Raw genomic sequence first — 288,358 nt, 5'->3', positions numbered from 1 at the left:
AGGCATGCGTTTGACTTGAACCAAAGCTCCCCTTCAGATGATCTTACATTTCACATCTAGATAAGGAAACAAACAAATGAAATATGGAGATGTGTCACAAGCAGCAGGAGAAGGAAAGTTAAAAACCAGCTAAGGGCTGCTCTGCCTATGGAGTAGCCATTCTTTATCCCTTTACTTTTCTAACAAATTTTCTTTCATTAAAAACAAACAAACAGCTAGCCAGTCAGCTGTGGAGAGGCTTGTTTTGAATAATCCCATGCAGAAATTCCAGAAATGTTTCCCAACGTGTAATAAGCTTTTTTGCAGTGAGTGTCCATTTTTGTGCCCTAGAAAGTGTGCCTACTTCAAGAGAGCCACTCCAAGGATGTTAAACAGGCCCTGCTTGGCAGAGTACAGGCTCCTCTAGTGGGCAACACAGAGCCAGAGGCCTTACCACCTCAGTTCACCCTTTTGGCTCATTATAGTTGCTTTTTTTCCTAAACAGGAAAGAAGCTGCCTTCCAACAAGCAAAATATACCTCAAAATTCATTCACAGCACCAACTTGATCAAGGCACTGACACAGAACACTTTTATTAAAATCATCTACATCATCATTCACTCAAAGGACATTTATCAAACACTTGCCATATGCTAGGGACTTTTCTAGATGCTGGCGATTCAAAGAGGAAGATTCTTTCCTGTCTTCATATTGCTTATACTTTAGTCAAAGCACCAATTTATACGTTAAAAGTGTTTATAGACTATAAGTGCCTTTCTAGATATAGGAGTCAAAGGCTCTGAGGAGAGAGTAATTTACATTGTCTGAAGAATGGGGAAAACGTCATGAACCTGATTTCACTAGAGCTGCATTTTGAAGTTGTGGAAATTCATGGTATACTCAGGAAATGTTGTCTTCCCTAGGATGGAATATGAAGTTAATGGGAAACAGTGGCAGAAAGGCAGATCAACGTCATATTACAAAGGGCCTTAAATTCCTTGCTAAGAAAATCAGAGTGAACACTTTCAGGCAAAAGCAGAAGAATCCCGTAATTATTTATCTCTCTTAGGTAACTTTCAGCAGTGTCAAAGGTAGACTTGAGAATTACAGTGAAGTTTCTTTTTTCTCTGTTTTAACCCTGTAATCATGGGTGTAGAGATCAGGAGTTTCTCCTCTGGAGACTCAATGGGGGGGCCACTCTAATAGGTGGAAAGACAAGGGATTAAAACAGAAACCTTTCAATGGCAATAGAGAAGCTGGGACAGATGAAAAGACTTCAGGGATACAGCATGGTAAATATGTCACTTGCACTCTGTATGATTGTCACCCCAAATAATAGGTGAGGCTCTGACTCCCCCTGGCAAATGGCATGTGTTGGGGCTGTTTCCTAACCTAACACTGTAGACAAACGTTCATTCGGGTGCCCATTAGATTACTAGATTCTTTAAGACAGGGCTTATATCTTTTCATCTCAGTATTCCTAAAGCCTTCCAATCACAGGGCACAGGTGGGCTGGATGTTCATTGAATGAATGGAAAATAGGCATTCCTAGACGAAGATGACAAACCATTTCTAAGTGTAAGTATCCATTGTTGTTTTTTTCTTTTTCTTTTCTTTTTTTTTTTTTTTGAGACTGAGTCTTGCTCTGTTGCCCAGGCTGGACTGCAGTGGCTTGATCTCAACTCACTGCAACCTCTGCCTCCTGTGTTCCAGCGATTCTCCTGCCTCAGCCTCCCAAAGTGCTGGGATTACAGGTGTGCACCACCACACCCGGCTAAGTTTTGTATTTTTAGTAGAGGTGGAGTTTCGCCATGTTGGCCGGGCTGGTCTCGAACTCCTGACCTCAGGTAATCCACCCACCACGCCTGCTGGGATTTCAGGCGTGAACCACCGTGCCTGGCTTTTAGTGTAAGCATTTGCATTAATGGTTCAATGATAGCAAGACATTATGTTTGTTGATCAGGGTTCAAGCTAACCTTTCCTTGCATTTTTATAAATAGCTTTTATTAATTTGCTAAACTTCCCATCTACAAATAGCCATAGAGGCTAGAGTACTAGCTTCAAAGTACCTTTTTTCCTTAGCTGATTTTATCGAGTGGCTATGTGCCTTGGAGTGTCCTGAGAAGACGTTAGAAAAGGGGAAGTACCGGTTTCCATATCAATTGGATGGTGACAGCGAACCTGATTCAAGTCCCTAAATCTCAACTACACACAGGCGTTCCGGAATGAAAACGCTGACGTTCCAATTTCCGGCTGGACCCGCAATATGTTACGGTGGATCGATTGCTTTTGCCTGACAGATGCCTCTTAGGAGAGGGTTGGGTTCCCAGAGGGAGCTTCTCTGGGAGGTAAAATCTGGAGACTTAGTTCCACGTGAACAGGTGAAAGCTTTTAAAAAATTTTTTATTGTATTTTATTATTTTATTTTACATTTTTACCTAGCCTCAGAAGTAATCAGGTTCATTTCTGTTGCACTCTGGTAGTTACAAACAACCACTAAGGCCAGCTAAGCCCAGATTCAAGGGTAGGGTAGTTGAGATTCCACCTCTTGGTGGCAGAATAGCGAGGTTACATAGCATAAAAAAATGTGGGATGGAAGCTATCTCTGGAAAATACTATCTGCCATATACACACACACATACATGTATATATATTTGTGTGTATATGTGTGTGTATTTACATACAGATAGTTTTTCTCTCTAAAGAACAGCAATGTTCGTAAGTTAGTCTGACCTTTATATCTCTGCTCTTTTGTAGGAATCAAAGTTTTTCCCCTATCAGTGCTACTTCCTTTTCTCCCCATTATTTTTGTGGTAGCCCACATAGCTACTATACACAAAAACATGAAGTAGCCAGCTGTGTGGGCAAAATGGCAATTGCCATTTTAATTATTTTTTTGAGATGGAGTCTTGCTCTGTCACCCAGGCTGGAGTGCAGTGGTGCAATCTTGATCACTGCAACCTCCGCCTCCCAGGCGCAAGCAATTCTCATGCCTCAGCCTCCTAAGTAGGTGGAATGATAGACGTGTGCCACCACACCTGCCTATTTTTGTATTTTTAGTGGAGATGGGGTTTCATCATATTGGCCAGGCTGATCTCAAACTCCTAATCTCAACTGAACCTCCTGCCTTGGCTTCCCAAAGTGCTGGGATTATAGGCGTAAGCCACCGTGCCTGGCCCATTTGCCACTTTAAATACTTGGATGAGAAGCTAGGCTCATGTCTTTAACCTAGTAAGTGAACCTGTGTAGAGAGGAAAGTGGTCTGGCTTCCCAGCCTCAATCATTAATTAAAAGATGAAGAACAGAGTGCCTTCTTTCTCTATAATTTGAGTGATACATGTAATCTCAATTTACTGGGATTTCCTTGGAGTCCATTAACAGATTGCCAGTCCTTTTTATCATGCTGTTTTCTGAATTCCAACTAGGAAATTTTCCACCATGCATATGTTGCTTTTCACCATTGGATAAATGTTGCTTGAAATTATATTGATAGGCAGGTGCAATGTTGAATGTAACAGGGATTTTGATATTGCTATTGTAGTCTCCTAATGTGGGCCTTATGGCCAGCAAGAGAAGGTGCTTCATATTCTAGTTAACTTCGGCTTGCTATAATGTAGTTAGGTTAAGAGAAAGTTTCAGCAGAAAAGTGAAATTCCTAACTCTGTCCACCTCCAAGCTAATCCTACTTTCCATGGACAGTTATGCCCCTAGACATGCATATGTACCTCAGTATCTTCTCAGCCCACAGTACTTCCCAAATTCCACACACCGCTTTCTATTTTTTGCAATGTGTGTGTACCACCCTATTATCTGTATTAGATTTCTATTGTGTTAACAAGCTCTCACAAACTTAGTGGCTAAAACAACACAAATGTATAATTTTACAATTATTGAAATCAGACATCTGACATAGGTGTCACTGTGCCAAAATAAAGGTGTTGGCAGGGCCGCATCCCTTTCTGGAGAATCAAAGAGAAAATATATTTCTTTGCCATTTCCAGCTTCTGGAGGCTGCCCTCATTCTTTGTTTGCATTTGTCTTCTATTTTCAAGGGCAGCAATGGCAAATTGAATCCATCTCACATCACATCACTCTGACCTCCACTTCTGCCTCCCTTTTTCATCTTTAAGGACGCTTATGATTACACTGGGCCCCCCTAGGATAATCCAGGATAATCTTCCTATCTTGAAGTCAGCCATCAGCAACCTTAATTCCATCTTCAACCTTAATCCTTTCCTGCCATGTAAAATAACATATTTAGTGTCCAGGGATTATAAGGTAGACATCTGCCTACAACAAGAAGATTTTTATTATTTTGAAGATATATATATCTCAACACACTAAAATACTTGAATAGCAATTATAAAGCCATCTACAAGTTATCACTTAACCCTTAGGTTCTTTTCAACCTTCATAATATCCAAAGCACTACTGTATTAGTCTGTTTTCATGCTGCTGATAGACATATCTGAAACTGGGAACAAAAAGAGGTTCAATTGGACTTACAGTTCCACATGGCTGGGGAGGCCTCAGAATCGTGGTGGGAGGTGAAAGGCACTTCTTACACGGCAGCGGCAAGAGAAAATGAGGAGGAAGCAAAAGCGGAAACCCCCGATAGACCCAACAGATCTCTTGAGACTTATTCAATATCACCAGAATAGCATGGGAAAGACTGGACCCCATGATTTAATTACCTCCCCCTGGGTCCCTCCCACAACTCATGGGAATTCTGGAAGATACAATCCAAACTGAGATTTAAATGTGGACACAGCTAAACCATATCAACTATGAACCAATGAGATCTTAAGTAGAATTCTCTACCTGTCAGATAGGCAAAGATGAAAACATTTGACAATGTACATGATTAATGAAAATGTGTAGAAATATGCACATCCACTGTTATTAATTAATTTGATGTAAATTTGATAAGTGTACCAAAAATTTTAAATAGCTATCCTTTTTGGCCTACCATTTCCACCTCTGCAAAGTAAATATTGAGATGTTCTTTACAATATTGTTTGTAATTTTGAAGAAAAAAGAGTATCTCTCTCTATATAAATATATAGATATATCATAATTTATATATACCATATATGTCTGGCACACATATATCCCTGATATATGTATATAGAGGTATATATAATTATGATATATCTATATGTTAAAATAATACCTATCCCTTTAAAAATGTATGGGTAGAGGACTTCTAGTTTTGTCCAAGGTGGAGTATCCCCATTTATCCCTAGTATCCCCCTTTACAACTAAAAAACCCTGGACTTAACAAACAAATATAGGAAGACTCTGAAAGGTGGAAAGATGACAGACTGCCTAGGGACTTCATAAAACTTTGTTAAGAACTGAGATGAAGTAATCACCTAGCTTCTGAATAATGGATATTTCTCTCAATTCTTGTTGCATGAAGACATTCTGGTAAATAGCAAAGAGTCTTTTCCAAACAAAAAAAATTCTTAGGGATAAATGGCAAATTCAAATCATCCCAGATCTCTACACATTTACTTCTTAGTTTTGGTGTGGATGCACTTGCGGGATGTGCATCGTAGGATGGCAGAAAACCAGAGGTTGTCCCTGGGAAGCCCCAGGCTTCTAAAGAAACATCCTTATTATAAAACTGTATCCATGTAAGTGAGTGAGAAATATAGCCATCATTTAAATTAACACATCTCTAGTTCTACTTGAACGGCATTTAAAGAGGTTGGTAGGACACTTGGCTCCCTTAGCAGTTGCTGAGCAAATCCTTTGAAAAGCAGTGGAATTTGAATAGCTCAGAGGATGACAGAGAAGGAACATAAGGATTTTGGAAAAGAAAGATATGAGGAATCCATCATGATTCTTTTTAGCAGGGGATGCCAGGGCAAGGAAAGGAGGTATCAGTGAATTCTCAGTCTTCCTGGATCATTTTGTTCACTTGTATCATCTATTTAGTTTTTGAAACTGCAATGATTCACTCTGGAATGACTCTGGGAGTCAAGAAGAGTGTGTCCACCTGTGTCAAATGCTTCTGAGACGTTACATGAGAATAGGATACAGAACTGATCATTGAGTTTGGCAACATGGAGGTCATCAGGACCTTTACTGAGGAAGAATAGGCATGAAACCTTGTTGGAGTGGATTGAAGAAAGAATGGGAAGTAAGGAAGTGAAAACAGTGGATGTGGGAAACTTCTGGGAAATATTTTGCAGTTAAGGGGGACAGAGAAGTAGAGTGGTATCCAGAGAGAGAAGACTAAGTTGGCTAGGATCACTGACATGGTTTGGATTTGTGTCCCTACCCAAATCTTATGTTCAACAATTAATCCCCAACATTAATTATAATATTGAGGTGGTACCCAGTGGGAGGTGACTGGATCATGGGAGTGGATTTCTCATGAATAGTTTAGCACTATCCCCCTTGGAACTGTCCTCGAGATAGTGAGTGAGTTCTCATGAGATCTGAGTATTTAAAAGTATGTAGCACCTCCCGCCTTGCTCTCTTGCTTTTGCTCCTGCCATGTGAGCCATCTGGTCCGCCTTTGCCTTCTGCCATGATTGGAAGCTCCCTGAGGCCTCCCCAAAAGCAGAAGCCGCTACACTTCCTGTGCAGCCTGCAAAACTGTAAGCCAATTAAACGTCTTTTGTTTGTAAATTACCCAGTCTCAGGTATTTCTTTATAGTAATGTGAGAATGGACGAATACAGTCATATTATGGAGAACCTTTTTTACATTGGCAAAGGGTAACCCTGAAGATGTCAAAATCAGAAAATTTGTTATAAGTGTAGGTTTGGGCTGGCAGCGATGGCCCATGCCTGTAATCCCAACACTTTGGGAGGCCAAGGCAGGGAGACTGCTTGAGCTCAGGAGTTTGAGGCCAGCCTGGGCAATGTGGTGAGACCCCATCTCTATTTATAAAAAATTTTTTAAATAGGAAGGGTAGGCTTGGAAATGGGAATGTGGCAGGAATAACTTGAAGGAAAGGGTGATGTTGAGAGACTGGTAGAGCAGATGCAGCAGTAGTCCAGGAATAAAGGGGTAAGACTATGAGCCTGGGTGGCGGCCACCAGGATGGAAATTAACAAACAGAAATAAGGGCCATTGTAAAAAATGGTGACATTTACTGAAAGACTTTGAGCAGCATGCTGTAATCACTTGCTCAGAGATGAAAATGTGGGGCTGAAACGGATCTTAGTATAAATTTATTTTACAGAAGAGGAAGAAACAGTTCCAGAGAAAGGAAGAGGTTAAAGCATATATTTTACATAAAAAAAATTAAGTGTACACATAAATGTAGCCAGGCACAGTGGCTCACACCTGTAATCCCAGCACAGGGCTAAGGTGGACAGATCACTTGAGCCCAGGAGTTCGTGACAAGCCTGGGCAACATAATGAAACCTCGTCTCTACAAAAAATACAACTAGCCAGGCATGGTGGTGTGCTACTTGGGAGGCTGAAGTGGGAGGATCGCTAGAGCCTGGGGAAGTTGAGGCTGCAGTGAGCTATGATCACACCACTGCACTCCAGCCTGGGCTACACAGCAAGAGTCTGTCTCAAAAGAGTTAATGAAAGTATACACATAAATTTACATATATATATGTGTGTGTGTGTGTGTGTCTTCAGAGCATACTTGTCGCTGAGAACATCCCTGTTAGGGGTCCTGGATGAGATCATCTGAGCACTTTGCTTCTCGGTCTTCAACATTCCCCATTGCAAAGGGCAGGACTTAAGGATTTCCCCATTTGTGTCTCTTACATGGATCCCAAAGGGCAGGACCATTGTACACATTATCAAAAGTTGCCCTTTGCTCTGGTGAATGTCAGCTTAAACTGCTGGGCTCTTGGGCCTTTGCTCTGCAGTTCTACCCTATGGTCATCTTGAATTCGTCAGCTTTCACACTCTCCTCTACACTTCTCGTCCTCAGCCCACCAACTCTCCTGACATTCCTTCGTGTTGGTGCTGGCTTGCTCTCTGCCTCCAAAGCTATTTAGAGTTCGGGCACCTGCCCTCCTTGTTGCTACCACCCAGAGATGCTCACTTCTGAATTAGCTCTGTTTGTAAGGAAGCACTATTTAGCCCTTTTGGAAGGGGAGCTGCTCAGGCTCTGGCGGCACAGCACTTTAATGTTTCATGTTTCCCACATTCTGGTCTTCCTGGGTGCACAGATGCTTCCTTAAAGGGATGGGGGAAGCTGAGTGAAGGCATGCTCAAGGGCAGACTCACATGGCATTGGGCACGCTGCCATTGCCACTCAGGCATCACGGTTAACTCCAACACAGGATGTCTAGTTCCTTCATTGCTTATGGAGACCTGGTTTCCCTCCCTCTAGCTTGGCTACTCTCACCATCAGGTAGGTATGAATATATTTTAACTCTAAGTGTAAACCCCAATAGTTATTTCCCAGAGGCCTCTGAGCTGCACATAAAACCCAGAATATGGCTAGTCTTATGTTGTGTAGAATCATCCATTCAAGGACAATTAAAAGAAACGTTGTCAGGAAGCCTTCTCTCACCTGGCACTCATCTACTACCTTGGGCAAGTTATTTAACCATTCCAGGCCTCATGTTCCTCACCTGGTGAGGATGAAGTGAATAAACATAAAGCATTCAGAACAATGCCTGGCATTTTGGTTCTGTTCCAAATAAGGAGGGGGTTATAATCACATGTGTATACAGCACATCAAATATTTACATACACGTACAGCCACTTCGATTGACAGAGATCCACTTGGCCAGAGCCTTACAGAAGTGAAACTAGAGTTTAGGTGAAAATGTTTCCAGATGCTGCCACTTCTTTCTCATTTGTTTTTTTTTTGTTGTTGTTGTTGTTTGTTTGTTTCCTGGATGCCCTGCGTATGAGTGCTGCCTATGGGAAGATTCTGCACTCCTCTTAGCCAAGAGAAAGAAGGCAAGTGACACTAGGGCAGGAAAGCTTGCTGAGGAGGAGAGGTAGGGAACATCTGAATGCTAACAACCTAGGAATGCTGTTTGAGATCTCCGTCTCACATTGGTCGCTTTCTGTGCATGCACACCATGTAGTGGGAGTAATGGGGACTTTAAAAGGCAGGCTGATGGCCCGGCTCACGCCTGTAATCCCAGCACTTTGGGAGGCCGAGGCAGGTGGATCACGAGGTCAGGAGATTGAGACCATCCTGGCTAATATGGTGAAACCCCGTCTCTACTAAAAATATAAAAATTAGCTGGGTGTGGTGGCACGCGTCTGTAGTTCCAGCTACTCCGGAGGCTGAGGCAGGGGAACTGCTTGAACCTGGGAGGTGGAGGTTGCAGTAAGCCGAGATGGTGCCACTGCACTCCAGACTGGCGACAGAGCAAGACCCCGTCTCAAAGAAAAAAAAAAAAGGCAGGCAGACATCTACGGCAGACAGTGAAAGAGCCCTGTGAGAAAGGGACTGAACAAGGAGCATCATATGTAACCAAGGAAGCAGTGCCAAGTAGCCCCAGCTGGGGCTTAACAAGAGGAAGCTGGCTGGAACCAGAGCTCTGGGTAGAATGGGGAGGTGTTTATAAAGTATAGGTACTCAGCTTTCTCTTTGTTTATGAACTCTCAGATGGAAATGAAAGAATAAAAAGAAACGAGCAAAGCCTCCAAGAAATGTGGGACTATGTGAAAAGACCAAATCTACGTCTGATTGGTGTACCTGAAAGTGACGGGGAGAATGGAAACAAGTTGGAAAACACTCTGCAGGATATTATCCAGGAGAACTTCCCCAATCTAGCAAGGCAGGCCAACATTCAGATTCAGGAAATACAGAGAACGCCACAAAGATACTCCTCGAGAAGAACAACTCCAAGACACATAATTGTCAGATTCACCAAAGTTGAAATGAAGGAAAAAATGTTAAGGGCAGCCAGAGAGAAAGGTCGGGTTACCATCAAAGGGAAGCCCATCAGACTAACAGCGGATCTCTCGGCAGAAACCCTACAAGCCAGAAGAGAGTGGGGGCCAATATTCAACATTCTTAAAGAAAAGAATTTTCAACCCAGAATTTCATATCCTGCCAAACTAAGCTTCATAAGTGAATAGACCAATAACAGGAGCTGAAATTGTGGCAATAATCAATAGCTTACCAACCAAAAAAAGTCCAGGTCCAGATGGATTCACAGCCGAATTCTACCAGAGGTACAAGGAGGAGCTGGTACCATTCCTTCTGAAACTATTCCAATCAATAGAAAAAGAGGGAATCCTCCCTAACTCATTTTATGAGGCCAGCATCATCCTGATACCAAAGCCTGGCAGAGACACAACAAAAAAAGAGAATTTTAGACCAATATCCTTGATGAACATTGATGCAAAAATCCTCAATAAAATACTGGCAAACAGAATCCAGCAGCACATCAAAAAGCTTATCCACCATGATCAAGTGGGCTTCATCCCTGGGATGCAAGGCTGGTTCAATATACGCAAATCAATAAATGTAATCCAGCATATAAACAGAACGAAAGACAAAAACCACATGATTATCTCAATAGATGCAGAAAAGGCCTTTGACAAAATTCAACAACCCTTCATGCTAAAAACTCTCAATAAATTAGGAATTGATGGGATGTATCTCAAAATAATAAGAGCTATTTATGACAAACCCACAGCCAATATCATACTGAATGGGCAAAAACTGGAAGCATTCCCTTTGAAAACTGGCACAAGACAGGGATGCCCTCTCTCACCACTTCTATTCAACATAGTGTTGGAAGTTCTGGCCAGGGCAATTAGGCAGGAGAAGGAAATCAAGGGTATTCAATTAGGAAAAGAGGAAGTCAAATTGTCCCTGTTTGCAGATGACATGATTGTATATCTAGAAAACCCCATTGTCTCAGCCCAAAATCTCCTTAAGCTGATAAGCAACTTCAGCAAAGTCTCAGGATACAAAATCAATGTGCAAAAATCACAAGCATTCTTATACATCAATAACAGACAAACAGAGAGCCAAATCATGAGTGAACTCCCATTCACAATTGCTTCAAAGAGAATAAAATACCTAGGAATCCAACTTACAAGGGATGTGAAAGACCTCTTCAAGGAGAACTACAAACCACTGCTCAAGGAAATAAAAGAGGATACAAACAAATGGAAGAACATTCCATGCTCATGGGTAGGAAGAATCAATATCATGAAAATGGCCATCCTTCCCAAGGTAATTTACAGATTCAATGCCATCCCCATCAAGCTACCAATGACTTTCTTCACAGAACTGGAAAAAACTACTTTAAAGTTCATATGGAACCAAAAAAGAGCCCGCATCGCCAAGTCAATCCTAAGCCAAAAGAACAAAGCTGGAGGCATCACACTACCTGACTTCAAACTATACTACAAGGCTACAGTAACCAAAACAGCATGGTACTGGTACCAAAACAGAGATATAGATCAATGGAACAGAACAGAGCCATCAGAAATAATGCCACATATCTACAAGTATCTGATCTTTGACAAACCTGACAAAAACAAGAAATGGGGAAAGGATTCCCTATTTAATAAATGGTGCTGGGAAAACTGGCTAGCCATATGTAGAAAGCTGAAACTGGATCCCTTACTTACACCTTATACAAAAATCAATTCAAGATGGATTAAAGACTTAAATGTTAGACCTAAAACCATAAAAACCCTAGAAGAAAACCTAGGCATTACCATTCAGGACATAGGCATGGGCAAGGACTTCATGTCTAAAACACCAAAAGCAATGGCAACAAAAGCCAAAATTGACAAATGGGATCTAATTAAACTAAAGAGCTTCTGCACAGCAAAAGAAACTACCATCAGAGTGAACAGGCAACCTACAAAATGGGAGAAAATTTTCGCAACCTACTCATCTGACAAAGGGCTAATATCCAGAATCTACAATGAACTCCAACAAATTTACAAGAAAAAAACAAACAACCCTATCAAAAAGTGGGCGAAGGACATGAACAGACACTTCTCAAAAGAAGACATTTATGCAGCCAAAAAACACATGAAAAAATGCTCACCATCGCTGGCCATCAGAGAAATGCAAATCAAAACCACAATGAGATACCATCTCACACCAGTTAGAATGGCAATCATTAAAAAGTCAGGAAACAACAGGTGCTGGAGAGGATGTGGAGAAATAGGAACACTTTTACACTGTTGGTGGGACTGTAAACTAGTTCAACCCTTGTGGAAGTCAGTGTGGCGATTCCTCAGGGATCTAGAACTAGAAATTCCATTCGACCCAGCCATCCCATTACTGGGTATATACCCAAAGGACTATAAATCATGCTGCTATAAAGACACATGCACACGTATGTTTATTGCGGCATTATTCACAATAGCAAAGACTTGGAACCAACCCAAATGTCCAACAATGATAGACTGGATTAAGAAAATGTGGCACATATACACCATGGAATACTATGCAGCCATAAAAAATGATGAGTTCACGTCCTTTGTAGGGACATGGATGAAATTGGAAATCATCATTCTCAGTAAACTATCGCAAGAACAAAAAACCAAACACTGCATATTCTCACTCATAGGTGGGAATTGAACAATGAGAACACACGGACACAGGAAGGGGAACATCACACTCTGGGGACTGTTGTGGGGTGGGGGGAGGGGGGAGGGATAGCATTGGGAGATATACCTAATGCTAGATGACGAGTTGGTGGGTGCAGCGCACCAGCATGGCACATGTATACATATGTAACTTACCTGCACATTGCGCACATGTACCATAAAACCTAAAGTATAATAATAATAATAATAATAAAAGAAAAAAAAAAAGAAAAAAAAATAAATAAATAAATAAAGCAACATGATTATAAAAAAAAAAAAAAAAAAAAGAAACTTGGAACCGTGTGTGTGTGTGTGTGTGTGTGTCAGAGGAAATATGAATGAACAAGTTGGGGTGATCTTTAAAACATGGCTAAGACTGATTTAAACCACCATTCCTGAATTGCAGAAATTCTAAATCCCTCCCTAAGATTTCTGTGAATTTCTAGATGGGCCCATGTCCAGTAGGATCCCCCATTGACTCCACATTCCAATTCCACTGAGTGCATTCCATTTATAGATAATTTCCACACCCTGTTTACCAGCCTGCCGAAGTTAGAATCTAGTTTTGCCTCTTACCTGCTGCGTGACCTTGGACAAATCACTTAACCTCTCTGCTTCTGGTGCCTCACTCACAAAATGGTGAAAATACAATTGCTTACCTTATAGGTTTGCATTGAGTATTATTAAATAAGATAGTTACTATAAAGCATTTAAATATGTTAGTGTATGTATGGAGGTTAGAATTCCACTTGGCACATAATCAACATTTTAACATTATTATGCCGAGGTGATTATTATGCATTAAAACAGATGTTGAACTCAGCCTCTTTTCTTTCCACTCAAAACAGCCCTCTCAAAAGGGTCTGTGTGTATGTGTTTGTTTGTGTGTGTATTTGTGTGTATGTGTTTGTGTGTGTGTTTATGCGTTTGTGTTTGTGTGTGTTTATGTGTTTGTGTTTCTGTGTTTGTGTTTTTTTGTGTGTGTATGTGCGTGTGTGTGTGTACAGAAGACTTTACTAAATATTAGAGTGATTAACAAGTTTTCATTTAATTTGTGCCAACAATGTGTAATTTCAGGGTATATATTTAATAATTGTGTTCCTAAAAGTTCCTCAGACATTTCCAGTTTAAACTCACCCTTTCTCATTCCTCCTGCATTCCACATTTCTAATCTTTGTGAATGCAAAGTAATTGAGCTACCTGTTACTCCACCTTTAGCTCTACTGACTGATGTTCTCAGGGTCTCATCTTCCACCCCCAACCTGTTTATCAAGAACTGCCTTAAGCATAAGTATTTCCTTTGTACATATCATGCAGTAGATATAGTTCCCAGTGGTTCTCATGAATTCTTTAATATTGAAGTATGTTAAAAGCAATCTGATTAATTATTTTATCATTTGAACTTTTACTCCAGCTGCAGTTTTTCTATAAATCCACATTTTCACACTTTAGGCTGCAAAAGTAATACAAGAGACCGTGAGCCCCTAGAGAGCAGAGATCAAATCACTTTCATTGTTATACTCACAGCATTACCCAGTCGGTGGATCAAAAATTGATATACATTTGTATTTCATTGTCTCTCTCTCTCTCTCTCTCTCTATATATATATATATATATTTTTTTTTTTTTTTTGACATGGAGTCTTGCTGTCACCAGGCTGGAGTGCAGTGGCGCAATCTTGGCTCACTGCAACCTCCGCCTCCCGGGTTCAAGCAATTCCCCTGCCTCTGCCTCCCGAGTAGCTGGGACTACAGGCGCATGCCACCATGCCAGGCTAATTTTTTGTATTTCAGTAAAGATGGGATTTCATCATGTTTGCCAGGATTGTCTTGATCTTCTGACCTCGTGATCCGCTGGCCTCGGCCTCCCAAAGTGCTGGGATTACAGGCGTGAGTCACCGCGCCCAGCCATCTATATCTTTCCAGTAGGAATGAAATACCTTTTTCTGGGCGAAGGCTTCAAGCCTGGTATTCATTTGCAATTAGTAGATATACAGGTGCAGAATTTCTTCACTATCATGTCAGTAAAGCAAATGATTCCTTTTGGCCTCAACTAGACAAAGGCCCAAATGATATATGTTCCACCGTATAATCCCGGGAACTTTTGAACATCACAAGTAATTCTCATTCTTTTCACTCCACAGGATTTGGTTTATAACTTTGTGTTGTTGTAATTAACCTCCTTGATATTTGATTTTTCTGTGGCATAGTAAGTTCAATTTCTTTTTCTTTCTTTTTAGGAAAATATATTTTTTATTGTTACACCAGAAGTGATACAAAAAGTCTAAACAGAAAAGTGTTCTTTTTTGTTTTAAACTTTCATTTTAGGTTCAGGGGTACATGGGCAGGCTTATTACATAGGTAGCTCATGTCACAGGGGTTTGTTGTAACAGATTATTTCATCACCCAGGTATTAAGCCCAGTACACAATAGTTATTTTTTTCTGCTCCTCTCCCTCCTCCCACCCCCCACTCTCAAGTAGACCCCAGTGTCTCTTGTTCCCTTCTGTGTGTCCATGTGTTCTTATCATTTAGCTCCCACTTATAAGTGAGAGCATGCGGTTTTTGGTTTTCTGTTACTGCATTAGTTTTCCAGGGAAAAATAACTTCTATTTCTACCATGTTTAACATTGTGACTACAGTTATTCCTCCCAGTGGGGAATTCCTCAGAGAAGAAAAGATAAAAGAAATGGTTTCTAAAAAGGAAAGGTGACATTCTTTTCTCCATAGACACATTATTTTTAGAACGGCAGATGTCTCTTTTGTTTCATATACAATTTTGTTCAAAAAATATTTGTGGCCGGGCACGGTGACTCATGCCTGTAATCTCAGCACTTTGGGAGGCTGAGGTGAGCAGATCCCTTGAGGTCAGGAGTTCGAGACTAGCCTGGCCAGCATGGTGAAACCCTGTCTCTACTAAAAATACAAAATTAGCCAGGCGTGGTGGTGGGCACCTGTAATCCCAGCTACTCAGGAGGTAGAGGTAAGAGAATTGCTTGAACCCGGGTGGTGGAGATTGCAGTGAGCCAAGATTGTGCCACTGCACTTGTCTGGGAGATAGAGCAAGACTCAGTCTTAAAAAAAAAATTATAATAAAGAGTCTGACGTCTGACTCTACTTTATGTTTCATCCTGACATCTTTTAAACCTTGCCTCTTCTTTTTTCCCTCTGTCCCACATACGGAAAACTGATTTAAAAAAATAAAGCCCAGGTGATGTCTCCTTTGGTACCAGTAGGAAGTTCAAACAATGCATAGGAACCCTTGACTTAGTCTCACTCCCCAGTCACCATAAAAACCCCAACCCAAGCCACTTTCTCTGCTTTCTCAACACATTTTTGGGCCTGCTTGGGAGCCACTTCTTTCCCCAGAAAGCCTTATTATGTGAGTATTAAATCTTTTCATACTCTCTTGGTAGGGGGTAGTTTACAACAAATTTCTGGTGGAGATCTATCTTGATTCTACAGAGTGTCCACAACAATTTTATTCAATATTTAATGCATACAAAGAAATATTTATATGTTTATGTATATGTTTACAATAGAAAAGTAGCTGTCTTAGTCTGTTTCTGCTACGATAACAAGATGCTTTAGGCTGGGTAATTTGTAAACAACAGAAATTTATTTCTTACAGTTACAGAAACTGGGAGGTCCAAGATCAAGGTGCCAGTAGATTCAGTGTCTCGTGAAAGCTGCTCTGTGCTTCCAAGACGGTGCCTTGGTGCTGTGTCCTCAGATGGTGGAAAGGACAGAAGCTGTGCCCTCATGTAGCAGAAGAGATGGAAGTACCAGGCAGCTCTCCGAAGCTTCTTTTAGGAAGCCTTTAATCCCAGTCACAAGGATGGAGACCGGATAACTTAATCACTTCCCAAAAGACTCCGCCTCTTAATATCACCACAATAGGGATTAAGTTTCAACGTAAGGATTTGGGAGTGACACAAACATTCTCAAGCCGTAGTAGTAGCAATTATATACAAAAAAGCTCTAGAAGTATCATAAGAAATAGAACATTATATTTGCATTGCTTCTCCCTGATTTCATGCTTCACTCTCCCTAAACCTATCCCCACTGCAGCTCATCAGGGTATTAATTAGCCTGAGTTTGTTATTTATCACTCCCTTTGTTTCACTTTATGTTTACATTTTAACACAGATGTAAGTATTTATTTATTTATTTGACATGGAGTTTTGCACTTGTTGCCCAAGCTGGAGTGCAATGGCACGATCTCGGCTCACTGCAACCTCTGCCTCCCAGGTTCAAGCGATTTTCCTGTCTCAGCCTCCAGAGTAGCTGGGATTACAGGCATGCGCCACTTTGCCTGGCTAATTTTGTATTTTTAGTAGAGATAGGGTTGCTTCATGTTGGTCAGGCTGGTCTCGAACTCCTGACCTCAGGTGATCCGCCCGCCTTGGCCTCCCAAAGTGCTGGGATTATAGGTGTGAACCACTGTGCCTGGACAGATGTATTTATAAATTGTGTGTGTGAGTTTTTTTTGAGTTGAGGTCTTGCTATGTTGCCCAGACTGGTCTTGAACTCCTGGGCTCACAGGATCCTCCTGCCCCAGTCTCCTGAGTAGCTGAGGTTACAAGCATGTGCCACCATGCCTGGTTTATGTTTACTGATTCATTATAACTGAAATCTTATGGTATATACTATTGGGGACTTTTTCTTCTCAATGTCGTCTTTGAAAGTTTTCTTCACATTGATTTATGTAGCTGCATGCATTCATTGTCTCTACCATATTGTATGTCCACCGTCCATAAGTAATTAACGAATTATCCTTTCAGTGGACATGTTGGATTTTTCCCCTTACCTTTTAATCTTACATACAGTATTACTATGAGGATTCTCGTACACGAGCTCTGGTGAAAATGTGCAAGTTTCTTCAGCATATACGCCCAGGAGTGGAATTTCTGGATCATACAGTATGTGCAGATTTAACACATTTGATGACAAATCGATGTTCAAAGAGGCTATAAAAATTTACATTCTGTTTTCATACCTAACCATTTGGATAAACAATTCTCCCAGCACCATTTGTTGAAGGATTCTTAACCTACTGAGCCACAATATCACCTCTGCCATAAACCAAGCTTGCATACACATGTGGTTTCTGAGTTCTCTATTCTGATCTATTTATTAGTCTGCTTTCATCTGTTTCTGTACAAGTGCAATGCAGGCTTATGAATATAGCTTAGTTACAAGCTTTGATATCTAATAGGGTAAGAACCCCACTTTATTCTTTTTCCTTAGTAGTATCCAAACTATTCTTGACCCTTTGTTCTGTAAAAATTTTAGACACAACTTATTGAGCCACTGGCCCCCAAAACCCAAAATGTGTTAAGCTTTTGATTGGCATTGAATTGAATCTATAAATCAATTTGAGGAAAATTGATATCTTTACATTATTGAGTCTACCTATGTATAAACATGGCATAACTCCCCATTTATGGAAGTCTTCTCCAATGTCCTTCAGTAAAGTGTTACAGTTTCCCCCCAGGAAAGGCTTCTACATTTTGGTTTTGTTTATTCCTAGCTGTCTTATTTTTATATGCTATTGTACATGTAATCTTTTTAAAAATTAAGCATTGTATTTAAATTATCTGTGGATTTGATGGTGCTTGATGCTTTATATATAAAAGAACTGACATGCATGTCTTGGTTTTGATTCAAAATACAGTAACCTTGCAAGAATCCCTCATTAATTCCAATATTTTATCTAGAAATTATTTTGGTTTTTATCTGCACCTCTGAAAAATAACGGTTTTTCCTTTATTTCCTTTCTGGTCCTTGTAACTTTTAACTCTTTTTTTTTTTTTTTTTTTTCTTTTTACTGGCTAGAATTTTCAAAACAATGTTCTATAGCAATGTCTTGTTCCTGATAGTAAAAGAGAAGGTTTTTACCATTATGTATGTATGTAGACTTCTGTAGATACTTTACACTGGCTAGTGGCTATCCTGAGAGTGCTCCTTGGTTGCCTGACAACGCACTGTCTAGGACTGGACAATGCACTATCTAGGACTGGGAGCACTGCCTCTCCCCAACTCAGCAGGAGGGAGTAAGGCTGAGCCCAGCCTCACTGAGGACTGAAGGTGCTACTTCCCTGAGATGCCTGAATCCAATTTCCCCAAGATCACCAGTAAAAATGAAAACATATGACCACACAAACACATAAACATAAATGTTCACAGCAGCATTATTCACAATAATCAAAAAGTAGAAACAACCTAAATGACCATCAACTGATAAATGGATAAATGAAATATGGCCTATTCATACAATGGAATATTATCGATAAAAAGTAATGAAATACTGATGACACATGCTACAACATGGATGAACTGCAAAGCCATTATGCTTAGTGAAAAAAGCCAGTCACAAAACACACATTGGATGATTCCAATTATATTCAATGTCAAAAAATGAATCTATAGAGATAGTAGATTAGGAGTGGAAATAGAGAGTGGCTGTAAAGGGACATAAGGTCTCTTTTTAAGGGGATGGAAATGTTCTAAAGTTCAGGTGTGATAAAGGTAAAATTAAGTTATTGTACAACACTGATAATATACTAAAATTCACTGAATTATACACTTAAAACAGGAAAATTTATGGAATGTAGATTATATCTCAATGAGGCTGTCTTAAAGATGGATCAATAAAAGCAGCTGATGTTCCATGACAACTGATTGGCTGGCATCTAACCCTAGACCTCTTGGTGTCTAGGTCCTGACTGATTATTTGCTGCATACATGGCTGCTCTGATGCTTGCATAGAGAGTTAGAATAGCAATGGGGCTGGGCATTATCACAAATCACTGAACAGCTAGTATCTACCCATTGCTTGCTACATAAGTCCTAATTGTATTTCCTGCACTAAAAGCCACTCTCTCTCTTACCTGATAAGCCTGTAGCAAGGCTACAGAATACCCATCTCCCTTACACTCAGAGCAGAGCCACACCTCTATCCAAGAATGCTCTGGCCCCTACTTACCTCTGCACTGGATTACGAGACAATGGAAGAATTGGACCTTATCTTGAAATATTCCAGATTCCTCCCTGCACAAAAAATAAAATAAAATCTGTTTTATATACCCATATCAGATGCCATCATGGTGTTTGTCTTCACCTACTTCTTCTAATCCTGGTCTGCCCAGTTTCTACGAGATGGGTGTTGAATAACTGAATGTTTCTTCCCCCATATATTGAGGTGCATATCCTATATTTCTCCTTTAAAAATGCTAATGTGGTGAATTACATAAATTAATTTTCTAATGTTAATCCAACCTTCCATTCCTGAGACAAGCCCAGCTTGGTCAATGTAACAGATACTGTTGGTGCCCTGCCTAGATCCCCTGGGATCCTTTTTACCAGCTTGTGCCCATTCCCTAAATGCTACAGTGATGCTGCTAACAGCTCACACCTGCCTCATTCTCAGGAGACACACCCCTGTTTGATTGGAATTGCCTCACCAGAAGGTACTTACAAGTTATACCCTGCAGTGATCCTGGGAGATATCTCTAGTAGACAGACCATGTGGGGGTCTCTGGCAAATACCAGTAAGAAGATTACAGTGCAGGCATCAACCAGTTACAGTCTTTGGCTACTACAGTGCTGATGTAATGGGCTCATGAATGGAGTAGCCATAATGGCAGAGATGAAGGCTATGCATGGGCACAAAAGCAGGCCATCCCTCTCACCATAGCTGACCTAGCTACTGCTGCCACCCTACATGTCAATGACGGAGACTAATGCTGAGCCCTTACTAGTGCATGAATTTTGAGGAGACCAACCAGCTATTAGTGACACTTGATTACTTAAGACCCCTTGCACCCTAGAAAGTGCAGCAATTCATTTTGACTAAAATTGACATGTTTTCTATATACGAGTTTACCTTTTCCTGCCTGTACTGACTTGGCTAGCACCTCTCTTCAGGGGCTCATAGAGTATCTGATTAACTAACATAGGATCTCTCATATACTATTACTTCAGATTCAAGGAACAAAAGTTATGACAAAAGAGGTTCCACGGTGGGCAAATAGCTGTGTAATTTGCTGATATTACTGCATCTACATTGTCTGTAACACAGACAATAGAGTCTACCTAATAGAGTAGTGGAGTCTTCTATTCCACTATCTTGCTTCACCTCTCAGGACACCAGCCTAATAAAGTAATGGAATGGCCTCTAAAAAATGCAGTTGAGGCCACAGCTTGGGGATGTTGTCCTACAAAGATGAAGCACCATCCTTCAGGATGCAGTATACAAATTAAATCAGAGGTTTGCAAACAATGGTTCTTAGGCCAAATATGGCTTGATGCAGTTTTTATCAACAGAGTTTTATCGAGCACAGTTACCAGTCATCATTTATATATTATCTATGGTTCCTTTTATGCTACATCAGCATAGGTGAGTAGCTGTGACACAGACCATATGCTTTACAAAGATTAAAATATTTACTGTCTCACCCTTTACAGAAAAAGTTTGCCATTCTTGCATTAAACCAGTGGTCCTTATGTAGTTCTTTTTCTCAATAAAATATGGAGTCTCAGAGCCAAGGGTTGGGAGGTAAGATGGCCCTGTGCCAGCAACCCACTTGGGAAAGTTGTGCTTTCAATTTTGAAACTCTAGCTCTTTAGTTTAAGAACGAGAAGTGCTGGTTTGTAGAAGGGGGACTGTTTCTACTAGAGGACATATTAATGGTTCCACTAATCTTAAAGCCATGGCTGCCACTAACCATTTTAGGTCCATTGTGCCAGTACACCAGCAAGACACGAGTTACCGTACTTGAAGGGGTATTTGTCTTCGATAACCATGAGGATTCATGATAATTATCATGCTACATAATGGTGGCAGGGAAGAGTATATTAAGCACTCACATGAACCACTTGGGGTATCTCTTGGTAATGCCAACCCCTATTTTAACTGTAAATTGGCAAGTAGAGCAACTATGGTCAGATAAGTTCATGGTAACCAAAATCTCATCCCCCTCAAGAGACACCACCAGGCAAGCCACCTAGACCAGCAGAAGTGCCAGCTGAGGGTGAGAGAGAAAGAGAATGGGCAGTAAAGAAAGGAATCAGTATCAGTTCTGATCTCAGGACCAACTGCAGCAGTGGAAGCTATAAGCTTCATCGCACTAACTAGGAACCCATCATAGTCCTAAAGATACAATCCTGAATGTTGAAATCCCAAAACAGAAAAACTCCTATAAGTCCCAAATCCCCAAAGTCACAATCTTGAAAGATCAAAATCCTAAAAATACAATTCTGGAAAAAATAATAAAAAATTCCTTAAAGTATATTTATTTATATTTTTAAAAAAGGATTTGAGAAACATGAAAACATGAGAGAATACTTCATTAGCCACTTTATACAATAAAATAAGCAATAAATAACATTTTTGCAAGTAAAAACACTCAGGTTACCTAATGATGGGTACACTAATGACAGTCACAACATATAACCTAGGTAAAGAAATAGCTTATATAATTGCAGTAATACGAAATATGGTGATGGAAAACCTAAGTATTTTGACGAGACCTCAAAGAGCCAAGATCTCAAGAAATTTTATCTTTCACAAATGTAGATGTGCAAAAAGGACATCTCATTTATTGCGGAGCTTTCAATGTTTTTATGTACACACACAATGTTTGCACACAAAGTCAACACTGTGATAATGCATCTTTGTGGAGCCAAATTTGCAAAAACTTCATAAAACAAATTAGAACTCTAAAAGTCTTTACACAGTTTATACCTCCAGTATTGGAAATGATGCGAAGATATAACAGCATGGCAAACTTTATTTATTTTTTGAGACAGAGTCTTGCTCTGTGGCCCAGGCTGGAGTGCAGTGGCGTGATCTCGGCTCACTGCAACCTCCACCTCCTGGGTTCAAGCCATTCTCATGTCTCAGCCTCCCTAGTACCTGGGATTACAGATGCCTGCCACCATGCCTGGCTAATTTTTGTATTTTTAGTAGAGATGGGGTTTTGCCACGTTGGTCAGGTTGGTCTCGAACTGCTGACCTCAGGTGATCTACCCGCCTCGGCCTCCCAAAGTGCTGGGATTACAGGCATGAGCCACTGTGCCTGGCCATCATAGTAAATTTTTAAAAATAATGATGACAATTTAAAATAGCAGGGAAAAAACTAAAAAAAAAAAAAAACTAAAAGGAAAATTTGACAAATGAAACAGTGTATTACAGGAATAGATTATGGGTAATTGCACAGAGGTAGTTCATAAGAGCTGGCCAACTTCCATGATCATTATGTTTTGAAGTCTTGCATCACAATAAATAGCTGTTTTTTTTCTTTTAGGGCATGGCTCTCCTCAGAAAATACACTCACATTTTCTACGTGGTGCTGCTCTTTTTGAAATTCTCTGTGTTTCAATATACATGAAAATGAGCATTCCCTGTGAAACTTCCCATCTTCCATGCCATGCTTCCATGTTGTTTTGGGCACTCAGAAATCCATTTCCCATGCACTCATATACAGACTACAAATTTGGCAGAAACAACACTTGTGATCGAATAGCAACACCCTTGCATAAAGTGTCTTCTTATCCTACCATGCCCATAATAATTATTTTTGAACCAGTCAATAACTTCACTATATTCTTCAGGTCAATTCCAATTTAACTTATTAAAGCTTCTGGTATGTCATTGGCTGGAAGGACGGCCAATGCAGGCAAATGACACATTTTTTTTTTCTTTTGACACAGGTTCTTGCTCTGTCACCCAGGCTGGAGTGCTGTGGCTCCATCACGGTTCACTGAAGCCTTGACCTCCTGGGCTCTATTGATCCTCCTACCTCAGCCTCTTGAGTAGCTGGGATTACGGGCACACATCACCATGCCTGGCTAACTTGTATTTTTTGTAGAGATGTGTTGCCCAGGCTGATCTCAAACTCCTCGGCTCAAGCATTCCTTCCGCCTTGACCTCTCAAATTGTTGGGATTACAGACGTGAGTCACTGCACCTGGCCCAAATGACACATTTTTAACTGAAGTTTTCATCTTGCAGTATCACATGGCCAATCCACTCATCTGAATTTTCTGCCAAATGCTTTGGGCTGAATGAAAAAAACAAACTTTATTGGTAACACCTTGAAATTCACTTTTAGAAGATTTGATTGCACTTAATTCCAAATCTGCCATTATGGTTTGGAGATTAAATTGAAATTCATTTTCTGCTCAGGGGCAGTGGTTCATGCCTATAATCCCAGCACTTTGGGAGGCCAAGACAGGTAGATCACTTGAGTCCAGGAGTTCAAGACCAGCCTGGGCAACACGGCTAATGTATTTTGTAGAGGATACAAAAAATTGTATCCTCTACAAAAAATACAAGAATTTAGCTGGGCATGATGGCCTGCCCCTGTAGTCCCAGCTACCCAGGAGGCTGAGGTGGGAGGATTGCTTGAGTCTGGGAGGTCTAGGCTGCAGTGAGCCAAGATAGCACCACTGTACTCCACTCCAGCCTGGGTGACAGACGGGGACCCTGTCTCAAAAAAAAAAAAAAAAAAAAAAAAAAAAAAGGAAAAGGAAAAAGAAATCCGTTTTCTTCTGTGAAGTCCACCAAATCTTTAAATAAGTGTTTACTTCACTTTTCCAGTCATTAATATGTAAGTAGGTGGATAAGTTTTAGTATTTTCTGATCCAACAGGGTCATGAATTGTATCTAGTTGATAAAAAACAATGGTGACAATTTTGAAGTACCATCCATTAGCCAAAGTAAAACATGTGCTAGTTTTTCTGTTAGATTTAGTGATAAATATAAAAAGTCTACCTTCTTCGACAGTCAAATCCTAATCAAGAATAGTTCACCACTTCATGTATTTTGTAAGATGCGGAGGAACCTCAGTATCAGTTAGTGTCTTTGGTTTAGAAGGTTATTATTAAGGTTGTTAAATTCTTTTAATTCTCTGACAAAGGATGTTTTTTGAAGGGAAGCATGGCACTATGTGTGAAGGAGCAGAAGTCATACACGATTGAATCATTTGACAAGGAAGATTTCTTGTATTTTCCACTTAGAGTTTCACTACTTCTATGATCGTTGAAATACTTGCTGTACTTGTATTTTGAGAGAGGTTGTGGTCTACACATTTTCTAACTATACGCCGTCCATTTGAAAGTCTGGTTATTGCTCAGTTGTTGCAATTAAGTGATTTTATGCTTTCATAGCACCAATTAGAATTAGCTTTTAAATTTTTATCTTTCAACATTAAGTAGCCTCATACACTTAACTTATTACAGCCTTTTTTAAAGGGAATAGTTTCACAGATCTCTTCCATTGTGTTGTAAGGAATATAGTAAGAAGGAATGATACTCAGCTTCCCCATTACCAAATCTATATTAGTCAGGGTTCTCTAGACAGAACCAATAGGATTTGGATGTAGATATATGAGAGGTGATTTATTAGGGGAATTGGCTCATGCAATTATGGTGACTGAGGAATCCCACAACAGGCCATCTGCAAGCTGGAGACCTTGGGATCCTGATGGTGGGGCTAAGACCAAGTCCAAAGGCCACAGAACCAGACAAGCCAATGGTGTAACTCTCCATCAGAGGCTGAAGACCTCAGGGCACAGGGGGCTGCTGGTATAAGTCCTGGAGCTCAACAGCTGGCAAGCCTGGAGTTCTGATGTTCAAGGCAGCAGATGAAAAGTCTGTCCCAGGTCTCAGAGAGAGTCCAATTTGCCTTCAGTATTTGTTCTCTTTGGGCCCCTCACTTATTGGATGATGTCCACCAACACTTCCCCACCTAATCCATTCAGGCTCACACTCTATCTCCTTTGGAAACACCCTCACAGATACACCCAAAATAATGCTTTACCAGGTTTCTAGGTATTCCTTGATCCAGTCAAGCTGACACCTAAAATTAAGTCCACCAGTCCAATCTTTGTCAATTTGGCACCCATAGACATATCTTTAAACAAGACTTAATTTCCAAATAAAGACAATAGCATGTCTCTATTTGGTTTTAACATGTATGCAACTGTCCTGTGTTTGTGATTTTCAGGATTTTAGACATTAGGGATTTAGACTTTAGGGATTTTGATCTTTCAGGATTTCAATATTCAGGATTATAGCATTCAGGATTGTATCTTCTGGGATCATAATCCAACCCCCTACTAACTTTCTATTTTAAGATTTCCTAGAAATTGTAATCAACCAGAATCCTGGAGAAGTAAAAGCATGAAAGGAACCTAATGTGTGAGGGAAGTGGACCTGAGTGATACAAGGAATGAAGCATAGCAGACAACGCTGGTGTTCTGTCCAGATCTCCTGGGTTTCTTTCCATTGGTTCAGCGTGCCCATTCTCCAGCTGCTGCAGGTTCTGTTGCTAACAGCTCACACCCGCAATAGTCTCAGGAGAATTGCCCTTGGCAGATTGAAGCAACATCACCAGGAGGTGTCTGGAAGTTATGCACTCATCTCTGTAACAGCCTGTAAACAATGACTGACTGATGCTTGATATGGAGGTACAAAAAAAGCCTCACTCCCTTACCACCAGGTAGGAATGATCCCTCAGTATTTCGGGGCTCCTGGACATTTCAGGCTAATGCTATAGCTGAAACTATAGACTTGCTTCCCCTGACCTCTTCTGTTTTCCTCATTCCCCCACAGATTTCTCAGGTAATCATGCAATTTCTCTCTTAATAAAATGCTTGATTATCTCTGTCCTGCTTTTGTAAAGTTCATTCAGTAATTTCTCCCTAATATCTAAAACTGGAATTCTTAGTTCATAATTCTGAGCCTTTTTGCTTATTTGAGAATATGTAATGATCCATTTTGCTCAAAGGGAGACTTTAGCAACATTCTTTATCCTTCAGTTCTAAGAATTAATTTCCATTATGAATTTTTTGGCCCACAAATACATTTAAAAATTTCTAAACACCCATGGGGGGATTTCTACTTGCCTTTTTGTTACTGATTTTTAAACTTACTTTTATGGCTGTCAGATAAGTATTTTGTATGATACTAATTAAAAAAATTTATTAAGTTGTATGCATTGCCACAAATATTTTGTTTTGGAAAAGAATGTGTATTCTGCAGCTGTTGAATACAGTTTTCATTAAACTTGTTAATTGTGTTGCTCAGATTCTCTACATTCTTGTGTTTTTTTTTTTGTCTCTTTGATTTCTTATGTGGAATTAGTTAAAATCTTCCTCTGTGATGGTAAATTTGTCTCTATATTTTGAACTGTTATTAAATGCATAGAAGTTTAGAATTGTTATATTTTCCTAATGGATTAAAGCTGTTATCCATTATGCAGTGACCATCTATATTTCTAGAAGTGCTTTTTGCTTTAAAGTCTATTTTTTGTCTGATATTAGCATAGCTACACCATATTCCTTTGTTGAGTATTTTCCTAAACTATTTTTCCCATGATATTAGCATAGCTACACCATATTCCTTTGTTGAGTATTTTCCTAATCTATTTTTCCCATGCTTTGACTTTCATGCTTCCCATGTTCCTATGTTATAGTTTTATAGGTGAGGCACTTACAAAGAGCATAGAATTGTGTTATTTTTAATCCAGTCTGACATCTTTGACTTCTAATTGGATAGTTTAGACAATTTCTATTAAGATACGTTTTATTTTTGGTATGGTAGAAATTTTTATTATCAAAATATTCACTGACCCTTCCTAGCAAGGACTGCCTCTTCCATGCTGAAAGTATATTCCCTGCTATATCCCTGCTGAAGTATAAACCTCCAGCTCCATTAACATGTAAACCCATTAATAGGCTTGACCATGTGATTTTTTTTTAACCAATTAAAACTGAGTAGAGGTAAATGTGCCACTTCTGAGTAGGGCTTTTTTGTTTTGTTTTGTTTTGAGATGGAGTCTCACTCTGTTCTTTAGGCTGGAGTGCAGTGGTGTGATCTTGGCTCACTGCACTGCAGAAGAAGGGATTCTTCTGCCTCAGCCTCCCGAGTAGCTGGGATTACAGGTGCCTACCACCACGCCCGGCTAATTTTTGTAGTTTTAGTAAAGATGAGGTTTCACCATGTTGGCCAGGCTGGTCTCGAACTCCTGACCTCAGGTGATCTGTGCACCCCAGCCTCCCGAAGTGCTGAGATTACAGGCATGAGCCACCATGCCTGGCCTGAGTAGAGGCTTTTGAATCAACATTCAAAAGCTGAGTTGTTCTCTGCCACAATACCTGCAGTATTCCACACTGAGGCTGCTCTTTCGTTGTGTCCCAGATTGAATAGCTAAAGCTAACTGAAGACTACCGTGTGATGTGAGAAATAAACCCTGGATTCCATAAGTCACTGATATTTGCAGGTGACTTATGATTCTGACCTTATAAAGTCAGAATAATATATTTAAATCTATTTCTACCATATTATTTGCTGTTCTTTGTATATTGCTTCCTGCATTCATTTTCTTCTATTGTGCCTTCTTCTTGATTGCTCTTTAAATTTTTAAATTCCTTTTCTTCTCTAAGCATTTGGAATTATGTTCTATATCCTTTTAAGTTACTTTCCTATGTATTTTAACTTGTATACCAGTATTTATTAGGATAAGCTATATTATGCGCTGGGCATAAACAATTTCAAATTCTCAGTAGCTTAGACCAACAAAGCTTCCCATTTTTCCTCTATAATATATAGGCGGATAGAGGATCCAGCATGTGGGAGCATCATCAGTTGTAGTAGCAGAAAGATAGAACAGAGTTTGCAGTGGCACTTAAGTGTGTCTGCCTAGAAGAGACTTGGGTCACTTCTGCTCAAATTTCATTGAACAAAAGTTCCATGATCACACCCAAATTCATGGGAGCCAGGGAAGTTCAATCTTCTTGTGTGAGTGGAAGGAGAAGAAAACTTGAAATATTGGTGAAAAGATGTAATGTCTACCACAGAAGATGCCATTCTGCTCACCAAAGTTTTGAGTCACCTTCTCCCACGCAGAACACTCACCTCGAAAAAGGCAACCTAAAAGTCCCATCTAGATAGAAAGTTTAGCTTCGAGTCAGGTTTCCTCTATATTTTGGAGAAATATAGAGGATGCACAACAGTCTCTACATCAGATCTTGACATGGTGTGTGTTTGTTTTTTGAGACAAGGTCTCACTTTGTCACTCAGGCTGGAGTGCAGTGACATGATCATGGCTCACTGCAGCCTAGATCCTCCCACCTCAGCCTCCTGAGTAGCTGGGACCACATGCATGAGCCACTATGTCTGGCTAATTCACTTTTTTTTTTAAGAGATGGGGTCTTGCTATGTTGCCCAGGCTGGTCTCAAACTCATGGGCTCAAGCAATCTTCCCACCTTGGTCTCCCAAAGTGTTGAGATTATAGGTGTGACCCACCACGCTTGGCCTGGTTACTCTTGATATAAGCCTGTTGAGCCAAAAAGACAAATTGGATTCATTACAAGCACCCAATATACAATGACAAAACAAGTACAACATAACCAGAAAAACACTTCCACTTGGAAAAGAAAAACTCTATGATATAACAATCACTGGTCCATAACAATTGAAATTCCAGTTGGTGAGTATTGTTAAGGCCTCTATCCTTGCAGGGATGGGAAGTTTGTGTGAATATTCCCTGATTAAATCTACTCTCTAGTGGGTGGAGAGACTTATTTTTCCATTATTCTCTGTGGCCCTGACTCTACATTCTGAAAAGTTATTCCTTTTTCATTATCCTTGTTGGCCACATCTGAAATAGAGGACAACAGAGCTACTTGTGGGCTAAGCAGCCTTCTCAGCTATTAGATGTCACTGGGAAAGATACACACTTTAGCTCTTTACCCTGAGCTGTTTTATTGAATGAAGCAGTTTGTTAGGCACCACACCCTTAACTTTGGCTTTTTGCCCTGTATATTAGTCCGTTTTCGTGCTGCTGATAAAGACATATCTGAAACTGGGAAGAAAAATAGGTTTAATTGGACTTACAGTTCCACATGGCTGGGGAGGCCTCAGAATCATGGTGGGAGGTGAAAGGTACTTCTTATGCGCCAGCAGCAAGACAAAAATGGGGAAGAAGCAAAGGTGGAAACCCCTGATAAACCCGTCAGATCTTGTAAGACTTAATCACTATCACAAGAATAGCAAGGGAAAGACTGACCCCCATGATTAATGGATCCCTCTCACAACACGTGGGAATTCTGGAAGATACAACTCAAGTTGAGATTTCGATGGGGACACAACCAAACCATATTACTCTGCCCCCGCCCCCTCCAAATCTCATGTCCTCACATTTTAAAACCAATCATGCCTTCCCAACAGTCTCCCAAATTCCTAACTCATTTCAGCATTAACTCAAAAGTCCACAGTCCAATGTCTCATCCAAGACAAGGCATGTCCCTTCTGCCTATGAGCCTGTAAAATCGAAAGCAGGCCAGTTACTTCCTAGATACAACGGGGGTACAGGTATTGGGTAAATACGTCCATTTCAAATGGGAGAAATTGGCCAAAACAAAGGGGTTATAGGGCCCATGCAAGTCTAAAATTCAGTGGGGCAGTCAAATTTTATTTTGTTGTGTTCTTTTTTTGTTTTGAGACGGAGTCTTGCACTTTCGCCCAGGTTGGAGTGCAGTGGTGTGATCTCGGCTCACTGCAACCTCGGCCTCCCGAGTAGCTGGGACTACAGACGCTGGCTAATTTTTTGTATTTTTAGTAGAGATGGGGTTTCACTGTGTTAGCCAGGATGGTCTCGATCTCCTGACCTCATGATCTGCCTGCCTCGGCCTCCCAAAGTGCTGGGATTACAGGCGTGAGCCACCTCGCCTGGCCTGGGGCAGTCAAATTTTAAAGCTCCAAAATGACCTCCTTTGACTCCATGTCTCACATCCAGGTCACACTGATGCAAGAGGTGGGTTCCCATGGTCTTGGGCAGCTCTGCTTCTGTGGTTTTGCAAGGTATGGCCTCTCTCCCAGCTGCTTTCATGGGCTGGCATTGAGTGTCTGCAGCTTTCTAGGTGCACAGTGCAAGCTGTCCGTGGATCTACCATTCTGGGGTCTGGAGGACGGTGGCCCTCTTCTCACAGCTCCACTAGAGAGTGCCCCAGTAGGCACTCTGTGTGGAGGCTCCAACCCTACATTTCCCTTCCAGACTGCCCTAGCAGAGGTTCTCCAATAAGAGCCCCGCCCCTGCAGCAAACTTTTGCCTAGGTATCCAGGCATTTCCACACATCTTTTGAAATCTAGGCAGAAGTTCCCAAACCTCAATTCTTGACTTCTGTGCACCTGCAGGCTCAACACCACGTGGAAGCTGTCAAGACTTGGAGCTTCTGTCCTCTGCAGCCACAGCCCGAGCTGTACGTTGGTCCCTTTCAGCCACAGCTGGAGTGGCTGGGACACAGGGCACCAAGTCCCTAGGCTGCACACAGCACAGGGACCCTGGGCTCGGCCCACAAAACCACTTTTTCCTCCTGGGCCTCTGGGTCTATGATAGGAGGGGCTGCCGTGAAGGTCTCTGACATGGCCTGGAGACATTTTCCCCATGGTTGTGGGAATTAACATTAGGCTCCTTGCTACTTGTGCAAATTTCTGCAGCCGGCTTGAATTTCTCCCCAGAAAATGGGTTTTTCTTTTCTTTTGCATAGTCAGGCTGCAAGTTTTCCAAACTTTTATGCTCTGCTTCCCTTATAAAACTGAATTCCTTTAACAGCACCCAAGTCACTTTTGAATGCTTTGCTGCTGAGAAATTTCTTCTGCCAGATACCCTAAATCACCTTTCTCAAGTTCAAAGTTCCACAGATCTCTAGGGCAGGGGCAAAATGCTGCCAGTCTCTTTGCTAAAACATAACAAGAGTCACCTTTGCTCCAGTTCCCAACAAGTTCCTCATCTCCATCTGAGACCACCTCAGTCTGGACCTTACTGTCCATATTGCTATCAGCATTTTGGGCAAAGCCATTCAACAAGTTTCTAGAGAGTTCCACACTTTCCCACATTTTCCTAACTTCTTCTGAGCCCTCCAAACTGTTCCAACCTCTGCCTGCTACCCAGGTCCAAAGTTGCTTCCACATTTTCAGGTATCTTTTCAGCAATGCCCTACTCTACTGGTATCAATTTACTGTATTAGTCCATTTTCATGCTGCTGATAAAGACATAACTGAAACTGGGAACAAAAAGAGATTTAATTGGAATTAGAGTTCCACATGTTCCACCTCAGAATCATGGCAGGAGGGGAAAGGCACTTCTTACATGGTGGCAGCAAGAGAAAAATGAGGAAGAAGCAAAAGCAGAAACCCCTGATAAACCCACCAGATCTTGTGAGACTTAACTACTATCATGAGAATAGCACGGGAAAGACTGGATCCCATGATTCAATTACCTATCTCTGGGTCCCTCCTACAATACGTGGGAATTCTGGGAGATACAATTCAAGTTGAGATTTGGATGAGGACACAGCCAAACCATCCTCACCCTGAGATCCCTCCTTAATCCATCTGGTGGTTCTCACAACGGTATAATGTCTATACTGCTTGACCTCTGCCTTAAGGCTGAGTTGTAATTAGCTTTTGCTTCGCAAAGATTTTCTTACATTTACCTTTTACTTTTTGGGGTGGTGAACTAGTTTTCTATCCTAGAAAGCTCATGGAGTTTGTATTCTCTCTATTTGCTTTTATTCCTGTTTGCAAACAAATTCCTTACTGAACTTGGAAATGGGCAAATGCAGCCAACAACAATGCTTCTTTCTCATTTTTCTCTTGCTGCCACCATGTAAGAAGTGCCTTTCCCCTCCCGCCATGATTCTGAGGTGGAACATGTGGAACTCTAACTCCAATTACATCTCTTTTTGTTCCTAACACTCACTAGTAAAGTTTTTTTTTCCATCCTGTTCCTCTAGAGCTACGTATATCTTTATTGGATACAGAGTGTGACTCCCAAGTTATTTTGGCATTACATCTTTCTCACCTTCAATATGCATTTCTTCACTGCTTCCCTTACCAATGCTTGTTTCTGTTGGGATAAGGCAAGTCATACTGTCACACAAATAACTCTGAGTTTTCAGAAGGAATTAGATTTCACCCAAGATTTCACTCCGGATTACAGGCTACGAAGGTTCAACAGGAATAGTGCCAGCCTCTGGTAAATGTGGCAGTGAAAGAGAATGGTTACTCAAACTAGGTCTTAAAATACTCTCTGGCAAGTGACACTTTCATACTTCATTGATTAAAGCTAGTTTTTAGGCAACGCTAACTTCCAAGTAGGCAAGGAGGTCCAGAACCCTGCATGCCCCAAAGGAGAAGAGAACCATAAATACTGAAGGGTAATGTTAACATCTGCAACAACATTAATATCTTTAGCCACTTTTAAAATAATATAAGGACATTAGAAGATTTTAATTCTGATTTCTCCTAACTTACATAAAGGTTTCTCGGGATATTAGTTTTATCTTTCCAACTTTTTACCCCCCTATTAGATATTATTAATATTATTGTCTTCTACAGACAATCTTTATTTAGATTGATTCATGTGTTTACCATTTTCTTTCTTTTTTTTTTTTGAGACAGAGTCTCACTCTGTTACCCAGGCTGGAGTGCAGTGGTGCGACCTTGGCTCACTGCAACCTCCACCTACTGGGTTCGAGCAATTCTCCTGCCTCAGCCTCCCAAGTAGCTGGGATTACAGGTGCCTGCCACCACGCCTAGCTAATTTTTGTATTTTTAGTAAAGACAGGGTTTCACCATGTTGGCCAGGCTGGTCTTGAACTCCTGACCTCAAGTGATCCACCCACCTCAGCCTCCCAAAGTGCTGAGATTACAGGCGTGAGCCACTGCACCAGGCCATGTTTACTACTTTCTTCCTTCTCCAATATTACATCATAATAGGTTCAATTTTTTTTGTGTGTGAAATATACCCTTTAGAATCCTTTCACTGATAGTCTGTTGGTAGTAAATTGTTTATTTTTGTTTGTCTGAAAAGGTTTTATTTCACCACTTTTTCCTTTTTTAAAGTGAGAGTTTATTTTCCTAGGCACTCAATTCTAGGCTTGCATTTCAGATTTTGAAAGTATGATTTTACTGTCTTGACAGTACCATTGTTGTTGAGAATTCAGCTGTAAAATTAACATTTATCTAATCTTCCTTTCCCGCGAGCTTCTTTTCTTTGCTTTTCTGTAGTGCACTATAATTTGTTTGGGTATAGAAGATCTTTAATTTATCCACTCTGGGGTTTGGAAACCTTAAATCTGTAGAATCTTGTCTCTCATCAATCTGGAAAACTTTCAGACTTCATATCTAGGATTATTGCCTTTGTCAATTCTGTGCTGAAACTTTGATTAGATGTAAGATAGATCTTACTCTAATGTCTAGGGATTTTTCACCTATATTGCGTTATTTATCTCTTTGCCTGTTTTTTCTCTATACTGTATAATTTCCTTAGAACTATGTGTCAGGGCCGGGCATGGTGGCTCATACCTGTAATCTCAGCACTTTGGGAGACCGAGGTGAGTGGATCACTTGAGGTCAGGAGTTCGAGACCAGCCTGGCCAACATGATGAAACCCCATCTTTACTAAAAATACAAAAACTAGCTGGGCATGGTGGCGCACAACTGTAATCCCAGCTACTTGGGAGGCTGAGGCATGAGAATCGTTTGAACCCGAGAGGCAGAGGTTGCAGTGAGCTGAGATCATGCCAATGCACTTCAGCCTGGGTGACAGAGTGAGACTGTCTCAAGAAAAAAAAAAGAACTATGTGTCAGTTTACTAATTTTGTTTTTAGTTGTATGTAATCTGCCATTACACATTTTCATTTTTTGTTTCTATGTATATTGAATGTATATATATATTTATATATTATTTAAATGTACATATTGATTATATATGTACAATTCAAGTTCTATTTGGTTTTCAAAAAAACTGTCTAGCCATTGTTATTGTTTGTTACTAATACCTCCAATACTCTCTTGTTGAAATTATAAAACATTTTTATAATATTCTATCTGATAATAGGCGCAGCAGAATTATTTGTAAGTTTCATTCTGCTATTGTTTTTATTGTTGACTTATCAACGGGACTTTGTTTCCTTCTGTATTTTGTAACATTCAAAAACTCAAGTGGGAATTTTATGAGGCCTAAGTTGAAAATGTATTTTTCCAGAGAGAGTTTGCATGTTTTTACGTCCATGCTTTGAAAATATCACAACTCAATATCCCTTCAAAACAGATATTGCTCAAAATTTTTAGTCCATATAAGTGGTATCAATTTATTCCCCTAAATGGCACAAAGTCTAGCTTATGTGTAGGGAAACACAGGGAGTTTGTCTCCTCTTCTCCCACCATCAAAGGTAAAAGGTGGTTTTCCTTGTTATCTTCATCTGTAGGTTATATTTTCTTTTCATTTACCCTGTTTTTGTCCTATGGCTCTCCTAACAACATCTCCTCCTTGGCAAAGCCAAGACATTGTCTACTGTTCCCATCATTTCATGCAGCCATCAAAATATAAGCTCAATTTCACCAGGGAGGGACAGAAGCCTCAGAGAAGGTACCAACTTCAGGGTTGCTTTCCTTTCTGGGTTCCTGCTTTTATTCCATTTTTGGTCTTCGAGAATTTCCCGTACCTTATCATAGTACATAATTTTTTTCACCCTCCCAATATTTTATATTAAAATTGAATTAAAATATTGGGAGAGTGAAAAAAAATTCATGTAGAATTTTGAATTATTTTGCTGCGTGAGCTAGGAACTGGACATGTTGTCTGCCATAGTGCCAAATATGGAAGTCCAGTTTTCCAAATTTTGTTTTTTCTTATCATTTATTCTGTTATTTTTAAACAAGTACATTAGAAAAACCATTAGAGAGCTGGTGTTTGTTTCATAGAGCTTTAAACTACACTGATCTATCCAGGAATCACTGGCTTTGATCCTTTAAGAAGAATCTCTAGCATTTCCTGTTCTAAGCAATTACCTTGACCCTCTATTACTTTGTCCATTTCCTTGTTTTTGCCCCCACTTGAATCTAGATTGTACTCAAGAGTCTGACCTTTGTCTTTGTTTTTCATTATAAACCAAAAATTGACCACTTGGAGTTGAACACAAATGTAGCTTTCTGAGTTTTCATATTTTGATACTTCCTAGAATTTGCCTTTGCTGACATCATTGATGTTTCTGCTTTTTATATTCAAAACTAAGCATTCCACTTGAGCAGATCCTGCGCCAATCATCCTACTCTGTTATTAGCCACCTGACCTGTGCCCTAGAAAAGCCTTCTCCACTCAAGAAAAGAGGAAAAGTCAGAAAAACACCACTAGTTTGACCTGTAACCAGTCTTCTGACAGCGATCAAATTTTAGTATCCAAAGCCCAATATACTTTAAGAATGTTTATTTTACTATTAGCAATATTAGTATTAATATTATGACATCTCTTATTATGTACTATATATTGATCTATTCATATTCCTACTTCCTATTCCACCAGTGTCCTCAACCTCTTATCCTAAGTGGCTTCTTTTTCGTTTTTCTTTTGCGACACAGTCTTGCTCTGTCACCCAGGCTGGAGTGCAGTGGCATGATCCCGACTCACTGCAACCTCTGCCTCCCAGGTTCAAGTGATTCTCCTGCCTCAGCCTCTGAAGCAGCTGGGATTACAGGCACGTGCCACCACGCCCGGCTAGTTTTTGTATTTTTAGTAGAGACGGGATTTCTCCATGTTTTCCGGGCTGGTCATAAACTCCTGACCTCAGGTGATCCACCCACCTCGGCCTCCCAAAGTACTGGGATTACAGTCTTGAGACACTGCGCCCGGCCCTCAGTGGTGTCTTTATAGGTGATTTTTACTTGCACAGATTTTACAGACTTTAGCATTGCAGTTTGTGTCGGTGTTTCTCACATGGTACACAGTTCCAAGGAAACATCTTCTCTTTGCGTGCATATGTTTTTCTCTTAATAAAATACTATGGACAGAGGAATGCAGTGCTCCTATCGGATGGGCTTATGCCATATGACAACTGCTAAGCCAGGAAAGGGTTTAGCTTTACACAAGGCAAAAACCTGAGTGGAGAAAGCCATGGTGCTCGGATCAAAATAAGAAAAAATAGGTCCAGGATAAATAAAAAGTTTTTTTTTCTATCATTTTTCATTGCCATTTGAACAAAGTCTAGCTACAAAAGGATTCAGTAGAAAATGTCTCCTCACCCTAAAACCCTCCACTGCTTGAACTTTTATTTCCTTCTACCTTGAAGCAGTTGATTAGATTTTATTTATATATGCATTTATTATTATTATTATTATTTTTGACAGTCTCTGTGGCCCAGGCTGGAGTGCAGTGGCACGATCTCGGCTCACTGCAAGCTTGGCCTCCCGGGTTCACGCCATCCTCCTGACTCAGCCTCCCGAGTAGCTGGGACTACAGGCGCGCACGGCCACACCCAGCTAATTTTTGTATTTTTAGTAGAGACGGGGTTTCACCATGTTGGCCAGGATGGTCTCTGTCTCCTGACCTCGTGATCCGTCCGCCTCGGCCTCCCAAAGTGCTGGAATTACAGGCTTGAGTCACCGTGCCCGGCCAATTGGTCGGATTTATAGATGTCCTCCCCTCCCTTTGTGATTTAGACAGCTTGGACCTTAAATACCTGAGGGGTAGCCAAGGCACCTGTTGCCTAGAAACTTAGCAGAGTCTCCACCTCTCCCCAGGCCTAATTCCATTTCTTGGGATCGTCCATTCTCTGACTCAAGACAGGGTACAGGAGGCCTAACCAATTATGAGTACAAAGGAGAGATTAAGTGAACCAGTAAGTGTTTAGTCCAAGTGGGCCTGGATTCAGTTTGCCAATCCTACCATATGGGGGCGATAGGAAGCAAGAGGGGTAGTCATATATGCCTTTCTAATACGCAATGACTGCCAACGGTAGCCCAGACAGTATTCCAGAAGTTGACAAAACATAGACGCTCCTCCTTGGGGTTGAAATGTATGGGGGCGGGGAGTGGGGCGGGGGAAGAGCGACAAGGGAGAGTGAAAGAAGAGGATAGAGATTTTCTTTCTACTTCAAAATACATCTTTCCAGTCACTTTGGTAAGCATAAGGGATAATGTAATGTTTAGTAATTTTTTTTTTACTTGAATCTATTTTCTATGTCCTGAAATGTTTGATAACATAGAATTTTTAAATTACTGGATAAAATTCCGGTCAAAGGGTATACTATTATATATCTAATTAAAACACTATCTTAGAGAGTTGCTTATCTATGACGCGAACACTTGGTAGTTTATTTTCAATCTTTGTCAATTTGACTTTTATATTTCTAAAATTGTAGTGATTTTGAATACTTTATTGACATATTGCCTGTTTTTCTTTTTTTGAATTTCCATGAGTATCCTTGATCCAGAAACACTTACTTTTTCTGAGTCATTTTGCTCCAATTTGGACATACAGCACCCCATCACCCCGTCTTAAACCCCAGGATGAGAAAGCATTCGCAAAAGAGGAATTTGTCTCATTGCATTTTTGAAAAGGCACCTCCTTTTCTTATGGCGCATTTTGTTCAAACTTTCTTTTCTTCTCCCACCTCATAATCCCCCTGGCTCTCTCTTCTCTTTCTGCCTCACAGGGCTGCCCCTGTGAAAAGTTTGTGGAAACATCTAGGTCAGACCCATTCAGAGTCCTCCCAACAGGAAATTGAGCCCAGCACTCTACTATGAAAGGTGACCACCTGACAAAGCATCCTCTTCTGTTCTTTCCAGGTCCCCTGGTTTGTGATGTAGAGTCCTTCATTCAGTTTCCGGTGCAACCCTTTCTGATGAATTCACCCCAGAGTCACTTTTACTATCATGGGATCCATCATATTAAAATGGCACTTAGGAGCTGGGTGAGGCAGTGAGGAGGATGGCAATGGAAAGACGGAGCAGCAAGAAGAGAGGAGGGTGAGGTGGGAACTCAGATGGCTGAGGGGAAAAAGTTAACTGAACTGCCTTGGAAATAGTCTCCACATATTTTTGGATCAAGCCTCAGTGTTCTATCTCCTGTGTTTGACAGATAGAATGGATTATGTTTTAACTTTTCTTCCTCTACATGACAAAGTTATCTTGAGGAATAATCATGAAATGAAACAATTAATGGCCAGGAAACTTTAAATAGTGAACATTTTCTTTTCCTGACCCTTATATGGTCATGTCAGTAAAAATAAATAGATGAAAATAAAGATGCCATTTCAAAAAACGAAAAGAGAGTGAATTTTTTCATTGACCTTTCCATATACAATCATACCACTGCGTAAGTTTTTAAAAATAAAAAGTAAAATGAATAGAGTAGTACCAAAAGAATAGGGTAGTGAAAAGGTAATAAATTCTTATTAAATATATTAATACATATTTTTAAAAGACATAGGAAAACTTACTTCATATTGTGTCTGGAATTGGTGGCTTCTTGGTCTCACTGACTTCAAGAATGAAGCCACGAACCCTGGTGCTGAGTGTTACAGTTCTTAAAGGCGGTGTGTCCGGAGTTTGTTCCTTCTGATGTTCGGATGTGTTCGGAGTTTCTTCCTTCTGGTGGGTTCGTGGTCTCGCTGGCTCAGGAGTGAAGCTGCAGACCTTCGCAGTGAGTGTTACAGCTTTTAAAGGCGGCGTGTCCGGAGTTTGTTCCTTCGATATTCGGATGTGTTTGGAGTTTCTTCCTTCTAGTGGGGTCGTGGTCTTGCTGGCTCAGGAGTGAAGCTGCAGACCTTCGCGGTGAGTGTTACAGTTCTTAAGGGGGCGCATCTGGAGTTGTTCGTTCCTCCTGCTGGGTTCCTGGTCTTGCTAGCTTCAGGAGTTAAGCTGCAGACCTTCCCTGTGAGTGTTACAGCTCATAGAGGCAGCATGGACCCAAAGAGTGAGCAGCAGCAAGATTTATTGCAGAGTAAAACAACAGAGCCTCTACAGTATGGAAAGAGACAGGGACGGATTGCCACTGTTAGCTCAGGCAGCCTGCTTTTATTCTCTTATCTGGCCCCACCCACATCCTGCTGATTGGTCCATTTTACAGAGAGCCGATTGGTCTGTTTTAACAGGGTGCTGATTGGTGCTTTACAATCCCCCAGCTAGACACAAAAGTTCTCCATCCCTACTAGATTAGCTAGATACAGAGTGTCAATTGGTGTATTTACAAACCCTGAGCTAGACACAGAGTGCCGATTGGTGCATTCACAATCCCTTAGCTAGACATAAAAGTTCTCCAAGTCCCCACCAGATTAACTAGATACAGCCTGCTGATTGGTGCATTCACAAACCCTGAGCTAGACACAGGGTGCTGATTGGTGTGTTTACAAAACTTGAGCTAGATACAGAGTGCTGATTGGTATATTTACAGTCCCTCAGCTAGACATAAAGATTCTTCAAGTCCCCACCAGACTCAGGAGCCCATCTGGCTTCACCCAGTGGATCCCGCACTGTGACCATAGGTGGAGCTGCCTGCCAGTCCCATGCCCTGGGCCCGCAGTCCTCAGCCTTTGGGCGGTGGATGGGACTGGGCGCCTGGAGCAGGGGGTGGCGCTGATAGGGGAGGCTCGGGCCTCGCAGGAGTCCACGGCGGCGGGCGGTGGGGCAGGGAGGGGGTGGGGAAGGGGCGGGGAGGGGGTGGGGATGGGGCGGGGGTGGGGGGGCCGGGAGGGGGCGGGGGGGGGCCGGGAGGGGGCGGGGGGGGGCCGGGAGGGGGCGGGGGGGGGCCGGGAGGGGGCGGGGGGGGGGCCGGGAGGGGGCGGGAGCTCAGGCATGGCCGGCGGACAGGGGACGGGAGCTCAGGCATGGCGAGCTGCAGGTCCCAAGCCCTGCCCCGTGGAGAGGCAGCTAAGGCCCGGCGAGAAATCGAGCACAGCAGCTGCTGGCCCAGGTGCTAAGCCCCTCACTGCCGCGGGCTTGTGGGCTGGCCGGTGGCCAGCAGGGCCTGCCGAGCCCACGCCCACCTGGAACTCGCGCTGGCCGGCAAGAGCGGCGCACAGCCCCGGTTCCTGCCCGCGCCTCTCCCTCCACACCTCCCCGCAAGCTGAGCGAGCCGGCTCCGGCCTTGGCCAGCCCAGAAAGGGGCTTCCACAGTGCAGCGGTGGGCTGAAGGGCTCCTCAAGCGCCGGCAGAGTGGGCGCCAGCGCTGAGGAGGCGCTGAGAGCGAGGGCTGTGAGGGCTGCCAGCATGCTGTCACCTCAATATTGGCCTATCATATAAATAAATCACAACATTACAGTTTCTGTTTTCTTGAGTTTTAACTTCCACAGATTTGTCCATGACTTCAACAAAATTGATCTTCACATACCTGCGCTCGAAGGACAGTACACCCGGATTTATCCATTAATTTTTTATTTATTTTAACTTCAAAAGTTTTGCTAACATGAAAATTGAAGATAATAAAATAGTTAAGAAAAGCTTTAAACAAAGGATAAGCAGAGATTCATAAGAATCTAATTTCACAATAAAAATAAAAAATTTCAAACTGTCCATGTCTTTATTTTTTTGGTATCAACTCTACCAGTTTTGAAATATGTCTACAATCTAAAATTCTAAACACGAATAAAAATTTTTATCGCAAAGAATGACAGAATTGAAGTAACTCAAGTTTTCTTTGTCTTTATAATCATTGTGCTACAATTGTTTTTTATTTTTTATTTTTATTTATTTTTAAAATTTTATTTTATTATTATACTTTAAGTTCTGAGATGCATGTGCAGAATGTGCAGGTTTGTTACATAGGTATACATGTGCCATGGTGGTTTGCCGCACCCATCAACCCATCATCTACATTAGGTATTTCTCCTAATGCTATCCCTCCCCTAGCCCCCAACCCCATGACAGGTCCTGGTGTATGACTTTCCCTTTCCTGTGTCCATGTGTTCTTATTGTTCAACTCCCACTTATGAGTGAGAACATGCGGTGTTTGTTTTTCTGTTCTTGTGTTAGTTTTCTGAGAATGATGGTTTCCAGCTTCATCCCAGTCCCTGCAAAGGACATGAACTCATCCTTTTTTATGGCTGCATAGTATTCCATAGTGTATATGTGCCACATTTTCTTTATTCAGTCTATCATTGATGGGCATTTGGGTTGGTTACAAGTCTTTGCTATTGTGAACAGTGCTGCAATAAACATACATGTGTATGTGTCTTTATAGTAGAATTATTTATAATCCTTTGGGTATATACCCAGTAGTTGGATTGCTGAGTCAAATGGTATTTCTGCTTCTAGGTCCTTGAGGAGTCGCCACACTGTCTTCCACAACGGTTGAACTAATTTACACTCCCACCAACAGTGTAAGAGTGTTCCTATTGCTCTACATCCTCTCCAGCATCTAAAGCTCAAATATAAAACAGAAAATAGCCAGGATATAAATTTTGTCACACAAAAATGTGTTGCGTGTTATAAGAGAGCTATAGGATGTTAATGTTTTCTGGATTATTTAGGAAAGATTTGATAATGGAAGTGGAATTTGATCTTGCCCTAGAAAGTTACCATAATTCAGTTCAATGGGAAAAGTGATTAGACAGTCTAGACCAATGCAATGGCACCAGCAAAATTACAAACCTGTGCTGTCAGGGGACATAGACTGGAGGTGAGGAGACAACCCAATTCCAATCACATGGAATTTGGAAATAAGTATAGAAATGGTCGGATCAGAGCAAGATATTCTTGAGAGCCTATTATTATTTTTCTAAGAAGATAAAGATCCTTGTTGCTAAGCAGCTAAATCTACAATTTAGTCACCTGAGAGACAAAAGGGGGAAGGGCTTATGTTTCTCTTTGTTCTGTGGTCACAGCTACAAACCTTTGTTCATTGATAAAGGGTGGTACAAAACATCTAGACGGAAAGGGCCATGGAAACTACTGTTTCTTCTGACGGTAAGTCATTCATCAAGTTTGGTTTCAGTTTGGTTGGGACTGAGGGGATTGCTGGGTGCAGGACTTTTAGATTTAAAACCAGGACAGTCCTGGGAAAATCAGAATGAGGTGGTTACCCCAATTGCCAGTAAGGAATAGGTAAAGTAGTAGAAGATGAAGATACAGTTGAGTGTGGAGAAAATTGATAGAAACAGTCCTCAAGTATGTGGGAGAGATGACCTGGAACCACGAGGGGCTACTACCTGAATCTGGGGGAGGATCACATTTCCACTGAGACTGGAGAGGGAGTGAGGTAGAGAAGAGGAAAATATAGGTGGTTTCAGATGGTGAAAGGCCCAGAAACCATTTTGTCTTTGAATTTGGCATATGTATATGTATAATTCCAGAGAAAGAAATCCATTTTATATTGTACATTGTGGCCTTACACGTACTTAAACCCCAATTTTTGGCACTGTGTGTGCAAGAGTTGCTAAGAATCTTCTAGGGATGCCTTCTGATATTTCTCTTCTATTTCCTTAAGGAAAAAAACCGCAGGTGGCTGGGCGCGGTGGCTCAAGCCTGTAATCCCAGAACTTTGGGAGGCCGAGGCGGACGGATCACAAGGTCAGGAGATCGAGATCATCCTGGCTAACACAGTGAAACCCCGTCTCTGCTTAAAAAAAAAAAAAAAAAAATTAGCCGGGTGTGGTGGCGGGCACCTGTAGTCCCAGCTACTCGGGAGGCTGAGGCAGGAGAATGGCATGAACCCGGGAGGCCCAGCTTGCAGTGAGCCAAGATCGCGCCACTGCGCTCTAGCCTGGGCGACAGAGCGAGACTCCGTCTCAAAAAAAAACAAAAAACAAAAAACAAAAACTGCAGGCTATAACCAGCTGAATTACTTCCATGACTCTCTAATGGGTCAGGTATTAGTGACAGACAGATAGGAAAACAGTGCATTAGGGCATTGGAATAAGAGGGAAGATGGGTAGAGAGGGGTCTTGATGAATTTGAAATAGCTGTGGGGAAAGGAAGAGTTTATCAAACATGCAGAAGAGGGCTGTTGGCTCACTTGACAGTCCACTGACGTTAGAGGACGTGGATTTACGGTGGTACCACTTCACAGTATCCATGGTAGAATGATGGTACTTCAGGAGCTTTGGTCTCTGTAAGTCCTAGGAATGAAGACAATGAGTCTGGCTTTAAAGATTTTTTAAAAGTTATTCTCCTATTATTGCCTGCTCTCATGCTGAGCTCCAAGAAAAAGAATAATATGACGCAGGTTTGTGTAGCTTATCAGTCCTTTCCACAACATTATATCTTTGATTAGTTCTTCCCATTTTCAATCCTCCCATCCACAACAACTGTCACTCCATAGTAAGTAGAAAACATATCAAGAGAGATACAGGGAGCAAATCTGACAGTTAGAATTTCATCCCAATTCAGAGATCTTTGTTCTTGGAAGCTCTGTCTATGAACTTTGCTTTTCTCTTCCATGCTACTTGCACCTTGTGGAATAAGGTGCCTAACTTGCAGTAATGAAAACTACTCAGATGAATCCAGCCTCTTTAGGCAAGTTAATGGCAAGGATAATGTTCAGCTTGAAACAAGTTTTCCCCATCTTCCAGCATCCACATAGCCAATCTAGGACAAAAAAAGAAAAAAAACCTTAAATACTTTTTATTAGAAAGGAAAGGTACTTGATTAAACAACTCTACTGTGATTGAAAGACAATGAGAATGGATTTTCAGCTACTGGCACAATACATAAATCAGGAAACTCAGAACATTGAGGAAACTCAGAACACGATACATAAACGAGGAATGCAATGCCCAGGAGAATAAAGAAAAGAGCAATATGGCATAGGAAGTTTTGACATATCTGTTGAATTTTATATCTCTATTCCTTAGGCTAGGGATCCAGGACAAGCCATTTCAGTTCTGATTTGTATATTCTCTTTTTAAAACTTTCACAAACACATTGGTTTGTGATTTTTTTTTTTTCAGAGTAGCATTGGTAGCTTTGATGTAGAAGTGGAAAAAATATGTGAAGGATTAATGCAGTTCCTGCCCATCCCCCACCCACACCCCCCACAATTTGTGTTATAATTAGGACTTTAGAGAGTTAAAGATTTTGGCATACAGTGCTTGAAGGGATGAAACTAGTAGCAGAGCTCGAATGGATTGGAAGACAAGAACACTGAGTGAAATGGGAGACAATGAAAGACAAAAGTGGGTTCTCTTCGGGTTTGAGAAATAGGTATAGCAGGAGTAAGGGAGAGGTGGGAGAACTAAAATTGTTGGTAAATTGCTTAGGATATATGAAATTTTTTGTGTGTTGACAAGGTATAGATTTTGACTATCAGTGGGTAGGCTGAATTACACTGAAGACGAATTGAAGAGGTTTAAAAAAAAACTTAAAAAAACCCCGTCTTGTTTTCAGATGGGTTTTCTATATACTTGCTAATATTACTTTAAGATAAGGGTAGAATTTTTGGTGGAGAATAATTTTATTAGTCAGGGGCCAAAGTCTTTGAATTTTGTCCAAGTGTGATAAGGGTGGTTGAAGAGACATCTAAAAAATAGTGTAGTCAGATATTGCAGGATAAATGATTTGGTGTTGATGTTGTGGGCTGTGGAGAACAGGAACTCTGGACCTTGTGGTGCATGTGACTTCTGAGGATGGGGTTTCTCAAGAGGAAGCCTTTAGGCAAGCAGTAAATTCTATTAAAGCTCAGGTTTAATAAGGTAAGTAGACATAGGGAGCTTTCTGGGAAGAGGTTCAGGATGGAGTTGGTTCTCTTTCTCTCTCTGTCTCTTCCCTTTTGTGTTTAAAGGAAGACTCCGGAAAGCACAAGAGAAGGTATAAGAAGAGAATATAAGGAAACTTGACTCAGGGCAAAGAAAGCATTGATTAGAAATAGATTCAAAATCCAGGAGATGATTGGTGTTGGGTCAGGCATGTTCATTTTTATATCTTCTATGTAAGTCTTAGATTAACTTGATTTAAATGCTTTTCCTTTTTGTTCTCATAAAAAACGGCACCTACCTTCATCAATATGTTGATCACAGTCAGAGGTGAAATTAAGTTGCTGGGCCTGATGCATGTACAAGATGAGGGCCCTACTTTAAGAAAAATAATACCAAGTTACAATTGCAGGAAATAAGTATGAAAATGAGGATTTATTTAGCATAAGAAAGAAGCTGCAACAAATTATAAATATTAAAAGGTTGAAAACACCATAAACATCAAAAAATTTAATCCCTTCATATTTATATTAATCAACTTCCTGACTCACTTCTATGATACCTTTTCCCTACAGTTTTTAAATTGCTTCTTATTTAATTGTCTCCCTTAAGAGAATTATTTTGTTATAATTTCTACGGCAAGAACTGAAAGGCATTTGCCTTTCCCTGGTATGTTTAATAAAAATTTATTTTGTATTATTAATGGTTTAGAAAAGAAAATTCAGCCTCATAGCTTGTTATTGGTAGTGAGATAAATAATTAAATTTACTATTGTCAAATTTTAGAAAGCCTTTATTAAGTCTTTTATGTATGAGTTATAATATTTCAGAGTTTTTCAGTTATAATATTTCTGATTTTTCTTGTATAGTGACTAATTTTGATCACTCATAATTTGAGGAGTTTCTTAAAGTCCATTGAGGAGCCCCTTTCAGGGTCTTTATGGAGGTCTGTACAATGAGGATCCCTGAAGCATAAACTTTGTTATCTTCAGATTAATCTGGTTTTGATCATATTACAATTACCTGTTTGTTTGTTTCTACACATGCTCAGTGCTTATTAGCCTCACTTTTGACAGTCATTTGAGACTATGATGAAATATATGGACACTCTCCTCAGCAAAAAAAAAGGCACAAAATATATAAAATATTGAATACAATATTATAGGCCTGCTAAAGCTTATTCTTAGTCCTGCCACAAGTTTCTGCACTAAATTGATAATTTATTTAATGCTCTGTATTTTGATTTTCTTTCTCTAATATCTGCACAATGTCCTGCACTATGTATGCTCCAAACACATAAAGACTTGTTTAATAAATAGAAAAAGAAATGGATGAGTGTTGCCAGCCAGATTGTATGACAGGTGCAGAAATTCCCCACTTTCAAAAACTGTTGGTAAATATATTTGAGCAAACATTGGGACTCTTCCCTGGCAATCCTAAAATACCAGAATCTCCAGTGGTTTTGCCCTAATAAGACAAGAGTTCCTTTTCCGAAGACCTTTAAACTGCACAGATTCTCATTTTCTCTTCTGAAAGCTTTTCCTTTTGTCTTTGGGACTCTCCTGTCAGTAACTGGGGAGAAAAACATTATGTTCTCCATACCCTTAAAGGATGTCAGTGTTTCATGAATTTTTTTCTTTTCTGAAAATTATAATACAATATGAATACATTTTAGTAGCATTAATTTATAATGCAAAACACTTCACCACCCTTCCTCCCATTTTCATTTTTCATTGTAAACAGAACTATACAAGACATTATAGAGGATACTAAAATAAATGAAAATCATAAACCACGCCGTCAAGAATCTTGCAGTCTAATAAAGTTATAAGTAAAGATGAACACAATGTGGAATAGTAAATAACTTTGAGATAAAGAAACTAAAGTAAATCATAAGACTGATGCAATTTGACACAGAATTGTGATTATTTTTGATGTCTCCAGTTTTGACAGCCAAAGAAGACACTATCGATAGTTATTGCAAGGGCAACAGGCATAAACTAATACTATCCTGGACAAATTGAGATATAGATCCACCCTACTCTAAAGTTTCTTTACTTTTGCTTTTACTTTTTATTATGGACATTTTCATACTGCCTGTAAAGTTTGAGATAACTATTTAAGTACCCATCTTCCAACTTCAACTATTATCACCATGTGGCCAACGTTGTCTCCTCTATACCCCCTAACTCCCCACCCTCATTTACTAAAAGCAAATCCAATGCATTTTCTTGATTCATCAACCAGTTTTTCACCACTCCATTCTTTTTCTCTCCTGATTTCCTTACTTATCACCTTTCCAACCCATCTTTTTATTTTTACTTCCAACATTGCTCTGCCAGGACACAGATCCATAGGGTCAGCCCTGCATCCTGAGCAGCTTAGAGGGAGGAGCCAGTCCAGCAGTGCCTCACACCTTGTCCTCTTCTGCTCTGGACAGATGGCTCCATAATGACAGCTTCATAATGGCAGTGGATGGGACCCTAGTGTACATCAGGGTCACTCTTCTGCTGCTCTGGCTTGGGGTGTTTTTGTCCATTTCTGGCTACTGTCAGGCTGGGCCCTTCCAGCATTTTACTTCCCCAGAAATGGTGATCCCCTTGAAGGTGATCAGCAGGGGCAGAAGTGCAAAGGCTCCTGGATGGCTCTCCTATAGTCTGCGGTTTGGGGGCCAGAAACACATTGTTCATATTAGGGTTAAGAAGCTCTTAGTTTCTAGACACCGCCCAGTGTTCACCTACACAGATGAGCGTGCACTCCTGGAGGATTAGCTCTTCATCCCAGATGACTGTTACTATCATGGTTACGTGGAGGGGGCCCCTGAGTCTCTGGTTGTGTTCAGTGCTTGTTGTGGGGGCTTTTGAGGAGTATTAAAAATAAATGGCCTCACTCATGAAATTGAACCCATCAGGCACTCTGCCACATTTGAACACCTGGTTTACAAAGTAAACAGTAATGAGACACAATTCCCAGCTATGAGATGTAGCTTAACAGAGAAAGAAGTAGCACGCCAACAGTTGGAATTTGAAGAGGCTGAGAACTCAGCTCTGGAACCAAAATTTGCTGGTGACTGGTGGACTCATGCATGGTTTCTGGAGCTGGTTATTGTGGTGAACCATGATTTCTTCATTTACTCTCAAAGCAATATCTCAAAGGTGCAAGAGGATGTATTTCTTGTTGTCAACATAGTGGATTCCATGTATCAGCAGTTAGGTACTTATATAATTTTGATTGGAATTGAAATTTGGAATCAAGGAAATGTTTTCCCAATGACAAGCACGGAACAGTTCCTAAATGATTTCTCTCAATGGAAACAAATCAGTCGTTCCCAGCTGCAACATGATGCTGCACATACGTTCATAAAAAATTCACTTATAAGTATACTTGGCTTAGCCTATGTTGCAGGAATATGCCGTCCACCTATTGATTGTGGAGTTGATAATTTTCAAGGAGATACCTGGTCTCTTTTTGCCAACACTGTGGCCCATGAGTTAGGTCATACGTTGAGTATGCAGCATGATGAAGAATTCTGTTTTTGTGGAGAAAGAGGTTGCATCATGAATACTTTTAGAGTGCCAGCAGAGAAGTTCACCAATTGCAGTTACGCTGATTTTATGAAGACCACCTTAAACCAGGGATCATGTCTGCATAATCCTCCAAGATTGGGGGAAATCTTTATGCTAAAGCGCTGTGGGAATGGTGTGGTTGAAAGAGAAGAGCAGTGTGACTGTGGATCTGTACAGCAGTGTGAACAAGACGCCTGTTGTCCGTTGAACTGCACTCTAAAGCCTGGGGCTGCCTGTGCTTTTGGGCTTTGTTGCAAAGACTGCAAGTTCATGCCATCAGGGGAACTCTGTAGACAAGAGGTCAATGAATGTGACCTTCCAGAATGGTGCAATGGAGCATCCCTTCAGTGTCCAGAAGATAGATATGTGCAGGATGGGATCCCCTGTAGTGACAGTGCCTACTGCTATCAAAAGAGATGTAATAACCATGACCAGCATTGCAGGGAGATTTTTAGTAAAGATGCAAAAAGTGCATCTGAGAATTGCTATAAAGAAATCAACTCTCAGGGAAACCGTTTTGGTCACTGTGGTATAAATGGTACAACATACCTAAAATGTCATATCTCTGGTGTCTTTTGTGGGAGAGTTCAATGTGAGAATGTGAGAGACATTCCTCTTCTCCAAGATCATTTTACTTTGCAGCACACTCATATCAATGGTGTCACCTGCTGGGGTATTGACTATCATTTAAGGATGAACATATCTGACATTGGTGAAGTGAAAGATGGTACTGTCTGTGGCCCAGGAAAGATCTGTATCCACAAGAAGTGTCAGTCTGTCTGTCTTGTCACACATCTGCCTTCCTGAGACCTGCAATATAAAGGAGATCTGCAATAACAAACATCACTGCAACTGTGGCTATGGGTGGTCCCCACCCTACTGCCTGCACAGAGGCTGTGGGGGCAGTATTGACAGTGGCCCAGCATCTGCAAAGAGAATTTTTTGCCATTGATTGTGATTCCTTCTTGTCTGTTTTGATTTTCCTGTTTACTGTTGGGCTTCTTATGTATCTATGACAATGTTCTGGTCCCAAAGAAACTAAGGCTTATTCATCAGGTTAAGAAAATGTCTCTAATTTAATATTCCATGCATTATTACACTTCAGTCTCTTCGCAGCAGAAATGTTAGTACATCCCTGAAACTGAGCACATTTTTGACCATTTGTAGAAAGCTGCAAAGGTCTTCCCTTACGTCAGTACCACAAACATTGTCATTAAGTGCAGGTTATTCTTAACATGTTTCTATCTATTGTTCATTGTTTTAAGCAGCAACTGAAGCTACATCCTTCCCTCCCTTTAGTCCTTGTTGTTTCTCGTGCTTAGATATGACTTATGGGAAAGGCATGAGATGTTTCTGCATCAGAGTGTCCAGGGGTGAAGCTTACCTCTCTACTGACATTTATCAATGTGGGAAAATTACTTACGTATTCTGACGTCTTGCTTCAAAATCTAAAAAGGGATAGAGGTCATAATAATATTTGTCCCACCCAAGTCTTTGGGTTTATTTGGTTACCAAAAGAGAGAAATACTGAATTTTTTAAAGTATAAAAAATTGTTGTTTGTCTGATAAAAGCTCTTGACTTGCTCCCTGTGTGTTTCCTAGCTCTTTGTTTTAATTTGGCAGTTTGGATATCCTTTTGGAGCATTTGCTTTGCATACCAAAATATAATCTCCATGAGGGTGGGGTAGTTTTAGCTGTTTTGCTCACCATTGTGTCATCAATAGCTTGAACAGTGCACAGTGCTTACCACACAGTAAATACTTAAATGAAGCAATGAATTTGAATGGAGTATTAAATACATGAATTAATTATGAAAAGCAAAAATAATATTTTGATACCTTGATGATGTCATTCTGATCCTCTCTTTTAACTTCTAGAGCTCTTGCTCAAAATTAAACTTTGAATATTTAAAATGTGTTTATTTAAAATGCTGCTGTTTGAACCTGGCGCACTTTGCTGGTCTTTTGTCCTCCAGTGTATCTTCCCTTCAGTCTATTCTCAGTGTTTTTGGAAAGCCTGTCTCTTGAAAACAGAGTGAATCAGATACCATTTGTATTGATCAGTTAACTTCTGAATGACACTCTGTAAATAGAGTCAAAAAACTTTTTGGATATCATTTTTTATTACACTTGCCAACTTTGTGTCTTCTACCTGTTTTATGTTTACAATATATTTGGCTGTGTCATTCTCTGCATATTTGTACATGAAATCCCCATTCCCAAAATGCTGTTTACCACCCTGCCCCTACTCCCTTGCCCTGGAAAACTCCTGTTTTCTCTCAATAGAGGTTAAATGTTATATCTTCGTAGAAGCATTCCTTATGAAATGGTAAGTGTTCCACTTGTGTGCCCCGTCACTTTGTGGTCACCCCTTTATGATTTGATGTCCTCTAGGAATTAGAGATGGAAAGGGTCCAACAATGTGCTAGCAAAAAGAAGCAAAGGACAGCTACTGGAGCCATACAAGGGGGGAGGAGTGAATCAAGAATACAATCTGGTCAAATCAGAGAAAGCTCCACATGTTGTAAGTGTACACATCCATATGGAGACAAAAGATAGCTGCTCCAGTTTATTGGTTCTTTTTTGAAAAGCTTTATGGTAAAAAGCCATTGAAGTTGATTAAAGTAAAATTTGTCAGCCTAATGTTCTTTTATATTTGCTGAGTTTTGTATTTCTGCTTGAGATTACTTTTCTGGGATTATGTTGGTTTCAACTCTTATGCTTAATTGTGGAATTTATTTTGCTATAAGGAATGAGATAGGTATCTAATTGTATACTTTTCCAAATGGGTAGCCTGTTGTCCTGATACACTTCATAGAATAAATCCTTTATCACTGCTTTGCTGGTAAATTGGTATCCTGTATTGTATTTTAAAGTTAATTTGTTAGAGTCACCTTATTTTACTTGTAAATTTTTACAAGAAGCAGTGCATTTTGCAATATTCTTATTTTAAGAAAAGCTGCATAGTTATTTTATATTCATTGAGTTAATTAGAGCTATATCAGTCAATTATATCAGGATTGGTGGGTAGAATTAACCCTTTTATAACAAGCATAGAGTCTTACCTTCTATATTAATTTGGATTGCCCAAAAAGCAGACTCAGAGACAGGATTTAGGTGGAGTTAGTTTTCTGGGGAAGCACAAAACAGGGTAGACTAATGAACAAGTTTTCTCTGTGTATTACTGGAGTCATCCCTGTGGGCTTTCTGAGAAGTCATGTGAAACACACCTTTGATTAATACTCCATGGTTCAGGAGAAAGCTGTAAGGAAAGGAATATCTGAGATATAAGCACGTGAAGTAGTAAACTCTCAGAGCATGAAGATTGTCTACTGTGGCTGCAAGTGAACTCAAGTGGGACAAGAAGATGTAGGGTGGGCTTTCAGCATCTACTGCACCCAGGTTCCTTAGACAAAATATGCTGAAGCAAGGAATAAATCTAAATGGTTTATTTGGAAAATACAATCCTAGGGAAATGAGAGTAAAAGTAAAGATATTTAGGGCTGGAAAGTATGGTACAGCAGATTCTAGTGGTACCTGCCTGTATCCTCTTAGGCTGAACCTTGAGGTTGTCTGTAGTACTGATGACAACTGTGTACACTAATGGCATTCTACTTTACGGGGGTGAGCTCAGCCCATTCATGGAGCAGGCTGGAAGCAAGAAGGAGTTAACGCATGTGAAAACAACTCTCAACTGATGAGAAATGTTGTGTGAATGAGCATGACAGCTTCCCCAGTCCTCATGGAACTTCTCTGTGGTGTTGGGGCCCAAGTGAGGCTGTACATTGTTAGTATAACAGGAACTGGGTCTCTCTACTTTCCCCCCAAAGAAAACTTCAAAAAACTCTATTCTTTTCTTCACAAAGTCTTCTTTGTTCTTTGAGCACCTATTGAAAAAGCTGACTGGAGACTGTCTCAGTCTATTCAATTCTCCCTGTGATCCTCCACTATGGACTTTCTTTCAAACTGTGTCTTATTGTTATTAACCCTTACTGTTTTCTTAACAGTTTAGGCACAGAACTGACATCGCTTTGCATGAGTTTTCCAAACCCTGGCCACATGAACTAAGCCATCTGATTGCTGGGTATATCAGCATCTAGATTATGCAAAATTATCTGAACTTATTTTTGTTCCTGCTGATGCAAGTGCCTGGTGGGTCAAGTCTGGAGCACGGACGCATGAAAAGGTATGGCTTCCATGAAAAGAAAACAACGTCACACTACTTCTCTTTCTGGTGAGTTGGACACCTGTATAGAAGGTTGAGGACTGTCATTTGTTTAGGTAAAGATATTAGAAAGGGATTTTTCCCTTTGTACTGAAAGCAGAGATGGTGCAGGACCTTTCATAGGTAACTTCCCAAGGCAGTAGTACAATCAAACCCTGTGACTTGATGCCACAGATGACACACATAAGCCTCTCACAAAGGTCACAAATGGTCCTGACACTGACTCTTATGGTACAAACACTTGCCACATTACCACATGTTATGGATGGCCCAGAAGTCAGCCCTGTGCATCTTGGATTTACTCACTTGCTCCTCTCATTAGACTGATAGGCACCAAAGATTACATGGTGATAGCATGGTGAGTATTTAAAAAATGTGGAATAACTTGGCCAGGTGACAAAATCAAGCCCTATAGCTGCCAAAACCAAACTAAAGTGATATTCTGCAATCTATTCTACTCCTTCGGATTGACAGGGGCACATACAGATACACAGATGCCAATATGACGGAAGACAAAGCACAACAAACCCCAATCTGTAGGGTCACGAGTTTCACTCTGACGTTATTTGTGAACCACACTGGTCTTTTTATCTTGTGTGGTGACAAGGTCTATGAAGGGTTCCCACCTACATGGTCAGAATGATGGGGACTCAGATACCTAACGCCTTTGCCACCAGGTACTCCTCCTTCAATGCCAGCCAAATTATAAACTTGGGCTCCTTCGTTTATAGAGTAGTGCCACACACGCATACTAAATGAGATTTTATAGAAAATCCACTTATATGTCACAATTCTAAGTTGCTTTCCATGCTGAGGTCCATTTTCCCAGGCTTTGGAACTTAGGGAAAGGGCAATTCTCAATGTTTCCATAGTAATAGAACAGGAGTCAGTATTACTATGCAAGCACTGAGAAGACTCCAATCAGAAGTTAACAGTTTAGCCTCTGTTGTACTTCAGAATCACCACGTCCTGGATACAATGACAGCCCAAGAAGGAGGAGCTTGAGCAATCATTGGTGAAGAACGCTGCTTATGTGTAAATCACTAGGGACAAATAGAATCTAATCTGAACTTTTTGAAAGACAAAATAAACACTCTTCATCTTATAAATGAGGCTAAACCGTTCAACTGGACTGACCCATTGCCAGGGATAGGAAATTGGTTGAATGCAGTATGGGTAAATGTGTTTAGAGTTGTTCTTTTCTGCTTATTAATTCTCCTTCTAATCTGTGTTCTTCTATCCCTTTTCAGACCCCTTGCCACTCAGCTACTAACACAACTCTTCTCTCCACAAACACTAACTCAGCTTTTAATTTGAAACTGTTAGGGAAGTTTCAGACAGGGAAATTAAAGGAGTTAAAAGTTTGCTTCTCTAAAATATGCCAAATTAGTATATTGATTACTTCAATGCTCAAAGCACTTGGGAAGCTGTATTTCCAGAAGTGACTATTTGACCTGCCTTTTCCCACATATAACAAGCCATAAAAATTCCATGGAGAAAGATGCCTTCCCTGTACCAGGACAAGAAAATAATCCTATCCCCAAAGATTGGAAATTGTTGCTTCAATAGGCCTGTACAAATAAAGTAACTCTTATCTCTCCCTAGCTTTATAATTCCTCCTCCCTACCAATATGTCTCCTAGTGACTTCCCTGGAATTCACTGTCCCTAGCTTAGATCCTTTTGTCATTTCTTCACAAATGTATTGTTCTTTTTCTAAAGGTAAAAAAGCTTTCTGCTTTAGCCATTATTTTGGGTCTTCACACTCTTGAGAGCTATCTATATATATGAGTTCTTCAAGGGGCACACAAACAAGTGGCCATGGTGGCAGAGATACAGGTACATTGGGCTCAATAGCATGGACTCCCACTTGCCAAGAGAATTAATCAAGACACTTCTGCCATGAATGTCCAACTTGTCAGTGACACAGATCAAGGCTGAGTTTCTGGGAAGGTACTATTCTTCGAGGAAACCAAAGAGCAGATTAGTGAGACATTGACTACTTTGTGCACCTTTTATCCTGGGAGGGCCAGAGATTAGTTCACACAAGAAAATATACATATTCTAGTTATGATATTGTCTGCAGAACTTGAGCCAGCATCACTACTGGGGGTATATGGATTGTGGGATCTTTAAGCATGGAATCTCATGTAACTTGGCATATGAATAGAGGATTCATTCACTCTTTAGTGTATGAGGTGCAAGAATGGTATGTAGCAATGAATTATATTGTTTGTATCATATATCAAATATTTAGTAGCATCTATTCTTCTAGACTGCTTAGAATGGCCTGCAGAAGGCAGGGCCAGAGTGCCAGCTCAGAAACAATATTCTGAAAGAATAGAATTGAGTGCCAGCCTTCACAATGCATTGTGGATATTTAGTCAGAGATTCCTACAAGGTGTTGTGTATGCAACAGAAAGAATATATGGGGCCCAGAACCAAGAAAGGGAAGCTGAGTGGCCTCACTTATCATCACACTTGATGATCCACTGATCTGCTTCCCTCTCTGCAACTATCTGTTGTCTAGGTAGGTCTTGGTCCACAAAGAGAATGCATCTTTGCCACGGGACCCAGCATAAGTTCCATAGACCTGCAAGCTGCCCTCAGGGCATCTGGGACATCTTCTGTTCAAGGACAAGCAGGTAAAAAGAAGAGTCATTTTGGCAGGAGTAATTGACCCTGGATAGCAGGGGGAGGTAAGGCTGCTGAGCCCCAGTAGAGGCATGGAGGATTATATGGAGAAACTAGGGGATTCACTTGGGAGCCACTGGGAACCACCCAACGCAATGGTAACTGTGAATGGATATGTGCAGCAGTGTTGACCTCCTGGGATGAAGGTGCAAAAGATTTAAAACAAACATTATAGCAAGTGCTCTTGGTCCTCCCTGACTCCCACTTTTGTCCTTTTTCTTTTTCCTTCTTCTCTTTATTTTTTTAAAGTTAAAATAAAATTAATGTTATAAAGATGGGGTCTTGCTATGTTGCCCAAGGTGGTCTCAAAGTCCTGGGCTCAAGCATTCCTCCCACCTTGGCCTCCCAAAGTACCAGGATTACAGGCATGAGCAACCGTGCCCAGCGCCCTCTCCACAACCCTTTAAAAAACAACAACAACAACAGAAAACTATATACCTCTCACAGCCCATGGCTATCCAAAAACCCACAAGGTTTGTAAAGACAGTTCTCAGAATTATTGTTCTGTTGGTTATTAGACTCCAAAGAAGGGACAAGGAAATATGAATAGTCTCCATCTATGAGTTTTGGTTAAGGTGAACACTGATGGTAAAATTGAAAGGACAAGGACAGCTACTCAAAACATTCCCATCTTGTAAAAACCTTGACCCTGCTTCACTTGTGATATCACCTGGTCTTCAGGTACTCCCTCATGTAGTTCAATTGAATAAAGCCTTTAACCTCTATCTGAGTCACTTAAAAAAAAACTATATACATATTTAATAATTTTGTGCTGTTACTTGGACTAGTTTTGGACAAAACGCCAACACTGCCCAGTTTTGTGTCAAAGACAGCATTATCAAAGAACCCTAATTTCCTTGGGTGGAGAGGTAAGCCCTGCTCTTGGTCTCTGATTCTTTTTTTTTTCCCTCATTTAAATTTTTATTCTTGATTTCCAACTTTTATTTTAAGGTCAGTGGTACATGTGCAGGATAGGACATGCAGGTTCGTTACATAGGTAAACACTGTCACGGTGGTTTGCCGCACAGATCATCCCATCACCTGACTTTCTTTCCGAGCATGGTGGTTGCATGCTTTGACTTTTTTCTAGGTACCCTTTTGTCAGACTGAAGTCAGCATTTTCCTTCCGTCTTTCAGAGTTCTTTAGATGTGCAGAGAGGTTAGGCAACTTTCCTAAGGTGGGACAAGACTCTTCTATTATCTCAAATTTCTTCTACTACGGAAACTCCTATTCAACCCAAACACCTGGCCAGATCTGTGTAGACATATGGTCTGGTGCAATGTTGATCGATCTGTTAAATTCTTAAGTGGCGTGATTTCATCAGGTATAAATTTGAAATGCACTGCCTTTGGTTACTTGGGGCATGTCAAACTTGTGCATTTTTGTGTCACCTTAGAAGAAAAGGGTAGCAGAATAGCTGACACTCCATGAATAACTTACTTTAATTGGTATGAAGAAACCAAGAAAAGAAATATTTTGAACAGTCTCTGGTCTTGAGTCCTGTTTTCAACAACTTCCATGGTCTTCCTTTCCCAAAGGTCTCCTCCCTTCTGTCTACCTCAGTTTATGCCTCTGATTCTCACCTCCCTTCTATCCCGATCCCTATCTTCTTAAAGTCCCCCTTGCTTCTTTTCTTCCACATCTCCAGCTCCCTTTTATTATTTGACCTGGAACATCACCTCTTGTTGGATATGACAAGCCTTAAAAACAAGGGAAAAGTTTTTAAAACACACCCAGACACACACACACACACACACAGTGTGTCACTCTTTCACTCAGCTGGAGTGCAGTGGTAGGATCATGACTCACTGTAACCTCCAGCTCCTGGTCTCAAGTGATCCTCCTGCCTCAGCCTCCCAAGAAGCTGGATCTATAGAGATACACTGTCACACCTGGCTGATTTTTAAATTTTTTTTAGAGACAGGGTCTTGCTATCTTGCCCAGGTTGGTCTTGAACTCCTGGCCTCAAGTGATCTTCCTGCCTCAGCCTCCTGAGTAGCTAGGACCACAGGCACGTGACACCATGCCTAGCCAATTTCTTTATATTTTGTGTTGACAAGGTCTCACTATGTTGCCCAGGCTGGTCTCGAACTGATCCTCCCTCCTCAGACTCCTGAATTGCTAGGACTGCAGGTGTATGTCACCATGCCTGGGTATTTTTTTTTTTTTTTGATAGTTTATAGAGACAGAGTCTCACAATGTTGCCCAGGTTGGTCTCAAACTCCTGGCCTCGAGGAATCCTCCCACCTCAGGCCCCCAAATTGCTGGGATTATAGCCATGAGTCACTGTGCCCGACCTTAGTGCACTATTTCTGAAGTGATTCTTCCTGTTTCCCTTTAGGTAAGATTTTGTGTCTGTACATTTATCAGAGTGTCAGTTCCATCCTGTAATTTATAGATAGGCTGCGCTTAGGCAATTCCTGGAGATTTAAAATATGATGTCCCATACCTTTAATTTCCAGAGAAATTGAGAAGTGATTTATCAGTGACTAATGACCCTTTCTGTAATAGTTTAACGGTAAAGACAAAAAGCCAGAGAAATTACATATGGGATTCCCCAGACTTAACACAATGCAGAAATACTGAGAATAATGAAAATGATAGCAGACAGCAGGTACCAAGTGCCGAAAATGTTTCAGGCTTTTCTAAGTGCTTTCTTTTGATTGTCACAATGCTTTGGAAAAGTACATTTCAACTGGGAATGTAAAATGTGGACCTTGAAACTCTGAAATATTAAGACTTTGCCTATAATCACACAATCAGCAGTTGGTAGAACCACTGTTGAAATTCAAGGTGCCTATGACACAAAAGATTTTTAAAATCTTCCTACCGTATAACTGCCAAAGTAGCCTTTTATGTTTATTTGTTTAACACTAACAATAAAATGGACAAATAACAAACATCTCAAATGTAACCAATCAGAAAAAGACCTTAAGGCTGGGTGCAGTGGCTAACGCCTGTAATCCCAGCACTTTGGGAGGCCGAGGCAGGTGAATCACTTGAGGCCAGGAGTTTGAGACCAGTCTGGCCAACATGGTGAAACCCTCTCTCTCCTAAAAATACAAAAATTAGTCAGGCGTGGTGGTGTGTGCCTGTAATCCCAGCTACTCAGGAGATTGAAGCAGGAGAATTGCTTGAACTCAGGAGGCAGAGGTTGCAGTGAGCCAAGATTGCACCACTGCATTCCAGCCTGGCAGCCTGGGTGCCAGAGTGAGACCCTGTCTCAAAAAATAAGAAAAAGAAAAAGACCTTAAGAGTGTTAAAGCAAAGCAAATGCATATTAGTGCAAACAGGATTTGCCACAGGGGTATCTAGAAAACATTAGACCTCAAATCTTAAATGAGTACAAGTCCTCTTGTTAGTGAATCTAGGAGTTTCTGCCATCATCTATAGAAGTACTGAGAATATGACCAGACATGAAGTGTTAAGTAAATTTAAACACACAAACCTTTTTAAATTGCCAAGTGATTTTATTTCAAGATGACATCTGAATTGCTAAAAGATGATGTAATTGTCAGAGTGACTATTGATTATATCTCCCAGTAAGTGTCAATGTAATTTACTCCATTGTGTGGGCTCTTTCCCTTTCTCTTCCCTAAAATTGTATTACTTGTGAAAAGCCACCAAAGAGAAGCGAAACCACAAAAAGGATGTAACGAATACACATTAAAACTAGTGCTCGGTTTGTATTTACAAGTGTGCTGCCTGCAATACGATATTGCTTGTCAGGTGGAGGGCCACTATCTATACTACCCCCTTTTCCTCTCAGTTCACATGTTGGTGGTTGCCACCCATACAGACAGTGACAATGTTTTTTGTTGTTACATACTCCTTTGTAATTGCATGTTTTAAGATCACACTCAAAATGCAGGTCTTGATAAAAAGTACAATTGTGTTTAAGACAGTAGCTCCCTGGGCCACAGGTTGCACCATCCACTACCAGCCCCATTTCTGGCAAGTCTGTCCCCTGGTGTGCTTCATAGCCAAAGCATTTTTCTTCTTTTATGTCATATACTAATATATTACGAAATGTAGTGTGCTCACCTCCACCGGGAATGTGGCTGACACCACTACAGTGCAACATTCCACAAAAAACATCATCTTCTTCACATGGAAAAGGTCTACTTCCCCCTCGCCGTAGAATAACCCCACAGTTTCCAAATCGGTTACCAATCCTATTCAATTTTTGATAGCACGCTGGGGAACCGTCTTTCACTTGGTAGCCAAAAAGGGCTTGACACTGCATATCACGGTCACTGCAGTTTCCTCTTATACAAACAGATACTGCTGAACATGGGGTCCCATCCTGGATGTAGACGTCATTTGGACACTCTTCCTTTTTCCCATCACAGTATTCCGGTAGATCACATATACCACCCAAGTCTCTGCAAACCACTCCAGGGGCAGCATATTTACACTTATGGCAGCAAAGTCCTGTATTGCAAACACTGCCAAGAGAAAGGGTACAAGAGGTCTCACAACATCTATCACTGGCGCAGTCTTTAAGGGAGCCACAGTCACATTCTTCCCTCTGATTTTTGATCTTGTCTCCACAACGAGGAGCTACGTATGGAAAATTAGTGTATGGAACATTTGGAGAACTCAGACAAGGATCCCATTGATTAAACTTGCGTTGAATTACTTCATAAGAACAATTGCTCATCATATCATTAAGATCAGGAACAGAAGCCATGAGACAGTTGGTTCGTCGAAAACAATAACAACCAACAGAATCATGTCTCAAGCCCATGTTATGACCTAGTGCATGTGCTGTAACACATGCCCCCCTAAATAGGTGATACCTCATTAAATACACAAACATTGCTCCCCAGTTGGGGTTGCATATTCCATCAAAGTTGGCATAACACTCACTGCCTTCAAGTCGAGCTGATGTAAAAACAACTGAGGTATCATGTGAAATTTTTTGATACACCGTGTAATATTTCCACAAACCAAACTGATCTACAGCAACGTGGCCTGGCCTGCCAATTAATTTTACTGCATCCTTTTGATTCCATATGCACAAAAGACGTACATAGACATTTAAATAAACTGGTTTGAAAATGGTATGTATGATGCTGTTAATAATCACTACATTCTCTATTATGTGTGACATATTAGGGTTGCGCATGAATAATCCATGAGTAACCGTGTAGTGAAGTTTCAAGTTTTTTCTATGATGCCTCCACAAATAAACATGGCCTGCTCTGGGAGTCTCAGCCAGTTTTACCTTTTCAGATTCTTGATCTATCTCTTCCCCTTCAGTCTTACATCTACTAACCTCTCCTGGTCTTTCTTCTGACACAAGCAGAGATACTACATGCTCAAATTTGGAAGAAGCCTCCAGGGGTTTGATTTCGTAAGTCAGGTCATCCACCTGCAGCATGCCACGCAGACCTCCACGGCAGGTGTCCAATGTGGCCACAGACCCTGGAACCCCTTCCAGGTAGCAGTCATAGTAACAGTCTCGTGGGACAAAAGGGTAGTTCTCCTGCATGGCCCCTTGGTCATTATCAGTAAAAACAGGTAAATGTCTGGGCATCATGTTCTTCTTGAGCTTCATGTAAATCACGTGTCTTCGGCCCCGGAAACGCATGCTGTAAGAGAGCTGGTCTGGCATCTCAATTCCACCCCTCTTGTGAGGCACTTTCTTGGGGATCACAATTTCTGAGGAAGTGAAGCGCCATCCTGGTGGGTCATGAAAACAATAGACCTGGGACAAGAGTGCCCAGAGGACAGGCAGCCAGAGAGCACCTGTCAAGGGGTCCTGGACCCAGGCAGGTCCCATGAATAAGGAAGCCTTTGACCAAAGAAAAGGCAGTCAAATGGGAGGCAGGAAGAGGACTCCTCAGTCTTCAGCCTTCTCCTCAGGGCAGTTATGAGGAAAGCAGAGTGAGTCTGCAGGCTTGGCACCCCCTGATAGGTGAGAGGTAAGGGTTAGGCTATTACATAACAATGGTGTGCTCATCAGGGGAGGCTGTTTTCAGTGAGCTGGAGACCTAGGCCAGGGGGCAAAGGAAGAGAAAAAAATGGCAGGAATTGAGAATAGCAGTGTATAACTGAGCTGAAATGTCCCTTGTCCTCTAAGGGAAGTCATAAGTGGGGTTTGATGAGTAAGTGGGTTTCATGCAAGTTTACGACACTTAAGGACATTTTTCTCAAGCCTAAATGAGGGAAGGATTCAACATGTAATTAAAAGGGGGAAGCGTATACAATGATAAGGAAAGTAGAAACTTCTTAAAAGAATGTTGAGGATAGACTTAGAGGTTATAGAAATCAAATGGAGTTGAGGGTAATGGATGAACTGGAGAGTAAAATGTCATGAGAAAAATTAGGGTGTGTAACTATAATTTCTTATCAAGTTAAACATATACCTACGCTATGATCCAGCAATTTCAGTCCTAGGAACTTACCACATAGTCTTGTCTATGAATGTTCATAGCAGTATTATTCATAAATTTATTCTACAATCTGGAAACCAAGAACCAGTCCTTGATAGGTGAATGGATAAACAAACTGATATACTCATTCATTGAAATACTCCTCTGTTATAACATGAACAAACTTCTGAAACATGCAAGATCATGGTTGAATTTCAAAGAAATTATGAGACAAAGAAGCCAGAGCAAATGGAGTAGTTTATGTTTTAATTTGTATGAAGTTCTAGGATACTTCATATTAATCTATGGAAATAGAAATGTAATTATTAGTTTCTAGATGTGTGAGCAGGGGAATGGGGCATAAAAGGACCTTTCTGGAAAAAGGTAAAGTATCAGTCAAATATCTTGATTGCAATGGTGATTTCAAATAAAAGCTCATCAAGCTGCACCCTTAAAATCTGTGTATTTTATCATAAGCTAAGTACACCTCAAGAGTTAATTTTCTATAAAGGATCTGACTTTAGCTTCTTTCTGACTCAATCCAGAATTAGCACATCATGAAATTATCTCAGAAACCATCTCCCTTTCCTTTTCAAAAATAGTTTTAACATAGAATTGCATGAAAACAGACTCAATTTGGTATAAGGAAGTTACCTACAGCAGCTTACCTCATTTATTTTTCTCCTCTTATGAGTCATACCTTTTAGTTGGGAGGATTTATACAAGGTAATATTTAGAAAAGAAGAATATATTAATATTTAAATGTGTGCAACATTGAAAGATTTGTTTTAAATTCAGTACTTTTAAAGTACAAGAATGAGTTGATCTCAGCCTGAAATAAACTGGCCACAATAAAAAAAAATAATTTCTAGAAGAAAGTAATGTAATAAAAGTAGAAAGAGGAATAAAAGTAATTGTAATGGTAAGAATTATAAAATGTACTAATTTATATATTATATGTATATTAAGAATTATTGGAAAATAGGAACAGATAAAAAGAGTTGAGCCCTTTGGGGAGGAGTAATATCTAGTTATCCGTTTATTATTTGACATGACAGGAAATTTTGACTGAAATCTGTAAGAATGGGGATGACATGAGGGAAGTGATGTTAGAAAGATAATTAGGCTGCTTTTTATATTCAGGTACTGTTTTCAGCAAACTGTCAAACCGTTTTTGTCCTCTGTTCTCACACTGCAACAACAATCAACACTAAAGAAGACGTCTGTGACCAAAAGTGTTTTTGTTTTTTTTTCACACACATCAAGCAGCAGATACCAGGTGTGTGTCCTTCAAATCAATTCTGACACCATCTACCTGGGTATAGCGTCAGATTCCCCAGGTTAGGCGTCCAGTCCCCAGCTTCAGCTACCAGTCACATGTGTAGGCCTCCAGAACTTCTGATCAACAAGCTTCAATTTGGGGTTCCCATGACTCCTTTTTGCAGTTTGGTTAATTTGTTGGAATGGAACTCAGGAAAACACTTACGCTTACCCAGTTATTATAAAGGGTATCATATAGGATACAGAAGAAGAGATGCATAGGGTGAGGTGTGGTGCAAGGGGCACAGATCTTCCATGCCCTCCTTGTGCACAATCATCAAGGAGCCCCCACATGCTCAGCTATCCAGAAGCTCTCTGAACCCTACCCTTTTGAGTTTGTATGGAGGCTTCATTACATAGGCATGATTGACAACCACACAGAAATGTGATTGGAAAAACTGCGTGGTTTAAACCCAGCAAGGCCTGTCTGTTCAGTCTTGGCCTCTGTGTTTATCATTCTTCCTTTAGGATATTGGGCAGGACACCCTCTGGAATGAGGGTCTTCCGCCCCATAATCAGATTAGTCCTGCCTTGGATAGGTGAAAAAGGACAGGAAAAGGTCAGAGAGAGAGAGAGGGATTCTGTTTCTTCAGGTCTGTTTCTGAGGCCTAAAGCACTCCAACATTAATTATAACAAAACTATAACAAGGTTGTGGGCGTTGTAAGCCAGGAACTATGGATGAAAACCTATGTGTGTATATGTGTGTGTGTGTGTGTGTGTGTGTGTATATATATATATAAAATCATAATATCACAGATACTGAAAAGATACAGCCAGGAAACCCCCTAGTCACAATGTTGTATAAATTAGCAGACTATTTCAATGATGTGAAGAGGACTGTTTGGGGGTACAGAGAAGTTCTAGAAATGAGTTACGTTTGAGTAATCGTTTGTGTGTGTGTGTGTGTATTGTGTTTAGTCTTTTAAAAATCTTCTTGAATTTAGTTCTATCTTTGTGTGTCTCATCTGGCTTTTCATGAATTAGTATGTATTATTTTTGAAATCATAGATGTTTTCAAAAGTTTTAAGCGAAAGTGACATCAGTAAAATATCAGGCTGGAAAATTGCAAGCTCTCCTTCCCCCACAGAAACATTGAAAAAGAAAAAACCTAGAAATTCAGCTATCTGAATCAACTGTGTAAGAGCTTTGGAAAAAAATTCAAAGGTTTACAACAAACAAACAAACAGACATCAAGAAAATGCCATCTTCAAAATACTCCAATAATTAAAGAAACCTTTGCCAAAACATTAGTTAATGCAAGCTAAAGGAACAGCATCTTTACTGAGCATACACAACCAGACAGTCTTGACTAAATTTGTTTGGAAAAATATCTAAACAAATGCCTTATATCCTTCAACAATTAAACTTTTCAAAAGCATTACCGGAAGGAATGAGAATATGTTCTCAGTTACCACATTATAATAATCAAATACCCTATTGTCATGAACAACAAAAAGTACAAAGTATACAAAGAAACAGTAAGACATGGCTTATTCAAAAGAACAAAATAATTGACAGAAATCATCCCCAGTAGAACCTAGACATCAGACTTACTAGACTAAGTCCATAAAACAACTGTTTGAAGTATAGTCAAAGAGCTAAGGGAAAACATGGACAAAAATAAAAACAACCCAGAAGAATCAGAAAACTAATATATGAACAAAATGAGCATTTTTAACAAAGAAAATTACAGAAAGGGAATAAATGAAAATTCTGGATTGGAAAGGCACAGTAACTACAATGAAAAATGTAGTAGGGTTGCTCAACAGCAGATTTGTTCAAAGAGGAAAAAAGTCTTCTTTTCTTGAAAATACTTGAAGATAGGACAATTGAACTTATCTGATCTCAGTAGAAGAAACAAGAAGGAATGAAGAAAAGTACACAGAACATAAAGAAATAGTGAAACACCATCAAGCTAAATAACATATGCATTATGGGAGTCTTAGATGGAGAAGAAAATCCAGGCTGAGAATTTTCTAAGTCTTTATGCTCTGCTTCCCTTTTAGTGATAAACTCTGTCTTTAAATTCTTTCTTTCTTCTAGCATTTACTCTAAGCAGTTGATAGAAGCCATACAGATTATTTTATTAATATTTTGCTTAGATATTTCTATGGCCAGATGTCTATACATATATATTATGTATTACTTTTATTTTGTTGTTTTTTATATATGTCTGTTTATATATATATGTGTGTGTGTGTGTATGTGTGTATGTGTATAACAGAAATATTTAAGCAAAATATTAAGAAAATATTTTTGTCTATATATTCATGTGTACATATATACCGCATATATGTAGTCTATCTATCTATCATCTATCTATCATTTGATTGTTTGTTTTTTGTAGAGACGAAGTCTCACTATATTGCTCAGGCTGGTCTTGAACTCCTGGCTCAAGAAATTCTTCTGCCTCAGCCTCTTAAAGTGCTGGGATTATAAACATGAGCCACCAGGCCTGGCCAGGGCATTGCTTCATTGCTTTTTAATTATTTTTCCCACAACGTCCTCTGTCATGAGGATAATTCAGCCAAGTTTATTGCCACTTCATAACAAGGATGACCTTACCTTCAGTTTCTAATAAGATATTCCTCATTTCCATCTGAGACCTCATCAGAAAGGCCTTTATTGTCCATATTTCTGCCAATATTCTGTTCACAAGCTCTTAATCTTTAAGACTTAGGCTAGAGATAGGCAGGAACAAACCAAACTCAAAATTGGCAGAAGGAAGGAAATGATAAAGCTCAGAGAAGAAATAAACAAAAAAAGACTAATAAAATAAAGATCAATGAAATGAAGAGCTGGTTTAAAAAACAAAATCCAAAAGCCTTTATCTAGACTAAGAAAAAAAGAGAGAGAAGGCTGAAATAAATAAAATACAGATGAAAAGGAGAAGTTACAACTGGTAGTAGAGGAATACAAAGGGTCATAAGCGACTATTATGACAACAAATTTCATAACACAGAAGAAAGGGATCAATTCCTGGATAGATATCACCTACCAACATTAAATTATGAAGAAATAGAAAATTTGAACAGACCAGTGATGAGTGAGGAAATTGAATCAGTAATACATGAGCGAGGAAACTGAATCAGTAATAAAAAGTCTTTCACCAAAGAAAAGCTCAGGAACTAATGGCTTCAGTGCTGAATTCTACAAACATTTGAAGAGCTAATGCCTATTCTCCTCAAACTATTCCAGAAAACTGAAAAGGAATGAGTATTGCCAAACTAGTTTTACCAGGCCACTACTGCCCTGATTCCAAAACCAAACAACAACACAGCAACAACAACAAAAACAATAGGTCAACGAAAACTCCTTGATGATGTACAAGCAAAAATTCTTAGTAAGGTGTTAGCAATCCAAATCCAACAGCATATTAAAAAGACTATTCAATATGATCAAGTGGGATTAATGCCAGTGTTGCAAGATGATTTAGCATACACAAATCAACAAATGCACTACACCACATTACAAGAAAGAGTGACAGAAACCATGTGATATTTTAATAGATGCAGAAAATAATTTGACAAGATTCAACATCATTTCATGACAAAATTTCTCAACAAATTAGGTATAGAGTTATGCACCTAAACACAATAAAGACCATATATGACAAACTCCCAGCGAACATCATAGTGAACAGGGAAAAGCTCAGGAACCAAATAAGAAGGCCCACTTTCAATATTGTACTGGAAGTCCTAGCCAGATCAATTAGGTAAGAGAAAGAAGTAAAAGGCATCCAAATTGGAAAAGAGGAAGTCAAATTGGTCCTGTTTGCAGATGACTTGATTTTGTATAGAGAAAACCCTAAAGACTCCACCAAAAAACCTCTAGAAATAATAAACAAATTCAGTGAAAAGTTACAGGCTACAAAATCAACATAAAAATTATTACCATTTCAATATGCTAATAGTGAACTATCTTAAAAAGAAATCAAGAAAACAATTTTATTTACAATCGCAACAACAACAACAACAACAACAAACTCCTAGGAATAAACAGAACCAACCATGCAGGTGAAAGAGTTCTACACTGAAAACTATAAAACTTTGATGAAAGAAATTGAAGAGGATACAGATAAGTAGAAGTGTTCATAGATTGGAAGAATTTATATTTTTAAAATGGCCATACTACCCAAAGCAATGAGATTTAATACAATCCCTATCAAAATACCAATGACATTCTTCACAGATAAAGAAAAAACAAACCATAAAATTTATGTGAAGTCATAAAAGATTCCATTGGAGTGTGAAGCTGGAGGCCTCACACTACCTGGCTTGAAAATATATTACAAAGCTATTGTAACCAAAACATCATGGTTGTGACATAGAAACTGATCCACAGACCAATAGAATAGAATGTAAAACCCAGAAACAAATCAACAACCCTGATCCTTGACAAAGGTGCCAAGGACACACATTGGAGAAAAGACAGTCTCTTTAATAAATGATGCTAGCAAAATTGGATATTCATATGCAGAAGAATGAGACCAGATCCCTAACTCTCACCATATACAAAAATGAACTTAAAATGGATTAAAATTTTAAATATAGAACACAAAAACTATGAAACTAGTAGAAGAAAACATAAAGAAAATGCTTCCCAATATTGGGCTGAATTTTTCAAGAATTTTGAAAAATAAGACCTCAAAAGCACAGGCAAAAAAAGCAAAGATACACAAACGGGATTATATCAAACTAAAATACTTTTGCACTACAAAAGAAACTACTAACAGAGTGAGGAGACAACCTGCAGAATGTAAAAAAATTTTAAGACTATTTATCTGACAAGAGGTTAATATACAGAATATATAAAGAACTTAACCAATTCAACAGCTAAAAACCAAATACCTCAACCTAATAATGGGCAAAAAGACCTGAATAGACATTTTTAAAAAGAAGATATACAAATGGTCAATAGGTATATGAAAAAATGCTCAACATCACTAATCATCAGAGAAATGCAAATCAAAACCAAAGGGAGATAAAGCCTCACTTCAGCTAGGATGGCTATTATCAAAAAGATTTTTTTAAAATGCTGGCAAGGATAGAGAGAAAGAATACTCATATGCTGTTGGTGGGAATGTAAAGTAGTATAGCCATTATGGAAAATCGTATGGAGGTTCCTCAGAAAAAAAGTAAAAATACAACTACCATATGACCTCATAGTCCCACTGCTGAGTTTATACCCAGAATAAAGGAAATCAGTATGTTGAAGAGATATCTGCACTCTCATGTTTATTGCAGCACTATTCACAATAGCCAAGATATGAAACATATCTAAGTGTCCATCAATGGGTGAATGGACATTGAAAATGTGGTATATATACACAATGGGACACTATTCAGCCATAAAACGGAATGAAATCCTATGATTTGAGACAACATGAATGAACCTGGAGGAGATCATGATACATGAAATAAGCCAGACACAGAAAAGACAAGCACTGCATGATCGCACTCATACATGGAATCTGTTTTTTTAAGCTGATATCATAGAAGCAAAGAATAGAACAGTGGTTACCAAAGACTTCAGACGGAGGAAAAGAGGAGGATAGGAGAAGTTGGTCAATGGGTACGAAGTTACAATTAGATAGAAGGAGTAAATTCTGGTGTTCTATTGCACAGTATCGTGACTATGGTTGACATTAAAATATTGTATACTACAAAATAGCTAGAAGAGAGGCTTTTGAAGGTTCTCACCTTAAGGAATGTAAATGCATGAGGTGATACATACACTGACTACCCAGATTGGATCATTATACAACATAGATATGTATCAAAACATTAAATTGTACCCCATACATATATACAATTACAACATTTCAATTAAATAAATAAATAACTTTTTAAAAGAACTTTAAAACTTCTGGAAACTAATATAGGAGAAAACGTATATGACTTTGGGTTTGGCAATGAGTTTTATATACCATACAAAAAGCATGAATGTTCCTTGAATGAACAAAATGATCATTTGGACTTTTTTAAAATGAAAAACTTCAGTTCTGTAAAAGGCACTGTTAAGAGAATGGAAAGGCAAGCCATGAACTGGAAGAAAATATTTGCAAAGCACATATCTGATGAAACATTTGTTTCATCAGAAACAAATATAGAATATAGATAGAAACAGAATATAGATAGAACTCTTAAAACTCAACAGTAAGAAGAAACAACCCATTAAGTAATAAGTAAAAAATCTGAACATATACTTCACCAAAGAAGATATACAGATAACAAATAAGCATATTTATGGATGCTCAACATCACATGTCATTAGGGAATTGCAAATTAAAACCTCAACGAGATACCACCACACATAATTTATTAGAATAGCTACAATCTAAAACACCAACAACACGAAATGATGGTAGGGTTGTGGAGCAACAGAAACTCTCTCCTTCATTGCTGGCGGGAATGCAAAATGATACAGCCAATTTGGAAGGCATTTTGGCAGTTTCTTACGAAGCTAAACATTGTCTTACCATATAATCCAGTTATCACACTCCTAGGTATTTACACAAATGTATTGAAAACTTGTCCACAAAAATCTGTGTACATATATCTATAGCTGATTTAATCAAAAATTGAAAGCAACAAAGATATCCTTGAATAGGTGTAAAGCTGACATACTTTTGTGTTTCCAATGTTGTAAAAGGTGATTCTATAGAGATTAAAAATATCAGTGGCTTCCAGAGTTGTGGGGGGCAGTGTTAAAGAGATGGAATGAATAGCTGGCACACACGGGATTTTCATGGAGTGAAACTATTCTGTATTATGCTGCAATGGTAGATACATGACATGTGTTTTTCAAATCCATAGAAATGTACAACACAAAGGGTGAACCTCAATGTAAACTATGAATTGAGTTAGTAACAATGTATTGATATTGATTCATCAATTGTATCAACTGTACCTACCAATGCAAGATATTAATAATAGGGGAGAATGTGGGTAGGGGAGACAGGAAGTAAATGGAAGCTTCCTGTACTTTCTATTCAGTTTTTCTGTAAGCCTAACAATTCTCCAAAAAATAAAGTATATTAATTTAAAAAATTAAAAAATAACCCAATGTGAAAGCAGGAGCAGAGGTGGAGCAATATGGTGGAACAGAAGGCTCTACCGATTGTCACCCCTGCAAGAACACCAATTTAACAACTATCTACACAGAAAAAAAAAAAAACCTTCATAAGAACCAAAAATCAGGAGAGCACTCCTAGTACCTGGTTTTATCTTCATATCACTTTGTATCCCTGAAAGAAGGACCGAAGAAATAGAAAAAAACAGTCTTGAATTCCCGACACCACCACTCCTGCCCCAGGCAACTGTAGTGGGGTGCAGAGAGCATCTCTGGATGCTGAGGGAGAGAGAGCACAGCAATTGGAGGGATTAAACTCAGTGCTGTCCTGTTAAAGCAGAAAGGAAAATCAGACTGAACTCAGCTGACACTTGCCCATAGAGGGAGCATTTAAATAAGCCCTAGCCAGAGGGGAATTGCTAGTCCCAGCAGTCTGTACTTGAGTACCTGCAAACCTCACCACTGGGGGCTACAGTGCTGTATGTCTCTAAGTAAACTTGAAAGGCAGTATAGGCTATAAGGACTGCAACTCTAAGATAAGTCCTAGCACTGAACTAGGCCCAGAGTCAGTGGACTGGGTTGGCGGGGAGGGGGGGTGTTGGGGACACGTGACCAACTGAGACACCAGCCAGGGTGGCTAGGGGAGTGCTGGCATCACTCCTCCTCTAAAATCAGACTTCACAGCTTGCAAGACACCTGGTTGTCCTTTCTTCCACTTGAGGAGAGGAGTGGGAAGAATGGGGAGGACTGGTTTTGCAACTTGGATATCAGCTCAGCCACAGCAGGATAGGGCACTGGCCAGTCATGAGGCCCCCGTTTCAGGCCCTAGCTCTTGGACAACATTTCTAGACACATCCTGGGCCAGAAGGAAACCTGCTGCCTTGAAGAAAAGGGCCCAGACATGGAAGCATTCATCACCTGCTAACTACAGAGCCCTTAAGCCCTGAATAACCAGCAGCAATACCCAGGTACTATGTCAAGAATTTTGGGTGAGCCTCTGAGACTTCCCAGCTTCAGGTGAGACATAGCACATTACCAGTTGTGGCGGCTATTGGGAGAAACTCCTTCTGCTTGAAAAAAGCAGAGGGAAAAGTAAAGGGGAGTTTGTCTTCTACCTTAAGTATCAGCATGGCCACAGAGAAGTAGAGCACCAAGTGGGCTCTTGAGGTCCTTGATTCCAGGACTGGATTCTTGGATGGCATTTCTGGACCTGCCCTGGGCTGGAGGGGAGCCCACTGAAGGGTGAGTCCCAGGCCAGGCAGCATTCACCACAGCTGACTTAAGAGCCCTTGAGCCTTAAGGGAACGTTACCAGTAGTCTGGCAGTACTCCTTGTGGCGTGTGATGGTGGTGGCTATGGAGTGAGGCTCCCCTGCCTTTGGAAAGGGGAGGGAATAGTGAAAAAGATTGCATCTTGTAGTTTGAGTCCCAGCTCAGCTGCAGTAAAATAGAACACCAGGTAGGCTGCTAAAGCTTTTGACTCTAGTCCTCAACTCCCAGAGAGCATCTCTGGACCCACCTGGGGTTTTGAGGAACTTGCTTCCTGAAGTAAAAAAAAAACACAGGCCTGGGTGGCTTTTCCACCTGCTAATTGTACAGTCCCAGGACCTTGTGTAAACACAGACAGTAGCAAGGGATTGGTTACAGCAGGCCTTGGGTGAGACCCAGTGCTGTTCTGGCTGCACATCTGACCCAACAAAGTCATAGTGGTGGTGGCCACAGGGGTGCTTGTGTCACTTCACTTCCAAGCCTCAACTCTTGCCCTTTGTGCACCTACAGGCTTAACATCACATAGAAGTCTTGGCAGCTTCCAGTGTGCACCCTCTGGAGCAGTGATCTGAGACATATCTGGGGCTCTTTTAGCCACAACTGGAGCTGGAGTGGCTGGAATGCAGGGAGCAGTATCCTTAGGTGGCACAGGGCAGTGAGGCCTGAGGACTGAGGCCCAGCCCATGAAACCATTTTTCCCTCCTAGATTTCTGGGCCTGTGATGGGAGGGGCTGCCGTGAAGTTCTCTGAAATGCCCTGGAGGCATTTTCCCCATTATCTTGGCTATGAACATTTGGCTCCTCTTTACTTATGCAAATTTCTGCAGCTAGCTTGGGCTTAAATTCCCCCCCTGAAAATGAGTTTTTCTTTTCTACCACATAGCCAGGCTGCAATTTTCCACACTTTCATGCTCTGCTTCCTTTTAAATATAAGTTCAAATTTCAATTCATTTCAGTGCTTATGCAAATGAGCATATGCTTTTAGAAGCAGCCAGGCCACAGCTTGAATGCTTTGTTACTTAGAAATTTCTTCCACCTGGCCGGACATGGTGGCTCATGCCTATAATCTCAGCACTTTGGGAGGCTAAGGTGGGTAGGTCACTTTGAGCTCAGGAGTTTGAGACCAGCCTGGGCAACACAGCAAAATCCTTTCTCTATAAAGAATATAAAAATTAGCTCTGTGTGATGGTGTGATCCTGTAGGCCCAGCTACTTGGGAGGCTGAGGCTTGAGAATTGCTTGAGCCTGGGAAGCAGAGGTTGCAGTGACTGAGATCACGCAACTGCATGCTAGCCTGGGTGACAGAGTGAGACCCTGTCTTATAAAAAAAAATTTCTTTTGCCAGATAACCTAAATCATCTCTGTCAAGTTCAAAGTTCCACAGATCTCTAGAGCAGGGGCATAATGCCACCAGTCTCTTTGCTAAAGCAGAACAAGAGTGACTTTTATCCCAGTTCCCAATAAGTTCCTCATCTCCATTTGAGACCTCCTCAGTCCAGACTTCACTGTCCATATCTGTATTAGTCCATTCTTACACTACTATAAAGATAAAACCTGAGACTAGGTAATTTATAAAGGAAAGAGGTTTAATTGACTCACAGTTCCGCAGGCTTAGCAGGAAGCATGGTTAGGAGGCCTCAGGAAACTTACAATCATGGTGGAGGACTAAGGGAAAGCAAGCACATCTTACATGGTGGCAGGCAAGAAGCGTGAGAGCCATGGAAACATCTACTTATAAAACCACCAGATCTCGTGAGAACTCACTATCATGAGAAGCACATGGGGGAACCACCCCATCATCCAATCACCTCCCACTCGGTCCTTTCCTCAACACATGGGGATTACAATTTGGATTACAATTCAAGATAAGATTTGGGTGGGGACACAGAACCAAACCATATCATTCTGCCCCGTCCTCTCCCAAATCTCATGTCCTAACATTCCAAAACCAATCATGCCTTCCCAACAATCCTCCAAAGTCTTAATTCATTCCAGCATTAACTCAAAAGTCCAAATCCATAGTCTCATCTTGTAAAACCAAAAACAAGTTAGTTACTTCCAAGGTACAGTGGGGGTACAGGCATTGGTTAAATGTTCCCATTCCAAATGAGAGAAATTGGCCAAAATAAAGGAGCTACAAGACCCATACGAGTTCAAAACCCAGAGTGTCTGTGGCTTTTTCAGGTACACAGTGCAAGCTGTCAGTGGGTCTGGGATCTGGAGGATGGTGGCCCTCTTCTCACAGCTGCACTAGGAAGTGCCCCAGTGGGGACTCTGCATGGGGGCTGCAACCCCACATTTCTCTTCTGCACTGACCTAGCAGAGGGTCTCCATGAGGGCCCCACCCCTGCAGCAGACTTCTGCCTGGACTTCCAGGCATTTCCATACATCCTCTCAAATATAGTTGGAGGTTCCCAAACCTCAGCTCTTGCCTTCTGTGCATCCACAGGCCCAACACCATGTGGAAATTGCCAAGGCTTGGGGCTTGCACCCTCTGAAGCAATGCTAAGCTATACCTTGGCCCCTTTTAGCCACCGCTAAGGCTGGAGTGCCTGGGACATGGAGCACCAAGTCCCGAGGCTGCACAAAACAGCAGGTCCCTGGCCTGGCCCACAAAACCATTTTTCCCTCTTAGGCCTCCAGACCTGCGATGGGAGAAGCTTCCCAGTAGGTCTCTGACATGCCTTGGAGACATTTTCCCCATTGTCTTGGCTATGAACATTTGGCTCCTCATTACTTGTGCAAATTTCTGCAGCCATCTTGACTTTCTTCCCAGAAAATGGGTTTTACTTTTATACCACATGGTCAGACTGCAAATTTTCCAAACTTTTATGTTCTGATTTCCTTTTAAACATAAGTTCCTCATCTCCATCTGAGACCAGCTCAACCTGGACTTCATTGTCCATATCACTATCAGCATTTTGGTCAAAACCATTCAGTAAGTCTCTAGGAAGCTCCAAACTTTCCCACATCTTCCTGTCTTCTTCTGAGCTCTCCAAACTTTCCAACCTCTGCCCATTGCCCAGTTCCAAAGTTGCTTCCACACTTTCAGGTTATCTTTATAGCAGTACCCTATTCTACCAGTACCCATTTTCTGTATTAGTCCATTCTCCCATTGCTTTAAAGATACTACCTGAGACTGGGTAATTTATAAAGGAAAGAGGTTTAATTCAGTCACAGTTCTGCAGGATTAATAGGAAGCATGGATAGGAGGCCTTAGGAAACTTACGATCATGGCAGAAGGGGAAGGGGAAGCAAGCACATCTTACATGGGGGCAGGTGAGAGATGCAAGAGCAGGGGAAGCTTCTACTTATAGAACCATCAAGTCTTGTGAGAACTCACTCACTATTATGAGAACAAGATTGAACCATGGGCCAGGCATGGTGGTTCATGCTTGTACTTTGAGAGGCCAAGGTGGGTGGATCACTTGAGGCCAGGAGTTTGAGACAAACCTGGCCAACATGGTGAATCCCTGACTCTACTAAAAGTACAAAAAATTAGCCAGGCATGGTGGCACATGCCTGTAATCCCAACTACTTGGGTGGCTGAGGCACAATAATTGCTTGAGCCTAGGAGGTGGAGGTTGCAGTGAGCTGAGACCACACCACTGCACTCCTGCCTGGGCAACAGAGTGAGACTCTGTCTCAAAAAAAAAACAAATTGAACCATGAAGAAATCCAAAACCTGTCCAGAACAAAATCAAGTAATGAGATTGAAGCTGTAATAAAAAACCTCCCAGTAAAGAAAAGCCTGGCACTTAATGGTGTCACTGCTGAATTATACGAAACATTAGAGAAGAACTAATACCAATCCTACTCAAACTATTCTGAAAAGTAGAGGAGAAGAGAATACTTCTAGACTCTTTCTATAATGCCAGTATTACCCTGATACCAAAGACACATTAAAAAAAAAAACACTACTGGCAAATATCTCTGATAAATATTGGTGCAAAAATCCTCAACAAAATACTAGCAAACCTAATTCAACAGTACATTAGAAAAATCATTCATCATGACCAAGGGGGATTTATATCTGGGATGCAAGGACAGTCCAATACATGCACAACAATCAGTGTGATACATCAGATCAGCAGAATGAAGGATGAAAACCATATGATCATTTTAATTGATGCTAAAAAAGCATTTGATAAAATTTAACATCCCTTCATAATAAAAACTCAAAAAACTAGGTATAGAAGGAACATACCTCAACATAATAAAAGCCATATATGACAGACTCACAGCTAGTATCATATTGAATGAGAAAAGTCAGAAAGCCTTTCCTCTAAGGTCTAGAACATGACAAGGATGCCCACTTTCATAATTGTTATTCAACATAGTACTGGAAGTCCTAGCTAGAGCAACCAGACAAGAGAAGGAAAGAAAGGGCATCCAAATTGAAAAGGAAGAAGTCAAATGATCCTCATTTACAGATGATATAATTTTATATTTGGAAAAACCTAAAGACTCCACAATAAAACTGTTGGAACTGATAAACAAATTCAGTAAAATTGCAGAATACAAAATCAACATCCAAAAATCTGTAGCATTTCTATATGCCAACAGTGAACAATCTGAAAAAGAAATTTACAAAGTAATTCCATTTGCAGTAGCAACAAAAATTTAACTACCTACGAATTAACCAAAGAAATGAAAGATGTCTCTAATGAAAACTATAAAGCACTGATGAAATAAATTGATGAGGACACCAAAAAATAGAAAATATTCCATGTTTATGAATTGAAAGAATCAACATAGTTAAAATGTGCATAGTACCCAAAGGAATCTCCAGACTCAGTGCAATGCCTATCAAAATACCAATAAGATTCTTCACAGAAATAAAAAAAATCATAAAATTTATATGGAATTTATATTTTTATCATCTGTGAAGATTCTTCACAGGAAAAAAAAAGGTAGGATGCAGGGGATCTTGCCTGTAATGCCAGCACTTCGAGAAGCTGAGGTGAGTGAATTGCTTGAGCTCAGAAGTTTGAAACCAGCCTGGGCAACATGGTAAAACCCTGTCTCTACAAAAAAATACAAAAATTAGCCAGGTGTGGTGGCATGCGCCTGTAGTCCCAGCTACTCAGGAAGCTGAGGTGGGAGGATGGCTTGAGCCTGGGAGGCAGAGGTTGCAGTGAGCCAGGATCGCACCACTGAACTCCAGCATGGGTGACAGAGCAAGACCCTGTCTCAAAAAAAAAAAAAAAAAAAATGAGAAATAGAAAAAACAATCCTAAAATTTATGTGGAACTACAGAATAGCCAACACTATCCTAAGCAAAAATAACAAAACTGGAGGAATCACATTACCTGACTTCAAATTATACTACAAAGCTATAGTAACCAAAATGACATGGTACTGGTGTAAAAACAGACACATAGGACAATGGAACAGAATAAAGAACCCACAAACAAATCATCACACCTACAGTGAAGTCATTTTTTACAAAGGTGTCAGGAACATACACTGGGGGAAAAGACAGTCTCTTCACTGAATGGAGCTAGGAAAACTGGATATCCATATGCAGAAGAATGAAACTAGGCCCCTATGTCTCAACATATTCAAAAATAAAATCAAAACAGGTTAAAGACATATCTACGACCTCAAACTACGAAATTACTACAAGAAAATATCGGGGAAATTCTCCAGGACAATGCTCTGGGCAAAAATTTCTTGAGGCATACCCAACAAGCACAGGCAATCAAAGCAAAAGTGGACAAATGAGATCACATCAAGTTAAAAAGCTTCTGCAAAGCAAAGGAAAACATCAACAAAATGAAGAGACAACCCACAGAATGGAAGAAAATATTTTCAAACTACCTATCTGACAAGGGATTAATAAGTAGAATATACAAGGAGCTCAAACAACTCTATAGAAAAAATATCTAACAATCCAATTAAAAAATGGGCGAAAGATCTGAATAGACCTTTCTCAAAAGAAGACATACTAATGGCAAGCAGGTGTATGAAAATATGCTCAACATCATTGATCATCAGCAAATCGAAACTATGATGAGATATCTTTTTACCCTAGTTAAAATGGCCTTTATCTTAAAGACAGGCAATAAGAAATGCTGGTGAGGATGTGGAGAAGAGGGAAACCTCATACACTGTTGATGGGAATGTAAATTAGTACAATCACTATGGAGAACAGTTTGGAGGTTCCGCACAGAAATAAACATAGAGCTACCATATGATCCAGAAATCCCATTCCTAGGTATATACTCAAAAGAAAATAAACAGTATATCAAAGAGATATCTGCACTCCTATGTTTGTTCCAGCACTGCTTACAGTAGCTAAGATTTGGAAGCAACCTAAGTGTCCATTAATAGATGAATGGATAGAGAAAATGTGGTACATATACATAATGGAGTACTACTCAGCCATTAAAAACAATGAGATCCTGTCATTTTCATTTGCAGCAACATGGATGGAACCGGAGGTCATTATGTTAAGTGAAATAAGCCAGGCAAAAACGTCGCATGTTCTCGCTTATCTGTGGAATGTAAAAATCAAAACAATTGAACTTGTGGACATAGAGCAGTAGTAGAATCGTTACCAGAGGCTGGGAAGGGGACATGGTGGTGGAGGGGAGGTTGGGATAGCTAATTGGTTTTAAAAAATAGAAAGAATGAATAAGACCTACTATTTGATATCACAACAGGGTGCCTATAGTCAATAATAAATCAATTGTACATTTTAAAATAACTTAAAAAGTGTAATTGGATTATTTGTAACACAAAGGAAAAATGCTAGAGGGAATGGATATTCCATTCTCCATGATGTGATTATTTAACATTGCATGCCTGTATCAAAACATCTCATGTACCCCACAAATGTATATACCCACTATGAACCCACAAGAATTAAACAAAAAAAAACTAAAAAAACTAGCAGTGCTCACTTTGGAAGCAAATACTAAAATTGGAATAATACAGAGAATATTATCATGGCCCCTTGCACAAGGATGACACACAAATTTGTGAAGTGCTCTATATTTTTTATATTAAATAAAATTATTATTTAAAAATTTTAAAAAACTAAAGAATTTTAATACACAGTTTGGAAAAACAGCAATATAGTTTCTAAGTAGCCCATAGTGAAAAATAACATAGTAAATAATTTTTAATTTCCAATAATAAAAGTAAAAATAGACCAATGCTGTAAGAACTGCTTCTTGTAGCATAGTAAAAAGAAAAAAAAAAAAAAGAAAAGGAGTGGCCAAGATGGCCGAATAGAAGCAGATAGTGTGCATGGCTCTCATGGAGAGGAAGAGAAGGGGTGAATAAATACAATACCTTCAATGGAAACATCCAGGTACTCGCACTGGGGTTAATCAAGGAAACAGCCTGACCCACAGAGAACAAACAAATGCAAGACAGGACAATGGCCTACCTAGCAGCAACATGGAGCCATGGGATTCCCCCTTGCCCAGGGAAGCAGTGAGTGAATGAGCAGCCCTGGGAAACCATGCTTCTCCCACAGATCTTTGCAACTTGCTGGTCAAGAGGTCTCCTTGTGAACGCACTCCACCAGGGCCTTCAGTCTTCAGTTTGACAGACAGAACTAGGTGGAGTCTTGGCATAACAGCTGTTCAGGCATGCATGGAGACCCTGCAGCCTTAGATGCTGAGGCTTTCTAGCAAACGTAGCTGCAGCTCCAGCAAACTGGGAGGTTAGACTCCTGTACATACCCCTAGGAAAGAGGATGAATCCAGGGGGCTGAGCAGCAACAGCCCACGGACCCCACTTCCACAGCACCTCATAAGATAAGACCCACTGACTTGGAATTCCAGCAGCTACCAGTAGTGGCATTGCACCTCCCTAAGAAGGAGCTCCCTGATGTTGGGGTGGGTCGCCATCATTGCTGTTCAGGTACCTTAGTCATTCCAGCCTTCAGGCTTTGGAGAGTCTGAGCTGACCTGGGACAGAAGGGATCCCCCAGAACAGTACAGCCACTCTACCAAAATGTGGCCAGACTGCTGCTTTAAGCAGGTGCCCAATCCTGTTCCTCCTTATTGAGCAGGACCTCCCAACTCAGGCCTCAAGCCACCACACCTAAGCACTCCAACCAACAGAGATCTGAATTACTCCTGGCATGGCACTCCCAGGGGAGGGGAAGGCCACCATCTTTACTGTTTGGGTGACTTATCTATTCCAGCCTTTCGGCTTTGGAGTGTCTGGGGTGACTGGGCACTGAAGTGGACCCCCAGTGCCGCACAGAAAAGCTGCTCTACAAAAACGTGGCCAGACTGCTTTTTAAAATGGGTCCTGATCCCATTCCTCCTTACTGGGCAGGACCTCCCAACCGGGGTCTCTAGCCACTTCCTATAGGTGTCTTTGGGCCAGCAACAGGTCCATACCTCCCTTGACAAAGCTCCCAAGGGAACTGCCTTTGCCACCCTCAGATTAATGAAGAAGTAGAGACCCTAAGTACCTTATTCATACCTCCAATGAGCTGCAGTTGACCCAAGGGGAGGAGGTCAGTCCATCTCCCACGGGTCCCATATAGCCCTCATGGCTTGTCACCAGACAGGGAACCCCTGGCTTGGGCCCACAGCACAAACTCTCCATCTTGGGTTGACTGCACTGAGCAATTGCTGACCTGCATCTCTCTGAGTTGGAGCCCCAAGGAATCAAGCAAATGACCCTTGGCCACAACCACTACTAAGATCTCTTCCTCTGCGCCTCTAAGCTGGGAAAAGAACATAAACACTGAAATCACCCAAGAGCTGCAGTGGGCAGCCCAGGACTGACAAATCATGAACTACAGCCTGTATTTAAGGGGGAGAGGAACCCACATTTTCAGAGCACTGAGAGGGAACATGACTGCAAAGGGGAGCCACACAACGGGGCAAGAGTCTACCAACTGACCAATAAGCCTAAGTGTCACCTGCTGGATCACACCCCAAGGCTTCAACACCAAAAATACCTCATTAACATACCCCCCTCTGAAATCAGAGACAAGAAGTCAGCTTCAAATAAAGACCCTACACAAAGTCTTGGTCCAGTGAAAACATCCAGAAAAGAAACCTATTGACTGTGTTCAATCTGCACTGCAGTTAAAGGAACACACACACACAGATGAGAAAGAACCAAGGTAAGAACTTCGGTACCTGTCATATTTCCTCCAAATGACTGCAGCAGTTCTCCAACAATAGTTCTTAACCAGGCTGAACTGGCTGGAATGACAGAAATAGAATTCAGAATATGGATAGAAACAAAGATCACCAAGACTCAAGACAATGGCAAAACCCAATCCAAGGAAAATGGTAATCACAATGAAGTGATATAGGAGGTGAAGAATGAAATAACAAGTATAAAAAAGAACCTAACAGGCCTGGCAGAGCTGAATAACACAAGAATTTCACAATGCAATCACAAGTATTAAGAGCAGAATAAACCAAGCTGAAGAAAGAATTTCAGGCTGGGCATGGTGGCTCACGCCTGTAATCCCAGCATGTTGGCAGGCTGAGGCAGCCAGATTATCTGAGGTCAGGAGTTCGAGACCAGCCTGGCCAAAATGGTGAAACCCCCTCTCTACTAAAAATACAAAAATTGGCTGAGCATGGTGGCAGGTGCCTGTAATCCCAGCTACTTGGGAGGCTGAGGCAGGAGAATTGCTTGAACCTGGGAGGCAGAGGTGGCAGTGAGCCAAGATTGCGCCATTGCACTCCAGCCTGGGCAACAAGAGCAAAACTGTCTCAAAACAAAACAAAACAAAAAAGCAAAAACAAACAGAATTTCAGAACTTGAAGACTGATTCTCTGAAATAAGACAGTCAGACAAAAATAAAGAAAAAATAATTTTAAAAGTTAACAAATTCTTTGAGAAGTATGGGATTACGTAAAGAGGCCAAATCTATGAATCACTGGTGTCCCTGAAAGGGAGGGGGAGAAACCAAACAACTTGGAACATATATTTCAGGATATCGTCCATGAAAATTGTCTCAATCTTGCTAGGGAGGCCAACAGTAAAATTGAGGAAACACAGAGAACTCCTGCTAGATTCTACACAAGATCATCCCCAAAATCATCGATTTTCCAAAGTTGAAATGAAAGAAAGAATGTTAAAGGCAGCTAGAGAGAAAGGGCAGGTCACCTACAAAAGGATCCCCATCAGTGTGATATCACCACTGATCCCACAGAAATACAAACTACCATCAGAGAATACTAAAAACACCTCTACACAAATAAACTAGAAAATCTAGAAGAAACAGATAAATTCCTGGACACATACACCCTCCCAAGACTAAAGCAGGAAAAAGTTGAGTCCCTGAATAGACCAATAACAAGTTCTGAAATTGAGGCAGTAATTAATAGCCTACCAACCAAAACAAGCCCAGGATCAGACAGATTCACAGAAAAATTCTACCAGAGGTACAAAAAGGAGCTGGGTACCATTCCTTCTGAAACTATTCCAAACAATAGAAAAAGAGGGACTCCTCCCTAACTCATTTTATGAGGCCAGCATCATCCTGATACAAAAACCTAGCAGAGACACAACAAAAAAAGAAAATTTCAGGCCAGTATCCCTGATGAACATTGATGCAAAAATCCTCAATAAAATACTGGCAAACAGAATCCAGCAGCACATCAGAAAGCTTATCCACCATGATCAAGTCAGCTTCATCACTGGGATGCAAGGCTGGTTCAACATATGCAAATCAATAAACATAATCCATCAGAGAAACAGAACCAATGATAAAAACCACATGATTATCTCAACAAATGAAGAAAAGGCTTTGATAAAATTTAACACCTCTTCATGCTAAAAACACTCAATAAGCTAGGCATTGATGGAACATATCTCAAAATAATATGAGCTATTTCTAACAAACCCATAGCCAATATCATACTGAATGGGCAAAAGCTGAAAGTACTCCCTTTGAAAACCAATACAAGACAAAATTAACAAATGGGATCTAATTAAACTAAAGAGCTTCTGCACAGCAAAAGAAACTACCATCGGAGTGAACAGGCAACCTACAGAATGGGAGAAAATTTTTGAAATCTACTCATCTGACAAAGGGCTAATATCCGGAATCTACAAAGAACTCAAACAAATTTACAAGAAAAAAACAAACAACCCCATCAAAAAGTGGGCGAAGGATATGAACAGACACTTCTCAAAAGAAGACATTTATGCAGCCAACAGACACATAAAAAATGCTCATCATCACTGGCCATCAGAGAAATGCAAATCAAAACTACAATGAGATATCATCTCACACCACTTAGAATGGCAATCATTAAAAGGTCAGGAAACAACAGGTGCTGGAGAGGATGTGGAGAAATAGGAACACTTTTACACTGTTGGTGGGACTGTAAACTAGTTCAACCATTGTGGAAGTCAGTGTGGCGATTCCTTAGGGATCTAGAACTAGAAATACCATTTGACCCAGCCATCCCATTACTGGGTATATACCCAAAGGAATATAAATCATGCTGCTATAAAGACACATGCACACATATGTCTCTTGAAAACAGAGTGAATCAGACACCCTTTGTATTGATCAGTTAACTTCTGAATGGCACTCTGTAAATAGAGTCAAAAAACTTTTTGGATATCATTTTTTATTACACTTGCCAACTTTGTGTCTTCTACCTGTTTTATGTTTACAATATATTTGGCTGTGTCATTCTCTGCATATTTGTACATGAAATCCCCATTCCCAAAATGTTGTTTACCACCCTGCCCCTACTCCTTTGCCCTGGAAAACTCCTATTTTCTCTCAATAGAGGTTAAATGTTATATCTTCATAGAAACATTCCTTATGAAATGGTAAGGGTTCCACTTGTGTGCCCCATTACTTTGTGGTCATCCTTTATGGTTTGATGCCTTCTAGGAATAGAGATGGAGAGGGTCCAACAATGTGCTAGCGAAAAGAAGCAGAGGACAGCTACTGGAGCCTTACAAGGAGGGAGGAGTGAATCAAGAATACAATCTGGTTAAATCAGAGAAAGCTCCACATGTTGTAAGTGTACACATCCATATGGAGACAAAAGATAACTGCTCCAGTTTATTGATTCTTTTTTCAAATGGTTTATTCCCACAGAAATACAAACTGCTATCAGAGAACACTATAAACATCTCTATGCAAATAAACTAGAAAATCTAGAAGAAATGGATATATTCCTGGCCATATACACCCTCCCAAGTCTAAATGAGAAAGAAGTCGAATCCTTGGATAGACCAATAACAAGTTCTGTAATTGAGGCAGTAATTAATAGCCTACCAACCAAAAAAAGTCCAGGACCAGATGGATTCACAGCCTAATTCTACCAGAGGTACAAGGAGGAGCAGGCACTATTCCTTCTGAAAACTATTCCAAGCAACAGAAAAAGAGGGACTCCTCCCTAAGTCACTTTGTGAGGCCAGCATCATCCTGATACCAAAACCTGGCAGAGACACAACAAACAAGGAAAATTTCAGGCCAATATCCCTGATGAACATCGATGCAAAAATCCTCAATAAATTACTGGCAAATCGAATCCAGCAGCACATCAAAAAGCTTATCCACCATGATCAAGTTGGCTTCATACCTGGGATGCAAGCCTGGTTCAACATATGCAAATCAATAAACATAATCCATCACATAAACAGAACCAATGACAAAAATCACATGATTATCTCAATAGATGCAGAAAAGGCCTTCGACAAAATTCAACACCCTTCATGCTAAAAACTCTCAATAAACTAGGTATCGATGGAATGTATCTCAAATTAATAAGAGGTATTTATGGCAAACCCACAGCCAATATCATACTGAATGGGCAAAAGCTGGAAGCATTCTCTTTGGAAACTGGCACAAGACAAGGATGCCCTCTCTCACCACTCCTATTCAACATAGTACAGGAAGTTCTGGCCAAGGCAATCAGGTAAGAGAAAAAAATAACGGGTATTCAAATAGGAAGAGAGGAAGTCAAATTGTCTCTGTCTGCAGATGACATGACTGTATATTAAGAAACCCCATCATCTCAGCCCAAAATCTCCTTAAGCTGATAAGCAACTTCAGCAAAGTCTCAGGATACAAAATCAATGTGCAAAAATCACAAGCATTCCTATACACCAATAACAGACAAGCAGAGAGCCAAGTCATGAGTGAACTGCCACTCACAATTGCTACTAAGATAATAAAATACCTAGGAATACAACTTACAAGGGATGTGAAGGACCTCCTCAAGGAGAACTACAAATCACTCCTCAAGGAAAGAAGAGAGGACACAAACAAATAGAAAAACATTCCATGCTTATGGATAGGAAGAATCAATATCATGAAGATGGCCATACTGCCCAAAGTAATTTATAGATTCAATGCCATCCCCATCAAGCTACCATTGACTTTCTTCACAGAAGTGGAGAAAACTACTTTAAACTTTGTATGGAACCAAAAAAGAGCCCGCATAGGCAATCCTGAGCAAAAAGAACAAAGGTGGAGGCATCATGCTACCTCACTTCAAAGTATACTACAAGGCTACAGTAACCAAAACAGCATGGTACTGGTACAAAAACAGATATATAGACCAATGGAACAGAAGAGAGGCCTCAGAAATAGCACCACACATCTACGACCATCTGATCTTTGACAAATCTGACAAAAACAAGCAATGGGGAAATGATTCCTCATTTAATAAATGGTGTTAGGAAAACTGGCTAGCCATCTGCAGAAAACTGAAACTAGACCCCTTCCTTACACCTTACACAAAAATCAACTCAAGATGGATTAAAGACTTAAATGTAAGACCTAAAACCATAAAAATCCTAGAAAAAAACCTAGGCCATATCATTCAGGACATAGGCAAGGGCAAACTCTTCATGTCTAAAACACCAAAAGCAATGGCAACAAAAGCCAAAATTGACAAATGGGATCTAATTAAACTAAAGAGCTTCTGTACAGCAAAAGAAACTGTCATCAGAGTGAACAGGCAACCTACAGAATGAGTGAAAATTTTTGCAATCTATCCATCTGACAAAGAGCTAATATCCAGAATCTACAAATAACTTAAACAAATTTACACACAAAAAAATCAAAAAGTGGGCAAAGTATATGAACAGACAGTTCTCAAAAGAAGACATTTATGCAGCCAAAACAAACTAATGAAAAAATTCTCAACGTCAGTGGTCATTAGAGAAATGGCAATCAAAACCACAATGAGATACCATCTCACACCGGTTAGAATGGTGATCATTAAAAAGTCAGGAAACAACAGATGCTGGAGAGGATGTGGAGAAATAGGAATGCTTTTACACTGTTGGTGGGAGTGTAAATTAGTTCAACCATTGTGGAAGACAGTGTGGTGATTCCTCAAGGATCTAGAGCTAGAAATACTATTTGACCCAGTGATCCCATTACTGGGTATAAACCCAGAGGATTATAAATCATTCTACTATAAAGGCACATGCATACGTATGTTTTTTGTGGCACTATTCACAAAAGCAAAGACTTGGAACCAACCCAAATGTCCATCAATGATAGACTGCATAAAGAAAATGTGGCACATATACACCATGGAATACTACGCAGCCATAAAAAAGGATGAGTACATGTCCTTTGCAGGGACATGGATGAAGCTGGAAACCATCATTCTCAGCAAACTCACACAGGAACAGAAAACAAAATACTGCATGTTCTCACTCATAAGTGGGAGTTGAACAATGAGAACACCTGGACACAGGGAGGGGAACATCACATACTGGGTCTGTTGGGTGGTGGAGGGCTAGGGGAAGGATTGCATTGTGAGAAATACCTAATGTAGGTGACAGGTTGATGGGTGCAGCAAACCACCATGGCACGTGTATACCGATGTAAGAAAACTGCACATTCTGCACATGTACCCCCAGAACTTAAAGTATATATAAAAGAAACCATTGAAGTTGATTATAGTAATATTTATCAGCCTATAGTTCTGTTATATTTGCTGAGTTTTGTATTTCTGCTTGAGATTACATTTAAATAATCCATTTTTTCTGGGATTATGTTGGTTTCAGCTTTTATGCTTAATTGTGGAATTTATTTTGCTATAAGGAATGAGATAGGTATCTAATTGTATACTTTTCCAAATGGGTAGCCTGTTGTCCTGATACACTTCATAGAATAAATCCTTTATCAGTGCTTTGCTAGTAAATTGGGATCCTGTATTGTATGTTAAAGTTAATTTGTTAGAGTCACCTTATTCTACTTGTAAATTTTTACAGGAAGCAGTGCATTTTGCAATATTCTTATTTTAAGAAAAGATGCAGTTATTTTATATTTGTTGAGTTAATTAGAGCTATATCAGTCAATTATATCAGGATTGGTGGGTAGAATTAACCTTTTTATAACAAGCATAGAGTCTTACCTCCTGTTTTGATTTGGATTGCCCAAAAAGCAGACCCAGAGACAAGGATTTAGGTGGAGTTAGTTTTCTGGGGAAGCACAAAACAGGGCAGACTAATGAACAAGTTTTCTCTGTGTACTACTGGAGTCATCCCTGTAGGCTTTCTGAGAAGTCATGTGAAACACAACTTTGATTAATATTCCATGGTTCAGGAGAAAGCTGTAAGGAAAAGAATATCTGAGATATAAGCACTTGAAGTGGTAAACTCTCAGAGCATGGAGATTGTCTACTGTGGCTGCAAGTGAACTCAAGTGGGACAAGAAGGAGGGTGGACTTTCAGCATCTACTGTACCCAGGTTCCTTAGAAAACATATGCTGAGGCAAGGAATAAATCTAAATGGTTTATTTGGAAAATACAATCCTAGGGAAATGAGAGTAAAAGTAAAAGTATTTGGGGCTGGAAAGTCTGGTACAGAAGATGCTGGTGGTACCTGCCTGTATCCTCTTAGGCTGAACCTTGAGGTTGTCTGTAATACCGATGACAAGTCCTATACACACTAATGGCTTTCTACTTTACGGGGGGGTGTGCTCAGCATATTCATGGAGCAGGCTGGAAACAGGAAGGAGTTAATGCATCTGAAAGCAACTCTGGACCAATGAAAGATGTGTAAATGAGCATGGTAGTTTCCCCAGTCCTCATGGGACTTCTCTGTGGTGTTGGGGCCCAAGACAGGGTGTACATTGTTAGTATAACAGGAACTGGGTCTCTCTACCTTCCCTCAAAAAACCCCAAACAAACAAACAAACAAACAAACCCAAAACCCTTTTCTTTTCTTCACAAAGTCTTCTTTGTTCTTTGAGCACCTATTGAAAAAGCTGACGAGACTGTCTCAGTCTATTCAATTCTCCCTCTGATCCTCCACTATAGACTTTCTTTCAAACTGTGTCTTGTTGTTATTAACCTTACTGTTTTCTTAACAGTTTGGGCACAGAACTGACATCCCTTTCCTCCAGTCTTCCAAACCCTGGCCATGTGAACTAAGCCATCTGATTGCTGGGTATATCAGCATCTAGATTGTGCAAAATTATCCGAACTTATTTTCGTTCCTGCTGATGCAAGTGCCTGGTGGGTCAAGTCCAGAGCCGGATGCATGACAAGGTATGGCTTCCATGAAAAGAAAACAGCGTCACACTACTTCTCTTTTTGGTGAGTTGGACACCTGTAATAGAAGGTCGAGGACTGTTGTTTGTTTAGGTAAAGACATTAGAAAGGGATTTTTCCCTTTGTACTGAAAGCAGAGATGGTGCAGGACCTTTTATAGGTAACTTCCCAAGGCAGTAGTACAATCAAACCCTGTGACTTGATGCCACAGATGGCACACATAAGCCTCTCACAAAGGTCACAAATGATCCTGACACTGACTCTTATGGTACAAACACTTGCCACATCACCACATGTTATGGATGGCCCAGAAGTCAGCCCTGTGCAACTCGGATTTGCTCACTTGCTCCTCTCATTAGACTGATAGGCACCAAAGATTACATGGTGATAGCATGATGAGTATTTTAAAAATGTGGAATAACTTGGCCAGGTGACAAAATCAAGCCCTATAGCTGCCAAAACCAAATTAAAGATCTCCTATATCTGATATTGTGCAACCTGTTCTGCTCCTATGGACTGACAGGGACACATACGGATACACAGATGCCAATATGACAGAAGACAAGGCACAACAAACCCCAATCTGTTGGGTCACAAATTTCACTCTGATGTTATTTGTGAACCACACTGGTCTTTTTATCTTGTGTGGTGACAAGGTCTATGAAGGGTTCCCACCTACATGGTCAGAATGATGGGGACTCAGATACCTAACGCCTTTGCCACCAGGTACTCCTCCTTCAACGCCAGCCAAATTATAAACTTGGGCTCCTTTGTTCATAAAGTAGTGCCACACAAGTGTACTAAATGAGATATTATAGAAAATCCACTTATATGTCACAATTTTAAGTTCCTTTCCATGTTGAGATCCATTTTCCCAAGCTTTGGAACTTATGAGAGGGAAAAGGCAATTCTCAATGTTTCCATGGTAATAGAACAGGAGTCAGTATTACTATGCAAGCACTGAGAAGACTCCAATCAGAAGTTAACAGTTTAGCCTCTGTTGTACTTCAGAATCACCATGTCCTGGATACAATGACAGCCCAAGAAGGAGGAGCTTATGCAATCATTGGCGAGGAATGCTGCTTACATGTAAACCACTACGGACAAATAGAATCTAATCTGAACATTTTGAAAGACAAGATAAACACTCTTCATCATATAAATGAAGCTAAACCATTCCATTGGACTGACCCATTGCCAGAGATAGGAGACTGGTTGAATGCAGTATGGGTAAATGTGTTTAGAGTTGTTCTTTTCTGTTTATTAATTCTCCTTCTAATTTGTGTTCTTCTCTCCCTTTGCAGATCCCCTGCCACTCAGCTACTAATACAACTCTTCTCTCCACAAATACTAATTCAGCTTTTAATTTGAAACTGTTAGGGAAGTTTCAGACAGGGAAAATAAAGGAGTTAAAAGTATGCCTGCTGCTCTAAAATATGCCAAATTAGTGTATTGATTACTTCAAGCTCAAAGCACTTTGGAAACTGTATTTCCAGAAGTGACTATCTGACCTGCCTTTTCCTGCATATAGCAAGCCATAAAACTTCCATGGAGAAAGATGCCTTCCCTGTGCCAGGACAAGAAAATAACCCTATCCCCAGGATTGGAAATTGTTGCTTCAGTAGACCTGTACAAATAAACTAAAGTAACTCTTATCTCCCACTAGCTTTATAACTCCTCGTTGACACTCCCCACCAAGAGATCTCCTAGTGACTTCCCTGGAATTCACTGTCCCTAGCTTAGATCCTTTTGTGTCATGGCCCCAATCCCTGTTGGTCTGAACAAAGGGGGACGAACGTGGGAATAAAGACAAAGACAAAAGAGTATGTTTGGTTGAAGGGGTCGGGGGCTCCTTGCTTCCAGTGAACAAGGGCTTTGAGCTTCTAGCTCCCTTCGTATTTATTGAGAAAAGAAGATAGGGAGAAGGAGGTGGTTGTCAGTAGGCTGCTTGACTCGGTGCAGGCCTGCATGACTGCATTCTCTGAACAGTAGTCTCCAGAAGTTCCAGTAGATAACCTCAAGGAGCATGGCGCCAGGGAGTGATTGCACTCAGCATATCTTCTGGCAGCTGTGAGTCTGCCCACATCCTGCATTCATGATAAACAGTTTGCTGTTTGATCATATAGCCTCCAGTGGAATGCTGAGTTGGTTACTACCCACAGGCTTTTGGCTCTCTACACTTTTGTCTTGTCATTTCTTCACAGATTTATTCTTCTTTTTCTAAAAGTATAAAAACTTTCACTTTGACCACTATTTTGGGTCTTCACAATCTTGAGAGGATATCTGTGTAAATGAGTTATCCAGGGGGCACACAAACAGGTGGCCATGGTGGCAGAGATACAGGTACATTGGGCTCAATAGCATGGACCCCCCACTTGCTAAGGGAGTTAATCAAGACACTTCTGCCATGAATGTCCAAATTGCCAGTGACACAGATCAAGGCTGAGTTTCTGGGAAGGTACTATTCTTCAAGGAAACCAAACAGCTAATTAGTGAGACATTGACTACTTTGTGCACCTTTTATACTGGGAGGGCCAGTGATTAGTTCACACAAGAAAATATACATATTCTAATTATGATATTGTCTGTAGAGCTTAAGCCAGCACCACTACTGGGGGCATATGGATGTAAGATCTTTAAGGATGGAACCTCATGCAACTTGGCATAAGAATAGAGGATTCATTCACTCTTTAGTGTATGAGGTGCAAGAATGGTATGTAGCAATGAATTATATTGTTTGTATCATATATCAAATATTTAGTAGCATCTATCCTCCTAAAGTGCTTAGAATGGCCTGCAGAAGGCAGAGCCAGAGTGCCAGCTCAGAAACAATATTCTGAAAGAATAGAATTGAGTGCCAGCCTTCACAATGCATTGTGTATATTAAGTCAGAGATTCCTACATGGTGTTGTATATGCAATAGAAAGAATATATGGGGCCCAGAACCAAGGAAGAGAAGCTGGGTGGCCTCACTTATCATCACACTTGATGATCCACTGATCTGCTTCCCTCTCTGCAACTATCTGTTCTCTAGGCAGGTCTTGGTCCACAAAGAGAATGCATCTTTGCCAGGGGACCCAGCATAAGTTCCGTAGACCTGCAAGCTGCCCTCAGGGCATCTGGGACATCTTCTGTTCAAGGACAAGCAGGTAAAAAGAAGAGTCATTTTGGCAGGAGTAATTGACCCTGGATAGCAGGGGGAGGTAAGGCTGCTGAGCCCCCAGTAGAGGCATGGAGGATTATATGGAGAAACTAGGGGATTCACTTGGGAGCCACTGGGAACCACCCAATGCAATGGTAACTGTGAATGGATATGTGCAGCAGTGTTGACCTCCTGGGATGAAGGTGCAAAAGATTTAAAACAAACATTATAGCAAGTGCTCTTGGTCCTCCCTGACTCCCACTTTTGTCCTTTTTCTTTTTCCTTCTTCTCTTTATTTTTTTAAAGTTAAAATAAAATTAATGTTATGAAGATGGGGTCTTGCTATGTTGCCCAAGCTGGTCTCAAAGTCCTGGGCTCAAGCATTCCTCCCACCTTGGCCTCCCAAAGTACCAGGATTACAGGCATGAGCAACCGTGCCCAGCGCCCTCTCCACAACCCTTTAAAAAACAACAACAACAACAACAAAAAACTATATACCTCTCACAGCCCATGGCTATCCAAAAACCCACAAGGTTTGTAAAGACAGTTCTCAGAATTATTGTTCTGTTGGTTATTAGACTCCAAAGAAGGGACAAGGAAATACGAATAGTCTCCATCTATGAGTTTTGGTTAAGGTGAACACTGATGCTAAAATTGAAAGGACAAGGACAGCTACTCAAAACATTCCCATCTTGTAAAAACCTTGACCCTGCTTCACTTGTGATATCACCTGGTCTTCAGGTACTCCCTCATGTAGTTCAATTGAATAAAGCCTTTAACCTCTATCTGAGTCACTTAAAAAAAACCATACATATATTTAATAATTTTGTGTTGTTACTTGGAATAGTTTTGGACAAAACGCCAACACTGCCCAGTTTTGTGTCAAAGACAGCATTATCAAAGAACCCTAATTTCCTTGGGTGGAGAGGTAAGCCCTGCTCTTGGTCTCTGATTCTTTTTTTTTCCCCTCATTTAAATTTTTATTCTTGATTTGCAACTTTTATTTTAAGGTCAGTGGTACATGTGCAGGATAGGACGTGTAGGTTCGTTACATAGGTAAACACTGTCACGGTGGTTTGCCGCACAGATCATCCCATCACCTGACTTTCTTTCCGAGCATGGTGGTTGCATGCTTTGACTTTTTTCTAGGTACCCTTTTGTCAGACTGAAGTCAGCATTTTCCTTCCGTCTTTCAGAGTTCTTTAGATGTGCAGAGAGTTTAGGCAACTTTCCTAAGGTGGGACAAGACTCTTCTATTATCTCAAATTTCTTCTACTACGGAAACTCCTATCCAACCCAAACACCTGGCCAGATCTGTGTAGACATATGGTCTGGTGCAGTGTTGATCGATCTGTTAAATTCTTAAGTGGCGTGATTTCATCAGGTATAAATTTGAAATGCACTGCCTTTGGTTACTTGGGGCATGTCAAACTTGTGCATTTTTGTGTCACCTTAGAGGAAAAGGGTAGCAGAATAGCTGACACTCCATGAATAACTTACTTTGATTGGTATGAAGAAACCAAGAAAAGAAATATTTTGAACAGTCTCTGGTCTTGAGTCCTGTTTTCAACAACTTCCATGGTCTTCCTTTCCCAAAGGCCTCCTCCCTTCTGTCTACCTCAGTTTATGCCTCTAATTCTCACCTCCCTTCTATCCTGATCCCTATCTTCTTTTTGTTTGTTTGTTTCTTTGCAAACCAACACTGTTTTATTGTCAACATAACCAGCCCACTCTGCACCGAGAAGGCTATGGACAATGGGTGTCTGGGGTCTGTGGGAGAGAGAGGTCAGCACCCTGAAAACTGCTGGGGCTACCACAGGGGCTGGTTGGGTCAGAGGTAGGGTCTGGGGGGCCAGCTGCGGAGGAGCTGGGCCTAGGCTCCCCCTGGCTCACCTGCAGCAGGCCAGTGAGAGCGATCAGCTCCGGCCCGCTGAGCCAGGCAGTGGAGGGGCCCCGGGAGGGTGACAGGCGGGGGAGAACCTTGGCAGACATGATGGGGGGCGGCGGCAGCAGTTTCAGGGAGCCCATCATCTGCTGGGGGGCCTTGGACAGGTATAGGGGGACACGCTGCCCCCGGGGCAGCAGAGGATCCGAGAGGAAGACGTCTTCATAGCACATCACCGGGAACCCTGCATCCGGGGGCGCCTGCTGTCCATTACAATGCCCTGTGGCAGGGGCCACGGGCCTGAGACCCCTGCCCGAGGCTGCCTCGTACAGCGGCCAGAACGAGGGGTGACACAGCGTCCGGCCTCAGAACGAGGCTCCTGAGCTACAGTTGGCCCCCCACACCAGCCAAGGTCCTGCTTTGGCTTCGTACTTGGGGTCCCAGGGCGCTAGTGGAGTCATCCTCGAGGGGGCCACCTCCCAGGCCACCTGGGGGGAACGAGGATCTGGGGCTCCGGGGCGCTGCTCAGTGGCCGGGCCTGGTGGGTGGTGGGGCAGCAGCAGCTGCTCTCTCCGGGTCTAGGAAGGGCTGTCCCATGGGGGTGACCCCAGCTCCCTGGGGGCGTCCGCTCCAGAGCTCCAGGGCTCGCCCCTTGGTCCTTGCCCCCCGCAAGGCCTGGTCCCTCGGACGCCTCCTCCGGGCCCGCGCCCCACCACGGCGGCGACCAGGGCAACAACATTCCGCGTTCCCGAGCGCAGGACCGTACCGCCGTGTCCCCGCCGCCCGGCTCGGCCGGCCCGCTCAGCGCGAACCTGCCCTCCTGGCGAACCCACCCCAGAGGCCTCCTGGCAACCCCCGATCCCTATCTTCTTAAAGTCCCCCTTCCTTCTTTTCTTCCACATCTCCAGCTGTCTCTTACTATTTGACCTGGAACATCACCTCTTGTTGCATATGACAAGCCCTAAAAACAAGAGAAAAGTTTTTAAAACACACACACACACACACGCACACACACACTGTCACTCTGTCACCCAGGCTGGTGTGCAGTGGTACAGTCATGACTTACTGTAACCTCCAGCTCCTGGTCTCAAGTGATCCTCCTGCCTCAGCCTCCCAAGTAGCTGGGTCTATAGGGACACACTATTACACCAGGCTGATTTTTAAATTTTTTTAGAGACGAGGTCTTGCTATCCTGCTCAGATTGGTCTTGAACTCCTGGCCTCAATTGAGCTTCCTGCCTCAGCTTCCTGAATAGCTAGGACTACAGGCACGTGCCACCATGCCTAGCTAATTTCTTTATATTTTGTGTTGATAGATTCTCACTACGTTGCCTAGGTTGGTCTCAAACTGGTACTCCCTCCTCAGACTCTGGAACAGCTAGGACTACAGGTGTGTGCCACCATGCCTGGATAATTTTCTTATTTTTTAATATTTTATAGAGACGTGATCTCACAATGTTGCCCAGGTTGGTCTCAAACTCCTGGCCTCGAGGAATCCTTCCACCTCAGGCCCCCAAATCGTTGGGATTATTGGCGTGAGTCACCATGCCCAACCTTAGTGCACTATTTCTGAAGTGATTCTTCTGGTTTTCCTTTAGGTAAGATTTTGTGTCTGTACATTTATCAGACTGTCAGTTCCATCCTGTAATTTATAGATAGGCTGGGCTTAGCCAATTATTGGAGATTTTAAATATGAGATCCCATACCTTTATATCCAGAGAAACTGAGAAGTGATTTAACAGTGAATAATGATCCTTTCTGTAACAGTAAAGACAAAAAGCCAGAGACATTACATATGGGATTCCCCAGGCTTAGCATAATGCAAAAGTCATGAGAATAATGAAAATGATAGCAGACAGCGTGTACCAAGTGCCCAGAACTTTGGGAGGCCAAGGTGGATGAATCACTTGAGGCCAGGAGTTTGAGACCAGCCTGGCCAAGATGGTGAAACCCTGTCTCTACTAAAAATACAAAAAATTAATCTGGCGTGGTGACGCGTGCCTGTACTCCCAGCTACTCAGGAAGCTTAGGCGGGAGAATTGCTTGAATCCGGGATGCAGAGGTTGCAGTGAGCCGAGATTGTGCCGCTGCATTCCAGCCTGGCAGCCTATGCACCAGAGTGAGACCCTGCCTCAAAAAAAAAAAAAGGAAATGAAGAGTGTGAACAAATGTATATTAGTGTACACGCGATTTGCCACACGGGTATCTAGAAAACATTAGCCCCAAATCTTAAATGAGTACAGGTCCTCTTGTTAGTGAATCTAAGAGTTTCTGCCATCATCTATAGAAGTATTGAGAATACGACTACACATGAAATGTTAAGGAAATTTAAACACACAGACCCTTTTTAAATTGCCAAGTGATTTTACTTCAAGATGACATCAGAATTGCTAAAAGGTGATGTAACCGTCAGAGTGACTATTGATTATAACTCCCAGTATGTGTCAACGTGATTTTCTCCATTGTGTGGGCTCCCATTAGTATTTACTCATTAGGTTCAGTAGTTTTCATTATTTTCTCTTCCATAAATTCTATTGCTTGTGAAAAGCCACCAAAGAGAAGTGAAACCATAAAAAGGACGTAACGAGTAAATATTAAAAGTAGTGCTCGGTTTATATTCACAAGTGTGCTGGCTGTAATACGATATTGTTTGTCAGCTGGAGGGCCACTATCTATACTACCCCCTTTTCCTCTCAGTTCACATGTTGGTGGTTGCCACCCATGCAGACAGTGACAATGTTTTTTGTTGTTACATACTCCTCTGTAATTGCATGTTTTAAGATCACACTCAAAATGCAGGTCTTGATAAGAAGTACAATTGTGTTTAAGACAGTAGCTCCCTGGGCCACAGGTTGCACCATCCACTACCAGCCCCATTTCTGGCAAGTCTGTCCCCTGGTGTGCGTCATAGCCAAAGCATTTTTCTTCTTTTATGTTGTGTACTAATATATTACGAAATGTAGTGTGCTCACCTCCACCGGGAATGTGGCTGACACCGCTACAGTGCAACATTCCACAAAAAACATCATCTTCTTCACATGGAAAAGGTTTACTTCCCCCTCGCCGTAGAATAACCCCACAGTTTCCAAATCGGTTACCAATCCTATTCAATTTTTGGTAGCACGCTGGGGAACCGTCTTTCACTTGGTAGCCAAAAAGGGCTTGACACTGCATATCACGGTCACTGCAGTTTCCTCTTATACAAACAGATACTGCTGAACATGGGGTCCCATCCTGGATGTAGACGTCATTTGGACACTCTTCCTTTTTCCCATCACAGTATTCCGGTAGATCACATATACCACCCAAGTCTCTGCAAACCACTCCAGGGGCAGCATATTTACACTTATGGCAGCAAAGTCCTGTATTGCAAACACTGCCAAGAGAAAGGGTACAAGAGGTCTCACAACATCTATCACTGGCGCAGTCTTTAAGGGAGCCACAGTCACATTCTTCCCTCTGATTTTTGATCTTGTCTCCACAACGAGGAGCTACGTATGGAAAATTAGTGTATGGAACATTTGGAGGACTCAGACAAGGATCCCATTGATTAAACTTGTGTTGAATTACCTCATAAGAACAATTGCTCATCATATCATTAAGATCAGGAACAGGAGCCATGAGACAATTGGTTCGTCGAAAACAATAACAACCAACAGAATCATGTCTCAAGCCCATGTTATGACCTAGTGCATGTGCTGTAACACATGCCCCCCTAAATAGGTGATACCTCATTAAATACACAAACATTGCTCCCCAGTTGGGGTTGCATATTCCATCAAAGTTGGAATAACACTCACTGTCTTCAAGTCGAGTTGATGTAAAAACAACTGAGGTATCATGTGGAATTTCTGAAAACCATTCATAATATTTCCACAAACCAAACTCTTCTATAACCCTGTCGCCAGGCATGTTATTCAACGCTACTATATCCCTATCATTCCATATGCACAAAACACGTATATAGACATTTAAATAAACTGGTTTGAAAATGGTATGTATGATGCTGTTAATAATCACTACATTCTCTATTATGTGTGACATATTAGGGTTCCGCATGAATAATCCATTAGTAACCGTGTAGTGAAGTTTCAAGTTTTTTCTATGATGCCTCCACAAATAAACGTGGCCTGCTCTGGGAGTCTCAGCCAGTTTTACCTTTTCAGATTCTTGATCTATCTCTTCCCCTTCAGTCTTACATCTACTAACCTCTCCTGGCCTTTCTTCTGACACAAGCAGAGATACTACATGCTCAAATTTGGAAGAAGCCTCCAGGGGTTTGATTTCGTAAGTCAGGTCATCCACCTGCAGCATGCCACGCAGACCTCCGCGGCAGGTGTCCAATGTGGCCACAGACCCAGGAACCCCTTCCAGGTAGCAGTCGTAGTAACAGTCTCGCGGGACAAAAGGGTAGTTCTCCTGCATGGCCCCTTGGTCATTATTAGTAAAAACAGGTAAATGTCTGGGCATCATGTTCTTCTTGAGCTTCATGTGAATCACGTGTCTTCGGCCCCAGAAACGCATGCTGTAAGAGAGCTGGTCTGGCATCTCAACTCCACCCCTCCTGTGGGGCACTTTCTTGGGGATCACAATTTCTGAGGAAGTGAAGCGCCATCCTGGTGGGTCATGAAAACAACAGACCTGGGACAAAAGTGCCCAGAGGACAGGCAGCCAGAGAGCACCTGTCAAGGGGTCCTGGACCCAGGCAGGTCCCATGAATAAGGGAGACTCTGACCAAAGAAAATTTAGTCAAATGGGAGGCAGGAAGAGGATTCCTCAGTCTTCAGGGAAGAGGATTCCTCAGGGCAGTTATGAGGAAAGCAGAGTGAGTCTGCAGGCTTGGCACCCCCTGATAGGTGAGAGGTAAGGGTTAGGCTATTACATAACAATGGTGTGCTCATCAGGGGAGGCTGTTTTCAGTGAGCTGGAGACCTAGGCCAGCAGGTCAAAGGAAGAGGGAAAAAAATGGCAGGAATTGAGAATAGCAGTGTATAACTGAGCTGGAATGTCTCTTGTCCTCTAAGGGAAGTCATAAGTGGGGTTTGATGAGTAAGTGGGTTTAATGCAAGTTTAGGACACTTAAGGACATTTTTCTCAAGCCTAAATGAGGGAAGGACTCAACATGTAATTAAAAGAAGGAAGCGTATACAATGATAAGGAAAGTGGAAACTTCTCCTTAAAAGAATTTTGAGTGCTGCAATAAACATACGCGTGCATGTGCCTTTATAGTATAATGATTTATAATCCTTTGGGTATATACCCAGTAATGGGATTGCTGGGTCAAATGGTATTTCTAGTTCTAGATCCTTGAGGAAATGCCACACTGTCTTCCACAATGGTTGAACTAATTTACACTCCCACCAACAATGTAAAAGCGTACCAATTTCTCCGCATCCTTTCCAGCATCTGTTGTTTCCAGACTTTTTAATGATCACCATTCTAACTGGCGTGAGATGGTATCTCATTGTGGTTTTGATTTGCATTTCTCTAATGACCAGTGATGATGAGCATTTTTTCATGTTTGTTGGTCGCATAAATGTCTTCTTTAGAGAAGTATCTGTTTATATCCTTTGTCCTATTTTTGATGGGGTTATTTGTTTTTTCCTTGTAAATTTGTTTAAGTTCCTTGTAGATTCTGTATATTAGACCTTTGTCAGATAGATAGATTGCAAAAATTTTCTCTCACTCTGTAGGTTGCCTGTTTTCTCTAACGGTAGTTTCTTTTGCTGAGCAGAAGCTCTTTAGTTTAGTTAGATCCCATTTGTCAATTTTGGCTTTTGTTGCCATTGCTTTTGCTGATAAACAACTTCAGCAAAGTCTCAGGACACAAAATCAATGTGCAAAAATCACAAGCATTCCAATACACCAATAATAGACAAGCATAGAGCCAAATCATGAGTGAATTCCCATTCACAATGGCTACAGAGAAAACAAAATACCTAGGAATACAGCTTACAAGAGACCTGAAGGTCTCTTAGAGGAGAACTACAAATCACTGCTCAAGGAAAGAAGAGAGGACACAAACAAATGAAGAAAACATTCCATGCTCATGGATAGGAAGAATCAGTATTGTGAAAATGGCCATACTTCCCAAAGCAATTTAGACATTCAATGCTATTCCTATCAAACTACCATTGGCTTTCTTCACTGGAGAAAGCTACTTTAAATTTCATATGGAACCAAAAAAGAGCCCGTATAGTCAAGACAATCCTAATCAAAAAGAACAAAGCTGCAGACATGACGCTACCTGACTTCAAGCTACACTACAAGGCTACAGTAACGAAAACAGCATAGTACTGGCACCAAAACAGATATATAGACCAATGGAACAGAACAGAGGCCTCAGAAATAACACCACACATCTACATCCATCTGATCTTTGACAAACCTGACAAAAACAAGCAATGGGGAAAGGATTCCCTATTTAATAAATGGTGCTGGGAAAACTGGTTAGTTGTGACTGTAGATTTCTCATCAGAAAACAAGGAAGTGAGAAGGAAGTGGCACAACATTTTTCAAGTACTGAAAGAAAAGAGCTATCAACCATGAATTTTATATCATGTGAAACTGTCCTTCAGGAATAAAGAGGAAATAAAGACATTCTGAAAGGAAGGAGAACTACAAGAGTTTGCAGCTAGCAGATCTACTGTTAAAGATTGGCCAAAGGACACTGTGGAAAGTAGTTTGAAGATTTCTCAAAGAATTAGAAAGAGAACTTCCATTCAACTGAGCAATCCCATTACTTGGTGTATACCAAAGAAAAATAAATTGTTCTACCAAAAAGACACATGCACCTGTATGTTCATTGCAGCACTATTCACAATAGCAAAGACATAGAACCAACATAGGTGCCCAACAATGGTGCATTAGATAAAGAAAATGTGGTACACCCACACTATGGAATACTATAGAGCCATATAAAGAATGAAATCATGCCTTTGCAGTAACATAGATGCAGCTTGACATGATTCGTATGTGTGTCCCCACGCAAATCTCATGTTGAATTGTAATCCCCAGTGTCGGAGGTGGGGCATGGTGAGAGGTGATTGAATCATGGGGACAGATCCTTCATGAATGGTTTAGCATCATCTTCTCAGGTAATGGTGAGTGAGTTCTCATGAGATCTGTTTGTTTAAAAGTGTATATAGCACCTCCCCCTTCACTCTCTGTGTCCTTCTCCAGCCATATGAAAAGTGATGGCTTCCCCTTCACCTTCTGCCATGATTGTAAGTTTCCTGAGATCTCACCTGAAGCCAAGCAGATGACAGCATCATGCTTCCTGTATTGCCTGCACAACTGAGTCAATTAACTTATTTTCTTTATAAATTATCCAGTCTCAGGTATTTCTTTATAGCAGTGCGTGAATGAACAAATACACACCTGGAGGTAACAGAAAACCAAAAACCAAATACAAATAAGAATTAGCTATAACAAATAGAAATAAATAATGAAATGGAAGACTTAAGAATTAACAATAATTACCTTAAATGTAAATGATCTTAATATACCAATCTAAAGACAGAGAGAAGGAGAGTGGATAAATAAAAATGACACAACACTATGCTGTGTATAAAAAATTCACTTCAAATCTAATTACATAGGCTGAAGGTAAAAGAACTGAAAAAGATTTACCATGCAAACATTGATTTAAAAAAACCAGGAGTGGCTACATACTTTCACACACAAATGGGTACAAATATAACTGAGGAAATCTGAGTAAGCCCAGTGAATTGTATTGATGTTGACAACCTAGTTATGTTATTGTACTATAGTTTAATAACTATATTTTTCTTCCATTGGGAGAAACTAGGTAAAAGCTGTATGAAATCTATTATTTTTATAACCACCTATAATTATCTCAATAAAATTTTCAATTGAAAATTTGAATGAGTAGTTTAAAATCTTCCTAAAAAGAAAACAAGCTTTGATGGTTTTATAAGCTAATTCTACCTAACAGTCAAGAAATAAATAACTCCAATGTTGTAGCATTGAACATTCTTCAATTCATTTTAAGAGATGGTATAATCATGACACTTAAACCTAAGAAAGAGGGCACAAGAAAGAAAACTATAGCTTGCCCTCAATAATGACCATGGATTTAAAAATCCTACACAAATATTAAGTCAGATTTAGCAATGTATAAAAAAGACACTACATTACAACCAAGTTGAATTTATTTTAGTAATGCAATATTGTTTAAACATTTGAAAATCAATCAATATAATTCAGTATATTAAAGATTAAGGAAGAAAGACTATATAATCAGATCCAATAATGCAATTACTTGGCTAAAATCCAACATCTATTCATAATTTAGATAAAAAACAACCATTAGCAAACTAAAATGAACCTACAACAAACATCATACTTATCTGTGCAACAATGAAACATTCTCTTTAAGATTTATTACAAGACACAGATTATGTATTACCACTTTCATTAATCATTGTTCTGGAGTTCCAAGCAAGCACAGTAGGCAAGAAAAGAAATAAATGTATAAGGATTGAAAAAAAAAGTAAAACTGTCATAATTTACAAAGGTTGTGATTTTCTTTGTAGAAAATCCAAAATAATCCACAGATAAATTACTCAATTAAGAGCAATTAGAATGTCTATTACATAAAATACAGTTACATAAAATAATTATGTTTTATTATGGCCACAAGAAACTAAAAATAATATTTACAGGATCCTCAATATGTAAGTACCTAGAAAAAGCTAGCAAAGGTACACAAGACCTTTACTAAGGAAATTATAACTCTTTCACAAATTAGTTACCAAAACAAGAGATACACCATATTCATGGATTGGAAGACAATATTATAAAGATGTCAGTTCTCTGTCAAATTGATGTATTTATTTACTGCAATTTAAAAAGTATTTTGCTGATATCGAAACGGGAAAGTTCACTTATGCCCCTGGAAGGGTGTGCGATGGGGGTGTGGCTTGCTTCTTAGGTGCCTGGATGCTCAAACCTCTAGCAGGATCACGCAGATGGGTAGGTTGTGGGGCTCTGAACCCAAGGCAGCATCTAGGGGTGAATGTTTACAGCTGAAGCCCTAGTAGGCGTGTGTTACAGTATGCTCTTTCAGTTTAGCTGTCCGTAGGTGGCTTGTGTTAGCTCAATTAGACCCCTTCCCTATCTGTCCCTTAAGGACAGAGGGCTTTCTGTATCCCAGGGTTTCCTGCCTTGGTGTACAGGAAGAATTGGATTACACATGGGTTTGAAGAATGAGTGCAAGGTTTTATTGAGTGGAAGTAGCTCTCAGCAGATGAGGGAGCCAGAAGGGAGATGGAGTGGGAAGGTGGTTTTCCCCTGGAGTTGGGTGCTCAGCAGCCGGGCTCTCCTCCGACACCCCAGCCAAACTCCACGTTGTTCTGCCAGTCTCCTGCAAGCATCTGTCGGTGTGCCCTTATGCCCATGTGTTCCTCTCAATGTCCAGCTGCTTGTGTCTCTGCCCACTAGCGTCTTGGGGTTTTTATAGGCACAGGATGGGGGTGTGGCAGGCCAGGTGGTCTTGGGAAATGCAACATTTGGACATGAAAACAGAAACGTCTGTTCTCACCTAGGTCTGTGACCGCAAGCCTGGGGTGGAGCCCTAGCCAGGGACCATGACCTTCCCTTCCCAGCATTTCCCTGTGTCCCCATATCAATATTACGGGAAGAATATTGTGGAAGAATAAAGTGCCAAAAATAGCCAGGACACTGTTGAGAAAAAACTTCAAGATGGGAGGAATACCTATCAGATATGGAGAGTCTTTATATAACTCTAGTAATTAGGGAGAGTGTGCTATTAGTGGAGATGTAGACAAGTATTTCAGAAGAATAGAATGGAAGCCTTGGAAAAACTCATCCAAATATTGAAACTTGGTATATAATAGGGTTGACAGCAGATAAATAGAAAAAGGATATTTCTTCCATAAATGATGCTGTAATAATGGAAAAAACAACTCACATTATACACAAAAATTAATATCTATCAGGTGGCTCAAGAATCTAAATGTCAAAGGCAACCATAAAAGTCCTCCAGGGCCTTTATACACGCTGGTCCTTGTGTTCAGAATGTTCTGTTATGCCCTCTGTCTGCTTAACTGCAACTCACCCTTCAGATTTCAGCTTATATATGACCTCCTCAAACAAGCCTCCTTGGTTGTCCAGGCTTAATTAGATTCTCTTGTTATAAGTGCTCAGAGGTCCTCTCCTTTTGTTTTTTCCAAACTCTTTGAGATATACTTTATATAAAATAAAGTGAACAAATCTTAAGTGTTTAGCTTGATGGATTTTTTTACATAGGTAAATGCCTGCGTAACCACCACCCAGGTCAAGACACACAAGATGCTTCTCTTAAGTTTAGGCACTTGATTTCTTTCTATTGTCAAATAAAAGAGGAGGCAGCGAGGATTAGATGGAAGTTTTGCTAACTGGTCCTGGAAAAAAAAAAGCCTCTTTACACTACTCAAAGCAACTTCTAATTTAAAAATTATGTCACTTCCACACTCTCCATTCTCTTGTGGGTCTATTTTTATATGAATTCCATTCTTATTTCAATATTGTAAACTTACTATATCCTCATATACGATTCTGAAGGTACCCTTTCCATGTATTTATTCAGTAGTCATTTTTCTTTTGAGAAATTTTTCCTTTTTTTATAAATATTTTTCTTCTAGATGACTTTCAGAAATCATTTTATCAAGCAGCCATAAAATCATGAAACATTCTAGGAACATGTCATACCTTTAGTTTGCTTAAATTTTTTCATTCATGTCCTTAGTGGCAGAAACTGCTATGTGAATTCTGGTCACTGGAATGTGGATTAAATTGACATATGGGATGTCCAGCCTTGCTCCTAAAATCAGTGTCCTTCCACCTCAATGTCCTTCCCCTCAAAATTCTCCATACTCATTTCCCCATTTGACATGGCTGGAATAAAGATGGAAACGACCTCATATCAATTTTGGAAGCCATGTATTGGAGATAGGGGAGCCACAGTGATACAGACAGGGGGCGGCCAAGGGTCCCCTGCAAAACCCGCCTTCAAGCCTAAAACAGCCTGAAGGCCGAAAAATCGGATAACCGACCTGGAGAATCTCCCATTGGCCTACGCGCTGGGAGGAAGCGGTGGGGCCTCGGGAAGCTCCCGCTGTTTGCATGGGGAGGAGTCGGCCCCTCCCGTTCCTGTGCAGTAACCGGCAAGTTAGTCTGTGACATGGGGGCGTGTTAACAGGAGCCCCTCTCACTCAGGAGCCCCTCTCACTTTGCTGAGAATCTTTTTCCTTTTCACCCAATACATTCCGTAACTTCTCACCCTTCAAAGTGTCTGCGTGCCTAATCTTTCCTGGTCGTGTCGCAAGAACCGAGTTTTTCCTCCAACAAGAAGGAAGTAACCTGAGTCCCTGAATTTCATTCGAAGAACAGCTGCCCTCTGATTTGAAATACTCATTTTGTCTTTATGTGAGGAAGATATAAACTTTCATTGGGGTAAGCTGCTGAAATTTTGAGGCTGTGTATTATAACAGCTAGCCAGTTATGACTAATGCATTTTTTAGGAGGTTCTCTAGAACTTTTCATCATTGAATTTTATGTTTATAATTTACTTTTAATGATATGTTGGTTATAATTATGTATTATATTACTTTTTAAAACATATAATAATGTAGGAAAAATGAGAAATTAGGAAAAGTAAATTAAAATCACGGTGACATTGACATTCAATAACAGTTTTTAACATATCATTTCTATCTTTTCAGTTGTCCATTAGATGGTCACTCAATTTCTGTGCTTTCCCATGTTGTAATTTAAAAATAAGTTTACATTTCTTAAGTTCCCACTTGCCTGTAGTTTCCAGATTTAGAAAATAAAAATATAGGATCCCTAGTTCAGTTTGAATTTTGACTAAATAATGAATAATTTTTTAGTATAAGTATGTCCCATGCAATATTAAAAATTACATTTTAAATATTACATTAAAAATTTGTTTACATTACTTAACATTAAAAATTTGTTGTTTATCTGAAATACAAATTTAACTGGGTATCCTGAATTTTACTTGTTAACCCTAAAATGCAAGGAATTAACATGAAAATGTGCCCCCAGTTGTTTTTTCTAAGTTTCATATATTAAGAAACAGTCCAGCATGGTCCTTCCCTGTTGTCATTTTTGCTGCCCTACTGCTGTCATCCTTGCTAATGGTTCTCATAAAAAAGCCTAGCTAAAGCTGTCTATATAGCTTGTTAGAGATTCATAAACAACAATAAAATAAGACTACAAGCTTGAGTCCATCTCAGAGTCCCTTATTGGGTACCACTCTTCCAAGTTCTTTACCTACCTTCATATAGTACAGTGAATTCATTTGCATCATTGGGAAAACTCTGAGTATCTCTGTGCCCCTAAATTCGGATTCAACTTCCCTGACACCCTTGTGAACACTTCTGCATCCTAGGCATCATCCTAAGTACTTTACATGCATTGCCTTATTTAATTGACTGAAATGACCAACGATCCTGGTTTGCCCAAGATTGTCCCAGTTTTAGTATGGCAAGTGTTGGTCCCATGAAACCCCTCCCTAGGAAGAAAAGCCCTAGTTTTCAGTGATGGATGTGGAAGGTTGGGGGAGAAGTACAAAATTCATACAGTGGTTCAAAGAACAAAGTCTAAAAACAACATTGCTTTTATTATCAAATGATACAACATAAATTACCTGTTTTTCATAGCCACTGTCTCTGATTTCCCCTTGCCCGCTGATGCTGGCAATTGTCATTTGCGTTTGCAATAATTAATCATGTGTTATTGCATCCTCAAGTAATGCAGGTTAAGCGTGCAGCTTTAGAACTTAAAAAAAAAAGCGCTGGAAAAAGCCAAGTTAAACAAGACTTCTCAATGTTTTTTTTTTTTAACCACCTTGTAACTTACTTGGACTCCAATTTCAATTTCACAAGTGCAAGTGCAAATTACCTGTATGCCTCAAAACCATTTTCCATGAGATAGAAAAGTTCAGCTTAGGATGGCATCCAATGTGTTTTAGACTTTTTTTTTTTGAGCATGTAAACCATGAAGAGCCTATATGATGAATTTATAGATGCAAAGGGCTTGACTGACAAAGAACTAATCTGTCAAAACAAGCCTGTAGAAACAAAGTGGATAGGCATTTTTGGAGAGCTGGAAACCAATTCCTACAAGTCCAAAATTTCTGCTGTTGGCAGGAAGTAAAATCCTAAGCGTTCCATGTTCACATGCTTTTGTGAGAAAATATTTAGCTTTATGTCATCACATTGGACTGATAACCAGATTCAGCACAATATGGGCTTGCTAAGAGCAGAGCTGCAAGTCAAAGTGAATTTTATGTTTCACTGCTCAGTACTGATATTACACAAAAGAAAAGAAGCATGTTCTAAATGCTATAAGCAGTTCAGACAAGGATTATGGGAAAGGAAGCAGAAAGTAAAAATATAGGACAGAAAGAAATGTCATTATTATTTTTTATTCAATATAGGCAATATGTGTTAATTACTCCTATTGATTTACATAAGCACTTTAAAAAACCTTACATTTATATATCTTAGAAGATACATCTATGGTCAACTTATAGTTGACAAGTGTGCCAAGACCATTCAATGGGAAAAGAATTGTCTTTTCAACAAATGGTGCTGGGACAGCTGGATAGCTGCATGCAAAAAATGGAGCTGGACGCTCATATGATTTGAATACATGTCCCTGCCCAAATATCATGTTGAATTGTAATCCCCAGTGTTGGAGGTGGGGCCTGGTGGGAGGTATTTGAATCATGGGGACATATCCCTCATAAATGGCTTAGCCTGTCCCCTTGGTGATAAGTGAGCTCCCACTCTGAGCTCTCCCAAGATACGGTCATTTAAAGGTGTGTGGTACCTTGCCCTCACTCTCTCTCTTGCCCTGTTCTCACCATGTAATGTGCCTGTTCCCCCTTTGCCTTACACCATCATTAGAAGCTCCCTGAGGCCTTCCTAGATGCAGATGCCACCATTCTTCCTGTAGAGCCTGCAGAACTGTGAGCCAATTAAATCTCTTTTCTTATAAATTACCCAGTCTCAGGTATTTCTTTATAGCAATGCAAAAAACAGCCCAATACAGACCACTACCTCATGCCTTTTTTTTCTTTTCTTTTTTTCTTTTTTGAGACAGAGTCTCGCTCTGTCACCCAAGCTGTAGTGCAGGGGCGCCATGTCGGCTCACTGCAACCTCCACCTCCTGGGTTCAAGCAATTCTCCTGTCTCAGCCTCTCAAGTAGCTGGGATTACAGATATGCACCATCATGCCCAGCTAATTTTGCATTTGTAGAGACAGGGTTTCACCATGTTGGCACACTGGTCTTGAACTCCTGATCTCAAGTGATCTGCCTGCCTCGGCCTCCCAAAGTGCTGAGATTACACGCATGAGCTACCTCACCTGGCCAGATTTGGCAAATAATTCTTAGATATGGACACCATAACCATGAGAAAAAATAAATTAGAAACAAAAGAAAATTAGACTTTATCAAAATTAAGAACTTTTGTGCTTCAAAGTACATCATGAAGAAGGTGAAAAAGGCAATCCACAGAATGGCAGAAAATATTTGAACATTATATATCTGATAAGGGACTTGTGTCTAGAATATATAAAGAAGTTTTAAATTCAATAATAAAAAGACAACTAACTCAGTTTAAAAATAGGCAAAGGATCTCTCCAAAGAAGACATATAAATGGCCAGCAAAGCACATGAAGAGATACCCAAGGCCAGGCACAGTGGCTCACACCTGTAATCCCAGCCATTTAGGACAGGAGGATTATTTGTCACCTGACACAGGAGGATTGTCTGTTGCCAGAAGTTTCAGACCAGCCTGGGTAACATAGCGAGACCATCTCTGCTATATATATATATATGCTGGGCTATATATATTTATATATGTTAATATATATTATATATATTTATATATGTTAATATATATTATATATATTATATATATTTATATATTATATAATATATATTATATATTCACATATATTATATATTATATAATATATATTATATATTCACATATATTATATAATATATATTAACATATATTATATAATATATAATATATTAACATATATTATATATTATATATATAATATATTAACATATATTATATATAAATATATAATATATTAACATATATTATATATAATATATTATATATTAACATATATTATATGTTAATATATTATATATTAACATATATTATATGTTAATATATAATATATTAACATATAATATATGAATATATATAATATATTAACATATAATATATGAATATATATTATATATTCATATATTATATATGAATATATTATATATTATATATTAATATATTATATATTAACATATATAATATATTAACATATATTATATATTAACATATATTATATATAATATATATTATATATAACATATATTATATATAATATATATTATATATTAACATATATTATATATTATATAATATAATATATGTATTTATATATAATATATGTTATATATAATATATATGTTTATATATATGTTATTATATATTATATATATACATTATATATACATTATATATACATTATATATTATATATTATATATACATTATATATTATATATATGTTTATATATAACATGTTATATTATATATTATATAACATATAATATATATTATATAACATATATGTTATATTATATAGTATATAACATATAATATATATTATATAACATATATGTTATATTATATATTATATAACATATGTTATATTATATATTATATAACATATTATATATGTTATATAACATATTATATATAATATGTTATACAATATATATAATATGTTATATATTATATAACATATAATATATAATATGTTATATATTATATAACATATAATATATAATATGTTATATATTATATAACATATTATATATAATATGTTATATATTATATAACATATAATATATAATATGTTATATATTATATAACATATGTTATATAATATATATTATATAACATTATATATAACATATAATATATATTATATAACATAAAATATATAATATATTAACATATATTAACATATAATACATATATAATTATATATATTAACATATATAATATATATAAATATATATTAACATATAATATATAACATATATGATATATTAACATATATAACATATAATATATTATATATTATATATTACATATTTCTCTATATAGAAATATATTTTATATATATATTATATATTAACATATATAATATATATAGCCTAGCATGGTGGGGTGCACCTTAGTCCCACCTACTCAGGAGGTTGAGACGGGCGGCTCATTTGAGCCCAGGAGTTCAATGCTGCAGTGAGCTATGATCACATCACTGCACTCCAGCTTGGGTGACAGAGGAGATCCTGTCTCTTAAAAAAAATAAATAAAGATGCTTGACATTATCAGTTGCTGGCCATCATTCATCATCATGGAAATGCAAAGCAAAGCCACAATGAGATACTACTTCACCCATACTACTACCCATAAGATGCCAAGAATAAAAAAGATAACAACAGACGTTGGCAATATGTGGAGAAACTGGAACGCTCATATGCTGCTTGTGGGAACATAAAATGGTCCAGCTTCTTTGGAAAAGTCTCGCAGTACAACAATAGATCAAACATAGAGTTACTATAACACCCAGCAATTCTACTCCTAGGCATATATTCAAAAGAAATGAAAACACATGCCCACATAGAAACTCATACATGAATGTTTATATCAGCATTATTCATAATTTCTCAAAGTGGAAATAACCCAAATGTTAACAAATGGATGAACAAAATATGGTGTATCCATATAGTGAAATAACGTTCATTCCATAAAATGGAGTGAAGTAGTGATACATGCTACTATATGAGTGAACTTTTAAAGCATGCTAAGTGAAATAAGCCACACACAAAAGGACAAATGTTGTATGATTCCACTTATATGAAATATCTAGAACTGACAAATTCACAGAGACACAAAGTAGATTAGCGGCTGCTTAGAGCTGTTATGGGAGGGGAGAGGGATGCCAGCTAAAGAATATGGAATTTCTTCCTAAGGTGGTGAAAATGTTCTAAGATTGACTATGACGAAGGCTGTACGTCTCCGAATATGCTAAAAATAATTGAACTGTAGACTTTAAGTGAGTAAACTGTGTAGTATGTGAATTATCAATAAAACTATTTTAAAAAGAATACACAATATTATAGTCTACTAAATTTAGATATCCAATACAACGTTTTCAAAGGAGTTAAAATAAATTGCCTGTATCAGAAGGCAGAAAGCAACATTGTAAAAATATTGTTTTATTTTTCTTACATATGATTTATTTAATTAGTCCTATGATTACTAATTCTGTCAATTAGTCCTATTGTTGTTTTGTTTAAACAATAGCATTATGTAATAGAAAAGTAATACACAATGATGCATAATTTCAAATAACATTGATTCTCATATTTTTGTTTAAAGTAATACAACATAATTTTGCTAATTCTAATTATATATAATATATATGTATAATAATACATTATTATATAAAACATATATGTATTAATTTATTTTGTTCTGGTATGGCTGTGTCCCAGGTTGGCATTGTAAATAGTTGGCTACTCATTTAACTCCCACATAAATTCTATGATGTAGCTAATACAATTATCCACTCCAAACTCCTGACCCCAATTTATAGATGAAGGAACAGAGGCTCAGAGATATTAAGTAACTTGCTTAAAACAACAAGAAAATAAATGGAATTTTTTCTCCCTCCCATATAAGGTTTATCTACTCAATTATTTCCTCTTTTTAGGATGATTGAACATAAAAATGTCCATTCTCTTTAATATAGTTTTCAAAAACTAGCAGTCCATGGTAGTGTGAGTTTGAGTGTGTGCATGCATACACTTGAGTGCCTGTTTGTGTGTGTTATTGGTCAGCAGGGCATTTTAAAACTGGGAATTTTCATATATAAATCCAGATTTTGTTTTTCTCTTGAAAACTCATGATATGGCAACACTGGGTCCACATTCCTCCACAGCAGCAGTTGCTAGCCTGTAGCTGTCTCTTTAGTCGGGAGATTCATCTTCAATTTGCCCAGTTTGCCATCTCCTGCAGCTTCGCTCAAGGACATTACACTTCCTTTAAAGAGGTAGCCTACCATAATGGCTAAAGACAGGGCTGTGGAGCCAGATGGATTCAAATCTAAGCTCTGCTACTTATTGGTTCTACAACAATAAACAAGTTACTTAACCTTTCTGTGTATAGATTTCTTCATTTTTACAACTAAACTACAAATAATATCTTCTTCATGGGTTTTTTAAAGGATCTGTTGTAATAATTCAAGTAAAACCCTTGGAACACTCCTTGCCATTTATATATGTTTCCTATTATTATAATTCCTACCTGTCACAATGTAGTCATTTCACTTTGGATCCCTTGCTGTAAAGGAAACTCCGTCCCTCCACCCTCAAAGGGATCACCTCAGCCAGACAATTAGATCAGATCGTAATAGTCCAGCAACTGTGCCTTTGGGGGTGTTCTGTCCTAAGTCATTCCACACATGGACATCAATCATCCAGCCCATGTTGAGCTGAACCATGGCCAGTGCAATTACTTTTTATAGTTTCTATTCATCAGGGAAGATCCTGCTTCATGTCCCTCTGCAGTTTTTAGTTTCCCAGATTTAGTTAACCTGCATATAATTTATCAAAAAGGAACATCAGTAGCTTCACCACAACAAGCAACATGAGGCAAGGCAGTCTCTAAATCCACATCTCTAAATTCACACAGGCAAACAACATTCTTTCCATCCTCATCTTGAACTCCACCCCAAAGAAGTTACGGAGTCTCAGAGGCAGCTCTGATTCAAACACACTTAAGAAGACCCATTACCAAACAGAATATTGATCATTCCATCTAAATCATTTGAATGAGGTTAAGGGTGTCCCACTCGCTCCCTCCACCCCATTCCCTCACCCCTGCCTCCAGAAGATAAAATACACTCTCTACCTCCTTTAGGACTGAAAAAAAAAAAGCTGACAATTTTTTAAAGATTCAACAAGAATCTTAAAGGTCTGGCTTTAAATAATTACACCTATATATTAATATAGATTGTAAATATAAATACATGCAATTTTAACAAAATAGATTCTACTCTCAATGATATCTTAAAATCTGCTCTTTTCACTACATTACTAATATATTTTAATGTCAATGCATTTACTTCTGCAGTGTTTTTTTGGTGGTTTTTTGTTATTCAGCGGTATGAAGGTGATCAGTTCCCTGTACCTGGACATTTGAATTGTTTCCTGATTCGCTCACTAAGAGAACAATGATGTGAAAAACATCCTTGTGAATTGCATTTATTTACCCTGGAAGTTTTTCCTAGATGTTATTCTCCTAAGTTCTTCTCACTTTTGAAAATAGTTTATTTGTAGGAAAAAAATTTGTTTGTTTTTTGTTTTTAATTTTATTTTATGTTCTGGGGTAGATCTGCAGGATGTGCAGGTTTGTTACATAGGTAAACATACGCCGTGGTGGTTTGCTGCACCTATCAACTCATTGCCTAGATATTAAGCCTGGCATGCATTAGCTATTTTTCCTGATGCTCTCCCCTAAACTGCCCTCCCCCAACAGGCCCCAGTGTTTGTTGTTCCCCTCCCCGTGTCCTTGTGTTCTCATTGTTGAGCTCCCACCTATAAGTGAGAACATGCAGTGTTTAGTTTTCTGTTCCTGCATTAGTTTGCTGAGGATAATGGCTTCCAGCTTCATCTATGTCCCTGCAAAGGACATGATCTCGTTCCTTTTTATGGCTGCATAGTGTTCCATGGTGTACATGTACCACATTCTCTTTATCCAGTCTATCACTGATGGGCATTTGGGCTGATTCCATGTCTTTGCTATTGTGAATAGTGCTGCAGTGAACATACACATGCATGTATCTTTATAATAGAAGGACTTATATTCCTTTGAGTATATACCCAGTAATGGGACTGCTAGGTCAAATGGAGAAAAAAATCTTAAAATATCCTAATTAGAATATTTCATCTATTTCCGTTAGACCCTAATTGACACAGAAGCTACTACTTACCAATATCTACTAGGTATCCTGTACTTTACATTTTTTACTTAAATCACCCAACAGCCTTTTTGTGATTAGTATTATTTTCATTTAAGAAATGAGGGTGAAAAAAGCAAAGTAATATGCCCAAGGTGACATATAGTTAGTAGCGGAACTAAAATGTGAATTCTTACTGGCCTCACTTCAAAGATCAGGCACTTTCCTTAACACCATATTCCTGAAGAGATTTCATGATTCAATTTTTGTATACATCCAATAATATTTTAGATGCTGTGAGAAAGAGGACCATTTAAAACTGTCAATGAATGAATTTACAAAATGAATAACTACTCACCAACAAAACATTTATGGAAATCAAAATGTTTGGTTATCAGGTAACTGAAATCAAGAGGCATTTCCAATTTGTACCATCTGCTTTGAGATGGATACAACTCCATGCTCTTCCTCAGTGCCTGCTCAAAGCTCTTTGAGAGGTCTCTCTATTCATTAATCTAACTCTTTTCTGTTAGTTATAATCAAAAACGTAAGTACTAATTTCAACCTGTTTTAGACTTAACAACAAAGAACACATTTAAAAGTTTGTCAGCCCTGGTTGCGGTGGCAACACGCCTGTAATCCCAGCACTTTGGGAGGCCAAGAACTCCGAGGTCAGGAGTTCAAGACCAGCCTGGCCAACACAGTGAAACCCCCATCTCTACTAAAATACAAAAAATTAGCCTGGTGTGGTGGCATGTGCCTGTAGTCCCAGCTACTGGGGAGGCTGAGGCAGGAGAATTGCTTGAACCCAGGAGGCGGAGGTTGCAGTGAGCCGAGATCACGCCACTGCACTTCAGCCTGGGCGACACAGCAAGACTCTGTCTCAAAAAAAAAAGGTCTGTCATGTCACCTATACTCAAGGCATTGTGGAATATAGATTCTGTTTGGTTCTGCTTTGCCCACTCTCTAATGTAAATCTGTCCATCTTCTAGAAAGGTCAGTTTCCACCAGTAGAAGCACAAATCCATCTTGTTAGCCCAACTGATCAACTCTTGAAATTGAATTTGTTTGTATTTGTAGTTTGCAGGTACTATAATATTGAGGCTGCCTTTCAGAAAAGTTGGGCTTTTCCTTCATTGACCACCAATGGCATGTGTCCATTAAGACAGGTTTGCCTGCAAGAAGGAGTTTCTTAAGCCATAAGAAATTCTCTCTCTCTCTCTCTCTTTTTTTTTTTTTTCCTTAAGAAAGATTCCTGAAGTAGGCAGTTCCAGAGCTGATCAGCAACTCACAAATGTGATCGGGAGTCCAGACACTTTCCATCCTTCAACACCAGCATCATTAGCAGGCTGGCTTCTCATCCTCATGCTCATCATCTCACTGTCATGAGCAGGCCACCACAGCTCTAAGCATCAGGGCTTCACGCTAATTACATTCAAAGATGAGAAAAAGAGGGCAAAGGAAAAATACCTTTTCTGTTCATCAGGAAAGAAGAATTTCCCAGATTTTCTCCTGTCCCCATGGTGGGAACTGAATCACATGGCTATTTCTAACTGTAAGGCAGGCCAAAATGTGAGCATCTGGCAAAGAGGCTTCAGAGTCCCATGATTGACTTAGACCAATTACAATTTGTATTTATTCAGCCCTTTAATTCCTACCTTTTGGGTGCCTGTTTTGATCTTCACTCTTACTGCAGTCAAGGGAAAAGAAAGGGGAAATGGCTGTTAGGCAGCTAACAGTCTCTGCTACTTATATGATGTCGTATCTTATACCATCTTCTGAGCTCTGATAAGCAAGAAAGGGCAATAAAGTTACCTACCTATATGCTGTGATTAGGGCTGGTCAAGAAGTGGATTATGTCTCTGTGTGGTTCCTGCATTATCCTTGGCCACAGAATGAAAAAGATAACAAAGACACCAAAAAAGGTAAAAATGTGAAGACTAAAATCTTCTATAGGCTGACTCATTCCAAAGACCAATAAGAGTCTCAGCTGGGCCAAAAATACGGAGGGAACTGAAGTTGTGGCTATAAGTCAAGCAGAGAACAGTAAATCTCTGATAGTATTTTAGTTGAAGACAGCTCCCCTTATCTTTTAAGACTAAGAATCAGCCAAGTCCCCTGATTAGAAAGGCCAGCTTATTAGGGTAAAAGTCAGGATGTGTGTGCCATGATGGGCAGTTTTAAATGCTTTGAATGCCGTGTGTGTGTGTGTGTGTGTGTGAGTGTGTGTGTATGTGTGTGTGTTCCTCAGCATGTGTTATGCACTGAAGCAAGTCTGACTGACAGCTACACACCAAGTATAATAATTTGCTCTAAAAACCAGTCCCCAAGTCTGAGTCTCCCCTATCTACTTTGGATGAGGTCTTATGAATTGGGGAGAGGAGCCAGGAACCTGCCAAGGTTGTAACATGATGATATTTACCCCAGAAAACGACCACATGGAGCATAATTTTGGCTTTTGCCAATCCCAGCCTCTCCCTGCACTATTTTCTTCGGTGCCTCTAGAGCCTAGAGGCCAGTCTGTGAAATTAAAAGGCAGTGTCAATGGGAAAGTGATTACTATATAATGCAAAATTTAAAATTAGAATACCAAATTGTAGCTACCAAATGACCTCAGATATATCCACATATATGTGTGCAATTATATAAAATTAGAAACCTTAATAATAGTTATCTCCAGTTGGTGGTATTTGGATGATTTTTCTTTATGCTTTTCTGCATGTCTAATTTCCCAACAATAAATATGCGCTGCTTTCATAATCAGGTAAAATCATAAGCTTTTTTTTTCTTTTTTTAATTAGTGTCATGGAAGATGTTGTCACAACAGCTGGTCTATGCACCATCTTGGGAAGGAGCATATCTTTCAAAAGTTGTTTTCTTTACATCAAGCAGTGCATTTCTCACTGGTGAAAGGGAGATTAATAAACAGATCAACACCAGAAGTTCTGTGATGATTTCCTAGGGGAAAGACTGCCCAGGGTGCTTGAGGCCTGGCTTGTTTGGCCTGCTGCTGCTCCTGGCCCTCCAGGGAATTAAACAGATTAATCATTGTGCTCCATTGGAGACTTTGCTATTTTTAGCTCTTTTGACTTCTAAACTGTGAGCAAACATGCAACAGGCTGAGTACCTTGCAGGTAGGTAACCAAGGCCCCATGAAGGGTAGCAGCCTTCCATTAAAAAGAAGACTACTTAAATCAAGAATGATGTCATATCTTAGGTAGAAAGTATTTAGAGAAGATGAAATCAAGCTAAAAACCTCTGGGATTATAGGCTATCCGGCTTTACCAGCAGCCAGAGGTGCAGGTCTTCTCTCGTCATCTCTCACCACTCTATCATTTACTAGGTTCTGTTAAAGACAGCTGCTTCTTGCTCCTCAGAAACAATGGCTGCTCATCTGGCCCCAAAATCTGCACGTGGCTCATTCCTTCATTTCATTTAAGTCATGGCTCAAATGTTACCTCCTTATAGAGACCTTCTGCCTTAGTCACTTTGGGCTGCTATAACAAAACTACCACAGGCTGGGTGGCTTAACAACAGATATTTCTTCCTCACAATTCTGAAGGCTGGGAAGTCTAAGATCAAGGTGCTGGCCTATTCAGGTTCTGGTAAGGGCCGTCTCCCTGATTTTCTGTGGAATGCCTTCTTGCTGTATCCTCAAATGGGGAGAAGAGAGAGAAATTGCTCAGCCTCTTCATCCCCTTACAAGGGCACTAATGCCATCATGGAGGCTCTGCCTGCATGTTTTCCTTTAAACCTAATCACCCCCCAAAGGCCATACCTCCAAATACCATCACATTGCAGATGAAGGCTTCAACATATGAATTTGGGGGCCACACATTCAGTACATAGTAGCTTCCCTAAAATTCAATCTAAATTGCCACCAAAACATATCCCACCACAGTCACTCTCTAATACCCAGCTTGAGTTTTCTTCATATCACTGATTTTTATCTGAAGTTTTATAAAAATATACCCTGTTTTACTTGTTTATTATCCCTCTCCTTCTCCATTATACTAGAAGCATGATGCAGTGGGAATTTTCTCTTATTTACTTATGTATCTGGGCACCTAGAACACTGCCATATACAGACATACTTTGTTTTATCACACTTCATTTTATCACGTTTTGTAGGTTTATGTTTTTTACAAATTAAAGGTTTCTGGCAACCATGCATTAAGCAAGTCTATTGGCATCATTTTTTTTTTTTTTTTGACACAGGGTCTCGCTCTGTCACCCAGTTCTGGAGCACAGTGATACTATCATAGCTCACTGCATCCTCAACCTCCTGGGCTTAAGTGATCCTCCCACCTCAGCCTCCTGAGTAGCTGGGACTACAGGTGTGCACCACCACACCTGGCTTTTTTATTTTTATTTTTTGTAGAGACAAGTTCTCACTGTGTTGCCTAAGCTAGTCTCAAGCTCCTGGGCTCAAGTAATCCTCCTGCCTCAGCCTCCCAAAATGCTGGGATTACAGGCATGAGCCACTGTGCATGGCCGTTGCATTATTTTTTCAGCAGCCTGTGCTCATGTTTGTGTCTTTGTGTCACATTTTGGTAATGCTTGCAATATTCCAAACTTTTTCATTATTATTTTATCTGTTATAGTGATTTGTGATCAGTGATCTTTGATGTTACTATTGTAATTATTTTGGGGTGCCACAAATTGCATATATGTAAGATGGCAAACCCAATTGATAAATTTTTGTATGTGTTCTGACTGCTCCACTGAGCAGCCATTTTCCCATCTCTGTCCCTCTCTTTGGGCATCCCTATTTCCTGACACACAACAGTATTGAAATTAGGCCATATAGTAACTCTACAATGGCCTAAGTGTTCAAGTGAAATGATGAGCTGCACATCTCTCACTTTAACTTAAAAGCTAGAAATGATTAAGCCAAGTGAGGAAGGCATGTTAAAACCTGAGATAGGCCAAAAGCTAGGCCTCTTGTTTCAAAGAGTTAGCAAGTTTCAAATGCAAAGGAAAAGTTCTTAAAGGAAATTAAAATTGCTACTCCAGTGAACACAATAAAACATCATTATGGCTGATATGGAAAGGTTTTAGTGGTCCAGATAGAAGATCAAACCAACCACAAAATTTATTTAAGCCAAAGCCTGTTACAGAGCAAAGCCCTAATTCTCTTTAATTCTGGGAAGCCTGAGAGAGATGAGGAAGCTGCAGAGAAAAGTTGAAAGCTAGCAGAGGTTGGTTCATGAGGCTTAAGGGAAGAAACCATCTTCCTAACAAAAAAGTATAAGGTGAAGCAGCAAGTGCTGATGGAGAAGCTGCAGCAAGTTACCCAGAAGATCTAGCTAAAATTATTGATGAAGGTAGCTACACCAAACAACAGATTTTCAATGTAGATGAAATAGCCTTGCCACCTAGGACTTTCACAGCTAGAGAGGAGAAGTCAATGCCTGGCTTCAAAGCTTCAAAAGATAGGCTGACTCTCTTGTTAGGGGATAATGCAACTGGTGACTTAAGTTGAAGCCAATGCTCATTTACCATTCAAAAAATCTTAGTGCCCTTAAGAATTATGCTAAATCTACTCTGCCAGTGAAAGCCTGGATGACAGCACATCTGTTTATATTGTAGTTTACTGAAGTTTTTTTTTTTTTTTTAGATGGAGTTTCGCTCTTGTTGCCCAGGCTGGAGTGCAGTAGTATGATCTGGGCTCACCGCAGCTCCACCTCCTGGGTTCAAGCGATTCTCCTGCCTCAGCCTCCAGAGTAGCTGGGATTACAGGCTTGTGCCATCATGCCTGGCTAATTTTGTATTTTTAGTAGAGACGGGGTTTCTCCATGTTGAAACTGGTCTGAGCTGGTCTTGAAACTGAACTGGTCTTGAACTCCCAACCTCAGGTGATCTGCCCGCCTCGGCATCCCAAAGTGCTGGGATTACAGGTGTGAGCCACCACACCTGGCCAGTTTACTGAAGATTTTAAGCCCACTATTGAGACCTACTGCTCAGGAAAAAAGATTTCTTTCAAAATATTACTATTCATTGACAATGCACCTTATCATCCAAGAGCTCCAGTGGAGATGTACAGGGAGATTAATGCTGTTTTCATGCTTGTGAATGCAACTTCCATTTTCGGCCCATAAATCAAGGAGTAATCTCAAATTTCAAGTTTTATTCTTTGAGAAATAAATTTCATAAAGCTATAGTTGCCACAGATAGTGATTCTTCTGACAGATCTGGGCAACATCAATTGAAAGCCTTCTGGAAAGGATTCACCATTCTAGGTGCCATTAAGAACATTCATGATTTATGGGAAGAGGTCAAAATATCAATATTAACAGGAGTTTGGAAGAAGTTGAGTCTAACCCTCATAGATGATTTTGAGGAGTTCAAGACTTCAGTGGAGAAAGTAACTGCACATATGGTGGAAATAGCAAGAGAACTAGAATTAGAAATGAAGCCTGAAGATGTGACTGAATTGTTGTAACCTCATGATCAAACTTGAATGGATGAGGAGTTGCTTTTTATGGAGGAGCAAAGAAAGTGGTTCTTGAGATGGAATCAACTCCTGGTATAGATGCTGTCAACACTGTTGAGATGACAACAAAGGATTTAGAATAGTACATTAACTTAGTTGGTAAAGCAGTGACACAGTTTGAGAGGATTGACTTCAATTTTGAAAAAAGCTTTCCTGTCGTTAAAATATCTCTCTTTCTCTCTTCTCTCGGTATATATAATGTTTTATATATATATATACACACACACACACACACACATACACATATATGTCCAACCCTCATGCATATATATACATATATATGTATACACACATATATTATATACACATATATATTATATATAATACACATATATAATTTATACATATATAATACATATAAATTCAATACATTTTTGTTCTGCAAAGCAAATGCTATCAAACAGCATTGTATACTACAGAGAAATCTTTCATGAGGAGAGTCAATTGATGTGGCAAACTTTATTGTTGTCTTATTTTCTGAAATTGCCACTGCTACCCCAGCCTTCAGCAGCCACCCCTGTGATCGGTCAGCAGCCATAAACATTGAGTCAAGACCCTCCACCAGCAAAAAAGATTACACCTTGCTGAAGGCTCAGGTGATTGTTAGCATTTTTTAGCAATGAAGTCTTTTTAATTAAGATATGTACTTTTTAAAAGACATAATGATATTGTGCACTTAATAGACTACAGTACAGTGTACACATACCTTTTACATGCACTGGGAAACAAAAAATTCGTGCAACTCTCTTTGTTCTGATCATTGTTGTGATCTTGAATTAAACCTGTAATGTCTCAGAGGTTGCCTGCATAACTGGCTTTCAAAAAGAAAATTCTGTAATCAATGAATGAATGAATAAATCATCTCCCACCCCACCTCATTTATGAAGGGGATTTTGTAGCAGCTTTACCACCTCTTTAAGTCTGGTGTTGGAGATACACTTACCTTTCATCTCCCTCTCTCATCACCATGATGTGTCATCACTACTGAACAACATGTCCCTGTCCTCAACCTCACTTTCTTTTGTTTTTGTCTAGTTCATTTCTTTCATCTTCTCCTCTAGGGAATCCCTCTAGAGCCCCAGCCTTTTTCTGAGTGTTTCCTTTGTGTTTTTTTTTCATGACACAAACCTGTTCTTTCTGATCTGGACCTAGCCTCTGAACCTCAGAGATCATTACTAGTGTCCAAGGGCAGTGATGTGAGAAGACCTCAATGGCATCCTTGTGGCTGCAGAAACTTCTGTGGAGTTTTATGCATCCCAGGCACTTAACATGGCACTGTGACAATATTTTCTTCTCTTGCAGTTCTGCATTGAAACCTCTTACCAATGGGAATGCTTTTTTTTTTTTTTTTAATAGCAAATAAAGACTACCAAAGACTGCAAGACTCCTCTGAAGAAAGGAGTGTACAATGGAAGAAACAATCCCGAGCTGGAAGTCAGAGCCAGGGGTTCTGGTCCCAACACTCCACTAACCATGTACTCTTAAGTAAATTGCTTAATAGTTTATGAGCCTTTGTTTCCTTATCTGTCAAATGAAAGAATATCTACCTTTGAGGGTTATTATTAGTTTCTAAGGAGATGATATCTATGAACATAATTTAAAATTGTAAAATGCTATGTAAATGTCAAATAATTGTTATATATTTTCTAAGTCAAATCATACAAGATCAGGAAGCAGTTTACCTCCATTTTAGACCAGTGAAGAGATTTGTCATTTTATTCTTGGTGATTATGTTTCCTATTTATCCAGGTTTCTGTCTCAGTTTGGCTATCATACCCTCTCCCCACCCTCTCAGTGCACCATGACCCTGAGGACATTCAAAGGGATAGAAAATCTTTGCTCGTCTTCTGTGGAAGAGAGCAGTTCTCTTGAAGAGGAGCCACTGAATTTTATGCCTTTGAAGCCCCTCTTCCTGCTGTGTTCTTCTAACCCAAGTGTGCCTCCCTAAATGAAATGTCTATGGGATACTTCAGAAAGGTGGAAAGGGCTGCCCCTGTAGCCTGTTTTTGCCAACAGTGGATAGACAATGATTGTCATGGAATAAGAAGAACGCCCTGCCTGCAGTGTTACAGCATCCTCTTTGCCTTCTCTCCCTAGATTCTGACATACATATTCTTTTCTAGTCATAGGTTAAACTTGACATTTAGTGACCTTCTTAAAAACATATAGGCATCCTCATCTAACATCCAGCAACACATCCTTTTACCTTTTATATAATTATGACACATGTTTAGAAAGATTTTGTTGCAAGACTGTGAGTCACTCCAGAGAAAGTATTTCCATGGTAGAACAGATAGGCCTTGTTTACTGATTGGATAAAGGATGAGGGAGAAGGAGGAGTCCGGCATGACATCCAGGTGTCTGGCTTGAGGAACTAGAAAGATGGCAGCACTGACTTGGGAAATATGAGAGGAAACATGTTTGGAGGGCATGGAGCACTGATGAACCTGGGGAGCTGGCATGATATTCGAAGGAGAAATCTCAGACGCAGCTGGAGATATGCACGGGAAGCTCAGGAGGGAAGGCTGACTGGAGACACAGATTTGAGAACTTTCAGTATCTAGGTGGTTTTTGAGCCATGGGAACAGGCCAGAACACCCAGGGAGTGTGTAAAGTGAGGAGAAAAGAAGGCCAATGGCAGAACTCTAGAGAAAATAGGTATAAAGGCTGGGTGCGGCGGCTCACCCCTGTAATCCCAGCACTTTGAGAGGCCGAGATGGGCAGATCATGAGGTCAGGAGATCGAGACCATCCTGGCTAACACGGCGAACCCCGTCTCCACTAAAAATACAAAAAATTAGCCAGGCGTGGTGGCGGGTGCCTGTAGTCCCAGCTACTCAGGAGGCTGAGGCAGGAGAATGGTGTGAACTTGGGAGGCGGAGCTTGCAGTGAGCCGAGATCATGCCACTGCACTCCAGCCTGGGCGACAGAGTGAGACTCCGTCTCAAAAAAAAAAAAAAAAAAAAAAAAGGTATAAAAAATATAGACAGAAAGAGGGAAGCCCACAAAGATGTCTAAAAGAGTTGGATAGAGTAGAAAAGTAGAGCTAAGAGCATGGGTTATTGAAGGCAAAGAGAGAGTCCTTTCTGTGAAGAGCGCCATGACCAAGTCAGATGAGGAATAAAAAGTAGCTATAATCATGTAGTTTAAAGTAGCTAAGTCCCTTTGATGAACTCAGTTAATTGGTTGAAGCAGGTGCCAAACTTCCAGTTAAGGGTTCAGGGGAAATTGAGACATGGATTCATGAAGGACAGCTCCTGCAAGAAAGTTGGTTTTGACAAAGCAGAGAGGGAGATGGCAATGAAGCTACATATCAAATACAATAATCTGCTCCAAAAACCAGTCCTTAGGTCTCTGAGTCCTCTCTACCCTCTTTGGAAGAGGTCTTTTGAATAATTGGGAGAGGTGGCCAAAAAACTGCTAAAGTTGTTACATTATAGTATTTACTCCAGAAACCAATCACATGGGTCTGTTGCCTTCCTGACAACCATTTGCACCCCACTCTTTTCTTTGCTAACAAAGCCCTTCTTTTGTTCAGGACATGAATCTGCCGTGCCTCAGTAGATAGATCTGATGGACATAAACTAAAAATGACAATCCCATTGCCCTTTGCCAGATACAGGCCTATAATCCCTTATCTGAAACCCCTGGGGTCAGATATGTTTCAGAATAAACTTTTGGACATTTAGAAGGGTAATAAAGTGATACAGTGCCTATGTAGTGTATGGCTTTTTTTTTTTGGATGGGGACCCACTTTGTTGCCCAGGCTGGAGGGCAGTGGTGCAATTATAGTTCACTGCAGTCTCGAACTCCTGGGCTCAAGGGATCCTCCTCAACTTCCTGAGTAGCTGAGACTACAGGCATGTGTCACTACATCTGGCTAATTTTTTGTTTTTTATAGTGATGGGGTCTCATCTCACCATGTTGCCCAGGTTTGTCTCAAACTCCTGTCATTAAGCAATCCTCCTGCCTTGGCCTCCCAAAGGGCTAGGGTTGCAGGCATGAGCCACCATGCCTGGCCCTGTACTGTATGTCATTTAACACCACAGTAAGTGTTAGACAGCATCCCATTTCAAACATATTAATAATTCTGTATTAAAACAGAGAGATTGTCACATTAATTATGAGGAATAAGGACTATAAATAGTGTCATCTCTGTTTGGGTCATATTTGCCACTGTATTAGTCCATTTTCATGCTGCTAATAAAGACATACCTGAGACCGGGCAATTTACAAAAGAAAGAGGTTTATTGTACTTATGGTTTCATACGGCTGGGAAGGCAAGGAGGAGCAAGTTACATCTTACATGGATGGCAGCCTGCAAAAAGAAAGCTTGTCAAGGGAAACTCCCATTTTTAAAACCATCAGATCTCATGAGACTCACTCACTATCATGAGAATAGCACGGGAAACACCCGCCTCCATGATTCGATCATCTCCCACTGGGTCCCTCCCACAACACGTAGGAATTATAGGAGCTACAAGATGAGATTTGGGTGGGGACACAGAGCCAAACCATATCAGCCACCAAATGCATTTTGGCACCAAACTTATAAAGGACTTTTCAGTTTTCAGACTTTTTTGGTTTCAGAATTGCCAATAAGAAATTATGAGCCTGTGATCATTTTTTCCAGCCTCTTCTACAGGTAGAAGGGTCTTTGTGACCCTGATGTAGCCAATGCGTTTTTTTTTTTTTAAGTCTGCTGAGGGGGCTTATTACAAATAGGGTTTATTTATTGATAAAAGGGTATAGAACTTCCTTCCCATTTCTTTTTGCCTTGAACTTGGAGATGATATCTGAAACTCTGGCTGCCATGTCATGATCCTGCCGTTACAAGCATGAGGGGAAGTCAACAAGCTAAGGAGGGCTGAGCAGAAATTACAGAAAGATCCTGCATCCTTGATGACGATACTGAGCTCAAATACCCTGAGATCACGTTCCTCTGGACTTATTATGATTTAAGCTACTGTTGGTTGGGTACTTTATTACTTACAGAAAGAAGAAGAACTAAAAGAGTTGTGGGGTTGAGCAAGAACTTCTTTGAGGATAAAAGATACTTGCACAAATTTTTATGTATAAATCCTTTTGTTTTTTCTTTTGTTTCCTAGTTAATGTTATTATTATTTGCAAATAGACTCTTTATCAAACTATCAGTGTACATTTGGGTTTATCTGTAATTTCTCTTTACAACTGTTGTAGTGAATTCTTATACTTTTATGTTGCTCCAAGTCCATTTTGAATATGAGTTGTACTATCTCATATGAGGAGCAGGGCTCAGTCTCCCTTCACACAGTTTCCAGTTCTACTCCTTCTCCCAGTTCCTCAAGGTGGTCAATCCATTTATCTACCTTAAACAACTGCCTACTGGTGACCACTACCCTGAGGGACAGCTAGATACAGCCTACTTACCTAGCCCCACTGACTCACCCTGAATGGACTGTGCAGATATGCAGCACTGACCACCTCTCTCAGTTACAAAGTGAGCCCGTGGAACTTGTGCTTGTTTGTTCTAAACCCACCAACTAGAACTCTCCTCAGGAAACCTGCTTGGATAATGCCCTGACCCCAATAAGGGCTTTAGTGCCACAGATTCTCTCTCTTTGTCACCCTCTACCTGCTGGCTGGGCATGCTGCCGTCTCCAGACTTGCTGCTGGCTCTCATGGGCACCCTTCTTCTCCTATGAATCTGTGAGTAACAGAAGGTGTCTGTGATTTCCTGTGTTTTGTTATGCAGCCTCTTCTGCATGTCACCTGGCACACGCACCTGAGCCTAACTCTTCTGCTGGTGTAGGCTCTCCTAGAGAGTGGCTATCGGGGAGTCCTTAATGGTCAGTCTCAAGATAAAGACCTCAAGGTTAATTTAGAAAGATATTACAGTTTCATTAAAATCAGAAACAAGTCAAATATGTCCACTATTTCTTCTATTACTCAATATTGTCTTGTAAGTATTGGACAATCCAACAAAAAAATACAATGAAACAATCAGTATAAATATTCACATATAGCAAATTTTTAATTTTCAGATTAGATGATTGTTTTCTTAGAAAAATTAAGAAATTCTACTTTAGACCTCAGTTTCCTCATCCATGGAACTGATATAATAGTATCTGCCTTATAGAGACGTTATGAGGATTAAATGAGCTAATACACACAAAACACTTAAAACAGTGCCAGGTCCATTGTAAGTTCTCCATAAATGTTAAAGATTGTTACTAAAAGAATTGAATAGGGAAACTGAATGCAAAATAAAAATACAAAAATTAATAGGTTTACTTTTAGTAACAAACTTAAATGTCACAGGGAGGAAATCCCATTTTTAATAAAACTGAAAACTATAAAATATCTAGAAATAAAATTCATAAGAAAGGCAAAAGACCTAAATAAGTAAAACTATAAAATCTTACTAAAATATGAAAAGAAGATATCTAAATGGAATGACAACTTTCTAAGATAGAATGATATATCATAAAAAGTATATATTTATATATTTTTATGTTAAATTAATTATATTTTTAATTAAATTAATTTATATATTTAATTAAATTCCAACCAGAATCCTAGTTTGGGATTCTTCACACTGGATATAATAATCTTAAAGATCACTGAAAGAATATCTGAGAGGAGTACATTTTTATGGAAAGATACAAGGATGATAACTTATTATATATTACAATTAGCTCTAAATCTAACATAATAAAAATATGGCATGGAGGGGGATAGGATTATATGAAAACTCTCTACTTTTTGCCCAATTTTGCTGTGGACCTAAAACTACTCTAAAAAATAAACTTTATTAATTTAACATAAATAAATAACAACGCCAAAAATATAGACTTGGCCACAATATAGGCCAGTAAATCAATGAAACAGAATCCAAAGTTGATTCAAGTAAATATGAGTCTTAGTATCTGACAGAGTGGGAAAGGATGATGTATTTAGTAAATCATGCTGACAGAATTGGCATGTGAAGGAAGGCAGACCAGATCCCTGCATCATACCATGCTCAAAAAATTCTAGATGAAGTAAAAATCTAAATGTAAAATATAAAATAATAGAATGAATTTTAGAAAAATATTTTTGTAAATTTAAAATTTTGTAAATTTAAAGTGGGAAGACCTTAAGCAAAAGGATCCTCCCCCAGAGCCTTTGGAAAGGACTGCCGTCCTGCTAGTACCTTGGTTTTAGGCCAGGGAGACCTGTGTTGGACTTCTAACCTGTAAAACTTAATGAATTTGCATTGCTTTAAGCCATCGAGTTTGTTGTAATTTGTTTCAGCAGCCATAGAAAACGATTAAAATGTATTAAGTATGTTCATTCCCTCATTTGAAAATCCGACTTTACCAATGTTACACAAACTTGTCCAGAGAATAAAGATAAAACACTTCCTAACTCTTCTGATGAAGCCAGAAAACCCTGATACCAAAATCAGATAAGGACATTACAAAAAAAGAAAATTATTGGCCAATCTCTGCTATGAATGTAGATACAGAAATCCTTTACAATTTAATAGCTAACCAAATTCAGTAATACACTTAAAAGGATAATTCAACACAACCAATATGACTTTATTCCAGGAATGTAAAATTGGTTAGTCATTAGAAAATGAGTTAATTATAATTTATCACTTTAACAGATTAAGTAGAAATTTCATACAATCATCTCAATAGATGCAAAGAAAGCATCTGATGAAGTTCTGTTCATCAAAAGACACAATAAAAGGAATGAAAAGGCAAGCAAAAAAGTTTACGACTAAAATAAGAGAAACCTTAAGAAACTAGGAAGAGAAGGGAACTTCCTTAATTTGATAAAGATATTCTTAAAAAATAACAAATATCATATTTAATGGGAAAATATTGAAAGCATTTCCATTGAAATCAAGAAAGAAACAAAGATTCTTGCTATGTCCACTTCTATTTATTGATGTATTTGAGATCCTAGTCATTGCAAAAATAAAAGATTTGAAAGGAAGAAATGTGTAAGCATAGTTGTGTATGAGGGAAAAAAACCTAAACAATCTACAAACTTTTAGAATTAAAGTAAATTTAACCATGTTGCTGGATACAAAATCAGTTTACAAAAATTAATTTAATTTTTAATCATAAGAAACAATTTTACATAAAATTTTGTTTAATTAGAAGAAAAAGAAAATAATACCATTTATGTGACATCACAGAACCCAAATACCTAGGAATACATCTAAAGAAACACAGTTGTCTCAATAAATATGGGGAATGAGTTCCAGGAACCCCTGCATACACACAAATCCAGGCATACTCAAGTCCTGCAAGTTGGCCCTGTGGAACATGCATATGTGAAAAGTTGGCCCTCAATATAGGCAGGTCTCACATCCTGCAAATACTGCATTTTTTATCACCTTTTGGTTGAAAAAATATATACATATAAGTGGATCCTCAAAATTCAAACCCCTGTTTTTCAAGGGTCAACTGTGTGCAAGACCTGTACATTGAAAATGTTAAGACATCACTTGGAGAAATTAAAGATCTAAATAAATAAATATTCCATGTTCATAGGTCAGAAGACTCAATATTGTTAAGATGTCCATTCTCTCCAATTTGATCTATAAATTCAGTGTACTCTTAATTAACTTCCCAGCTGGCATTTTTACCAAAACTGACAAGCTGATTCTAAAATTTATGTGTAATTGCAAAGGTCCAAAAATAACCAAGATACTCATGAAGAAGAACAAAGAAAAAACACTCATTCTACCAGATATTAAAATTTCTCATAAGCTACAGTAATTAAGATGGTGTGATGCAGATACAAGAGGAGAGAAATAAACCAATGAAACAGAGTAGAGAGTCCATAAATAGACCCGTACATACACAAAACTTGATTCATAGGAAAGGTGACATTGCAGGTAAAATGATCTCTCTTTAATAAATTCTACTGGGTCATTTATATATTCATATGGAAGAAATAAAATTCCACCCCTACTTCATATTAAATACAAAAATGCAATCCCAGAAGAATTGTAGATCTAAATTTTAAAGTTAGAAGGTAAGAGTTCTAGAAGCTAACACAGAAAAATATCTTCATAACCTTGAGTAGACAAAGGAACAGGAACCAGAAAGCACTTAGGATAACAAAGAAAAAACATGATAAATAGACTACATTAAAAGTAAGAACTTCTGTTCATCAAAACACACAATAAAAGGGATGAAAAGGCAAGCCACCAACTGAAAGAAGATATTTGCAATGTGTGTGATGACAGAAGACTCATCCAGAATATGTGAAGAACCTTTACAAATTAATAAGAAAAAGACCTTATGGAAAAATAGGCCACGAACTTGAGCAAATACTTAACAAAAGAGGGCATCCAAAGCCAATACGTGTATGAAAAAGTTTCCACTTCAGTAGTCACTAGGAAAGTGCAAATTCAGTAGGTGGTTTTCCCCTGACAGTACTAAGGAGGCTGGGAGGTCCGGACGGGGTGGAATTCACCACAGCCTGGTAAAGCTGCTGTGGCCAGACTGCTTCTCTAGATTCCTCCTCACTGGGCAGGGCATCTCTGAAGGAAAGGTAACAGCCCGAGTCAGGGGCTTACAGACAAAACCCCCATCTCCCTCGGACAGAGCACCTGGGGAAAGGGGCGACTGTGGGCACAGCTTCAGCGGATGTAGTCATTGCTGCCTGCTGGCTCTGAAGGGAGAACCTGGTCCTGATAAGAGGGATTCTCCCAGCACAGCGCACCAGCTCTGCTAAGGGACAGACTGCCTCCTCGAGTGGGTCCCTGACCCCCGTGCCTCCTGACTGAGAAAGACCTTCCAACAGGGGTCGACAAACACCTCATACAGGAGAGCTCCAGCTGGCATCAGGCTGGTGCCCCTGTGGGATGAAGCTTCCAGAGGAAGGAAAAGGCAGCAATCTTTGCTGTTCTGCAGCCTCCACTGGTGATACCCAGCTGAACAGGGTCTGGAGTGGACCTCCAGCAAACTGCAGCAGACCTACAGAAGAGGGGCCTGACTGTTAGAAGAAAAACTTACAGACAGAAAGTCATAACATCAACATCAACATCAACAGAAAGGAACCCCATACACAGAAACCCCATCCAAAGGTCATCAGCCTCAAAGATCAAAAGTAGGTAAATCCACAAAGATGAGGAAAAACCTGCACAAAAATGCTGAAAATTCCAAAAACCAGAATGTCTCTTCTTCTCCAAATGATCGCAACTCCTGTCCAGAAGGGCACAAAACTGGATGGAGAATGAGATTGATGAACTGACAGAAGTAGGCTTCAGATGGTGGGTAATAAAAGACTCTTTGGAGCTAAAGGAGAATGTTCTAACCCAATGCAAGGAAACTAAGAACCTTAATAAAAGGTTATAGGAACTGCTAACTAGAACAACCAGTTTAGAGAGGAACATAAATGACCTGATGGAGCTGAAAAACACAGCACAGGAACTTCATGAAGCATACACAAGTATCAATAGTGGAATCGATCAAGCAGAAGAAAGGATATCAGACATTGAAGATCAACTTACTGAAATAAGGTGTGAAGACAAGATTAGAGAAAAAAGAATCAAAAGGAATGAACAAAGCCTCCAAGAAATATGGGACTATGTGAAAAGACCAAACCTACAATTGATTGGTGTACCTGAAAGTGATGGGAAGAATAGAAGCAAGCTGGAAAACACACTTCAGTGTATTATCCAGGAGAACTTCCCCAACCTACCAAGACAGGCCAACATTCAAATTCAGGAAGTACAGAAAACACCACTAAGATACTCTTCGAGAAGAGCAACCCCAAGACACATAATTGACAGATTCTCCAAGGTTGAAATGAAGGAAAACATGTTAAGGGCAGCCAGAGAGACAGGTCAGGTTACCTACAAAGGAAAGCCCATCAGATTAACAGTGGATCTCTCTGCAGAAACCCTACAAGCCAGAAGACAGTAGGGGGCAATATTCAACATTCTTAAAGAAAAGAATTTTCAACCCAGTATTTCATATCCAGCCAAACTAAGCTTCATAAGCGAAGGAGAAATAAAATCCTTTACAGACAAGCAAATGCTGAGGGATTTTGTCACCAGCAGGCCTGCCTTACAAGAGCTCCTGAAGGAAGCACTAAATATAGAAAGGAAAAACTTGTACCAGCCGCTGCAAAAACATACCAAAATATAAAGACCAATGACACTATGAAGAAACTGCCTCAACTAAAGTGCGAAGTAACCAGCTAGCATCATGATGACAGGATCAAATTCATACACAACAATATTAACCTTAAATGTAAATGGGCTAAATGCCCCAATTAAAAGACACAGACTGGCAAATTGGATAAAGAGTCAAGACCCATCAGTGTGCTGTATTCAGGAGACCCATCTCACGTGCAATGACACACATAGGTTCAAAATAAAGGATGGAGGAATATTTACCAAAAAAATGGAAAGAAAAAAAAAAGCAGGGGTTGCAATCCTAGTCTCTGATAAAACAGACTTTAAACCAACAAAGATTAAAAAAAAGATAAAGAAGGGCATTACATAATGGTAAAAGGACCAATGCAACAAGAAGAGCTAACTATCCTAAATATATGTGTACCCAATACAGGAGCACCCAGCTTCATAAAACAAAAAGTGATTTAGACTCCCACACAATAATAGTGGGAGACTTTACCACCCCACTGTCAATATTATACAGATCAACGAGACAGAAAATTAACAAGGATATTCAGGACTTGAACTCAGCTCTGAACCAAGCAGACCTAATAGACACCTACAGAACTCTCCACCCCAAATCAACAGAATATACATTCTTCTCAGCACCACATAGCACTTATTCTAAAATCAACCACATAATTGGAAGTAAAACACTCCTCAGCAAATGCAAAAGAACAGAAATCATAACAGTCTGTCAGACCACAGTGCAATCAAATTAGAACTCCACACTAAGAAACTCACTCAAAACCACACAACTCCATGAAAATTGAAGAACCTGCTCCTGAATGACTGCTGAAATAAAGAAGTTCTTTGAACCCAATGAGAACAAAGAGACAACGGAATCTCTGTTGTCTCTGGAACACAGAATCTGGAACACAGCTAAAGCAATGTTAAAAGGGAAATTTATAGCATGAAATGCCCACATCAGAAAGCTGAAAAGATCTAAAATCGACACCTTAACATCACAATTAGAATAACTAGAGAAGCAAAAGCAAACAAATTCAAAAGTAGCAGAAGACAAGAGATAACTAAGATCAGAGCAGAACTGAAGGAGATACAAACACTAAAAACCCTTCAAAAAAAAAATCAATGAATCCTGGAGCTGTTTTTTTTTAAAAGATTAACAAAATAGATAGACCACTAGCTAGACTAATAAAGAAGAAAAGAGAGAAGAATCAAATAGACACATTAAGAAATGATAAAGAGGATATGACTACTGTTCCCACAAAAATACAAACTACCATCAGAGAATACCATAAACACCTCTATGCAAATAAACTAGAAAATCTTGAAGAAATGGACAAATTCCTGGACACATAAACCATCCCCAGACTAAACCAGGAAGAAGTCGAATCCCTGAATAGACCAATAACAAGTTCTGAAATTGAGGCAGTAATTAATAGCCTACCAACCAAAAGAAGCCCAGGACCAGATGGATTCACAGTCAAATTCTACCAGAGGTACAAAGAGGAGCTGGTGCCATTTCTTCTGAAACTATTCCAAACAATAGAAAAAGAGGGACTCCTCCCTAACTCATTTTATGAGGCCAGCATCATCTTGATACCAAAACCTGGCAGAGACACAACAAAAAAAGAAAATTTCAGGCCAATATCCCTGATGAACATCAGTGCGAAAATCCTCAATAAAATTCTGGCAAACTGAATCCAGCAGCACATCAAAAAGCGTATCTACCACAAGCAAGTCAGCTTCATCCCTGGGATGCAAGGCTGGTTCAACATATGTGAATCAATAAATGTAATTCATCACATAAACAGAACCAATGACAAAAACCACATGATTAACTCAACAGCTGCAGAAAAGGCCTTTGATAAAATTCAACACCGCTTTATGCTAAAAACTCTCAATAAAATAGGTATTGATGGAACATATCTCAAAATAATAAAAGCTATTAATGACAAACCCATAGCCAATATCATACTGAATGGGCAAAAGCTAGAAGCATTTCCTTTGAAAACCGGCACAAGACAACGATGCTCTCTCTCACCACTCCTATTCAACACAGTACTGGAATTTCTGGCCAAGGCAATCAGGCAAGAGAAAGAAATAAAGGGTATTCAAGTAGGAAGAGAAGAAGTCAAATTGTCTGTTTGCAGATGACATGACTGTATACTTAGAAAACCCTGTCATCTCAGTCCGAAACTCCTTAAGCTGATAAGCAACTTTAGCAAAGTCTCAGGATACAAAATCAATGTGAGAAAATCACAAGCATTCCTATATACCAACAATAGACAAGCAGAGAGCCAAATAATGAGTGAACTCCCAATCACAATTGCTACAAAGAGAATAAAATACCTAGGAATACAACTTATAAGGGATGTGAAGGACCTCTTCAAGGAGAACTACAAGCCACGGCTCAAGGAAAGAAGAGAGAACACAAACAAATGGAAAAAAATTCCATGCTCATGGATAGGAATAATCAATATCATGAAAATGGCCATACTGCCCAAAGTAATTTACAGTTTCAATGCTATTCCCATTAAGCTACCATTCACTTTCTTCACAGAATTAGAAAAAACTACTTTAAATTTCATATGGAACCAAAAAAGAGCCCATATAGCCAAGACAATTCTAAGCAAAAAGAACAAAGCTGGAGGCATCACACTACCTCACTTCAAAGTATACTACAAGGCTACAGTAACCAAAACAGCATGGTACTGATACCAAAACAGATATATAAACCAATGGAACAGAACAGAGGCCTCAGAAATAACACCACACATCTACAACCATCTGATCTTCAACAAACCTCACGAAAACAAGCAATGGGGAAACGATTCCTCATTTAATAAATGGTGCTGGGAAAACTGGCTAGCCATCTGCAGAAAACTGAAACTAGACCCCTTACTTACACCTTATACAAAAATTAACTCAAGATGGATTAAAGACTTAAATGTCAAACCCAAAACCGTAAAAACCCTAGAAGAAAACCTAGGCAATACCATTCAGGACAAAGGTGTGGGCAAAGACTTCATGACTAAAACACCAAAAGCAATGGCAACAAAAGCCAAAATTGACAAATTGGATCTAATCAAACTAAAGAGCTTCTGCATAGCAAAAGAAACTATCATTAGAGTGAACAGGCAACCTACAGAATGGGAGAAATTTTTTGCAATCTATCCATCTGACAAAGGGCTAACATCCAGAATCTACAAGGAACTTAAACAAATTTACAAGAAAAAAGCAAACAACCCCATCAAAAGTGGATGAAGGATATGAACAGATACTTCTCAAAAGAAGACGTTTATGTGGCCAAAAGACATGAAAAAAAGTTCATCATCACTGGTCATTAGAAAAATGCAAATCAAAACCAAAATGAGATACCATCTCACACCAGTTAGAATGGTGATCATTAAAAAGTCTAGAAATATCAGATGCTTGCAAGGATACGGAGAAATAGGTACGCTTTTACATTGTTGGTAGGAGTGTAAATTAGTTCAACCATTGTGGAAGACAGTGTGGTGATTCCTCAAGGATCTAGAACAAAATACCATTTGACCCAGCAATCCCACTACTGAGTACATACCCAAAGGATTATAAATCACTCTACTATAAAGACACATGCACACATATGTTTATTGTGGCACTATTTGCGGTATCAAACACTTGGAACCAACTCAATGCCCATCAATGATAAACTAGATAAAGAAAAATGTGGCACATATATACCATGGAATACTACGCAGCCATAAAAAAGAATGAGTTCATATACTTTGCAAGGACATGGATGAAGCTGGGAGCCATTATTCTCAGCAAACTAACACAAGAACAGAAAACCAAACACCACATGTTCTCACTTGTAAGTGGGAGTTGAACAATGAGAACACATGGGCACAGGGAGGGGGACATCACACACAGGGGCCTGTCAGTGCATGGGGGGCCAGGGGAGGGAGAGCATTTAGGACAAATACCTAATGCATGCGGGGCTTAAAACCTAGATGTTGGGTTGTTGGGTGCAGCAAACTACCAGGGCAATGTATACCTATGTAACAAACCTGCATGTTCTGCACCTGTACCCAGAACTTAAAGTAAAATTTTTTAAAACTGCAAATTAAAGCCACAAATTAAAGTCAAATTTATACCCACCAGAATGACTGACTTTAAATAGTCTGACAATACTAAGTGCTGAGAATAATGTGATCAAACAATCTTGGAGAGGGAGAGTGTAGGCAAATGTTCACAGCAGCATTATTCAAAAAATAAAAAACCAGAAACAATTTAGATATCAAGAGCAGAATAAAAAGTTGAGTTGCATATTCATTCAAAGGAAACTATACAGCAATGAAAAATCACAAATTTCTGCTACACACATCAATATGGATGAACATCACCAAAATTATGCTGAGCAAAGAACCCCCAAAACAGTACTTTCCATCTGCTTCCATTTATGTGGAGTTCAAAGTCACATAAGATTAATGTGTGGTTTTAGAAGTCAGGAGAGCCGTTCCCTCTGGAGAAGAGGAAGAAGCATCGCTGGGAGAGGCACGAGGGGAGCTGCTGGGGTACTGGTAATATTTATTGTTCTGGATGATGATTAAATAAAATATATTCACATTGTGAAAATTCTTTGAGCTATAGTTATGACTTGTGTACATTTCTGTATGTATATCCTACTGCAATAAACTTTATAAAAGGAAAAAAGAAATGATAATTAAGTGACAAATTTTTGAAATACAAGTTATAATGAGATTAAAAATAATATAACACATAGGGAAGAATTATGTCTCACTAAATACCCTATTATCAGACAGGGTTTACTAAACTTCCATCTTCCCTACAGAGCTGTTCCAGAACTTACTTTTAGCTTCTACTTGACTGCTCTTGTTTCTCAACTGCTATCAGATTGTATAGTCCAAGGGCTGTGGAATGCTGGCACCTAGGTTGCTCGTGAGAAGAGACACTATGGCTTGTGCTGGATGCAGTGCCACTGGTGGCCAGGACTGGCAGGTCGTCTGCTTATGAAGTGCCTGAGGCCCCGCTTTTGGAGAGGCACTGACTTGTGGAGTTCTGCAGCATAATGGCAAATACTGGGGCTCCACCAAGAAGCCACATGGTCCCTTCCCACTATTCATCCCATCTGCCCTATTACTTGCTGCTCAGCCTCTGGAGAAAGGGTATTCTATGACAAGGACTCACAGAATTAGGGCTACTATGACAAAATACCAAAGACTGAGTGGCTTAAATAACAGAAATTATTTTCTCACAGTTCTGGAGGCTAGAACTCCCACATCAAGGTGTCAGCACATTTGATTTCTCTCTCCTTGGCTTGCCTTCTCGCTGTGTCCTCACAAGGTTGTCCCTCTGTCTGTCTGTGTCCTAATCTCCTCTTCTTATAAGGATAGCAGTCATAGTGGGTTAGAGCCCACCCTGACGGCACTGTTTTAATTTTATTACCTTTTTAAAGACCCTATCTCAAAACCCAGGCACATTCTGGGTACTAAGGGTTAGGGCTTCAACATACAAGTTTTGGGACACACAATTCAGTCCATAAAAGAGTCTGTCTAGTTCTTACCAAGCTCTGTGACTGGGCTGAATCCTGTAGCTTCTCGGGTCCTAAGTTTCTTCCCAACTTGAAAATGAGGTTTGTGGCTCTTGCTCCCAATGCTGATGATACATAGCTTGCTTTCCATCTTCCCTGTGAACATCTCCTTGCATTCTAGTACAGCCAGATATAAGCAACAACGGCAGAAGTGCAAGTACTGTGTCATTACATTTAATGTTTCCCAACCCTGTATGCATGTAGTGGTGAGAAAAAAAAAGTGAGAATGTCCAGAGTTAAAAACAGTCTTTGAGACTTCATAGGCCCCATGAAGTTTGGCTGTAGAACTTAAGATGGGAGAGAAGCAGGGTTGGGGGAGAAAAAAAGTAGGGGAGAAGGAGAATTGATATATATTTGGGGATTGGTCTATACCAGAAAATGTAATCTCACTGAAGCTTCACAACAACCTCATGAGGTGGGCATTATTATTATTAATAATAATTATTATTATTATTCCCATTTTACTGGTGAGGACACTGAGGCTCAGAATGCAGAGTTGGGCTTTGCTATTTCAGTCTACCTAGAACTCAGAGGAACCTACGCAAGTCAGCTCTGCCGATAGCGTTGGTTGAACATGCTTTGGCACCTCTTGCCTTCCTCCCTCCCGCATTGCCCTGTCACAGGTGACAAGAGGAAGACAAGGCTCCTGTCTGTTCTGTTTGACAGTTCTAAAAAAATGACATGACCAATTCTGTTGTTGTTGCTGGTTCAGTTTTAGTGAATAGGTAACGTTCACTGAAAAGATATCAATAGATACTAACAAGCAAACAAATAAAATTCTGGCACAAGCAAAACTAATCCACAGTTACAGAAAGCAGATCAATAGTTGCCTGTGGGAAGAGCAGATGAGTATAAAGGGGCCTGAAAGAACTTCTGGGGGAGATGAAAATGTTCTATGTCTTGATTGAGGTTGTTGCTCTACATGTACTTGTATAAAACTCATCAAACTATACACTTAAAACAGGTGAGTTTTTAGTAGTAGTAGTAATGTTTGGATACCTGTAACTTTATCTCCATTAGAAATGTCAGATATTTTAATATCATCAGTTTTTGCAGGTATCTTGAAATATTATTCATGTTCCTCACTACTGGGATAGTTTTGCAGATTCATGTTCCTCATTACTGAGATAGTCATTTAGCCTGTGCACTAGACCTTGCTTTTGATGCCTTCATAAAGCATATATCAGAAAAAAGGTGAGTTGTTGTATGTAAATTACACCTCAATAAAGTTGATTGATATAAAGAGAAAAAAATCACCAGAAATCCCACCACCAAGAGATAACCACTACCATTTTGGTGTTTTTATGCTGCCAGGGCATTCATCCCCACCCCACCACCCCCGCACATGCTGTATTACACTGTGTTCTGGGTTTTTTCTCTCTTTCTACGATATATTATAAAAACCTTTCCACACCAGTACACAGAATGCTGCATCGGTATTTTTACAGTGGTAGAATACAGCATTATGTCAACAAAACATGTTTACTTCACCAATTTGTTGTGTTGGAAAATTAAGATGTTTCCAATTTTTCACTCTTAAAAACACTACCATGAATACCCTTGTAATTAAATATTTGAGCATATCCTTAATGGTTGCCATAGAATAAATTTCTTCCAGTAAAATTACTGGGTCACAGGCATTCACATTTTTAAGGAATTTGATGTATCTTTCAAAATTGCCCTACCTAAAAACTGTATCAATTTATATGCCCACTAGCCATCTCTTTGTCTCTACTGTAGACTCTCAATGTGTAGACTCAGCATTGTGACTCTCCATGGGAGCAGACACAAGGTAAGTCCCAGTAACTGACATATCCTGAGATCCCACAACTTTAGAAGCTATTGAAACCTTTCAAAGTCAGTCCCAGCCCTAACTTTAAATGAAGTTCAAGACCCATAAAGGTTCAGGGGTCTGAAAGCACTCCTACTGCTCCTACTGAGCACATCCTGGACTCTGACTCAGGACTCAGGCCAGAAACTACCACACAGATTGCTAACGGAACATTGAGTCAAAGGACCAGCAAAGACCTCCTGCCATCTCAGGCTTAGAGATTCCCTAGTCTCTACACCCACTTAATCTCTTTGAACCAAGCCTTGCTCCAGAGCAGCCGGGCAAAGGAGCCAGGGATCTCAGGAGTCACACACACTGTTGAGGTCTCAGCACAACTCCGGTTGGTTGCATTTTATTTCAACTCTTGGTTCTGCTGCACATGGCCTTGGGATGGTTATTTAACCTAAGGCTCAATTTCCTCAACAAAAAAATAGAGTTGGTAATTGTACCTAGCTCACAGAGTTTTAGTAGGATGGCATGAGGTAATACAATCAAATTCACTAGCACCACTCCTGGCCCTTAAAAGGTGCTGATATTTGGTAAGTATTATTATTATTTGTTGGCCCCTCACACTTAGCTTCAGGCAGCAGAGAGGCCTGAAAGAGAACAACTTCCTGCCCTTACATTCTGACTTTTCTGCACTGGTGTCGCTACAGAAGGCCAGCCACCAGGCTCATTTTAGATCTGCCTAATGCCACCGATAAGCTAAGGGCTTGAAACCCCATTCTTAGGAGTGGCTTGCCCACCCCGCATGCCTCTAGGATCAAGCCTGACAAATATAGCAGAAATTACAGGCCTCTGATTTAAGGCTACGTGTGTACACTTCGCCTGAGCCAAGCCCCAAGCCCTAGTCCCGCTGCTGCATCAAAGGACCAGCTCTCTTCCAGCCTCCAGGCCCAGAGTAAGCAGCAATTTGGGAGGCAGCCCCCTCTTATTTTTAGCTTTAGAAACCCGAAAAGCCAACATACCAGAGCTCACCCAAGCGTCTCTCACAAGCTGTTGTTTGACTTGGGTTGAGAAAATGACAGGCTGGGTTCTGCACCAAGAAGAGAAGAAAAAAAGAGGGGGAAAAAAGGAGTTTTCTTTTCCCTCCACTGCCAATCTCCATCCCCCTCAACTCCTCCCCTAGGCCTGGGTGGACCCTGCCTGGGTAATAGTTCCCTACTATATTTAAAAACCACAGATGTGTTTGGTGGAGACTTAATTTCGGAATTGCAGGCAGCGTCTCCTGAGGACAAGGGGAAAGCCGGTGCCGCGCGCCCGCCTGCTGCCTGGAGCTCCCAACTTGGCGGAATCCAGGTCAGGACGCGCCGCCGTTTTGACTTGCTGCCGGCCGGGAGGCGCGGGCGCCAGGCTCCAACGACTGGGGTGGGTGGCCGCGGGGCAGGGGTTGGATCTGAATTCGGCCCTCGGGGGCTCTGGATGCGGGATGCGGGATGCGGGATGCGGGATGCGGGCTCGACTTCCTCGCTGCTGGTCGAGGAGCGTTCTGAGAGTCTCCCCTCCGCGCGCGAGGATAAATATGCGCGGCTTGTCATTCGGCGCAGCGCTGTCTCCCAGCTGATAGGGTGACGTTACGTTTGGAGGCTTGGAGATTGGCTTTTTGATTTGGCTTCTTGCGGCAGCTTAATGGGCAAAGCTCTCCGCTCGCCCAGAAACCAGCCTCTCCGCGCGTCCCCTCTGCGCGCGGCGAGGCCGAGACGTCTCCCGCGGTGACAGCGTGCAAGGCGGAGACCCGGCGCGCTCCCAGCCCAGGGAAAGCCCAGGCGACCCGACCGCAAGCCCGAGCCCGGGTCCCTCGGAGCCGCCAGGGCGCGCCGGGCTGCTCGCCTTCCTGCCCCTCCCGGCAGGAATCCCCCGCCGCCCGCGGCCGGGACTCCGGGCCTCTCCCGGGCGTAGATTCCAGCCACCGCTCTGGGTCGGGATTTCCCTCTTTCTGAAATCCGCGTGGAAGGACCCCTCCCAGGGCCCCTCGCCCTGGCCCCAGACACCCTCCCTCCCGGACCCCGCGCTCCAGATGCGCTGCCCAGCAGCTCCCTGACAGCTGCAAGCCCACGAACCCCGGCGGGCGGGCGGGCGGCGGCGGCGGACTGACATGCCCCGGACGCGGCTGCGGCCGGCGGGCAGCCCGCGGGGGCGATGAGCCGCTGCGGCCGGTGAGGCGCCCGGCGGCGGGGGCATCGCGTACCTTCCTCACCCCCCTCACTTGCCCACTCCGCTCGGGAGGCCGAGAGGAAACGGTGAGTAATGGGGTGAGCCTCCTGCCCTTCCCCCTTAGCGGGCAGCCGAGACATGGGAGGTAGAGGTTGGGGGGCTTGGGATGCCCCTAAGAGGATCTCTGATTGTGAATAACGGGATTAAGTTATTTCTCAAGATCATTCATATGAACCGCCTTCCTGTGGATTTAGTGCCAGGAGAAGTGGGGTGAGGGTGCCCCGGAAAGTGTACATTGTGTATGCGGTGTTGGGGGGGCAGATCTGGCAGAGTGGGTGTCTACGGGAGGGTGCCGCCGGGTGGGGAGGGGCAGAGAGAGATGCCTGGGCAGATGGGTACAGTCGGATCGTGAGCATGCTGGGTTGGTAGCGGGTGCTGTTTGGGGAGACTGACTGCTGTGTTGTGTGTGCTGGATGCATGTCGGCATATGTGTGCCGCCTGGGGCCAGGGCGTGTTGTGCTTCTGGTGCTGTGAGTGTCCGCCGGGTTTGGGGGCTAGCAGGGAAGCGCGTTATCCACTCGGCGCGCGCCCGCGTGCACATACGCACGCACGCGCTCACCCCAATCTCCGGACTCCACCGCCGCGGGTCGGGAGCTGCAGCCCCAGAGCAACCACCATTGGGGCCAAGGGGGCGAGGGAGAAGGAGGGTTTCTCCAGTCCTGCACTCTCCAGCCCCTGGTGGTCTGCGTGATCGGGGGCTCAGTGGAGAGAATGGAAATATATAACTAACCCTCCCCTGATCCCCCAATACACACACGCGCGCACACACACATGCGCGCGGACACACACACACACACACACACACAGTCAAAGCCCTCGTTCAGAGGCTAGCGCTGCTGCTCCTACAGGCCCTGGCTGACCTGCCCAGAGGACCCGAGCCACTGGGAAAGATGATGAAAACAATTTGCTCAGGGGAAAAAAGCAGTTTTTCGTCTTAATTCATTGTGTTTTATTTTTAACCGTGTGGTAGTGGTGGTGGTGGCGGGGTGGGGTTAAATAGAAGAAATGCCTTTAATGCAGTACCATAAATTTACCCGCTCATCGCAGCTTCCTTCTCTCTCTGTCTCTCTCTGTCTCTCTCTTTCTCTCTCTCCCCCCGCCCGCCCCCCTTCTCTTCTCTTCTCTCCTCCTTTCCTCTCTCTCTCTCTCTCTCTCTCTCTCTCTCTCTCTCTCTCTCCCTCTCTCTCTCCCCCCCTCCCCCTTTCCTGGCGATTAAAAAACAAACCTCTGAACGCATTCAGCGGTTAGGTCTCCCAGGCAGAAGAATTAAAACTGGTTTCAATTTATCAGAAACGCAGACTGCAGCAGGCGCAGCCAAGCTCCTGGGTGGTCAAGAAACACCCGAAGGGGGTGGGGGGAGGAGGGAGTTGAGGGGGGGTGGAATGTGGGTACGTGATAGGAACACATCCGGCCTTCTGGTGGGGCACCAAAAGGGAAGCCTCCTCGGCCCCTGGCGACCCGGTGACTTGCAGCGGTGTGTGATTAATCTTCCACAGCTGTCGTGCCCCATCCACTTGAGCTGAGCTCTTGTTTACCTCGATTTTCAAATATAGCTGCTGCGCCATGCTCTTCCTGAAGTAGGGGGATCAGTTCTCCCTTTATGGGCTCTTGGCCTCCGGCTGGGGCTTCTTTTTGCTGGCGTCACTGGCTGGATCCAAGTTTGAGAGGAACCTGCCCCTTCATGCATTGCAGGTCTCCAAAGGAGGATAGCTGATGGTCAAAGCTTAGGGTAACTAGATGTGGACTGATCACCCCAGCCCCTCATTGCAATCTACAATGCCCAGCAGCAGTCCCCACACACAAGTCCACTTTGTAGGCTCCTTTTTCTTTAAATAAATGTAGATAATGGGTTGAGAAGAAGCAGATAAGGCCTATAGAACTGAACTTGGTTGAAGTGGTTCTTTCTTTAACTTGATGGAGAAGGGAAGGCCATTTATGTAGTTTCCTCCGCTTGGAATGCTTTATTTTTCTTCCAACATACTCCTAAAGTACTCCTACTCAAGCTTCAGCTCTCAGCTCACTAGTTACTTCCTCAAGGAAGCCTTTCATATCCTCCCTGACTAGGCCAGATCCCTGCTTATTATACACCTGTATTAGTCTGTTCTCACACTGGTAATAAACACATACCCAAGACTGGGTAATTTATAAAGGAAAGAGGTTTAATGGACTCACAGTTCCACAGGGCTGGGGAGGCCTTAGGAAGTTTACAATCATGGTGGAAGGGGAAGCAAACATGTCCTTCTTCACATGGCAGCAGCAAGGAGAAGTGACGAAAAAAGGGGGAAAAGCCCCTTATAAAGCCATCAGATCTTGTGAGAACTGTCACAAGAACAGCAGCATGGGGATTACTGCCCCCATGATTCAATTAGTTCCCTGGCTTCCTCCCAGGACACGTAGGGATTACAGGAACTACAATTCAAGATGAGATTTGGGTGGGGACACAGCCAAGCCATATTTGGCCGTGGAGTCCATTGGACTCCAAAAGAAAAATATTTGTTTATTCATTCAGTTAGCCATTTATTCAATAAATATTCAAGAGCCACCTACTCTGTCAGGCATGTGCTAAGTCCAGACGCAAATAAAATAGGATGGACCCTTTCCTCATAAACACTCATAATCTGAACTTATGTTTTTGAAGTAATTTAAAGACGCCCATTAAATTTATGTATGTGATTAAGTAATGCCAGGCACACCTTAGACAACAGACTCCACAAAGGGAGGAAACTGTGTCCCCAAGGCCTAGCACTGTGCCTGGCATAGGATAGGTGCCCAGTAAATGTTGGTTGAATGAGTGGAATTGGAGGAACAATTACATTCTTTCCTTCTCTGTTCCTGCTCTTCTGAGCTCTCCTTTACACTGCCACCTACAGCTTCCTGGTCGGAGAAGGGAGAATATGGTTACTGAACTGACCCTGTTAAAACTATTCCCATGCCCTGTGCTCCCCCAGGGGATAGGACCCTAAAGCCGATAGGTTGTCCTCTTGCCCTAGCCCTGCACTGTGCCTGTGCAGGATGGTTCCTCTTGCATTCTCTGGGCACAGTTGTTGGTATTACTTATGGGCACTGATAGTGGGCATGTTCCCCAGCCTGCATGCTTCAGTCATTGCCCATGATCAGGATTTGGGAAATGTGTCACACATTTGGACTTCTTTTCAAACTATTGAGATTAGATAAAAAGAAAGGAATAGGATGGGCGCGGTGGCTCACGCCTGTAATCCCAGCACTTTGGGAGGCTGAGGCAGGCGGATCACCTGAGGTCAGGAGTTCGAGACCAGCCTTGCCAACATGGTGAAATCCCATCTCTACTAAAAATACAAAAATTAGCTGGGCATGGTGGCAGGCACCTGTAATCCCAGTTACTCAGGAGGCTGAGGCAGGAGAATCACTTGAACCTGGGAGGTGGAGGTTGCAGTGAGCCGAGATTGAGCCACTGCACTCCAGCCTGGGCGACAGAGCGAGACTCCATCTCAAAAAAAAAAAAAAAGAAAAAGAAAAAAGGAATAACCCCCTTCACTTAAGCCTGGTTGCTTTGCCTAAGAGATTCAAATATGTGATGAGGCTCAGAAAAACATTGAACTCCAAAAGAAAAAGCATTCATTTATTCATTCAGCTAGCCATTTATTCAATAAATATTCAACAGCCACCTACTCTGCCAGGCATGTGCTAAGTACAGAGGCAAATAAAATAGAATGGCCTTTTTCCTCATAAACACACATTCCAGCAAGCATAACCAGCTAGTGAATGGACAATTACTGTATAAAGTGATTTATGCCAGTGAAGGGTAAACCCCATGATAATGGAAGCATATAGGAGGAGCACCTCTTCCTATGGGCTTAATGAGGACTTGTAGGGACAGCTAAGCCCAGAAAGGGAGGATAGGTAGGAGTTAGCTTTGGTGAAAGAAAAGAGGAGAGGAAGTAAAGAGGAGAGGAGAGTGGAGTGAGAAAGTGTTATGAGTGAAGGGATTCGTATGTAAAGACCTAACATGGATAAGAGCTCTTCCAAATGACTGAAGACAGAGATTAAAATGTAGTGGGGAGTTGAGTGTGGAGAAGGCATAGGGGTCAAACCATAAAGGGCTTGTACTCCATGCCAAGAATTTCCACTGAGTTTCCAGCATGGGGTTAGGAAAATGTTGACTACTGATTTGAAAGGTCAGACTTGCATTTTAGATAGTATACTGAAACTGGAACGTGGGAGAGAGAGGAAGGTAAAGAGGAAGCTGTATAGAAACCCAGGTGTATGGTCCTGGCAGCCTATGAAAATGAGGGCGGGGGTTTCCTCTTTCTGTTTCAATGTACAGACTCTCACAGGTAGCGACTATCTGGGGCCAGTGTCGCGTAGGAGGTAAAAAGAATTTACCAAGACAGTTGTAGGTAAAAAAGAAAATAAAAGGCAGATTTATTAGAGAACATATGAAGACAGATTGCAATGAAGCAACAGGCAGGTCAGCAAGAGAAGAAAGAGCTGACTGCAAGGAGACAAAGGCTTGCTGCAGACTTTATAGGATGGAGCTTGTGCCGGAGAAAGCTATGTGCAGCACTGATAATGCCAAGGTTGCAGTGAGTTAACTTGCACTTTTCTATCAGCCGATGGTCTGGTGATAGCTGGGTACAGGAAGATTGTGAATTATTTGCACAGGAGGGCTATGTGTCCTGGACCATGAAAGCTATAAGCTTTCATGCCTTATAAGCTATAAGGCAGACTTATGGCTTATCTGCTTTCTCTTTTTGCTTTCCTCTGGTCCTGCCAGCCTGACCTCTTTTCCCTAATTAGGACTCCACACAAACCAGAGATACCCTTCTAGGAAAAAGTTTCGCTAATTTTCTCTAATGAGATTGGTTTATGTTTGGTTGTTCATTTGTGTTTTGAATGGGCCCTCTAAACTCAACACTGGGCAGATGCCTTAGGGGAAAAGAGAAAGGGCTCCACAGAATGTGAGACATATTTCCTGGCCAACTGAACTGCAGAGCAAAGCAAACTCTCAGAGATTTGAGATGGAGACATCTGTGAAGGCTGAGACATGCCTGAAGAAGGGGCCTGGAAGAGTAAGAATTTAGGTCCATGGAGACTATAGAGCAAGACATCTAGACAGGAGACTGACATGTGTATGTACGTGGTATTTAAAAATACTATGGTGAGTGAATAAAAGCTAATTCTAGAATCCAGGGTACTTGGATATAGCATACAGAATCACATCTAGTAAGAAGAAAACAGCTCTGTTTCATCTATATGTAAATTGGAAGAGACCAAATAGCATTTACTGCCTCGATATTTGGAATGATAAATAGGGCTTTCCTAGTTGTGTGCTGGAATGCTGGGTCATGTGGCGACTAGATCTGGAAGTAGGACCAGAAGCTGTGCTCCTGCCATGGCTTCCATGTGATAATTTCCAAATCACTCGACAGGAGAGGACCTCGAAGTCCAAAAGAATGAAACCAAACAGTGTGAGCTTGGTCAGCATTCTTCCTTTGCACCCTGATTTCTCCACTGGGTTCCTCGTCCTTCCCTGTCACTAATCTTGGAGTAAAAAACAAACAAACAAAAACAAAAGCCTTCATTTCCTGCACAGTGCCCAGGATCTCACCCTTGCCTTACTTTGGTAAACTGCCCCAGTTCCATCTCTTATCTGAAGCATCTTTCTTCTTCAACACAGAATCCTCTCCCTCCACAAACACCATCTTAAAAAGAATATCACTTCTCTAATTCCTTTTCCCCATTATACTCTTTCCCCATCATGCCTTCAACAAACTCTTGAAATTTTAATCATTTGTCCCTATTTTCTCATCACTCATCCACTCACTTCCCACTTTTCTCCACCTTCTCCCCAAGTCTCATCCAACAAGGACTTCTCATTCCCCAAAATATAATGACTTATTCCAAAGAGCTGCCCGCTGTCCTCCCTCTTTCTTTCTCTCTCTCCCTCCCTGCATCAGATAATATTGACCATTAGCTCCTTAAGTCTTTCCTCTTTCGGCTTCTTTCACACAGAGCTCTCTAGGTCTCACTACCTCTACATGGCCCCTCTTCCACTTCCACTCCAAGATTCTGTCCTCTCTCCCAATTTTTCCTTTTTCCATTATCCCTTGGCAGTCTCCCTGAATGGTTTTTGCTGTTACTGCAGTGTGGATAGTTCCCAGAGTCTGTGACTCTAGCTCTCCAAGCCGGGTGTCTTGTTTCCAGCCGTGTGCACAGTATCTCCAACAAGATGTCCTGTTAACTCCTCCTGAATTTTTACTAACCTGACATCATCTTTGTCCTTAGGAGCTTCTCCTCCTGACTTCCCACTTTCTCTTGATGGCACCAACAAACTTCCAGTCACCCTGGCTCGAAACCTCCAAGTTTATATTTGAACTCCTCTCCCTTGTTCCCCAAGTATTGCTTGAGGTATTTTATAAGCCCACGCCCCTCTTCTTCATCCCAAACACCCATCACCCAAACACTACTCAAGTGCAGATTTTATCACCTCTTGTATAAAAATAATGTGTGTGTGTTTACCATCTGTCAGCTACTCTGTTGCAAAGTGCTTTATGTTGATTTTCCCATTTAATCCTTACCATGACTGTACAAAGTAGTTACTATTATTATACTGTAAAAAACAGCTTTCTGCCATCTTCCCAACTTCAACCTTTCCCTCTTTCAGTTCATTTTAATCAGTTACAAGATTCACCTCCTAAAATGCCCTTATAAACTTATCATTTTTCTGCACAAAAAACTTTGAAGGGCATTCCATTTTTTGCAGTTCCTTGTATTCAAGGCCCTGTATGAGCTGGTGCCCCACTCCATATCTAGCCTCACTTTTTACAGTTCCCTTGCCCTTTCTGCTTTTGTGCATTTGTTCACAGTTTACCTTCCCCTAAGACTTCTGCTTATTCTTCAGTGTTCAATTCAAATGCCTCTGCCTGATGGGAAGGCTTTATGGAGAAGCTGTCCCTTCCTCCTGTGAATTTTAATAATGTGACATCTGTTTTTCATTAGCCCTTTACACTTTTTGAAATGCATTTTTTTTTTTTTTGCATGTGGCTTACCATCCCTCCTGGAGCAAGTGCTTTTTCTGTCTCCCACTCTATGTCACATGATGCCTGAAATACAGTAGCTGTTCAATGAAAAAGTGGAGTGAATAAATGAATATACTCCCTCACCCATGAAGCAGGTGAAACAAGGTCAAGAAAGGGGATCTATACTATTTCCTAAAATAAGTATAAGGATTTAGGAAATCTATACTATTTCCTAAAATATAAGACAATGGTGGAGTCAAAATTCAAACCAGGGACAGGAAAATGGTGTCATAGAGGAGGCAATGAATTGGCGATAAAAGGTTATGTTCTAATTCTTATCACTTCTGACAACCACAGGTAAGACTCACCTCTGTTCTCTGGGCCTTGGATTCCTTATCCATCAAAAGAGTTTGTGTTAGATGTGTTGACTTTTATGCTCCTCCCTGACCTGACAATTCTGTGTTCTGTGTGTCTTGTTTCATAGCATACAGATTGTCTCCTGCTAAGAATACTTTTAGTGCTGACAGTATCTTTCATTTCAGAACCTTCCAGCTGTAACTTGAAGCCTCTAGTGTATCTGTTATCACATTGAGTCTCTAGAGATCAACTTGGCCAGTCAACTCAGCTGTCCAGCCTGTAAGGTGCCCTAAACTGGTTAGAGTGCCCCAAGGGCCCCAGGTTGGCACTCCTCAATGTGCAGTCACCAGTCAGCTCCCACTGCAGTATTCTAGGGCATTTGCAGAATAACTAGTAGTGCTCTAGGCTCCCAAATGTTCCAGACATCCTATCTCAACTCCTGCACTTCTGCCTTTCATAGATCCCCCAGAAAAGATGTGTTTAGAGCCATGTAGATTCTGTTGAGAGTCTAGTAAAACCACTCTGCTCAGTGGCTTTCTAGATGCTCCACCTACCCCAAACATACCACTGTACTCTCTCCCCAGTGAGACAGGAAGAATCCTCTTGAGCCAGTGCCTTTTAGCCCCTGAAAAGAAACTAATAGAGGGATCAACCTCAAGGGGAAATCATTATGGGAGAGCACATCTGTGAAGGCAGTAGCTAGATCTGCTGGGAGTCTGGGGAATCTGCTCCTAGCACCCCCTTGTAATAGGAGGGCCCAGAGCATCCCTAGAGTTGATTATACAGGAGAACTACCCAGACTTGTCTCAGAGAGATGACTTTGACTGCTTGCCAGGTTTTATTTGTTCTTTAATCAGGCAATGATATGATTTAATTCCATATTTCAACATTTAAAAAATTAAAATAAATTAAATTGCATTAAAATACATCTGGCTTCTGGAGAATAGCCTGAGAAATATGTACATAAAGGAGGCTGATCACCAGCATCCCTTGATGGCTTTGCAACAGGGCAGAAGGATGTCAGCCTCCCCCATGGGTAACCTCAGAAGATAGAGCCCAGGTGGTTCTCTCTTGGCAACAGGGAAGGGCAGGAACGATGTCGGCCTCAGGCTGCCCTGGGATTCTTGCTCCTTTGACTCCAGCCCTGACTTCCTTTCAGTTGCAGGGGATACTTTCTCTTGGTCCTTCCTGACATGACACACTCCTTCAGCCTGCTGAAAGGAGACCTCTGGCATTCACAGCACCAAGGTTTGGTTCTGGCTCCATTATTTATTGGCATAGCAACACTCAGCAATAAACTGAGCCCCAATTTCTTCTTCTGTATGATCATCCTCATAAGAAGGATTAAATAAGATCCTGTGAGTGAGAAGTTCTTTGTAAACCCCTGGCACATAGCATTGCTTAATATTTATTGAATGAATGATGCAGTATAAATGCCAATTATCATTATGCCATACTCTGAAGGAAAAGTGAGGTGCTAATGAGAGGACTAAGATTGGGAGAAGGGGCCGTGTTTAGAATTAGACTCATGACTTCTGTCCAAACACTATGTGGTCCCATTGGTTCTTGAGAATGAACAAAACTATCTGAACTCTGAGGTCATTGGCTTTAACCATATACCTCTGTACCCTAAGGCTTGCCAGGAAGTTTGAAGTCTCTTCAAAAGGTGCATCTTTCCAGAATCACTTAATGAAAACTCCTGTAGAGTCATTTTACATCCACTCAACAAATACTTACTGAGTACTCCCTCTGCCAGCACTAGCCAAGGCACTGGGAATACTGTGGTGAACAAAAGGGACCAGATTCCTGCTACTATGGAGTATATATTCGATGATAAACTAGTAAACAAGCAAACAAAAACAATGATGATTTCATCAAGTGAATATGGGCTATAAAGAAAATGAAAAGTGATGTTACAAGAGAGTACTGGAGGGGGAGATTGCCTTTAGATAAGATGGGTGGGGGAAAGCCTCTCAGAGAGGGGGCATCTAAGGCCTGAATGAAATTTAGAAGTGACCTATGTGGATATTTAGGGTAAGGTTGTTCCAAGTAGAGAGAACAGTAGATGCAAAAGTCCTAAGACACATGCTTCCCTGTTCTAGAAACTTCAAAGTATTTCATCTAGGTTGGAGTGGAGTATGGGTGGAGCAAAACAAAATGGTAGGAGATTTGAAAGGTCAGCAAGTTAGAAGCTAGACAAGAAGTCAGTAGGGTGTGGGGTGCCACAGAAAGAGAGAGGATACAAAGAATGGCATGATCTATCTGATTTACATTTTAAAGAGACTTTCTGGCTGTTTTGTGGAGAGTAGATTATAAGGGGTGGAACAAGGTTGGCAGCTGTTGCAGTAGTCCAGGTGAGAGATGTAATATTAAATGTTAAATCTCCAGGAGCTAGAATGGAATGTGACACATATTTGGCACTCAATAAATTTGAGAATGCATCCAGGCAGAAATGATCTTCAAAGAACCTACAACTGTGATGGGCACATAGTAAGTACTCAACAAATACTTTCATTCATGAATCAATGAACAGCATCATGCTTTCTTGTAGTCACTCTAGACTAACTTGAAGTTAATCTCATTATTTTGGGTCTTTTACACATAATTCTTATTTTTCTAGCTAGCATTTTTTCTTAGGAGCAATATGTTCCATGGGTTCATTTTATCCTTTGTGAAACTGTGCGGTCATTTGAAACAGATCTGAGACGTCTAACTTCATAACCTTTAGGCAGTGTTCATAAGTCCCCAAACCCTTTGCTCACACTTAGATACTGATCTCATATACCTTTCTGTGTGTCACTCCAGAGGGGGAACCAGACCTGCTTCATCAGTGCATCTCCAGAGCTTATCACAGTCTGGTCTATTGAATCCACAAATGGTTATTCCCTTGACTAGACTGAGGAACACTCTAAGGCCTTGGTTGGGTTCCATTTGTCCCACAGTTACAGGAAGTCCTAAAGCTAAGAAGATATCTAAGTTGGATGGTTTTGTGTTGATTCCTTCAGCTTCCATTTCTTGGGGCCTGGAGATCTCAGGATCAGGATGAACTTTGCAGGGCCAGTGGAGGAAGGGGCCTGATGTGGTGTGGTCCTTGCTAGGCCTCTTCATTCTTCTTCACCATCATCTTCTGTTTCCATTGGTCTCCAACTTAGATAGATTCCCCTTTCAGTGCCTCTGAAATCCACGCCTTCTCCAGCAGCCCTTCTCCCACTGCCTTGGTTCAATTCTCCATTGCCTCTTATCCCAGTCTTGGGAGAGTCTGGACTGGTCTTCCTGCCTCCAGTCTTGCCCCGCTTTCATTCACCTATCCTGTTCCCACACTGTCATCACTCTAGGTTGCCTATCCAAAAGAAAAACATTGATCTTGTCCCTCCTATGATTAAAAACCTTCGGTGCTTCCTTATTGCCTCCAAGAGAATGCCCACATTCCTTGGCCAGGCACACAAGGCCTCTTACCAGCGATTCATCACTTATCTCCACAGCTTCTCTCAAGTCTTTCAGCCATACTGCTCATCCTTCTGGAAACAGACGCTGCTTGTTCAGGCTTCCATGCCCTTTAGCATGGGCTTCCTATGGCCTTTGTTTGAGATGCACTGGCTTCCACCCAATTAACTCCTGTTCGTTCTTTAAATCCTAGATCTAATGTTAGCTGGTTCATGCAGCTGGCCCCAGTGATCCCAAGAGGTGCTATACCTTCCTTTCTTGTGGTCTTTTGGCACGTTGCACATGCTTCAAAATCTGGTAGTTGTTTTGGTGTAATTATTTGGTTTTCTGTCACTGCTCTCCAGTGAAGTGTGTGCTTCTCTAGAGGGATTATATTTTGTTCATATTACTCAAATTCAGAAAACCTTGCTCATAGCATCCCTGACAGATGGTTCTCCAGCCTCCAAGTTGAACACTGCCAAAGATGGGAGGACTCACTGGATATTATCCCTTCTATTTTTGCACATTCATTCGATGTACTCATTCATTCAATGAATATATACTGAGCATCTATGATATGCCAGGCACTGATTTAGGCACTGGGGATACAGAAATATCAGATAAAAATTTCTACCCTCTTGGAACTTATATTCTAACTTTTTTGAATGTGTGGAAAAAAATGAGTTTGGAACAAATTAACCTTCTCAGCATAATTCAGTGAAAGCCAGCCTGTGACACATAAGCTGGGTTTCATACAAATGCATGCATGCATGCATGCATGAATGAATAAATGAGTAAGTGAGTGAATGAACAAAGAGGCCGTGAGGAAGTGTGAAGAAGTAGACCTAAGCTATTATCACTGAAAGGAAAAATAATTAGAAATACAACTTGCTGAAAATGGATGAATAGCATCATTTTCCTACAAAGACAAGAGAATTATGTATCTTTTATATTTCATGAGTACAAGTATAAACCAAGTAGACAGCAAGTTTAGGGAAAGATAAAGGGAAAATCTGCTTATGTGGGTAGAGAATTGATGCTGACTATTCTCGGCAAGGTATGAAAGGAAATGAGATTCCAAGAAGGTGAGATGTTTGTCCAGCACATAGAAATGTCTTGTGGTACCCATTTGTGAGTCAACACATGATCTGCTATGAGTCTCTCTCCCAGTCCAAAGAAAGTCTCTAATGGCTAGAATACCTGGGATGCAAATGTCATAGTCAGGCGAAGTTCCCTCTCTTCTCTTCCAGGATTTTCAACCTTGTCTGTATCTTAAAATCAATTAAGGAACTTTTCAAAAACGTAAGTATTTAGGCTCCTCTCCCAGAGAGTTCAAAACTTAGGTCTGGAGTAGGATCTAGATGTCTGTATTTTTTAGAACTCCATGGTTATTCAGATGTACAGCCTTCTCTAGAATGTGATCCTGGTTCCATCACTGTCTCCAACTGGAGGGTGACTTAAATGCAGATGTAGACCCAGCCATGGGAAAAACAAAACTTAAATTAAGCTGAGCTAAGCCCTCTCTCTTCCTAGCTCTCTGGCCCACTCTCAGTGTTTGTAACTCTCCAGATCTGTCAAGGATTTGCAAAGGGCAAAGTCCTCTGGTTGACTCAAGTCTAGCACATTTCAGGCATCTTTGAATCACAGAATTTTAGAGGCACAGAGGGTATCAGAGGTCAAGTTCAACCTCTTAGTCCTATCAATAGAGTGTCACGGAGTGTGATGATTCATTTTTACAAACAAAAAAGCTTCCCCTTTGGGAGGCTGAGGTGGGCGGATCACTTGAGGTCAGGAGTTCGAGACCAACCTGGCCAACATGGTGAAATCACACCTCTACTAAAAATACAAAAATTAGCCAGGTGTGGTGGTGCACACCTGTAATCCCAACTACTTGGGAGGCTGAGGCAGGAGAATCGCTTGATCCTGGGATGCGGAGGTTGCGGTAAGCCGAGATTGAGCCACTACACTCCAGCCTGGGCGACAGAGTGAGACTCCCTCTCAAAAAAAAAAAAAAAAAAGAAAATAAAAAGCTTCCCTATATTGAGTTGAAATTTTTCATAGAGCTTCCAGAAGAGTGTGGAAGATGGATAGGTAAATAGATAAGCCCAGTACACTGTGACAAGTGCTTCAGGGGTGACCAAAGTGTTAAAGGAATCCAAGAGAATAAATGACTCAGTTTACAATTAGAGGAAGACGCATTTTCGGGGAAGCCTTCCCAGAAGACACAGAACTTTCTGGAGCCCAAAGTTCTTGACCTAAGGGATCTTGATCCCTAGCCTACTCTTCCACCATCCCTTTCATCTCCTGGAGCTTAAAAGCAGACTTTAGCATTTGACACGCCAAGTTTCATAGCCCCTCTTTGCCACTTGCTCAGCTGGTAGACCTTGGGTAAATTATGAATCTTTGAGACCCCTATCTCCTCATTTCTAAAACTGACAACAAGACATGTCTCATGGTGGGTTTGTGAGGTATTAAATAACAGATATAAAAGTGCCTAGAGCAGAGTTGGCTATAGAGTAGGTGCCTGATGAATATATATGATCATTGCTGTTGTCATCACTTTTTTAAAGTCCTTGGTCCTTATAAAGAATGAGGAGGCAGAGGCCTGCTGATGCCCTGGTCTGTCTAGGAAGCTTTCTTTTCTCTTCTTCTGTAGTAGTACCTGGGAGAGTGTCAGCAGGGTTTCATGAAACTGTCAGATGGTTCAGAAGTCATTAAAGGTCTGAGAGACTTCAGGGAAGGCAAAATATGACAATTGCATGAGATCAGAGAAGCAAGAACAGTATAATATTATCTCACATACGACTGCAACATTCTCTACATTAAAAGCCCTGCTGCACTGCAGCCACTGCCCACACGGGTTGAGGCAGCCGTAGAGCCACCAACCTGAGCGCTTAGAGCAGCAGAAGAAAATCATATTACTTTCCAAGACATAGTTGTAATCAATTATTCCGATAATTACTTGTTTGTCTCCACCCCTCATCAGAAAATAAACTCTCAGAGGTTGGAGAAGTGGTTCATGGCTGTACCTGCAATTGCTAGCACAGTGTTTAGCCTTAATAGGCAAAAAAAAAAAAAAAAAAAAATGGATTTGGTCCAAGGGGCTTTTTGGTAAATCCAGAATGTAGGCTCTCCTTGACTTTTCCCTGGTCCCCTCTTCCTACCACCCTCTTATTCTGTTATTCTCTGAGGTCTCTGTGGGAGTCTAAATTCCACACCTGGCTTTCACGTGGCTCTGGGCCCATCTAACATAAAATGTGTCCCTTCACTTCTTTCCTTTCCTGTCATCAAAGCATGTTTGACTGGAAGGAACTATAGCGATCATCTAACCCAACCTGCATTTTATGGATGAGGAAGCTGCTGCCCTAAGAGGGTCACTGACTTCCCAAGGTCTCACACCTCATTGAGGCAAGGCTGGAAAGGAAGTTCTTGTCCGTTTTCAAATCCAGGGGTCTACCATGGATCCATTCTTCCTGTATGTAGAGCTTCCAAGCTTGTTGGGGGCCTCCACATCTAGAAAGACTCAGCCTGCCCTCCTTGAGCCTTTGCTCAAAGGGGCCCTCAAACCTAGGGTATGTGTCAAGCACAGTGTAACAGCATGTGTCCTGGAGGTGGACTGCCAGAACTCAAATGCTTACCTTTCTGTTTACTAACTGGGGTCTTAGGCAAATTCCCTAACCTCTATGAGTTCCAATTTGCCAATTCTAAAACAGGTGTGGTGATAATAGCACCTCCTTCATTGTGAAGATTCAAAACATTAATAATGCAAGAAAAACATTTAATATCATCACATTTTCCTCCTTGGATACAAGTTCCAGTTGTGGCAGTCAAGCTACCTAAGCAGCAGAGGTCACATCTTTCCTACTCTTGAGAGAGTAAGGAGCTTCGTTCCTGTGTCTCTCGAGGAGTATTGCCGAAGACAGGACTGCACTGACTTCCACCCACTGGAGGCAGAGGAAGTGCAGGAGAATATGCAGTGTGCTTGGACTCGGGTGACACATCGGAGCCAGTGCAGCCTGGCTGGACCTAAAACTTTAATGTAAATTGGCTATGACGCCTGTGCAGGGGCCCAGATTTAGAAGCAGAACGGGACAACTCTACCCAGGCTGGTGACATACCCGGAGCAGTGTTCTCATTGGAGAAAGTGGAGGGCATAGCAGGAGAGAGAATTTGCTCAGTCTGTCCTGGTGGCACTGTTTTATTAATGATCTGGAAGAGCGGAGGAACAGTGACTTTAATTAAATTTGCCAGTGATATTAAAAGATGTCAGGAGCCACTGCTAAGGACACAGACACCTTGCAGATGGCCTCAGGGGCGTTAGGAAGATGATCCAGAAAACAGATGAGAGGCTCGGGGCTGAGCCAGGGCATCAGTTTGACTGAGAGAGGGGAGTGTGACATGGGGACAGATGGGCGTCATGAGCAGAATCTACCCAGGCCCACCATGCTTGTCTGTATCTGTTCAGTTTGCAGTAGAGTTCTGTCTGACCTTCCTGCTCCTGTCTTGCCCCCTTACAGCCATCCTAAACCCTTAGGTGAAATTGGTATTTCTGAAAGACAAATCATACCATGTCATTCTTTGGTTTACAACCCTATCACTGGCTTTTCATTGCCCTTAGAATAAAACCCCGTCTTCTCAGCCTGGCATCTAAAGCTTGCCATGAGTGAAGTCTTCCCTACTGTCTAGCCTCATCTACTGGGCCTCCTGCCTCACACTGCATGTCTTGTAATCCCATGCCCACAGCAGCCTTTTCCATCATGTTTCCATGTCTTTGCCTTTGCCTGGGCTGTTCTCTTTGACACGAATGCCCTTCCCACTTTCCTTTTTTTTTGGCTAAAGCTCACTCATGCTTGAAGTCTCATTTCAGGAATCACCTCCTTCAGAATGCCTCCCTGAATCCCCAGGCTGGCTCAGTGCCCTCTTCACGTTCCCATAGCATTCTGCCGTACCTCCTCTTTTTACAATAAAAGTGTTTATTTGTACATCTGTATACTTCTGCTAGATTGTACCTTTGAGGGCAAACACGGTGTCTCTTTTTTTTTTTTTTTTTTTCCATTTAATCCACCAGCGTCTAATACCAGGTCTAGCAAATCACAGGCTTTTGTCAATGTTTGTCAAACTGAACTGATGGGAAGGAGAATATTTGGATGGGAGGCTGCAGCAGGCAGCCAGAACAACCCCAGTAAGCCTGGGAACTAGGTATCGAAACGGTAAGTTTCTCCTCTGAGCAGGTGTGGGACAGTCACCTTGCTTCTAAGTCCACGTCAGACTGGAAACTGATTGGAGGCCATGGATGTTCTACAACAAAGTGGGACAGCTTAGTAAAATGGGGTGGTTAAAACCATACTTTATGTCATCTGTCTGTGAGTTCTAGTTCTACTATTTCCTTTGTACTTTGAGTAAATGACTTAGCTAAGACTCAGTTTCCCAAAATATAAGATAGGGATAAAAATATTACTAACCTCATAGGGTTGCTATGAAAATTAAGTGAGAAAGCACTCAGCATTATGCACATAATAAACACTTGTAGATGCTAATTACTGTTATTAATGTCTTTATGGTTTGGGGTGGTCCTGGGGGAGGAACGGTCTCAAGTTGAGTCATATCTCTGAGTATGCCTCGGGGTTAATAGCCTTCTGGAACCACAGAAGATTATCTGGGTCTCTAAGGGGTTGAGCTGGACCCCCAGGATGTTGGGATCTATCTCAATTGGTGTCTGGGCCAGAGGCAATTGCATAAAAAATGACCACTGGCTTGGTCGTTAGAGATGTTCCTGCTTTCTCTAACATCTCAGCCAGAAACCATTTCCTGGCAGGGCTGCAAAGAGGAACTAGGCATTCACAGGGCGTTTTCCACCTTCAATTTCAAAAACTGGGTGCCTGCATTTGCTAGCCATCTTACCTCCTTGCCTTCTTTTCTTTTTCTTTTTTTGTTTTTGAGATGGAGTTTCACTCTTGTTGCCCAGGTTGGAGTGCAATGGCGTGATCTTGGCTCACTGCAACCTCCGCCTCCCGAGTTCAAGCCATTCTCTTGCCTCAGCCTCCCGAGTTCAAGCCATTCTCTTGCCTCAGCCTCCCAAGCAGCTGGGATTATAGGCGTGCACCACCACGCCCAGCTAATTTTGTATTTTTAGTAGAGATGGGGTTTTGCCATGTTGGTCAGGCTGGCCTCGAACTCCTGACCTCAAGTGATCCACCTGTCTCAACCTCCCAAAGTGCTGGGATTACAGGTGTGAGCCACTGAGCCAGGCCTTGCCTTTTTTCTTTAATCTTTTCCTTCAGTTCATTTATTTTCTCATGGAATAGTCTTTTTAAACTGGCCTCTGATTCTGATCATATGATAGCACATTCCCCAGAAAAACCTGTTGCCACAAAGTGTCTACAGGGCCAAAGGAAAACAAAGACCATCATCCTCCTTAATTCTCCTGGTCCATAAGATAAATATGACTCCAAGTCCCCTGTTAATAAGGATGATTCTACCATCCCAGTGTTCCATATCCTTTCACTCTAGAAGACCAGCTGTCTTCCCTCCCCCATGGACACTCACCCTCTTGGGATTGGTTGGCTCTCACAGCAGCCACCTCCTGTCACTGGGTTGGCTCTTGATGAAAGAACTGCTCAGCTGTGCCTACCATCTGTCATCGCTGCATGGGGCTTATTGGAATCCACAAAGTGTCAAGGTTTTCAGAGGTCAAAGTAAGGAGCCAAGATTCTTTTCTCTCCACATTTCTCTAGGGTGGGTGAGTGTCAAATCTCTGAATGAACGCCTTTGTGCACATCATTGATGACAAGAGCTTTCTTAACCTTTGAAGATGGATGCTGAACATCTTCAACCACTCTATTCCTCCACAGTTATCCTCATAACCTCTTCTCCTCTGAGTGAGGTCAAAGGCACAACAGGTCCCAGCACCTGTTGTGATGCCTCCAGCACCTGGACTAATGGAGAATGTGGGCTTCAGCACTTGGCTGCCACTCTAGGGATTAAACCAAGTAAATCCTCAGCTCTTTGGGAGGGAGGTCTTCATGGGGACAATATGCACCCTGATGTTTTTTGTCCCGAAGAGAATTTCTCTTTGAGCACAGGCTTTGGAAATTTAAAGAGGTCCCACATAGCCTCTAAAATCCAGTCTGGATTTGTCTATGGAATGTATATGTATTTCCAAAGCAAATGGCTACAATTCAGATAAAAAATAAAGAAGGCTGTCATCCAAGGAAGCTTCGTTGGTGACTACATTTATTCATTCCAAAAACATACAGTTACTGAGAACCTACTAACCATTCAGGATACCATGATAAACAGAAGAGACACAGTCTTTGCTCTTATGTCATTCACTGTTTATTGGATGAGATCTAAAGCATTATTAAGAGTGGGGAGTGCAAAGAAGAAACCCTCATTTCAAAGATGAATGAGAATAATGGCATGTACAAAGGTCCTGGGGTGGACAGTCACTTGGTATAATCCAAGAGTGAACCTGAAGGCTATTGTTGTTGAAATGTAATAAGGGAGAGAGTGATGCGATGAAGCGGGATGAGTGAGAAGGAGTGAGTTCATGCAAGGCTTTGAAGGTCATGGGAAAGAATCTGGTCTTTATATCAAGAGCAAGAGAAGCCTACTAAAGGGCTTCAAATAGGGGAGTGATATGCTTAAGTCTGTTTGTTTGTTTTTTTAAAAAAAAGATTACAGTGGCTATATGAGGAAAGTGGAATTGAGAACTAGCAAGAGTTGGAGTGGTGAGCTCCATTAGGAGGCTACTGAAGTAGATTCATGAGGTAAGGAGTGATGGTGGCCTGGGCTGGGATGATGGTGGTAGAAATGGAGAAAGAGTTGATAGGATTTAGTGATTGGATAAGGGACAGAAGAGAGATGAAGGCTTTCAGACTAACATCTGCTTTCTAACATGAGTAACTGGGTGGCTGAAGATGCTATTTTCTGAGCTGGGAAACAGGAGAAAAAGGAGCAAATATGGAGGATGAAGACTTTGAATCTTTAAGGTGCTGTACAAACACAAATCAGCGTTCCTTTATTACTAAGGGTACCCCACACAGTTGTAGCAGAGTGAGAAAGATCACCTGCCCTTTTTTTTTTTTTTTTTAAGCTATTCCATGGTATTTTCATTCTCATCCCACCCAAATGAGGCAGTGAGTGGTAAGATGAGTATATAATAGTTTCAATTGCATTTCATCCCATTCTTCAGAGCTCAAGCTCACCTTTTAGTGGTTTGAGGCCAGTAGATGAAGCTGCATATCACCCCCAAAATCTTGTCTCCAGTTTAACAAAACTTGAGAGACATTTGCATGTTTTATTAATAATGATTTTTACCACTTGTTCCTTTCCATGTTTGGGTTTGAAATTTGAGTGGCTGGCGGATGATCATCTTCCTGTTACTGCCTGCTTAAACTGCTCATAAGCAGGTTTTACTGGAGGGCTCAGAGCTACTGTGAACTTGGTCTTGGGCACACCTTACAGGGCCTCTGTTTGGCTATGGAGTGGGTGGCATTCACCATGAATCAACTCTTTTGATTTCCCAAGCTATCTCAGAATTATAGCCTGCCTCCAGAAGTCTTGCATTTGGGGAGGAAGTTTCTTTCCAAGGGAGCTCAGTTTTCAAGGTTTATTGCTCTGTTTAATGGATGAGATCTAAAGCATTATTAAGAGTGGGGAGTGCAAAGAAGAAACCCTCATTTCAAAGATGATTGAGAATAATGGCATGTACAAAGGTCCTGGGGTGGACGGTCACTTGGTATAATCCTGGAGTGAACATGAAGGCCAAGGAAATTAAACAGAGCAAGGTTTTCAATTTTCTGGGGACTAGTCCATGAAAATTCAATTCAATATACTCTCTTGCAAACCTATGTTATCCAAGATTCTCGAGTATAATGACAACAGGGTAAGGAAGTCCGAACACCCCAGAAACAGTATAAATGGGGATGAAGATTCAGGTTATACATGGCCTATTTTAAGTTGCTTCTTGAGAACTCTCACAGGTAATACCTGTTTGGGAGACAGGACTTGAAGGCTATTGCTGCATTTCCATCCCCAGTATTCCCAGCTATTTCAAGCCATTTTTCAACGGAGTCTCCACCAGATGGTTTGGAGGACAGAGCAGCTATTTGTGCCTCCCATTGACATCTATTTTTCCAAGTGAGAGACTGCCCCATATGTTAGTGCAATATGTCACTGGAGGTGAAGCATCAGTTGTATCGATGGGAACCTGCCATTTGCTGTCCCCTTTTTCCTCATGCCTTTTCCTGCCTCTCTGATCTTTTCTAGGTCTCTGGCCTATCAGGAGGACGACTGGTGCTGCAATAGAAGCCAGTGGCTAAGTCTCGTGTATGGCGTGGTTAAGGTTGCAGCCTCTCACCTCTGCCTTCCTCCATTTTGGGCTGGTTACCTTTGTGCTCTTCCTGAATGGTCTTCGAGCAGAGGCTGGTGGCTCAGGCGACGTGCCAAGCACAGGGCAGAACAATGAGTCCTGTTCAGGGTCATCGGACTGCAAGGAGGGTGTCATCCTGCCAATCTGGTACCCGGAGAACCCTTCCCTTGGGGACAAGATTGCCAGGGTCATTGTCTATTTTGTGGCCCTGATATACATGTTCCTTGGGGTGTCCATAATTGCTGACCGCTTCATGGCATCTATTGAAGTCATCACCTCTCAAGAGAGGGAGGTGACAATTAAGAAACCTAATGGAGAAACCAGCACAACCACTATTCGGGTCTGGAATGAAACTGTCTCTAACCTGACCCTTATGGCCCTGGGTTCCTCTGCTCCTGAGATACTCCTCTCTTTAATTGAGGTGTGTGGTCATGGGTTCATTGCTGGTGATCTGGGACCTTCTACCATTGTAGGGAGTGCAGCCTTCAACATGTTCATCATCATTGGCATCTGTGTCTATGTGATCCCAGATGGAGAGACTCGCAAGATCAAGCACCTACGAGTGTTCTTCATCACCGCTGCTTGGAGTATCTTTGCCTACATCTGGCTCTATATGATTCTGGCAGTCTTCTCCCCTGGTGTGGTCCAGGTTTGGGAAGGCCTCCTCACTCTCTTCTTCTTTCCAGTGTGTGTCCTTCTGGCCTGGGTGGCAGATAAACGACTGCTCTTCTACAAATACATGCACAAAAAGTACCGCACAGATAAACACCGAGGAATTATCATAGAGACAGAGGGTGACCACCCTAAGGGCATTGAGATGGATGGGAAAATGATGAATTCCCATTTTCTAGATGGGAACCTGGTGCCCCTGGAAGGGAAGGAAGTGGATGAGTCCCGCAGAGAGATGATCCGGATTCTCAAGGATCTGAAGCAAAAACACCCAGAGAAGGACTTAGATCAGCTGGTGGAGATGGCCAATTACTATGCTCTTTCCCACCAACAGAAGAGCCGCGCCTTCTACCGGATCCAAGCCACTCGTATGATGACTGGTGCAGGCAATATCCTGAAGAAACATGCAGCAGAACAAGCCAAGAAGGCCTCCAGCATGAGCGAGGTGCACACCGATGAGCCTGAGGACTTTATTTCCAAGGTCTTCTTTGACCCATGTTCTTACCAGTGCCTGGAGAACTGTGGGGCTGTACTCCTGACAGTGGTGAGGAAAGGGGGAGACATGTCAAAGACCATGTATGTGGACTACAAAACAGAGGATGGTTCTGCCAATGCAGGGGCTGACTATGAGTTCACAGAGGGCACGGTGGTTCTGAAGCCAGGAGAGACCCAGAAGGAGTTCTCTGTGGGCATTATTGATGATGACATTTTTGAGGAAGATGAACACTTCTTTGTAAGGTTGAACAATGTCCGCATAGAGGAGGAGCAGCCAGAAGAGGGGATGCCTCCAGCAATATTCAACAGTCTTCCCTTGCCTCGGGCTGTCCTAGCCTCCCCTTTTGTGGCCACAGTTACCATCTTGGATGATGACCATGCAGGCATCTTCACTTTTGAATGTGATACTATTCATGTCAGTGAGAGTATTGGTGTTATGGAGGTCAAGGTTCTGCGGACATCAGGTGCCCGGGGTACAGTCATCGTCCCCTTTAGGACAGTAGAAGGGACAGCCAAGGGTGGTGGTGAGGACTTTGAAGACACATATGGGGAGTTGGAATTCAAGAATGATGAAACTGTGTAAGTAACCTTCCTGTATTCTGCCCCTCCCCGACCCCATCTTTTGCCATCTCTTTCTGTCCTTCTGTACTGCACTTTACAACATTTCCTTGTGTTTGTGTTAATGTCAAACTTTGGTTCCATCACAGGTACGCAGGATCAGCAGACACCACTGGACAGGTTCTGCTTCCAAACTCTTCTTCAGTTTTCTCACTTTAAATTGTTTCTGGGCAAGGAATCCTGTGACAAGAGCTAAGGACACAAAACATTTTGTTCTCTGAAACACAAAATGATGGCTGGTGGAGCTGTGGGATGACAGAAGTTTTGTGATATCAGATTTTGGAGAATTCTTGTGACTAAGAAGGACTAGAGAACTGCTTGGGCCTCTTCTTCCTCCCTTCCTCATATGAAGGGTGTCTATGAGCTTTGAAACCAATCATTTCCATTCTGGGCAGCAATAGCCCAATCAGAACATTCTCAAGAAAACAAGTGGCATTGGCTTTGTTCCCTGGTACTATATTGCCAGTCTCACTGTATAACCAGATTCCAGGCACATCTTCTTTAATTTGGAAATTGAAAAATTGATAGAAATTTGGCAATCTTTTTAAATGACCATAGACTATTTAATGGTGTGAGGCTTGCCCAGCCTAGTTGAATTGAGTCAGTATGGTTTGGATACTGGAAAGTATCTTGGAGAAGCAGAGCTCCCAGGGCAGTGGCTACTTGTCTTTAGTCACAAGTCTAAGCTCCAAAATCTGGTGAAGCAGTGAAGAAGAAACATCCTAGGAATTGTGGGAGGAAATACATCTTCTGTGTGGTCATCTCTTTTCACAGTCTAGGACTCTCCTGAAATACCTCTTCTTGGGTTACTGCCCTATTCAGCCCTTCAGAAACTGTGGGTATTACACTTCTGTCACCTCTATTACCCTAAGGCCTCTGCCCATTGAAACCTCTTGCAAATTGGATATTCTGTCCTTTTTCCAGTTGGATAGTTTTAAAAGGGAAAGCAGAATGACTTTCCTCAGGATTTGTAGCTTATGAGAAAGTAGACTTTCTTGGGTGGCCTAGAAGGGTGGAGATGAGAAACGGGAACTTCCTCTGAATGACTGAACATATCCACAAATAATAAGCAGTGGCAGGAGATGGTGTGAAGAGTAAAAGGAGCATATAGGAAGTTGTGTGTGGGGGGTGTCTAATGTTTCGAGGACCTGCTAATTATATCTTCAGTGGAAATGAAGCCATACAACCTCTAGAAGAGGTGGAGGAAGGAACTCATGGAAAAGTGGGGAGCCACAGAAGCTAGGGAGAGGTGTCCTAGGAGTGCTTCTGCCCAGGTCCAGCCATGAGACAGAGCTCAAAAAGAGCTGGGCACTGCTAGTGACAGAACTGAGTGACCCGGGGGATCCTGCATCTGTTCTTACTCAATCCCTTCCTAATAATGTGACTTGGGGCAGGTCATTTATTGGTTCTGGAACTAACCTTTCTCATATGCAAACTGGGAATAACAATACTTTCCTTGCCTGGAGGCAAGGTCAGTCCTTTTTGGAGTTCCTTCCAGCTCTAAGATTTTCTGAACCATAGACATAAGCACTCAGTGTAGGTCATATTTGCACTCGCCAAAAATGGATCAGGGGATATTGTCTCCTGAAGGGAAATGGCCATTGACAAATTGATTTATTAGAGCTCTGTTTAGTCATTTTGCTGGGAAGGATAATCATTTCTTAATGTAAGTAGAACCCTGTGCCTTCCGGAGAATACTATCCATTTATATGTACTCTGGGGAGAGTGTTTATACATACAAATGAAAGACAGGGCTTCACTGGGAAAACACACTCTATGGAATTTCACATGATTATGACGATGTCAGTGTGGAAAAAGATATGGTAAGGCATTAAATGATATTAAGACCACAAAATTTGCCATAATTTCACAGACTTGTGGTTCTTCTGATTCAGAACCCTTTCTACCCATGGCACGGATAGGTAGGTTTTCAGAGATCAGAGGCTTAGTTCATTCTATTAATTTCCTCATTCTATTAATAATCAATTATGTACCTAGGGTCTCTGAATATGACCAAACCTTCCTCAAACTCATTTGCATTTTCAGTTTGTATAATATCTTGGTGCAAATGAGCCTCGCAAATTATCACTTCTGGGTGATACTCGTTCTAAAGGTATGTCAACCTCCAAAAGTTTGAGATTCTGGTCTAGATATTCTAGGGTTTGGTGAACAAATCTATGTTCCCATCCATCCCTTTTCATTTATTTTTTAGACTTCATTCATTGCAGAATAATGAGTCCAAAACCTGCTCATCTGTTGTCACGTGGCATCCCTATTCTTGATATTTTAAATTGCAATTTTATGACTAGAAGCAGTATTATGGAGCAGAAAAATCGTGGGTTCTAAGTACTCTGGGTTAGGATTCTGGCTCCACTACTGATTTAACAATGTAGTTTGGGGAAATTTTATTAACCTATGAAATTATTTCCTCATTGGCAAAATGGGGATAATAATTTCTCTCTTGCAGGGCCATTATGATGATTCAAGGTATTGTATGCAGTGTACCTGGTATACGGTATATGCTCAGGAAACAAGACTCTTCGTAGTAATATTGATGAATTAACAATATTCTTCAGAAGACACTGTGGAGTTGTTTAGGTTGCTTGGCTCTTTGTGTGACCCTAAGTAATGTGCATGCCAGTTTGGGGTTACTATGAAGAGTACTTACCTAAACTCATAAAATATTAGAGCTAGAAAGGACCTTAGAATATCTTCTGCAGTCATGCTTCTTAAATTTTAATGTGTTGCTCAATCATCCAGGGATCTCACTGAAGGGCAGATTAGGATCCAGGAGGTCTAGGGGAGGGATTGAGATTCCACATTTCTAACAAGCTCTGGATGCTGCTGGCCCCAGCTTAGAGGTGAAAGGTTCTAAAGCTCTTGACCAAATCAGGAGACCCAGCAAAGAAGTGGTTTTTCAAACGCTTAATTGAATAATGATTGTTTGCTCTTTAATTCCAACTTTCGACTCCAACTTAGCAAGAACCAGAGGCTGTGCTAATTGCCATACCAGTCTGGAAACCGAAATGGATACCTTCAGGGTACTTGGACAAAGTTGGAACATCTGCTTTCTAATCTCTCCCTCTTTGTGTAGCTTTATTTGCCTACCAAGCCTGGTAGTATTGAAAATCTGCCCTCACTATACTCCCCTAAATATAATCAAGTTGAGGCCAGGCCTGTGCTCTATCAATAATATAGGATCCACGAATTCACATGTTTGGTTTTATGCTTTACTTCTTCAAAGGTGCTTTTAGCAGCATGGAAGAATGGAAAAGCACAAGCTTTGGAATATGAAAGCAGATGTGAATCCATCACTCACCAGTAACTTTTAACAAGTCACATCACTTTTCTGAGTGCCAGGTTTTTGTTGGACAACAGAAATAATATTCTCTATCCTTCAAGGGAATACTAAATATAAATATGAAAAAAATGCACAGTGCCTTCTCATAGATGGTGCTCAGTCATTCAACAAACATTTGTTAAATATTTGCTATGTACTAGCTACATCACTAGGCACTGGGGTTAAATAAGTGAATAAGACAAGCTGACATTTCAGCTCTCAAGGATCTTACTGTCAAGTGGAGAGGATCAAAGGGTACAGACAAATTAAGGAATGTGGGAGAAGTGGTATGGCTGAGATGGATTGAATAAAGGAGCAATGAGAGCTCCCTGCAATGTGTGTGGTACCACTGAAGCTTCTAAATTAACCTTCATTAAGGACGTAGTAGTGACAGAGGTGAAGTGGGGATAGGTACATGATTAATTTACATCCATATTACAATGAACCCTTAACATTTAAGAGGGATATTATTGACGTCTTCATGATCCAGAAGAATCCTCACCTTTGCAACCATCACTATAGTCACTTCTTGAGAATTATGGCCTTTAAGACTGTAGCATGCAACGACAAAACCTCACAGAGGTATGGGTTCTGCCCGCACACTAATTTCACTCATTAAACAAGTGACTGGCTCCTATATCCCAGGCTCTCAGCACGCCTTTGCAAAATAACAGATTATTGCCGCTCTTGGACCTTTGATGTCTCTGGGAATAGTCAAAGCCACAGATGTCAAATATGTAAATACCAAGATCTATTATAATTAAATAGCACAGGCCCCCTTCACAGAAAAAGAGCATGTTGGCTGTGCTGCACATTCTCCAACCAAATCAGAATGTTAAAGCTTAAAGGTATCTGACCTCCCGTTTTTTAAATTATGAAGATGAAATTCAGAAAGGGAAGGTAACTTATCCAAGATCACATAACTAGCTATGATAGAAAGTTAGAGTTGGAAAGGATGTTAGAAAGTGAGGGTTTGAAAGGACTTTAGAAGCTGCCTATTTGATGTTCTCTCTGCCCTTTCCCATCTTAGGCTTCTCCATTTTACTTTTATCCATCAATAAAATGTTAACTTCGAAAAGACTATGGCAATTCTTGGGTAAAAGATGCTCTGGAAGTGCGAGTCCGGGAGTATTATGTGACTAATGTCTTAACTAAGAATAATAATACATTATGGACTATTTTTAATCTCTTGGTTCACCTTGAACTGTTCAGGAAGGAAAATAGTGAGCCCACGGAAATTTTTTAAAAAGTCTTTCTCTATCTGAATTGAGGAAAGGTGACATGCATAGTTGGAACATCTTTTAGGCAGTGCTGGTGAACTTCAGGCTAGGCCTTGTTCCATGAAATAATAAAAATTTTCAAAATAGTGTAGAACATTCCCTTCCAGGGATGCTTTCTCTGTAATGTTTTAACCCCAAGAAATCTTTCTGTAAAAATCTATAAAAATCTGGAGTGTTCCAGGATACAATTTGCACATTCTCCAATTTAACTAAAACACAATCGATTTTTTGTTTTCTCTTACTTGGGCTTAGCAAGGTTTAAGATAGTCTCTTTCTGGCCACAGAGGGAGATGATTTGCCTCTAGAATACCCTTTCTGTGCTTGAGAGAGTCACAGGCTGCAAGCTCATGGAGGATGAAAGTCAAGTAGAGGTGGTGACATCTCTCCCTTGGCCAACATCCCTCTCTTTCTCTTTCCTTCTGCCTTCAGTGGCAGTAGTAAAAGCCCTCCTTCTCTTTAGGTAGACAGTCAGTCACTACAACTGTGGCTACCTGAAACCCTTAGTGGAGCTATGTACTTGGCACAGATTTGTCTTGAAGAGGGGACTCCATTTCTGAGCCAGTTGTTGAATGGAGATACTTAGCAGTACAGTGAGGCGTTTCCAGTAGGATTGTTCAACCACAATTGCCCACTTTCCAGGCCCAAAGGAATAACTGAAGGCTATGTAGACTTTCTTTTTTTTTTTTTTGAGTTGGAGTCTCGCTCTGTCGCCCAGGCTGGAGTGCAGTGGCGCATCTCAGCTCACTGCAAGCTCCGCCTCCCGGGTTCACGCCATTCTCCTGCCTCAGCCTCCCCAGTAGCTAGGCCTACAGGCACCCACCACCACGCCCGACTAGTGTGTGTATACATATATACTTTTTTTTTTTTTTTTTTTTTTTTAGTAGAAACGGGGTTTCACCATGTTAGCCAGTATGGTCTCAATCTCCTGACCTCGTGATCCACCTGCCTCGGCCTCCCAAAGTGCTGGGATTGCAGGCGTGAGCCACCGTGCCCAGCCATGCTATGTAGACTTTTTAGCAGAAGCTTTAGCTATTGTGTCCCGAAGGGCCCCAGGTCTTGATTAAATGTCTTTTTTTTTTTTTTTTTTGGTCTCTTTTCTTCTTAATTACTGAGACTGTCAAAGAATATGTCAAAGCATGACATATTCCAACTCCAGGATCCATAAAACACCCCAAGTTCTGTGGAGACCCTATCACATCTGCAAAACTCTCCAGGAAGTCCAGAGCCCTCCTGGTTAATTTGTTTTAGGGACTAGGCATGCGGTATCCCCTGACAACACTGGATCAGCAATTCTCCTTCTACCTAAGTCAGTCCCACACCATGTGCAGCAGAGTATCCAGTGCCCCTGCCCTGGTCTGCTCACATTGGTTTGCTCTCCAGAATAATAATTCCTCAATATCCACAAGAGATTGATTCCAGAGCTACTCCGAGGATACAAAAATCCTCAGATGCTCAAGTACCTGGTATAAAATGGCACAGTATTTGGCATATGACCTAGGCATATTCTCTCCCATATACTTTATTTATTTATTTATTTATTTTGAGACAGAATCTCATTCTGTCACCCAGGCTGTCACTCGCTTATTGCAACCTCTGCCTCCCAGGTTCAAGCAATTCTCCTGCCTCAGCCTCCCAAGTAGCTAGGACTACAGACGCATGCCACCACGCCTGGCTATTTTTTGTATTTTTAGTAGAGACAGGGTTTCACCATGTTGGCCAGGCTGGTCTCAAACACCTGACCTCAAGTGATCCGCCCACCTTGGCCTCCCAAAAAGCTGGGATTACAGGTGTGAGCTACCACGTCCAGCCCCCCATATACTTTAAATCATCTCTAGATTTCTTATAATACCTAATACAATGTAAACGTTATATAGTTGTTTTAATGTATTGCTTTTTTTATTTGTATTGTTTTTTATTGCTGTATTATCCTTTTTTATATTTTATTTTTTCAAATATTTTCTACCCATGGCACCCACAGTTGGTTGGTGGAACCTGCGGTTGGTGGAGCTCATGGATGTGAAGGTCTGATAGTATGAGAAAACTCAGAGGTGCAGAGCTGGAGAGCCCATCAGGAAGAATGTCAGTGTGGGTTAAAAAAGACACACTGTGGGTGGAGATGATCACGTGAATGGCCACTTCAAAAATGAATGGGTCTCATCCTCAAAGCAGGCTCTGCTGGGCACTGCTTGGGAAGGTTCTAATTGGAGCTTCAGGCAACAATAATAAGGGGATGCAGGTGGGGATCCTGCCATGGGCATAGCTTACTTTCTCTGGACTCTTCTGGGTCTTAAGGCCAGTTTCCTCATCCACTCAAAAGAATGACAGCAAGGTGAGCAAAGCAAGGCAGGTAAAAGGGGAGGACTCTTTCTGGCTGTCCAACTTTTCGTCAACTTCCCAAAGGTTTTTGGATGGGACATGAGCACTCATTCCTTCTCCACCCTTTAGCTAGGCCCTGTCAACTCCAGGAGGAAGGTAGAAGAGGTCAGAGCTGTGGTCTTTCACTTATTCAAGATGTTTCCTTAGTGTTTTGTGTTTGGGTTTTTTTTTTTTTTTTTTTTTGACAGTCTTGCTCTGTTGCCCAGGCTGGAGTGAAGTGAAGTGGCGTAATCTGGGCTCACTGCAACCGCTGCTTTTGAGTTCAAGCGATTCTCATGCCTCAGCCTCCTGCATAGCTGGGACTACAGGCATATGCTACCACGCCTGGCTAATTTTTGTATTTTTAGTAGAGACGGGGTTTTGCCATGTTGGCCGGGCTGATCTCAAACTCCTGACTTCAGGTGATCCAGCCACCTTGGCTTCCCAAAGTGCTGGGATTACAGGTATGAACCACCGCACCTGGCCCCTTATTGTTGGTTTTTTAAAAGAGAAACTAAGCTGTGCTTCCAGAACCCAGTTTGAAAGTTTGAAGACCTGGCATAGAGCCAATGACATATAATTGTTAGTTGAAGAAAGAGAGCTCCTTGATCTGCAAATAGAGCACAGCCCCATATTTAAATTCTGCACATTCTAGAAGCATTTTGCAAGAATCAAATGCTTTGAGGATTTTGCTAAATAACCATGGAGGAAAGCACTAGACAAATATTTTCAGATGGCGTGAGAGTTGTCATTCATAGGAATTATATTTCCACTCCTACCACTTACTGGGGACCCAAGTAAGAAATTACTTGGATAAGCAGAGGAGAATTTAAAGTTGAATGTGGTGGAACTTATTATGGAAAAAATGTGTTTTTCTGAAAACTGGATATGTGTGTATATTTAAGTTCAGCTGTCATTTTGGAACCATCCTTACTCTTCCTAGCTAAGAATTAGCATGCATAGGTGCAACTTGACTAACCCTGCCTGGACCCAATTCAGTTACCTTTTGGTGGGTAGGGTTCATGAAGAAGCAGTTATTTGCAGAGTGTATAGAAACCACTCTATTGTAGGTTCTTTAGTTGGTACTTTCAAAATAAGTGACATCCAAATAGTAACTTAATATTCCGAATATGGCTGCAAAACAAATTTTCGATTATGGATGACTGCTACTGCCATCTCTCCATACCAGTCCATCTTCTGCCAGGCTGTTTGGTCTCGATTTGTCAACCTTTTAGATTTCTCCCCATGTATTCCACATGACCTTCCCCAACCCCACTTCCATCTCCAAACGTCTTTCTGAGTTGTGGGGATGCAGATGTATTCTGCCACCATCACAAGTGCTAACCGAGCCCTGGCTGCAGGTCTTCATTGATGTTCACATTATTTCCATTCTTACACCCTACTTCATGTTTGTACACTATTTTCTTACATTTGCTGTCTCTTCTAAACATTCTTTGCTGCATCCACTTTTTCTCTAGTTGTGCTCTAGGTGCTGCAGAGCCTAATGCTGGGTTTCCTTTCATTCCTCCTTGCACTCAGCACCTCCCTTCTCAATTCCTTTTGCCATGTCTCCTCTTTAAATCTTAACCTACTCCAGATAGTCTTTTCCTTCACACTATTGGCATCTGTACTTGGGTTGCTTTCAGTCTATTCTCTGATCTATGATTTCTTTGCGTGATCAAGAAGGTGCTGTGAAAGGATCCCTTAAGAAAGCCTGTCATTTGGCCAGAACAAACTAGCTTCATGACAGCACCAGGAAGACTGATATCTCCCAGGAAACAAACCACTCATGGTGGTGCTCTTTTTGCCTTCACTATGAAGTGTTTGTCTGCCTGTATGTGAAGACGAGAGGGTTTAATTGTAAGGATGCAGCACAGACTGGGACTGGTATCAGAAAGCCATCGGGGACCGAGGTAGCTCTAGGGACTGCTTTCTCTCTCCAGTGCTCTCCCTCCTGGGTGACATGCTTTCTGTCTCCTGGCATCTCTGCTTCTCTCTGTGGGCTTCTTCTTTATTATTTGCAGCTTGCAATGGTACCCCAAAGTCATAGCTCCTGGCTCCTCTCTGCATATGTGCTTTCTGTTCCTACCCACAAAGCTCTTTCTATTCTTCTAGTTTAAATTTTCAAGAGAAGAAATCCGATTGTTTTTTTTTTAACCTGGTCATGTCAAAGACCACTGACCACATATGAGTTGGTTGCCCTGTGTCAAGTGCCCCCTTCTCCCACCCTCTTCCCCTCCCCTATCTAGTCTGTCATAACTGAATGATGGAGTGGGAAATTGAAGTTGCCATGGGAATTCCATGATAAGCTATCTAAACAGTTTTATCTATAAGTGGTAGACAGTGTCACTTAGAAGGGAGTCCCAGGTGAGCCAGGCACCTATCAACTCCAAACTGGTGCATGTTCTAAGATCTGCAACACCCCAGAGAGAGCACTGATTTTGTAGTGGCCTGTATTGGGGCAGTAGGCTGGAGAATGGGAGAAATAGCCACTTCAGAAGCCCCCAGCCCAAATGCATCAAGCTCACTATAGACTCTGCAGCCAAGATTCAACTGGCTTCTGCTCAGATCAACAGAAAACATTCTTAGTGAATGATGCTTGCGGCACATATCTCAAGGCTACCAGGGTCATTTCTCCCCATTTACTTTTTTTCTGATCTGTCCTCTCCAGGACACTAGCGTCAGAAGATAATCTTCCGTCGTTTTCAGGTACACTATTTGGGTACTGAGTCACTTTCAAAGCCTCTTTCTGGGTTTGGATTTCCAGAGCAGCCTGTGCTGTAAAGCAAGACAGAAAGCTTCCCTGCCACTCATGCCTGCCAGGGATAGAATGACAGCACTCCTGAGGCTCTCCCTGCCCACCCCTCCCCTGCTGGACAGCTGATCTGCTGGACTCAGCCAGAGCCAGCAGGCACCACCTCTTTATCCTAGGAGCTGCAAACTTGATGCCTTTCCAGGAAATCCCCAGAAGCTGGAGCATCCTCATCTACATGTGGCACAGTGTATGGCTGTGTCGGGTGCTCATGTCCCATTGCATAGGACTGGGGTGGAAAATAGGGTCCCTCCTTTTGTGGCAGCTCCAGTCAATGAGTAGTGGCCATCCAGGGGGCCATCTTGGAAAGGACTTGTGAGGCTGTATCTGGGCTCAGTTGTAGATGTGAGAAGAAAAGGCAAATATCTGCCAATCCTGGTCCTGGGACTCGAGATAGAAAGAACTGCATGGAGTGAAGAGACTAGGAATCTCCATTTCACTGAGATGCATAAGAGTGAAATTATTGTCACTATTTCTTCAACACTGGGCCGATCCTAATGAGAAAACCCTTTTTGAGTCTCTCTTTTCTTTATCATACATATAACGCAAAAGCTTTTTCTGTTCCCTGGATGAACCCACAGGGGCAGAAATTCTTGTTGGACACATGAAGCAGATAATTTCTTTATCAGACTAGAATCTTCCAGAAGCGCTGCTAACCTAGTGAGTTTTATACTCTAGACAGGGGGTTCTCAAGCCAGCTCCCCACCGCAGGCCTTTTTCATGGTCTGCCCCTCCCTGTAGAACCTATGTTTTAGGTTATTAGCTGATAATTGGATTTCTATTTTTTTCTCATAAAATACAGCAAAAGATAGCTGGTGATATTATGATGAGTTAATGTAATTATAGCCAAAGCAGAGAGAAACAACATTTTAATTAACCTGTGTGGACTGCTGGAAGAATATAAACTTTCTATTTCAGGGGTTGAGTAGAGAGAGAAATGAACACAGCCAAGGGCCGACTGTCAGAGGACATTTAACTGATGTAAAATGCTTTGAAAATATCGGGCACTCATTGTTTAAAGTTGTTTTTGATGATGGTAACTCCGTAAGGGGATCAGAACATGCTGGAAAGAATGGGCACAGCTTTGGTTACCTGGGCCTTACCACTGTTATTCAGGCCTCTGAGAAATCTTACTATTGTTGTTGTTATGTTTCTTACATAATAAAACTTCTAATATTTGTATGAAAACATAGAATTCCACTTTTAAAGATGTAAGGATTTTGTCATACTATTAGGGTTACTATGATCACTTGATTCCGAGTCTAAGAAGTATTAAGTAATTTACCCGAGAACACAGAGTTTTAAGGGTAAGTATCAAAACCTTGATCTTCTAACACCACATATTCTCACTCATATGTGGGAGCTAAAAATATTGAGCTCAAAAAGGTAGAGAGTAGAATTGTAGTTATTAGAGGATGGGAAGGAGGATAGAGAGAGGTTGGTTAATGGATACAATGTGAAGTTATGTAAGAGTAATAAGTTCTAGTGTTTTGTAGCATTGTAGGGTGAATACGGTTAACAGTAATTTAGTGTATGTTAAAAAAAAAACTAGACAGGATTCTGAATAGTCACAAAGAAATGATAAATATTCAGCTGGGCGTGGTTGCTCATGCCTATATTCCCAGCACTTTGGGAGGCCAAGGTGAATGGATCACCTGAGGTCAGGAGTTTGAGATCAGCCTGGACAACATGGTGAAACCCCGTCTCTACTATAAATACAAAAAATTAGCTGGGCATGGTGGCGCACACCTGTAGTCCTAGCTACTTAAGAGGCTGAGGCAGGAGAATTGCTTCAACCTGGGAGGCAGATGTTGTAGTGAGCCGAGATCATGCCACTGCACTCCAGCCTGGGTGACAGAGTGACACTCTGTCTCAAAAAAAAAAAAAGAAATGATAAATATTTAAGGTGATAGATATGCTAATTACCCTGATTTGATCATTATACTTTGTATACATGTGTCAAAATATCACTCTGTATCCATACATATGTATAATTATTATGTGTCAACTAAAAATAAAAGGAAAAAAATCATTTCAGTGTATTTACAAAACATAAATTTGTAACCATTAAGAATAATGTTTTAAATTATATCTAAGGGTGTGATAAAATTACAGTATAAGATTGTGCTTGAAAAAGTGCAATAAGAAGTAATATGTACAGTTCAGAAAAAGTGCAAAGAACTGAGTCCTAAGCAGACTATACCTTTCCTACTGCATGGTACTTCTCTGGCCTTTTGCTTTGAAAGATTTTGCACCCAGCGTGGCAAGTGGTTAGCAGAGGCAGCCATTCTCACTTGTGTGATGGCTTTGGGAGCCATATATGTTGTTCAGCTGGGTGTGGAGTGGAAAGGCTGCATGTTGTATTAATGCATTGTTAAGAACCTCTAAGAGTGATTTCTTTTGGGAAGTGGGACTGACGGTCCGAATGGTGGAAAGACAACTTTTAATCTTTTACTTTACACTTTGTGCTCTTTTAAATGTTTAACATGAGCATGCATTTCTTTAATAATAAAAATACAAAAAAATTTTAGCCCTAGATCTTCTGATTTTAAACTGCATATTCTTTCTATTGTGTTACATATTTTAGCATGAGAATAAGGTTATGAAGCTGGAAGTAGCAGGCTCCCTTTCCCTCATATGTAGGAAGTTAAGAATGCATTCTACATTTCTCCCTTAAGGAGTTGGCTCTTTCCTTTTAACATAGGGGCAACTGGGCCCAGGGAGTTTGGCAAGGGCCAGATAAAGTCCTTAATGCCCAGCTCAGAAATCTGGATTCACCATCCTTGACTGCTGTCTCCGACCCACCATCACCTGAGCTGGTCTGCAGAGGATTCTTGTTTGTGTCACTTCATCACCAGGAACTACCGACAGATGTTGCTTTGGCCTGCTGCCTGGGTAACAGGGCGAGGCTGGCTCAGGACCATATTCTCAGATCGGGGGCCTCCTTTGATGCCATGTCCATGGTGTCCGAGTGCAGCTAGGATCAAGGGCTAGATGGGGCAATGATGAGATGAGAGCAGGAGGGGCTCAGCTGCAGCCCCAGGAGAGCCTATGCCAGCCCTGCTGACCAAGGAGGCCAGAAGCAACAGGAGAGCGGAGGCAGAGGGGTGAGTGTCCATCGCTCAATGTACAATCAGCAGACATTTGGGGAGCTCATACTGTGGGCTAAGCACAGGGAAGAAAGGCACAGTCCCTGTCCTCAGGGAGGTCACAGTTGGTAGGGAAGACAAGCATATGTGCTAGCTGCTATAGAAGGGGGAACCACTGAGGGCTGTGGCCACACAGAGGCAACACCCCCTTCTTTTTTGTCAGGGATTCAGTTTGGCGTCATTAGAAGTGACTTGCACAACCCCCTCCTCCAGTCAATTCAGAAGGACTTGGTAAGCAGGAATGATGAATTAGCTTCAGCTTGTGAGGCACACACAGATGGAAGTATAAGGTGGCCTCAGGAGTAAGTAAATCCCCATGCAAGCTGTGTCCTTAAACCAGAGCAGCACCCGGTTCTTCCCCATTTCTAGTAAAGGTGCCTCACACACCACCAGGACACAATTTATGCCTGCAGAATGAATGAATGAATGAATGAATGAATGAGTGAATTCCTGGAACCTCTTCTGCTTATGTGCCACACCAGGTTGCAGCAAGCCCAGGGGCACCTGGGACTGGAATGTGGCTCTCAGGCATAAGGACCAGGGAGCACCCACCATTTTGCATTCTTCAGCCATTCCTCCTCTCCTGTCCCAGCTTCAGCAAGATCCACAGAGCCCTCTGAGCACTGGCAACGCTGAGGCTCTCCACAGCCTGACCCCTGCCCGGGCACCAGCTCGTCAGAGGGTGTTTCTGTGCTGCTCAGCTACCTCTGAGCCTGGGCTGCCTTTGATGCTCAGGAGACACCCTGTAATTCAATTAAGCCTTCTCTCCAGGGAGCATGTAATTATGTCCTATCTGGGCCTTGTAATGACAGCCCCCTGCCACTGCACAGGGAGTTACCCTGCTCAGCTGCCCAGAATCTTTCCCTGAGAAGAAACTAATCTGCTTAGCCCAGACTGGACTCAGTTCTGTGCAGCACTTTCCCGAATGCCTCTGAAATGAGTCCTCACTGACAGAACGGGCCCACTTTGGGGGAACTGAGGGCTCTCTTGGTCCTGCACTGCTCTTTGCCATACAGATCTGTCTGCCCAGGATTGTTCTTGGATGTGTGGGAGTCTAAGAGAGCTCCCTTTTCTTCTCATGGCTAAATCCCTTGGTCTTCCCAGCCCTCCTAGGGGTTAGAAGGGAGAAGGAAAAAAAAGAGACTGAACTTGTTGTTGTTGTTGTTGTTGTTTGCCTGTTTTCTATGTTGTCTTGTGGGGAGAAGGTATAAGATTGATTGACAGAGTGGCACACTTCCCCCACAAATTCATCATTTGAATTTCTCAGGTAAGATGTTCACATTTCTCTATTAAGATGCTCCAATTTCTCTGGTTAAGATTTCTCTGGTAAGATGCTCATGAATTGGTGGAGGTGTTGGCGGGGTGTGGGAAGTGTGCCTGCTCTGTCTGAGTTTTGGGGGAAGTTGCCTTAATTCTCTGCATGACTTTCTTTGCTCCTTTGGGCTTCATTTCTGTGCAATGTAGTCTGACATGAACACTGCTCAGGGAGGTGTTGCTTCCCACTGCCCACGCCACTGGAAACCAGTAGCCCAGGTTTACTTGAGCCCTCCTTTTGAGGAACCCAAATTCTTTCCTTTCCTTTATGTGAGATCTGCCCAAAATGCCATTGGCAAGCTGTTCTGGGTTGAATAGTGTCCTTCCTCCTCCCAAATGTATGTCTACTCCAAACCATAGGATACTACCTTGTTTGGGAATAGGGCTTTTGCAGGTGTAACCATTAATAGTTATGATGAGGTTATACTAGATTAGGGTGGGCCCTAGATCCTATGACTGGTGTCCTTACAAGAAGGCCATGTGATGACAAAGACAAAGAATGGAGTGAGGCACCCAAGGAACTCCAAGGATTGCTAGGAAACACCAGAAGCTTGGAGAAAGGCATGGAACAGATTCTCCTCTCGGACCTCTAGAAGGAATCAGTCCTGCTGATACCTTGATTTTGGACTTCTAGCCTCCAGACCTGTTGGGGAGAATACATTTCTATTGTTTTAAGCTACCACGTTTGTGGCAATTTGTCACAGCAGCCACAGGAAACTAATACATACAACCTGCACAATGCCTACTCCAGCGTTCCATAGCAAGTCAAGGGCCTCACAACTATGTCCAAAGGACTAATAGAAGAGCAACCTCTGTGCTGCTTGTCCCTCAGGACACTGACCCACAGCTCTCAAGGCAGGAGTAGGCCAGAGCTCATTCAACAACTTTGTTATATAGGGGTTCCAGTTGTAAACCTTTTGAATTCCTGTTTGCAAGTAGATGAGGGTTGAAAAATAAATGGCCACTTTCTCTAAGCCACGTACCCCAATCTGTTTTGTTACTTTATTACAGCTGTTATAAATGGCCTCCTCTTCTATCTTCCAATCTCCTTAGCCCTGGTTCCTTGATAGTTCTTTTTTTTTTTTTTTTTTTTTTTGAGGTGGAGTCTCGCACTGTCGCCTGGGCTGGAGTGCAGTGGCACGATCTCGGCTCACTGCCACCTCTGCCTCCCAGGTTCAAGCGAGTCTCCTGCCTCAGCCACCTGAATAGCTAGGATTACAGGCACCTGCCACCATGCCTGGCCAATTTTTTGTACTTTTGGCAGAGATGGGGTTTCACCATGTTGGCCAGGCTGGTCTCAAACTCCCGACCTCGTGATCCACCCACCTCAGCCTCTCAAAGTGCGGGGATTACAGGCATGAGCTACCGTGCCTGGCCACATAGTTCTTAAACAACTGCCCAAAAGTTCCAGCCTAGGCAGGGGCAGCCATGAACTGCATTGCTCATTTCTGCTTTTTGAACTTTTCGATGGCTGAACTCTAGGCCATGGAAAACAAGGCCCCACTGTATAGTTAAGAGTCATTTTGTGACTAGGGAGACAAAAAAGGGCCTATTCTCCAAATCCCCTTTCCCTCTGGAGTTCCTCGGTGCCTTAAAGCTTGTCCTGAGCTGCAGGTGTGTTACCTGCTTATCCCAAAATGTAGGCTTGTTACCTGATTTCCTCTGCAAAGAGAGGCAGGGCTGGCTGGGGCACAGCTGAAGATGTCACGGCCAACCTAAGGGCAGCCAAGGCCATGGCTGTCTGTGACAAGAGGAGAGCAGCAGTGATAGGAGGGTAGGAGGCATTGAGTTCATGTCAGGGAGCTGGAAGACAGAAGTTTGCCTCATCATTGCCACGATAAAATCACCAATAACAGAAGTGTGAAAGCAGCAATGTGAGTGGAAGCCCATATACACACAGGGGGTAATAGAGCAGCATGATTAAATATGTGGCCTTGTTATCAGACAGGCTGATTTGGAGTCCCAGCTACTTGTTGGTGACCTGAGCTAGAGGAAGTTATCTAACCTTTCACTTTACTCATTTACATAACATGGCTAATAATAGCACCTACCTTATAGGGTTATTGTGAGGATTGAATACAATTATGCAATATAAAACATTTAGCACAGTGCCTAGTCTAAATTCCTCACCAGGGGTATGATGTACTAGTTTTTAGTTAAGTAACTAGTATCCTGGACATGTCACAGCAATTTGACCTATCTGGGCCAGCGTTTTGCTCAGGTTCCCCCATCAGTAATTGTATTCCCTCCCCAATCCCAGGATTAGCTTTTAGGAAGAAACAGTTGATCTAAAGATAGAAAGTCAGAGTACTGTCTGGAGGAAGGTAGAGGGAAATGTCATTATCTGGGTTTTCTTTGATGATGTCAGGGAACATGACAGGCTGCTCCCAAAGAGAGAGCAGCCTCAGGACAGGGCAGAAGGTGACCTTGAGGTTGACTCCTCTGCATCCTGATGTGGATGTTATGGACTTGTTTTGGAGATGAAGGGAAAGAAAGATGGAATGTAGAAAGTGAAGGAGAATAAAAGAAGTGGGAGGAAGAAGGGCTGGGAGGAGGATGGGCAAAGTCTTTCTGGTCTCAAGGATAATTACATGTGAAATCACTTGCCAGTGGAACTCTGGATCTGGAGCAGCTACAATAATTACAGTACAGGCTGCAGAGGGCTCTTGAGCATGTCTCGGAGCAGCCTTTAGGCAGTACTGAAGCCTCTCTCACTAGACCCGTCTCTCAGACCCCACAGTACACACACCTTCCACCCTGGGGCCTGTTGATGATCGGAAAGCTTAAACAGAACAATTACAGCTTCCGAGTGGAACCATATCTCTGGGCTCCTGTGATGAAAACCACAAGCCTGTCGGGCCGGGACTGCATCACATGGAGGGCCCTGCTCTTAATGGCAAAGTGATCTGGAGCAAGACCCGTGACTCTCCCATAGTGCTGTGGATGGTGCTGCCTCTCCCCACGCATCCCCAGAAGAGGAAGTTCAGTAACTAAGGAATTAACTATTCTCCAGCCTGATTCTGCTTTTCCCAATCAGGGCTTTATACCTTTCTTTTTTATCCCTATATTTGGAGATGAGTCACCCTTGCCTTCATTTTACCTAAGCAAGGCAGTTTCCTGTCACCTAATGAAGTGCCAAACAATACTGTGATTTATTTAGTACTTACTGTGTGCCAGGAACTCCAGCAGGTGTTGGACATTTATGATGTATGATCCTTACACTAAGCCTGCAATGGTGCAACCCCAGCCCTGACCACTCTGTGCTTCCCTTTCCACAACACAGCTTGTCACTAAATCCAAGTCAGGAATTCCAGGTTAGGCTTGAGTTGTGCAGAGCCCTTAACTGAAATTTGCCATGGTTGAGGCATGATTGCAATCACTGACAGCTCCTCCTGGCTCTACACACCTACTTGTCATATTCACGCCCTGATCATGGCCCCACTCACATCTCTTCCCACTTTAGAAGTTCTTTCCTGTAGAACACTTTGCTGCTGCCCTGTTCTGGTCACTGATCAGCCCTGGTCTAACCACTGGTTAAGCTTTGTGCTTGCACATAGCTGGTTGAATCGTATGTATTGCTGTTTGGTACATCCAAAATATAATAATCATATTGGCAATTTTATGTGTTTCGTTCAACATGAGGGACCCAGCATTCTTACCTTGTCCCTTTGTGAACCCTGCTGCTCTCAAATCTCCACTAGCTGTTTCCTGAGCAGAAGGAAATAAAAGGCTGGCTCACACTCGCATGTTTTTACTGGTCACAGTTACTGCCACCATCCAAGGCTGAAGAGACTTCCTTTGTGTTAGGGCTAAAACCTTAGTCATTGTATCTGAATGTCTTCTGTATTCCTTTCCTCAAAAGAAAAAAGTACCCTCTTCTGCCAACCCTCTCCCATGCCAACTAAACTAGCAATCAAGCAAACAACAAAGAAAAGGTGATATTACAGATGCTGCTCAGCCTATGATGGGGTTACATCCTGATAAACATATCACAAGGGACGTAATTCCATTGTAAGTTACAAATGCCATAAGTCAAAAATGTATTTATTTCACCTAACCCACAGAATGTGATAGCTTAGCTTAGCCTACTTGATCATGTTCAGAAGACTTATATTAGTCTACGGGTGGACAAAAACATATAACACAAAGCCTATTTTAAAATAAGGTGTTGAATATCTCATATAATTTATTGAATATTGTACTGAAAGTCAAAAATAGAATGGTTTTCTGGATACTCAAAGTATAGTTTCTACTGAATGCATATCACTTTTGCACCATCATAAACTTGAAAAATTGTCGGTCGAAACATCCTGAGTCAGGAATCCTGTCTGTACAGGGTATAAAGGAGGAAAGCATCAGCTTTGGAGGCAGGTGGACCTGTGTTTGAACCCTGATTCTGCTAGAGCTTGACAATACATATTCGTTTTCTATTGCATAACTAATTACTACAAACAACACATTTATTTCTCAGTTTTCATGAATCATGAGTCCAGGCACAATTTAGCTGCAGTTAAGGTGTTAGCTGGGGCTGCTGTCTTATCTGAAGCATGGGGGTGGGGGTGTGGATTCCAAGGTCAGGTGGTTGTTGGCAAAATTAATTTTCTTGCAGCTATAGAACTCATGGCTTGCTTCTTCAAGGACATGGGGAGAGAGAATCTCTCGCATCTTTTAAAGGGTTCACCTGATTAGGTCAGGTCCACTCAGGACAGTTTCCCTTAAAGTCAAGGCTTAATAGTCAACTGATTAGGGACCCTAATTCTATCTGCAAAATCCCTTCACCATTGCCATGTAACATAATCATGGCAAATAATCACCGGTCCCAAATGTTCACAGATCCCACTCACACTTGAGGGAGGGGATTATATAGGGCATGTTCTTGCGGAGAGAAGGAATCTTACAGCCACATTAGAATCTGTCTCCCATGCTATTTGACCTCAGGTAAATTGACTAATCTCTTGAAGTTTCAATTGCCTTACCTGGAATAAAAGGACAATAAGATCAGCCATATAAGGCTATGACAAAGACTAAATGAGAAAGAATAGGCTGGAAAAGTCTTGCAGATACAGACACAAGTATATAACAATTTCCCTCCTACTGTTCCTTTTGTTTTTCACCTATCCTGCAGTCTCTGTCACTTCAAATACCATAGAAAACCTTTCCAAGTAGCCCAAATCATGCCCCCAAATAGTTATGTCTCATTATTCATAGCAGTTATGTTCTATAAAGTTAGCACAAACTCCGAATGAGTGAATCCTAAAGCGTTGCTCCTGGAGGAAATCCAGGCTGCTGGTCACAATATTTTCATCAACTGATCAATATATACCTTGTCTTATGTGTGTTTCTGCTTCAAGACACTTTATTTAATATATACGTTGATTCATTAACTCTGAACTCTCTAGGCAACAGCATTATAACTCCTGCCTTCACAAAGCTTATCTAACACACACATTTCCTCCTCAGGCACATCCCAGCCTTCTTGCACTTAGGATTCGGCCGTATGCTTAAGGGTCATTTTCAACAGCAAACCCGTCAACGCAAACACAAACATGTGAAAAACGTAGCACTAAAGAGACTGCAAAAAGGACACTGGCTTACAGCATGGAAGCTGGAAGGAGAATGTAGAGAATCACCTTGTTCCACTTCAGCTATGAATGTGCAGTCAGGTCACCCAGTCATTCAAATTTTATAAATATACTCTAATATATATATAAATACCAGGCAGGGTTATTTTTTTCCTCAAGTCATTTTTCTAATTTTTTTTTAAATGAATAGATAGAAGAGCTGAAGTAAGGGTCAGGAGCAAGAGCTCTGCTTCCTTTTCCCTTGCTGGGCTTCGTTGGAGAGCCATGATCTCCTCAATATGTCTCCCAACTCTTCTAGGCATTGGATGAGTTTGCTGCAGATACGAAACCCAACTTTGCCAGTCACTTCATACTAACAGGTGAAATGTAGTGGAGGAGCCTTTTGAAGACAGGGACTCAGCTCCATTAGCCTCATTGCAGACGTAGATTCCTGCCAAAAGTAATTTGGCTGGAACTTCCCAGCCATGGCATTGTTGACATTACACATCTTCCACTGTAATGTCAATTACCATTTTATTCAGCCGAATGCTGGAGAGTTAATGTTCAAGTGGTTAGAGCTGGCTACGGGTGGGCTGAACGAGATTCCTTTTCCTCCATTTCCCCTGCCTGTGGTGAAGGATTGTAACCAGCCCTGGCTGGCAGCGCTTTGAAGCTCACCCAGAGTGCTCCTGGGGACATCTTCTACAGAGCCTGTCATTTGGACATGCTGTCTTCTGGGCCTGTCTTCCTTCCTTCCTTCCTCCCTCCCTCCCTCCTTTCCTTCCTTCCTTCCTTCTTTCCTTCCATCTGCTTTAAAACCAGCTGCCTTGAGTGCTTGTCTTGGCGCCCCTCATTAGTGCCACTGCAATCATCCCTCCTGCCTACCCTGCTAACCGCAGCTTGTTAGTCCACAACAGCAACAGCTGTGTGCTGGGGTGCAGCAGCTGGAGGGCCAAAGATAGGGCTGGGGGACAGGGTGTTGGGATGGTTTTCTGGGGCAGATGAGTTTATATGTTTCTTTCATGTCCCCTTCCTCCCACACAGACTTTTATTTCCCCAAAGGAAAACAGAAAACAATGATCTGTTTGACAGTGTTGCTATCATTGGGCATCAAACCTGCCATCTACGGGGAATCCTCCTGTATAATCAGTCAGCCAAACGGAGCAGGACCCTGTGTTTTGTAGCTGATACAACAGGGCAGCATCTCTGGTAATGGGGCCAGGGCTTCTATTTCCTTCATTAAAAAATGAAACAGCAGACCTGATTCCATATTTAGAGATTACACTTAGATGCCACTGTGGGTGTGCAGGCACCACCCAAACCCAGTTGGCACTGTTGTCTTTTCTCCGCAGTGATGTATTGAATTTAATAATGGAGGTATATGAAATTCTGAGTGATTGGAACTGAAGGTTTAGGGGCTTTGTGTAAAATTGATATGTAAGGGATTTGGAAGTAGGTGAGGGATTCTTCCCCAATACTTATTCAATTTTGGAGTCAAATAACCAAGCATTTACAAATAGCCAAAAAATAAATTGAAAGAGGGTTTAATCCAATAAATTTCCATGCCTCATATGAACCACATCTTATAATAAGAATTATGCTTTTTCATTTCATACTCAGTTAACAAATATGATTTGTGAGCACCTGGTAAGTTCAGGGCACTAGGCTGAAAGGGGTTACCAAATGTCTTCATTTAACAAAGTCCAGCTGAGCTCTTACCAGTGCCAGCACTGTGCCTGGGCTGTCATATGAAGATTAATGTAAGAGCGTGTCAGGGCTTCAAGAGCTTACAGTGCGTCAGGAGACATCAAACAAGTGAGCCAACAAAATGATACTGCCATTTTAGAAATAGCCTGAAATTCATGGAGTTCACAGTCTTGTGAGGAAAGTGAAACATAAACCTATAAGCATTAAAAAATAACTGTTGAAGACAGTAACGGAAGAATGCAATTGGCAACTGAATGATATAGATTGTGATGACTGTAAAATATCATGAAAAGAGACCATGATGAGCTGAGGCACTCCAAGAGACTTCTATTTGGAGATATGTTTGGAGCCAAATCTTGAAGATTTAATTGCTTTTTTTTTTTTTTTTTAGATGGAGTCTTGCTCTGTTGCCCAGGCTGGAAGTGCAGTGGCATGATCTCTGCTCATTGCAACCTCTGCCTCTGGGTTCAAGCGATTCTCCTGCCTTAGCCTCCTGAGTAGCTGGGATTATAGGCGTGTGCCACCATACCCAGCTGATTTTTGTATTCCTAGTAGAGACGGGGTTTTGCCCTGTTGGCCAGGCTGGTCTCAAACTCCTGACCTCAAGTGATCTACTTGCCTTGGCCTTCCAAAGTGCTGGGATTACCGGCATGAGCCACCATGCCTGGCCTTTTTTTTTTTTTTTTTTTTTAAAAAAACAAAAAAACAAAAAAAACCAGGAAGTTTTCATTTGTTTTTTTGTTTGTTTTACTTCCCATAAAAAATCTTTGTGTCACATGGAGGTGAATGGAAAGAGAGGCTGTGGCAACAGACGGAGACTTTTCTGATATCAGAACCCAGTCCCATAGACCTGAATATATGCTTTCAATCCACGTAGTCTGGGTCCATCCTATAGAGTGCCCTGCCCCCACAGCAGGGTATGGAGAAGAGTCAGACACAGCCCCAGTCCTCATGTAGCTCACTATCCAGTGGAGGAGACGGACTCAGAAACAGATAGAGATGAAGCCATGAGATCAGTACTGTCTGAAGCCATGGCCACGGTTTTGTAGGAACCCACGAGAGGGAATGACTAACAGTGGGGAAGGAGAGGGAGAAGACCAGAATGCAGGGGAAGTGCTCACAGAGGATAAGTAAGGAGTGAGGTGCCGTGAAATGAGTATACACCTGACAGCCATGTAACAGCTCAGAGCCTGGGTGGAGGGGAATAGAGCTGCTGGTTCTCTGGGGGGAAGAAAGGGATATGGGATTCTGGAACAGGAGCACCAAAACCAGCAGGTTATTGGAGCTGTTAGTGCTCAGATCAGCAATGGGTGCACAACCAAACCATTCTCTTAGGGATGAGTTCTTTCCTGTGGATGAGGGCTTCTCAGCCTGGCTTCTCCTGAGAATTACCCGGAAAGCTTGAAAAGTACTGATGCCTGGAACCTACCTCCAGAGAGTTGGATTTCATTGTGTTAACGTGGGGCTGGGATATCAGTATATTTTTTAAGCACTCCAGGTGATTCTGATACATAGCTGTGATTGAGTACCCTTGCCCTAAGCTATCCATCTGCACTCCAGGGGTGCTCCCAGTCCTATCCCTTTTTAAGTGGACAGGTGTCTTGAGGTAACAAATGTGCCAAGGCTCTGGAGCCAAGCACGCCTGGCTCCTTAGTGCCTACTTAGTGACCTCAGGCAAGTTACTAAATGGCTTAAACTTTACAAATCCTTAATTTGTAAAATGTGGGCAATGATAGTACCTCCTCACAAGATTATTATGAGGTTTACACGGAATACTCTCAGCTCATAATAAGCACTTGCATAGGCCTCATGGGCTAGGCCCTCAAAACTTAACGCATCTACAGGCAACAGCCATATGAAAGGAATTTTATGCCATCAAGTCAAAAAATCTGTGAGCACTGCTCAGAAGCAAAAGCCTGTCTCCAACAGCGCTCATTTAAGGGGTGGGCGAGCTACAGAGAGAAGAATGAGCCCCCACAGGGTAAGCTGAGGGTAGCTGGGGACAGGATGAGACTCAGGAAAACACTTGAACATTGATCATATTTGTGCTCAATAATAAAATAACAAAATTAGTACAGCCCTAGACCTAAACATTGTTGGTGAGGCAAAGGCAATGAGTTAATTTTGCATCCATTGAGGAAAAACTCTAAAACGGTGACTTCTTTTTTAAGGGAGCAGAAGAATCTAAATTATATTTAGCCTAAGTCAATACATAGGACAGAACCTTGCCCTCTAGACGTGATGAGAAAAAAGTAAAATAAGAGAAAGAATAAAAGACCCTTCCACCAAAATATTAACATTCAGATAATGACCTTTTAGTTAGGTCTCCTGGAGAGGAAGTTCCCTCAGAAATGAATAGATTTCTCTTCCAGCGCAATCATCAAAAGGTAATGCGTGGACTTAAGTGTGATCCCCAAGAGAAAATCAATGACCTTTCTGTGTTTGCCTTTGAGAAAATCAGCCGGTCTATGGTTAAATTAGACATATTTTTTCTCCTCGGTCAAGATTTGTGGGACCAAGAATGCAGTCTTACACTCCTTCTAGCAAAGAATTACCTGATGCCTTATTTCACACAAATTTACAAAGTTGTATGGACGTTGTATCTTATTTCAAGGAGAACTGGTGATCAAATGATGACTATTTCAATAGTGGTTCATTTACACCACCACTCTCACCCCACATCCTGCTTTCACCTAAATCTGAACGATCACAGTCAGTCTGAGTTTCTGAAGGTTTGAAATTCCTTTTCTGAGCTCTGCAAGAACAGCATCTCCCAAGAGAGCTCAGGGAAGACTGTCTGGGAGAGATTGGAAACCTGTCTGTTGCAGTAACATGAATTGGTTGAATGGTCACCCTCCATATCAGGCCTGCTTCTCCCATTGGGTTTCTGATCAGCCCAACTTGGGTCTCACCCTTCTGATTTCTCTCTCCTGGCTCACATGGGGCTGCATTGGCCATTAGGTGCCGGGCTTGGCTCCGAGGAACCCATTGGCCAGCTGGGCTCTGTGGAGCCCTAAGGCAGGGCTCTGGTCACTGGTGAGAGGGAGGCCATTGGAGTCACTGGGGTGGATCTACAGACCCTAGGGTTAACAGCTAGGTGGGCATCCTCTTCAGAGAAACAGGTTACAAAGTGAAAGAAAGTTACACTGTGAGGTCAGCCAGGGAGGAAGACAGACAGCTGCTATTAGATAGGTACTGATTCCCTGGGGATGTGAAAGGAGGGTAATATTCCTAAAATGAAAGGATTTAGCTTCTAGTATACATTAATTGATTCCTGATATTCATTAAAACCAAACATTATTTCCTTGGTGTCTCATCCAAAGCCCCACCACTCTTCCCACTAAGTCTGAGGGGAGCTTGTTTTGTTGACAAGTGTAAGAGGTTGAAGAGGGACCCATGAACTCTTGTCCTACTGAAGAGATCCACAGATGGAAACAAATGCTCCTGCTACATTTATGAACTGCTGCTTTGCAGTCCCGCTTCTGCTATCATGCACAGGAACTGACTAAGCTCCAAAGCCAGAGGATGTAAATCTCCCGTAATAAACGTAAGTCATTCATTAGCTACATACACTTCAGCAAGTCACCTAACCTGCAAATTTCAAGCATGTGAATCTTGGATCTTTCATGTGCTAGCTGTGAGACTTTGAGAAATGTATTTAATGTGTCTTTGCTTCCTTTTCAACCCACACAATGGGTATAATAGTGTCTACCATATATCTTTGCAGCAAGGTCTAAATGGGGTGATACATGCTGAATACATTTCCAACAGTGTCTGTGCAATGATAAGCTCTTTCCAAATGTTAGTTAAAGCTAACCAACTAACCCACCAACAAACCAATCTCTTAGCCAGGATTGATGGAAGGAGTCTCTGACAGAATGCATTTAAAACACTTGGCACCATGCCTGACAAGAGTAAGTACTCGATAAATCAGTTATTGTTATTATCGCATCAGTATTATGACCATTATCCTCTTCTCTATAGGCTTCAGGTTTTCCTGTCTGTTTATCACAGCAGTATTCCAGCAGAAGCCTTTGATTTAACTAAGTCTGTACTGTGTGTGTGGCTAGATGCTATAAAGCATCCAGAGAAGTGAGAATTTGGTCCTGCTTTTAAGGAGCTTATAGTCTAATTAGGGGGAAATAATCAGATAGAAAGGAAACTAACAATATGCAAAAGGAAACTCATAGTTTGTGGTAAATGCCAGGTGCTGCTGATACTGGCTTCAGAGAGATCTCATAGATGCTATAGGAGGTCAAAGGAGAAGGGTGCAGCTTGATCTAAGTTTTCAGGGAAAAGGGTGAAAGAATTAGTCATTAATGTACACCTACATTACCTGCCAGACTCCATTCAAAAGTATTCTTACCAAATCATCACAATACCTTTTTGGTAGGTACTATTACTATTTTATAGAGGAGGAAAGTGAGGCAAAGACACATTAAATAATTTTCCCAGAATCCCAAGGTGTGAGGTGGAGCAAGGACACAAATCCATGGCTCTAAGTCCCTCCTAGTATATCCTGCAAACACATCTGGAATTAATGCAGAGAGGAAGGGGGGAGGCAGTGTTCTGCAGGAGTTCAGAGCCATGATAACCCTTCTTGTGTGGCTTTTGGTAAGTTATTTTACCTCTCTTACCCTCTGTTTCCCCATCTGTTCAGTGAAGGTTGTATATACACACATTATATGGCTGCTGTAAGTGTGCAGTGATATGATGCATGTGAACTTAGTTCATGAGGCAGTGTGAATTCTGAAGGTATCACAATGGGACAGGTGTGTTTTTCTCCACTCATTGTCTCCAAAAGTCTTTTGTTGAGTTGCCCTCCCTCTTTGGGGCATATGCTTTCAGCTCATACCTTAATGACATCAGAATCTGCAATTTCCTGGCAACTTTTGTGGTTAAAATTATTCTGCCCATCCATTTTAAAGCACTAATATCAAAAGTATTAGGTGCAAAATAATGATAAAAATAATTGCAATTTTTACCATTAAAAGTCATGGCAAAACCACAATTACTTTGGCACCAGCTGAATATTTTGAAACTCCCTACTCTGATGTTAACCAAGTTCATGATTCAACGAACTTGCAGAGGGGTAGGGGAATTTCAAGGGAAAGGGGGAGATGCCTGGGGATGTCACACACTCTGTCTTTCATCCTCTATTGACATGTTGGTTATTTGGAGATGGTATTCAGTGCCACTATAGCCCCTCAGTCACCGTAGACCCTCTCAAAGGGGCAATCATACTTCCCTTAGGTCAGGTCCATTCCTCTAACCCCTCTCCCGGGGGCATCACCTTGTTTGTTCCAGCAGCTGTCTGGCCAAACTCACACCTCCTCCTCACCCTCTAGCCTTTATGATCTGCTTTGGGGAGCCATGGGAACCTCTAGTTTCCTCTTTCATACCCACTGAGATTCACAAGTAACTAAGGTCAAGGCGGGGCTTCATTCCCTTTCTGCAGATACCTTACGCTACTGTTCCTCCTCGCCTGGCTGGCTCCACACTCCAGCAGACCTTCTGCTGGGTGAGAAACTGCAGGCCTGAATCCCTGTGTTCTCATATGCCCCCAACTCTTGGGATTACACCAGCTCTTGTAAGAACTCAATGCTCTGCTCTGCTCATTTTGATGCCACCAAAGAGGGCTTGCAAGTTACCAGCTGGGAGTGAACACCAGTGTCCTCTTTTTAGAGGTACCCCTAATCTTTCTGAACAATTTTGCTGGCACCCCTTCACTTGGCTTTGCCAGGGCGAGAGGGGGCACTTCTCTCCTTTCCCTCTTGAAAGGAGGGGGAGAAGCCAAATATCTCCCTACTAGTCAACAACTCAGGCACCCCTCCTTCTCTCCTCCATTTTATAGACTGGGAAGGGAGTGATGGTTGCTGGAGGTGGCAGAGCCAGTTCAGCTGCCTTTTGCGAAGTCCTGAAGGAGGTGTCTATCCTCAACTGCTGGCTTCTCTCCTTAAGCCTGGGGAGAATTAAGTCCTCTTTGCCTCAGTTTGGCACTCCAATTGCCAACATTAGGACAGCAGGAAAAGTTCCATCCAACATCCCATTAAATATGTAATGTGTATTAGCACAGTGCCTGGCACTGGACAGGTGTTTTCTAAGTGATAGCCAGTGGGAAGCCTACTTTATTATTTTCCTCTTTGCTTAACCTACAAGGTGTCTAAGACCATTTGTTTGTCCACACATAGTAAGATAAACAGAGCACTGAGACTGTGGTCCTTTCTGCCCTGTGTCCTTATCCCACCTGGGAATCTGGAAAGCCAAGCCTAGACACACTCGTTCCACAAATGTTTACTGAAGCTTGTTCTATTCAAAGCACTGTACAGCTACAGAGACCACCTTTTCTGAACTCCAAACAGGACACATGGTTGGAATAACTTCAAGTATGGAGACCAAGAGAGAAGGTGGTTGTTGTCAGCAAAGCTCCGAGTCCCCACCTTCCAGGAGCTTATAGTTGATGCAATGGTGGGAGAAGTCTGAACCTGGATTCAATCTGCTTGATTCCGATGAATGGTGCAGTAGGCAGAGCCATGAGCTCAGAGCAGGAAGAAACCACTGGTTCAAAGAAGTGTCTGTCACATTGAAGCTGCTTTATAGTCTGTTGGGAAGCATGAATAATCATTTATTCTTTCTTTCTTTCCTTTGGTCAACAAAGATTTCTTGAGTCCCTACTATGTGCCAGGTACTCTTCTAGGTACTGAAGACGCAGCAGTGAACAAAGAAGATACAACCCCTGCCCAGCAGAGCTTACATTCTAGTGATCGAAAGTCCCTTTCTCAGTGGCTGCCCTCTTTATTTGAGAAACCATGGGCTGTTCTCCTCCCATCCTAGGGCTGCTGGCTCCACAGAGGCACACATGCCATCAGGATGCTCTGCCAGCCACCCACCCACTCAAGACCAAGGGCTACTGCTGGCAGTGTGATCAGGGATGCTCCCTTCTCTGCTGCCTCCTTTCTCCTGAAAACAAGATCTCAGGGAACATCTGCCATCCGTTTTCCCTCCCTGGGGAGTGACAGGAAAGGTGTATGGAGGGGATTGAGCGGAGTGATGGATCGAGGCACAGTGAAAGTGAATCATTGCCTGACACGGGAAAGAGGAGACTTGCTTAAAGGACAAGCCATGCTAAGTCATCCATCGTTCTCCCCTAAGGAGGTGAATTGAAGTTCCCATTTTTCCCAGGGAGCCAAATTAACAAGGTGTTGGGAGATTTCCAAATTAGAAAAAAAAAAGTCACCACCAGCTCTCAAATCAGAGAGGCTGTTGAGTTGTTTTTTGGAGCAGATCATTGTATTTGGCATCTAACCTCAAAATAGAGAAGAAAGCATGGAATTTCTGCTGAAAACTCATCCTCCTCTGAGCAGGTGGTACAAATAATCATTGTTGTGTTCTCAGAGGCAGGAACCACATTTGCACCTTGATACCAACTACCTCAATAACCACAGTGCTGAATGTTCACAAATTGCGAATTAGGAAATTGTTGCTCATTTTACAATTTGGTTTCCCTCAGGATTCCTTTTAAGTAGCCAGCTACCCCAGTACTTTTGAAATATGGCTTGCTTATAAAAATTTGATGATAGGCTTGGCACAGTGGCTCACACCTGTAATCCCAGCACTTTGGGAGGCCGAGGTGGGTGGATTACGAGGTCAGGAGCTCAAGACCAACATGGTGAAACCCTGTCCCTACTAAAAATACAAAAATTAGCCAGGCGTGGTGGCACATGCCTGTAATTCCAGCTGCTTGGGAGGCCAGGCAGCCAGGCAGAAGAATCACTTGAATCCAGGAGGTGGAGGGTGCAGTGAGCCAAGATCATGCCACTGCACTCCAGCCTGGGTGACAGAGCAAGACTCCGTCTCAAAAAAAAAAAAAGGATATATAAACAAGTTTTTACAATATTCTCAATATGAACTAGTAGAAAAAAAGCATGTGTTTTTAGGTCTTAGAAGCCTGGTTCCTAGTTTTATCTCTGACTCTAATGAGGTATAGTATTACCTACATTGATTAGCCCTTCTATACTTCATAGGAGATGCTCCAAGACCGCTAGCTTTCTTCATTCGATAAAGAGAGATATAACAGGATGGGCCTTAAAAGTAGCATGCATTTCTTCTTTCATTCACCGATTCAAAATATTTTCATACGTGAAAATGCCAAGGATGTTTGGTCAACCAGCTCTTCCCAGACCCTGACCGGGAGCTTGGCTTAGAACAATTCCATTTTAATGGTCCATGCCTTCAGGCAGCTTGTATTCTAGTAGAAGAGCAAGGTAAGAAAACACTTAAAAAGTTAAACAGTTTTAGGTTGAGATGGGTGTTGTGAGAAAAATAAGCAGGATGCTTTGAACCTATGCAGGTAGGAAGGTCTGGAAAGGCCTCTCTGAAATGGTGATGTTTAAAGCAAAACCAAAAAGACCAAGAACACATGGAACACGTGAAGGGCTGGAAGAACAGTGTTGTATGAAGAAGGACTAGCACACACAAAGGCTGCAAAGGCGAGTGGGCTCATTATGTTCTAGAACATGCCAAAAAGTGGGTGCGGCTGGAGAGGGAGTAAGATGGCACAAAAGATGAGTGAGGTGGACAGGAGCCTCATCACGCAGGCTTACGCAGGCTCTCAGAAGCCCTGCGTGTTGGTTTCTTGGGACTACCATAACAAAGCTCCACATACTGGGTGGCGTAAAACAACAAAAATGTATTGCCTCACAGTTCTGGAGGCCAGAATTCCAAAATCAGGTGCTGGCAGGGCTGTGCTCCCTCCAAAACCTGTAGAGGAGAATCCTTCCTTGCCTGTCCCTAGCTTCCAGTGGGTTGCTAGCAATCCTGGGCTGGGTGACTCCAGCTCTGCCTTGGTTGTCACAGGGCGTTTTCTTTGTGTGTCTCTGAGTTCACATAGCCCTCTTCTTCTTCTTTTTGTGTGTGTCTGTGTGTGTCCCCTCTGAGGCACAGAAGTTTTTATTTATTAATTAATTATTTATTTCATTGATAAACATAATAGTTATATATAGTTTTGGGGTACATGTGATATTGGATACATGTGTACAGTGTGTGATAATCAAATCAGGGTGATTGGAATATCCATCACCTCAAACATTTCTCATTTCTTTGATTGGGGACATTATAATTCTTCTAGCTATTTTGAAATATACAATAGATTATTGTTTACTATAATTTCCCTGCTGTACTATCGAATACTAGAACTTATTCCTTCTGTTGAGGGTGTGCTTTTGCACCCATTAACCAACTTTTCTTTATGTCCTCCTCCCCTCTTCCCTTCCCAGCCTCTGGTAACCACCAATCTACTCTCTACCACCACGAAATCAACTTTTTTTTTTTTTTTATAGCTCTCATACATGAGTGAGACTATGCAGTGTTTGTCTTCTGTGCCTGGCTTATTTCACTCAACATAATGACCTCCAGTTCTGTCCATGCTGCTGCAAATGACAGGATTTTATTCTTTTTTATGGCTAAATAGTATTCCATTGTGTATATATATCATATCTTCTTTATCCATTCATCCAGTGATGCATATTTAGGTTGATTCCATATCTTGGCTATTGTGAATAGTGCTCCAATAACCATGGAAGTGAAAATATCTCTTCAACATACTGATTTCCTTTCTTTTGGATATATACCCAGGGGTAGGATTGCTAGATCATATGGCAGTTCTAACTTTAGATTTTAAAGGAACCTCCATACTTTTTTTTCATAGTGGCTGTACTACTTTACATTCCCACCAACAGTGTATGGGCATCTCCTTTCTCCACATCCTTGCCAGAATTTGTTATATTTTGTCTTTTTGATAATAGCCATTCTGACTGGGGTAAGATGATATCTCACTGTAGTTTTGATTTGCATTTCCCTTATAATTAGTGATGTTGAGCGTTTTTTTATATACCTGTTTGCCATTTATATGTCTTCTTTTGAGAAATGTCTATTCGGGTCTTTTGCCCATTTTTAAGTGGATTAGTTGTTTTTTTGCTATTGAGTTCTTGGAGTTTCTTATATATTCTGTTACACAGCCATCTTCTTATGAGGACTCCAGTTATATATGATTAGAGAGGTCCACCCTATTTCAGAATGAAAAATTATAGCTTAACTAATTACATCTGTAGTAACTCTATTTCCAAGTAAGGTCACATTCTGAGGTACTAGGGTTTAGGACTTCAACATATGAATTCCAGTGGGACACAGCTCAACACATGACACCATGGTAGGGAGTTTGAACTTTATTCTACTTGCAAGTTCTGAGTGTCTTACGCAGGTAGATGGCCTGGTGTGATGTATGCTTTAAAGACTGTTGTGTGAAGATGGCCTTAGGGTGATGAGGATGGAAGTTGGAGACTAATAAAGGACTAAGAAAATGATAAGAAAATCCAGGTGAGAGGTGATGATGGCAGAACTAAGGTGATAGCAGTAGAGAGAAGAGAAGTGGATGGAGATTAGACATCTTTTGCAGAATGAACGACAAAATACGCCTATGGATTGGACATGGGATGAGGAAAAGGAAGGACTCGAGGATGGTGTCTAGGCTTTTTACTTTCATCGTGAAGGGAAGCTGGTACCATTTACCTTGTTCAGACAAACCTGGAGAGGATCAGGTTAGGGGCTGTGAGTGGTATGGATGGCAAAGGAATGGGAAGAATGCAGGGATTAAAAATTAGACATCCCCCTCCCCAGTCAACAATATCTTATTTTATCTGAAAAATACTAAGTAAAAAAGCATCCTTTTGATGGAAAGCTCAATCCTTGTTAAAATGCAGACATCGCTGGGAGAGGAAACACAGTGAGCACCTTTCCCAAAAGCAGCCACTGATTTGGAGATGAGACAGAGTAGCACACAGGACATCAGAGAGAACATGCCCAGGACAGAAAGAGCAATGCAGGACCAGGCAGTGTCTTGGCATCACAGTCTTTCCTTAGACTGGCTGTGAGCAAGTGCTCAATTTAATTCCATCTCAGTGCTGGGTCAGGACCAGTGCCCAAAAGCAAATTACCAAAAGTACCAGCATGATGGAGTTAGAAGGTAGCAAGTTCCCTCCACAGAGACCAGCTGGAAAGGAAGATAGAGGGGAAGTTGACCCCTGGGGATGGGGAATAGGCTGAGAGGAGCACATAAAACTGAGAAAAGGGCTTCAAGTGAAATCTAGGCTAAAAGCTAAGGTTTCTTTAGAAACCCACCATTGACCCAACATGACCAGGGCTTTCTCTTGACTTGATTATCTTTGATACCCCATCTTCTTCTGTATTCCTGGAACTAGCTCTCCCAAGCCCCAGAATTGTGCTTCTATCAGAGCTGGATTTTCATCAGAGCCTCCCCTTTATCCTGTATCTCTGTTGCCCTATTTTGTTTGAATTCCTACCAGGTCAGCTGAATTTGGGCATTTGGGGTGAAAAACCATCAAGGGTGGTATTCTGGCTTTGGCACCTGGCACAGTGTGACCCCACTGGTCTCTCCCTCACATTTGCTGTGGTCCGTGCACAGACTTTGTCAAAAGACATCCTCAGTATCAGCATTCCTACAGCCTCAATGCACCTTGTTCTGAATAGGATATTACCCCCCAAGAGTATATTAGGGCATTTTCCTATGCCAGAAGGGGTCCTTAGGCCTCTTGCAGTTTTTTTCTGGGTGACAGTGAAGGAGGAGATGGCTGCAGAGCTTACTGCCTGTGGACCGACCACCCCAGGGCCTGGTGTCAGGACCATTTGTCCAGCCTGTGGAGTGAAGGTCATTCTGCCTAAACTGTGAGCACAAGGGAGTGTTCAGCATCATTTGCATCCTATTTTATTGTCTTTCTTCTCTTTTCTTTCAAGGCCTCATTTTTTTGGCTTGAACAAATGGTAAAGGCCATTTTATTACAGGTACCAAGCCAAACTTTCCTTGGTTCTATGGCCATCCTGCTGGGGAAGGAAGTACTCCTTTACTTTAAATAACTTTAAAAACATCTGTTTGGTCTCAGGGGCTGCAGCTGGAAAGATTTCCTAACTAATACTTGTTTTATGGGGGTGTTTTGGGGGGGGGTTTATTGAGTGTCAAACCTGGCAGTAAATTAGAATCAGAAGACAACAGTTAGTGATAAGCAGAAAAGCCAAGGATGTTACCATAGGCAGGCAGCAGAGAGAGAGGAATTGGTGGCTGGCCCCCCAAAAACGGATTTGAAGATCTCCTTCTGTCATGTAGTGAATCCCCACGTGCCTAGGGTGGGCTGTGATTACTTGAGCTCCTGTCTCCACTGTCTCAGCTCATTTGCCTTGGGGTGGACACACAACACACATTTGCTCACAGCATCAGGTATTCAGGAGCAAAGAGCTATATTTATCTGGTTAATTTAGATACCCCTACCCCTCTTTTAACACCAGACTGCCAGGATCACGACCTCAAAAGGCTACCCTGAAATGCAATTGACAAATGGGATGAAAGATTTCCCATTTCATCCACATTTGCCTCCTGAGCTACTTACAGCAGCAGGTCACCGCAGCCAGAGCCCACCTGCTTGCCCACCATGCCCGCACACAGACAATGCTGCTTCTGTGGCTGGAGGTTGGAACACCTCAGCACTATCTCGGTTTGGCTGCAGATCCTCTGTGTGCTTGGTAAACAGGTTCCCTCATCTGTAAAATGAATTGGCTGTTCCACAACTTTTTTAGAAGCACTAACATACTAGGACTCTCACTAAATACTCAAATGCTAAACTCAAATACTAAAAGAGTGCAAAGGGATGGGCTCCCAAATATTACAGTGAAGGCTGCAGCATTTTCTGACCTTGCTGCTTTTTCTGGTGAGTGGCTTTATTTCTTAGTTTGGTTTCTTCTCTCCCATTCTAATCAAGCAAGAAGTGACCACCAAAAGGGGCACTCACCAAACCAGGACAAACTAGTTCTTTCATCTTTAATTCATTGCAACCAAACAGATGCCACAGAAAGAGCCAAGGGCTCCAGGCTCTAGCTCCAGCCTTGCCATTAACTACATATGTAAGTCAGCCATGCTGGTCTGCAGGTTCTTGCTTTGCATGATCAAGGGACAACTTGGAAGGTCTCCAATCACTCTATTCCCCCAGATGGAAATGTATTCACTTATTTCCTGGAGATGTCTCTCCTCCTCCCAGTTAAAGACAGACTTTGACCCACCACCACTTCCTTCTCTGTGGCCCTACCCTATCTGTCCTCTTGTTCTTGCCTCTTCAGTTGTTCTCTCACTGTGCTTGCCACTTCTGAGCTATCACTGTGATCCCCCTGATTGTTTTTCTAATGTCCCTGAACTTCAACCTGATTTTCACGCATATACAATGTCTTCCTAAACACTTATAGACTCTGACACATTCTGTAACTGACACATTTCCCTTTATCAAATGCAATCTAAGAAGCTCACAATTTCTCTCAGTTTCAACAAGAGAAATCAGGAGCACTTGAATTATGCAACTTGACATTATTAGGGCTGATGTCTGATTTTGTCCTGTCTGCCCCTGTCATTTCTGTACTACCTTTTACAAAACCTCTCCTATGACCCGTGTCCTCCTCCAGCTCCATTTGAGAACACCTGCCGTATACCCTGTGGGCTAGGTTTTATTATGTTCACCTCAATGATGAAGAAACAGGCTTGGAAGTTAAATTATCTACCCCAGGCCCACAACCTGGAACCTAGGATTCTAACCAAACCTTGTCTGATTCTAAAGCATAGCAGAGGCTCCATGCTCTGCCTCCCTCTTCTACATCATTTCAGTTTCTTCACTTTCCCACCTCCAGTTCTCACCCAAACTGAATGTCTCACAGTCTCTGTGCCCCCACTTGGCTCTATCCCTTGGCCCTCTGCAGTCCAAGCTCCATTCTGAGATCATCCAACGCTTCTCTTCTGTGTTGATCCCTGACCTTTTTGGAGTCTCTTTCTCCCACGTTCTCCACAACAGAGCATTCTCCTGACTGTTTTCATTCTGCATCTCCTCTTTCATCAGTATCTTTTTCTCTACCATGCCCCATAAATTTGGGTGCTCCTGAGGGTCCTATCCTTGTCCCCTGCTTTCTTGTTGTACAACCTCCTTGATCTACTTCATCTACTCAAGTTTGGTCCACAATTTCTATATTGTCAAGACTCAAATCTGCATCTCTAGCCATATATCCATTTGCCTGCTAGGCATTTCTACCTGAATATTTTATAGGCATGCCAGTGGCTCTTACTCTATGGCTCTTACTCTAAGTCCAGACTACAGCAGAAAGCAATGCTCTTTTTATTAAGGCATAGTGCCTCTTTCAAAATAATTTACAGCACACAACCAGGCCTGCTGTGCAGCATTATAATTTGTCATTAAAACTCCATTCCTCTTGCCAGAGTAAATGAGCCATTTACAGCCAGGGCGCCAAGATGGACTGTTGTTATTTTTTCTGCCTTTGTATTATAAGTGTTCATGGCTCTCCTCAGACAAGCTCCTGGGGATTCCCAGTGGAGTTGCCTTAACATGCAGGTCAATTAGCCAGGCTCAAGGGTAGTTTCCTGGATATTTGGTATCCCTCTTGCAGAGGACTGCAGGAAAGCTGAACAGGGTTCCCCCAATGTGGGTGGTGATCCTGAGAAGTATCATTTGTATCTGCATATGCTGTCTCACACACACTAGCTCACATGTGCACACACGCGTGCATGCACAGGACAAAAACAAACAAGGGGCAACCCAGCATCTGCCCCCCAGCCATCAGCATTGTTACACCTTTATAGGGGGTGGGAACAGGTTGGTCAGCAGGTGAACTTCAGGTGAGTTGAGAAAAGTTATTAAATCTTAAATCCTTAAGGAAAGTTATTAAATCTCTTCTAAAATGCATGCATAGGCGGGCTCAGTAACTAACATGCAAATGTTTAGGGTCTGAAGCTCCTTCCGATAATCTTTCGGATCTCAGAATTCCAGCCCCTGGTGCTGTTCTGGGTTGTCTGATACAGATGAAGCAGAGAACAGTAGAATAAACAGCTCAGTAAACAATTCATTGAGGGAAAGAGAGTGAGAAGATTCACTGGACAGCTAGAGGAGGAAATACTGCTGGTGACTATGGAAGAAGTTTGCCCTAAGGCCTGCAGGCAGTAGCTTGGTCTTATTTATCCTGGTGCCCCACCCTCTCCTCCAACACATACTGCCCTGGCAGGTACATAGAAGATGCGTGAAAATATCTTTTGAATTGAGCTATGCAAAAAATACTGGATTCTGCCCTCTAAGAGTTTACTGTTTAGTTTCACAGAAAGCACATGCCCTCTTTTCTCTGCCTCTTGAAGACTGACCTGTCTTTCAAGGCCACTGGCCCAATTCTGTTTTCTAAGTAAGACCACTGAGTCAGTGGTGACCTCTCCTTCTCCCTAACAAAGTCTGATTTACTTGAATATACAACTGTCTCCCTCCTGGCCTGTGAATTTCTTGTGTTAGGGAACATATCTGATTTATCCTTATCTCTTCCACAGTACCTGGTGTAAAATGCCCAATAAATGCATTGAAATATTCATGAAGCTTACTAAATGCTCTGCCTTATGAGCCATGAAATATAAAGTGCCTTAGACTTTGTTTTTCTCTTATGTAAAATAAGGATAATAATAATAACACCCCTATAGGATTGCTGCAAGGATTAAGTGTGATAATATATATAAAACTCAGCACAAACACCTGGCTCACAGGAATAGTAGCTACTACCATAATGGTAACTTCAAGGGCAAGTTTTCTCAGAGTTATTTAGCCCTCCTTCACCCTGTGTCCAGAAGTGCAGATCAGAATAGTCAGATTTCAGGACACCATGTTTTCTGTGGGAGCTTCCCTAGGAATATAATTAAGGAATTTAAATCAGGTTCAGCTCATGCTGTTACACTCTCTTCCTTCACTCAGGCATTGGGTGTGGCTTTTCCAAGCTTGAGAAGGGTGTGATCTGAGATGGACTTGGGTATAGAGGGGAATTATATTTAGGTCTACCCTGTATAGGAAAAAGTGCCTTCCCAAAGTCTCCCTGGCCTAAAGTATAGGAGATATGTGTTGGGATTTAGACCCAGAGCCCAAGCCAATAATGGGATGCCCTTCTCACATGTGGCCACCTCCTACTATCACCACAATAGCTATCATGCCCATAACTACAACAGAGGCCAATTAACATGGTGGTAATTGACAAATGTCAAGACATCCTACGTTCAGGCACACTGTGTGTTTTGCATGAGCTTTTAAATTGGTAGGGAATGAAAACTTTTATACCTACACCTATCATGGAAGGCAGAAGGTAAGAGCTAAAATAAAGGTATGCCAAGAACAAAGGCAGGAAAGAAGGGTTTTAACAACTTGAGGCCTGATCCATTGTTTAGTGAAGAGGAAACATGTTCAAAAACCACCCTATATTTTAAAAAGAAAATGTATACAAGTGTACCTATTACATTGTAGGTATTTAGTAAGTTTTTTTGAATAAAAGCATTTCCTTTATAACAAAAAAAAAAAAAACCACCCTATAACCACCTTCTCCAAGTTTTTTATAATTTTGCTTCTTCGAATATCTTCCCATCATAGTCTTAAATGCCATCAAATTAACTGAAAAATGCTAAAAATGCAACCACTCTAAGAGAACGGGTGAGATGGGAGATGGCTTTATTAAAGAAGTTGGTCTTAAAGCAAAAGTAGGGCTTTGTCATGGTAGTGTGTAAGGAAGGACATTTTTGGTCAAGAGAAGAAAGTGCAGGGCCTATTGAGGAAGGAATGAGTAGTAAAATATGGCTAGAACAGGGTGCAGAGGGAAAGAACTTCAGAGAATGACCAAATAAACAGACTGAAAGCTGTAGACATTATAGGCAATAAAGTAACCACGGAGGTTTCTAAGCCATAGGGTGACATGATAGATCTGTATTCTAGAAAAGTTAGTTTTGCAGCAATTGTGTCCATTGAAAGGGACAGGATAAGGAAGATAGATAAGAAGACATGCTATGATGATAACTAGATTTGGATACCAAGTGGTATGGTGGAAAGGAATGAGAGAACAGGGTCAAAGATGAATGACTGCCCGATTTCAATCCATCATAACCGGATGTATAGGATTGCCCTTAAGTTAGATGAGGAATCCAAAAATGAGGAACAAGTTTGTAAGGTTTTGGGGGGCCAATGATGAATTCCATTTGGGGCATGTTGCTTTGGATATACCAATGGGACATTCATGTGAAAATGATCTCGGCAATCCTATCCTGGAATTCAGGATAGGATCAGAATGAGGGACACAGTTTATAAGGTAAACAGAATGGAGGTGATATAGAAGATAAGGGCATAGATGAGCTTACCAAAGGGGAGAATTTAGAATGAAAAGAAAAGACCAAAGGCTAAGCCTGTGCTATTCTTTCTCCTCACAATACCCTTCAGACCTGGGCACAAACCACCAGTGAGTGTCATGATAACACTACTGTGGGCAAGTGCCCCCTCTACAAGGGCCTGATTTCTTCCTCTATAAAATAGAGGGTTGAACAGGGTGGTCCATATCCTGTTAATTGTGTTTGGAGAGCATACAACAAACCAGCTACTATCCAAAGGGGACATCCCAAGGCAGAACTAAGCAAAGGAAATCCAGCACAGGGAAATCACTTTCTGGTGCTGGTCCCAGTTAGGCAGCATTCAGTTTAACCCATCACCATCACCATCAGTAGCTTTCAGCTACTACTGACCACACTTACAGGAAGAAAAGCAATTAGAATGGAGCGCTAACTCTTTGGAAATGGTCAAAGAACACGGGTCTACAAAACTGTCAATAAAGTGCTAAGATGCCTGGGCGGGGTCAAAAAGTCTACCTGCTCAGCACATGGTGCCCAGACATCTGACCTTTACCAACTCCACAATAACCACTTCATCTATGGATCCAGTCTTGGTATCACCCAGTCTCTGTTTTCAAGTAACAGAATATTTGGTTCTCAATGGTAGGTGACTGGAATACAGCTTACTTTCTCCCACCTCTACCCCCAATCCTTTCTGCCCCCTTATAGTTTAATTTGCTTGTAAATTACTTGGGAATACATTTGGGAGCCATTATAGGGAAATAGAAGGCAGACATGATGAACAGAGTGCAGGGTGTTTTTTGTTACTTCACATTGTGCTCAACAATTAGGAGGAATTCTAGAAGCCCCTCCCAGTGGCCAAGAATTGGTCATAGCATGAATAAACTCAATATAGGTTGAGTATCCCTTACCCAAAATGCTTGATACCAGAAGTGTTTTTGGATTTTGGATTTTTTTTTATTTTGGAATATTTGCATTATATACTTACCAGTTCAGCATCCCTAATCCAAAATTCTGAAACCTAAACTGCTCCAATGAACATTTCCTTTGAGTGTCATATTGGCACTCAAAAAGGTTCCAATTTTGGAGCATTTTCAATTTTGGGTTTTGGGATTAGGGATATTCAACCAGTGGTAGGTTTGGGATGATATCAGCGTGCTAAGGTCAAAGAGACCTAGCTGAGAAGGGTGGGAGGAACATGGAATTTTCATTCTCTGGGCACCCCTTGAACACTCTTACTATTAGGGCCCCAAATTTGTTCTAAGTGTGTGTGTGTGTGTGTGTGTGTGTGTGTGTGAGAGAGAGAGAGAGAGAGAGAATTTTCTTTCTTCCTTTATATTCTAAGTTCCTCGGGACAAAATTTTGTGTTTCTTTGTATTCTCCCTGCAGCTCCTCATATAGTTCTAAGCAAATAAAGGAATTCATTAGGTCCTTGATTTCAGAAGGCTTCCAGTTCTCTATGTAGGAGGAGTCTTAGGGTGGCAAGATAAGTTGAGGGACTTTTCTTCAAGCACATTTCACAAGTAAGAGAAAATGTCGATTGTGTATATCTAAGAATGAGTGGGGCTCAATGATGCCCCCCAAGTTACTCTTTACTATTATTGATTGATTGATTGATTGAAGAAGCAATGTTTTGATTGATTGAAGAAGTAATGTTTCCAATGGCTAGAGCAGACTGGAGCAAAAGAACAAAACAAAAGAAAATACATTAGGCTTTCCATTTCTTCTAATTCTGGGGCATCTGATGAAGCTTTGGATCCCGCAATGTAAGAGCTGGACTCTGCTGGTGAAAACTCTTTAGGAAAAACAAAAGAATATTGTCAGAATCTGATGCACCTTAGAAATGATGCAGCAGAACCGCTTTATTTTCTAAAAGGTGAAATGGAGACCCAGAGAAGCAAAGTGATTTGTTCATGATCATACAGCTATTCGGTAAAGCCAGGACTTCTGTGATCCACTGTCCTTTCCTTAAACCAGTGATTCTCAACCTTGGGAGCTTTAAAAAACTGCTAGTGTTGGATACATCTCAGACTAATTAAATCAGAACCCATGGGGATGAGGCCCAGACATGAGTGGGTTTTTTTTTCTTTTTTTAAAAAAAGCTCCCTAGGAGATTTCTCAAAGAACTGAAAATAGAACTACCATATGATCCAGCAATCCCACTTTTGGGTATCTACCCAAAGGAAGATACATTATTATATAAAAAAGATACCTGCACTCAAATATTTATTGCAACACTATCCACAGTAGCAAAGATATGGAATCAACCTAACTGTCTATCCATGAATGACTGGATAAAGAAAATGTGTATATATACACACACAATGGAATACTATTCATCCATAAAAAAGAACGAAGTCTGTCTTTTGCAGCAATATGGATGGAACTGGAAGCCATTCTCTTAAATGAAGCAACTCAGAAACAGAAAGGCAAATTCCACATGTTCTCACTTACAATTGGGAGCTAAATAATGTATATGCATGGACACACAGTGTGGAATGATAGACATTGGAGACTCGGAACGGTGGGGGGAATGGGAGATGGTCAATGATGAAAAATTACTTAACGAGTACAATGTACATTATTTGGGTGATGAATACACTAAAAGCCCACACTTTACCACTATGCAATATGGCCATGTAACAAAATTGCCCTTACACCCCTTAAATGTATACAAATAAAAAAAATAAATAAAAGCTCCTCAGGGCTGAGAACTACTGTTCCTATCCTATGGGTCCCCAGCTTTATTTTAACTCAAAATGAGTTTAGAAAAATTTATGAACCCATTTAAAAATATTTATTGAGTATCTCCTGTGTGCAAGGCACTGTGTTATGTTAAGTGGCTGAAGGGAAATTAGACTGGGGAAAAAGACAAGGTCATGGCCTAGGTTTCAAACTAATATAAAAGACCTAAGGAATACGGAAGGACGCCACCTTCTTCCAACCCTCATCCCTCTTCCTTTTGACAGTTGCAGATGTTGCTAATTCATTTTGGCACCCTTTTTCTCTGACCCAAATATAGTCTTATAAACCTTTTCAACCCAGGGCTCTAGGCAAGTATCACCTTTTGCTCTCTTGGCACCAGATCTCTTGAACACTATTTGCTGGTTTTGGAAAGATTATACATATATGTCTGGAGTTGAATGACTGAACAGAGCAATAATAAGAGTTAAAGCAAGAAAAACAGGCCTACAGGAGGTGGCGGAGGGTCTTGCCTGTCAGGCATTGATTTTGAACTTCATTGCATAGGCAATCAAGAACTATTGAAGTTTTTGCACAAAAGACTGTAGATGAGATTAACCTGGTTACCATAAAGGACAAAGTGATTGCAGGTAGAATGAGGCCAGCTTCATAGCTCAATCATCAGGATATGAGAAGCAAGGGCTTGAACATGAGGGGCCATAGTGGGAATGGAGGGAAAGGGACAATGTGAGAAGCAGTGAAGGAGAAGGGCTGATAGAGTAAAGCAGTGGAGAAGACGGTGAAAGATGTCAGATGACTACCATGTTTGGCGACTGAGTGAGGGAAGAGGTGGTGATGATATTACTGAAGAGAGAGGCAAGGGGTGGTCACTGGATTTAGAGCAGACATTATCAACTTGTGGTGTCCAGACATTTCACCCTGGGAGAAGCCTCTTCTGAAGTGGCTTCAGCATCCCTGGGGTCAGATTCCTAGTTCTACTATTTTTCTACTGACTGAAATGGAAATGGAGTAGGCAAGGCTTTTGATTTGTCTCAGTTGTCTCTTCTGTAAAATGGGGGTGTTGATATCCATAGTCATATCACAGGGTTATTTGGGGGATTACGTAAGACAAGTGTGGCAGAGCTTTGTAAACTGTAATACACTGTGTACAATAGGATAATTATGGATTCTTCTGACTCATCCACATGGATGTCTGCTGGCCCTGGGGGACCAGAGCCTGGGAGGGAGGCCAGACCTGGAAATGGAAACTTGAAAATGTTCTCTGTAGAAAAGATAATTACCATTTGAGGATGGTGATGTCCTCTTAAATAGATGTCAGAAAAAATGGAGGTCATATAGACAGAATGTTGGATAACACTACTTTGTAAAATATTTTATCTTATTTCCATTATAAAAGAAAAAAAGCCAGGCTGGGCACGGTGGCTCACGCCTGTAATCCCAGCACTTTGGGAGACTGAGGTGGGTGGATCACCTGAGGTCGGTAGTTCAAGAACAGCCTGGCCAACGTGGTGAAACCCTGTCTCTACTGAAAATACAAAAATTAGCTGGGTGTGGTGGCAGGCACCTGTAATCCTAGCTACTCGGGAAGCCGAGGCCGGAGAATTGCTTGAGTCCAGTAGGCGGAGGTTGCAGTGAGCCAAGATTGCACCATTGCACTCCAGCCTGGGTGACAAGAGTGAAACTCCATCTCAAAAAAAAAAAAAAAAAAAAGACAGGAAAAGAAAAAAAGCCACCTCACATAGTCTACTACCACCAAACACATCATTAACATTATATTTCTTTATTCCATGCTCTTTGTTTTTAACATAAACAATTACTTTTAAGGGAAATGAGAAAAGGAGAGAGTGATAAGACTTCATTTTAAAAGGTGGAATAATTCTAACCGTGGAGGGTATTTGTAATTTTTTCTTTTTTTTTTTTTTGAGACAGAGTCTCGCTCTGTCACCCAGGGTGGAGTGCAATGGCGTGATCTCGGCTCACTGCAACCTCCACCTTCCGGGTTCAAGCGATTCTCCTGCCTCAGCCTCCTGAGTAGCTGGGATTACAGGCAACCACCACCATGCCCTGCTAATTTTTTTTTTTTTTTGGAGACGGAGTCTTGCTCTGTCGCCCAGGCTGGAGTGCAGTGGCATAATCTCGGCTCACTGCAAGCTCCGCCTCCCGGGTTCACGCCATTCTCCTGCCTCAGTCTCCCAAGTAGCTGGGACTACAGGTGCCCGCCACCACGCCCAGCTAATTTTTGTATTTTTAGTAGAGACAGGGTTTCATTGTGTTGGCCAGGCTGGTCTTGAACTCCTGGCCTCAAGCAATCCTCCTGTCTCAGCCTCCCAAAGTGCTGGAATTACAGCTGTGAGCCACTGTGCCAGGCCCATAAAATATTTTTTATAGAGAAGTGAGAACAGAAATCATAGGCTCTTATAAGCAGGAAAACTGTAAAGGTAGGTCATCTACTCTGAACATTTTTTTGTTTGTTTGTTTTTTGTTGTTGTTTGTTTTTGCTTAGTTTACATTTATTAAATACCCATTATGGTCCAGGCCCTTGGCTAAGCGCCATCCATGCAATATATCACAAGATATGCCCAGCAATCCTAGGAGGTAGGGGTTTACTACCCATTGTACAGAGGAGGGAACTGAGTCATAGAGTTTTAGTGTCCTGATCCTGGTCACAGAGCCAGGAAGTGGCAGAGCAGGCCAGGCCAAGTCTGTCTGACATCAGAGCTCATCAGAGCCCTCCCCATTGTCCTCGAACCAGTAAAGATGGAGTTCTTCTACAGGGGTGGTTGGGGGACAAGGACCCCATGGGTGTGTCTGAGTCAGAAACATCTGCGAGTGGGCTGAGAAATGAGTCTTCTGTGAAAAAGAGCAAAAGAAAAAATGGGTCAGGAGCCAATAATCATTGTCCATCTTTGTGTGAATGTATAGTATGGGAGTGGGAGCAATAAACGATTCTAAGGTCACACAGAAAAGATGCCACCTTCTCCAATCACATACCGCCCCTCATCCCCCCAGTTTTCTCTGAAATAGCTCTTCTTTTGGCTCTGTCCTGGCTTCTTCACACAGGGGTGTCCAGTCATCTCATCCTGGCGGGACAGGGATAGAGCTGTGGCAGTGAAGATGAGGAAGCTCGCCTCCTAAGTGAGTCTGAATTCTTAAATATGGAGCCACTCCATAATCATTTGGAGTGAATATTGGGCCATGGCCCTTTTTCTTGCCAGCTGAGCTATGAAAAAAGGATGTCCTAAGACCAGAGGCTGTGGGACCATTCCCAGCCCCTGCAGGAATCAGAGGAGCTGACAGAATTTTTTTTTTTTTTTTTTTTTTACAAATTGAAAAAAAAAATGTAAAATTTTTGAAAAGAAAGCCTCATTGAAAAGAAATCCCTCTCCCCAGCTGGGCTCCCAGGCAGCCTCCTGCAGAGCATCCTTAGCATTGCAGAGTTGTTCCCATGGCAACCGAGTAAGGGGCTTTTTGTTTTCCTTAGAAGATTGAATCCTTTCAACCAGAAGGTAACCACTGGTTCTTCCCCACAATCCACGCTCCAAACCCCTTACCCTTATTTGACTACATGACTAGTTTTGCATTTATGGATTTTTTAAAGCCTAATTGAAAAAGGCTAAATATACAGAAACTAAGGCTGAAGTGGCTTAAGGAGGCAACTGGCCCAGTGGTTTCTCAGCAACCACATGTCAAAGCTGTGGACATTAGACTTGATGAGAGCAAGACATATCAGAATCTGTAGCAGAAGCATCTAGAGTCTCCCAGTTCAATAGTGTCCACAAAAGAAATCCAGAGGTTTTTGAAGCAAGGAATTTGGGTGGCACTGCTGTGAGAAACAATCACCTGGCTCTTCCATGGGGCATAGAGTGGAGATGCTTTTTCAAATGCCCCTTCCTTTCCAAGGCCATGACTCAGGATGACTGGCATAGGGAGCCTAGACCTGATCTCTTCAAGGAAGGGGCGTCAGATGAGCTGTTTAATCTCTCTTGTAAAATGAGGGGTTACGAAATCATAGGCTCATTTTGGGGGGGTCTAAAATGCAGTATTTTTTGAACTGATATGGGAAAAAAAAGACATTTCTGAATTGTTGTCATGTTGCAGATTCTGGGCCGTTCCAGCATGAGCACCTTTCTTAGAGTACTTGGCTTTGTGAAGTAGTCCTTATCCCCTCCTTCCTCTATTTTACATCAAGTTAAAATAGAGGAAGATGCCTAGAAGTGGCCGTATAGACACAGAAAACTGCACTAAAACTCCCTCTGTCATGCCTGACTCCTCTCTAGACTATGACCATCTTGGGGCCAGAGATCATATCTTAAAGATCATTGTGCCTCCAGTACCCAGCACAGTGCTTAATAAATGTTTGTTGAATGAACGAACTAGTAAAATTTTCAAATCATTAGAGCTGAAGTATCCTTTAAGATTCTTTAGTCTCTCATTTTACAGATAAGGAAGCTAAGGCTCAAGACATTGTGTGGCTTGGCCAAAGGCACACAGCAAGCTAAAGGCAGAGGGAGAACAGGACCCGGCTGTCTCAACCCCCAGGCTGCTACACTTCCTGCAGCATTTCTAATTCTTTTATCTTTCTTGCAAGGGATTTTACAGGCATGTACTGCTAGAGCTGAAATAATTAGAAGCCTCTTACTACACATCAGAAAAGCTGTGAGCCCCTAGGGAGGACAGCGCTAGCCTAGACTCTGCCTCTTTGCCCTCTGCTGCTTATTAGCAGGAGAATGTAAGTGGTTGTGTATGATGATTAGTGTAAGTAGGATGGGCAAATGCACACCTTTCCCACCTTCAAACTCAAATGTTGTAACCAAGAGTCACGCTGACTAAAGACTCCAATTTCCCTTTTTGTTTTCTTAACATATGTCCTATTTTACCAATAATAGCCATGGTATATTAGTCATGGTATTTCATGCTAGCTGCAGAAATAACTTCCAGATCTCATTGGTTTACTCAGTGAAAGTTTATTTCTTACTCATATAAAGTTGAGTGTCCTGGTCAGGCAGTTATCTAAGCCACAACTCGGTGATGGGGATGCAGGCAGCTTCCATCGTATTGGCTCCACCATTCAGGGATGGCAGAGTTGCTCTGGCATAATCCAACCAATAGAGGGGGGAGGTTTGGCACTTGTCACTTAACCACCTAGCCCAGCATTGACACACACAACTTCTACATACACTCCTCTAGTCATCATTCAGTCATGTGGCCCAACCTAGATGCAAAGGCATCTGGGAAATGTAGCCCCTATCTGGTCAGCAACAACTTTGCACTTGGAAGGGGAGCCTGAATCGTTATTGGTCTCCAACACACATAGCTAGCAATTATACAGAATATTATTTGTCAGGCAATGTGCCAAGAATTATTTCATTTGATCTTCACAACAATCCTATGAGGTTATTATCCTCTTTAACGTACAGATGAAAAAGTTGACAGTAGAGATGTAACTTAACTAATGCAAAGTTGCATAAGTGGTTGGTGGCAAATCCAAAATTCAGGCTGTTCACTCCAGAGCTCAGGCTCATAATTGCTGCATTCTACTGTTTTGAGCTTCTGATCTGAGAAAATGCATCAGCCACTAAGTAGCCTGTGTAGTCTCCAGCAATTACTTTCCTCCCTCTGGATCTTGGTTTCATTCTCTGTAAAGTGAGGATGTTTAACTGGATAAAATCTGACGTCACCTGCCAGCTGGGACATCATATGATTCTCAGGGTAAGCAGATCAGGTGGGTGGGGTCCCCAGTGATGCTTGACCATAGCAAAGCCCTTCTAGAGGTTTCTTAACACACCACATAAATGGAAGCCTCACAGTGTCCATGTAGGAGAAAGCAGGGCAAAGTATTTCCATTTACCCAACAAATAAATCAACATATAGTAAAAAGGGAGTGTTTTCCCACCAAGGCCTCAGATTGACTAACGGTAGCCTTGGAAGTAGGACTTTATTTTGTATAGTACTTTTGCCACCAGGGTGGGGGGAAAAACAGTGCTTCCTTGCCCCAGTTGCTGGTTTCATAAAACCTAAAGATGTCACATGGAAACACACCATTCCCCCCACCCCCCCAAAAAAAACTACTTGCACTTAAATGAAAGAGTAAAGCTGTAGGACTTTACTGAGCAGTGTCCTGTGGGATCCTTGCACTGCCATGCTCTTGAGGGGCTCGAGGTGTATGAATTCCCCAGCATTACTTCTCCTTAGAGGTTTCAGATGAGGAGTATGAGCTCCAAACTCATGCTAGGCCCAAATATTTAATGAAAGGACAATCCTTGAATGACTTTATACAGCAAAGCTGTATTTCACTGTGTCCTAGAAAACCAATTTTGTGTGTGTGTGTGTGTGTGTGTGTGTGTGTACAACTGCTTGTGTTCTTTCTACCTATGTCCCCCTGATGCCTCCACACAGAACATCCCAAACTCCATCTCAGGTTCCTCTTGAGATTCCCAAACTTGGAAGCAGGAGATGCTTCAAAGTCCTCTTGGAATGTCTTTTGAGGCTTTATATTGCGATATGTTCGACAGATGGTTAAGAAACAGAAGAAGAGCATCACCAAAAGGATTTCTCATTTTATGTGGAGATGTATTAATATTTGCCACTAGCAAAGGCATTCTTTCTTGGGAATGAATTATGCCTCTAGAATCAGGTTGACCCCACAGAAACAAGGGAGAATAAATAGAGACTTGAGCTTAGACCTTACAACATGGCCAGAGCTGAAAAGGCTGAGCTCTAGGCAGAGAAGATTCAAGAGCAGCTTCAGAAGACCTGAGAGCTTATTTGGGTAGGTTCCTCTGGTGTAAAGGGTTCTTGTTCATGCTTTCTTCCAGAATAAGAAAAGAACACAAGGAGTCAGAGGGTGGATGGAAACAGGGTATAAAGCAGGAGCATTTGGAATCTGCCATTTGTAGCCTGGCCCAGAGAGCACCAGGCAGCTTGCTGGGGAATAAGCAATTGGGGCAAGGAAGCACTGTTTTTCCCCCCACCCTGGTGGCAAAAGTACTATACAATAACACTGGCATTTTTCCCATAGTTCTGTCATCTTAAAGAGCAGGATACATAAAGGGATTCAGATATCTTGTTGGTTTGGAGAAGCTTCTTTTTAATACCTTGTTTTAAAATTTACCTGGAATTTATTTTAATCAGGTGTGGTAAGATGCACAGACATGGAGATGACAGTCACGAAGGAAGAAGTATTTATACTCACAGATCCCTGTAAATAGGAAGCATGGCCTCCATGCAGGCCACATGGGGAAGCACCAGGGTCAGCCGCAAGGCAGAAGGAGCAAGAGGAAAACACGGACAAGAGGCTCTACTGTGGATTCAGTGGCAAAGAATGGGAGGGGCAGAGTAAGCAGGTTTAGGATTATCGGGTTTGAATGACTTGATTGAGCTGTGGGGTGTAGAGACTGCCTCTACTGACTGGCAGCAGGGGTAATTAGGGCAGCTGGATAGTGGTCTGGAGTGTGAGAGCTCCCTAAAGGAGGTGGTTGGAGGTGTAGGCTTTGGATTGGTTGATCTGTATATGAAAGGTGCACGTGCAGGGTGAGTCCTCTACTATCGCTAGAAATTGGCGGGTCCCAGGAGAAGCAATCTCTCTAGAGACAGCAATGCCCCAGATGTCAAAGCATCAGAAAATACAGAAAAAAAATTAAAAGCATGACTAATTCATACTCACAGGTCTAGTTTTTGTGTAGTTAAGAGCAACCTAAAGAAGTTGATAATTGGTTTTGCAGGTCAGGTTTCCCAGAAATCACATTCTCAGATGAAGATTTGCATGAAGGAGGTTTAATGCTCAAACTAAGCCCTAAGGCTCTATACCTGTGGAGGAAGTGAAAGAAGCCCAACTGGGCACAGAAGTTGGAACACAATGCCAGTCACACAAAGACCTCAGTGGATCCTGGGCCATGAGGAGCTCTAAGCACAGAGGGCCCTTCAGAAATGTCTCCAACGGTGGAAAGGAATCATGCTAGTCACTGGATGTGGGCTTCCCACTGCACCCCATGAGGGCATGACCTTAAGTGAGAGAGCTCTTTATACACAGGGCATCCTAAGAGGGGCACTCGGCCACATTGGGCACCAAGACTCTCAGTAGCTAGAAGAAGAGGGTATAGTCCCAAAGAGGAATCTGGGCTGCACACCTTAGCATCCATTAGAACTGGAAGTAGGCTGAATCCCAGGCAGGGATCCCCTGGAGAACACAGGTAATTTTTTAAAAAAATCAAGCTATGTGTCTGAGGCTATGTGGTAAGACATCTCAATTTTCTGCTAGGAAAAGCCACCAAGCCAGATTGGCTTATTCATGTTGAAAAGTCTGAGAATCACACTCAGATGCTGTTGATAATTCTGCTTGGATAAAATTTATCTATTGATATGCTTGTGATATAGCAATACTATTGCTAAAAATTCCATGGGGAGAATCCAATCTGCATCATTTTCTTTCTCAATGATTTGTTTTTAAAGGCAGAGGTTCGGCTGTGCCCCTTTAAACCTTCTGTGCAAGTGCCAGCTTCCTTTCAAATGTAGAAGCAGCAGCCCTGTCAGAAAGGGTGGCTGGAGCTCGCCTTTTGTGAGAGGAGGAAAACTTATTGGGAATTACCTGTTCGAGAGCCACACATAAAGGCATACCACTGCTTCCTCCGACCTTCCAGCCAGTATATTAAAGACTTACTGTTGTACCCGAGAACCAATGATGAAGTGGGTGATGTGCCTGGCACCTTAAAGGCCTGGGCCTGCTTTGACAGGGGAGATGATGCACAACGTGGCTGTTAGCCAGCTCTCACTGCATCTGGAAGCACCATGTTCCTTAGAGCCAAAGTTCTCAAACTGTGCTTCCTGCTGGGCTCCACAGATCCTTCCCGTTCCACCTGCACACAAACGCACACACACACACACACACACACACAGAGTGTTCTCAATGCTCACCATTTAGTTAGTATGCACCAAATATGTGTAGCATCTGGTTCCACCCCTGGCCTCTCAGACAATTATTAATATTTTTGGGAGATGGGAGGAGAGTCAGGAAGACCCAAGCGCCATATTTATTATTTCCCCAGCCACCCCGACCCAGGCTACATCCAAGTTCAAAGTCTATGACCCCCTCTCTGAGCTTTCAGCACTACCTCCCTTTGTGGGGGAGGGGGGTGCCAATTCTCTTTCTTCTCATCATCCCCTGTTGCAAAATAAACAAAAGCCTAGGCATTCCTTTGAGAAACTTGGGCCTGGCATTGGAAGGCATCTGACAAAGGCTTTGTTAAATGAGTGGAGGGAGGGACGGTCTGGGAGATACTTTTTCAGGTGGCGTAGGACCTCTGCTTCTTCCCTTCTCACAATGAGAAGGAGGATTTTTCTAGAAATCTACAGGTGTTCAAGCTGGAATGTACCTCAGACATCATCTGGTTGGACCCTTTCATTTTGCAGATCTGAGGCCTAGAAAGATTTGGTAACTTGCCCCAGGTCACAGTTCACAGAATTGCTAAGTGAAAAGTCCAACATAAATACCCCAGCCCATGTGGCCACTGGATGTGTGCTCAGCTAGTGAGGCACACTTACTTCTTAATTTGTGCCACCCACATTTCAGGCTCCCTTAGGACAGCCTCCGCCTGCTCCTGCTGCCCTTCCCATCGTCCCTCTCCTCATGCACAGGCTGAGGAGTAATAAGAGCACCTGATATGTATCAGGCCTTACTGTGTGCCAGGAATTGTGCTAAGTACTTCCCATGAATTTGTCCATTTATTCTTTATAATAACTTTGTAAAGTTAGAGCCATTATTCCAGAAGGGAAAACCGAGGCAATGGGAGTCAAACCAAAGAATTTGGACTTTTAACCATTACACTATTTTGCACAAGTAGCCAGTAATGAAAAGGCTGCTATCCAAAATCATCTTTGCAAAAGATAATTTCTTTAGCACTTTATCAGAAGAAGGGGGCTCCTTCCTCAAATTCTGAGGGGAGAGAAGTGGGGAAGAAAAGATGACTGAATCCAAAGCTCAGGCAGGGAAAGCACATCGAGCGCCGAGTGCGCTGCGCTGGGGTCTAGTCCTGACTCTGCCGCCATCTTCCCAAGTGCTTCCTGGAATTCTCACCTCTTGTCGGGCCTCAGCTCCTTCATCTTAGGAAAGAAGGGTAAAGATCTACAGACAAAATGATCTTTAAGTATCCTTAGAGCACTACCATTTTCAGGATCTAGGATTCTATATCCTTCCAATTATCTCTGTGTAGGGAATTACTGGTCGTGTCTCCTGATGAGGGAGCCAGACACTCGTCTATCAGCCCCACCTGGCTCTGCAAAGTCCCTTGTGTATCTGCCCTGCCTGGTCACGGGAGAGGAAGAGACAAGGAACCACCACCACTCCGACTCTGTGGAGCACGCCCTCTCTCCCACCCACACACCCGCTCAGGAGAGGAGGAACCTGCACATTTGAGTCTCCTCAGAGCCTCTGCAGACTCCCAGCAGGGATCTGGCTTTCCTCTCAGGTAGCACAGTCATGCTGTAAACTCATTTGGGTCTTGCTTGGTATGATAATGCGTTCAGTTGAAGGGTTATATAATTGCAGAGTCGATGATGATCTCTAGGCCAATTTAAAGTCAAAGCTATTTTTAATGGAATTGCCAGAGGAGGGTAGGGATGGGGGCAGGGAGGAGAGATGGTTAGAGAGTGCTTTTGAAACCAGCCTCCAACAATTTCAGCCATTGCATTTCCGAACCTGAATTTTCAGGGCAGAAATTGGACAATGCCAATTAAATCAGAGCAGGTGTATGTGAGAGCTGGGTTCACCTTCTTGCAGCTACAGTTTTATTTTGAATGCTGTTGCAGGTAGTGAAAATATGACTGGGCTGAGTAAGAGATCTCAGTCTATTCCCAGCTCAGCCAAAAGCCCTTAGTGTGTCCTTGAGCAAGTTACTTCCCCTATCCATTTCCTTACCTGTAAATGAGAAGCTTGAACCAAACTATCCTAATGTCCCTTTCAACTCTAAAATCCTAGATGATCCTCAGATGTCAACAGTGCTGAAGCCCAGCACTGTAAGATGTCAGGTGGTCCGCAGAGGGTGAGGCTCTTCCTGCTCAAATTATTTCTTCCACCCAAGACTCCTCAGTTACCTCTGTACACAACCTTGCAGGCCCATCTAAGTATCCAATAACCTGGGGCTTTAGTTTACAAACTTTCTTGGGGAAGAAGGTAAAAGGGATCTAGCTTTCTGGGTTATGAATGCCATGTAGGGAGGGCATGGTTTGAGTTAGTCCTGGTGCTGGGAGTTCATGAGACTTACTCTCAAATCTTCAGAGAAGAAAATTCCGTGAACACCTGGGAACATCAGGGAAAAAAAATGTCCCCTATGCTACTGTCAGGTTAGGCTGCTGATTCTGATTTGACCTTGAACTTGCTATAATTGAACAAGATAGGCATGTGACCTAATGAAATACTTTAAAACTTGTAGCTTCCTTCTGCACAGAAGTGGCTCTCTGAACCAATTTTAAGCAATCCTGGCTCTATCTGTGCATGTTGATTTAGCCTGTGGTTATAGTGTTAACAATTTAGTGATTCACCTCATTTTTAATCTCTCTTTCCCTTTAGCAGGATCATTTTCTCTGTGTTAAGGGATCAACATTGAGGTAAGAATGGCTAAATAACAGCATCTTCTGGAATACAAATGACTTTATAAATAAAAGAAGATAAAAGGAAGAAGTAGGATGATTTCTCAGCTCTAATACACTTGGCAAATGCCATATGCTTTCTCCTGCGTGTAGTGGTCAGGCCAGTTCTAGCTACAATCATGCGCTGCATAATGATGTTTTGGTAAACAGTGGACTGCATATGTGACGGTAGTCCTTTAAGATTATAATACCATATTTTTGCTGTGCCTTTTCTAGGTCTAGATATGTTTAGATACACACATACTTACCATTGTGTTCCAGTTGCCTACAGTTTCCAGTACAGTAACCTCTCATACAGGTTTGTAACCTAGGAGCAATAGGCTATACCATACAGCCTAGGTGTGCAGTAGGCTATACCACTTAGGTCTGGGTAAGTACACTCTATGATGTTTGCGCAGTGATGAAACTGCCTAATGACAAATTTCTCAGAATGTGTCCCAGTTGTTAAGTGAGGCATGACAGTACTATATCTCAAGACTGTCCCCAAGCTGAAGTCTCCAGTGGACACAAAGACCAATGTATTTAGTTGAATCATGGACCCCAAAAGTTCAAGTCCACCCAGAACATCAGAATACAAGTTCACGTCCACCCAGAACCTCAGAATACAATCTTATTTAGAAATAGGGTCTTTGCAAATATAGTAAGTTAAGATGAGGTCATACCAGAGTAAAGTAGGCCCTAAATCCAATATGACTAGCGTCCTTGTAAGAAAAGGAAAAGGAACACAGACAGGGGAGAAGGCCATGTGAGGACAGAGACAAAGACTGGAGTGAGGCATCTACAAGACAGGGAACACCAAGGATTGCCAGGAGCCACCAGAAGCTAGGAAGAAGCAAGGAAGCATCCTCCTCTGGGGCCTTCAGAGACAGGATGGCCCTGCTGACACCATTGTTTCAAATGTCTAGCCTTCAGAACTATGAGACAATAAATGTATATTGTTTCAAACCATCCAGTTGGTGGTACTTTGTTATAGGAAACTAATACATTCAGGATGGAGAGGTGTCTGGGAAGCCCATAAGAACAAATGGAAACAGCCAGAAGCCCTCAGCCTTGGCTCGTCTACAGCCCATTTTCTTCATTCCGCATCCAGGCTTTGAGATGACAGGAAGCTATGAAACCTATGAATTGTCTCCACTGCAAATCCTGCTCCCTGGTCCCACCTAGACCGTCAGGGTTGTGTGGCAAGGCTTTCATGCCTCTCATTGACTGCCTAGTCCATCCCCTCAATGACTGGTCCACACCTTTCTCACCTTTCTCATGCATGGCCCCAGATCCACCCCAGTGCCTCGTCCTCAAGAGGTGATTTATTCTGAGACACTGATGAGAGCACTGTCCTTCCTGTGTCTGAGGGAAGGCATGTAACTCTTGCTTATCTTCACCTGTGCTGTAGATCCTGACCTTCTCTGGCAACCTCAGGGACCTTGCACCATCCATTCTTCTCGCCTAATGGCTAGACTCAGTCTCTCCCTCTCCCCTTCCACTCTCCTTTGCCATTCTTAGTATCTTTCTGCAAGCAGGTCTTCCAACGTACTGCTTGAGGTCTGAGTTGGAGGGAACATGCCTCTGTCCTACTAAAAAGAAAAATATCCTCTGCAGAAGAAGACCCAAGCTGACTGACAAATCCCTTTACTGTAACTGCAGCTCTAGCTCCCACGTTTTCCTGTACTTACTCTCCTGCTCAGGTTCCCTGGCATTGCTGATGTTTTTCAGCCTTTGTGCCTTGGCCCCTTTCCTCCTCTCCCCTTATCTAGCACTACCTGTCAAAATCAAGGACTTACTTTAAAATTTATCCCAAATTATCATTGCCATCATCACCACTGTCACCTTATCATATGTTTGAATAGTGTTTCCATTTCCAAAATGTTTTTGCATGTACTTTCTCAATTGAGCCTTACGAATCCTAGAGCTGAGAAGGGTAAGAATTTATGAGTCCTTTGACAAATGTGGAAACTGACATCACAGAAAGTAAGTTGCCAGCCAGTATGTCACTGTCTTCAAGCTCTTCTTTATATTTTTATTATCTCCCATTATATTCTGCCTCTTGTAATGATTATTTCTACATTGGTCATATCTTTCCTTCTGTATTGATCTTCACTTATGATAACAAATAATAATAGTTTACCTTTGCATCACACTTGATGGTTTACAAAATGCTTCAAATTAAACATAGCCCTTCATCCTTAAGATATTTATCACTTAAGAATCATTATCGCCATTTTAAAATACAAATTTATTACTTGGGCTAAATTTTCTTATTATGGTTGGGATAGGGCTTCATCCATAGGGTGAACGCAGTATTTGTGGACTGTCATGGCAGCTTAAACATTTAGTACTTGAAAATCTGATGCACTGATCATCAGAGAAATGCAAATCAAAATTACAATGAGATATTATTTCACCCCAGTTAAAATGGCTTTTAGCCAAAAGACAGGCAATAATGAATGCTGACGAGGGTGTGAAGAAAAGGGAACCTTCATACGCTGTTGGTGAGAATGTAAATTAGTACAACCACTATGGAAAACAGTTTGGAGGTTCCTCAAAAAACTAAAAATTGAGCTACCGTGTGATCCACCAATCCCACTGCTGGGTATGTACCCAAAAGAGAGGAAATCAGTATATGAAAGAGGTATCTGCAGCTAGGCACGGTGGCTCACATCTGTAGTCCCAGCACTTTGGGAGGCCGAGGGGGGCAGATCACGAGATCAGGAGATCGAGACTATCTTGGCTAACATGGTGAAACCCTGTCTCTACTAAAAATACAAAAAATTAGCCGGGCGTGGTGGTGGGCACCTGTAGTTCCAGCTACTCAGAAGGCTGAGGCAGGAGAATGGCATGGACCCGGGAGGCGGAGCTTGCAGTGAGCCGAGGTAGCACCACTGCAGTCCGGCCTGGGTGAAAGAGCAAGACTCCATCTCAAAAAAAAAAAAAAAGAGGTATCTGCACTCTCATGTTTGCAACTGTTCACAGTAGCTAAGATTTGGAAGCAACCTAAGTGCCCATCAACAGATGAATGGATAAAGAAAATGTGGTACATATATACAGTGGAGTACTATTCAGCCATAAAAAAAGAATGAGATCCAGTCATTAGCAACAACATGGATGGAACTGGAGATCACTGTGTTAAGTGAAATAAGCCAGGCACAGAAAGACAAACATCTTATGTTCTTACTTATTTGTGGGATCTAAAAAGCAAAACAGTTGAACCTATGGACATAGAGAGTAGAAGGATGGTTACCAGAGGCTGGGAAGGGTAGTGGGGGGCTTAGGGGGAGGGTGGGATGGTTAACCAGTACAAAAAAATACCAGAAAGAATGAATAAGGCCTACTATTTGATAGCACACCAGGGTGACTATAGTAAATAATAACTTAGCTGTACATTTTTTAAAAATTTGAGTATAACTAAATTGTTTGCAACTCAATGGACAAATGCTTGAGGGGGATGAATACGCCATTATTCATGATGTGCTTATTTCACATTGCATGCCTCTGTCAAAACATCATATGTACCCAATAAATATATACAACTACTATGTACCCACAAAAATTAAAAGTAAAAAAAAAAATTAAAATAAAAGAACAAAAGTAGATGTATTCTACATGTCTCCATATTGTAAAACTAGAACCAGTCAGTTAACTTTAGAGGAAGGGGATTGTGGACTTGATATAAAGACAACTTTATAACATGCAGAGCAGCCTAATCCTACAACTGTCAAAAAATATAGTGGATTCTTTATTTATTTGTCCATGATATTATAGAGGTCATTTCTGCTTTAACAAGTAGGAGGGAGATAGCTAGGTAGGATATATTTTGTTCTTATTTTTTATTTAAAAATATTGGGCTGTGGCCAGACATGGTGGCTGAAGCCTGTAATCCCAGCACTTTGGGAGGCTGAGGCGGGCAGATCACCTCAGGTTAGGACTTTTCGAGACCAGCTTGGCCAATATGATGAAACCCCATCCCTACCAAAAATACAAAAATTAGCCAGTTGTGGTGGTGTGCACTGTAGTCTCAGCTCCTTGGGAGGCTGAAGAAGGAGAATTGCTTGAACGTAGGAGGTGGAGGTTGCAGTGAGCTGAGATTACGCCACTGCACTCCAGCCTGGGAAACAGAGTGAGACTCTGTTTTTTATATATATATATATATATATGTACATATACATGTATATATACACATTATTATTGAAAGCAGCCAAAGAAAAATAACACATTATATATAAAGAGCAAATAATGAATGACTTTATATGTATATATGTGTGTGTGTATATATATATAATGTGTATATGTATATATGTGTGTGTATATAATGTGTATATATATACATATATATATAGGTTAAGAACCTTCAGCACATGTATACCTATGTAACAAACCTGCATGTTCAGCACGTGTATCCCAGAACTTAAAGCAAAAAAAAAAAAAAAAGAACCTTCTGTATGCCAGTAACTCTGCTAAGTGATTAGGATGCAATGGTAATAAAAACAAAGTCCCTCTCCTTGAAGAATTTTCTATTCAGAAGGGAAAACTGGTAAATAAAAAATAAATATATAAATTACAATTTGTGAAAAGTGCTACACATAAAAGAGTGCTGAGACAGACATCAATGGATAAACTTTAGATTGAGAAGGGCTCTTGACAAAGCAACATTTAAGGTGCAACCTGAGAGAATAGAAGTTAAACAGGCAGATATTGATGAAAGAGCAGTCTAGGCAGAGGGAACATCATTTGCAAAGGCCCAGGGTAAAGAAGAGCCTGCTATGGAAATGACAGTGGAAGAAGCTTAGTGTAGCAGGACTGTGGCTAGGGTGGAGAGGCAGGGAAATAGTTTAGAATTTCAATGCAATAGGAAATATGGAAGATTGAAGGCAGTTTTGCATTATAAAATAATATTGCTATTTTAAAGCTACTTTATCTAAGGATGGAAGATTCTTAAATAAACTTGTGTACACTTGGACACCACCACCATGAGCAGCAGCTGCTCTAATTCAGAGCCGTCCTGCCAAACGCTGTGTGAGACAAAGCTCTGATTCATAAAGGGGCATTTTTCTCTGGGAGAAATCCAGTGATCCATCTGTAGAAGTACCTGAGTCTAAGGGGAGACAAAGCAGCAAAAGAAGTTGGCTTGTGAGGACAGGGACATTGTAAGAATGAAAAGAGGGAGGGAGGTGCTGAGCCCTTTTTCTTTTTTCTTTTCTTTTTTTTTTTTTTTTTTTTGAGACGGAGCCTTGCTTTGTCGCCCAGGCTGGAGTGCAGTGGCGTGATCTCAGCTCGCTGCAACCTCCAGCTCCCGGGTTAAAGCGATTCTCCTGCCTCCGCCTCCGGAGTAGCTGGAACTACAGGCCCTTTTTCTTAATCCACAACCTTCAGTTGGATTTTGCAAATGAGTCTGTCTTCACTGTTTCCATTCAGTGGCTGGAGACAAGTTGGAAGAGAATCTCAGAAATAACTCTGGCTGCTCACCCAGTTGTTTGGTAAATTTTTATTGAGACTCTAATGTGTGCCAGGCTGTACCAGGCACTGAGATATGACAGTGAACGAGATAAGCAACATCTTTGCCATTGGAGAGCCTACACTGAAGTGGACATGAGGGAGTTGAAAGCAACTCTTATAGGAAATCATGGTAAAGACGTCCAAGAGAAGAAAGATGAAGGGCAAACACATGCATGGATGCCAAACATCTATCAGAGAGAAAGGAATTTTCAGACCTGACCTGAATGATGAAAGGAGGTTTTTGGAAAGGAAAATAGAGGGGAAGGACAAGGGAAATTATCTGGGCAGCAACATTTATCTGCTGTGGTGCCTCACTCTCTCTCTAATCCTTTTCCACCCCAGCCCCAAATTTGAAAGGATTGCAGGGAGCTCCTGCTGGAGTCATTTCTGGTATTAAAAATGTACAGAAAGGAAAGCTTTAGTTCTGAGTTTACAGGCTTCCCTGTCTTTCATCCCTATTGTAGGAAGCAGCTTACATAAAAACATGTGCTGTGTGGCCCTTTGAGCCGCTGTGATTGTGTTAGGACCCCACTGGATGGCATTCGCATGAATTAATCTACTGTAGCATCTTTGCAAATCAAGAGGCTGGTTTCTGTTTGAAATGTCCCAAGGCTTTGTGCACAGGGCAAGCTAAATGTCTCCCTACAGTGAGACTGAAAATGCCTTGGGTGCCCTTGTCGGTAGGATCTGATGTATAGATGCATGTCTACAATCGCACAGTGGCTGCTGGCAACATTCATTACAATCTGAATGTGAAATGGCTATTCTGTTCAAGGATTCTGATAAAAAGTATCAGCCACAGCAGATGTATAAGGAGCCTGGTTTCACTGCAACTGACTACAGTTATCGGATTTTTTTTTTTCTAGTTCACTCTTAGTCTGTGGAGCAAACAGAGAGTTCCTCCCCAAATGCTGTCCTTTCTCAGTCACCGGGGTGTGGTTATTTGGTTTTATGTAGAGGAGATAGAAACCAATCAGTCTAAATCATATTCTGTTGAAATCAGAACCAAAGGATCCACAATCTGGCTCCAACCTAACTTTCCAGCCTCAACTCCTACCTGTTCTTTGTTACTCTTACTCCTCTCTAAACCACTTGTGGGATCCTAGACTTGTAACCTGTGCTCAGACTGGTACTTTTGCACTTCTCTGATGGGAAAGATTTCTCTCATCTTTTATGATCCAGCTGAAGTTTCAATGCTTCTGAAAATTTTTCCTGCTCCTGCTGGAGAGCTTGTTTCTTCTGGATTCCCATAGGTCAGGTCCTGTGTTTGGCATTGGGATACAAAGCCAAGTAACATAGCATCCATATTCTCAAATCCTCACAATTTGATAGGAATACAGACAAGTAAATACACCCTGTGCAACCTTTTGTAACAGAGGTATAAAAGGGTATGAAGTAAAGAATTTAATCAAATCAAATTGAATATGGGCTTCAATTCTGAGATCTTCCTCCATGATGAGGTTCCCAGTTTACTCTAGTGAGGTCATGATTCCATACTGGCACTCTTCTAGGCACATAAGGCTCTATCCTATTATTAAATAAAGGTTATTACCATTCTCACTACAAGCAGCAGCAACCTGACACCATCATCATCATAAAATAAGTAAAACAGAGTTTATTAAGTGTGAACTTTCTAAACCAACATTGTATGAGATAATTACTCATAAAAATGATCCTTCACTTTCCAAAGGTGCCTCTAAATACTAAGATTTCTGTTACAATAAAACTTAGATCCAAATTACAGATATTAAATATAGTCCATTTTCCAAGAGTATTTTCTTTTCTCATAAAAAAAGTATGTGAGAATATTAGCACAAAGGGGTTGCAAAATAAATTTTATTTATCCAGATGTGAGATAAGAGGCACATGCGTCTTTTTTCTTGTTTTACTGCACTGGTTAGGACCTCTAGTATGTTGAATAGAAGTGGTGAGAATGGACATTCTTGCTTTGTTTCCAGGTTGCTTTAATATGTTTTCTGTCAGTTTTTCATAGATGCCTTTTATCAGACGGATTAATTCAGTCTATTATTATTTCAGTATGTTATTATTCAGCTTATTATTTCATAATAATTTTTTAAACCATGAATGAGTTTGAATTTTGTCAGTTCTTTATGTATCTGTCGAAATGATCATATCGTTTTGCTTTCTAAAGCTTCTAATATGGTTTAATTACATTTATTGATTTTTCAAATGTGAACCAAATTTAAATTCATGGCATAAATCCTACTTGGTCATCGATGTATTATCCTTTTTGTATGCTTCTGGGTTCAATCTGATACTATCGTGTTAAGTATTTTTGGTGTCTTTTCATGAGAGATGTTGGTCTGCAATTTTTTTTTCTTATAAGGTTTTTGTAAGGGTTTAAGAAAGCAAGGTCAGGTAAGCTTCACAAAGTAAGTCGAGAAGTATTTTCACCTTTATCTTCTGAAGGAATTTATGCAACGTTGAAATTATTTGTTTCAGCGATGGTCAACAGAATATACCAGAGAAACTATTTGGACTTAGAGCTTCCTTGGGGGAAGTTTTATGATAAATAATGCAATTTCTTTAATACATAGTACTTATATTTTCTATCTTACCTTGTGACAATTCTGATGAATTGTGTTTTTCAAGAAGTTTGCCCATGTCATCTGAGTTGTTAAACTTACTACAACAAAGTCTTTGATAATATTCCTATATTAGCCTTTGAATGTCTATAAGATCTGTCCTGATGTTCCCTCTCTCACTTTTTTAAAGAAGTCTTGCTAGAGGTTTACCAATTTTTTTTTTTTTTTTTTTTTTTGAGACAGAGTCTCTCTCTGTCGCCCATGCTGGAGTGCAGTGGCTCAATCTCGGCTCACTGCAAGCTCTGCCTCCCGGGTTCATGCCATTCTCCTGCCTCAGCCTCTCGAGTAGCGGGGACTACAGGCACCAGCCACCATGCCCGGCTAATTTTTTGTATTTTTAGTAGAGACGGGGTTTCACCATGTTAGCCAGAATGGTCTCGATCTCCTGACCTTGTGATCCGCCCGCCTCAGCCTCCCAAAGTGCTGGGATTACAGGCATGAGCTACCGCGCCTGGCCGAGGTTTACCAAGTTTATTAATCTTTTCAAAGGACTACATTTTGGCTTTGATAATTTTTCCTATTGTTTATCTACATTATACTGATTCCAATTCTTATCTTTATTCTTTTCTTCCTTCTCCTCACTTTGGGTTTAATTTGTTCATTTTTTTTTTCTGGCTTCTTGAGATAGAAGCTGAGATCATTGATTTTGAACCTTTCTTCTTTTCTAATAAGTGCATTTAAACTTACACATTTCCCTTTAAGCACTGCCTTAGCTGTATCTCACAAATTTTGATATTGTCTTTTCATTGTCTTTTCATTTATTCAATATATTCTAATATATATTGAATATATTCAATATATATTCATATATTCAATATATTCTAATTTTTCTTGTGATTTCTTCTTTGGCCCATAGGCTGTTTAGAAATATGTAGTTAGTTTCCAAATATTCGAAGACTTTCACAGATATCTTACTATTATTGATTTCTAATTTAATTCTGCTGCAATCCAACTATATACATTATAAAGTTTCAGCCTTTTGAAATGTATTAAGAATATTACCAGAGATAAGAAGATAAGAATATTACCAGCGATAAATAGGGACATTTCATAAATAATAAATGAATTGATTCATCAGGAATATACAACAATCATAAATGTATATGTGTCTAATAACAGAGTCTCAAATTACATGAAACAAAACTGACAGAACTAAAGAGAGAAATGGCCAATTCCACAACCTTTATCAGGTGATTTGTCTTGGTGAGCATTCCTTGTGCTCTTGAAAAGAAAGTGTATTCTGTAGTTATTGGGTATAAAATTCTATATATGACAATGAGGTGATTGATAAAATTATTTAGATTATCTATATCCTAAGTTCTGTAGAATTATTTCATGAATTACTATGACAAGGATGTTAACAACCTACAGCTATGATTGTGGAATTGGCCATTTCTCTCTTTAGTTCTGTCAGTTTTGTTCCATGTAATTTGAAACTCTGTTATTAGACACTTAGACATTCATGATTGTTGTATCTTCCTGATGAATTGGTTCTGTTATTATTTATGAAATGTCCCTATTTATCTCTGGTAATATTCTTTATCTTGAAGTCTTTTTAACTGATATGAATGTAGCCACTTCATCCTTTTTATGCTTACCATTTGCATAGTTTATATTTTTCCATTATCTTACGTTCACACTATTTATCCCTTTATACTTAAGTCCATGTCTTGTAGACAGTATGCAGTTAATTGTGTCTTGATTATTTTTACTCCTTTCTGGCAATTTCTGCCTTTTCATATAATATGCTTATCAATACAGTTGGAGTTAAGTCTACTGTCTTGTTATTTGTCACATCTCCCATCTTTTGTTGTTGTTCCTCATTTCCTTGTTTATTACCTTCTTTTCAGTTAATTTTTTTTGTATTCCATTTTAATTCCTCAATTGGCTTTATAGCTATATATCTTTGTATTATTTTTTATTGTTTGCTCTAGGGATAACAATATGTATACTTACCACAGACAATTTAGAAATCATATTGTACCACTTCACATAAAATAGAAGAAGCTTGCAGCAGTCTATGTCCCTTTACACCCCCATTCTTTGTGCTATTGTTTCCGTATGTATTACATTACATACATTGTAAAATCCACAATAGAGTGCCATAACCTTTTTCCAAATCCTCGTGTGAATTAAAAATTTTATGAGTAGAAAAATACATATAACATTTTATTCTTACCTACATACTTACCATTTCTGCTTTCTTTTCATTCTTACCTGTTTCAGTCTTATCTGTAAACCTGTTTTCATTTCGTGTCATTTCCATTAGCATTTCAGTGCAGAACTTCTAGCAACATATTCTCTATTTCCATGTACCTTAAAATATCTTTATTTTGCCTTCGTTTTTGAAATATATTTTAATTGGACATAGGAATCTAGGTTGGCAGTTTTCTCCTATACTCTTGGGTTTCATTGTCTTCTGATTTCTGTTGTTTATGAGGAAAAGTCATTGATTATTTGCTCTTTCTCTATACACAATGTGTTATTTTTCTTTGGCTGCTTTCAAGATATTTTTCTCTTTATCCGTGGTTATCAACACTTTGATTATGATGGCCTAAGTGGTATTATTGTTGTTTGTATTTATTCCACTTGGTGTTCCTTGAGCTTCTAACCTCTGTGAGATTTTTTTTTTTTTCAGCAAATTTGGAAAATTTTAAGCCAATCATATATTTTTTCTTCTCCATTCTTCTACTCTCTTCGGAACTCCAGTTGTACATAGGTTAGACTGCATGACGTTGTCCCGTAGATCACTAAGACTCTGTTCATTTTTCCATTTTTTCTCTATGTTCTTCAGATTGGACAATTTATCTTGATCTCCGTTAATGTTCACTTCTCCTTTATTATGCCACCTTCAATCTGATATTAGGCCATTCAGATCTAGAATTTCTATTAGGTTAGTATTTATAGTATTAATTTCTCTGCTAAGATTTTTTGTCTGTTCATTCATTATGACTACAATATTAAGTTCTTAAACATATTTTAATAGCTGCTTTCAAGTCCTTGTCAGTTAATTCCATCTGAGTCATCTTGGGGTTATTTTCTATTGAGTGATCTTTACCTTATCTGTTGGTCACATTTTTTTCTGTTTCTTCACATGTCTAGTAATTATTTATTGTTTGCTGTATATTGAAATGAAATATTATAAACAGTATCAATTACATTATCTTCCTTTTAAGGGTATTGAGTTTTGTTCTGGAAGTAGTTAAATTACTAGTAGAACTTTTTGTTCCTGTCAAACTTGATCTTATTCTTTGTTAAAGTGAGCCTATTTTAGTTTTAAAGTTAGTCCTAGGGTACGACTCTTGCTCTATTGTATGCTCTTTACTTCTATCACATTTATTTCTATTGCCTGAGATAGTCAATGAGTTCTCACCTGACCAGGAACTGCAACATTTCTTGACATGGTCTTACCTATGTATTCATCATTCATCTCTCATGCCTGTAAAAAGAGATCTCTGTTGGGTCCTGTTGAATCTTGCTTGCATTTGGACAGCTCAGCCTTCAGCCAAAGACTTGCAGGAAAACCCCATAGAAACATCTGGGCCCTCTCAATATTTGATGTTTAGGAAGCTAAACATCAAGTATAGCCTCCTTTTCTAGGGACCCTATCCTGCAAATTTCACTCACCTTAACAACTCAGAACTCTTATCTTCTGCCTTCTCAGGGGAGCTAAACTGCCACTTTCTGTGGGCTCCATCTTCCTGCTCCACAACAGGAAAGTATCTGCAGAGAAAAGGCTGGACAATTGTGTAGTAATTGCTTCACGCATTTCCCTTCTCTCAAAGATGGTAATTTTGCACTGTTTGCTGTTCAATGCCTGAAAATGATTTCTACAAAAATTTTTTCCAGTTTTATGATTGTTTTCAATGGGAGATCATTTCTAGTACCAGTTCCTCCATCATGGCCAGAGGTACAAGTTCAACTTGGATCATTTTAAAAATACAAACTGGGGCATGTCACTTCCTGCCCCAAACCCCTTGGTAGCTTTCCATTTCTCTTAGAATAACTTTGTGATCTACAACATCCTCTTCAAGGCCCCGCATGATACAAATTCTGGCTATTTCTCTAGTTTCTTATTGCACCAACTTGTCCCTCGTCCACCTTTTTTTTAGTCTTCTCTCTTTCTTTGAACTTCTACCGCCAGGTTTTTTCACACGTTCTTCTTTCCCCATTAATAATGATCCACCATTCTCTTTTTTTATCCACTGTTACTCATCCTCATAACTGAAACATCATTTCCTAAGGATGGCCATTCCTGGTTCAGTCAGTCTATATTTCATCCCCCATCACATACTCTTGTTTTACACTATATTTTTCCTTCAAAGCACTTATTTAAGTTGTAATTATGTGTTGTTTGTTTTATGTCTGTCTGCCTTCCCAGAATCCACAGTCCAGGAGAACAGAAATCCTGTCTCTTTTATTTATACCACATATACGGTATTATTAGTGCCCGGCACCTAGTACGTATGCAGTATGTACCATTGAATAAATGAATTGACTTCTGTCTTTTAGATCGTCTACTCATTTTATCATTGATGATAAATGTAATACCTTACATTCATATAGTCTTTTTTACTCCTCAAAGAGGATTTTCTGCATAGCTCCTCTGAGCCTCACAAAACCCTTTAAGGAAGATTGTGAATATTATCAGATAAAGATTTTGAGACACAGAAAAGCCAGATGATTCGGCAAAGCTCATAGTACCAGAGGCAGAAATACAGCTAGAACAGTCTCCTGGCCTCTAATCAGGAGTTCTTTCCAGAACACCGCTTCGTCTTCCATTCTCTTGGGTTCTTTCTATCCTTACTTTATAGGGCAAAATGTGTGCAAAGTATAATCCTCCTTTTGCAATATGTTTTTAGTTTTTCAGATTGGAATCATGTTGGCTTTTTATGCCCTTAATAAATATCAGTGAGCACAAAGGAAGTCCTGTGAGGGCTTATAATCATTTTGCTCCCATTAATTCCCACACTGAGCAGTTTCCCCATTTCCATTCTTGGCCTTGTGAGGCTCTTTGCCATCCCTGTTAAAATCTAAATTTCTTGAACCTTCTTATTGCAAAAATGCATCTTAAACATTCTAATATCTCTTTTTTAAAAAGCCAATAAAGACTACGTCAAAAATCAGCCATCAGTCGAGAAGCCCTGCAGTCATTTGTGTGCTGTTGTCCCTAAGTAGAAGTGAATGTGCTGAGCTCTGCATTCCCCACCTAGCTCCTCTGTGATCAGTGTGGACATTCCCAGGACAACTGGGCTGAGGCTGGAAACACCATCTGAATGTCTGACAACACAAAGTTGAGTGGCTGATCCAGGTTTAACCTTGACCTCATCAGCACCACCTTCTCAGCACCACTTTGGCTCAGAAGCCCAGTTATTTATTCCAAGGGATGATTGAATGCAGTGCTAGTGTTTCTTCAGGGCTTTTGAACTCATTTATTTATCCAGTCATTTATAAAAGATGAAGAGGAGAACAAGGTAGGCCAAAGTGGCTTTGTACTATTAAAGGCTGTTTGATTTCTAAGTACATGTTCTTTGCCACCTTTCTGCCATTCCACATTCTAGAAGCCATGGGTAAGTCAGCACAGGGATCTTAACATGATAACATTGGTTTTAGGAGGTCTCGTGCATAATGGACCAGACTTAGAGCACAATGCTGTAAGGTAGTGATTTAGGTGAGCAGCAGATTCTGGCTTTAGGAGTTTATTATTAGATGTTTTTAAACAACTTGTGGCTCAGGATCCCTGCACCCATGGGAAGCACTGTAGCCTTAGAACTCTGGGAATTCTGAATATAATTCCTGAATCAATCGTAAGGATGCATATCTGATGCTTAGTGCAAACCAAGGGGCAGAATATTTTGCAGGCAGTGTATCCTTGAAAAACAAATCTAGGTCATTTACCTGCCATGCTTCAAGCTTACTTTTCCATCCTTCCCAATGGTAGTGCTAACTACATTTGTAGACCATTTATGTGGTCAACACTGTGCTAAGCTCTTAGCTTCATTCTCTATGAGACAGGCACTCTTAGCCCAACTTTACAATTGGGAAAACTGAGACTCAATGAGATAAAGTAAATTCTTTACAGTCGTTATGCTAGTCCATGAAGGAGCTGAGATTTGCAACTAAATCTGTCTGATTCCACAGTCTTTGCTTTTAACCAGAGGTTAGCAAGCTACTTCTGTAAAGGGAAGAGAGTAGGTATCTTAATCTTTGTGGGCAACATATGGTCTCTGTAATGTATTCTTCTTTCTGTCACACTCTTCTAGAATGTAAAAAACATTTGAAATTTACAAACGTTACAAGAACAGCTCATGGGCTAAATCGGACCTGGATTTAGTCTGTGAACCATAGTTTGCTGACCCCCGCTTTTTAACCAGCATGCACCCTGCTTCTCAGGATGTGAAAAATTAGTGCAATTGCAATGGAAAATAGCAAGAAAATGGTAAGGGCCTGGAAGAGGCAGCAGGATTACATCAGGTGCTATCCCTGCTCTGGTGAGATGAAACTGGGGATCATTGAACCACCTGGCATTTGTTAAGAGTTCTGCTTTCCCTCTGAGATTCTTTCAGGAACCTCACACCTCCAGCAGCCCAGAGAACCGTGGGCTGCAAGGAAATGCCTCCTCAAGGGAGTAGAAAACTTAAAGGATAGAAATCATCACATCTGTCTGGCTTTTCTCAACCTTTCTTTTCTGCACTTTCTTGGATATAATCAAAGCACTGTCAGGAACTCCAGAGTCGGCACCTTTTCATTTTTATGTTTTCATTTAATTATTTCTCAGCTGCTAAGTGTTTGACTGTTTAAGGGACTCTAGTGATAAATATTTGTCTCTAGCCTGGCAGAAGCTGTGGTTTCCTTTGATGAGCTCACACGGTGTGGCTTTTAAGATGCTGCTGACCAGGACAGCTGACTGTCCCCAGTGGGTGCAGTCCCCAGCTGTGGGCTGGACCCCTTCCAGAAAGCACTGCTGGGCCAAGAGGCTTCCTCCAACTTCCCGCTGCCCCCATCTAACCAACACCTCAGTCTCCTCTCCACATGCTTCCCTGCTCTCTTCCTTTCCCTCGCAGACACTTTCTTCTGCCTGGCAAAAGGAATCTTGTTTCCATGGAAGCCTCATTAAATCTGCATCTTGCTCAGTTTGGGTTTGATCACGGCTGCCAGAAGTATTTTTAGCCCGTGCAGTTGCGTAATGAGATAGAGATTGGGGAAAGGGGGAGGGGACTGTACGGGCAGAGGGTTTTTTTTAAAAAAGTGAGAAAGAGAAGGAAAACCTCTAAAGAAAAGGGTTTTATGGAATTGGAGGAAGGATGGAGCACCTCTTTTGGGTGCATGAGGCTGGTGTTCTCTGGTTAGCTCTTCCCACTGGAAGCCCATGGACACTTGCCATAACACCTGTCCTGGTCACATGTCAGGGGAACCTCTGATCTCCCTTTCCATGAGCTCAGTTGGCCCAGCCAGGGTGACACTTATGCTAGGCAGTGTGACTGATGTTGCTACTCACAGATTTCCCCTCCCACAGACCTGATGGGGCAGCCAGGATAGTGGCAGAGAAGAAGACAGAGCAATAGCAGGAAAGAGAGGACAATACTAACACATTGGAGGTTTATGTTCAAAGACAGGATCTGGGGGGTCAGAGATGGCACACCTACCATGTAATTGGTGCTGGAATCTGATGCCAAGTGCACCCTTGGCTGCTGAGGTTCTGAGAACTCTTGCTTGTGCTTTTTAGCCAGACTATGCCCTCACCTGCCCCCGTACTTTAAAGAGCTCTTTAGGCTGGAGTGGTTGTTTGCATTGGATTGTTGGAGTGTGTGTGCATGTTGTTGTGTTCTTGTATTACAAGACAAAGAGATTAACAAAAAAAACCACACGCAGCAGTCACAGCTAATGTTTATTGAACTTTTACTATGCCACATGGTGTTTTAAGCATTCTATATGTGTTAACTCATTTTCCCTAATTCTATGGACTAGACACTTAAACAGTCTCCATTGTACAAACAAGGAAACTAAGGCACAGAGAAGTTGGGAAACTCATTTGAGGTCCTCCAGCTAATTAGTAGTGGAGCCAGGTTTTGTACCCAGACAACCGGATTTGAGAATCTGCAGTCCTAGATTAGTAACATGTTGTTGGCCTGTCATACATTTTAAACGACGTTCTGTACACAGAACCATTTATAGTAACTTTGTATTGTTGAGCTGAAAGCAGTCTGCAGATGTACTGCTGGGATTTCATTCATCTTCAAAGAGGTGGTTTTTTTTTGTTTTTTTTTTTTTAAGAAAAAAGCTTTTCTGAGGGTGGTATCTAAATTCATAAAAATCTTTACGATCAAGATTTTCACAAGTTTCATTCTGACTCACTTGCATTGCCATTCTTCCCATATTCTCAGTTAGTTTGTATTGATTGCTGCATCTCCCTTGAGCCCATGGTCCCCCGCAACATTTCTTGCAGAACTGTGTCCTGCCTTCACACTGTCAGGCAGCAGGAGCCTCTTTAGCGGCCAGCCCACAGTCCTGCAGCCCCTTCCTCAGGACGTTTAATTTCCCACATTTGTATACAGTTACCTCACAGAAGGATGGCTACGAGGGCCTCACTTGGCTTGGCAAGCTGGTCCCATTTTTACTCACAAGACTCTGTTTGTCTCTTTGTTTATCTTTGTTATCTCTTTGTTGACCTGCCTCTCTTCAAGGCCTCAGTTTTCTCTGAAGTTTACAGCTTCCCTCCTCGTCCCGCGAAAGACCAAAGTGGAAAAATGAAACCAGAATCCACTGCAAGCCCCACCTGCCACAGCCTCCCCTCTAAATGCATTCTCTGTTCTGTTTAGGACATGAGAATGAAGAGGGACATGAATTGAGGATTTGTTTATTATTCTTTACAATATCCCTGTGAGCTGAGTACTGTAAATACCCCCTTTCGATACATAAGTAAACTGAGGTGTGGAGTGATAGAGGAATTTGCTCAAGGTCACATAACTAGTAAGTGGGTGGAGCTGTGATGTGAAACTGGGCAGTCTGATTCTGGGACCTGTGCTCTTAATCACCAGTCTATATTGCCTCCTACTTGAAAACATCCAGGGAAAATGTTGAGATAGATCAGCTGAAATCTTCTTGCACAGTAAAGCAGAGGCCACCTGTCCTGGAGTTACATTCATCTTGTTCATTGTCAACGATTTGTGTTCAGTGACACCCTCTTCAGCCCAAGAACTTACCTGGGTGCTGTGACAATTGGACATGACTAGGAACAACCAGTGACGATGTAGCCCATCCAAACACAGGGTAGGAAGTGCATGCTTGTCACTCTCTTTTGGTTATAAGAAGCAGGAACCCAGTAAAGACATCTTTTATATATCTATAAAGTTGAATATATAAGATATATGGGGGCCGGGCACAGTGGCTCACACCTGTAATCTGAACATTTTGGGAGCCCAAAGCAGGTGGATCACCCGAGGTCAGGAGTTCAATACCAGCCTGACCAACATGGTGAAACCCCATCTTTACTACAAATACAAAAATTAGCTGGGCGTGGTGGCACACACCTGTAGTCCCAGCTACTTGGGAGGCTGAGGCAGGATAATTGCTTGAACCCAGGAGGTGGAGGTTGCAGTGAGCAGAGATTGCGCCACTGCACTCTAGCCTGGGTGACAGAGCGAGATTCCACCTCAAAGAAAAAAAAAAGAAGATATATGGGTGTGTGTAGAACTCACAGAAGGGCAAACAGGCCTTAACAGGTGCTGAAAACAGGAACTGGGAAGTTGCCGGTACCTTCCTGTCTTTTTCCCTGGAACCAAATGGTTTCTTACTTGCTTCTCTCTGCACCTCTGTCTCATTTCCCTCTCTCTTCAGATGATTTTTCATTGCTGCATCATACACATAGAAAAATCAGGATCCACCCTCCCAAGTTTACATATCATTGTTTCAGGCAGCCATAGTATCCTTAAAACTCCACATTCCAGGGAGAAAGCTTGGGTCAAGGATTCAGCCAAAGGGCAGAGAAATGGAGTAAAGATGCAACTGCCAGGCCTATGGGCAGCAAGGAGGCCGGGAAGGAAGCTGCTATCGTGGTCCAAGTGACAATTCAAAAGCTCAAAGCATAAGTAAGTTGTGTGCTTTTCACAGATGGAGAAACTGAGGCACAGAAGGAACCTGGCTGGGGTCCAGATCTCTGGCCTTTGTGTCAATGCTAGGTCACTGGACGTGGCGTCTGATTTCTACAGGAAATGTGGTTTCTCTACTTTGTCCCAGAGCCCACTCAGAGCACTGGCTGGCCAGGGGGTCCTGGGGCCCTCTTAGGATAGTCTCAGGCCAACAGCCCCAGGACAGAAGCAACCAAAGTGAAGTTATGGAAGAAAGCTCTTTGCTGATCTGTCAATGGCGCCCTTGTAGAGCCAATACTTAGAGCACCTGGATTTGAATACTCATCTCCAAAACCTGTGTTTTTCTACCATGTGACAAGCCCTCGTAAACCTCACAACATCTCTATGAGGTGAGCGCTTGCAGATCCACACTTTAGATAAGCAAATGGAGGCTCAGAGGGTAAGCAGCTAGTTCAAGGTTATGCACCTGAGCCAGGATGTGGACACAGCTCTGTGTCTGATTCCTAAGGGCCTGTGCTTTAGCCACTTGCAATACTGCTGCTGTCTGCTTCATTTCCTCATCTGTCAGATGGGAACGATAATACTCAACTCACATGGATACTGTATGAGGAAAAACAGATAAAAGAAGAGAAAGTGCTTTGAAAACATAAGCAGCCCCGGCAGATGCAAATTATTTTTGCTGCTGACACACATCCTCAGCCCCGAGGGCTCTGCTGAGCCATACCCAGCTCAGAGCTCTGGAGGCACCTCCTCCCCATCAACAGCAGGGGGGACATTCTGTCTTCATCCTGAGGAGGCTGACAAACTGAACCCCACTCCTCCCTCGATGTCCCCATGCTGGGAAGGAGTATAGCTCATGCTGTGTTCTGTCTTGTTGCTGAGAGAATGCAGAACCCAGAATTTGGGTCTCAGCAGGTTGGGGAGATAAGGAAATGTATTTCTTCCTGCAAGATTTCTTTTTGAAATATTTTCATTTGTGGAATTAGATTGTGCATGCAAGTTTCTTCCAGAAATGTAAGACGTCGTAATGATGGGAACTGTTGGTCTTATAATTGAAGGATGGGAAAGGAAACTGATATTTATGGAGCACCTGTTCTATACCAGGCAGCTACCCAACCATCAGCCATTGTTGCAATGTTATGCAAGCTTTATTATCCACATTTCACAGGCTGAGAGTCTGACTCAGCAATGTTGTGTTCTATGTGCTAGTTCCCACAGGTAGGTGGCTGTAGCGCTGGGATTTGAACCCATCTCCAAAGCCTCCATCTTTCTACCACTGCCTCCCATTGGCGGGGAGGCCATGGACTGGGTGTCAGAGATGTCCTTTCCAGTCTGGCAGACTAGGAAGCTGCTGGAAGCTACTTATGCAAAGGTCAGCAAGGAAGGAAACAGAGTCAGAACTAGATGAGGCTCCCCTGGCCACTTTCCCATGCTGGCCCACACGTCCGGCTAGCAGTCAACATTGGGTCTTATGCAGAGCCACCTGTGTTCAATGGAAACATCCTGGACACTGCACAAACTAGTGGGAGTCTGTGAGGGAACAGCCTGTCGGGTTTCATTGAGGTTCAGCCCAACTCATGAGCTAGGGCAGGTACCAGAGGGTGTGTTCCACCCAAATGGGGCAGGTAGGCAGGGGACTCAGGCTCCATTTTCATGACCAAATGCTGAGCAGAGAGGCTTTCTGAGCAGTGGCAGAATGGGAAGTGTCAAGAAGCTTTGTTTGACAATTGAGTCAAGAGGACAGAAAAGACAGAAAGCAGACGTCAGAGTTGGGAAGGCTCACCACATCTCCTTGACAAATGTGCATGAGGCCAGTTCTTGAAGCAGTGACCCTGCCTTATGTCATGTGTTTATCAAAGCCAGCCCATCAGCCCTGCAGTGGCCTCTGTGTTTAGAAAAGGGCCTGACATGATTCTCCGAGAAAGGATTTGACAACAACAAAGTGTTGCCGTATGTGTTGTCTCATCCCCTCAATAGTCCTGTGAGGTACGTGAGACAGGTGTTACTCTCTCCACTTGGCAAATGGGGAAAAGAGGGCCCAGAGAAGTGAAGCTGCTTTCCCAGGACCACAGAGCTGGTAAACAGTGTCCATCTCAGCTGTTCTGTCTCCTTCACCCAATACCCTGTGCACCAGGCAAACAGAAAGACAACTGGACAACCAAGTCATCCAATAAGTATGCATGCTATGGTCTCCCTCATTTTGTCTTTCAGGGCTATACCCTAGGAGAGCTAATCATTCTTGGTTAGATAAGAAATAGCCAACACTTCTGCAGCATCATAGGCCAAATACCACCAGAATAAACTCAGACCCAAGAATGTGTGGAGTTATTACTTCACTATACAGCTCTAAGGTATAAGCCTTGTACATCTGTCATATTATGACATGTGCTTACTCCCACCTCAATTCCTGATTCCACATTACAACAAATACAATTTCAGGTTTTGAACTAACAGTGCCAATGTTTCTGAAGCCCATATTAAATGCCAAAACCTGAGTCAGCTACTGGAGGTAGAGACATCAATAAGATGATCCATATTATTTCAGAGGATTCTTTGATTGCAAAGGGCAGAAACGCAGCTTGAATTCACTTTGGAGAAATTGGGATTTTTTTGGCTTGCATAAGCAAAGCATGAGAAAGAAAGTCCCAGGGATGATGAAAACCAGGAATTCAAATGTCTCCAGAATTCTTTCTTTTTTCTTTCAGGCCATCTTTTTTCTCTCAAACTGGTTCCCTCCACTGGGCTGGAGACATAACTACAGGCAGCCCTCAGGCCCACATCTTCAGTTTAAATGTTGGAAATGGACTGTCAGAGAACATTTAGGCCATTCATTCTGTGGGAGAGATAGGCTATGTAAAAAGATAGCCACTCCCATGTGAACAATGTGGTTAGGGTTAGAGGCATGAATATACCCCAAACCAGGGCTGTGGGAAGGAGGTTGACACTCTAGGTGATAATACCCAGACCTTAAGGAGCTTTCGGTCTAGAGGGAGGTATGGACATGGACAAGTAATCAACAGCTACAAAGCAGAGCTGCCAGCTCTGCAACACAAGAGCCCTGAGAGGCATGACAGGGGCAGGGTGGGGATCCATGTGGGTCTGGATTGAAGTGAAGAGGGGCATCAGGAAAGCATTCCAGGAGAGCTGAGGGACACTTGAGCACACCCTCAAAGAATGACTGGGGGTCATGAGGTATACAAGGAAGGAAGTGCACCCCAGACAGAAACAATCACATAAGCAAAAACGCAGAAGAATATGAGGATCTGGGAAGAGCAAGTAGCTCAGTAGTGTTGGAGGCCAAGGGACACGAAGGAAGGTAATAAAGCCCTGATGTTAACGATAGAAAAATCAAAGTCCTTTGAAAATCATGTGGAGTTAGGATCTCAAGAACCCTAAAAGGATTTATTTAGAATAGAATCAAAGAAAAACAAAGTATACAGTCTGTGAGGGTTGGATAGGAAGTAACATGGTGAGAAATGTTGGCTTGAGAACTGCATATCCATAACACAATGGTGTTTTAGAGGATTTGGGGGAAGGGAGAGAAAATCTCAAATTGTCTCAGTAACTAATGAGCTTTCATGTACATTTAAAATTGTAATAAATGCAATTGTGAGGGTGATGGTGAGATGAGCAAAATAATCCAGCTTGCAATTTGTAGTTATCAGGCTGGCATATCCTGCAGGTCACACTTCTAAACATGACTTTGAAAAATCAAAGATCAGCTAAGTTTGAAGTAAGTATTGAAAGAGGGAGATTATGTTGTCTCAAGTTAAAATAGAACGTAAGAGGTGGTGATTCAAATGATCAAAAGCACCAAGCTTCCCTGTTGGGATTCAAGGGAGGGGTGCGTGGCTCCGACACCAGATATCTGCAAAGCAATATGAAATGAGATCAATAGTAGACATTGAAAGATTGAAACTGATATAGGATATTCAAGTACCAGCTTCAAGAAAATGAAATGAGACCTAATAAAAGAGAGTAGGAGTCAAGGGAGTATAAGATATTAAAGAAAGTGAACAGCCAGGGTTTGTAGGAAGGAAGGAAGGGAGAAGAGGCAAAGAGAGCAGCTCTTTTAACACAGGAGCTTCCTCCTTTCCCATCCTCCCTCCTGCTAAAAACCGAGTTTGTTTTAGCTGAAATTATTGTAAGACAAATTTTTATTATTAAAAAAGGAGCTATTTTGTGTTGACTTCCATTATAAAATCAGAGCTCTGCTGCCATAAAATTAAATCGCATAATATAATGAGTAGAAAACGTGATGTCCTGCAGAAAGGAAGATGGCAGCCCACTCAGTGCCATGCTGGGCTTGACTATACACAAGCCGCGCATCTCCTGCTGCGAGTTGTAGCTGCTGCCCAGCAGTGCACATTTTCATTGCAGCTGTTTTCTTCACATTCTGAGGTTTATGAAATCCCTCATCCATCAACAACTGATCTTTAGCTCTTAGTCCAGGGGTTGTCAACTGGCATTCCATGGACCTTTAGAGGATTGATGGCTAGGTTTTCAAAGATCTTTGAACCCCCTGAAATTATACACAAAATATTGTGTGTGAGTATGTGCATTTTTCTGGTAAGAAGCACCTGAATTATCGAAGCAGTTTGTGATCCCCCAAGAGGCTAAGAACTACTTCCTAGAGCAAAGGGAGATTTTGCTACACTTAGAGATTTACACATTTGACCAGGGCAGCTCACACAAGTGGGATGCGGTTTCACATTTCATGGGAGATCTGCTTCCAGCTATACAAATTCATCAAGGAAATATTGTAATACTTCTATATGAATCAGGAATTCAATATATTTAACTTATTTGGAATAAGAACCACTATATACAAGTTTTTCCAAAAGACCAAAGGTTCTTCCTGTGGCAGGAAGGAATATGATTAGATTCATGAAGCGCCTTTATGTTTATATTTCAACTCTGAAAGATAATTGTGACTTTACTAAATCAAACCTGTATACCACGATTAGGAAAATGTGGACTGATTTGGGGTTCTAGGGGTAAAATGTGGCCCCTGTGAAGTACCAATGCACCGTTCTTTTATCTGTGGAAAGGCACTGAGCTTCTGAAATTAATTAGTAGGCAGGAGGACATGCACATATGATGTGATAGTTTAAGTACTGATAATTATTCACTTGGAAGGGAAGAGAAGAAAATTCAGAACACAGTATTCCTTAATGGGAAATCAACTTAGAGGAGGTAGGAGGGAGAGCAAGCAAGAATATTTCTGGTAAAACATGCATAAATCAATGGTCAGCCAATGTGTTGATCAAAGAAATTATCTTTCGGGGAAAACAGTAGAAGGCAATTGAAAAACAAGCATCAGGCTGCATAAAAACAGCAAACAAAAGTCACAATGGCTTGATTGTGTGATGAGGTAATTAACGGCTGCAGTTAGCAAAATACGTTCCAAAAAAAGACAGAAAGGGTAGTTACAGGAGAAGAACATCCCCGCAGATCTTCAAAATCAGAAACAATGAAAATAATTACTTCAAAAATTAAGAAAAAAAGCTCTCTCATTTATACCTGAATTACCTGGATAATTGGTAAAATTTCCTGCGTATACAAATCTTGGTCCTCTGCTCCTCTCTCTATAAATAAATAGAAATGTATGAATCAGTAGTCAGCCAATGTGTTGATCAAAGAAATTATCTTTTGGGGGAAAACCAGTAGAAGCCAATTAAAAAACAAGCATCATATTGCATGAAAACAGCAAACAGAAGTCACAATGGCTCGATGGTGTAATGAAGCCACACAATATGTATTAAACACATCATCTACACAGATGGATTCAAAGATACCTTCTTTGTGTCTAAGTCCCAAATCTGTGTTTCCTGGCTCTGTTCCCTCATATCTAGTCATTCTCCAAGTCAGCATGCCCAACTTGAAAGTGTCATTTTCAAAACCTGCTTCTTCTCTTCTGGAAGTTCCTCCTCTGCTCATTGCTCCACAATCCCCACCTCTTTCACCCAGTAGCAAACCTTAAATTTATCTTTTACTTTGTCTTACTTCCCCTTCCTATATTCAAAATGTTTCTCGCTTGCATCTCTTTTCATTCATTTCATAAGCATTTATGAGCTACTGTTATGGTTTGGAAACTGTTCTTCATGCTGGAGGTGGTCTTATAAACAAGTAATTTCAATTAAGTATTTAGTATGTTAAGTGCCATCCCAAAGGCAAACACCCCCTGTGGGAGGCTCCCCAAACCAGTCTAAGGAAGTTGGGAAAAGCATCTCAGAGAAGATGGTGTCTGAGATGGGGAGGATGTGTGGAACTGGGCAAGGAAGAGAACAAGTAACAGCATTCTAGAAAAAGGCCTCTTTCAGCATGCTAAGAAGTTTGGAGGACAGAGGAGTTACCATTCAAAATTTGGAAGGAAGGAAGAGCATAGTGAGGTTTGCCACTTGAACAGATAACTTCAGCTGTGTTGGGTGAATGAAGTTGAGTGGGTACAAATCAGGTCAGGAATATAAGTTAGGAGACTGTTACTAGAATCCAGGCCAGAGGTGATGGTGGCCAATATATGAGAGTTTTAGCAGACAATGAAAAAAACAAAATGTGTTCATGAGGTAGAAGTAGGTAAAAACAACAGGACCTGGTTCCTGATTGGAAATGGGGGTAGTCTGGAGAGGAAGCCAGAATGCAGGCAAGAATGCATAGTGGTACCATCCACTGACATAGGGATTAAAGGAGGAGAAGAAGCTTTGGTAAAGAAAATAAGAAGTTCAGCTATGGAATGTTTGAATTTGATTTCTCTGATGAGGAGTAGTTCTAGGTGATGATAATGCTCAGGGTGTAGACTTGAGAGTGGATGGGTAAAGTAAAGGTTGAGGCTATTAAAAGGGAAAAGGTCAAGGAACTGAGGGCCAAGGATTTATAATAAGTTATCCTGGGCCACTAAAGCCACCCAGGATGCTGGCAGGAAGCCTATGAGCCAGGTCTTCAATGTTGAGTCCAGTGACTCAGGTGTCAGAAGCAGCAGGAGAAGGGTTGATAGCCTGATGAGGAAGGAGCCATTACCTGAGAGTAGCAGAGAGAGTTATCCTAGCTGACACAGCTCTCAGGGATTTGCTTCTAAAGCAATCCTTAGGAAAGAAAGAGCAGTATCCACAGGAGACTGGTGGGCACTGGCTTCCCCAGAAAACCTACCTAGATGAATTCTATTCTCAAGGAACTCCTATTTAGATAAGGGGCTTTGTTAGTTCTCAGAGCATCACCAAACAGATGTATATCTCATTACTTGCCCCCACAACCCTTCTGCTCTGGCCACATGGGCCTTCCCACTGTCTGCTAAAGGCACTTCATATTTTCTTGTTTCAGTGCCTCAGTGTTCATAATCTTCTTTTCCTAATCTCTGTACCTCACTTACCTGAATCTTATGTATTCTCAATGACCTGCTCCATCCCAGCCCTTTCGAGAACTTTTAATACCTACCAAGTGAACTCTCTCTCCATTGATTACACACTTCCTGTAGCACCTGTTCTATAACTATGAAATATTACCTATTGTGCACATATATTTCAATCTCTTGGTGGACAGAGAATCCGATTTATGCCTTGTCAAAATTTGTAGCACATTTCCTTGCATATGTAGATGCACCATGAATATTTAGAGAACTTGTTAGTTAATTTCCTATTTAACATGGGCTGCAAAGTTCTGGTCCATGCACGTCTTTTATAAAGTAGAAATGACGGATGGTGCATGGAGCTTAAATTCCATGAAGCAGAAACATATGAGAGATGGAGCTGAATTTGTTTGCCTGTATAGCTCTTACAGCAATTGCTTCCAATTTGTTTGATTTACCTAAGAGCGAAAATTGTGAATGGCAGCTCAAATGATTTTTCTGTACATTCAGAAAATGACTTTGAATATTTGATGGAGAGCAACTGCTTAAGACAGGAAAAAGGGGGAGATTATAGCTTTTAACTTTTTTTTATGGCAGAGCATTAAGGAAAAAAAAGTGCAGATAAATGAGATCAAATAGCAAGTGTCTGAACCTGCTGGACACAAGTCCCAGTAGCCATTGATAGACAGTGTTTATATGACTTCTGGGCCATCAATAGATAGATAAGGTATGTCAGCGGCCAATGTTCCAGGAAGTTTGAGAAGATAAATGGAAGTTGCACAGCAGCCTAAGAGCTTCCTTAGGAGGGCTGTGCTCCTCCAGAGCGCCATCTGCCTGTGTCTGCCTGTTCTTCTTCTTCACATAAAATGCTTTTCCTTTTCTCATTTTTATGATGGTTATCCTAAAGATACGCTAGCCTGGACTTTGACAAGGACATCTGGAGATAAGAATGATTCTGAATTATTTTTCCCTTTGGGCAATTGTAGCAATTTTAAAACTATGTTAGATGGCTAGAGATTCTTGAGAATATTTCTTTTCTTGGAAAATCATAAGGCTTTGGATAGTGGTACCTATAGAAGCTGACATCAGCAGCAGCCTGCCTCCAGTCGATCAGGGCCTTTGGAACTTCACGGGAACTCCTCTACTGACTTTGGAACTCCTCTACTGACAGCCCCATCGGTTTCCCTCCAGCACACCTAACTCAGCATTGACTCTGGGTAGTAGAGGGTGGTTTATGGAATCTGATTCATCTCAGCAAGAGGTGGATGCAAACACATTCCCAGAGCAGAAGCCTTGGCATGTCTGGTCTTAGGCAGAGGGAACTAGAGATACTCGTCCTATTGTTCTTGAGATTCCAGCAAAAATAGCCCATTACAGAGGAAGAAGATATTCAGGTCAAATGAAGGCTTTGGTGCTATAACATTGTTTTAGAAAAAAAAGAAAGAAATCGGCCAGATGCGGTGGCTCAGCACTTTGGGAGGCTGAGGGGGGCAGATCACTTGAGGTCAGGAGTTCGAGACCAGCCTGGCCAACATGGCGAAACCCCGTCTCTACCAAAAATATTAAAAAATAGCCGAGTGTGGTGGCAGTCTCCTGTAATCTCAGCTACTCGGGAGGCTGAGGCTGGAGAATCACTTGAACCTGGGAGGTGAAGGTTGCAGTGAGCCAAGATCGTGCCATTGCACTCCAGCCTGGGCAACAGAGTGAGACTCCATCTCAAAAAAAAAAAAAAAAAAAAAAGAAAAGAAAAAATTAAATTAAAAAAAATTGTTTTTTAAACAAAGGAAGGCTTTGGGCTTGGAGTCCAACTAAGCTAGGCTGGAATCCTGGTTTCATCTCGCTTATCTGTGCAACTTTGGATTTTACTGAATCTCTCTTATTCTCAATTCCCTCCTCTGTAAAATGAAGCTAATGCTAGTACCTGCCTCATCAAGTTGAATGAGACTTAAATGAGATGTGTTGAAAGCATTTAGCATAGTATCTGGCACATAAGGAACACTCAGTAAATGCTGGCTATAAAGAAGCTAGAGAGAGACTCGGAGGTGATGAGAGAGGCCACAATTCCCTCTATTTCATTGAAAAGCAATTTTTATTATCTCATTTGAAAGGCAGTATAGTATAGTGGTTAAGGACATGGACTATGGAGCTAGACCTCCTCAGTTCACATTCTGTCTCTGTCATTTATTGTCTGTAACTTAACCTCCTTGTGCCTCAGTTTTTATCATTTTTGAGAGAGGAGTAATAATAGTTCCTACTCTGGTGTGTTGTGGAGATTTGATGAGTTAATACATATAAAGCACACATAGTAGTGCCTGGAGCATATTAAATGACATGTAAGTATTAGCTGTTATTTTATTAAACAACATGTGGTATAGGACATATTGGAACATTGAAGTCTTTGAGGCTCTTCCCAGTTTCATAAATCAGAGACTACAGTATAAATATCTGCTTACGTGTCTGTTTTCCCCATTGGACTGCGAAATCTTGAAACTGTTTTATTCATCTCTCCATAGTGTTGGCATCGTATTATGATACCTGACATTTACCAGGTGCCAAATGGGACTGGGCATGTTGTAGGGATTCAGTCAATGTGGGTCATTGCAGGCGGGGAGGTGGGTTGGGTTAAAGGTAAGAGAAGGGCCTTGGGGCATCACATTAAGTAGTTACCAGATTGAACTGCAAACATTGCTATCCAGGAGAAATCAGGTCAATATTTCACCTTCATGGCAATACCAGTACAGTCCAAGGAGAATGCATAGACGGAAAGAAATCATAATCTGATTGTATGTGATTTTTTAGTAGTAAATAATAATAATTGTTACTATTGCTACACAATTTTGTGTGTTGGTGTGTTTTGTTTTGTTGTGCATGAAAAATGGGGTGCTAATCTATTCCCCTTCCCAACACCAGTGCTCAGAAGAAATGTCCACAGATAGAGAATCTATAGGTTATGAATTTGGCCTTGATGGATTCTGGGTCACTATTTCTCAATATTTGTCCATGTCTTGTGACGCTCTTAAGATAAAGAACAATGTCTTACTCATCTTTTTAACTTCTTTACCCCCTAATGCCTATCACATACTTTGCCCATGGAAACTCAATAGACTTTTGTAAATGGAATTTAATTTCTGAGGTCCAGAAAAGCCTTTTTCCATCCCTCCCCTACTACACAGTTTGTCTAACCATGTCTTCCCTTCCATCATCCGCCTTATAAACATTATTCCTCAAGCATCTTCTTCTTCCATCACATTCTTGACACCTCCCATGTCCAATGTCAAACAAGTACCATTTGGGAAACAGAATTCTAGGAATCTGGAGACCTAGAGCTCTTCAGACCCTGAAATCCAGTTTTCTGAGCTGAGACAGTTTCTTAATTTCTCACTCCAACTCCATTTCTCCTCTTTCTCAATGGATATTTTCCAAGTCCCCATTAGGCATATAGCAATTCCAGAAAACATTCAATTTTCCCTTCTCTTAATGCCATGCTCCAAAACACCACATTCCCTCTAGACATTGAGCATTGGAGAGAGATGGAAAAGTACTTTGAAAATGTGTGCATGTGAGAAAAATGCTAAGTGTTCTGTCTGGTCGCTTCAATGACAAGTTTGCTACTTTAGAAACTTGACTAGACAGAGTGTGAGGAAAAAAATGAAAAGAAAAAAATGTGTTCAGCTTGGCTGAATAATGACCAGCAGGGCGAAAAGATAAGATAACTACCCACTCACAGAATTTCTATCCTCAAGCCCTAGAAGGTTAACAATAGACATTGAAACTACTCTTAATGTGGGTTGTGCTAAAGAAGCAACATTATAGCCGCTTTTAGGAAAGTGAATAGGAAAGTTGGTGAAATAGAAAAGATGTCTAAGCATGTGAGATACCACCTCCATCTTGGAAAATAACCAAGGTGATACAATGTTATGCAGGACCCCTTAATTAAAACGGATTTAGTGATTAATATCAGGAGCATTATCAAGAATCACAACAGCAATGAGTTTATATTGACCAATTTCTGCTAAGTAATTTGCAGGAGGGCATCTCACTTAATTATCACATCATCCTTTTACAGATGAGAATATAGAGGCTTAAAAAGGTGCTTTTCTCAATGTTATTCAGCTACAAGTGGTCAGTCATGACTCAAACATAGGTCAACCTGACAACAAGATCTTCACTCTTAACTTATCTCTTCTGTTGTAATACCCTTGATCCATGGAAATGGACCATCTTCATATACTGCTTTTGTTGCCTCCAGAATGTCCAGGTGTGGATTGGGTAATGCTCAAAGACAGAGAGGAACAGAGTATTAAAAAGATCCCTGGCCTCATTTTCTGAAGATATGAGCCTAAGCTGAGCTGTACCATTTACCATCTATGTGAACTTGGGCAGATTTTTTGACAATACTGGGTCTCAATTCCTGTAACTCTCAAGTGGAAGTGAGCCTAACTGCATAGACTTCACTGGGCTGTTAAGAGAATAAAACGAAATAACTGTAAACAGAAGTGCCTACTGCATATGCAAAGGATTATTGGGACTTGCTACCCTTCAGGGATTAGAAGTTGGTAGTAGGCAACAAGTTATAAGAAATACGGTCAATTGTCTGCTGACCAGGGCTAGAGTTTATTGTCTCTGGAAAAAAGGACTCGCCTCTCTTTCTCTTCTTCCTCCAAAACTTAAGATGTTTGCAGCTGAATCCCCAACAGGATTTTGTTTTCCTTTGGGAGAGAGGAAATAGAGCAATATACCCCCAAAACTAACCCCATAATTTCATTTCAGCAGTAAAGTGAGGTCCTTGATAACTGCCCTGCCCAACCTACAGGGTGGTTAGGAATCTCTGAATGGTCATGCATGGGGAAGCATTTCATCCACTGTAAAGAGCTCTCCAGAGATGATAAATCTCATCAGAAAGCTTCATGCTTGAGGCATGGATTCTTGGAAAAACAATCACTCTACACATGTGGTCAGAATCTAAAGGAGATGCTGGGGAGAGGAGCTAGGTCAGTCTCCAAAGTGGAACAGTAGAAACTAATCATGTGGAACCTAAACTTATGAAGGTTTTTAAAACCAGAATTGGCCACCTTCCTTTGGACCATGAGCTCAGATTGTGAGTTGTGACTAGGTCATGTCTCCTTCCTGCCCGTTTCCCTCCTCTCCCTACCTGTCCCTCCTTGACCCCAGGACAAAGTGCTGGGATATGAAAGTTAATTATGACCCAAGGGAATTGGTACAGATGGGGAAGAAAGAAATGTATTCAAGAGCATTTCCATCAGTATTGAAATTACACAGAAGGCTGGTGAATTTGGGCTATCCGTTCTCACTTCCCTCTGTGCCCATAATTCCTTGGCCTTCTTCAATTTCATTTTCCCTTTGGTTCAGCGGAATGCTTGATGGCTTAAGCTTGCCTCAGTTGGCCAAGCATTGGAGAAACAGAGAGGTGTATAACATGGCTATACCCCCATGGGGCTCACAGGGCAAGGTGAGAGAAGATAGAAGTTGTGTGTGCTGGGTGCCACGTGGTAGCTACAAACTAGAAATGAGACCAGGTTCAGAAGAGGAAGAGGGCTTGCAGGCCTGAGTCATGGGGAAAGTTTCTTCAGGAGATGGGATCTCAGCTCTGCATTGTATGCAGGGCTTACATAATAAATATGTTGCATTGTTGTTGTTGTTATTGTTGATTTAACAAGATTTTGTTTTAAGAAGATTTTGTAAAAACAACTGAACAAATGCAATCTCCTGCCAGAGCAGGAAGCAGCAAAGGAGATTGGGAATATAACCCCCTTGGAGACGTTCCTTCACCTACCTGGTGCTGGATTACCTAAAAGCTTCAGCTAAGTAGGGTCACCCCCCAACAAATTATTAAAAAAATTGAAATCTGATATTTTTAGAAAATCTTATCATGGACATTTAATTGGACTATTTACACCTATTTAGGGTCAGTCGGTTTTGGACAAGTATGCAGGGGTCTTGGAATCAGACCACTGGGGTCAAATCCTAGTTCTGTCACTTCCTAGCTGGGTGACCTTGGACAAAGTTACCTGACTGCTAATAGCTTCAGATTCCTCATGGGCAAAATAGAAATGCTACTAGTACTTAATAGTGCTCTGAGAAGGATTAAATGTATGTAAAGTACAGTGTTTGCCCGTAGGGAGCTGTTATTTATAAGGGAGGGGAACATCCTAAGGTCCTCAGAATTTAGGAGAACTAAAAATCTTACACTGACTTCTCCCTTCAACAGCACCTTCAGAATCTCCTTCATTTTTCATACTGTTCTTTCAACCCTTTGATGAATAAGAAATTAAGCATTCTTTCCCTGCAGATTTTCCCAAACCTTCTGCTTTGGCCAATAAATATATTTTTAGTCCCAATTTTGCATGCTCCTTTGGGACTTTTCATCTGAAAAACATCCCCTCCTGTGCTCTTGAATCCAATACCCTTCTTCCCTGCCCTCCACCCAGAGTCTCCTTGTATCTGCTGTTGGGTACAATGATGACCCCACCAAGGTCAGACAATGGCTGTGGCCTCACCTGGACCCTGATGACCCACATAGCCTAGAGCCCAGGGATCAGCCACTGATGGAGGCCCAGAGGGCAGTTGGAAAACTTCACAAGACAATCCAGCCTGATTGTTTTGACATGCCTGACCTCAGGCTGCTAAAAATGAGCTTGAGGAATCAGATAGGAAAAAGAGATAGGTGATGCAATTTTGTTCCATCTCCCAATTTTCTGAGTCAAGAGTTGTTTGTTTAACTCCAGTTAAATTAGTATTTATCCAAATTTCCTGGGTGCTTGTCCAAAGAAAAGTACCCCAGATCTACAAATCAGAATCTGGGACTGGGACTTAGGAATTGGCACTTTTACAATTATACCAGATGTTTCTAATATGGGTGCTTCAACCACCACCCTTACAGAAGTGCTGCCTAGGACCCTCTCTTCTGGCAGATGAAGTGGAAGGAGGTTTTGTCGAAGGGAGATTCTCTACTTCAACTTGAACGTCTCTGCTTATATCTGCTTTGTTTGGTTCTGTTTCACCAAAGGCTTTCATCTTCACATAAATTTTCTTCAGCTTTAAATAATTAGTTTTGGTAACCATTGGTATACTAGAAAGAACATTAGATTTGGAGTCCAGGTGGCTTGACTTCAATTCTCCGCTCTGCCATTTACCAGCTGTGTGACATTGGGCAAGTTGCCAACCTATCTATGTCATTTCCTCGTGTAAAGATAATCCCACTTCACCAGGCCATTTTTGAGGACCCAGTGAAATGATGTGTAACCATTTTAGGAACACTGGATCATTCTACAGTGCAAGTTTTTACGTCAGCTTGGAGCCTACCATGCAGACATTCAAATCCACTGAGTGTACGGAGCTCCGTGCACAAATAAAAGGACTTCTCTTTTCTGCCCTTGTATGACTTTGGTTTCCTTAATCAATAGAATCCATGACAATCCTGAGCCATGGTATAAAGATGGGACTTTCTTCCTGTGAAGGAGTCTGGTCTGAACATCTTCCAAACTCCAACATAACTGATGTCATTTCTCCACCCAACCCCATTTGCTGTCTCCTGACTCAATTGCTAGAGAAGCCACTTAAGGAAGATTCCTGGAGTTAAGGCTGTGTCTGGGCCAGTGTAGCAAGCAGTTTTCAACAGTCAGTCCTCTTTATCTTCTCTTTTCCTAAGAGCCTTTACTAATCACTACCTCCTCCTATCTCTTTGCTGCATCTCCTGATGGAATGCACAGGTAAATCTCCTTGGAGAGTACCAGCCAGGAACAGTCCACAGCCAAGGCCACCGATCCTCACCGCTGAGCTCCATCTTTCCTTTCAAGCTGTCCTTCCCCTCCCCTCTCCACCATCACCATAGCAACACAGTGGTATAAAAAAACGAAAGCGCTAAGGCATCTAAATATAGTCTGAGTCTCAACTCTTCCAGCATGGAGCCTAAAACCTAGGGAATGACAGCTAGAGGCATCCAGACTATAACTAGCAGCCAGGAGGGAGGATAAGTCAAAGGAAGGGGTCAAGGAAAGAAGGGAAGGAAAGGGAACCATCATTTACTGAGCCTGCTGCCTGTGCTTTCTCATGTCACCCACACGACAACCCAATGTGAATGTTATCATCTCCAGGTAACTGCTGAAGAAACGGAAGCTCAAAGAGGTAAGAGATTTGGCCAAGGTCACACAGCTATAAGCAATAGAACTAAGATTTTAACTCAAGTTTCTATGGCCCCAGAGTTTATGTGTTTCTCTCTCCATACCACGGGGACAGGTGCAAGTGAGAGATTTTGCTGGAAGCACTGGGCTTTTTGAGCAGGCCATATAAAAATTCCGAGCCCAGAGCTCAACTAAATTATTGGAAGAGACTGGGCCAAATATAAGGCTTCTATCTAAGCAGCACCTGTGTTTCTCAAGGACTGAGGAAAATGAGGGGGGAGGGTTGGCAAGGTTGCATTTCCCAGGGTGTGTGATTATATGGCATGGGGGTGGGGGCCATTATGATGCCCAGACATGGAACTTACACCAGTGCAGAAAGGGTGTGATTAGAAGCCCTAAGCCAGAGAATGTTCAATGTGATAAATGCCATTATTTGTTCCCTTATTTTTCAATAGATTTTTTTTTAGATGGAGTCTCACTCTGTCACCCAGGCTGGAGTGCAGTGGCACCATCTCAGCTCACGGTAACCTCTGCCTCCTGGGTTCAAGTGATTCTTGTGCCCCAGCTTCCTGAGTAGCTGGGATTACAGACGTGCGCCACCATGTCTGGCTGATTTTTTTTTTTTTTTTTGTATCTTTTAGTAGATACAGGGTTTCACCATGTTGGCCAGGCTGGTCTCGAACTCCTGACCTCAAGTGATCCACCCGCCTCCACCTCCCAAAGTGCTGGGGTTACAGGCATGAGCCACTGTGCCTAGACTCATTCAACAGATATTTTTATTAAGCAACTGATGTGTGCTTAACTCTGAAGATATAGGGGTGATTAGAACAAATGTAGCTCCTGCCCTTGTAGAGCTTATTAGGATAGTGGAGAAGACAAATAAGGAAACAATTATACAATTGATTGATTCTTTACAACTGTAACATGTACTATAAGTACATTACAGAAGAATATCACTTGCCTGATGACTTCAGTGAAAGAGAAATACAGAAGTTCTTACAAATCAAAGCAATCCCCTGGGCCAATTATAAAGGTGATGCCCTCTTTCAAGGTGGACAGAGACTGTGCTAGAAGCTTAGCCTCAACCATGGGTTTATATGATTGGTAGACCCTGCAGATCCATTTCCAATGGTGTATCTTCATACTAATCATGAAGTCCATCTAATAGCCATACAAGTGAGGTTTTAAAACCCAACAAATGAGACTCAAACGAAATCTGATGAGGGAATTTATGATTTGTTCTTCCTACAGCCTTTGGTATCACTGACATAAAACTGAATGTATGTGCTAAGGGTGCTTGTGTCTTGGTGATAGACAAGGAAGGTGGTCCAGCCCATGGTACTGGTGGCTTAAAGTCAGCCAGGCCATCAGTGGGAAGTGCCTGTGAATTATGCAGGAGTGGGAGGGGAGAGAGTAGGCAGTAAAGTAGTGCATTTCTGTGGATCCAAAGCTTTCCAAACTACCTGCAAGTCAGCAAATATGGGGGATGTTGTATGACTAAGTGAGAATCAGATAATATAATGTGTATGGAGCTCTTTAGTTCTTCAGAAAAAATGCTGTCTAAACAGATAGTGCTGTTATCAAAGATAATGATACAGTACCCTAATTTTAATGCTCTGCTACCTACCTGCCAGCTGTTTCCCAGGGATGTGGTAAAGATGAATGGGCAAGATCTGGGAAAGTGCTTTGAAATCCTTGATTAAAGGCCCTCCAGGCAGATGTAGAATTTTAAATGTGTTATATTACTGCCGCTATTGTTATGCTTTCTTTTATCACCCCAGAGTTTCACCATCTCCTGTTTCAGGTGAAGGAGTCTGCCTGACTCTTTCCTGCCCTGAATGGCATTGGAAAGGTAGCAGCCCTGAGATGTGCCATATAAACAAACATGTTTTTAACTGAGGGATCCGGAGGCTTTCCTGGCCGGCTCCTGTCAGCTGGTCATCACCTCTCTATAAGTCTAGGCTTTCCCAAGCTTATTTTATTTCCTTCAATAGGACAGGAATATGTAAATGTCCTGCTTGAAATGAGTATTGGCTACAAGCCATCTGCCTCTGAAGAGAGGTGAAAAGTGGAAATCGGAGGAAGGGCAGATGTCTTCTGTAGGGGAAACAGACTCTTTTCTGCTACTGTACTCTGCCCAGGCAAAAGAGTAAAGGAGCAGCACTCAGGAGAATTCACTGAAGCAAGGGCAGCGTGCAAAAGGAACTTGAGAAATTGGTACCGGGACCCAAAATCAGATTCTGGCATTTCTGGGAAAAGAAATGGGCATGGGTGGGGGTTTTATCTGTCAATAAAAGCATCCAGAATGGGGCTAGAAGGAAGTAAATTCAGTTTCCACCTCTACCTACTGGACATCCATGGAGAACTTCTCCTTATCCAAGGTTGAGGAGCCCTCCAGAGTACATGCTGATACCGTTGGTTCTCCCACACATACCCCCATGGAGATAAAAACAGGACCCTGGAAGGCCTGTCTGTGTTTAACCAATGGGACTGAAACATGGAAATGAACTGCCCCACAATCCACCCTGTGAGAGACCAAAGAGCAGTGTTGGATTAACAGGGAATGTTACCCTGAAAAGGCATTCAGCTTCCACTGGGGCAGCAGGTACAGTGCAAAGATGATCCCACTTAAATTCCTAAGACAGGAAATAAGGAAAGATGTTGTGGAAACTCAAGACCTCTCAAAGCATACTCTTTTGTCTGTAGTTCTTCCGCAGACCACACCAAGAAATTCAGAAAACACCCTACCTGGTTCCAAACCAGCACCTGCCAAACTTCTCACCCTCTTCTGACCCTGTCCTGGGAATTAAGAAAAAAAAATCACTTTATTGGTTGCTCCAGTTATAACTTAAACAGACAGACCATCATCAAATTAAGTGACATGTATGACTGCTTATTGTATGCCAGTTACCGTGCTGTGGGGTTTTGCTTCCGTTATGTCATTTAATCCTCTCAAAAATCCTGTGAGGTAGGTTTTATTATTGCACTCATCTTAAATTAAGGAAACTGAGGCTCACAGAGATTCGGTAATTTGTCAAAAGCCCTAAAACATAATTACTGCCTCCAGACGTCTCTGATTCTAAGGCCCAGGCTCTTAATCAGTAAATGATCAAATGAATAATGATTTTCATGGCATCTGTCATCGGAAAAGAACAATGGAGAATATGCTTAACCAAAGTCATAACCAAATAAATGAACTTGACAGCAGAGCCGTGATTCCAGCCAAGATGACTATTTTCATGCATGTTTTGAAGGCCAGGAAAAGGAGGTTAGACTTGTTTGGGAAGGGAAACAGGAGCTATCAAGGTGAACTTTTCCTAAGAGTAGCCCAATAATAGTGCTCCGGAGGGAGTAGTGTGTGCAAGAATAGAGTCAGGGAGACCAGCCAAGTGTGTGCCTCAGCATCCCTAGCACAAATCACACACTAAGCATTAAGATTGTCTCTGCAGTGAGAAAGGCCTGGGCCCAAATTCTGGCTCCACCACTTACTGGTATTCATTAATCATTCATTCATTCATTCAACAAATATATATTGCGTATTGTCTATGTGCCAGAGACTGTGCTGGGTGCTGGCAAAGAACACAGACAAGGTTCCTGCTCTCATGGAGCTTTTATTCTGATGAAGGAAACAGACCATTTACAGATAAACAAATAAATAAACAAGATAGAGGGAATCCGAAAGATTTGATGGAGAGTAGCTGGAGGGCCAAGCAGACTGGGCAGACAAGGTGGTGGCATGGAAGCTAAGACATTTAAAAAGAACCTGGTCATGAGACTATCTGGAGAAGGAAAGCTCCAGGCAGAGGGAGCAGGTAGTGCAGAGGCCCTGAGGCAGGAATGAGGACAAGACATTTGAGAAAACAGGACAAAGGCAGGCATGACCAGGCCAAGTGGGTGGTGGAAAAGTAGTAGAAGGTGAGTGGGGGAGTGGGGGCATCAAGGTCAGGCTTTGCAGGCTTGATCAGTGTTCTCACTGTGGTTCTGGAGCCAGCAGCATCAATGTTACCTGGGAACTTGTTAGAAATGCAAATTCTCAGGCCCCACCCAGACCTCCTGAGTCACAAACTCTGGGATGGGGCCCCTCACTGTGTTTTATCGAGCCCTCCAGATGATTCCGAGTATGCTAAAGTTTCAGAATTCCTAGGTTGGATTATGCAGTTCAGTTTTAATTTTAAATGCAATGGGAACCTATGGAAGATTTAAGTCGGGGAGCAGCATGTTATAATTTTCTTTAAAAAAAATTGTTTTTAAGCACTCCTGCTGAGGGGAAAATGGACCATAACAGGCTAAGAGAAATGGAACCAGGGAGATAAATTAGGTGGTTATTGCAAGAGGCCAGGTAAGAAGAGAAAGTGGTTTAAGTAGGGTGGTATGGCAGAGAAGACGGTTCCAAGTAGAGGGGAACCACGCTGACAAATAAGCGCGGGCCACTCATGCAAGCCCGACAAGGCAGAAGGCAGAAGGCAAAAGTGAAGGCCAGAGAAAACTGGACAACACCTTTCCAGAGCACAGTTCAAAGGCAATGTCCTCAAAGAAGACACTCCACCCTCCTCCCATTTCCTCCCTATTGTCTAAAAATAAGAAGCATATGTGGCCTATGGCAAACCTTGGGCAGGCACATGGGAGCTGAGCTCTTGCAAAGGGCAGATAGTTCCTCTGGTGAGAGAGAAAAGGAAGGGCCAGTGAGGAGTGAAGGAAGAGATGAACAGAGAGCCTGAAAGGCTGAGAACGTTGTCTGGCTTCCTGAAAGGCTTAAGGGGTTAGCTCTGGAGGGTGAACTAAAAGCCCTAGTTATATTAAACACACACGCACACATGCACACACACGCACGCACACACATGTGCGCGCACACACACACATACACACAGTTGAAGGAGACCTGCAGTTTCTAAAAACAAGAGTTGTATTTTTTTTGTTCATATCATGACCCATAACAACCTCAAAAGAGAAACAATCTCTTGTCTTCCTTGTTGAGGCTTAGGAGAACCTGTAGTAAGTAAGCAGCAGCAGTGGAACTCAAACTCCACTCTTTTCCTAGTGTCATTCTCTCTATTACACCACAAGGCATCAGAGGACCGCTAAAGTCGCCTCCCTAGGGTTAGGGTTAGGGCAAGGTAAATGAAGTGAGTCAGCAAGGGCAGGATAGGAACCTGTCTTTATTTAACATTTTGATATTTTGTTTATCATGGATTTGTTGCATTAATTCCAACTTTTAAAAATCATTGCATTAAAATATTATTGATCTTGATTACTGAGTTTTTAGGTGTACCCTTAAATGTTGCACCTCTGACTTACTAGTCTCACCCTGATCCCTGTCCTGAATCTATGCCTGTCTGTTCTATATCAGCCTCTTGCTTTGACCATAAGAATAACTTCAGACCTTTAAGCATAAAGAAAATAGGATTTCTGTCTCCCTTCCCCACCTTTGTGAAAATCTCAGCTTCTGCTTTTAAAGTCTATCTCCCAAGTAGTTTGCCTACTATGTTCCTCCCAAGGTCACCAGGTTCTGTGAAACTAGCAGCAGGCTAGATTGTCACATTAGCAAAAAGGATCCACTATTCCTGCAGCCGAGCTGGGACAAGCACTTAGGCCCACTGACTCCAACCCTTCAATAGCCTGGGCCCTACGTTGTCTCCAGGTGGTATAAAACAAGAATTTCCCCTTTGACTGGGAGAAGAAGGGAAGAACTCTGAATTGGAAAACAGGTCATTTAGAATTCTCACAGGTGGAAATTTCTGACAACCCCTTTGGGACCCACAATTCAACATACCCCAAATGGGGACAGTAGCTAACATGCAACCTGTAGGCTGTTCTGTCATCCAGTGCCACTGTGCTGCACAACACCAGGGGGCAGCATTCTCATCGGCTTCTGTGTGCCTGGAGCCCAATGCAGTTGTGCAACACTGCAGCTTTGCTTTAGTGTAGTCCCTGATTGGTTCAGTCAAGAAAATGTCTATAGAATCAGCTAATCTCCCATGCAGTTAAGCCTCTAATTGAAATATTTTCTCTGCTCAGCCCAGGGAGAGCAATCTTTCCTGGATTTGCTATTTACAAGGATCTCTAGAAATTATCCACCAGAAATATGGGCTTTCTCAGAGCTTGAGTGGACAGGGAATTAAGGTGGAAGGCAGGGCGTATTGACTGCATTTGACCCAAGTCCTGAAGAGCCAGCTCCTCTCTCTTCCTAATTATTAGAAGGTTTTGTTTGGACCCAATGTTTCATGTGTATACAATACAGACTTCTCTCTTTTCTGCTTGGATCAAATTTGTTCTCTCAAAATGAGATTCCCAGCAGTGAGAGAAGACAAAACAGAGAGATCCAACATCTCTAAAGCCATGAATCAGATAACCAGCCAGTTGTTATCTTCAGTGCTGGGAACAGATACACTGTTAAATAAAATGATTTTATAGATTCTTCTCACTGCCTTTCCAAGAAGGGGATTTATCAACTTCAGGGCACAGCAATCATTTATTCCCAGACCATTGGCATGCATATATATATATATATTTACTTCTCTTGACTTAGAAAAAAGAGAGAATTGGAGTTGTGAATATTCCTGTCTCCACCACTCCAGCCCCCTTGAAGTGAGTCAGGACAAACTTGGGGCCCAAATGGAGCTGTAAGTAACTGAGTCACATGCAGAGATGAAACCTTCACAGGCCCACTGATATGGAGGTTGAAGATTAAATTCCGCTTTGAGAATAACTGGGCAATACTCATATAAAGGCTACTTTCAAGAAGGCCAGATCCTCCCTCTAATGTATAGTGCAACGTTCCTAACCCTCAGCCCACTCTGTCATACCCCCACTCACATGAATACACACATAAGCAGTAATACAAAGCACTTTCCACCATAGGGCAGCAAAGAAGGAGGGAAATCTTTATTATGGAAGGGTGGAAGGAAGGAAGGAAGGAAGGAAGGAAGGAAGGAAGGAAGGAAGGAAGGAAGGAAGGGAAGGGAAGGGAAGGAGGAAGAATTCTCAGGGTGAGCAGAGGAATGACATGTTTGGGGCATAATGAAGAGAATTGAAGTGCAGAGTTTGTGTGGAAAAATTTGAAAATATCAGGTGGCAGGACATGCATGGTGGCTCACGCCTGTAATCTGAGCACTTTGGGAGGCCAAAGCAGGCAGATCACCTGAGGTCACGAGTTTAAGACTAGCCAGGCCAACATGGCAAAACCCCATCTCAACGAAAAATACAAAAATTAGCTGGGTTTAGTGGTGCATGCCTGTAATCCCAGCTACTCGGGAGGCTGAGGCAGGAGAATCATTTGAGCCTGGGAGGCAGAGGTTGCAGTGAGTTGAGATCATGCTACTATACTTCAGCCTGGGTGACAGAGCTTTCTTTTTTTTCTCTCACAAAAAAAGAAAAGATCAGGTTGCAGAGATGGATGGATGGATTGATGGATAGATGGATGGATGGATGGATGGATGGATGGATGGACATTACAGAGAGTTTCCAATTCTTAGGATGAAGAATAAAGACTTAAGGATTAAGTCTTTATTCTCTAAAGAAAGGAAGGGGAGAATAAAATTTTGTGATTTTAAAATCTTTTCTACCCTGTACAGCTACCCTACAAGGCATGAAAACCTTAAAAAAAAAAAAAAAAAAAAAAAAAGGCATCTACTTTAAAAGATTAATATCTAAAAAATTAGAAATTCCCTCATTTTGCCCTGACCTTTGGGAAACAGAGTGAGTGATCCCTTTGAGGTTTTTGGCACTGCCTTGCCTCTGATCATATCCTGAATCCTAGGTCCATAATCATGCAGTTACCTCAGATGTCCCTTTCAATCTAGCCACAGGTAACACATTCTCCAGGCACTGGGAAAGTGGGTAATTAGGAAAGAAGAGGGGTACCCATGGGCTGTGATGCCCAGTTATAAACCCAGACATTTCAGAATTAACAGAATGAGCATCAAGTCCGCAAATGGGTCTACAACCATAAACATGTCCAGCAGTCAGGTCGTTACTGTCAGTAGAGACAAAATGTTCCTACACTTTCCCTAGGGGAAGCCACATCCTCAGTAGGTTATCTCTGATGAGTCCAGCTAGTCACAGGTATGTAGAAGCTGCATGCAGTAGAGGGCTCAAAGGAGGGTCCAGAATAGATACCAAAGCAAAAGGGGAGTCTGTGCACGTTCTCACACGCACCCCGAAACACTCTTTCTGTTCACAGAATAGATGGTGTAGGGTAGTTCCAACAGATCATTTAGCTCAGGTTCCTGCCTCCATAAAATAAATAAGCCTTCCATATTAGTTGTCTGTTGCTGTGTAGCAAATTGTCAGAAATGTAGAGGCTTAAAGCAATACCCATTTATTATCTCGCAAGTTCTATATCTCAGAAGTCCAGGCAAGCTTGACTGGGTTCTCTGTCCAAGGTCTCGTGAGACTGAAATCAACGTGTTGGCCAGGCTGGGATCTTATCTGGAGGCTCTGAGGACATATACGCTTCCAAGCTCATTCAGGCCATCAGCAGAATCCCGTCTCTTGTGGCTTGAGGTCAGAGGTCCCCGTTTCCTTGCTGGCTGTCATCCAGGGACCACTCTTTGCACCTAGAGGCTGCCTATGTTCCTGTTCACAAGACACCCTTCATCTTCAAACCAAAGCAGCATGTAGAATCTTTCTTGTGGCTCGTATCTTTCTGGCTTTCCCTTCTTCTTTAGCCAGAGAAAGTTCTTTCCTTTTAAGGGTTCATGCGATTCAATCAGGCCCACCTGGATAATGTCCCCATTTTAAAGGTAACTGTGATACCATATAACATTTCAGGAGTGATAACAGCATATTCACATGTTCCAAGGATTAGAGTAGAACATCTTTGGGGGAACATTTTAGAAACTCTGCCTCCCCACTAACCCATAATCCTTTTAAAAGCCAAATCTTGAAGCCTTTTTTTCCCAAAGGCCTTTTTGAATAAGCACATTTGTACCTAACTTCATCAGACACTTACCCACTTTGAGCAAACACTAGCATGTGGCAAAATAAGCTGTAAATCAATCAGAACTATTCTTTCCCACCACAATCTTTCTCAAACACATTGGGAGAATCTGATACTGTCAGTGGTATACCAGAGCAGGCTCCTACCATCTCACAAGAGCTGACTATTAAATGTTTAGTTATTGTGCACATTGGTTGTTAAACTATTAGTAGCCTGAAATTGACTATAGTGAGAGTATTTTCACCATGGAAAGCAACCGTTCTGAATCAGGGTTTCTCTTTATTCCTGGAAAGCTGGTTTACTAGCTCACCACTGGCTGTAGTCCTTTAGGGGTCATTACTTGACCTCCTGTAGCATGCAGGAATCCTCTTCGTGGCCTTTTTTATGCATGGACATCATCCTATTTTTTAATACCAGGAATGGGGTGGTCACTCTCTTATAAGCTAGTTCATCTCCCTGATGGAATGGTACATGGTAGAGTTGAAACCCACCTCCCTGGAATTTCCCATCAACTTCCTCTGGAAGCAGCACTTGTGACAGCCCCAGAACCATTTGGAGTAAGTAGCATTTCCTCCAGGAGACATCTCTCCTCTGGATCCACAAGTCAGTAGTTAGATGCAAAATCTTTAGAGCCACACTGTCTGAATTCAATTCCCAGCTCTGCCACTTATTTAGTTATAACCTTAGGCAAGTCTCTTAACTTTTCTGGTCCTCTGGTTCTTCATGTGTGGGAATGGGGATAAAAATAGCACCTACCTCATAGGTTATTATGAATATTAAATGAGATAATGTGTACAGAGAAAATAGCACCTGGTCTGGCCTCTACCTATCTCACAGGTTAGTTGTGAGGATTAAATTACTTAATATAAGCAAAATGCTTAGAGCTCTGCCTAGCACAAAATAAGCACTATGTAAATATTGGTAAGTTAATTTGAAATGTGGTTTCTAGATCTCTCATCACCCTAGTCACCTACTCTGGATGTACTCCAAAGTCCCTCTCAAGATGTAGTGTCAGGATTGACCTAATTAGTCCAGCATTTGGCTGAAATGCTAGACTTTGACTCCAGCCCCCCATCCTTGACTGGCACTAGCATTCAAGCCACTGCTCCTCCTTCCCTGGGTCTTTAATAGAGTCAGAGCGACTTCTCCAAGGGATCTTTTGGCCATGGACCAGTAGCATCCACACACGCTGGGGCCTTGTTAGAAAGGCAGGCTCTCAGGCCCCACCCCAGATCTACCGAATCAGAATCCACACATTAACAAGATGCCTGGGTGATTCATGTGCACATTATAGTTTGAGAAGCACTGCTTTCAGGGGCGAGCTGACACACTTATTTTAAAGAGAACACCAATTAGAGACCCTAAGCCTTCTCATGGAACAGGGGCCTTCCCCTCAGACCTTGGGAGAGGGGTCAGGGAAATGTCAGTGTTGGGTTGTTGGTGACAGGTGGCGGTGGGGGGTTCAGTCCACGTTCAAAGAGCCAGAAACCTGGCAGGGGAAGAGATGGGGCAGCGACACCCAACCGGAAAAATAAAGGAAACTACAAGAAGAACCCAGCTAAGAGATGTGAGGCTTCTGAAAGCTCCCATGGAAAGGCTTGCAGCTCCTCCGCCTGCTCGGTCCGGCTGCCCCGGGTCAAGACAGTTCTGTGAGCATTAGCTGGCCTGGAGCAGCAAGGATACATTTAGAAGTGATGAAAGGGAACACTTCTTTCCCTACTGAATGACAGGGTAAAGAGTCATTCAGTAGGAATGAGACAGGAAGAGGTCACAGAGTCAGAAGCCCAGCCTGTACTCAGAGATTATTTCTGGCATGGGAGGGCCGAAGGGTTAGGAGGCCACCTACTCACGATACAATACAGAGGCAGATCCACTTATTACCTGCCCGTGCTGTTGGGATTTCAGTGTGGAAATTCTGTGCCTCCTCACTGTGGCTGCAGCTTGGGAATGACATCCAGAGCTTACCCACCTGCATAAGAAATAAGCTATAGGTGTAATAGGGGGACACAGGCTAAAATCCTAGCTAAGCTGCTTAATAGCTGTGCGACTGAGCAAGTTACTTAACCTCTTTGAGCATCTGTTTTCTCATCTTTAAAATGGAAGTAATAATAATTGGCCGGGCCAGCGGCTCACACCTATAATCCTAGCACTTTGGAAGGCCAAGGCCAGTGGATTGCTTGAGCCCAAGTGTTTGAGACCAGCATGGTGACACCTCGTCTCTAGAAAAAATACAAAAATTGGCCAGGCATGGTAGCAGGTGCCTGTAGTCTTAGCTACTCACTAGGCTGAGGTGGGAAGATCATATGAGCCCAGGAGGTTGAGGCTGTGGTGAGCCAGATTGTGCCACTGCAATCTAGCCTGGGAGACAGAGTGAGACTGTGTCTCAAAAATAAATAAATAACATAATAATATCTATGTTAATAAAGCAGAAATAAGAATGAAATAAGAGGCCTGACATGGTGACTTATGCCTGTAATCCCAGCACTTTGGGAGGTCAAGGTGAGAGGATCACTTGAGCCCAGGAGTTCAAGACCAGCCTGGGCAACTTAGTGAGGTCCCATCTCTACCAATAATAATTTTTAAAAAATTAGCTGGGCATGGTGGCATGCACCTGTGGCCCCAGCTACTCAAGAGGCTGAGGCAGGAGGATGGCCTGAGCACAGGAGGTCGAGGCTGCAGTGAGTCATGATCACACCACTGCACTCCGGCCTGGGTGACAGAGTGAGACCCTGTCTCAATAAATAAATAAGAAGAATGAAATAAGAAAGTTCTTATGGTTCTCATGGTGGTGAACACAATGTAAGCATATATATTATCTTAGAATTCTTCCTTCCTGTATAAAGAAGGCCTCCTCCAACGTATTAATCATCCGTTCAACTAATAAATGCTGCTTACTCCCACTTTCACTCTAAAGGAACTCAATGGCTAAAGAGAACCCTTCCCCTTTGCAGTACCCTGAGGATCAGAGGCCTGATTTGAATGTCCTCAATGCAAAGGACTATTTCAAAAGGCCAGCCAGGCAGCCCAGACATGTATTTCCTAATCGTCTCCAGGTTGTTTGATAGAAGATCTCCTGGGAGCAGCTTTCCCCAGCAGCTCAGCCAGGTCTGTTCTGGGAACGCTGTGTGCTTTGGCACCTCCCTTGGCAGAAAGCTTGGAGGAAAGGCAGGTGCAGGTCCTGGAGCCTTTGACGGCATTACTGGCTCTAGGAGTAGCTGCTCAGGATAATCTGTCCCCATGACCATTAAGTAACTGCCACTGTCTGGGAAGAAGAACTGGAAATGGAGGGCCCAAAAAAATCTGAAAACCCTCACTTGAACCACTAAGTTATATTCTGGGTTGCTGTTGGAGAGAGCTTCCTTGGAGTGGACAAATGTGGTATGTTAAGTAAACTGGGGATCTAGGTTTGATGATACTAGGTCTGCAGCTTCTTTGTCCCATTGAAAATCCTCGGGCATTCCATGAAAGTAGCCTTCAAAATATTTTTGTCTCTAATGACATATTTTTGCTGCAAAAAGATGAGTGGATTCATTTTATGAAGTCTCAGGTGTGTTAGAAATTCACCATGAGTCACTCAGCAAGTTATGATTGAGGGCATTCTGTATGCCAGGCACTGTGCTGGGCACTGGGACCACTGTAGCAAGTCAGATAGACAAGAACTTGCTTGATCTTGGAAGTAAGCATGGTGGGGTCTGGTTAGTCCTTGAACTGGAGACTGCCTGGAGATACTGGATGCTGCAAGCTTTTGAAAAAAGACAAGTTCTCTGTACTTACAGAGCTTACATCCAGTAACTAACTAACTTCAGGCTGCGTTGAGTGCCCGAAAGTGGTGGAGCCGGGAGTCCTCTAGATAAGGTAGCCGTGGAGGGCCTCTCCGAAGAGGTGATAAGTTTACTCAGAGACCCAAAGGATCAGGATAAGCACAGACCCCGGTGAAGAGCGTCCCCGGCAGAGGAGATAGCAAGGGGATTGCCCTTAGGTGGGAAAGGGCTTGATTTGAGGACTGGGAAGACCAGTGTGTCTAGGACACATAAGCAAGGGGAGGATGTTATGAACAAGGTCTGAGAGGTCAGCAGTGACTGGATCATGCAAGCTCCCACAGGCCATGGTAAGGCTCTGTGTATACTACAATTACAGGATGCATGATAGGACCTGGGCTGCATTTTTAATAGTTAACCCTGGCTATAATGTGGGGAAGGGATTGAAGAAAGAGGGCAAAGGCAGGAGCAGGAAAATCTCTTAGGAGGCTACTGCAAAGCCCAAGGGAGAGGTGATGGTGTTTTGTTGTTGTTGTTGTCGTTGTTGTTGTTTGTTTTGTTTGGTTTGGTTTTGAGAAGGAGTCTCACTCTGTCACCCAGGCTGGAGTGCAATGGCACAATCTCGGCTCACTGCAACCTCTGCCTCTTGGGTTCAAGCAATTCTCCTGCCTCAGTCTCCCAAGTAGCTGAGATTACAGGCGTGCACCACCATGGCTGGCTAATTTTTGTATTTTTAGTAGAGACAGAGTTTCACCATGTTGGTCAGGCTGGTCTTGAGCTCCTGACCTCAAGCGATCCACCCGCCTCGGCCTTCCAAAGCACTGGGATTACAGGTGTGAGGCACCGCGCCAGCCAGGTGATGGTGTTTTGATCTGGGTCTGAAAGGCAGAAGGAAGGAGGGTAGTAAATTAACTTTGCTGGGGAAGAGAGGGAGGCCTGAGAGCAAGGAAAGAATGAGGGGTGATTCCAGGTTTAGGAAAACTGGGCAATTTGTTAGATAATGGTGCCATTGACAGAAATGGGAAAGAACAAGTTTGGAAAGAAAGCTTAAGATCTGGCTGGTGACTCGTATTAAACTTAAAACCTCATTTGTGACTTGAGCAGAAGTAAGGACTTTCTCCAGTGTTCAAGAGCTGGAAGGGATTTTTCTAGCCTCCAGGCAAGGTAATACCGTAAGTCCCAACAGTGATGCCCTCCCTGGGAATGATCTCAATGGGAGAATCCTATACCCTGCCTCCTCCATTCATTCCTTGCTCTGATGGTGGTTCTGGCTGGCTAACCTAAGTTACTCTTGCCACTAGTTAACGCCTGTCCTTATTTCTCTTGTCCCCACCTAAGATGTCAATCAAAACAGCACAAGCCATGCTATGTCACATGACATGTTGTCTGTCCAGCCCAGAGCTTGTTGCTGATAGGGGCACAGACTAGATTTTGAGAGAAATCTCTCTGTTACCACCCTTAACATTCCAATCCCCTCTAATAGCCCATTAGGATTTATCATACAGTTTTATCCAAGCCTTTCGTGACCTGATTTCTATTTCCAGCTCGAACCACCCCTTGGGTCACCAACTGTACTTATTGAGTTTCCCTAGTCTTCTGACTTAATGACTGAAGATGATAAGCTTCCCTTACATATTACTCTCAAACCACCAAACTGGGATTGTTGTTACTCTTAGTGATAGTGGTTGCTATTTATGAAACTTTTAATAGGGAACACAAACCCTGCCCAGCAATTCATATAAATTATTTCATTTAAGAACATCACAAAGTAGGTGCTATTATTCGACCTTACACATGAGACTTGAAGAACTTTAGAGCATTGCCCAAGGTCACCCAGCTAGTGAGGGGTGGAGGTGGGATTTGAATCCAGGTCATCTGTCTCCATTACCTGGAAGAAGGAAGGCCAAAGCATCATGGCCTTTCACAAGTTGAAGAGCCACGGGCTTTCTACGGTGGCCAGCCACGTTTTTCTGTGACTGGGGTGGGTGTGGCAAGTGATGAGGGTTTGGAGTCCATGTGGTGGGGTGGCGGGGACGAGGTGTCTTAGTAACTGCTGTTGCATTCACTTCAGGAGCAAAGGACCAGATCTGATTCTGCAGGATCAACAATATGGACACTGCAGGCTCTGTAGACATCCAAAGCTCTAATGGTGACTTGGGGAAGCTCAGGAGGGCAGGGAGTTTGTCCCCATTTAGAATGTAAAGATTCCTATTTTAAAAAAAAGAAAAAAAGGAGGTGCTGAAGGCCTCAGTCTCCTTCCACAAGGCCAGGCTGCGGGGTAGCAGAGTCTGAAAGGGTGCAGGCCCATGGCCACTGCCCAGAGCTCCTGCTCAGGCCTCCTCACTCCCACAACTGAGGGGAGACCCAGCTCCACACCCACCCACCTAGCAGTGTCTCACACCCACCGGGAGAGGTCCAAACATCTTCCCTGGGAAATGGTCCCAAAATGTCCCTGCAGTAAGCAACCATCTGGAGAGGCCCAGGTCTACAGCTGTTTTTAAAGCTCCAATAAATAAATAAACAAAGGAAGAAAAAAAGAAGAAATGCAGAACAGGGTGACTAAAATTGGCGTATATTTTTAAATGTTTATATTAACAAACTAACACCTTTTAACATGAAAAGCAATATAATTGTGCTAGCCACAAAATCGTCATAGGACTGAGAAAGGAATCGTAATTCTGAGAGCCCTAGAGTTAATGTGATCCAGCTGGCTCATCCCTGTGACTGCAGAAGCCTGTTTGGAGATAGTGTCAGTAGCTTTTGAGGCCCTCTGTGAATTGCCAGAATGTGTGACATGAGCCAAATTTCCCCCTGCGCCCCACCCCCAGCACCGCCCCCGACCCAACCCTCCCGCCGGCTCCCATGGAATAGTCACTGCCATACAGAAAAAGAGAGGTTCTACTATTTCTGGGCAAGATCTCCACAAACCAGTTTGTCCCTTTCTGCTCTCATGAAATAAACCATTTGGATCAACGTCAGCTGATTGCAAAAGTCAAAAAATTTTCCTTGTCTCAAAAGCAAGACTGATAAGGAAGCAAACATGGGAGGACCTTAGTGGCCGAGCCTTTGTGTGTATGTTATTTCATTGCTCTCATAACTTCCCTGGGATGCTGTAAGCATGATTCATCCTGTTTGTTTATCGGTTGAATTATTTGTCCAAGATTACACAGCCTATCCAGGATGAGAACTCAGAGCCCTCGGCTGTGAAGCTTGAGCTCTTTCTTTTCAGTCTTCAAATATGATCATGCCATGAAGCAGCACAAAGCCCAGGAGGCACCCAGTGAGGCTGGAGGGGTCCCCTGGCAGCCACTCTCCTCCATGCCCCTGTGGTGTTGGGGCAAACTTGGACCTTTCTGAATCTTTTAACTGTTTCCTTCTCTTCCTGTTTTTGTCTCCTGGCTGACTTGTCCCACACTCTACTCCTTGCTTATGATACTTATTTTTCCATCCACAGCAAAACAATTCACATCAAGGTAATTGATGATGAGGCGTATGAGAAAAACAAGAATTACTTCATTGAGATGATGGGTCCCCGCATGGTGGATATGAGTTTTCAGAAAGGTGTAGTACCCTGTCCTCCACACTAGCACTAACATTCTTCTCTCCTCTTCTGTTTCTTCCTCTCCAACTCATTTGTCTCCTCCTCCTCTTGTCTTCCACCTCTCTGGTTCCCTTTCCCTTGTCTCCTCTCTTGCTGTCTCTCCTGCTCTCTTTTCACTCCTCCCTCTCCTCTGTCCTCTGTCTGCCCCCAGCTGTGTCCTAACACCTGCCAGCCTGACATATGGCATCCATACGAGGGATGCTCAAGATCGATGGTAATTGTTCTGGGATAAGGAAATGAGTATGGGGAAAGAAAGAGCCAAAATGCTGGAGTATCATATGCAGCTCTTGGCTTCTCCAGAATGGCTGGGTATAAAGGGGGGAAAAGGGACCACATAGCCCAGCACCAGGTAGAAGAGCAGCACTGAGAAACAGGCTCTCAGCACAAATTTCCACGGGGCAGTTATTCTCAGGGCTAAACTTAAGAGTCCCAGGAAGTTGAGAATCAATGTATTTGGATTATAGTTCATTCCCCTCCCAAAAGCAGGCTTTAGGAGCCACCTTATCTGCCATGGTGCTACTATCAAGACTTGTTTCTCCTCCTGACCTTAAGGAAGCTGAAAGTACAGGTTTGAGTTCCAGATCTAGGTCAAATATCCATTTGTCTTCCTATGTTTTTCCTATTAAGAACACCCAGGTGTGGAGGCAGAGAGAATAGTGGTGGAGATCATCCTGACCCGAATGGAAGCTTCCCCAAGAAGTCCATGGGGCTTCTCAGAGTGGATGGAATCTTTGCCTTCAACTTCAATGACCCCATACATCCCATGGCCTCCAATAGGCAAGTCAGGAAGTCCTTTCCTGAATAGATCACACTGTGGAGCAGGGAGCTGCCAGTACTGAGGGCAATGTTCCTTCCCCTTCCAAGCCATCCCTCATGCCCTCCAGTCCATGCCTGTTGTCACAGAGCACCCCAATACCATCCCACAGCAGAGTTCCTGCAGCAGAAAAACAGGCTCACACCTTGTAGACAGCCCTGGGGTCCCATATCTAGGGCCAAGAGAAATATTCCCAAAAAAATGCCTCTTGACAATCAATGAGCTTTGTCTTTTGTCCACTGAGCAAGGTATAAAAAGATGTCAAAAGAAGTACCCAAAAAGGTTATAAAAATGTACAGTCGTGCATCACTTAGCAATAAGGATACATTCTGAGGAATGTATCCTTAAGCAATTTTGTCATCGTGGGAAAATTATAGAGTGTACTTTCACAAACCTAGATGGTGTAGCCTACGACACACCTGGACTATGTGGGCCTATTGCTCCTAGGCTACAAACCTGTACAGCATGTGCTTGTACTGAATATTGCAGGCAACTGTAGCACAATGGTATTGGTTTATCTAAACACATCTAGACATAGAAAAGGCACAGTAAAAATATGGTAGTATATAGCCTTATGGGACCACTATTGTAGATGTGGTCTGTCATTGAGCCAAAGGTTTTTATGTAGCATGTGACTGTACTTGTAAAGTACACACACCACAAATGCACAGCAAGTCCTGTGCCCTACAAGCCCCCTTGGGTCAGTCTACTACATTATACATGGCAAAGCTGAGCACGCCCACAGAAGGTAGCAGGAACATCAGAGGATCTGAAGAGATATTTAGGTAAATGCTCTTTACCCTTTACAGCATTTAGTTCTTAGGCCCCCCTCCCCCAATCTCCCCCCCCCCGCCCCCCGCCAAAAAAAAAAAAAGAAAAAGAAAAAGAAAGCAGAAAATTACAATTCTGGCTCACTAGTAGGACCTGCTAGCCACCATTGTGATTCCATGAAGGACCAGAAGAAACCACATAGGAAGAATCAGGCCCACACGGCAACCTCTCCACATGACAAAGAGCCAGTCTTTGGAGGGCAGTGAATTTCAAGGAACATTTCTTCCCTGGGTGATTTGTTTTTAAAAGATGTTATGCTTTGTTGAGATACCCAGAGATGAACAGAAACTTCTATCACCTTGTGCCCCAGACCCATGATAATTCACATTGAGGAAACCAGTTTTGGGACACATCACCCCTAAGTGATAGAAGCCCAAAGGTGATTTAGAATTTGATGATTTACATCATTTTCTTCACATTTTCCCAGAAGTGCCTCAGCTGTAAATAGTAAAGGATTCCTATGTAATATTGTGGTTAATACATATTTATTTTAGTTCCCACCACTGAAGCCCTATGAGATAAAGAATGAGAAAGATCACACAATTCTACCTCTCTTTCTTCTCTTTCTCTCTCTTTCTCTTTCTCTCTCACTCTCTCTCTCTCCCTCTTCTCCTCCTCTCTCTGGTTTCCCTTCCTCATAAATACTTTTCTTTTAAAATTTTCTTTCTGAAACTCACAATGGAAGTGAGTATAGACACAAAGAAGGGACACAAGCCCTGGGTTCTGTTGACATATTCCCTGTTGTGGGAAGACCCTGGGTTATTCCCAGTGGGTTAGTACTTTACCTGTTGCCCAGAGAAATGCCACTGTTACCATGTGACACCCAGTGGAATATGCTGCCCGACTCACTTCCTACTAACTGTTGGCAAGGTCTAAAATGACTCCTCCTCACCATTAGCCGCCTTCTGCCTTCTCCTCCCCTTCTGTCCTTCTGGCTCCCTTTCTTTGCCCACCTTTCCTTGCCTCCTGGCTCCCTGCCCCCTCACCCATAAGAACAACTATGACCAAGAAGACAAGAAAAGCTAAGACCATTTATTACCTGAGAACAACACAATCCACCATGGTCCTGTCGAAAGCCACCATGGTGGGACTGGACTGCATGTGCCAGGAATGATGGGGAATTATTTTAAAGGCTGTGCACCAGGTGACCAACCAATCTACCGACCCAGTCGACACACTCTCTCTCTTGTTGTCCCTACAGGAAAACCATAAGGGTTAAAATAGTAGATGAGGAGGAATACGAAAGGCAAGAGAATTTCTTCATTGCCCTTGGTGAACCGAAATGGATGGAACGTGGAATATCAGGTGTGAGATTCTTTAAAAACAAAACAACAAAAAAAAAGAAAGAAAAATTAAAACAAACTGAAAAACAACAACAAAAAAGAAAAAGCAACTATATTTTTGTCTCCCTCCTTTTCTTCCCTTCTCCTCCTTTCTCTTTTTGACCAATGGATTTTTTTATTCTTTTCCCTCCTGTATTCTCGCTCTCACCCTGTTTCGGTATCATCTCTGCCTTCTTAGCCTTAGCTTATTCCAAATTCCTCCTTTCCCACCTTCTGGGCAGCACTGCAGCCTCAACTCCTCATTACCCTAATGAGTTATTTCCCTGTTTTGCTACAATTTTCAATTATTCAATTGCCATGGGCCCCTGCACTCTCCCCCACCCCACCCCTACACTGTAACCTGTAAATGTGAAAATTCCTTGGTGGGTGGGGAGGAGAAGAAAAAAAAGGAATGTGACGTGATGCATGCCTGTGCCCCTCCCTGCCTTCCTCCCCTGCCACCCCTCACTCTTTAGCCTGGATTGAATGTGGGAGGGTCTGGGATGGGGGTTGGGGCCTGGGTTGCAATGATGCTTTGACAGTTTTCTGCTGCATTCCCCAACTTCCTTTGAATGCTTGGCAGGTTATTCACTTGTGGAGTGGCCCATAGGCCCCTCTGCCCTTCGAGGAGGTAAGTGTATTATCTGGCTGTTTCACAGTCGGACAGACCATGGCACGGGAAAGTGTACCAATTTTCAGAGGCCATGGCTTCTGAGAGCTCTCGGAGAGACAGTTGACTTCTGCAGTAATCATGCAATCTGGAATCCTGAGCTATTCTTCCTCCTCTGGGCATCCCACCCCATCCCATTCTACGTTCCTAGCCCAAGGTTGGGTACGTTATTCAGGCTACTTTGGGACAATGCAACCTCTAAAGCAGAAAATTGAGAGTTCCTGAAGGGAAGGAAATAGTTCCAGGTATGAAAATTCCCATAGCCAAGGGCCCCAGAAAAGGACTGACATTGGGCAGGCCTGGAGTGTTGAATTGGGGATTTTCCAACAGAAAAGACTCTAAATGATGCAATTGATGCTGATCCCTGACAGACAGGTGTTGGAAGGGTCACAGATGTTTGCCTTTGCTTGGCAACTGCAAGAGAACGTATCGCCCAGATCCCAAGATAGCCCTCATCCCACACTAGAGAAGTGGCCTCATCTCCTGCTTTCCTCAGGACCTGCATCTGAGAATACCCGCCAGGGGCTCATCCCTAAGGGACTGATTATGTTGCAACCAGGGTAGAAGTAAGGAAGGATTTCTTCCCTTGAAGAAAATGATTGGAAGCCACTACTTTGAATGGCTTCCAATCATTTGGAGGCATAGATGTGGGAATGGGTTAGGGTGCTCCTGGGAAATAACAAGAGGACATTCACACTCCCATTCAGGAGAGATATGCTGCTGGGAGCCTCCTAGCAAATGAAGCAGTGAAATTCACCTGTTTGTCAAAAAGGGGTGTTCATACTGCAATTAGTTCATATTCATGTGACAAAGAGCAGCATAAAACTTTCCACACGAGGACAGATCTAAGAGATTCAGCAACAACATTCCCAAAGGATCCTCTACAGGCCTTCTCAGTGTGATTGGTCAGTTCTTATTGTCTGCTGGGGACTCTCCTGCAGAGCTGACCACTTCTGTGCCTGCACTGGTTTGGACACACCTGATGCTCTAGGGGCAGAACTCCTCTCCATCTTCCATTGCTGGTTCTCTTCTTCGCCACTCAATAAAACGTTGCCCTCAGCCTGGCTGCCAAAAAGTGCTGAAAGAAAGAAATTATCTCTGGTTCTATTTTTTCCCACATTGTATTCTTGCCCAACTTCCAGTTCCTGCCACCAACAATATTCTCAGAGGTTGCCTCAGCACCTGCCCTACCTCATTCCCACCTCCCTTGAGCATTTATTCCATGTATTCATAATTGGTTGGAAGCAGCAGATACCCAAGGCCAATTGTAAGTCACCTTCATCAGTTTCCACAGTCCAAGCTACTTAGATGCAAATGAAAGCAGCACAAAGGATTGTACAGTGTACAGGAAGGAAAGCAGTGGTTCCAGACAAGAGGAAGAGATTGGAAGTCCATATATGCCTTTATTCCACCAGTAAAAAGGCTCTTCTTTTATGGCTCCCTTAAAAACCTCTACCAACAGCAGGACAGAGAGTGACCCAAGATAAGTCTTCAAGAGACCTAACCAAATGCAAATGTCTTTGGCTAATCCCCATTTAAGGACATCTTCCTGTTTTGCACTGGATTCTTTGTCCAAGGAAATGTCAGCAATGCCCTCGTGGAGGGAGTAGGTGAGAAGACAAGGATTTCAGCAAGCTATCTGTGTGGTGTGCCCCCAGATCTCCCCAGTGACCAAGATGCCAAGATGAGCAGTGCCAAGAAGAAATGTGTCAATTTTCCAGCTGCCTATTTTATTGTCTGTGTTTTCCAGGTGGTTAATTTCCAGTTTCTTCAGTCCTTCCCATATTTTGACATTAGACCATAAGGTGAAAGGTCATAAAACCTGATTGTCTAGACTCCGAAGCAAATGGAAACCCAACCAAATTTCCAGAATTCCCTGCTGTTCTCAGAGTGAGAGACAGAACAGTGGAAATTGCTTTTTATTATCACTACTGCATGGGAGAGTCTGAAACATTCAGAATGGCATAGTCTCTGCATGGTCAAAATGACAATTGCATTAAAAAATGAAAGACTGGATTTGAAATAGGAGACTCTATTTTTGGCAAACAAAACAGACTTCAGAGTTGAGATTAAAAGCTCTGGATGAGCTGGGGGATGGAAAAAAGAGAAGGAAAAAAGGGAGACTGAATAGGAAACACAGTTGCTCTGGAGTCTAGAAGTAGACTTCTGAGAGCAACACTGAGCAACATAATCAAGACTGTTGGGACTGGGCCTGGGCCTGGACATTGGAAGCCTTGGGGTGGAAAGGAAAGCTCTCTCTCTCTCTCTCTCTCAAGAATGGGGCCTGTTTGGTCCTCCTTTTTCGACATCCATGGGCTCATCTTGACAAGCTGCCCAGATGCTTCCTAATTATTCACAGTCCTATGCTCTTTCCAGCTTGTCCCTGGAGTGTCTGAGCAGGAATAAATGACTCTCACCTGACCCAGGGGATCAATACAGGGGAAAGTTCAGCTCCAGCTTCTCTCATGAGCAGCAGCAGGAAAAACACCCTCAAGGTATTGTGTCAGTCAAAGCTGGCCTACCCAGATCTCGCTGACCCATCTATAACTGCTGAGCAGAAAGTCTTGGATTCATGGAGACAATGACCAGAGAATGATGGAATTCCAGCCAACTGCAGGCCTTCTCACTACTCTAGGGATGGGCCAGATGTTCGGTGGCATGTATAAGTGAAAACCAGGGCATCAGGGACCTTTCTGGAAGAGCTGCCTTTGTCTGGCCCACCTGTGTTCATTTATGCGCTGGGATCTCTGATCTCCCCTGGAACTTGGGGGCCAGGAGGAGCTCTTCCATGCAAACTCCTGGAAGGAGCAGAATAAACAAGCTCTTGCCAATCTATCTATCTATCTATCTATCTATCTATCTATCTATCTGTCTGTCTATCTATGTCTACCTATCTCAATGTACTGAGGAAAGCCATTGATCCATTAACCTTTGGAATTCTACATGGGAGATACCTAAAAAAGTGAACTGCCTTGTTTATATATCATGTAGACTCTGGATCCACATATATCTCAGTAGCTGTGAATATAGGATGATTGATCACAGGCCTGAGTTGCATTCCTACAGATTCTTAGGAAAAAAATGATCCACAGACATGTCCCCCCTGGTTCCCCCACAACACACACTCGTTCCTCAGCAATCTCTATCGGTCACCAACTACACGATGAATATGTGGCAAGCTCTCCCCAGACCTTTATCTGAGAGCCAAGGAGTGAGGGGCTGTACTAAGATACCATAGAAATGAAAATGTGGTGTGTCACAAGAGTTTCCTTAGTTCTTAGATCTTAAACTCTAAGAGGGTTCAGCATAAGTACAAATTCAAGGGCTACAGACAACCTGTATTGGGTGTGTCTTTAACTCAGTTTCCCAATCCACATAGGGACCTTGCATTTGTCATCTCTCATCTATGTATAGCTGTTGGTATGACAGTTTCTCTGTTCCAGAATACCTGGACTCTGACTTAGCCTGTCCTTTCTGAAACAGAAAGATCACCCAACCAGAGATCTATGAGATCTATGGAAAAGACAGTTGCCAAAATAGACAGCAAACAGCCAAACTTAATTAAACACTACCACATGCAGGGACTTTGCTAAGCAGAGGTAATACAAAATGGGAGGAGCCCATAGCCCTAATCTCCGGGATATATTTATGGTAAAGACAAACCATTCAAGGAAAACATTCTGCAGGACTTACCTTTTTGCTAAGTCATTCTTTTAGGGGAAATCAAAGTTCTAGTCAACGTGGCAGCTAGGAAGGCATTTGTGGTCATGGAAACCCTATGGGCACTGAGAAGCTGAGCATGAGTTCAGCTAAGTCGTTAGGGATGGAAGACATAGACCTGGGCACTGTTCCACTCTTGCACAATGCTACCCATTTCCTTGAGCTCCCATTCAAGCCCCATGGTCATTTTTGCCACTCATAAGTTAGCTACTCTGGCAGGGTTGCAACTTACACAGTTTTCATGATAACTGGATTCTCACTACTTTTTTTACAGAATGGATGTGATAACCTGATATTCTACACAGTCATGAGTGACCAACCCACCCACTTGGTTCCCCATCCTCATTCCTCTATTCCTAGCCCTTAGGGTAGCCGGGAAAGCATGGGAGCAAATGCCCTTACCAGGGCCCTGGTGCTCAGCAGACTCTCCGGCTGCTCACACCTCTTGCTGCTGCTCTGTGCATGCTCCAAAGGCTGCTTTTTGCATATGGCTGCTGAGCTCTCACCTACTAAGCTCACTGCTTTCCTTATGCTGCCAGCAACCACAAAACCTGGTGATACTTTCAAGATGGGACCTTAATGTTCTTTCCTTTTCTTTCTTCCACTTGTCTGGTATCCATTTGCAAACAGTGCTCCTGTTATCTCCAGGTAAGAGGTGTCTTGTCCCCCTCTTTTCTTTCCACTTCTTGCCAGTGCCATTATTTGGTTTAAGACCAATGTCCTTTGATTTATTGAATAAGAACTGCAGGCTCGAGTTAACCTGACAATTTCTCCCAAGGACTGGGAGATTTATTTTCCCACATGAAGCAATTATGAGAAAGCAGTTGTGAGGAAGGCAATTCCTTGAGCATCACTTCTGTCTGTGGATGTGGGTTAAGGCATAGCTGATCCTCTCTGGGACCAGGAAGAGAAATTAAGCTTACCAAGGAGATGGTGGGTCATAGACTTCTGAGTCTTAATTCATCTGCCATCTCATGTTGTGGAGGAAAAGACAGTGAGATTCAGAGCTGGAATCTCCTAATATAATGTGATAGGATTTGAAAAAAAATACTTTAATCCCAAGGGATCCAGGAAAACAACCAAACCTGTTGTGAGAATGAGAAATGCAATTTTTAAAGAATCTGGAATTTTACCAGTTCTGGAGATCTTCCATCTCATCACAGCTGAGACTTAAATTGCTAGAATTTTGGTCCACTTGTCATTGACCCTTAAAGTCCTATGTGCCATGAACAAGATGAATTAGGATGGGGGGTTGGGGCAGTGTTCTGGCTGGAAATATAAATTTTAGAGAATTTATTTTGAAGAGATTCTCATGCAGAATCTAGATGCTATAGAGGACATATACCTACTTTGAGAGTATGCTTGCATGAGTGGAAACCAATCATAAACAACATTCAACTTCATGAGCAGATATGAAAGCATTTTGAGCATATCTAGCAATACTATAACTCTGTGCAAGCAGAGTGGCCTACACAAGACAGTTTCAATATATTTTAAAAGAACGTCTTACATTTCATCAGTCCTTTGAACACAGAAAAAAATGTTAAGGCCACTTAAGAGGCAAAACATCTTACAGATTTCATTGGTATTCAAAGTCACCTACAGGCTACATCTTGGGTTCAGGAAGGGGTGGTATACACAGTAAGGACATTTGCCTTCTGGGAGCCTTAAACAAAAAAGAAATGTAGGTAACTCCTATATTTTTCTTTTGTGGAAAAAACACAGTTACTCCAGCTTCCTTGGCTTTTTGCTTCTTTTTTATACCAACAAGGTAAGGGCTACCCTCAACCCTCTGTTCTTCACTCTTCTCCCAGGGTATTGATTTCATAGTATTGGGTTTTTCTTCTCCACTTCACTCATCCTCTTGCCTGTGAAGGTATGTAAGGCTTCTTTGTTCCAACTCTTTTCTCCACCCACCCCCCTCACATATATGCATAACAAAGATTGTGATTTAATTTAAGTTTCTTTCTACTTTTAACATATTTGCAAACATCAATAGAAGCTAAAATGGGAAAAAGGAAATGTTTCTTTTCCTAGCTCTTTCAATCTGTAAGCCTTTAATTTAGGAGCGCTTGATTAGCCTTTCAATCTGTTGGAAATCTCAAATACCGGTTTTAATTTTTCTAGGTGGACAGAGACAGAGAGGGAATATGTTCATTCTGAGCTAACCCCACCCCCCCAAGCTCAGGGATCCTTGCAGGAAGAGCACTAGCTACATCACTCTGCAGAGTGTTCAAAACATCCTATTCTTGTCTGGCCTGGCAGGCTCTTTGTCCTTCCAATATTTGTTCAATCTTCCATCCTATTCATATTCTATCTTTCTCTCCCCTCCCAGCCTCTCTTCCTGTTCCTAGAACTGAGAGTTTATTTAGTCAGTCTGAATATCTAGATCACCTGCCATTTATTCTCTTTACTTGAAATTCTGAGGAGTCACATAAACAAGATATCAGAATCACTATGGTCCTCTAAATTGAAGACTTATAATTCTCTCAAGAAATTAACAACATTTGAATTTAAAGGAATGATCATGACAAAAATAGAAAAAGGCGGGAATTATTGCCAAACCAAGAAACTAGAATTGACTTAAAGGCATGTGACTCAATCAATTAACAAATATATACAGAGAGCCTCTGTGGGACTGTGGGAGATCCAAAGATAGAGGATTGGTTATTTGTCAAAGGGATTTTTGCAGAAAGCTAGATGGAAAAACTGACTGTCACCACAGAGGTGGACAGGTCAGTAAGTAGATCAATATCCTGCCAGATGGATATAGTACTAGATTGATAGGTAGACAAGGGGTTAGACAGGTACATTTATATGTCACTGGAGAGCTCATTATATTGGTATAAAGTTATTGTGTCACATGTAAAGTATGACATGGGGGAATTGGGGAGGAAGGAGTGGAATAATACTGTCGCTGCTAAGATAGGCATTGTGATGTGGTGCTTAAACCTGCAAGTAAAGGAAGAGTATGGAATCTGTGTGTCTTTTTCTAAGGGCTTTTTCCCAGAGTAGCTTGCAGTCTGGCTTCTAGGGTTGCTGGCCTCATAGCCAGAACCCTAGATTCACCCAGATTTACCTTCAGAATTAACTAATCAGAGACTCGAATTCAATAGACTAAATGAAGTCAGGCTGCTAGAGGATGTCTGCTGACTTGGACATATGCAGAAAGACATGGATCCTTGAGAAAACATTGTTTCCAAAAGTGGCCACCAGCACTAGAGGAAGGACAGCACCACGGACAGCTCCCAGACATTTTAGGATTGCCTTCTGTGTTTGGTGCCCAAACACTGAGCAAAACAGCGAGCTCAGGAAGTCTCCGCACACTGTCATACCATCTTCATGCAGGCCAACTAAGAAAATTCTGACATAAAATATAAGGCTCTCTGCTTGGTAACTTAAACCCTTGGCTTATAGTCTTTTCAGGGAATTTCTCTCCTTGCAAATTCGAGAGTTGGAGTCTCACGACTGCCCTTGTTTCACCAATTCCCCAGCTAGAGACAAAAGACCTTCTTGGCCTCCGACCCATTTTGTCCTTGAGATTATCCAAGGACTACAGGATTCCCCTGGGAGGTTTACTGTGTGGAATGAAAGCAATTAAGGAGCTGAATAAAAGAATTAATTGCATGTGAGAATGTGGACTTGGATGGGAAGATGTTTAAATGAGATCTGAAAGAAACAAGCCGCCAAGAGCAATTTTCTAATCAAAGGGGAATAAAAAGATTCAATCTCTATTTCACTCTAATCCGGAAAACATGTCTTCATGCAGAAGTGGTCTTAAAATGGACTCACCAGCCAAAGTGGAAAAAAAAAAAAAAAAAAAAAACTGTTCAACATGAGAAGGGACCATTGGTAAATGAGTCAAGATGCTGTGAAACCAGTAGACATTTCCTTTGAATAAATGTCCTTCTGCACCTTCAAGAACTCTTACAGGAAGTGGTTGAACAAACAGGCCTAAAAGTTCAAAATAGTTCAAGGTCAAAACACTTGCCCTTTCTTCCCAGTTCCCCAACATCTCACTGAGTGTCTTGAGAACTTCACTTGATGCTATTTCTCAGGAGATGTTTAGGTCAGGTTGTCCACCCAGGTATAAAAGAGAAAGAGGAATGCTTATCCCAGTCTGCAAGGCACATTCTCATGGTCTGGTTATAAAGTGTTTAGTACTTCATAAAAAAGGCACTAAAAATATACATAAACTCCCCATTCCCAAGAGTTATTTGCTTTGTACCCACTGCCCATGCCTAATACTCTGAACTGTATCCTTCCAGGGAGTGGAAAAGGTGTTAAAGCGAGTCTGATTTTGTTTTGTTGCAGAGGTGACAGACAGGAAGCTGACTATGGAGGAAGAGGAGGCCAAGAGGATAGCAGAGATGGGAAAGCCAGTACTGGGTGAACACCCCAAACTGGAAGTCATCATCGAAGAGTCCTATGAGTTCAAGGTCAGGCAAACAGTGAGGTCTAATTGAATAATAAATAAATAAAAATGGGAGGCAGAAGACCTGGGGTGTTTTTTTCCACTTTCACTAGTGAATATGTGAAGTTGAAACTGAACAAATCACTTATCCATCCCAGGTCTCAGTTTCCCCACTTGTAACATGAAACAAATAGTGCTGGCCATTTGTATGCTAGGAATATTGTAAGGAAACATAACATAGAATGTGAAATAAGTGGACTGGAAAGTCCTGAGATGTATTATCATTATTGTTTAACTGTATTTTGAAAGCAAAAATATTAAAACTCACTACTACAGGGCAAGATATATTAACATCATTATTATTCTTCTTTATTGTATTATTCTAAATAGCCAATTTCAAAAGTCACAGCCAGGCCAGGCAGTGAGGGACTCACGCCTGTAATCTCAGCACTTTGAGAGGCTGAGATGGGAGGATCACTTATGCCTAGGAATTTAAGACCAGCCTGGGCAACATAGGGAGACCCCATCTCTATAAAAAATAAAATAAAAATCAGTTCGGTGTGGTTGTACATGCCTGTGGTCGCAGCTACTCAGGAGGCTGAGGTGGGAGGATGGCTTGAGCCCAGGAGGTTGAGGCTGCAATGAGCCATGATTGCACCACTGCACTCCAGCCTGGGTGACAGAGTGAGACCCTGTCTCAAACAAAACAAAACAAAAAGATTACAACCAAAAACAAAGGGAAATAGAAGGATTGCCTCAAAAGAGATCGCCCAAGGCCATTCCATGCATAACTGTCAGAACACCCTGGAGACAGGGCATCTTTCATTCCTTTGAAGAACCAGACTCCTCATTGGTTCTGAGCATTCTAACCTCATGGTTCCAAGTTTTTCTCTTCGTAACAGACTACGGTGGACAAACTGATCAAGAAGACAAACCTGGCCTTGGTTGTGGGGACCCATTCCTGGAGGGACCAGTTCATGGAGGCCATCACCGTCAGTGCAGGTGAGAAGTGTCTCAGGCTGGCCTTGCTGGGAGAAGCAGACAGCCTCTGAGAAGGAAGCGTAAAGCCATGTTAACAGCCCACCAGTCCCTGGGAAGGCCTGTGTGCTCAGTCTTCCCAGCTCTGGTCCTAGGTGCCTACTTGGAAAAGAATCATGGTGTATCTGAAAAACGTGGCTATCTCTGGTTTCAAATCCTTGTTCTGCTGTGTGAACTGGAATAATGTACCCTCTCTGACCTCAATGTCCTCTTTCCAAAGGGGAACTATTGCTACCTTTCTCAGAAAAGTAGAAAGGTACAGAGTCTTGTATAAAATCCAAACTCAATAAATTCTGATTTCCGTCATTCTTTCTTTTCATTTGTTTGGTACTGCTCTTCTGTAAAATGTGGGACAATTCTGATTTAGAGATGTGGGAGTTAGGAGTTTATAAAATGTGTTGCATTGACTCTCCAACAAAACACCCTGGATGATTCCAAACCCCCTCCCTCGGCATTTACTGACAGGCTCCCTCAGTAGTGACCCACAGCACAGCCGGGAGTCCTAGCAGCCTGCGGGGACTGCTGGTTGGAACAGGGACGGAAAAGGTCTCCCAACCACCGTCACTATCACCTCTCAGCACCACTGAGGCCTCCTGGCCTTGTCTTTTATTGAGAGGCTTTGTTGTCATAGCAACCCACAGGGTCATATCCCCAAGGCCCCAGAGCCAGAGCAAAAAGACAGCCAGGAAGAGAGGTTTGCTGCTGCTGCTGCCCCACTTTTCTCATCAGCTGCTTTAGATCTTTCTAGCTCCCCCTCTGATGACCTGACTGTGCCCCTCGAGACAATAAACAGAATGTAGGCCACATCATCTACCTTGCTCCTTTTACAAAGGAGGGGCCTGAGGTTCAGAAATAAGAGATGATTTACCCAGCTTACAGATTTTCTTCATGGCAAAGCTGGAATGAGAACCCAAGTGTTCTGACTCCTGTTCTTTCAAAGCCCAGCTTCTACCAGTTATGCCAAAACATGACAGAAGTTGCCGTTGGCAAGGCACAGGCATGCCTCAGCATACCCTCCCCTCCAGGGCTGCTGAGTGGGCAACTCTGCCCACATTTCCTGGCAAGGACAATCAAGGCCCATCCTGCTTTTTCCCATGAGATGTTTGGAGGAGGGCATTGGCTCTGCAGTATATTCTCATGATCTGGAATGACAGCCATCCCTCAGGAGACAGATAATAATGACCAGAACCACAATGGTTATTGCAGCAGTCAGGTCAGAAAATTTGAAAGGAGCCCTGCTGGTGTCCAGTGAAGAGTGGCCACGCTGAACTGATTTCACTTCTTTCCCTAGACAACAAAATGCAGCCTGTGCATTCTCCTTTATTATACTTTAAGTTCTGGGGTACATGTGCAGAACACGCAGTCTTGTTACATAGGTATACATGTGCCATGGCGGTTTGCTGCACCCATCAACCCGTCATCTACATTAGGTATTTCTCCTAATGCTATCCCTCCCCTATCCCCCACCCCCGACAGGCTCCAGTGTGTGATATTCCTCTCCCTGTATCCACGTGTTCTCATTGTTCAACTCCCACTTATGAGAACATGCGGTGTTTGGTTTTCTGTTCTTGTGTTAGTTTGCTGAGAATGATGGTTTGCATCCTCCTTTCTTTCTGCTCCACTGTCTTGTCCCTCTTAATCTCCTTCTTTCTTCTCTTCCTCATTCCCTGGCCCTCTCTCTCCCACTCTACCTTGGTGCCCTGCATTCAAATTGACCTATGAGGCAGCCCAAATTGTTTCCCCACTATTTTCTGGCACCCTGGACCTGGCCCCCACCAGCTGCCCAGAAGACAGCTGGAGTCCCCTTCTAGCGGATGATGTCTGTGGTGCGGGCTGGGCTTGACTTTCTCATGAATGATTATCTGACTTCGCTACCCTTTCTCTTGCCTGTTTATCTTGCCTCCAGCAGGGGATGAGGATGAGGATGAATCCGGGGAGGAGAGGCTGCCCTCCTGCTTTGACTACGTCATGCACTTCCTGACTGTCTTCTGGAAGGTGCTGTTTGCCTGTGTGCCCCCCACAGAGTACTGCCACGGCTGGGCCTGCTTCGCCGTCTCCATCCTCATCATCGGCATGCTCACCGCCATCATTGGGGACCTGGCCTCGCACTTCGGCTGCACCATTGGTCTCAAGGATTCAGTCACAGCTGTTGTTTTCGTGGCATTTGGCACCTCTGTCCCAGGTGAGAGTGAGAGGTGCTTGAATTTGCAAAGAGGATTTTACCTGGTTCAAATGACCCCTGGACTCCATCTCATTATCTTCCACACCATCTCAGATCTGAACTTAACAGAGCCTCTGCCCTTAAAGTGCACAAAAGTCAATCAAAGAGATGAATAATGACATTAGTAATGACAGCTAATATTTCTTGAGCACTTTCAATGCGACAGGCACCATGTGTGTTCAGCAATTTACACATTTACATTTTCCCCCTGTAATGTTTCCCAAAGCCCTATTAAATAGGGTAAGTTATTATCCCCACTTCACAGACAAAGAAACTGAAGCCCATAGAGGTTAAGCTACATGTTCAAGTAAGTGGTCCAATTTCTTAACCTCCACATTATGTGACTAGACCACAAACAGTGAAATTAAAAGAATGTAGATATTGTTCTCCTTCCATTTACCTCTGGCGATCTCTGAGAGGTTAAAGATTAGCCAGCTCAAAGATATCAAAGGAGAAATGCCCACGTACATTCTTGGCCTCCTCTACTTGGAAGGACACTGTGAGTACAAAGTATCTCCTAGCAGAACAGCCAAAGGAAGTTCCACAGCTTTTATCTTTTTATAGGATGAATTACATACTCTTTCTTTTTCTTAGGAACACTCAGAGACAAACAGAAAGGAGCAGACATTCCTTTATTCATTGAACAAATATTTACTGAGCACCTATTATGCCTGTTACAGTATTGTGCTAGTTTTTGGGACTATAGTGAAAGGCAAGATACACATGCTTCCTTCTCCACGTGGAGTTTATAATCTAGTGACGGAGGCAACACTCAACTGCTATAATTAAAGTTATCTTGTTAAATCCTAGGAAGAAAAGGAAAAGGTACTGCATAAGGAAGGAAGTTGGGCCTGAATGTAGGAGTTAGCAGGTAGACAGGGGCTGCACTAGCCCAGGTTCTTTACTTAATTCAGTTAGGGGCTTTGGGGCCTCTGAACTCTGAACTTCTGCCAGGGAGCTGGCATCCCAGTTGCCCCAGAAAGAAACAGAGCGCATCCTCCTGCAGGGAGGTTAGGCTGAATCTCATCAGACAGGACTCTTCTGGCTGGGCCAAGGGAAATCTTTCCTGTACCAAGCAAACATATCCTTCAAGGAGAGTAGTTGAATCCACATCAAACTCTAGGAAAACCTCTTTCCAAAACCCCAGTGAAGGCCAGTGGGATTATTTGTCCATTAGTGATGCAAGAGATTTAGCTATCGTGGAAATGCATCAGAAGGTTGGAAATTAGATGGATGATCCCAGGAAGGCCTGTGGATGAGATGCCCTGTGATCTCTGTTCTCCAAGCCTTGGGGGACCTGAACTATCAGAGGGGAGGGAGGAAATATGGGGGAAAGCATAGAGGTGGGAAGAAATATCAGAGGATCAGAAGCAAAAAACAATAACAACAGAAACACAAACAAACAAACAAGGCCATAGGCAAGAAAGGGTAAGAGGTTTTCTCTAGGAGATCTATAAAAAATGGCAATAATGAGGCAAGCCAGGCAGGCTTGGGCATCTCCAAGTCCTTGCAATTGGCCAAGACAACAGCTAACAACATTTGAGGCTTTAAGAAGGTTACCCTGTGATCCACTCATCTGATTTAGTGGCTTTGGCTGAAGCTCTTTGGATATAGTTGAAGGTATGGAAAGGGTCCTTACATGAGGACTTTAGGGTGAAGTCTCTCGCTAACATCCTATGTGACCTTGGGTAAATTCTTTGACCCTTATTTTTCTTACCTGTAAAATAAAAGAATTGGGCTAGATGTCTCTGACAGTCCTCCCTGTATCTACAATCTGTGCCAAGATCTAAAGTCAAACACCCTGCAAGGCCCTGTGATACATATATAAACCACAAAGACAGAGCCACGTCTTCCTTGAGTCCACAGTTCACCCTGCATGTCCCCATCATGGTTCCCCAACATGTCCTCTGTCCCCAAAATCCAGCACCTCGCCCAGTGCTGAGTCAGTAGGCATTGCTCAATAACTGTTGGCGGTTCGTGAATAAATGCCCCATATGACAGTTAAAATCAGGCATCTACTCCAAGCAGCTTCCCAGGGTGTCAAGGTTCCCTGGGGAGATATTATGGGATGGCAAACTTCCCTTACTGATGGCAAACTTCCCTTACTGAAAAAGTAGTCAAAGGAGAACAATAAGCCCACTCAGTAAATATCAGAACTGGAAAGCCCTTCAGAATCTTTCAGATCACTGCAGATGAGGAATGGGAAGCCCAGACTAGGGATGTGACCTACCCAGGGCCACACGGCTTGCTTGTGGCAGAGCTAGGAGGTAGGAGTGGCCCCCTAGCCCTTGTCTCTCATTCCTGGGTTCAGCCCACCAGCTCAAGCTGCTTTTTGGGCATACTGGAAGACAAGCCCTGCACACCTTAGCCTCCTACCAGTTCCCACGTGTCTTTGTCCTTTTCCAGATACCTTTGCCAGCAAAGCTGCTGCCCTCCAGGATGTATATGCAGACGCCTCCATTGGCAACGTGACGGGCAGCAACGCCGTCAATGTCTTCCTGGGCATCGGCCTGGCCTGGTCTGTGGCCGCCATCTACTGGGCTCTGCAGGGACAGGAGTTCCACGTGTCGGCCGGCACGCTGGCCTTCTCCGTCACCCTCTTCACCATCTTTGCATTTGTCTGCATCAGCGTGCTCTTGTACCGACGCCGGCCGCACCTGGGAGGGGAGCTTGGTGGCCCCCGTGGCTGCAAGCTCGCCACAACATGGCTTTTTGTGAGCCTGTGGCTCCTCTACATACTCTTTGCCACACTAGAGGCCTATTGCTACATCAAAGGGTTCTGAGCCACGGAACAGAGCCTCCGGCAGGGCAGGCCTAGGACTTCTCCTAAGAGAAGGGCACTTCCCCACCAGTGACCTCTCCGGGCTGCACTGCCCTGGAGAGGCAGCATCAGGACCCAAGCCCCAGGAACTTCACCCAACTTACGCCCTGGCAATTAACTGAAAGGGCAAAGTCTTAATCAATCAAACAATGGAGGAATCAGCAACTTTACACAGTATTTAATTAAATACAAACAAACAACAGCAACAAATCCACCTCCACCCCATCTCCCCCTCATAACCCTGACCCAACGCAAAGGTCAGAGCCTTTCGCCTCCTTCTATTCCAACTTTTGATTATTCCTTTGCCTCTCATTTCTTTGGAGGCAGGGTTTCTCCTCTCTGCCCAATTCCATACATCCCTATTATCTCACACAGCTGACAAGACGTGAAAATGAGTCACATTCATGTGGCTGGGGTGGGGTTCTTTTTTCATTGTAATCATTAGTGTGGTTGCTTTCGTTTTGCCATTAGGTTTTGCTTATTATTTTATTTTGTCTTTTTTTTCTGAAGTGAGTGAAAAAGGTGCCACAAAGGAATTCCAGGTCTGAGCCAACAGAGAGAAACACGAATTTTCAGACACATGCTCTCCTGCCACCTCTTGGCTCCATCAAGATCCAGTTCCCCATCTCACTGTTTTCTCTGAGATCTTGGGAGGAGTGATGGCATTGGGGTAGAAATAAGCTCACTCACCCACGCAGGGTACTAAAGATCTTACAGGAGCTTCAACTGGAGCAGGAGGAGCTTTTTATGCTTATGTTGAATCAAGTCAGATACAAAAAGCAATTGTCCCTCTTTGCCCAAGCTTTTCCAATTCTGTGTGTCTTGTTGTGTCAATGTCCACTTGCGTATCCTTCTGCAGGAAGACCCGCCAAATAGAAGAGATGGGACAAAAATAGGAATGGTGTGTGATGACAAAGGGCTACTGGAAGAACAAAAGGGATACAGGCCTTCTTGAGTATCTTTGGCTTTGTACCTGAGGCAGGAGAGAAGAGATATCCAACCAGTGAGATCTTTAAGAGAAAAGTTTGTATTTTAAATGTCAATGTGCCTGAGAAATATCAGCTTCACCACGCTCTTGCTTCCTAATGCTCTATACAAAGAGGGCTGACTATATTTCTTGAAGTGGTGTAAAAACTTAGAGATTTTATAAGAGAACAAGGGGCTCCCTTCACCTCTCCTGGTCCCTCAGGTCACATATGAAAGCATTTTTACAAGATAGGAACTGGAATTCCTCATTTCTCCCACGTTCCTGCTTGTTTTTAAACTTCATGAAGCTATTTTTCCAGCCTATGGGGTAGTTCTTGCTCCAGTAAGAGGAATCTTAGTTGTCATAATCCCGTCAAGCCTGGGTTTTTAGAGAAAGAGATCTCTGTGCCCTATAGACCTTTTCTCAACGAATGTGGGAAGGACCTGGCTTTAAAACACACACACATACACACAAATAAACAGACATAAGATGTCATCACGAAACTGCCCACGGATCTTTAGGCTTTCTGCATTGACATAAATACATTTTCTAAGGGGGGGGGGGAAGAAATTAAAAAACACCTGTTAATTTTAAACACATTTTTTAAGAAAAAAATAACTAAAAAAGAAACAGTGCTCATGTCATAAGCTATGTTGACAGTTGCCAGTGGAAATGTTGGGTTGGTTCAAAAAAAAAAAAATAAAAGCTATACTTATATCTCTCTACATACAGCTTGCTTCTCCCCGTGTTTCTTCAGTGAAAGGTCCAGGGGGCCACCGTGGGCTTCTTCTGAGGAGACGTGACCCAGGTGAAGGTGTCACCTCCTCTCACACTCAGGTGCCAATGTGTCAGACCCAGTATATTTTAAGCAAAAGTACTTCAGGAAAATGCCATTTGTCAAAACCTGGACTTTGCAAAGTTGGAAGATGTAAGTAGTAGTAAGAGCTGTGGTAATTATGGAGGAAGGAGGTTTCTGTATCAGAAAGGCATTGGCCGCACCAGACTCCAGCTAGGAAAACAGTGCCCTGCACCTATTACCAACAGACATGTCTTCACTCATTCATTTACTCATCATTCATTCAACAAAAAGTTTAGGAGCATGTTGAATATATTGAATGACACTCTGGTGATACAAAGAAGAGCAAGACATAGTTCCTGACCTCAAGAAACTCACAGTCTAGGCTGGGCATGGTGGCTTATGCCTGTAATCCCAGCACTTTGGGAGGCCGAGGTGGGTGGATCGCTTGAGGCCGGGAGTTTAAGACAAGCCTGGCTAACAGCACTACTAAAATTTTTAAAAGTTAGCCAGGCATGGTGGCACATGCCTGTAATCCCAGTCACTCAGGAGGCTGAGGCACAATAATTGCTTGAACCCAGGAGGCAGAGGTTGCAGTGAGCCAAGATTGTGCCACTGCACTCCAGCCTAGGCGACAGAGCAAGACTCTGCCTAAAACAAAACAAAACAAACAAACAAAAGAACTCACAGTCTACATGGGGGAAGTGATCCAGAAGCCCACCAAACTTGTTCAAAGAACAGGGGTAGTGCTGCGAAGGCCTGGTGGGGGGATCTTGTGGAACGCCAGGCAGGAGGCACAGCCAGGCCGTAGGAGCCTGAAAGCCATCAGGAACTGAGCCCACTTTCCCCACCTCCCCCAAGCCACCTGGCCTCTCTCACCCTTGCTTCCCTCTGCCCATTGGGCCCATCCTCTTCCTTTATCTTCCAAGGTGCTTCCTCTGATTTATTTTCTTACACACAGCCCAGCACAGTCACCAGCCCTGACACTATATCATGACCTCACAGCTTTGATCACCACAATGAACTGGAACTTCCCTCTTTTCCTCTGAGTGCAAAGTCTCAATCAAGAGAATATGGTCAACTCTCTGTCTCCAGAGGGCCATTCTGAGAAGGCAGAATCCTTTGTAGAAGGCAATCACACTGTTGGGGTGCCTATGGACTGGGTGCTTTGTGTCAAATGTTCACTTCTGATACAAACAACCCAGGTGTGGAGAGGAGGGTGATGATCACATTGTAGGTACTGTTGCCCCTTCTAAAAGCCAAGTGATGGGAAGAGGTTTATGATGCATGTGGACACCAAAGTGCAAATGCTAATGACAGTCCTATGCCCTGAGCACTCTAAGAGTGACCTAAACAGAATGCCATGGGAACACAATGGAAGGAAACATTAACTCAGCCTGGAAGAATTGGGAAAGACTTCACAGAGATTGTAACAGGTAAGTAGGATCTTGAAGGAAGATGAAATCATGATTTACTTTGGTGAGGGGCTTCATATTGAAGGATGGACAAAAAGTGAACAGCACATTCAAAGGCACAAGGGTAAAGCATGACATGGCACAGTCATGGAATGGCAGCAGTCAGCATGGCTAGGATAGAGGTCAAGAGGAAGGCTAAGGGTAGGTGGATCCTAACTGTGGCCCCACTGTGCCCTCTGCTGAGGTTTAGAAGCTGTCTGCAATAGGGTCCTGGGCTTAAACTTATGGACAAAAATGGGGCTGAGAAAGCAGCATCAGGAACACAATTCCTACCATGGAAGCTGAGAACGAGATGTCAATGGGATTTGTGAGTGAAACAGATTAGCACAAAAAGCAGGCAGGGAAAAAGGGTTGGACTAAAAGCCTCATTCAGTTTTTTGCCAGCCACTAAGTTAAAAATGAAAAAAAAAAAAGCCTTTTAGCAGATTAAATGGTAGATGCAAAATCACAAAATCCGTTTGTGTCCATCATCACTCCCATTTTCTGAGTCCTTTCTGGGTTATCCAGGTGTTAGGCTTTGTCAAAACAGAAGCTGGAATGAACCATAGGAGGAGAATTCAGGAATGCATCCCAGGAATCTGAAGCCTTGGGTACTAGTTTAGATGCCCCCACTAACAATCCATCTTCTCTTTGGATCCATTGTCTCCCTGGATCACAATTCCCTGAACTATAAGTGAGATTTTCATAAATGACCTCTGAAGTCAATTACTTCTAGCTTTAATATTGTGATCCTAGAATATATACAAAAGCAGTGTGTGTGTGCGTGTGCACACATGCATCAACATGTGCACGCACACACTCAAACTGCCTGGCTACCTTAATTGACACACCACTGCAGATGCCCCTTTGCAACTCCTTGGCCCTATGGCCTGTGTATTATTCAATATGAAGAAGACATTGTTAGCCATTGTGCACGTGTTCATTTTCAGCACTTCTTACTGATTGAGCCACAACATGCCCATCCCTTTGGCTCATTTATCATTAGGGTAATGTTAGCTGCTGTAATAAATAAACCCCAACATTTCAATACCCTAGCAAAATAAAAGCTTATTTCTCACTCCCATAATAATCCAATAAAGATGTTCTTGGTCAGCAGGTGGCTTTCTTCCATGTGATGATTCAGGGACTCGGTTTCCTTCTATTTTGTAACTCTGTCGGCCTCTAGGGCCCTGGAGTGTTCTTCATCTATCAGTAGATGGAACAAAAATTAGGAAAAGCACACACACACTTCTGACTACCTTGGTTTTGAAGTAGTACTCATTACTTTCGCTCATATTCTTGTATTAGTAAAAGCTGGTCACTTCAACCCACTCACATGCAAAGGAGACTGGGAGATATCATCCTTGTGGGGCAGCCACTTCCCATTGACCATTCTATACTACAAAAGGATGAAATGTGTTTGAATGTTTGCCTCTGCCACACTCCCTTTGTGATTAAAGATAGATATTTTTACTATCGATGGCCAAGAGCAATCTGACCTATGTCTATGTGGGTTTTCATGGTTCACAAAAAGCTTTTCATATACATGTGTTTGAGTCTGATAAGAACCACAAGTGGTAGATATTCTTATTTTATCAATGAAATTCTGAGAGGTTAGATGATTTCCCAGAAGAAAGCAGATAGTAAGAGGCAGACACAAACACAGGTCTTCTGATGGCAAATTCAAGCTCTTCCCAGAATATTATGAACCCTTGTGACAAACACCAGAACAAAGAATGAGACTTGGAGGAAGCTGGATCTAGCCAGCGAGAGAGAGTTCCCTAGAGAGGCAGCCAGCGTCCAGGTAGGGAAGGCGAGAGAAGCCAGTCAGCACTGGTTCTCTCACCCTCCCACAGTTCCCTTCTCCTCTCCTTTGTCTCCATTCCTACTAAGCGAGGCACTTCCTC

The 288,358-nt window shown here is 41.8% G+C and overlaps 5 protein-coding genes and 1 non-coding gene across 11 annotated transcripts; 3 read left to right on the top strand and 3 right to left on the bottom strand.

Annotated features, from left to right (window-relative positions):
- The first annotated feature begins 47,432 nt into the window (after window positions 1-47,432).
- LOC100432687 (disintegrin and metalloproteinase domain-containing protein 21) lies at window positions 47,433-49,594 on the top strand. The gene is given in 4 exon segments (XM_002824900.5): window positions 47,433-49,303; window positions 49,305-49,468; window positions 49,471-49,494; window positions 49,497-49,594. Coding segments are annotated over 4 exon segments (2,157 nt in total).
- A 9,305-nt stretch (window positions 49,595-58,899) lies between these two features.
- On the bottom strand, window positions 58,900-87,162 carry LOC100432317 (disintegrin and metalloproteinase domain-containing protein 20-like). Of its 2 annotated transcripts, none has more exons than XM_054530252.2 (2): window positions 86,836-87,162; window positions 58,900-61,366 (listed from the first exon to the last, which is right to left on the bottom strand). In XM_054530252.2, the coding sequence occupies exon 2, from the start codon at window positions 61,236-61,238 to the stop codon at window positions 59,046-59,048; it is 2,193 nt and encodes a 730-aa protein (XP_054386227.2). In that variant the 5' UTR covers window positions 61,239-61,366; window positions 86,836-87,162; the 3' UTR covers window positions 58,900-59,045. The 2 variants fall into 2 exon arrangements, with proteins under 2 accessions (XP_054386227.2, XP_054386228.2); XM_054530253.2 differs by lacking the exon at window positions 86,836-87,162 and adding an exon at window positions 65,717-66,059 and having other exon boundaries at window positions 58,900-61,449.
- On the top strand, window positions 78,394-78,497 carry LOC112128983 (U6 spliceosomal RNA). Its single transcript, XR_002911412.1, has one exon. It is a non-coding gene; the product is annotated as a U6 spliceosomal RNA (small nuclear RNA).
- A 5,602-nt stretch (window positions 87,163-92,764) lies between the features above and the next one.
- Window positions 92,765-93,702, bottom strand: LOC100937137 (histone deacetylase complex subunit SAP25). Its single transcript, XM_009249214.3, is given in 1 exon segment — window positions 92,765-93,702. A coding segment is annotated over 1 exon segment (600 nt). The 5' UTR covers window positions 93,465-93,702; the 3' UTR covers window positions 92,765-92,864.
- A 1,644-nt stretch (window positions 93,703-95,346) lies between these two features.
- LOC100431564 (disintegrin and metalloproteinase domain-containing protein 20-like) lies at window positions 95,347-97,868 on the bottom strand. Its single transcript, XM_063715603.1, has one exon. The coding sequence runs from the start codon at window positions 97,716-97,718 to the stop codon at window positions 95,487-95,489; it is 2,232 nt and encodes a 743-aa protein (XP_063571673.1). The 5' UTR covers window positions 97,719-97,868; the 3' UTR covers window positions 95,347-95,486.
- A 41,402-nt stretch (window positions 97,869-139,270) lies between these two features.
- Window positions 139,271-287,524, top strand: SLC8A3 (solute carrier family 8 member A3). Of its 5 annotated transcripts, none has more exons than XM_054530246.2 (7): window positions 139,271-139,465; window positions 160,429-162,274; window positions 268,230-268,333; window positions 277,055-277,179; window positions 278,057-278,156; window positions 280,099-280,374; window positions 282,820-287,524. In XM_054530246.2, the coding sequence occupies exons 2-7, from the start codon at window positions 160,491-160,493 to the stop codon at window positions 283,194-283,196; spliced, it is 2,766 nt and encodes a 921-aa protein (XP_054386221.1). In that variant the 5' UTR covers window positions 139,271-139,465; window positions 160,429-160,490; the 3' UTR covers window positions 283,197-287,524. The 5 variants fall into 5 exon arrangements, with proteins under 5 accessions (XP_054386221.1, XP_024087433.1, XP_054386223.1 ...); XM_024231665.3 differs by lacking the exon at window positions 139,271-139,465 and adding an exon at window positions 139,829-140,406; XM_054530248.2 differs by lacking the exon at window positions 139,271-139,465 and adding an exon at window positions 140,281-140,406 and having other exon boundaries at window positions 280,102-280,374.
- Window positions 287,525-288,358: the final 834 nt, after the last annotated feature.

This window comes from Pongo abelii, chromosome 15 (assembly GCF_028885655.2).
Source record: "Pongo abelii isolate AG06213 chromosome 15, NHGRI_mPonAbe1-v2.0_pri, whole genome shotgun sequence".
Lineage (NCBI taxonomy): Eukaryota > Metazoa > Chordata > Mammalia > Primates > Hominidae > Pongo > Pongo abelii.
The sequence above is the reverse complement of the archived record's forward strand: the minus strand, read 5'-3'. Positions and strand labels throughout refer to the sequence as shown.

Coding starts and splice junctions, on each gene's coding strand:
- LOC100431564 (XM_063715603.1), bottom strand. CDS start 97,718: ATGGGACCTGCCTGGGTCCAGGACCCCTTGACAGGTGCTCTCTGGCTG.
- SLC8A3 (XM_054530246.2), top strand. CDS start 160,491: ATGGCGTGGTTAAGGTTGCAGCCTCTCACCTCTGCCTTCCTCCATTTT. Junction 162,275..268,229: donor TTCAAGAATGATGAAACTGT/GTAAGTAACCTT, acceptor TTGTCCCTACAG/GAAAACCATAAGGGTTAAAA. Junction 277,180..278,056: donor AAGAGTCCTATGAGTTCAAG/GTCAGGCAAACA, acceptor TCTTCGTAACAG/ACTACGGTGGACAAACTGAT.
- LOC100432317 (XM_054530252.2), bottom strand. CDS start 61,238: ATGGGACCTGCCTGGGTCCAGGACCCCTTGACAGGTGCTCTCTGGCTG.